Source organism: Myotis daubentonii, chromosome 13 (genome assembly GCF_963259705.1).
Source record: "Myotis daubentonii chromosome 13, mMyoDau2.1, whole genome shotgun sequence".
In the NCBI taxonomy this organism is placed as follows: Eukaryota; Metazoa; Chordata; class Mammalia; order Chiroptera; family Vespertilionidae; genus Myotis; species Myotis daubentonii.
Genome location: NC_081852.1, coordinates 23,908,118 through 24,188,804, shown reverse-complemented (window position 1 = coordinate 24,188,804; position 280,687 = coordinate 23,908,118). Strand labels below are relative to the sequence as shown.

The window sequence follows — 280,687 nt, the reverse complement described above, 5'->3', positions numbered from 1 at the left end:
TGGGGGTATATGAGAACTCTATGCCCAGTTTTGCTGTGAACCTAAAACTGCTCTGAAAAAGTAAGTTTAATAGCTTAAAAAACAATAGTTACAACAGGAAGTAGGATAACCACCATTATTGAGCCCCTACTAGGTGCCAGTGGTAAAGCTAGGATTTGAACTTTGGTGTATCTGCTTCCTAAGCCCATAGTGAAGAAAATGCATTAAAAAAAATGCATCAGATTATCTGGCCAGAAGTTCGGCATATTGGAAAATTCACTTGGCAGTGCCACTCGGAACCCCGATTTCTGTCTCAGCCCTTTACTGGTTCCTTGGTGAAAAACAACACATGTCATCTGTCTTGTTTACAATTCCTTGATTTGTAAAGGAAGATACCAGACCAGAGTAATGAATCTCAAACTTAAAGGTGCACACGAACCACCTGGTGATCTGGTTCAGATGCAGCTTCTGCTTCAGGATATCCGGGTGAGGTCTGAGATTCTGCATTTCTGACAAGTCCCCCCAGCCTAGCACCCCCCCCCACTCCCCCCGAAGGTGCAGTCCCTGTTGACCTAGGGACCACACTTGGGGTAGCAAAGTCCTGGATCGCCTGTGAGATCTTTACAAACTCTGATATTCTTACCCTGGATTATGCTTCAGAGTTCCATTAAATAACAGTTACCTTTAAGTCACTATGGGAAGCTTGTGCTTGGACACAGTCTCCAGCACTACCTCATGATGGCCACTAGAGGGACTAGAACCAAAGGAATCATCGAGCTCCTAGGTTCAGTATTTACTTTCCTAGATTACTGCTCAGTACTCCTATTTAAAAAACGAAAAACACCCTGCCCAAACTCAGTGCCAAAGGAACTATCAATAACAATGGTAATAAGAAAAATAATTTGAAACTTCACATTCTTTCCCCATGATGGAAGTCCTGAGAGGGAGTGAACATAAGTCAGGCAAGGATCTGGGACACCAGCCACTGCTTATGTTGGCAGGAGAATGAGATCTTTCGGTTTTATGAAGCCTGGTGCTATGATGTGTGGTCTGTAGTAAAAATAATTATAGGCATGAAGAAGTGAAGGTTTCCAGAGACCTCCCCTCACCCGCACCATCAGTTGCGCTCATATTTCAGCACTGCTGCACTGGGGACTTGCTCCTGAAAACATGTTTCAATGTAGCTTCTTATAAGAGTTTACCATGGCGATTACAAAAACATAAGAAATATTGGATTTGAATATCAATCTAACTACTAAATACAGTGACAAACGAAAAAATGAAAAACAGCCCTAACCGGTTTGGCTCAGTGGATAGAGCCTGTGTACTCAAGGGTCCCAGGTTCGATTCCGGTCAGGGGCATGTATCTTGGTTGCAACCACATCCCCAGTGGGGAGAGTGCAGGAGGCAGCTGACGGATGTTTCTCTCTCATCGATGTTTCAAACTCTCTATCTCTCTTCCTTCCTCTCTGTAAAAAATCAATAAAATATATTTTTTAAAAAAATTTTTAAAAATGAAAAACAAAAAACTTATTTTAACACATATTTCTTATTTTATGCATTTTAAATACTTCTAAAAATCTAAATCTTGACCCGGACAGTGTGGTTCAGTGGTTGAGCATCAACTTATGAACCAGGAGGTCAGGGTTTGATTCCTGGTCAAGGCACATGCTGGGTTTGTGGGCTCAATCCCCAATAGGGGGTGTGCAAGAGGCAGCCAATCAGTGATTCTCTCTCATCATTGATGTATCTCTCTGTCCCTCTCTGAAATCAATACAAATATATATTTTTAAAAATCGAAATCCTCTTAGAAGATAGGAAATTAAAGAGTCCTTCTGACCTAATTCCTACTCACAAAATAGCCACTTACTAACATTACTAAGATTATGTGTCCTTCCAGATATTTTCAATCCTATATAATAAAAGGCTGATATGCAAATTGACCAAATGGCAGAACAACTGGTCACTATGATGCACACTGACCACCAGGGGCAGACGCTCAATGCAGGAACTGCCCCCTGGTGATCAGTGCACTCCCAAGGCTCCTGGACTGTGAGAGGGCGCAGGCTGGGCAGAGGGACTCACCCACCCCCCACCCCCCTACCCCCGCTGCAGTGCACGAATTTTGTGCACCAGGCCTCTAATTTATATATAAACGTGTATTGTTCTGCTGGTGGGAATGCAGACTGGTGCAGCCACTGTGGAGAACAGTACGGAGTTTCCTCAAAAAGTTAAAAATCGAACTCCCGTTTGACCCAGTAATCCCACATCTAAGAATATATCCCGCCCTAGCCGGTTTGGCTCAGTGGATAGAGCATCGGCCTGCGGACTCAAGGGTCCCAGGTTCGATTCCGGTCAAGGGCATGTACCTTGGTTGCGGGCACATCCCCAGTAGGGGGTGTGCAAGAGGCAGCTGATCGATGTTTCTCTCTCATCGATGTTTCTGACTCTCTATCCCTCTCCCTTCCTCTCTGTAAAGAATCAATAAAATATATTTTAAAAAAAAAAGAAAAAAAAAAAAAAAAAAAGAAAAAAAAGAATATATCCCAAGAAATCAGAAACACCAGTCAGAAAGGACATATGCACCCCTATGTTCACAGCAGCACAATTTATAATAGCTAAGATTTGGAAACAGCCTAAGTGCCCATCAGCAGATGAGTGGATTAAAAAACTGTGGTATACCTACACAACAGGATACTACGCTACTATAAAAAAAAGAAGGAACTTTTACCATTTGCAACAGCATGGATGGACCTGGAGAACATTATACTAAGTGAAATAAGCCAGTTGGAGAGATAAATATCACATGATCTCACTCATTTGTGGAATATAATGAACAACATAAACTGATGAACAAAAGTAGATCCAGAGACAAAGAAACACCAAACAGACTGTCAAACCTCAGAGAGAAGGGGGGTGGGGGGGCTGGCGGATAAGAGATCAACCAAATGCTTGTATGCATGCATATTAGCATAACCAATGGGCACAGACGCTGGGGCAGTGGGGGCTTGTCCTGGGGGGTGGGAGTGGCCAGGGAGGAGTCAATGGAGGGGGGGGGGAGACATATGTAATACTTTAAACAATAAAATAAAATAAAAATAAACATTTGCATTGTTCTTTTATGTAAACCCTGATTTGTCTCCTGACCACGACTCTGACTTCCTCTCCTACCACTTTCTGTCTTCTGTGCAGACTGTATTCCCGATTCTCAAACTTGACAACTTGTTCCAGCCTCAGGACTGCCTGCCTTACTTTCTGGACCTCTCTCCTCTCCCAGGTCCTCCTCATTCCTGTGTCACCTTATGTTACTTCCTCTGAGAGGCCTTTTGGGACACCCTTCACGTAATGTTATTCCCCAGCCCAAATCACTCCCCATCGCCATGGTTTATTTTCTTCTTTCTTCTGTCACTGAAATTACCTTGATCATTTAGGTACTTGACTACCTACTTACTACTAAAATGTAATCTCCGTAACAGGATCCTTGACTGCCTCGTTTACCTCATATTCTCAATATCTAGAACATAAATTAGGAACTCACAAGTATTTGTTCATTGAATACATACATTAAATATACTATTCTGCAACTTATTTTTTCACTCACTGTACCTTCTACAGGTTGTATTTTACTTTGTGTAGATATTTTTATTTCAGTTATGTTCTTAATTTTTTTAATTTAACTTTTTTAGGTTAAATATTCACATGGCTCAAAAATGAAACAATATAATGTAATACTTTAAACAAAAAATAAAAATAAAACAAAATAAAGAGGTATTCAGCGAAATGTCTTATATCCACTTCTGTCTACCATCTGCCTAGTTTCCACTCAACCAGGTAGCCATTTTTACTGTATTAGCCTACTGTGTATCTTTCCTTATGCAAATATATATATCCCTATATATTCCTATTCTTTCTTTCCTCCCTTTTTGCACAAACAGTAGCTGTGCAATATACTTTTAACAGCTGCATGATATTTATAATTTATATACATTTATAACTTATTTTACTTCATTCTCTATTGATGAACTTTTGGTTGTTTTAGTTTGGGTTATCACAATCAATGTTGTAAAAATTATTTTTATGCTCGATAAATGTCTGCTAGAATAAATTCCTAGAAGTGGAATGACTAAATCAAAGGTGTGTGTATACTGAATCAGGAAAGATCTTTTCAAACTTCCCTCCAAGTAAGTTACCTCAATTTATACCAACAGTGTACAAGAGTACCAACTTCCCCTGTACCCTTGTCCATGATAAATATTATAGACTTGAATTTGTTCACTAGTCTGATGGCTGAAAAGTAGTTGCTCACTGTTGCTTTTATTTTAATTTCTCTAATTATGAAGTGTAATACCTTTCAAATTTTAAAAATAGCTCTGTTGACACAGAATTCACATACATGTATCCATTTACAGTGTACAACTGCTTGGTTTTAATATGTTCACAAACATCACCACTATTGCCCAGATGTGCAACCATCACCACAGTCAATTTTTGAACATTTGCATCACCTCAAAAATAAACTGACATCCTTTAGCTATCCATCTCCTGTTGTAATGTACCCCGTGAATCACAGAAGGACACCTCAAGAAGTCGAATTAAAGAGTCACATTTACTGCAATCCGGGACTATGAGGGGTCATTCCCAAATCTCATAGCCATAAGATGGTGGCAAAACCAGACTTATATAGGCAAAGATCACAAAGGTATTGATTACATCCCAGGGTTTGGAATGAGGCACCTGGCTCGCAAAAAAGCAGATTACAAAAGCAGAATTAAGCATGTTAATTACAGTTTCGGGTCTCGGGGGTCACTGAATTGACAGAAATACATTATCTAGAGCCCTTGGGTAACCTCGGTTAAACTTAGGGATGTTATCTAAATTACGGTTTTGGGTCTCCGGATCACTGAGTTGATAGAAACACATTATCTAGAGCCCTCGGGTCTCCCGACCACTGAGTTGTCAGGACAATTTAGAGTAATTGTGCTGTCCTGGTCTCGGGACCACTGAGGCAGCTGGAACGCACCACCTGTGGCCACTAAAACAATTTAGGGTAATTGTGCTGTCCTGTTTCCCAGGTACAGTAGAATGTGCTAAGACCAGTATGATAACAATCAATGGGACAGTCATTCAATCGATAAGGCATTCAATCGAATGGGATGACTTATACAATTTAGAAAATCCAAGTAACTGTCCACTGTTAAACAAAGCAAATAGGTACATAGCCAAACAGCAGGTTAAAGTTAAACTATAGACGGTAGCTCCCATACTTCATCCTATCCCCCCATGACCCCCAACCCTAAGAAACCACTACTCTGCTTTCTCCGTCTATAGATTTTCTGGACGTCACATATAAATAAAATCATATAATATGTGCGTGTGTTTTGAGTGGCTTCTTTCACTTAGCATGTTTTTAAGATTCATCCATGTTGTAGCATGTATTGGTACTTCATTCCTTTTTATGACCAAATAATATTTAATTGTATGAATATACATTTTTAATCCATTTGTCAGTTGATGGACATTTGTGTTGTTTCCACGCTATTTTTTAAAATATGTTTTTATTGCCTGGCCGGTGTTGCTCAGTGGTTGAGCGCTGACCTATGAATCAGGAGGTCTTGGTTCCATTCCTGGTCAGGGCACATGCCCAGGTTGTGGGCTCCATCTCCAGTATGGGGTGTGCAGGAGGCAGCCAAACAGTGATTCTCTCTCATCACTGATATTTCTGTCTCTCTTCCCCTGTCACTTCCTCTCTGAAATCAGTAAAAATGTATTTTTTTTATTAAAAATATATTTTATTGATTTTTCACAGAGAGGAAGGGAGAGAGATAGAGAGTTAGAAACATCGATGATAGAAAAACATCGATCAGCTGCCTCCTGCACATCCCCCACCGGGGATGTGCCCGCAACCCAGGTACATGCCCTTGACCGGAATCGAACCCGAGACCTCTCAGTCCGCAGGCTGACGCTCTATCCACTGAGCCAAACCGGTTTCGGCAAAAATGTATTTTTTAAATAAATAAATAAAATGTTTTTATTGTTGGTTTTAGAGAGAGAGGGAGGGAGAGAGAGAAACATCAATGTGAGAAGGTAACATGACCTGCTGCCCCCTGCATGCCCCCCACTGGGGACCGAGCCCATAACCTGGGCTATACCCTGATCAGGAATCGAACCAGGGACTTCTTGGTTCTTGGGTTAATGCTCAACCTATCCACTGAGCCAAACCGGGTACAGCCAGCATGCAGATTTTTAAGAGATCCTCTGGGAGAAGCCAAGGTTGGAATCCCAAGCCTGCCCAGTTCCACCTGATTCCATTCTTCTATCTTTAAAATGACTTCCTTCAAAACGTCACTGAGACTTTTGCATAATAAGGGCCCTAGAAACTGCTATGGCCTTCTACAAGAGCGTTGAAGTAAACTTTTAAGATCCTACTGAGATTTAAATTTCAGTACCTTCCCAATCTCCAGGTGCTGACCTGGAATCAACCCGCCCTCCAGCTCCCCACCCCGGCGTTTGGCGCTCTGAGGCCCAGAGGACCTCTGCCCTTCTGGATATAATCCTCGTGTGGTTGGGCACCCACTCCTCTTGGCAATGCCCTGGATTTGCTTTTGAGTGTGTTTTCTGATTGACCCTCTTCCTGTTCGCTTGATTAAAGTTTTGTGTCTTGCTATCCAGCTCCCTTTGGTCTGAAAGGGAAGGAAAGACTGAAGGAAGAACCAACCCTCCCCCAGCCCCACCCCCTTCTTTGTCCTGAACACTTGACAGGAGAGTGAGGAAAGTGAAAATTCCAACTTGATGGGGGCAGTACTGAGCAATTACTGCCTAGCCACAGGCAAAGCCAAGCTGCCTCCTTCCATCCTGTTGGGCTCTATTTATTAATGTTACCGGCAAGGGGACCTGAACGGGTCTCCTAGGACCAGCCGGTAGTGTGTAGGTTCTTGACTTTGTGCAGGAAAACTTTCACAACATGAGTCCAGGTGATGGGGACAGAGAAGCCAGAAAGGGCTGGGGAGATGGGCCCAGGCTGGGCTGCTTGGCTCACTAAGAAGTCAGAGAAGAGGGGCCCTGGGGGCAGGTTCAGGGGGTTTGTCTGGGGTGAACTGCCGCTGCCCATTGCTGCCCTGGTTGCAAGCCTCATGGGGTCCCTTAGAGTTTGGGAGATGCATGCCTGTGGGGGGAGGGGTGAAGCAGGGAGGCCCCAGTGTGCTCCTGGGAAGGCTAGACCTTTTTTTGGGTTTTTTAAAAATATTTTTTTATTTCAGAGAGGAATGGAGAGGGAGAGAGAGCTAGAAACATCGATGAGAGAGAATCATTGATTGGCTGCCTCCTGCACACCCCACCCACACTGGGAATCAAAGCCGCAACCCAGGCATATGCCCTGACCAGGAATTGAACCATGACCTCCAGGTTCATAGGTCAATGCTCGACCACTAAGCTACACCAGCTGGGCGAACCTTCATTTTGAGGGGTTCTAAAGGCTGGGTGTTTAGGGGAGGTCTTACAGTAGGACCCCAATATTCATCAGCTTTATGCTGCTGTACCAAAATGAGGTTGATTCTTTTAACTTCATCTGTCCTTGAGTGTGGTTGGCAAATGGCACTATTTGGATTTCTGTTATCTGTCTCTCTGAATGTGTTTTCTGATTGACCCTCTTCCTGGTCAATCAGAAAACACCCTTGGTTAGGGAAAAGTGAAATGATTTACTCTCACGTGTCCTTGGTTTAAGATAGATAGGATTTACTAGAAGTCTGCAAACTGCTGTTAAACTGTCTCAGTTCCCCACTCTGCTTGTCCTGACTTACTAGCCTATACCTCATTAACGTCTGCTCCCAACCCCCAAAAACTCTCCCTTGACTTGTTCAGAATTTTTTGAAATTGCCTCATTTGCACCACATGTGCAGTGTGCCCTGAGAATCACCTCAATACTCATTTGTGCCCACCTACCAAGTACCAGGTGACACGTCTCAATGTTTAATTCACAGAATAAAGTGCTCTCCTCAAAACATTCGCTTCTGCCTCCAGTACTTCTATGCCTAGGACAGTGCAGAAGCACTGTTTGAGAATTTGCGTAATAAAATAGTGAGATCCTGTGATAAAAGAATATTAATAAATGTTCCTTTTTTTATTTTATTTTATTTTTTTTAAATATATTTTAGCCAGAACCGGTTTGGCTCAGTGGATGGAGCGTCAGCCTGCGGACTCAAGGGTCCCGTGTTCGATTCCAGTCAAGGGCATGTACCTTGGTTGCGGGCACATCCCCAGTGGGGGGCATGCAGGAGGCAGCTGATCAATGTTTCTCTCTCATCGATGTTTCTGGCTCTCTATCCCTCTCCCTTCCTCTCTGTAAAAAAAGATCAATAAAATATATTAAAAAAAGAAAAAGACCCAATCTCCTACATGTGGTCTTATTTAAAAAAACATATATACATATATATGTATATGTATATATACATATATGTATATATATTTTGTTGATTTTTTACAGAGAGGAAGGGAGAGGGACAGAGAGACAGAAACATCGATGAGAGAGAAACATCGATGAGAGAGAAACATTGATTAGCTGCCTCTTGTACACCCTCTACTGGGGATGTGCCCGCAACCAAGGTATATGCCCTTGACCGGAATCGAACCCAGGACCCTTCAGTCCCCAGGCCGACGCTCTATCCACTGAGCCAAACTGATCAGGGCTCCTTTTATTATTAACTATGGCTGTCTCAGAAAGATGGTTACATTATTTTTTTTAAAATATATTTTATTGAGTTTTTACAGAGAGGAAAGGAGAGAGATAGAGAGTTAGAAACATCGATGAGAGAGAAACATCGACCAGCTGCCTCCTGCACACCCCCCACTGGGGATGTGCCTGCAACCAAGGTACATGCCCTTGACCGGAATCAAACCTGGGACCTTTCAGTCCACAGGCCGACGCTCTATCCACTGAGCCAAACCGGTTTCGGCGGTTACATTATTTTTTAAAATATATTTTTATTGATTTCAGAGAGGGAGAAATAGAAACATCAGTGGTGAGAGAGAATCATTGATTGGCTGCTTCCTGCACGTTCCCTATTGGGGATTGAGCCCACAACCCAGACGTGTACCCTGACAGGGAATGGAACCGTGGCCGATGCTCAACCACTGAGCAACACCTACCGGGCAAGAAAAGAGTTTTCAAAACTTCTGGTACTAACCAAGAAAGAGTTAGCGTCTACTATAGCCTGCCATTCCCAATGATACAACTAAAAACTCTGGACAGAATACGGAAAGCAATAGTAGCAGGAAGATTGGGAGGGGAACCAGTGCTAAAGAAGGCACCTACCGGGGTGTTTTCCAAAGTTTTCCTCTTTTATCGCTTGGCTTTGACCCAAAGGCAGCCACAATGCCTGACTGCAAAGTTGGCACAGGCAGCAAAAACTCCTAGGGAAATTCTAAAATTTCTGGTCGGAAGACCTGGGAAGGCAGCCCCCGCAAGCAGAAGAGTGTGGGAAGTCCTCCTTGTTTTTTTCCTGTCTTTCCCTTTCTCTTTAGCCCTACCCATAGGGGCAGCCCTACTCACAGAACTGCATGGTGGTGGCAGTGGCACCGGCATCTAAAATCCCAACAGGAAACTTATCTTTCAAGCCAGAGGGACTGGCGTAAAGGGAGCTGTTAGGTCGATGCTGAGAGGAACCAGGCCAAACGAAATGAAAAAGCAAAATGTGTAAATGTGTTGTTACATCTGCAAACAGAAGGGCTGAGACGAAAGTGGTGTCAGCCAGCAAGAGTAGGGAGGGAGGGGTATTTATGTTGTTACGTGGGCCAAAGCTAGCAGCTGGGTCTAGAACTGCTGTTCTTGGCCCTTAGCTGTCACTTGTGACACCTGAAACAGGAAAACCACAGAGAGGGCAGGAGCCCCCAGCGGGGCTCGGGGGAAAAGTACTGAGCGCAGGGGAGACACTGAGAGCAGGGGAAGGCGCGGCCTGTGCTTTTTCTTTTTCCTTCTGTGAGCTGGGGTGGAGGAGGGAGGCCGGCCTCGGACTTCTGTAACTTCTTCATGCTCAGGTGGGCTGTGGAGATGTCCCACATTAGTCGGTGACTGAGGGAGGGGGTGCGATCTAGTGAAGGTCTGGAAAGCATCGTTTCCCCGATGGAACTGTTGGTGATTGCCTGAAGGCGGTTTGGAAGGCAGGAGGAAAGGGCTCTTGGGATGCACGGGCCAAAGATGAGTGCCAAGAAGAGCATTCAGAGGGGCCCGACTAGAGGCGGAAGCCAGGAGGTCCAGTGAGGATTCTGCAGTCAGGTGCCCCAGGATTCTGAAAGCTGTTGTCGGACTTTTGAGGCCCCGTCGACTAGTTTCCTGGCCCCGTCCCTAACGATGCCAGACTGGTTGGCACAGAGACAGCATTCTTCCTCGAGGAAGAGGCATAGCCACCTTCTCAGCTGTGAGGAGGACAAGTCCACTCCGATTTTGGAGGGTAACCGCTGCCAATGACTCTATCCGGGCCTGGACTGCAACAATACTTCGGGCAATTTCCTCTAAGCTGTCTGCAAGGTCTCTGGATAGGCTCTGATGGTAGGAAAGGGAGGTTGCTAGCCCCCTAACCCGGTGCCTCGGCCTGTAGCTATTCCTAGGCAGGCAAGGAGGGGAAGGAGGGCAGTGTCCCTCCTGGTCTGTGCATAAGTGGTGAGAGGAACCTTGAAGGGCTCATTGTTAGGGGCAATGTCTATTTCGGGGGTGAGATAGATCAGGGTCCAGGTCCCAGTCCAGCAGGCTGGGAGGCAGGGATAGGCATTGGTGCCGAGCAGAAAGAAGACTCCCGGATTTTCTAAGCAGAAGGTGTTTTTGATGGTGAAGAGGTGAGTGAGCTTGTTGTTTTCATTTTTCCAAACAGCCAAGGCTGCCCCGGTAAGGGGCTGAAAATGGCCTTTGGGATTGACCTGTGTTGCCCCAGTGGTGATGTTTTAAATATATATGTATATTTCCTCTCAGTTTCCACCCAAAATTCAGAATGTGTGAGACCACGGGAGGGGAGTAGGCTGCAGTTAGATTGTAATTGAGAGTTACGACTCTGCCATGGGAAATAGCTAACGCAGGAAAGGGGCTGACCTAAACAGAACTGGGGGGTATGAGTGGTCATGATTGTTGGGAAGGTGGCTGAGATGGTGGGCCAGGCTGAGAACCCAATGGGTTTTAGAAAAAGGCTGTTTGGGTGATGGAATTGCTAGCCAGCAGGAGGAAGGCTGAAGGTTGAGGAGTAAAGTTGCATCGGCGTCGATCGAGATGCCCTAAGACCTTCCCTGCAGCGAGTGTTCTGTTGATGCAAAGAGGTGCTGATATGCTAGGTCAGTGTTGGTTGTTACTGGTCCTAAGATGGGGACTTTGTTGGATGAATGTTCAGTTATGTGGTTTAGGTATGACTGGAGTAACTGAACAGCTCTACCTGTGAGTGTTCCCCTTTCATCAGTGATGTTTCTCTCTCTCGCCCTCTCCCTTCTCTGAAATTAATAAAAAATATATTATTTAAAGAAAAAAAAAAGAGCCTGGCCGGCATGGCCCCTTAAGCATCAACCTATGAACCAGAAGGTCACAGTTTAATTCCCAGTCAGGGCACATGCCCGAGTTGTGGGCTCGATCCCCAGTGTGGGGCATGCAGGAGCCAGCTGATCAATGATTCTCTCTCATCATTGATGTTTCTCTCTCTCTCTCCCTCTGAAATCAATAAAAATATATATTATTTTTAAAAAGTTCCCTGGGGCGGGGGGGGGGGGGGGTCCTAAGGTGCTAAATTCCTGTAAGGCCTCCGTGAGGCGGAAGAGAGCCTGAGTGATTTCACTGTTTGTCACAGTTGACTGCCTTATGGGCAGCCTTTTGGAGTCCGGCAATGAGACAGGTGGTCATATGGCTACAGAGCCAGCGCCCTGGAGAATTAACCAGGTCATCCCGTCTCAGGTCAGTTCGGGGGAGCATGTCTGCGCCAAATGGATTGGCTGCCATGTCCTGCCTATGGAGGGCATGGGCATGGTCCGGAGTTGCTAGCCAGATGTGCTCCTTTTCCTCTGGGGTGAGAGAGGAGGACAGGAGCACATATATGTCGTGCCAGGCCAGGCTATAGGACTGGGTCAGGTACTCAAATTCCTTGGTAAAAGTGGTCAGGTGGGTGGAAGAAGACCCAAGACACCTCTCAATGTATGCGAGGTCGGGCATGGAAAACGGGATGTGTACCTGGACAATACCCTGGGCCCCAGCCGCCTCTCAGAACTGAAGGCTGGGTTGCCTGGGAATGAGTGAGAGGCGGGGCTCGGTAGGGAGGCTGAGGGGTGGGCATGAAGAGGTGGTGTCTGGGAACATAGGGGCATAAGGAGGTGGGTTTGGGGGACCCAGAGGGGAACAGAGGATTGAATGACCGGGGAAGGATCGAAGGGAGGGGCTGAGGGATCCAACTGGTCGGGGACAGATGGATCAGGAGCCTCAGGTGGAAAGGTCCGGGGTTGCGGAAGGGGCTTTGAGTGGAGAAGTAGGATTTGATGAGTAGAGCAAGTTTGACAGAGAGAAGGACGATTACGGAGTGTAAAGAAGGCCTGGACACAGGGGATCTCTGACCTTTACCACTGCGGTGACAGACACTGTCTCAGTCCCGGGGAACGTTAAACCGAAAGTACCATTCTTGGGCCAACGTGAATCACTGTCTGATTTACATTGTGGCCAGGCAGTACTGCAAGGGAAAATAAGGCATTTGGGCCAGACCTCTGTGGAAAGGCCGAGGGTGTTTGGATTACGGAGGAGACATGCAGAGGAGTGTTTCTGGGAGGACAGACAGAGAAATCCTCATGGTGTAAAGTAGGAAGGGGGGGTAAGTAACAAAGTTCCTACCTTCTGTCTAGTCAGGCTTCTGAGGGAAGAAAGTCTGATCCCTGTGGGGGGCGTCCCTTCAATGAGGAAGACGGTGGGACCTGGTCCCGGGCCGAGGCCGGGCTGGAGAGGACTTGTGGCCTAGCGCTAGGACTTTGTCTGAGACGGAAGATGGCAAATCTGAAATCCGGAAGGGTGACCAAATTGCCACTTACCAGAGAGGAAATGAGCCGGGGTGTAGTGCGGGGTCAGCACTGGGAGGGAGAGGTCCCCTTCGGGTTCCCCTCAGCGTTCCAGGGTTTCGGCACCAAAATGTTAGGTGGATGCCAAGAGGAACCAGGCCGACTGAAAATTAAAAAGCAAAATGTATAAATTTATTGTTACATCTGCAAACAGAAGGGCTGAGACCAAAGTGGTGTAGGGAGGGCCTGGTATTTCTATGTTTTTTATGTGGGTCAAGGCTAGCAGTTAAGCCAGATGCAGGTGCAGGCGTTTGCAGGGAGTTGGGTCTATTCTAGACTCTAGAGCTCTTCTTGGCTGCTTAGCTGTCTCTTGTGACACCTGAAACAGGAAAACCACAGAGAGGGCGGGAGCCCCAAGCGGGGCTCGGGGGAGAGACTGGACGCAGGGGAAGATAAAGAATGTGCCTAAAAGAGCCCTGTGGTCTGAAGCATATGGGGGAGGGGGTCCCCATTCATTTTTTTTCACTTTTCTTTCACTGTTTGCTCCAAAGTTGGTCCAATTATGCACAACCGTGGCAGCTAAAACTGCCAGGAGACAGTTCATCTTTCTGGTCAGAGAACTGAGAAAAGGTAACCCTGGTAGCTGGACAGTATGGGGGAATCTGGAGAGAAGAGGGCTGGAAAAGGGACTCCCCTAATTCTAAACAATACAAGTAGTAAACCTCTGGCCAGACTGACCAGAAAAGGGGAGAAGACACACGTTACTATTATTGAGGTAGGATAGTAAGAAGCTAGAAAAATTCCTGAGAGAGTGGAATGGGGGAAACTGAGACAAGATAATTAAACAAGGCCAAACCATTTGAACAACTTACAGCCAGCTAGTGAATTACAAGACCTAATCTTCCCTAACCAAGGACACTTGAGAGCAAATGGTTTCTACCTCTCCTCCCTGACCACAAAACGCATAGCTTCAATCATCCTGGCTGGGAAAATAGAGAACGGAGACCCAATTAATGCCATGTGTGCCAGCTAAACTCAAGGACAGATGAAGTCAGGGGAACAAATAACAAAAAACCAATAAAAACCAGACAGAACCAAGATAAAAGAAAGACAATAAAACAGATGAAAGAATAATTCCAAATCCCTCCATGCGCTCATGTTGAGGCATCAGCCACATTAAAAACGCACCCGGTAAGCTGGTGAATATTCTGCTGAAACCCTCCCCTAAGATTCTCGCCAGAAGAGAGATAAAACCCTCAAGACAAAGACTCAGTTTGGGCTCCCTGTTTAGAACCCCCCTGTCCCTTCTCAGGCATGAACTGTCTCCTTCCCCCTAAACTCTAAGGGACCCCATGAGACTTGCCACTCGGGGAACAGTGGGAAGCAGCGGCTCGTCCGGGGCTTACCCCTGGCCCTGCCTGACTTCCCAGGGAGCTAAAAGCAGCCCCTCCTTGGCTCACTTTTTTCCTTTAACGTTTCTAGGGAGCCAAGCCTAGGCTCTCCCGCCTGTTTCAACTTCTATCCTAAGTCCTTCCCTTGTTTCACTCTCCTCAGCGTTAACAACATGCTCTCAAAATCACCTGGACTTGTTTTGGGACATCTTTCCTGCATGAAGTCAAGCATCCACGTATTTCAGGCCGGCCTGAGGCAGACTTGGTCTGGGCCTGGGCTCCATCCTGTAGCATTATCAGGAATAAAAGAGGAGACATTGGGGCAGACACTACTGACATCAAAAAGAATAACAAGCCCTGGCCGGCTTGGCTCAGTGGATAGAGCGTAGGCCTGCGGACCAAAGGGTCATGGGTTTGATTCCGGTCAAGGGCATATGCCTGGGTTGCGGGCTCAATCCCCAGTAGGGGGCGTGCAGGAGGCAGCCAATCAATGATTTTCTCTCATCATTGATGTTTCTATCTCTCTCTTCCTTCCTCTCTAAAATCAATAAAAAATATTTTTAAAAAAACAACGAATACTGCAAACAAGTCTATTCCCATAAATTAAATTACTTAAATAAAATGGACCAATTATTTGAAGTACCAAAACTCATATAAGGAGAAACAGATAATCTTCACTGTCCCATATCTATTAAAGAAACTGAATTTGGCCGAAACCGGTTTGGCTCAGTGGATGGAGCATCGGTCTGCGGACTGAAGGGTCCCGGGTTCGATTCCGGTCAAGGGCATGTACCTGGGTTGCAGGCACATCCTCAGTAGGAGATGTGCGGGAGGCAACTTATCGATGTTTCTCTCTCATCGATGTTTCTAACTCTCTATCTCTCTCCCTTCCTCTGTAAGAAATTAATAAAATATATTAAAAAAAACAAAAAACTGAATTTGTAGTTTAAAATCCTTCAACAAAGAAACCCCAGTCTACCAAACATTTAAGTTATAAATAATACCATAAAATAGAAAAGAACACTTTCCAACTCATTTTAGGAAACCTGAATTTAGCCATTGATATTTTTGGATTATTTATTATAGTAGTCAATCTATCCTAGACAGCTATGACAGTGGCTTTTGCTATGCTCTCTTGGGACCCTAAATCTCCTCAGTGATATCTTGAGGAATGCGATGGTAGAAACTCAGGGAGTCTACTTCAACCAGAACAGCCCTGCTTTTATATATTTAATAGTCAGCTCTCCATATCCATAGGTCTCAAATCCACAGCAGGGGGCAGCTATACGCATTGTTCTACGCCATTTTATGCAAGGGACCTGAGTCTCCGAGGATGTTGGTGTCCATCCTCGGAGTCCTGGAGGCAATACCCCAAGAATACCGAGGGAGGACTGTATATATAATGTACGACATACAGATGGCGAAGTACGAACGCATGCACGTATGACATGTAATGATACACATGGTGAGGACTTCAAAAGGCACAGACGGCTTTGTAGTAAAAATGAATCTTCTTTATACCTCTGCTGTTCAGTCTCCCATTTGCCCTTTCTAGAAGCGACTTGTCACCCACTCCCTGAGTTTTAGTGATAATTTATGTGCATATAAACATATGTACCGGTGATATATTTAACCAGTTCCTCGTTAATGGATATTTAGTGTATTTCTCATCTTTTGCTAGCATAAACCATGGCACAGTGATTATCCTTACATATACATGGCATTTTATACATATGGCGTGTGCATTTCACATTTTGATAGATAATGCCAAATTGCATTCCATAGGGTACCAATTTACACTTCTATCACTTGCCCTTCACATCCTTGCCAATGCAAGGTATGACCAAATGTATTAGTTTGATATGTGAAAAATGATATCTCATTGTAGTTTAATGAGTATTTTCTCTCATTATGAGTGAAGTTTTACATTTTCACATGTTTAGAAGCCACTTACATTCCCCTTGCTGTGAACTGAACACTTAATTTTCAACTGGGCTATCAGTCTTTTTCTTATTGATTGGTGAGAGTTCTTTAACTATCAAAGGAAATGTATTTACATTTTATAATAGAGTTAAGGTCATTCAACAGATGGATTCTGCTGCTTAAGACCAAAATTTGAAAATCACTGCCTATGCTCCTTTGTAACCTGGCCTTGCTAATTAAATCCTGTCTCCTATACCCTAGGAAATCATTGTCAGTTAGAGCCCCAGTCAGTACCACTTGCCCTGTGTGGCTGAAACTCTAAGCCAGAGTTCTGCAACCCTGACACTGTTGACATTTTGGCTGGATAATTCTTTCTTGTGTAGGGGGCTGTCGTCTGCATTGTGGAACATTTAGCAGTATCCCTGGTCTCTCTCTCTCTGCTGAATGTTGGTAGTACAGTCTCCCCTGAGTTGTGACAACAAAAAATATCTCCACATTGTCCAGTATACCCCAGAGAAGGGGGGTGGTTGCAAAATCGCTGTGATTTGAGAACCACTGGTCTAGGTTTTAATCTGTCTGGTGGAAGGCAGGTTGCATTACCAAATCAAGTTTAGTTTACAAGTCCCAGAGAGCTCACATGGTGCTTGGTAGGATGCCAAATACTAAGATCTGTAGGGAAGTACAACACTGTATCTAATAAAAAAGACAACATACATGAAGCCATGAAAGAATAACACCTCCTACATTTGTGTTTACACCCAGGGTATTTAAAAAGAAGCGGTGTAAGTCAGGGAAGTCAGTCAACTGCTCCCACCTCTCAGGGTGGGGGAGGCTTGATGAGGCTATGGGAATGCAGAGTCTAGCCCTCAGGTGGCAGTTTCAAAAAATGGTTACTCTTTTTCTTATTAAACTAAAAATAATGTACTCATTTCAATACATGAAATTTTAGCAAGAAATATTTATTGATGTGTCCTCAACCTTTCCATTTCTGTCCAGCCTCTCCGTCAAGAATGCTTAAAATAGTAAAGTTTTTTCAGTCATCATCAGAAAATATATTATCGATAGTGAGTAAAGTAAAGAAGTCCGTATTTATGATAGAGAAGCGGTTGTATAAGCCGAGGTTGTCTTTATGTTGATTAAAAAATGCCTTATTTCATAAACATCATTCCAGTAAAAGAGGTATATTTTCTCTCTTTTTTTGTCTTCTTACTTTTATGATCACGTAGTGAATTAAAATGAAATAGCTCTTATGTAGTCAAGGGAGAAAAGAAAACAAGAGAAACCCAACATGTCACAGTCTAGATAATTCCGCCCGGCCCTGCTGGCCTGAGATGGAAGTATTTTGCCCTCTGCCCTCCCCACTCCAATTCCCTTATCTCCAATCCCAACTCCAAGCTGTGCTGGAGTGTAGGGACACCAAGTGATGAAGTTTAGTTAGAAAGAGAAAGTTGAGAGGAGGCGCAGTGCTGAAGTCAAATTCTGAGGTGCGGAGTGCGCGGAGCGGGCTGGCGGCGGAGGGCGCGGTTGTTGTTTTCAATCCGGAGGGAGTCGCAGACTCTGAGCACCAGATCCGGGCGAGTCTTTAGGGACCCAGACTCAAACGGGAGAAGCGGGACTGTCTGGCTTCGGTCAGAGCGAGTGCAGCTTTCTCTCCCAGCTTTGCAGCGGGTGCTGGGACTCAGAGAGGCAGAGCCCCTGGGGACAGGACTGAGAGCAGCCATAACTGCTCTCTCCGGCCCACCCTGTTGATCCTGTGCGACCCGCCCCGCCCAAGCCCTGCACAGATGCATTTGCCGGATAGCCTCAGGCAAAGGCTAGATTAGCACCTCCCTAGAGGACAGAAGTTCTCTCACTGCTGACACAGCTGATTCTCATAGCCACTTGGCCTGGAGGTCAAACCCTCCCTGGAATTAGCTACAACAATCAAGATTTATCTATAAGACTGCGAACAAAGACCACTAGGGGGTGCACCAAGGAAGCATAACAAAATGCGGAGACAAAGAAACAGGACAAAATTGTCAAAGGAAGAAATAGAGTTCAGAACCACACTTTTAAGGTCTCTCAAGAACTGTTTAGAAGCTGCCGATAAACTTAATGAGATCTACACGAAAACTAATAAGACCCTCGATCTTATATTGGGGAACCAACTAGAAATTAAGCACACACAGACTGAAATAACGAATATTATACAGACGCCTGACAGCAGACCAGAGGAGCGCAAGAATCAAGTCAATGATTTGAAATGCGAGGAAGCAAAAAACATCCAACCGGAAAAGCAAAATGAAAAAAGAATCCAAAAATGCGAGGATAGTGTAAGGAGCCTCTGGGACAGCTTCAAGCGTACCAACATCAGAATTATAGGGGTGCCAGAAGATGAGAGAGAGCAAGATATTGAAAACCTATTTGAAGAAATAATGACAGAAAACTTCCCCCACCTGGTGAAAGAAATGGACTTACAGGTCCAAGAAGCGCGGAGAACCCCAAACAAAAGGAATCCAAAGAGGACCACACCAAGACACATCATAATTAAAATGCCAAGAGCAAAAGATAAAGAGAGAATCTTAAAAACAGCAAGAGAAAGAAACTCAGTTACCTACAAGGGAATACCCATACGACTGTCAGCTGATTTCTCAACAGAAACTTTGCAGGCCAGAAGGGAGTGGCAAGAAATATTCAAAGTGATGAATACCAAGAACCTACAACCAAGATTACTTTATCCAGCAAAGCTATCATTCAGAATTGAAGGCCAGATAAAGAGCTTCACAGATAAGGAAAAGCTAAAGGAGTTCATCACCACCAAACCAGGATTATATGAAATGCTGAAAGGTATCCTTTAAGAAGAGGAAGAGGAAGAAAAAGGTAAAGATACAAATTATGAACAACAAATATGCATCTATCAACAAGTGAATCTAAGAATCAAGTGAATAAATAATCTGATGAACAGAATGAACTGTTGATTATAATAGAATCAGGGACATAGAAAGGGAATGGACTGACTATTCTTGGGGGGGAAAGGGGTGTGGGAGATGTGGGAAGAGACTGGACAAAAATTGTGCACCTATGGATGAGGACAGTGGGTGGGGAGTGAGGGCGGAGGGTGGGGCGGGAACTGGGAGGAGGGGAGTTATGGGGGGGAAAAAAAAGGAACAAATGTAATAATCTGAACAATAAAGATTTAATTAAAAAAAAAAAAAAAAGAGAAAGTTGAATAGGAAGTACATACCTGGTAAGTGATAGATGGTAACAATAAAAATTGTTTAGTTAGGCATCAAAATATCAGACATATGTCCTAGCAATATCTTTTTTTTAAAATATATTTTATTGATTTTTTACAGAGAGGAAGGGAGAGAGATAGAGAGTTAGAAACATCGACCAGCTGCCTCCTGCACACCCCCTACTGGGGATGTGCCCGCAACCAAGTACATGCCCTTGACCAGAATCGAACCTGGGACCCTTCAGTCCACAGGCCGACGCTCTATCCACTGAGCCAAACCAGTTAGGGCTCCTAGCAATATCTTTACCGATACAGCTCCTAGGGTAATGGAAACTAAGGAGAAAATAAACAAATGAGACTACATCAAAATAAAAACTTCTGCATAGCAAAAGAAACCATCAACAAAACAAGGAAGCCCATTGCATGGGAGAACATACTTGCCAATGTTATCTCCAACAAGGGCCTAATCTCCAAAATTTATAGGGAACTCATACATTTTAACAAAAGAAAGATAAACAATCCTATCAAAAAATGGGCAAAAGACTTAATAAACTTTTTAAAAAATATATTTTATTGATTTTTTACAGAGAGGAAGGGAGAGGGATAGAGAGTTAGAAACATCGATGAGAGAGAAACATCAATCAGCTGCCTCCTGCACACCTCCCACTGGGGATGTGCCCGCAACCAAGGTACATGCCCTTGACCGGAATCAAACCCGGGACCCTTCAGTCCGCAGGCTGATGCTCTATCCACTGAGCCAAACCGGCTAGGGCTTAATAGACTTTTTTGAAAGTGGACATACAGAAGGCCAAGAGACATATGAAAACATGCTCAAAGTCACTAATCATCTCAGAGACAGGAATCCAAACTGACAATGAGATACCATCTCACACCTGTCAGAATGGCTATCATCAACAAAGGACAAACACAAGTGCTGGCAAGGATGCAGAGAAAAAGGAAAACTCCTGCATTGCTGGTGGGAATGCAGACTGGTGCAGCCACTGTGGAGAACAGTATGGAGTTTCCTCAAAAAATTAAAACTGGAACTCCCATTTGACCCAGTGATCCCACTCCTAGGAATATATCCCAGGAAACCAGAAACACCAATCAGAAAGGATATATGCACCCCTATGTTCATAGCAGCACAATTCACCATAGCTAAGATCTGGAAACAGCCTAAGTGTCCATCAGTAGATGAATGGATTAGAAAACTGTGGTACATCTACACGATGGAATACTATGCTGCTCTAAAAAGGAAGGAACTCTTACCATTTGCAACAGCATGGATGTACCTGGAGAGCGTTATGCTAACCGAAATAAGCCAGTTGGAGAAAGATAAATATCACATGCTCTCACTCATTTGTGGAGTATAATAAACAACATAAACTGATAAAAATAGACCCGGAGACAGAGAAGCATCTAGCAGACCGTCAAACCTCAGAGGGAAAGCAGGGGAGGGGGGCAGGTAAGAGATCAACGGAAGGACTTGTATGCAGGCATACGAGCATAACCCACGGACACAGACACTAGGCGGGTGAGGGCATGTGCTGGGGGTTGGGGGTGGCCGGGAGAGGTCGATGGGGGAAAAAGGAGATACATGTAATACTTCAAGCAATAAAGAATTTAAAAAAAAAGATGACTCCTAAGTGGAGTAATGATTACTATTAAAAATTGTTTTGTTTTTGCTAATAGAACATTTAATGCAGTTATATAATGTAATAAAATGCCTTATTTTTACTGTATTTCTTCATTGAGATCTTCCACCCACCTGGGGTTTACTTTCAGTGTGCGGCAAGACTCTCTACCTGTATGTTCCCATATTAATAACCGGTTTGGCCAATACCATTTTGCTAGTACGCGAAGGACGGACACAGGTCCCTCATCTTTTCACACCCCCGAAACGGTAGCTACACCGTCATCAAATCCTGCCTCCTTCGCCCCAGGTGGGGTTGGGGGGCCGGGGTACCCTGGTGACCGGACCATCTGCGGGACCGAGGCCGCGCCGAGCAGCTCTGCGTGTTTACAAATCCCGGCCCCGCACGGGGAGCTCTCGGCGCTGGGGGCGGGGCGGCTCCGGCAGCGGCGGGGAGAGGGGCCCGAGGGGCCGGCAGCGGCGGGAGGACGGCCCGGGTCCCTAGGCCTCCCCCGCCCCTCCCCCCCGCAACCGTCAGCGAGACCGGGCGGCCGGCGCCGACCTCGCCCGCCTCCCCCACCGCCCCTCGGGGCCTCCGCGCCGACCTTCCGCTTCCATCTGGAGCCGGCGCGGCGCCGGGGGCACAGCGGACACTCGCGCGGAGAAGCACAACGCGCCTCCCGAGCCGCAGTGATTTCGGGGTTCGGGGCGGAGAGAAGTTGGGAAAGGGCGGGGTGGCCGCGCCGCCACGTGACCCGGCGTCCTGTGGTCCCGCGCGCGGGGGCGGAGGGGGCGGGGCGGCGCGGGTCACGTGACGGGGTTTAAATCTCCCGCAGCCGGAGCCGCGGGGGCGCCAGAGCCTCGAGTGCGAGCGGGAGCGGAGCAGGCGAGGCGGCGGCCAGAGAGGCAGTTTGAAGATGGCGGACGAGGCGGCGCTCGTCCTTCAGCCCGGCGGCTCCCCTTCCGCAGCGGCGGCCGAGAGGGAGGCCTCGCCGCCGCCCCCCGGGGAGCCGCTCCGCAAGCGGCCGCGGAGGGACGGCTCGGGCCTCGGGCGGAGCCCCGGCGAGCCCGATGGGGCGGCCCCGGAGCGAGAGGCGCTGGCGGCGGCCGGGGGCGGCCCGGAGGCGGCGGCGGCGGCCGGCGGGGCGTGGGAGGCCCAGGCGGCGGCGGGCGGAGGAGACAATGGGCCCGGCCTCCAGGGCCCCTCCTGGGACCCGCCGCCGGACGAAGACTTGGACGACGACGACGACGAAGAGGACGAGGAGGAGGAAGAGGCAGCGGCGGCGGGGATCGGGTACCGAGGTGCGCGGGGCGCGGGCGGCCGGCACTGCGCAGCCCTCCTCCCTCTTGGGGCCCCTCCAGGCCGGGGCGGGGGTCCGGGCCGGGTGGGGGCTCGGGGCCGGCTCGGCGGCGCCCCCCACCTCCCGCCGCCCTCGGGGCGCCTCCGGGGCGGCCGCCGGCTGCGGCCCGCGCTCGCCGCCTCCCGCTCGGGGCCCCCGGCTTCCCCTCCCGCCGCCCGCCGGGGCCCGGGCGCGGTGCGCAGCCGCCGGGCGGACAGCTCGCAGTCGGTTTTGAAATAAGTTTCTCTCGCCTCCGACCCGTTCAGGATGCGGCGCTGTCGTTACACGGTGCAGCTCCCCCTCCTCCCCCCGCCCCCAGCACACTCAAACCTGCAACTTTTGCCCATCTTTTTGCAGTTGTCTTTGCAAACGCATACCGGTACAATTCGTGGCTTTTTTTGGGGGGGGGGGGCGGATCTTAGTTTTTACATTTGTCTTACATTTTAAAGAGCAAAGCTGCATTCTAAAAACCCAAACCCTGCACATTGCCGAGAGCGCAGCTGTTCCAAGCCCGTCCCGTGGCGCAGCTGGCGGCGGGCAGCGGGGAGCAGCGGCGCTTGCAGAGCCCTGGCCGCCACCAGTGTTTCTCCTCCGATGTTCGAGTAGTTTTCAGTTTAGTTCTCACCCTTGCCTGTGTGTAAATACAACCCCGAAACGCGAATTGGCATTTTTTTCTGGCATGCTAAATAAGTCTGCTGTGTTGGTTGTGTGTGTCCCGTCTCCCTCGAAGTTGCGTGTTTGCGATCCGAGGAGTTTTCTGTCCCGGGTGGAGGTTCGTCTCCATCAGTATCGGCGTCAGTGAATGGGGTCGGCGGGCTCGCCGGGCTGTCTGTCTGTGAAGGTGGCCTGTGCGTTAGGGACTGGATTGGGCTCATTTCAGGCCACAGTGTAATAGGGGAAACGACTAAGGCAGAGCCGTCTGTGCATGTTTAGAGAAGTTGCAAGTTGCCGTATAGTTTCATTGGCACTTTTGTCGGTGAATTTGTAGTGGACAGATTTCACGAGCTCCATTGTTTGTAGTTGGTAAATTCAGTCTAACTAGATGACTCCTTTCTGTGTTTGGATTTAGTAGACTTGACATATCTAGATTTTCGATGAACTGAGACTTTTAGATTGAGGTTAGAATCCCCTAAGGAGAAAACACTGTTCCTATGAACCAACCAGGCAAGATGACCCAGTAGGCATTCTTTTAAATACGTTTTTATTGACTTTGTTGAGAGAGAGAGAGAAAGGGAGGGAGGGAGAAAGGGAGAGAAACATTGATGGGTTGCCAAACCCGAAACCTGGGTATATGCCCTGACTGGGAATTGAATGTGTTTTATTCAGTGAAAATCATTACATCATAACCATTACAGATCTTCATGCTATTTTATTTTATTTTTGTTAATCCTCACCCTAGGATATTTTTCCCATCGATTTTTTTCCCCCCTAGAGAAAGAAGGAAGGGGGGGGGGGGGAAGATACCTACATGAGAGAGACTCATCACAAAGCCTGAGGAGCTGAACCTGCAACACAGGCTCGTGCCCTTGACCGGGAATTGAACCCACCACCTTGGTTATGTGGGCTGAAGTTCTAAGCACTGAGACACTGGCCAGGGCCAGTTTTTAAAAAATTGTTTGAGAGAGAGGAAGGGTGGGGTGAGAGAAACATGGATTTGTTGCTCCACTTAGTTATGCATTCATTGGTTGATTCTTGTATGCTCCCTGACCCGGGATTGAACCCACAACCTTGGCATATCTAACCAACTGGGCTACCCGGCCAGGGCCCGGATCTCCATACATTTTAGATGCAGATTGTTCAGCAGACTTGAGTTGCTTTTGGTTTCTTTTGCAGATAACCTTCTGTTTGGTGATGAAATAATTACCAATGGTTTTCATTCCTGTGAAAGTGATGAGGATGATAGAGCCTCACATGCAAGCTCTAGTGACTGGACTCCAAGGCCACGGATAGGTATGGTTTCACAGCTTAAGAGAGTAAATGTTGTCTTTTTCTTTGTATTTTTGTTTTATGCTAACTAAAAATATAATTATCTGCCTCCTTATAACCTGGTTATGAGGTTCCTTAGGTGCTTGCTAAGATTTATGTTTCTAGGGAAAGTCTAGTGCTTCTGTTTTTGTTTTTAAACAGCTCACGCCCATGGAAGTTGGCCTCTAGTATTTATCAAACAACTAGGTCCTTCTCACACCTCAGGTCCTTAGGTCCTTTTCACATTTTCTGTGTGTAATGCTCTTCCTTCCTATTTGTTCTTCCTTTTAACATACCGCTTTTAAAAGAAAGAAGTTTTATTGCTTTTAGAAAGAGAAATATCGATCTGCTTTCTCCTGCACGTCCCCCACTGGGGATTGAGCCTGCAGCTGGGGCATGTGCCCTGACTGGGAATCGAACTGTGACCTCCTGGTTTATAGGTTGACGCTCAACAACTGAGCCACACAGGCCGGGCTGAATCTTAACTTTTTTATTGTGTTTCTTATACTAGAATATAAGCTCTATTGGGGACAGGGATTTTTTTTTTTAACTGATTTGTATGCTATTTTGTCAGTTCCTAGAAAAGTGTCTGGCACATAATTTGTGCTCAGTAAATCTTTAACTATGTTGATGAAATGGGAAAGTACAGGGGTGGGCAAAAGTAGCTTTATAGTTGTGATACAAGTAAATAATACAATAATTAATAAGAAGAATAAACTGTTTCGAGTACTCACAACTGGAAACCTACGTTAGCAGTAGAGAACACTATTAGGTATTTATACTAAAGTTATAACATGACCATCTCGAACATATTTTTCTTTTTAAAAAAATATATTTTATTGATTTTTTTTTACAGAGAGGAAGGGAGAGGAAGAGGGATACAGAGTTAGAAACATCGATGAGAGAGAAACATCGATTCAGCTGCCTCTTGCATACCCCCTACTGGGGATGTGCCCGCAACCCAGGTACATGCCCTTGGCCGGAGTCGAACCTGGGACCCTTCAGTCCACAGGCCAATGCTCTATCTGCTAAGCCAAACCGGTTAGGGCAGAAATGATATTTTCCTTAATGTGCCTTCATTCTTGACTATTTAAATTCAGTGATGATTAGTTCCTTAGTGTCCATAGTATTACTGTCTTTTTGGTTTTCTCAAGCTAGAAAACTGACTTAAGAAATGTCAGAGTAAAAAAAAATCAGTGCTTAAAACGTATCAGCATTATATGTATCATTTTCGGAGATTGGTTAAGATCAAATTGAATATTATTACTGAAAAAAATTGAAAAGGTAGTAGTTATGTATAGATTTCCTTAGAGAGGTATATAAATTTCCTTTTCATTTATATCTTTTTTTAACATTATTAATTTTAGGGAGAGAACGGAAGGTGGGGGGGGAGAGAGAGAGAGGGGGGAGGAGAGAAAGAGAGAGAGAGAGAGAGAGAGAGAGAGAGAGAGAGAAAGAGAGAAACATCAGCTTGTTGTTCCACTTATTTATGCATTCATTGGTTAATTCTTGTATATATCCTCACCGGGGATCGAATCTACCACCTTAGTGTGTTGGGGTGATGCTCTAACTAAACTGAGTTACCTTGCCAAGGCTTTGCCTTATGTCTTTAATGATAAATAGTATGGGCTTTTGGATTGATAGGATCTTTCCTATATTGATTTGTAGAACCCTTTTGTATATACATGCTCCTGTTACTAATTATGGAGTATATTTTTGAATTTTAACCATCAAAATTTAACTCTGGTAATTAATTTGACTCTTAAAATATTTTATATTTCATAATTCAAGGGGCAGACCCAACTCTTGATTTGATCTCCCTAATTTCATTGGGATATAATAGCATTCGTTCCGAGGATGCTGTGAAAATGATATATTTTTATATTGCATTTTATTACTTTATTAAAAAAAACCTTAAAGATTGTTAGTTCATTACTTCAGAAAATAAATGAGATTTTAAATTAATTGGATGTGAATTTGATGTAATTCTTTGTCCTCTTAATATAGGTCCATATGCTTTTGTTCAGCAACATCTCATGATTGGCACAGATCCTCGAACAATTCTTAAAGATTTACTACCAGAAACAATTCCTCCGCCTGAATGGGATGATATGACACTGTGGCAGATTGTTATTAATATCCTTTCAGAACCACCAAAAAGGAAAAAAAGAAAAGATATTAATACAATAGAAGATGCTGTGAAATTACTGCAGGAATGCAAAAAAATAATAGTTCTAACTGGAGCTGGGGTATGTAACATGTTTAAAACATGAGTAAAAAAGGAGGAGGTGGTAAATGTTTTATGCCTTTCCAATTAAACGTTTTTCTGGTGTAGAAGAATTTATCCTTCCATGATAATGGGCAATTTTTTGTGTTTGGAAACTGCTAAAAATTGAGCATAGCAGCAGTTGCTAAATTGGTTGTTTTTAAAAGCCTCTCCAACAACCATAAAAAAGATTTGTTTCTGTTTATTAGTACAGTAGTAAGTGGAATTAAGGCAAGATTTTTACCTACATTATACCACAACTCCTAAAGGAGATTAAGAGAATTCTGCTTACATTGAAGTGTGTCAGGGTGTGATGGAGAAACTGGGTTTTTGTTCCATCTTCATGGGGAAACCAGGAACCTAATTAATATTCACAAGTAAAGAACTTAGTGTTAGGAAGGTAACAGATTCCTACCTCCCATCCATTTAAATTAAGGTGATGTGATTGAGGTGGCTTGACAGTTTTCGATTGCCTCCCCTATAGGGTCACAGATAACTAGCTACATAAGGGTATTGTGTTTTCTGTGTTGAATACAGAATATGTTGGTTAGTGACCAGAGCAATGCTGGAGTAAAATTCAGTTCTGCTTTCTGCCATTTTGAGTTAACGGAGGGTGTCACGTAGTCCTTTTTTTTTTTTTCTAAATACATTTTTATTGATTTCAGAGAGGAAGGGAAAGGGAGAGATAGAAACATCAATGATGAGAGAGAATCATTGATTGGCTGCCTCCTGCACACCCCCCACTGGGGATCAAGCCCACAACCCAGGCATGTGCCCTGACCTGGAATCAAACCATGACCTGGTTCATAGGTTGATGCTCAACAACTAAGCGAAGCGGTTGGGCCGCTTAATCTTAAATGATCAAGAATAGTAATGATTTGCTCCCTATATGATTTAGATAAGTTTGACTTAACTCTGAGGTCAAAGTGGAATCGACATTGGTAAAATTGTAAAACAAAAAGGTAACACTCAGATCTCTATTTGAAAGCATAGTGTCTAAATCTATTCTTAAGAATTGAAACATTGTAGCCCAGCCAGCCTGGTTCAGTGGTTGAACTTTGGACAGATGAACCAGGAGATCATGGTTGATTCCAGGTCAGGGCACTTGCCCAGGTTGCGGACTGGATCCCCAGGAGAGGGCATGCAGGATCAATGATTCTCTCTCATCATTAAAGTTTCTATTTCTCTCTCCCTCTCCCTTCCTCTCTGAAATCAATAAAAATAATTGAAACATTGTACAACATAGCATTTTAAAGAAAATACAGAAATTCAGTTTTTTTGTTGGACATTTTTTAATTGATTTTTTAGAGAGGGTGGATGGGAGGGAGGGAGGCAGAGAAACACTGATTGGTTGCCTCCCGGATGGAGCCTGCAACTGAGGTACTTGCTCTTGACTGGAATTGAACTGGGGACCGCAGGTTGATGTTCTATCCACTGAGCCAAACCAGCTAGGGCTAGAAATTCAGCATTCTTAAAGTAGTTGGTCCCTGACCAGATGAGAGATTTCTCTGGAAACACTTGACTGTAATAGAAGTTGTTACCTGCTTTCTGGTTAGAATAATTTGAAATGATTTACTTCTCAAATTTCTATTGCTTTAATTTGTTGATTAAATGCTTTAAGATTCAAAATTTGCCTGACTTAAAAATTCCTTACCCCATTATGAATGGAATGTGATGAATTTAGTAATACTTGTTTGGGGGGTGTTTTATTTCTATTTTAAATTGGAATAGGATGGTATTTCTGTCCTCCAAAAGAAGTTTAAAACTAAAATATTTTTCAACTTCCTAATTGTATAAGAGCAATTATAAACATAGAGGTAGAAGATTTGATTGTACAAATTATGCCATGTATTTTGCAGGTTTCTGTTTCTTGTGGAATACCTGACTTCAGGTCAAGAGATGGTATTTATGCTCGTCTTGCAGTAGACTTCCCAGACCTTCCAGATCCTCAAGCAATGTTTGATATTGAATATTTCAGAAAAGATCCAAGACCATTCTTCAAGTTTGCAAAGGTACTATGGACGCTTCTAGTTGTTTCATTGACCACCTCTCATCACAAAGTATTTGTTCACATTAAGGCTTCTTAAGCTTAACATTCATTGTCTAGTAAATTGGGTACTAGTACTGCAGTGTGGAATAACATCATTGAAATAGTCAATTTAGTAAGAATTCCTTTCCAGAAGGGATTGTTACTTATTTTTCTTCATTTTTGGATTGAGTTTCTTTTCAAAGAAGAGGCTATTTTCTATTTTCAAAATAGAGAGAGGCTATTTTCAAATTTCACTGCAATAATGGCCTTTACATTGTCCATGCTTATTTTTAACATGCTGTTTTTTTAAAAAATATATTTTTGATTTCAGACAGGAAGGAAGAGGGAGAGAGAGAGAGAAATATCAATGATGAGAGAGAAGTATTGATCGGCTGCCTCCTGCATGCCCCCACCTGGGGTTCGAGCCTGCAACCCAAGAATGTGCCCTTGACTGGGAATCGATCCCAGGACCCTTCAGTCTGCAGGCTGACGCTGTATCCACTGAGCCAAACCAGCTTAATATGTTTTTATTGATTTCAGAGAATAAAGGAGAAGGAGATAGAAATATCAATGATGAGAGATAATCATTGATCACTGCCTCCTTCCTACATGCCCATTATTAGGGATTGAGCCCACAACCGGGCATGTGCCCTGACTGGAATTGAACCATGACCTTCTGGTTCCTAGGTTGATGCTCAACCACTGAGCCCCACACAACCAGGCAGATTTTTAATCTTTTTTTTATGGATTATAAAGGTTTTAATATCGACTTTGGTATGCTTTGTATTAGCCAGGTCTTAACACATGTAATGTGCATGAAAATTTGTGATTAAGGGTGGAGAAGATTCTAAGATTGCATTTTAATCTATAGTGCTCTATTCTGCTCTAGTCTCTAGAGTTGCACAGTCCAGTTCAGAAGCCACTAGCCACATGAGGCTTTTGAGCACTTTAGTATATTGAAATGTGATTAAGTGTGAAAGTCGACCAGATTTTAGAAACCTAGTATGGGGGGGAAATTACATAAATAAATATTGATTACATGTGGAAATAATACTTTTGATACTGGGTTGTAAATTATGAAAATTCCATGATCTTACTGTAATTACTAGAAAATTTAAAATTACATGCATGGCTCACATATTTCTATTGGGCAGCTCTACTCTAGAGTACAAAGCTTGATAATATATTATGCCAGCAATTTTCAACTGGTGTGGTTCAGTAGTTAGAGAGTAAGCTTTATCCCTGCCTTCACCCCCCATCCCCTCCCAAGTTTGGGTCCCAAGTTTGATTCCCTGTCAAGGGCACATACCTGGGTGCAGATTCAATCCTGACCCATTCTGGCCATGCGGAAGGCAAACAAATCAATGTGTCTTTCAAATCTCTTCCCCCCTCTGCCTACCTCCCTACACACACACACACACACACACACACACACTCTCTCTCTCTCTCTCTCTCTCTCTCTCTCTCTCTCTCTCTCTCTCTCTCTCTGGAAAAATATCGTCAGGTGAGGAGTAATAACAAAAACACAACACAAAGAGTACCTGACTATTTAGTCAGGAGCACTGACTCACTCTTTTCCCTTAGACTGTCAAATAAAAAAATGACAGTAGCCAACACAACAGTAGCCATCCAGTGTGAATGAATCACACTGATAACTATTTTATTTTGTCAGATTGGCAAAAATATATATTTGATGTGCCACAGAATTTTATTAATGAGTTTTATGTGTGCCATGAAATGAAAAAGATTGCTAATTGCCACATTATACCAAGCTCAAGATAATTTAATCAGAAAACTTATTTTCTTTTCCTCCACAGTTTAGTTTTATAGGAAGAAATTGTAAAATTGCTATTGCTAAGCTTCAGTATTTTGAAAGGGTCTTTTGTGTTAGTGACAGTTTTTAGTGAATCTAGAAGTTAAAGGAACCTACATTTTTTTTTATTAGTTAAGGTATTACAAATGTGTCCTCATCCCCCCCATTAACCCTCAACCTCCCCTCCCACCCCCACCCCGCCCGGAACCTACATTTTAATTAAAGGGGTAATCTCAGTACTTTCAAACCATATTGTCTATTTACATAACTATAGGAAAAGCTTTGCTAATTTAAAATAAATGGAGTTTAAATTGGTTGACTTGTTTTTAAAGAAATAGTCTTTTGTTTCATTCAAGTGTGGTTATAAATAAGAATTAGAGTAAAATGTGGAAGTTATATTTAAGTTTTTTGAATATGACTTAATTGCTAAAACTGAAAACTGAATTTGAGAAATTTTCAGGCTAAGAGAATTTTTAATTTAAGAACTGACACCTGGTTTACATTGAATTACTTAAATAAAGTTAGTTTCTTTACATTATTCTGTTTTCTTAATTACAAGATTATGAATTAGTGAAGACTTACTGTTTCGCTGGTGCTAGTAGTACTAATGCATGATTTTGCAGACCAATGAAATGTCACTTAGTTACAGGTTTCTTGAATTGAACCTAAGATACTAGCATTATATAACAGTTGTAGTTAGCAGAAATGAACACTTATAGAAGGCCAGCAGGTAACTAGAAATTACTTTGATCTTATTTCTCATTATTAAAGCTTGATTCACGAATCCATTTATGTAATGCTTGTAAGACTTGCTGTAATTCTGTGTTCTGGAAGGAAAGAAAACATATTGCCCAAACTAACTTGTCAGTTCCCACCCCCCCCTCCCCCATCACTTCAGTATGTGCTAAATTGCTTAGTAAAGTAGTAACCTGACACTTGGAAAAATGTGATAACTGAGAATAGAAATAGCAAGGTGAGAAAGCTTGTAACCCTAGTTGTCTAATATACAAACTGGGTATTCATTGGTAGCTTAACTAGCTTTGACATGTAAAAATTGATAGAAACAATTCAGAATTATAATGATAAGCACAAAGTATAAGAAATTAAAAAAGTGTGCTTAATAGAAATCTAGACAGTACATAAGAGAAAAGAACAACGTGTTACAGTGTTCTTAACCACTGTGTTTAGGTTATATACCATCTGGGAGAAGAAAGGGTTGGAGGGGTGGTATTTTTTCACTTTAATATAAAAGTTTTAAGATTTTATGCATTTTTTATTGTTAATAAAATGAAAAAAATTAAGTTCATTTATAAAGTATTGTTCATATAAACTTAATTTTGCTTGATTATTTTTTGTGAGCTTTCATTTAAGTTTTGTTAAAAGCTAAATAATTAACCTTTATAACTACTATTCATATAGAACTGTTGCACTTTAATTCTCCCATTATGAACTGCCTAAAAGAAAGCTTTTAGTTGCTGAAGCAGCACTTAAAATAGTAATAGGTAGAAGAGGCTGAGTTAACATTGGGTCTAAAAATAAATAATTGGGGAAAAGGTTAAGGAGAAATGTTAAGAACAAGGAACAAAGCATAGTATCCAAAAATGGAGGAAGGAGAGGGTATACAAATATTGTTTTATTTTACTAGGTTCATGAAATATGTGACTAAAACACTAATAACCTAAATTTTTCTACCAGTTGCTATAAGTAAGCAGAAAGTTTGTTAAATGGTTTATGGTTTTTGCTAGTTGTGAGAGAAAATGAATGTAATATGAAGTTATGTTATTATTGGTGAATTTTTGGAAGGAAAGAATTTCCTTAATGCATCAAGCCATTGATTGTATATAATTATTGAGAAGAAACTTAGATTTCATTTAGACTGGAAATTCCAAGTAATGGAGAGGTGTGTTTAAAGAAGTTACTGGCCCATTAAAGCAGATTTCAATCCATTGACATTTTGGAGTGGGTAATTCTTTGCTGTGAGGAGATGCCCTGTGAATTATAGGGTATTTAGCAGCATCCCTCTTCCCACTAAATACTGTTAACACTCCCCACTCCCAGTGTTGACATTCAGAAATGCCTCCATACATTGCCAAGTGTTCCCTGCAAAATCTTCCCCGTTTGAGCACCATTGTGTTACAGTGTGCCTAGCTGTGTTACCACTTTGAAATTCACACAAGAACAATTAAGGCCAACATAAAGCTACATAGCCATGTCCTGAACCATTATCGTCTTGTATCAGAGCTCTCAGGAGTCTAGAATAATTGACTGATGCTGATAAAATTGAGTAGGTTAGTCAGTAAAGGTGAAACTGAACATGGATAAAATAAGTTTTTTTTAAGACTGTCCAGAGTGTATTTGCTAACCTGTATAGAATTCAGTGAATGTTTTTTCCATTAAAGTGATTAAAACTCAAGAAGAAGTAGAGGATGGAAATGTGAAAATGTGAACTGAACTTGACTTAATTCCAAAAAAAAATGTATCTTTATATTTATTCAATAAATTCTCACTTAATTGATAATGTTCTAACATACCAGATTATGTAGTTATAAAAGTTAAAGACTCTTAAAACCAGTTCATTACCTAAAAATCAAAAAATGCATGCATGCATAAAAAAATAGCCTCAGTCCCATTTATCTGAAAACAATATATTAATACTTATGTGTATATGGATTACAGATGTATAAACATAGGCATAAAGTATTATAGCTAGGTATATATTACATTTTTATTATAAAAATGGGCTCTTTTTCCTACTGATTTGTATTTGTAGTATTTCCTACTTAATGAATTTTTTGTGTCCGACACTTGAATACTTTATAGTCGTCATAATGTTCATCAAGTAATGTAATGAACTAATCCTGCAAGTGTATGTTTGAATGTTCTCTACTTTCTGTTATCACAAGTAGGGTTGCTTTGATTATCCTTTTTGGTGTGTTTCCAGTGTTCTTAGGATAAACTCCTAAAAAGGAAATTGCCAAGGCTCCTGATACATTTTGCTGTATTGCTATCTGTGAAGGTTGAATAAAATACATTCCCGTCAGAAGAAGTGCATGAGAAGGCTGATTTAACATGCCCCTGCCCACTCCCTTAAATTCTCTGCAGTACATTATTGGCATTAAAATACTTTTTTAAATAAAGTGTGTGTGTGTGTGTGTGTGTGTGTGTGTGTTGAATATGATTTACAAAGAAATCCAAACAGTACAGTATGTAAACATTAGTTGGCCTCCCTTTAGTTTCCCTATCTTGAATGTCTTTCTTCAAAGGTTACTGTATTTTCTTGGGCCTTCCAGGAGAAAATGAGTAAGAGAGAGAGAGAGAGAGAGAGAGAGAGAGAGAGTGTGTGTGTGTGTGTGTGTGTGTGTGTGTGTGTGTATGGGAGGAGTATTATTTTAAGTTTCTAGTAATACTTTGAAAATGATTACTAACAATTATACACCCATTTCTCTAACCTTGCTTCCACCCCCCCCCCCATACACATAATACTCTTAGAAATAGTTTCATAATGGCACTTAACAGAAATAACTTATTTTTAAGAAAAGGCCTGTAGAGTATTTTATAGTTGTACCACAATATATTTAATCAATCTTTTATTAATGTACATCTCAAGTTTTTCAGGAAGTTAAAACTATTAGTTGAATAGAAAAAAATGGGCATTTTTTCTCATCAGTGTTCTGTTTTAGTTTATTAGTGTGAATGATTGCTTTCTACAACTGGCCATGTGTATATCCTTGAATCATTTGATTGTTCTTAGGCATTTTTTTTCCCAGTGGGATGTTTTTTCTTTTACTGATTTTTGGGAACATTATGTATTCTTGAAGAATGTTTTTATGTTATAAGGTGATTGGAATTCCAACCTTCAGTAATCCCATGAAGATGTGCAAAATGAAGTGTACTTACTAGACTGATCTTAGATTTAGACTAGTTAGCAGTACCTAACAGAAATGATGCTTAGCCTAAAAAAAGAGTATGAAACGAGGTACAGAGATCAAACATTGAAAAGGTATTATTAGACATGTAATACTTTCAACAACATAGAATTTAAATTAAAAAAAAAAAGAAAAGTTATTATTGCGTAGTGGTTAAGAGCCACACTTTGGTATCAGAACTGGGTTTGAATGATAGCTCTGCTACTTACTGGTTCTTGTGACTTTTGACAAGTGACTTCTGTGCTTTGGTTTTTTTCATCTGCAAAATGGGGATATATACCCTACAGTATGGTCAACAAATCTTTTCTTTATAGGGTCAGGTAGTAAATGTCTGCTTTGTGGACACCATAGGAGCTTTATTAAATGTTCTTTGTTTTTTTGTACAACCTTTTAAAATGTAAAAACTCAGTCCTCAGCCTAGTTTATAGCATTATAATAAATTGTTCGTTATGTCTAGTACATACTAAAACCTCATTAAATGGTAACTGATAGCTCGACTAACTGAAATTCTCTTGTGTTAGGTTAGTACAGGAATTGGCAAACTATAGCCTCAGTCCAAATGTAGCCCACTGCCTGTTTTTATGGAGCCCTTGAGCTAAGAGTTTTTAAATGGGAGGAGGAAAATGAAAAGAATAGTTTTTCATGGCATATGAACATGAAAATTCTAATGTTGGTGACTGTAAATAAAGTTTTATTGGAATACAGCTATGTTCATTCATTTGCATATTGTCTAAGGTGCTTTTCCACTATATTGGAAGATTGAGAGGTTGCAACAGAGACCATATGGAAATCTTAAATATTTACTAATTGTTGTCCTTGTTTGGAAAAAGTTTGCTGAACCTTGAGTTCCTCAGGGAACCAGATTTTTAGAAAAGGCAGTTGAATTTGTCAGATGACTAATAATTTGTAAGTGCTGATTAGGTAAGATATTGAGTAGTCTATCAAGTGTGGTTTTGTGGAATGAATGAAACAAGCAATTATGAAGATTTTTCTTACCAGGACCGATGTGTGTGTTTTGTTGTTTTTTGTGTGTGGTGTTTTTTTTTCAGCAAGAGATTTTAGGTTCTAGTTTATTACCAACTCTATTTAACTGTCTCCCTCTGCTCTGTAGGAGGAGATGGATATTAGCAAATAGTGCATCTCAAACTTTGATGAGTCCTTTTATTTTTGAGGGGTTGCTGTTAACATCCCTGCCTTTGACTGGGGTCTCACTCATATTGCTAGAAATTTTTAGATGAAATCAAGTAGAGATCATTTTTGGAGGAGAGCCATTATTTCTGCATGAAACCTCAATATGGCAGGTAGTTCTAAGCTTTAATTTGGACCCTATTGGTTGCCTTTGGACAATTACGGAAGTGTTTGCATATTTCTAAACACAGGTGTATGGAAGCAACAGGTCTTTTTAAAAAAGTGCTTTGAGCCTTTGGTCCCGGCTCTGCTTTCTCTCATTTGTGAGGATCCCTGTGGCACTAACAGATTGGCCCAGTCCACATGATCGGTTCCTTGATAGGACTTGAGGATGTTCAGACATGGTCCACTACATATTTGAAAGAAAATAGACAAAGTTAGTTTCAAATCATAGCACATAAAATTTAATATTATGAAAAAGAGCTTCATAAATGATTCCCAACTATAGAAATTGATTTTTAACTTTAAGGGCTAAACTACCTTGAACTGTTATGGTTTGAACATGAAGGGAAATTGAAGTGTAGAGCTGAAGCTAGTGTCTGCATATCTTTGTGCTTCTTACCCTCCCCTTTAAAAGAGGGGGTGGAAGATAAGGCACATAAAAGTTCATTTCAGGAGTCTTGGAGTCTTGGCACTCTTACTCCCTGACCCTGCTTTGGAGGTCATTTGTTCTTATTTTGTTTGGCATGCTGTTATCACTTTTCTTCCTACTTTAGATGTTATTTTATTTGTTGCCTAGCATATTCCAATATTTATTAAAACACTCTAACAGCTATTTACAGAGGGAGCTTTAATAAAATACAATTATGTTTAAGCCTCTACATGTAAATATGAATGTACTAGAACAAAGCATCTCGTAGCTAAAACAGTGGTTAGTATAGCACAACCCACTGATCTAGAACACAATGTTGCTTTAAATTTTTTATAAACATTAGCTTTATTAAGCTCTTCACTTGTTACTTCTTTCTATATGTGCATTGTCTATTTTGTAAATTGCAAAGTTGTCCATGAAATTCATGACAAAAATTTGAATGTGAGGAAAATTTTTGGATTTTTGTATACCATTTTCAGCAGCATATGGACCTGTATGTGACAGTTATAAGATTTTACTTATTAATTTTACCCGAAAGATATACCTGTAGATAGTTTTTTTTTTAAATTGAAATATTAAATAGGTTAAAAGTAGTCATCTATAATCTTATTCAACATTTTTGTATAATATCAGAAGTGAAAGTTCCCCATCTGTTTATAGCTTGTTTGAATCCTTCCTGACTTGATGTTTTTATGAACATATCTATATGCATGTGCATATTATTTCCATTTTTGCTTAATAACAAAACAATAAAAACAAAACACACCAGTGACTAACTTGCTTTTTTCATGTATGTCATGAACCATCTTCCAGGTCAGTGCATCTAAACCTCCTATTAATTTTAATGGCTGCATATTCCACTATTATGGATGGTACCACATATCTACAACCGGTCCCCTATTGATGGACATATGGTTGTGTCTAGTTTTTTGCTACCATTGTAATAGGTTAGAGGCTGTAATGAATGGTAAGGAAGTAGAAGGTAGCACTACTATAATGAAGAAACTTCCTTTGCCATAGTCACTTACTAAATGAAATATAAACACTGTCAAAAGTTGAGAGGACCAAAATTGATAATTTTTCTCTGATCTTTTTGCCATGTGTATATCTGAATTCTTTGTTTTTAAAGAAGAAACAGCATTGAAGCATTATTTGGGGGGAAAAACACACACACAAAATCCAGCAACTCAGCATTCATGAGCAACTCTATACTATACCAGTATGTGCCTGTGCAGTGGAAGGAAAACAATTTTGGTAAGGAATTAAAACTTTAGCTTTAAACTTCCAACAGGTTTATATTTATAATGAATGATGAATAAGAAAATTTTAATATTCTTATGTTTTTAAAAAAGAAGTCACCATACCTTTGATATCTTTAATTTCAATTTAAACTATTCCCCCTTTTGCTTTAAAACAACAACTGAATTTGCAGCCAACAAAAGTTAGTTATGTTCTAAGGTGTGTATTTCTTCTGATTTTTATTAAAATATCTGTTAACATTTATTAGAGATGTTTATGGGTCATCTTTATCCTTTTCAAGGGGCCAAGTTCACTAATTGCTGAGTTTTATACATATAACAGCAACAATCCTTTTGTAGGTGTGTGTTGTACCCATCTAGATGCTTTGAGATGCTCATGTAGTTTTTAAATTACTTATACATGGGGCATTAACATTGGTAGTTTTTTTGTTATTAAACCTAAATATGTGATATCTGTTATACTTATTTCTTAAATGTAATGTTTTTTTTGCCTTTTGCCTTATATAGGAAATATATCCTGGACAATTCCAGCCATCTCTCTGTCACAAATTCATAGCATTGTCGGATAAGGAAGGAAAACTACTTCGCAACTATACTCAGAACATAGATACACTGGAACAGGTTGCAGGAATCCAAAGGATAATTCAGTGTCATGGTTAGTAAACTTCAGAATTGCTTTCTGTTATTTAGTTTTGTTAATCCTAGGAAAAATTAGGATTAGAAAGTAGGCTGCCATCCAGGAATGGAGATAGAGCTTTATTATTTACTCATGCTCTCTGACCAGTTGTAGATAAAATAAGAAAAGTGGAATGCAAAAAACCCATGAAACTGGAAGGATTGGCTTTGACACACAAAACATGAGAAATCAATGTGCTTTTGGGTTTCAGAATATGTAGCAGTTGCATTCCATTACATTCTTTTAAGTAACCTTTTTAAAATTACAAACGTAATATAGCTAAGTATGAAGAGACATCTTTAGATTATGAAACCAAAGGAACTGGGTAGTTCTGATGAACAGTATTTAGAAATTTCCATCTAGTATAACAAGTATGAACAGAACATTATGTATCTGAATTGTTTTTAAAACAACTATTAGGCTAAAGTAATACTGTACAGTTGTAATCTTCCAACTCTGTAGCGTTTTAGCCCTGGAAGAGTTGGTTTATTGTATTGAAAAGAGTAGCTTTAGGGGAGTCATCATTGTATCAACATCTCAGCAATGAGGATTGGATTCTCTCCTTACTTTCTACACTAATAAAAGAGAAAAATGGTAATTGGCATACGAGCTACCCTTTTCATTGGCTAATCAGGGCTATATGCAAATTAACTACCAACTAAGATTGGCAGTTAACTGCCAACTAAGATTGGCAGTTAACTGCCAACAAGATGGCGGTTAATTTGCATATGTAGGCACAATGCAGGGAGGCGAAAGGGAAAGCAGGAAGAAGCCCCCTGCCACTGACAGTGATCGGAAACCCAGCGGGGAGCTAAGAGCTGGGGGGCAGGGCAAAGGCGGCCCTGGGGCCGCCTTTGCCCTGCCCCCCAGCCATGATCGGAGAATCAGGTGCCTTTTCCGCCCTGGCCAGTGATAGCAGGAAGGTAGGGGTGGAGCCAGCGATGGGAGCTGGGCACGGTCGAAGCTGGCAGTCCCAGGAGCTAGGGGTCCCTTGCCTGGGCCTAAAGCAAAGCCCACCATCACGGGGCTGCTGTAGCTGCGGGTCCTCGCTGCCCGGGCCGGACGCCTAGGCCAGAGGCGTCAGGCCTGGGCAAGGGGCCGATCCTGCGATTGGAGGGTGATGGGGGTCAACGCCTGAGGGCTCCCAGTATGTGAGAGGGGGCAGGCTGGGCTGAGGGACACTCTTCCCCCCACACACACACACACCCAGTGCACGAATTTCGTGCACCGGGCCCCTAGTACTATATAAGTATTTTAATTACTCATACCCTAGATTTTCCCATGGAATCTTTTAAAATTTTAACATATTAACCTTTGTAGTATGCTTAATAAATGGAAACATTTCATTAATAAAACATGCATGTTGTATTTTTTAGGTTCATTTGCAACAGCATCTTGCCTGATTTGTAAATACAAAGTTGACTGTGAAGCTGTACGAGGAGATATTTTTAATCAGGTAATTTATCACCCGTATTTTAGGAATTGTGCATGTTTCTGATCTTTTTTTTTTTTTTTTTTTAATTTTATTGATTTCATAGAGAAATGGAGAGAGAGAAACATCAATGATGAAAATATCATTGATAGGCTGCCTCCTGCACGTCCCCTACCAGGGTTGGAGCCCACAACCCGGGCATATGTCCTGACACTCAACCATTGAGACACACTGGCCTAATCTGTTTCTTCTTTTGCCTCCCAAACCGTTTTTGTCTTTCCCCCCTGAAATATTTGTGTGGTACAAAAAGATCTAGGAAGAGAGTATTACCATTGGGAATTCTGGTGAAATACACAAGAACCATTCAGTACCTTAAGTTGAAAACATTGGTCCATGATGTCTAAAGTGATGAAATTGGCTCCTTGATATCAAAGACTAAAATAAAAACCCAGATCATAAGTGAGGTGTTGCTATATTAGTTTTTCTTCTTACTCTTCCTTTGTAGTGCCTATCAGACTCAGAATTTTAAATTAAGGTGGTAATTCTTTAAACATTAAAAAATTTATTGTAAAAGGTATTTCATATATGCTCACTGCCAAAATACTACAAGAAAATATGGCAAAGAATAAAAACCATCCAGAAATAAAAATTCTATTCATTTACCTGCATATATAAGCATATATACTTAGGAGGATAGTATATTAAAATGGAATCATTGTATCTTTTTTGTTTTTATTTTTTAAATGATATTCAAATATATTTTTATTGATTCTAGAGAGGAAGGGAGAGGGAGAGACAGAAACATCAACGATGAGAGAGCATCATTGATTGGCTGCCTCCTGCACGCCCCCCACTGGGGATCGAGCCCACAACCCAAGCACGTGCCCTTGATAGGACTCGAACTCGGGATCCTTCATTCACAAGCCAACGCTCTATCCACTGAGCTAAACCAGCTATGGCTGTATCTTTTTTACTTACTGATTTTGAGAGAGAGAGAAAAATCGATTTGTGTTCCACTTATTTATGCATTCATTGGTTCATTCTTGTATGTGCCCTAACTGGGGATTGAACTTGTAACTGAGGCTTATGAGGGCGACTCTTTAACCAACTCAGCTACATGGCCAGGGCAGAATCATTGTATCCTACAAACTTACTCTTGTTTATTTTATTTTGTTTTTATTGATTTCAGAGAAGGGAGAGGAAGAGAGAGATAGAAACATTAATGATGAGAGAGCATCATTGATTGGCGGCCTTCTGCACGCCCCACACTGGGGATTGAGCCCGCAACCCAGGCATGTGCCCTGACCAGGAATCAAACTGTGACCTTCTGATTCATAGGTCGACGCTCAGTCACCTATGAAATACGCTGGTCGGACAAAACTTATTCTTTTTAAAAGGATTAAATCTGTGTGTGTGGGTTGTGTATATGTGTGTGTACATACATATATACACATGCTGGTTTTTTCTTTTACTGTACAATAAACCCTTGAATATCAAATGTAGGTTTGTACAGATGTATAATAGTATACACAGATAATAGCAACATTGTATTTCAGTTTATGTTAAATTGTGACAATTGAGATTGATGTTTAGGTTGTACCCAATTTCCCTATTAATCCACAACTTTTCTGTTTTCTTTGTTGATTCTGAAATGAATTCTTGGCAACTGTGGAAATATTGACTGTTTCTAAGTTGGCCTTTCCCTTCTCTTCCCCACCTCAACCAAAAATCTGAAACATGCAGGTGGTTCCTCGATGTCCTAGGTGCCCAGCTGATGAACCACTTGCTATTATGAAACCAGAGATTGTCTTTTTTGGTGAAAATTTACCAGAACAATTTCATAGAGCCATGAAGTATGACAAAGATGAAGTTGATCTCCTCATTGTTATTGGGTCTTCCCTGAAAGTAAGACCAGTAGCACTAATTCCAAGTAAGTTGGTGATGATTTTTAGAGAATATTTCCTTATATATTGCCATGGGTTATGAGTCTGTACAGTACAATCTACTCTAGTGATCTTATTCTGTTTCTGGTTAAAGAGTGATGAAGAACCAAACTTTATTTTTTAGGTGACATTCTGTTCATGTTAATCTGACTTGTGAGCAGGGGAGATGAGATGGATGTAAAAACAGAAATAATGTCAGGTTCTAATGTACATAAACAATTTAGACAAAGGGAAACAGTTCAAATTAAATTAAAATTTTTAGCTTGATAAAAGTATAACATTATGTAAGATAGAATTTGGGAAGTCAAAAGAATTGGCTTGTTTTTGTATGAATAATAATCATGCCTTGTCATAATCATGTGGATTTACTTTATCCATAAGGGTGTTTTGTGTATATAAAAATGCTCAAATACAATTAAAGTCCCTATTACTGTCAGGGACACATGCTCTCATACTACCTTTTCCTCCCTCTAGTGAAGAAGCAAGGGAGAGGGGGAAGATAAAGGGATACTAACTCAGTAGCATCAGGTATGCCCTAAAAAATGAAGGAGAAGGAGAGAGAATATCAAACCCTTAATCAGAGAATTAAATTAGATCCCTATAACCAGCAATCAAATAGGCAGCCAGAGTAAATAGTTGGAAGAAACAAGGATTTAAACTCTAATTCTATATCTTTTCTTACCCTATATGTAGTTGCTTTTAGCAGTATGATTGTCTTCCCTACATAACTGAGAAATCCTATTGTTAGAATATAGGACAATTTGTAATTAAATAAAACACAAAAATTTAATGTATAAATAAGCGCCTTTATTTTTGAGTTTTTTTTCTCAAAGGCAAGGCAGAGACTTTCTTTTAAAAAATTGACTTGAGAGAAACACTGGTTGGTTGTTCCACTTATTTATGCATTCATTGGTTGATTTTTTAAAAAAAATGTTTTCATTGATTTCAGATAGGAAGGGAGAGGGGGAGAGAGAGAGAGAGAGAAACATCAATGTTGAGAATCATTAATTGACTGCCCTCTCATGCCCCACACCGGGGATCCAGCCCACAACCTGGGCATGTGCTCTGACCAGGAATCAAACTGTGACCTCCTAGTTCATAAGTCGAGATCAACCACTGAGCCACACCAACTGGACCACTGGTTAATTCTTGTATGTGCCCTGATCCGGGAATCAGGCCCGCAGTCTTGGCATATTGGGATGATGCTCTAACCAACTGAGCTACCTGGCCCGTGCTAGGCAGAAACATTCTTAAAAGCCTGCTGGGGGGGCAGTATAATAGTGCATTGGTAGATAGGCAGTAAAGGTGCATTTAAAAAATGTAAGACACAGGTATATAATAGTGGAGGATTGTATGAATTTTCACACTTTTTAAAATTTAATTTCAATTATATTTGAAATACAATAATATGAGTTGCTTTAGCATGGTTCTGGTGCCAGTGGGTGTATCAGTTGTGGAGCTGAATGGGATGGGGCTCTGGTCTGAAGCTGTCCACCAGGTGTGTTGGGTCTGGAGCTTCGTGGAAGGGACTCCTGTGCAGGTCAAGGTTAGCTGGGGCTTGTGCTGGTCTTGAGGCAGCTTGGTAGATCTACAGAGTGATCATGGTTGGTTGCTACTTGTGCTGGGCGTGGAGGTGCTTGGGAGAGGCACTGCTGTGAACCGAGGCTGGCTGCCAGTTGTGCCAGACTTGGGACCCTTTGGTGGCACTATGATGAGACGAGTGCACCTGCCATTTGTCAGGCTTGTGGTAGCTTAGTTAGAGCTGTGTTACAAACACTGGCCGCCACCACTTAGCCAGATGTGCAGCCGCTGAATGGGAGTTAGAATGCACGCTGAGCCTGGGCACACTTGTGCTGGGCTTGGGGCTGCTTGGCAGGAGCGTCAGTGCATGCCAAGGCCAGCTGCTGCACTGTGTGAGGTTTGTGGACCTTTGAGAGTTTGTAGCACCAGCAGAGGCCAGCCAACACTGTGTGAGATTTCTGAGTTTTGGGGAAAGTCTGAAGTGCCAGCGAAGGCAGGCTGTTTGTGTGGAGAAGCAAGTAGGAGAGGCTCTGGCCAGGCAAGGGAGCTGGGTGGGGCTGCGTCTCAGGGAATCACCCGGGCCAGGTGAACAGTGTTAAGTTCAAGGAAAGCACAGATTTGGCACCTGCCTGCACTGGGCTGGTGGTAGGTGAGTTCAGTGGAACAATGGTGTCTAGGAGTATTTCCATCCCCAGAGAAAGTTGACCCCATCCCTCTCTCTCTCTCTTGCCGTCCCTGGCATTTTTAATTAATTTTATTTTTTGATTTCAGAATGGAAGTGAGTAGGGGAGAGAGAAACATCAGTGATGAGAGAGAATCATTGATCGGCTGCCTTGTGCACGCCCCCCACACTGGGGATCGAGCCTGCAACCTGGGCATGTGCCCTTGACTGCAATCGAACCAGGGACTTTTCAGTCCACAGGCCTATGCTCTATCCACTGAGCCAAACCGGCTAGGACTGTCCCTGGCATTTTTCAAGCTGGTGCCTGTGCTGGAGCTTAGAGCACGAGTCCTTACAGCCTTCGCCAACTGGTGGTCCACGGACTGATGGTCCGTGAGGTCCGAAAGGTTGGTGGAGACCACTGCTTAAAGGGCAGTACCTTTGTCTCAAAGCTTTTGTGATTCTCAGATCCCTGCTGATTTTCACAGCCAGGTATTAGCATTGCTGCCATGGGCTGTGGAGCCTGATCTGGGGCTGGGATCCCTGGCTTCTCAAAGGCAGCTCAGCAGCCAAGATATCCCTCCTGGGCTTAGGATCTTCCTGTTCTGTCTGCCCCTCCTGTCAGTCTGTGTTGCTTCTTTATATCCTTAGCTATAGGAATTCTGTTAAGCTAGTCTTAACAGGTGATTCTCAGTAATTTAGTTGTAATTTTGATGTGATTATGGGAAGAGGCAAGCTCATCTTGACCAGAAGTCCTCACACTTTTTATATTAGGAGCTATTTCAATAAAAAGAATGATCACTTGCTATGTGCCAAGAACTTTTCTATGCACTTGAAATATATTAACTCATTTAATCCTCACTGCAACTTTGTAGAAAAGTACTGTTATTTCCATTATATAGATAAGGAAATTGAGGTACAGAATAAAAAAAATCCAAAAAGATTGCTAAGAGGTAACCAGGTGACAGAAGCAGAACCTGAAATTTTATGAAAGATGTTTAATTACTCATTGGTTTCCTTGATAGCTTGATGAAATGACAATGGCTTGGTTAAGTGGCCAGTTATTTTTTGGTATTGGGAGAATGTTATATTTTTGCAATAGTGCATTTGTTATGGCTTTATTGGCTTATCTCTCTTTTTCTAAATTGTATTTTTCGCCCTATTTTAGGTTCCATACCCCATGAAGTGCCTCAGATATTAATTAATAGGGAACCTTTGCCTCATCTGCATTTTGACGTGGAGCTTCTTGGAGACTGTGATGTCATAATTAATGAATTGTGTCATAGGTTAGGTGGTGAATATGCCAAACTTTGCTGCAACCCTATAAAGCTTTCAGAAATTACTGAAAAACCTCCACGAACACAAAAAGAGCTGGCTCATTTGTCAGAGTTGCCACCCACACCTCTTAATATTTCAGAAGGCTCCAGTTCACCAGAAAGAACTTCACCACCAGATTCTTCGGTGATTGTCACACTTTTAGACCATGCAACGAAGAGTAATATTGATGACCCAGATGTGTCTGAATCAAAAGATTGTATGGAAGAAAAATCACAGGCAGTCCAGACTTCTACTAGGAGCGTTGAAAGTGTTACTGAACAGTTGGAGAGTCCCGATTTGAAGAACATTAGCTCTAATACTGGGGAGAAAAATGAAAGAACTTCAGTAGCTGAAACAGTGAGGAAGTACTGGCCAGCCAAGATTGCAAAGGAGCAGATTAGTAAACGGCTTGATGGTAAGAAACTATTTTTGGAAAATATAATTAAACAAGTATTTGCAAGAAATGAGCAACTTTAGCAGGTTTGTTGATAGGGTAGCTAAATGTAACATTGCAAAGTTGAGTAGTCAAGCTAGAGAAAGATAAACATTGGTATTTTACATAATACGGGGAAGAAAGTGTTTGAAGTATGCTTAGTACCTTGTGTTACTCTAGGGAATAAGAAGCAATAACTTGAGAAGAAAATTGGGAAATATTGAGTGCTCTGCCATGTCAGGTGAGAGATTTCGTTGGTAGAAATGACTGAGATTCAGTGCTTACTGTGGGTTAGCTGCTTTACACACAATATCTGACTTCAATCTAATGACGTAGGAACTATTATTACATCTCTGTTACAGGTGGGAAATCTTGAGAACTATAGAGGTTAAATACCCCATGCAAGGTAACAACTAGGATTTGGAAGAACCAAGATTGTATTCCAGGCATATCCCCAGAGCTTGCCCTTTAATCACTATGCTGTGTTGTGTTAGATCTAGAAAGCATCTGATTCTTCCCCACTAATTACTAGGGGCACAGTGCACGAATTTGTGCATCTTCAAAGGAACTGGGGGCCTTGAGGCTGTGGTGGGCACAGGGGTGGGTCTCGGCCCATCCTCTGCATCCTGCTCGGTTCCTCCCGCCGCGACCCCTGGTCCCATCGGCCAGCCCCACTCCCACACTCGGACAGCGCTGGCAGCAGGGTATGAGCGGGGCCAGTGCCAGCAGTGGCTCTGGCACTGGCAGTAGGCATGAGCACTGGGCGGGACCGCGGCGTGCAGGAGCAAAGAATTTTCAGTAACCACCAGAGGCTCGCCCCGATGACAGCGACCAGCACCCCGTCTTGGTCTGGTGCCCCCACTTACCTGCTCCACCATCCCGCTGCGGCCAACACCCGCCATGTTCTGCACTCCTGCTGCCAAAGCCTGCCATGTTCTGCGTGGGCTCTCTGGTGGTCAGCACATGTCATGGCAACCAGTTCGGTTCTGCCATTCGGTCTATTTGCATATTAGGGTTTTATATAGATAGAAGATAAGGAATAGCATCTCCCCTTTTGCCACATAGAAAATCAAGGTAAAGTCACTTTCTAATTTTTGGAAATCAATGTTTAAATCCAAGTAAATCTGGTGAAAAATGCTAATTTAAGAAGCTAAACCTAAACTAAATCTGACCAAGTTGGGACATTTAACTTTATTAGTATTCATAGATGCAAATTAATGCTCTTAAGAGTAGAACATCTTAGAGGAGGTGCTTTTGACCTGGGGTCCATGACTTAGGGGGGAGAGGGAACTCTTCTTACCATAGGTCAAATCTCATACTGTCAGTACAAATTTGGGAGGGAGTTGAGGTAGAAAGGTTAAAATCTATTGCTAGATCAGTTCTCTCTCACACTTCAATGTGTGTGAGGACTTATATATACTGATTCTGATTCAGTAGGTGGGAAGTATTGGGCCTGAAAATTTGTAACAAACTCAGGTGATGCCAGTGTCTACAGACTACTTTGAGTAGGTAGTGAAGCCGTATTAAACTATTTTTAGGTTTATAATAGGCAAAGGTACATGAAAATGTTTAATAAAGATACTTTGAAAGCACATGTGCTTTAGAGAAGTTATATTCAATTAGGCTGGGTACTTCATTTCATCTCATCAAATCTATTCAAAGGAGTTAAGTAGTTAAGGATTTGGGTCTTTATTGAACACAGTTCACTACATCCTATATAATAAGACCCTAATATTCAAATCAACCAAATGGTGGAACGACCAGTTGCTATGATGTGCATTGACCACCAAGGGGGCTGACGCTCAACGCAGGAGCTGCCTCCTGGTGGTCAATGCACTCCCACAGGGAGAGTGCTGCTCAGCTTACGGCTGGCGAATGTAAATGTAGTGGCCGTGGCAGGAACCTCTCCTGCCTCCGCTGCAGGTGGGTGGCAAGGAACTATGGGTCCCAGACTGAGAGCCCCAGACTGTGAGAGGGATGTCTGACTGCTGGCTTAGGCCCGATCCCCGAGGATGGTGCAGGCTGGGTTGAGGGACCATCCATCCCCTCCCCACAAGTGAACAAATCTGTGCACCAGGCCTCTAGTTTTTTCATAATTTACTTCATAGCGTTATTAAAATTATTTTTTTCCCAGATGAGGAAATTGAGGCAGAGAGATAACTGCCCAAATTTACAAAGCTCTGGTGAGTAGCAGAACTAAGTTTTATACCCAGTACTAGCTTGTTTTTGAAAATCAGAGTAATAATAGTTTCTATTATTGATACTCAGGTAAAAGGCAGAGCTGGAACCTACACTTATTCCAGACAGCCCAATCAGACTTAAGTAACTTATTTCTCTTTTATTTCTCTATTTCAGGTAATCAATACCTGTTTTTACCACCAAGTCGTTACATTTTCCATGGTGCTGAAGTATATTCAGACTCTGAAGATGATGTCTTACCCTCTAGTTCTTGTGGCAGTAATAGTGATAGTGGAACCTGCCAGAGTCCAAGTTTAGAAGAACCCCTGGAGGATGAAAGTGAGATTGAAGAGTTTTACAATGGTTTAGAAGATGATCCTGATGTTAATGAGAGAGCTGGAGGAACTGAATTTGGAGCTGATGAAGGTGATCAAGAGGCAGTCAATGAAGCTATATCTATGAAACAGGAAGCAACAGACATTAATTATCCATCAGACAAATCATAATGTAGTAGTTTTTCCAGGTACAGGAATTGTTCCACCAGCATTAGGAACCTTTAGCATGTCAAAATGAATGTTTACTTGTGAACATGATAGAACAAAGGAAACCAGAAAGATCTAATATTTATAGACTGGTAAAATAGATTTTTTTTTTCATAGATTTTTAACTTCCTTATTTCTGTACTTGTACACTTAACACTAATTTTTTTTTTTTAAAGAAAGGTACTAAGTATCTTTAACCTGCTCTTGGTCGACTTTTAAAGGTTCATTTGTATGATACATCCATATGTATATATAATTTTTGTTTATACATTTTTGCCTAGTGAGTTTCAGCATTTTAAAGTTTTCAAAAAGCCATTGGAATGTTAAGTTAATGTAAAGGGAACAGCTTACCTAGACCAAAGAATGGTATTTTCATTTTTATTTACTATTTCTTTATAACATTGAATAGTTTGAAATCCTCAAATCTCTGTTCTGCGAAACTTTTCTTTATTAAACAATTACCTATTTTTAAACACTGGCATTTTCCAAAACTTGTGGCAGCTAACTTTTTAAAAATCTCATAACATGCAATGTGAGTAGAAGGAAGTCAACAATATATGGGAGAGCACTCAGTTTTCTTTGCTTTTTAAAGTAAGACTTGGTGCTAAAAGTTTCAGGAATGTTGTATTGTTCAAATGAAGATGGCTTTTGTACTTCTGTGGACATGTAGAAATGTCTATATTGACTTATAAAACTAATCTGTAAAACAAATAAATGCTTTGGAAATGTTTCAATTGCTGTAGAAACAATAGTGCCTGCCTGGGCCCCCTTAGTGTTGAGAGTATTTCCCATTGTTGTTTCAATACCTATCACTGTGGTAGAGCTTACATTGATTCTTTTCCACAAGTATTAAACTGCCAAGATGTGAATATGCAAGTCTTTATGATCTGTAGTAATGGTAACTTTGGGGAGAGTGTAATATTATGAACTGCTGCTTTTCCACACATGAGGAGAGTGACAGGTTCCCTGATTATGGTTCCAAAGTAATAAGATATTAATTATATATAACTCGGCCAGTAAATACATGTCTCCTGTTGGGAGTATTTGGTGTAATAAACACCAAACTGCTAGCCTAGTACTATGGAGGTGAACATGATGTAACTTGTAATAGCAGAAGAGTTAGTGAATGAAATTAATTCCTATTGTGTCTTTGTTTAAAAGCTTAGCCTGCCTTAAAACTAGAGATCAACTTTCTCAGCTGCAGAAGCTTCTAGCCTTTCAAAAAGTTCATACTTTATAAAGTTGCACACTAAACAATTTTCCAGACTTTTCCCAACATTACTCCCAAATTACAAAGTATTCCTATGTTGCTTTGGTATTTATTACAATTTTTAAAAAGGGTTTGAAATATAGCTGTTCTTTAAGCATAAAATACCCAGCTAGGACCATTACTGCTAGAGAAAAAATTTTATTGAATGGCCACTTCCCTACCTAAAAGGTGTCTCAATCTATTTTATTTGGCTACACTAAAGAATGCAGTATATTTAGTTTTTCATTTGCATGATGTATCTGTGCTATAGATGATATTTTAAATTGAAAATTTTGTTTTAAATTATTTTTACAGTGAAGACTGTTTTCAGCTCTTTTTATATTGTACATAGTCTTTTATGTAATCTACTGGCATATGTTTTGTAGACTGTTTAATGACTGGATATCTTCCAACTTTTGAAATACAAAACCAGTGTTTTATACTTGTACACTGTTTTAAAGTCTATTAAAATTGTCATTTGACCTTTTCCCCCGTTAACTTACATTGTTTAAGTTATAAAACTTTAAAATCTTGCAGTTTCAACAGCTTTCAGGCCTATGTTAGATGCTTTCTTTTCATAGTAAATATCTTCATTCAATTTATAGCTACCTAACCAGAATAATATTTAAGCAAACACTGATAGTACTGACTGTAGCAATTAGTGCATCACCAAAAGTTTCAAAACCAATTATTTCAGCTATTATAGGATAGGGGCCTTAGTAGGTAAGATGTAGGGGAAAGAAAGGCAGGGCCTAAGAAAACTGGACATACAAAGACTTGGGGGGTGGGAGGTGCAATAGGGAATGGTGCAATTGTAGTGAATTCCAGAGCCCGTTAGAAAAGCTAGGTTTTCTGTGTAAGTTAGTTTCTTGGTGCTAGATCAAACCACACTGGGTATGAATTTTTTAAGGCTGGCCTGAAAACCTACTTAGTCCATTAAAGTCCTTGAGGGACAAAGTATTACTATTTAGGAGGCCAGGAATACACACACCCCTTAAAAATATATAAAACCTTGACTGCCGTTTCTTGCTCTCAGGTCTGCTTTTCTCCCCAGCAAACTTTTGAAGTGAATTTTTAAAAAAATACCAAATACTCTGCCCTGATACATCCTACTTGTACGAGAAAAATTACCCGCTAAATCCCATCCTTAGATGTTATAAAATCAGGCTGAAACTGGCTCTGTGCATGTCATAGTGAGTGGTTGAGTGGCCTTAGCATATTATTAGCATATTACACTTTGGTTATTGAATGGACTGGACACTTAGCATATTAGGCTTTTATTATATAGGACTAAAAGCCTGATGCATGAAATTAGTGCAAGGGGCTCAGCTCTTACAGCCCCGGCTGCCCCTCGCAGCCTTGGCCAGCCCTCACAGCCCCAGCTTCATCAGGAAGGTCATCCTGTCTGCTTGGTCTAATTAGCATATTAGCTCTTCATGATATAGGATGGTGTATGTGCCTTCAATCAATGGTGCTTTACATCATCTACTTAAGTATATGGTTATTTGAAACCTCAGCTCCTACACCTGTAATCTAAAAGGTGGGTGTGGTAAGCACACTAGGACCTCTCCCTTCAGATATGATGAACAAAGTCTGAGTGTTAAACTCAAGCTAGATGTTAGCAGAAATATGGAGAAAGGGTCTATTTCCCCTATTTTGAGTGGCTCTCACCTGGAAATTACTCGGCGTCATCTCTTAGAGGTAAGATTTAATTGGCATAGGTGGGGCTTGTGCACAGTATGAAAAAGTACCCCCAAGTGATTGAAAAGTATAGCAAGAGTTGAGAAAGGGAAGGAATACTCCCCAGGGGATGGTCTAATAGGGAAAGCCAGCTTACACAAAACAGGCAGACTCTTCCCAATTTATCGCTAGAAATAGTTCAGTTGGCAATAACAAAGGTGGGGAGCCAAGGAAATAAGAGTGACTTCTTTAGCCAAAGGAGAAAACTAGCATGAGTATGGATGGCCAAAGTATGAAAGAGGTTGCCGAATGGGAAGAGGCTGAGAACAAGAATGTGTCCCCCTTGCCTCTTCAGGGGAAGACTGCCCTGCACATATACTTTGATTTAGGATCTTTTGTTAAACTAAATGCAGGGAAATTATTCAGAAAGGTGAAAAAAATCTATTAGTAGAAACGAACCCCAATGAATGGTCTTTATGAGGAAACCTTTGAGAAGGCTGGGATTTTTGATTTAGGTCTCAGTTTAACAATCTCCATTCTGGTTTTATTTCATGCCAATTTAAAGGTGTATCTTGGTTCTACTGCCAATCAGTCTGAACAATGGGTATTGGTTAAAATTACTAAAGTTAGGAGCTACAAAAATTTTAAAGTTTAGTCACCTCTATAATCATGGTCCTTAAAATTTAGTGAACTCGGTCTCTGCCATTTTCCTACTGGTCTATGAAGCTCACAGTATTTTTTGTTTTAGTTTTAAAACGGAAATTTGAAAAACTGTCAGTGGTATTTTAATTTTCTACCATGAATATCCATGTTAATGTTACTGTATGTCTGCAGAAACAGGAAAAGAATATCAGACTTACCCAAATTAAGCTTGTAGAGTTGTGTTCCCAGATAAGATGTCAGGTGTCCTTGTTAAAATATTTGTTCAAGCCCTAGCTGGTTTGGCTCAATGAAGAGCGCGCCAGCTAGTGGACTGAAGGATCTCGGGTTTGATTCCAGTCAAGGGCACATGCCCAGGTTGCAGGCTCGATCCCCAGTGTGGGGCATGCAGGAGGCGGCTGGCCAGTGATTCTCATCACTGATGTTTCCATCTCTCTTCCTCCCTCTCTGAGATCAATAAAAATATATTTTAAAATCCTATATAATAAAACCCTAATATGGAAATCGACTGAACGGCAGAACAATCTGTCAGTATGACATGCACTGACTACCAGGGGGCAGACGCCAGGCTCACAGCTGGTGAGTGCAGAGGTGGTGGTGGAGCCTCTCCCGCCTCCACTATGGGCAGTAAGGAGGGGTCCTGGACTGAGAGAGGGCGCAAGCTGGGCTGAGGGACACCTTCGAATGCACGAATTTCGTTCACTGGGCCTCTAGTCTATATAAAAGCCTAAGCAACTGTTACAGTGGAACGACCAGAATGACTGGTTGCAATGATGTGCACTGACCACCCGGGGGCAGGAGCTGCCCCTGGTGGTCAATGCGCTCCCACAGGAAGAGTGCCACCAAGCCAGAAGCCGGACTCACGGCTGGCGAGCGTAATGGTGGTGGTGGGAGCCTCTCCTGCCTCCACGGCAGCACTAAGGAGCAAGGGGTCCTGGACTCTGAGAGGGTGCAGGCCAGGCTGAGGGACCCTCCCTCCCCCAGTGCAAGTGTGTGTGTGTGTGTGTGTGTATTTGTTCAATGAATTCTATCTATTGCTCCTAAGTGGCTATTTCACAGATCAGCTTCACAGCATATATGTTTTTGATATGAATAATCACTACCCTCAAGTAATAGATGCACAGGGAAACTGTATGATATCAGGTACATGGAATGATTTTCAGAGGGAAGAATGCAATTTTGAGGAACATTATCTTAGGTGAAAATATTGTTTTTAAGGCTTCTATCTTCATAAAAAGACACCTATAACCACGAGAAGTTTTTATATTAAACTACTGAAAAGTACAAGTCCACAATCTCTTCTCCAAAAATCCTGGGCTCATTTGCATTTTGGAATTATGGGTTGGAGGCAGCATGTAAATAAAACAATAAACACATTAATATTGCCACAATAAAATGTACAAAAAGTCCCATTTGATACCTGCCATAAATAGCCTCAACAATTCAGATCGGGTTTTGCTGCAAAATGAGATAAGCAAGTTTTTTCAGAGTTGTTTTAGATTTTTGAGTTACAGCTATAAGACTTGGGGCCTCTGTAAGATAAGACAAATTTGATGGAAATGGAAACAATCCAAAATTTAAGAGACCTTCCCTGAGACATTACTTTTCTTGAATAATTTTGAATCTTATGAGAACCACTGAAAATTTAAATATTAAACCAATAAATCTTTATTATTTGAACAGTTTTCATGGCATATTTTTATAAATTTAAAAAATAAATATTTGCATTATAGCAGAAAGTCACAAGTGTTGCATCAACTGTTACAATTTAATGACAGGAGATAACTAAGCAACAGCACCATAAAACTAAGATTTGTTTCTTAAAAATTCAAGGAAATAGTTCTAAAGCACTGAAAAATCCAGCCTGCAGCATCAATAGTTTTGGAAACTATAACTCAGTGATTGGTTCTCATAGTAGCCAATGTTTCTATTTCTGGCACCTGTAGTACAAAGTTCTTCCATTACTAAACATTAAGCTTTCTGATAATCCCATTTATCAGTGGCATCTCAAGATTCACAAAAGGAAAGAACTATAAGTTATTTAGATAATTCCTACCCATAATTTAAGTTTGCACAAGGACGTATTCTAGCAAAAAAAACAAAAACAGAAACAAAAACCACAAAAAAACGTGTTTTCACCATGCTAATTTTTGCTTTTTAAGTTCTCAGAATAAGATTTAAATTTTAATTTTTAATCTTTAAAAGTCATCTCAGTTCAATTATAACCATAGAAACTGTACTGGTATCAGAACATAACTATTTTATTACAAAACTTAACATTATTTACAAAATGAAAAAATAATCAAATGACTATTGCAGGCCAAAGTTAAAGGTTTTTTACCCAGTGATTCAAGAAAATTCAAGCAACATTTCCATGCACTCACACATCAGATCATTTGTGAAATATGCAAACAAACTCTTAAAATTCATGTTAGTAAAACTACAATGTATTCACAATACTTGTATGTTTATTGGAAGATGGCCAAAAAAATCCATAGTTCTGTACATTAAGTTCAGTATTAACAGTTTGTACTTTTCCTTTAATATTTTTTGGCTTTCATAAATAATAGCATTGAACATTTTGCAAGATTATAGTAACTCCCTCTGTCACCTTGCTGAATTCATCATAAGAAAAACACAATTAGTTTAATGCTTTTGCAGTAAACAGAATAGTTATAATGACAAGTTATATTAAACTGAAACCTTCATTGTGATCAATAGCTTGGATCAGTTTAGAGCGTAGAGTTTCTTTTTCTGTATATTTTGGAAGATCTAGAAGATTAAAGCAGGTATGGGAAACTGGGAGATACTCCTCACCACCTCCTGTTGACTGGATGACTAGTTTTAGACTCTTCATACCAAGAATAGGAATCCGATCACTACCTGTCAAAAATACTGCCAAGAAAAAAAAATCATTCAGCCAACCACTTTTATCAAAACCAATATAGGTTACCAAGTTATTTTCTATAGGCACTATAGCAAACCTTTATATTAACATTTGCTCAAATATGGAAGTCCATCGCCAGAATATGTGTGAGCATGATATTTCAGACATAAGATAATTACACATCAATATAATTATAATATATTTTCTTTGAAAGTATAATCTTAATTATTAGCACACAGGAGAAGCTTAATAAATGTTTGATGAACAAATGACTATTGTCCCTGACAAAAACATTAGGGAGCTCTTCTTTTGGTAATAGCCATTTAAGACTAGTTTCTACAGAAATTCCCAACGTTTTGGGGCAGAAGCAAAAAGAAAATTCAGACTCAACAAAGAAGAGACCTTTTTCTAAAATAAATTACAACCCTAGTTTACTATAATCAGTATTATAGTTGTTTTCATTTGAAAGAACCAATTCCATTTTGGAGACAAATTGAATTTAACTTTCAAATAAGAAAACATATGTAATAAATAGGACCTTGGAACAATACTATAAAAAAAATAATAAAAGTGAAGCAATCTCCTATTAAATAAGTTTAATAATTAGATTACATTCTCATAAAAATATAGAACAAGTTAGAAATACTTACACAGAAATAGTTTTTTCTTTTCCAATGGCAATTCATGAAATACTTCCCAAAATATTTTTATTGTAGGATGTTCTGCCCAATACTCCCCTTTGTATTCTGTATTCTAGAAAACAAACAAAAAACCCCCTATTAATATGGAGGGATATTGGTTTTTTCTTGAATCTGAAAAATTGGCTTCACTTCCTTAGCACAGAAAGGTTGTTCAGGAGTTTGAAACTCATGTGTTTCAGCTGATTACCTTTATTTCCTGGGCACTTTTGTAATTTGGAACTATTAATTCCAGGGGAAAGAAAAGAAAACGTGTATGAATCGACAGAAATGTTGATTCTACCACTTCAGAGAGCATGATAGGATTGTAATACCTCCAAAAGTAAGTATCTAAAGGATAAACTAGAATTGCTAAAATGTTAACGGATTATTAAAGTTCAACATGGAATTAATTACCTGCGATAAATATAAAATTTCTGTATTAATGAACAGAAGTTAATTTTCTATCTTTCCTGAAAAAAAAAAAAAAGGCACTAAAAACAAAACACTAATAACTTTCTGTGTAGTCAGTTTCCAAGATGACCTCTCCCTGATCTCTGCCAATAGGCTTGACCCCTGTAATCATTAGGATATTGCAGATATGAGGCTGGATTATGAAAAATTCTGACTCCAGCCTTGCCTTTTTGATCACCCACCAACTGGGAGAGCCAGTTGCCATTTCATAAGGACAATCAAATAGCCCTATGGAGAGGTTCCTGGTAAGACACTGGGCTTTTGGCCAACAGCCACATCAGTGAGCTATCTTGAAAGGGAAACTCTATCCAGCGGTTCTCAACCTGTGGGTCGCGAACAATGAAAATACATCCTGCATATCAGATATTTACATTACGATTCATAACAGTAGCAAAAATTACAGTTATGAAGTAGCAACAAAAAGAATTTTATGGTTGGGGGTCACCACAACATAAAGAACTGTATTAAAGGGTCGCAGCATTAGGAAGGTTGAGAACCACTCCTTAAGCCTTCAGATGGCTAAAGCACCAGTCAATTCAGATGGCTAAAGCAGTTACTATATTAACCTATTTGAATACAACTCCCGAGAGACCTCTGAGCTAAAACCATCCAAGTAAGCTATCCCTAAACTCCTGAACCACAGAAACTGTATGAGACAATAAATATTCATTCTGATTTTTAAGCCACTAAGTTTTGGGGAAATTTGCAGTAATTCCACCTTAAAAAATGTTAGCACTAAGAAAAAAAAGAGTGATAAGAGAGAATTAAATCTTCACTGTGAAGTGTGTTTTTTTAAATCCAGCCATAGCTGCTTTAACTTTTAGTTCTTAGCAAGAACCTTTCAGCATCAGGGCCTTTGGACACACTGTTCCCTCAGCCTAGACCACTTATATACACCCTTCTTTTTTCTTTAATTCATCAAGGCTAATTTCTATTTATCCTTTGGGACTCATATTAAATGTCACCCAATTCATTCAATATTTAATGAGTTTTAGTCAAAGTTTGGGGCACTGAGGAAAGTGCAGTGAACCAAGTCCTTACCTTTTGAAAATTACTACTATTAAGAGGCTTTTCCAGATTTGTGTAGCCTCAGTTAGGCTCCTTATATACCACCCCACTAAATTCTCTTCCTTTGCATCCATCACAGTTCAATTAATGTCTAGGGCCCTTATTAGAAGGCAAAGACCATAAAATACTGCTGTCTCCTTAATCTCTTGTGAAGTATGAGGCATCCAGCAATGGCCCAATAAATATTTACTAATAGACTTCTTGAATTTTGGTCTCTTTTTGTAGCCAATCATAGTTCAATGACTGTATTCTTAAAATCTACAAAATATTTGCTAGTAATTTGCAGAAATTTAATTTGGAGAAAATAGCTTGAATTCCAGCAGTTACTATAGTAATCCATTTGATTTAAATTCTGTGAGCTTGTTAGTGGGGAATAAAAGGAAGATGGCTCAAGTTATTCCTTTTTTCTGAAACCTCTAGGTGGTTCTGGGGAAATGCGTAGAGCCCTGATGAAGAAAGAGCATTTAAAGTCACAAATCATGCCGAAACCGGTTTGGCTCAGTGGATAGAGCGTCGGCCTGCGGACTGAAAGGTCCCAGGTTCGATTCCGGTCAAGGGCATGTTACCTGGGTTGTGGGCACATCCCCAGTAGGAGATGTGCAGGAGGCAGCTGATCCGATGTTTCTCTCTCATCGATGTTTCTAACGCTCTATCTCTCTCCCTTCCTCTCTGTAAAAAATCAATAAAATATATTAAAAAAAATAAAGTCACAAATCATAATCACTAAAATTATAATAAGTCAGATACACAATGGAAAAAACCAAAGTATATACTAAGTATAAGCACACTAAAATATACTAAAAAATTACTGTCTTAATGAATGCTCTGTCAATTATATCTTCAGGCAAGGTTTTAAGTAGTTACCGAGTGCTAGGCTTTGGAAATACACAGGGAACAAAGACAAAAACCCTGCCTTTATGCTGTTTACATTGTAGTGAGGGAAAAGAGAGACAGTAAAGACAATTAAGTAAAATTTGAAAATTAAAAATAAAGTAGAGAGGGGGTTGGAGGATTAGTGAAAAAGGTGAAGGGATTGAGAAGTACAAATTAATGGTCACAAAATGTTCATGGGAAGGGGGAAGCACAGCATGGGAAAATAGCCAATAACATTGCAATAATGTACGGTGCAGGTGGATACTGCAAATATTGAAAGGGACCATTTTGTTTAACCACTATGCTGTACCCGAAACTAATACAAAATAATACTGACTGTCAATTGTAATTGGGGGGGGGGGGGGGAGAGCAGGAGGCCAAGCCGAAATAGCTCAGTTGGGAGAGCGTTAGACTGAAAAAAAGCAGGGAGACAGAATGTATGTGTGCATGCCCTATTTTAGGTTGTTATCCAGTGAAGGTCTCTAAGGTATAAAGACATAAAGTGAGAGCCAGACCATTTGGACTTAACACGATGAAGAGAGTCCCAGGCACATAGAATATCAAATAGAAAGGCTCCAAGACTGGTGTGTTCCTGAGGGCTCTAAGTTCAGCAGAGGCCAATAAGGGTAAAGCAAGGTAAATGAAAGGAAGAATGAGGGGAGATGAGGCAAGAACAAACTGTATGATCTAAAGCAGGGGTGGGTAAACTTTTTGACTCGAGGGCCACAATGGGTTCTTAAACTGGACCCAAGGGCGGGAACAAAAGCATGGATGGAGTGTTTGTGTGAACTAATATAAATTCAAAGTAAACATCATTACATAAAAGGGTACGGTCTTTTTTTTTTTTTTTTTTAATTTTATTCATTTCAAACGGGCCAAATTCGGCCTGCGGGCCATAGTTTGCCCACGGCTGATCTAAAGTGTGGTGAGAAGCTATTATATTGTTTTCATTTTAGAGTGATTGCAGGTGGGGTCCATGTTCACTGGGGTCTCCTTACAGTATATGTTTCTTCTTTTCAGCAGATCAATTACCCTCCAAAAGAAACCTTCAATCTCCTTTCTGGGGGATTTAGGCCTGGGTACCACCTGCTGAATGCCATCCTTAGTTCTATCTAATCCCTCAGATTCTCAAGCTTCTCTTAGGAGCTGTATTTTGTTGGGTAGAAGAGGGGACGTGAAAGGTCTAATAATTCCTTAAATTAGCTTAAAGTAATTCTATTGCTTTTAGCCCAACCCCACATCCCTGCCATTAGAATAACACGAGATAACAATTCCTGAGCCTTTCAGAGATTCTAGGCCCACTTTATGTCTTTATACCTTCTTAGAGACCTTCACTGGATAACAACCTAAAATAGGGTATGCACACGTACATTCTGTCTCCCTAGAATCTAGGGTGTGAAATGAGTTGCCTCTTGATAAACCCTGTTCCTCCAGAGCAGCGATTCTCAACCTGTGGGTCGTGACCCCTTTGGGGGAGAGGGGGGCGGAGGTCGAACGACCCTTTCACAGGGGTCGCCTAAATACATCCTGCATATCAGATATTTACATTATGATTCATAACAGTAGCAAATTACAGTTATGAAGTAGCAACGAAAATAATTTTATGGTTGGGGGTCACCACAACATGAGGAACTATATTAAAGGGTCGTGGCATTAGGAAGGTTGAGAACCACTGCTCCCGAGGCTTAAAATTCAATTTTCTTTGCTTTGAGTCACTCATAAATGCAACTACCTATTTTCCATCTTCTAAAACTTTTTCTCTTGTTCACCGTTTTGTTGTTTTGTTTTTGGTCTGTGTATTTCTATTTCTCTTCCTTTATTGTCATTCTAGTGAGATTTTGGGAGAGGGCAAAGACAGACATGTTTATACCATTATGTTTAACCAGAAGTCCTAAATTATGTTTTTAATGAAAAAATTTTATTTTCTAAATTATTACCCCGTAAGATTTGATTTTTTCTGGTGCATACATAGTTTTATGACTTTTAAACACATATATACATTATTCATGTAACCATTAGGATTTTGAAGAGTTCCATCATCCCAAAGAACTCTTTTGTGCTACCTCTCAGCAGTTACACACTCCTTCCACCCCTAGCCTCTGTTCACCATAGCTTTGAATTTTCAAGTGTCATATAAATGGAATCAAATGGCATGTAATCCTTTGAGACTGGCTGCTTTCACTCAATGTAAGGATCTGAGAGTCATCCCAGGTGTTGCATGCATCAATAGATCATTCTTTTTTATTTCTGAAGAGTATTCTACTGTATTGATGTACCAGTTGGTTTATCCATTCAGCCACTGAAGAACATCTGGGTTGTTTCCCGTTTTTGTTTGAAGATTTTTAAAAACATGTTAAAAATATTGTGGTAAAATACACAAAACATAAAGCTTATTATCTTCACCCTTTACAGTTCAGTGGTATTAAGTACATTCATACCCTTGCACAACCACCAACACCATCCATCTCCAAACCTCTTTTCATCTTGCAAAACTGAAACCGTGTATCCATTAATCAATAACGCCAGCCTTATTCCCCCCATTGTTTATAAATTATTGTGTAAACATAACATAACCCTAGGAATGGAACTGCTTGGTCATGTAGCTAGTGTATATTTTAACTTTATAAGGAAATGCCAAACTTTTTCCAAAGTGGCTATTTCATTTGCACTCCCACCAGCAATGTATTTGAGTTTCCAATGCTCTGTATCCTTGTTGTCTTAGTATTGTATTTTTTTAATGTTAGCTATCTAAATGGTTTTAGCTCTATCCAGTCTATCAAATGACATTTTTCTATATGAACACTACCAATACCACAAACATAAAAATGCTATCTAATTCATACACAATTAAAACATATTCATTGTACAGTAAGTGTTTTCCTATAAAAGTGACAGTAACAGTGCAAAACGAAAAGCAAAGAGAGGACAAGATTTCCATCAATAAAGCCATGTTCCTTTTGTCTTTCCATTCAACAATATCATAGATGTGTTTTCCCCTACCTTTTCTAGTTCCTTCCAATCATAATTTGTATTTCCAATAACCATTGCTTGTAGTTCATTAGGCTGGAAGAGTTGAAGGACTTTTCCTCCACACACTTTATGAAAGCCCGCATGAAAAGCATCAAATAAGGAAGCCACCGATTTATTGAATATGTAATCCACATAAGCATCAACAAACTCCTGCCTAGAAAAAAAATCACACATGCAAATATAAAAATCTTTTTTAAATGGAGTATATTGTAGGCTTATTAAAACTTTGAGTGCCTCCTATACTTTTGCTATTTATCTGTAACTAGAGGCCCGATGCACAAAGATTCGTGCAAGAATGGGACTTCCTTCCCCTGGCTGCTGGCACCGCCTTTGCTCTGGCCCAGAGCCGCCTTTCCACACCGTCTAGAGGCCTGGAGTGGCTGGAGAGGTGTCCTGCCCCGCCCCCAGCTGCTCTGTGCCTATGTATGCAAATTAACCCCTTTGTTGAGTTAATTTGCATACTCACTCCCGATTGGCTGCTGGGCATCATGAAGGTATGGTCAATTTGCATCTTTCTCTTTTATTAGTGTAGATACTGAGTAGGGTTCAAAGGGAATAAAGTCTTTATGTAGAAGTTTATAATTCTTTCGATACAAACATACGGTATATCTAGGAGTCATGTAGACTTATCTATCATTCACAGCCATTCTTGGGCTATTTCTATATGAAACCTGTCATTTCCTAGTAGGAAGAATGATGATGCAAATGGCTATCAAAATACATTTTAAAATGGTAATGAATTATTTATAATATACATGCATCATTCCACAGGTATTCCTAAAAGGAGTGATTTGTTAAATATATTAGGTGATTTAAAAAAGCAAGCTTTAGGATTCAGGTTATTTGATAAGATTGTTGTTTTTCCTTGGATTACAAAAAATCTGAAACAAAACTTATTTTAAAAGCTAAATTCCAAGAGGGGTAATTAAGCAATCTTTTAGGATAATCATTTAAGAAATGCCAAGTGTAGTTTCTTTTCAAAGGTACATATGTGTATACATACACACATACACACACACAACCCTGATGCTTTTTTGGCTGTTATGATACAAAAGTAAACTGTAAAGAAAAAAGGAAGCCTCTTTACCCAGTAATTATAATTACAATTTTATTTTATTTGTTCTGTAAGCCACAAACACTTTATGCAGCTACTATCTGGTCAAATAAATAACAAGAATGGGTACTAAAGGATTTCAATATTTTATACTCTTTTCTTCCAAATTAGAAAGGATGATTCTACAAATGGAAATACTGGTAAATTCAGTCATCTACAGATAATTTTCTTAGAAAATTATAATTCCAAACCGAATTTACAAAGAGAAAAAAAGGTTAAATGAGACTATTGTAAAGTATAACATATAACATAGGTTCTAATAAGAAGAAACATAATTTTGTAATGCATAATTTTATCATTTACCTAATTAGAAAGCAAATTTATCTATACTAGTTAAGTCTCTTAAAAGTCCCTTAAGCAAAAAAGGCTAGATTGCTTTATGCACTAACAACATTTTTGTCTCTAACAGTTTCATTATGTAAGTAGGGCTGGTAGTACAAGGGTCAACATTTTTTAAATTATTTCTAAAGTCAATAATCTATGTGAAATAATATTTTTTAGAAACTTAAAGAATTAGTTCAACAATAGAAACTTTAAAAGCATTAAAAAATCTAAGTTTTTCAAAAGCAAGATTTAAAAAAAAAAAAGAATAGCATAGAAAGACCTGTTTTTTCACAATATATTAGAAACAGCTTCATTGTTATCAAAGACATACACAAAGTTAAAAAGTGTCAAACACTAATAATTCTAACAGCCAACATTTACTGAGCACATACATGTGCTAGGTACCATTTTAATAAGCCTGTTGAAATTATTGCCTCATTTAATCCTCAAAATAACTCCATGCAGTAGATACAATTTACCATCCCATTTTACAGAAAAGGAGACTGAGGCACAGAGACATCAAGTAGTTTACTTAAATTTACACAGCTTTAAGGAGCAGAATCAGTATTATAATCATTGGAATGAAGTCCCTGGCAACAGCCATTAAGCTAGTTTATCTAAAGAATTGGAATAAGAGAATAAGGCAGTTCTCTGTCTTACACCTTTCCACCAGAAATTCCTGCCATTCAAAGGCAACTATTCGTTATTGCCTTGCTATTCCTCCTGGTATTTATCTTCATCCTTCAACAACATAGTTCTATTGTTATTTCTTGACTTTTAATTTTAAATATTATCTAAAGAACTGAATATCTATTGTGAAAGGTAAAGACTCACCTTTTATATAATTGTCCTACTCTCACTTTGCCTCCCAGGATATTCCCATTATAACAATTTTGGGTTTAATTTTCAGTGTTAACATTTTTATGATTTAAATATTATTCATAATTAAGCTACAGAATATCTATGGTTACTTTTCTTTTCTTAAAAAGAACTTTTGTTTCGCTTAGTTTGCTACTTCATCCCCAACTTCAACAGAATTGTCAACCTCCTTTTTATTTCATTCAAATATATTAGGTAGCATCAGTTGCACTTTTCTCCTGAAGCCCTCCATCCTCTTGATCTAACCCAGATCGGGTACTCCTTCTGCACAAGGAATCCTCTTTGCCTCTCTCCTATATTGGATTCTATTTTGGGGGATCCTATGTCTTCCTCTTTCTTGGTTTAACGCTTGTTTTGGTAGAACACATCCTTCAGTAACTTCCTGAGAAAAAGGCAGTGGAAGGAAATGCTCTGAGACTCTGCATGTATGAAAATGTTTTTATACACCCACACATGCTTGATAGTTTCAATATAGAATTCTAAGTTAAAAATAATTTTCTTCCACAATTTTGATCTTCTAGCTTCAGTATCATTCATTAGAAGTAGATTATTCTGACCCTAATAAGTTTGGCTCAGGGGATACAGCTTTGGCCTGTGGACAGAAGGGTCCCCGGTTAAAGGCATGTACCTCTCAACTGCAAGCTTGATCCCTGGCCCTGGTTGGGGGGCCTGCGGGAGGCAACAAATCAATGTGTCTCTTTCACATGAATGTTTCTCTCTCTGTCTCTCTCTCTCCCTTCTACTCTAAAAATCAATGGAAAAATATCCTAGGGTGAGAATTAACAAAAAAACAACAAAAAAAGTAGTAGATTCTTCTGACTCTTTAATTCTTTGTATATGGTCTGCTTCCCCCCCGCCCCCCCCCCGAAGGGTTTTAGGGCCCCTTTTATTCCAGAATTTTGAAATTTCTTGTATTTTGTCCTGGTATGTGTCTTTTTTTTCATTTCCACGCTTTCAATCTTACTAGGCACTACAGTTCTGGGAAGTTTTTTAGTACCATTTCTTTGACAAATTTCATTCTTTCTATTTCTTTTAATTTTTAATAGTATCCTTATGGATGCTACCCTTATAATTTTGAGGATCCTGACTTCACTTTCTTCATCCGACACTGTTTCTGTTTCCTTAGAATTACTTTCGATCTTTCCTTAAATGTCTACTGACTTTTGGCTATCCATTCATGCTTAAAAGCTAGGAAGTTTTACCGGAGAAGAATCCTCCAATATAGTGTCAAATAGGAAGGAGCTGTAAACTTCCAAACTCCCTGTTTTCAGTTTAGCCACTTGTCCCTGGCTGTATCTAACAGTTCTCAAACCCATAGTACCTTTATTTTAATCTCTCCAGAAGGTAAACTTCCAATCTTCTGCTAAGTCTGGAGAGGGGAAGTTTCCAGGCTACTGGTGTGATAAGGGAAATGGGTTTCTAACTGCTGCTTTAACAGCCAATCTATCTGTTTCCAGCATTCCCCTAAACCTCATGCACTTTCTAACATTTTTTATTCTCAATTCCAGAGCCTTTATTCTACAATATGAACTGGCTACCTTCTTGGCTCCACCCAGTCTATCTTATGTTATAGCTTTCTCTAGTTGGCTAGTTATCACTGTTTTCTAGCTTCAAAAAATGTGTGCTGTTTTCTGTTATTTCTTCTCTTTGTTGTTGTTTATGATCTTTTTAACCCTTTATTAATATCATGAAGGGATTTCAGGAGCAAAAGGGAAGTTACTTACTGACCATTAAAAAAGTTAAGTTTTATCTGGGTAAAAACTTAAGGTTGCGTGACATGTTTCTAAATACAGAAAAAAAAAAGTCTACTAAATCTTATTTCTACCACTGATGCTGCTATAATTCACTTACCGATTTTGTTTGTTAACAGCTGTGTCTGCACCATTTAGAACCAGCTCTTTCACTTCTGTTGCACCAAAGTTTTCAACTGTGATCTATTTAAATTTTTAAAAAAAGTCAATGTCAGACCCAAAATTTATTAAATTATTTTAATAACCTATTATTATATTCTACCTTTCTCTCATTAAAAATAAGAATTAATAAATTTGAGGTAAAATTCTGCTACCATAAGCTTATTTGAATTCTGCATAAAGCCACAACTATAAATTTTCATCTTGTCTAGTAGTCTGAAATCCTACCTTGACTAATTATAAATTACCAAGTGTTTGGTTAGTTAATAAGAAACTAAGTATTTATAGTGCATAAAATTTTAGAATGGTCATTACAAGTTACAGTAAAATATTAGAAAGGATGTTTTCCTTGGACAGGAAATAGAATTCAAGTGTCAAAATGCATTCAGTGTAGACCAGCTATGCATTCTTTCCACCTCACATCTGCCTCATTGCTTTCCTGATCATAGGTGGGTCTTCCAGTTATGTCATTAGCTTGAAACTTTTTATTTCTCTTACTAGTCTGCTAACTTTCCTAGAAATGTTACCATTCCCACCATTGCATCTTTTCTCTTTGATATTCCCTCTTTTTGGAATATTATCCTCTTCTATTAAAACATTTTTTTTCTTTTAGTAACTGCTATCTATAAACACTATAGTGGGAGTGACATGATCAGATAAAAGATAAATAAATTCCTGCTCTGGAGTTTACTACCTAGTAAAGGAGGAGAAATATGACATGTAAACAACGCATTATAATAAAATAAATGCTATAACAGAGACATGAACAAAATGCTATCAGTTGACAGAGGAAAGAACTTACTTCTATTTGGAGAAGTATGAAAGACCTTGAGGAAGAAATGTCATTTAAAAGCACTTAGAAGAATGAGTAGGGCTCTGAAAAACTGGGAGGGGGTTCGATATCTGACTGAGCACACAGATTGAATAAAAGGACAGAAATGAAAGTAGATATCAAGTTCTGAAAAATGTATGGCACTTAAAAAACAAGATGGAAGGGTGTGTGAAAGAAAACTGCAGCATGACAGACCCTGGGTGGAAGAATACAATGAGAGTTAGAAATCCAGATCACAAATGTCTTTGAAGCCCGCTCTAAAGCTCTTAGTCTGTAAGCAACTAAGAGCCATTAAAAATCTCTAGGAAAGAAATGGTAGAGGGAATGTTTGAATTACCATAGTTCTTGAATATACTAAGCATTCATAAACTTAGTGACTAATAAATTAGAAATCAAATTACGTGGAAGCCAATGTTTAAGTCAATTGAGATGACCAATAAAGACTCGAAGACAACTGATAGAGGGCACAATTTTTAGGGCAAATTTTGTGAGCAGAATATATTTTACCAGCTTTGACCATAAGATCACAATGAGGACTGTTTGGAAGGAAAACAAATATACAAATAAGGTTTTTAAAAAGAAAGAAAACTAAAGGTTTTACCCTTTTCCAAAAGTCTAATTTATAATATTCAAATCATTCCCTTCTGAAGTGTCTCATCATCTTTAGTGATTTTCTCTTCCTTAATTATCAACTAGTCTACTTTTGCCAGATCCTCATTTGTCAATGGTTCTGCACGTTACTGGATGTTACTCAACATCTCTTTCTCTAAATTAACACAATTATGCCTCTTTCACATGATTTGCAGTTTCATTTTCCAAATAACATTCCAATGTATTTGTATTTCTATTATGTATGTCAACCAACAGTAAGACAAAATGCGCAAGGATGAATGCTAGTGTGAAGGAATGTCTTGGGTGGAAATTAACCTTTTAAGTGGTAAGTTCAATGATGAATATCTCATGTTACAATAATTTTTGCTTCTCTAAACACTTGTAATTGCAGACTCAAAAATGAGCATTTGAATAAAGAGGACCCCTTGTATTTGTAAAGATCTTCAGCATAATGATAAAGCATGTAGCCTTTGAAATCATAGAGCTGGATATAAATACTATCTCTAACATGTAATGAGACTATTTTTCAGTTTTCTTCATCTGTAAAATAAGGATAATACCACCAATCTAATAGGATTGTTACAAGGATTAAATGAAATAATGCATGTTCTAGGACTAGCATATAGTTAATGCTCAATAAATGTTAGCTAAAGGGTTCTTTAAGAATTTCATCAATCAAAATAAAGAAACACCATAAGGCACAGCTGTCAAATAAAAGGGATGATGAATAATCAGCCTACCCTGTATTTTTCCATCTTACCGTAAAATTAAGACAAAATGTTTCCTCGACATCATCTTCTGGATAATCCAGTAATTGTTGCATGCTTCTGCAAAACAAAAAATGTTCCTTTTAGGTAAAACATTACTACATATTTTGACAATTTTGCTTATGAGTAAATATATAATTCTCATTCATTTTTGATAAAATCTTTTTAGTAATTTGTACTTTTATATTGGCGTCAGAATGGTGGATGTACAATAGCAAAAATAAACATTGTTGAAGAAAAAATAATTACTTTTTAATTTTTATCTCTTCCTTGGAATACAAAGGTACTCACCTATTTTCAATACGTGTCCTTATTTATATACAATTTTCATTCCATTTTATGTAATAAATAAAAAGAAACTTTATAAATTCTAGCTAGGCATGAAGGTGATCAGATGTAAAAGCCCAAGTAAATCATTTAACTATTCTAATGTAACACCTTCCTAAATTTATTATTTGATATTCACAAAGTATTGTTAAGCCAGTAAAAATTTAGCAAATGGCTTTATACATGTTAAGTCTTTCAGGAGAAAATTTTGGATCAAAGTAACAGCTTTTATTAAAGCAGCTTTTGTTTATTTTGAAAATTTAACAAGAATAACAAAACACAATCATTCCTAAAAGGAAAGTTTTTTATACATTCCCTATTTCCTAAGCCCCACCCCTGCCACTTTTTACAACTAACCTCCCAACATCAGGCATTAGTTCTTTCAAATCATCCAGGGATGGCTTCTTTTTCAGCAATTTCTTATATAAAGCCAAAGGAAAATGTAGGTCCACAATAGTAAAATTATAAATAGCTAATCCACAGATAACACCAATCAAATGGAACAAATCACTGTCTTCAAATGTCTAAAAATAAGGAAAAAAGTAAAGACTTGTTCTCTAAGTTAAAAGAGTAATAAATATATTCTGATTACAAAAACAAATACTTAATAGAAAATTTGAAAGCTATAGAAAAAAGTAATGAGTAACAATAAAAAAGTTCATTCTCATTCCTATCTCCCTGGGATAAATAAATGACTGTTTGCATTCTTTTGCACATTTCCATTCAATATATTCTCTAAGACAAAATTAAAATCTAGCTGCAATCAGATTACACATATAACCTCTCAACTGGTATTTCCCACCAGAAATATAAACATTTTCATATTAAATTTTAAATTAATGAAGACGAACATTTTTTGAATTTAAAAAATTATACACATTCACAATATGGAAAATAAAAAATACATAAAAACTACTCAGAAGCTATTTAAAAATACTTATGTATTTTCATCTACTGTAAGTTCAGAAAAATATTCAGAAAAACATTTAAGTTTTGCTCATTTTCTAATTGCAACACAAGTATTTAATTATGTCATCAAATATTCTTCAGAACACGATTTTTAATGGCAGCACAGTACATGATATAAAAGTACCATGCTTTGCTAAATTAGCTATTTTACTGTAATTGGACATTTATATTATTAAAGCACTGAAAACAATGCTTATTCTACCTCTCTCCCAATCTTTAGAGAAGTAATATATGGTCACAGAAACGTCTGTGAGCATGAGAGTTAAGAGAAGAGAGTTTTAAAAGGTAGATCTGGGGCTCCAGATATGGTTCATTCGCCATCTAGCTTCAGGAGTTTCAAAGACAAAAATAGTATTTATCTCACATGGTGGTTGTGAGGGTTAAGTGGGCTATGTATATAAAATACTTTTAGCGCAGTTCCTGAAGCACACAGTAAAGGCTCAGTAAATGTTAGTTATTCTAACTAGCTAGTAATATTAAAAATATGACAGGCATCTTTTTTGCATATATTTTGGTCCATAGTTTGGAATATTTCTTTAGGAGGAATTCTGCTTTGTAAGAAAAAATTACAAAGTGATAGGTAGTTAAGCTTACTGCCAAAATGTTTGTCTCCACATCTGTTCCAGTTTGTACTGCCATTTATAGTCCAGGAAACTGCCTATCTTCCTACATTTTCATCTATATACACACAAACACACATTTCTGTCTGAGTTAAAAATGACTTGTTTTAGTATATATTTTTTAATATTAATGATACTGAAAATTAGGGACCTTGCTAGAAAGCAGCCATGATAATAGATAAATGAATGAGCATGACTTTATTTACAAAAACATGTGCTGGGAGGAACTTAGCTCAGAGACTATAGTTTGCTGAGTAGTTTACCTCTCCCTAAATGATAAAGGTAGAGAAATCAATGATTCCTAATGATAAATTAATTTTTTCCAGATGAAAAGTTAATCTGGTAATAATTATTAAATCCTCAAATATAAATCAGAAGAAAGAATAGTCAATTATCATTTTCAGACTGACTATTAATTTATTTTGCTAATTTAAAATGTGTGGTAAGCGTTAATGTGTGTTGACTTTTCAAATGGCAATAAAGTCGATTTCTGGGTCCAATGTTAAGAATCCAGTAATAACTCTTATTACTACTAAGTTAATTTGATACATATAGGTATATATACATAAGTATAAACACAGAAGTAACTTAGATGGGTGAGCCTTTTACCTTATCAGAAAACCAAATGAGTCTGGAATCTTCATAATACCTAAACATGCCATATTTAGGATCCAATAATTCCCTCATGATGAGCAAGAAAAATTCTTTGCGTACCCCTCCTGCATCAACAGCATCTTCTCCAACAAATATAACCTAAGATAACATAATGCAAATAACTGAATGTAAAGAAATGAAAGTATATTCTGGAGACCTTATAACATGTTATTGATTACAAAAAAACGCTCAGCAATTAATAGTTGAAAAATTTTTTAAGTATGTAATTTTATTGTTTCAAAGACATACTAAAAACAAATAGGAAAACGTTAAACACATTTTTTTAATATAAGTCCCAGTTATTACAATGAAAAAAGTCAAATTACCTTGAGCGGCTTTTTGTAGTCTATATTTTTTGTTTTCCTAAGGACTTCCATTGCATCTCCTACGATATTTTCTCTACGTACTACTAAAATTAAGCAGGGATTCACAGACTCAATCACTGGGAGAAAAAGAGAGGAGACATTCTGTCTGTGGGCCTGGTCAATAGCCATCTAGAAAACAAAAGATGAAAAGTTTAATAGCAATGCTACAAAGAAGCTACTGTGACTAAATAAAGCAACCTCTACCTATTAATTAGATATCCTATAATCCCTATAACACTTCCTATACTACTGAATTCATATAGCACCCAACACACTATCTAGTATAGTATGAGCTTATTAAAATGTGATTTGAGCATAAAGAGTATCCTTTTTAAATTTTTATATTAACTAATGATACTATTAAGTAAGCATAGAACTGTAATATGATAAATCTGAACACTATTATTTCTCAAAAGAGAACTGGAATGTAGAGTGAGGTAAAAAACAATAACAAACCTCTAAAGAGAGTAAGAAACAGCCTGGCTAAGGAAGTATTATAGAAATTCATCTAGCAGAGTGATCACCCTATGAGCTCACAAAACAAGCATTTGGCTTTATCATTTAAACACTTTGTTCTTTTCTTATGGTTTTCCAGGTTCTTGGCCTGAGGGCAGGATGGAGGGGCATCAATGTGGGGTTGGGGCATGATATCTATGATACTTTCAATAAAGATAAATTTTTTAAAATGGAATATCCTATACTAAATGCACCATGTGACTTATTGACTTAACAGCTGCCAAACAAACAAAAAACTGGTTTATGAGCTGTTAGTATAGAATCCTACAAAATACTTCTTTTTTTCTATTGATGAAAAAGGAAATAAGCACATCTCTAAAATTCCCCCTAGTATCTATTATTTAAATATCCAGAGGGATTTAGAACATTAAATGCATTAATTTTAAAGGAATGAAAATAGCAATCAACATTGGGATAAGGGGTTAATTTTTTAAAACATTTTTAGAATATTAAATGCCCAAGGTTTCTTCTCATTCTTTTCTTAGTCCTCAGTCTCTACAGTTAACTATTCTATACCAGAGAGAAAACTCAAAACCTTTATTAACAGGTTCAAATGATAAAGCAAACCTACCGTAGCCCTTCAAAGTCATATGTAAGCTAGTTTTAAAAAATCCTCATTATAAATAAAAGAATGCTTAACATAAAACACAGGGAGTTGGGGGAGAAAGGAGAGGGAGGAGACAACCAAATTTAGAAAAGAATTTTTTAAAATAAAACTTTCTTCAAGGAGATTTCTCCTCCTCCTAACAAGTGATCAAATGCATCCTACTTTAACATCATTTCACCTTTACTCACCTCTATCTTTTACCAAGTATGTAAATAGGATACACATAATGAAGCAAGACTTGAAGCAAATTAGTTTATTAAGTAAACTAGTAAAATTATTTATAAAGATTGCATATTTCTGTAATGAAAGAGGATTATACCATTTTTTAGATATATAATGATAAAGACTAAATTATTCTATTTTCATTTAAATACATATAAGTAGCCCTCATAAGAACATACATGTCACATGCAACAGTGCTCTTTATCGGTACAAAAGGCACTCTGCAAAAGACGGAACACACAAGCACAAAATATCCACAAAGATGATTATAAGCAAGTTTCAAATATTTACTTTTTTAAAACTTCATAAAAATCCAAAAACCACTCTGAAATCAGATTAGTACATATTATAAAATATTTTACCTGCATCTGTAAAACTGCATCTGTTTGTAGCAGAGTAGTTTTTGCTTGGGCATCAAATACAAATGGATATGTGCAGATTGTAACAGGGATATCTGCCAACTGGAAAAAAAATTAACTTATTAGGACAAATTAGTTTGTGATTATATTTCTTGTAGGTACCGTCACTTCTAATAAAATTGATCACATTCTTTGTTTATTCATTGTGTGTTGTTTAGGAATCATAAATAAAACATGTTGCTTATTTCCCAATACAGACATAATACCTCGGAAATACTGCAGGTTCAGTTCCAGACCACTGAAATAAAGTGAGTATCATGAAAAGGCAAGTCAATCTTTTTGCTGGTGTTGCTTTCAATTTGTAAAAAAAACCCCACAACATCTGTGAAGCACAATAAAGTGCAATAAAACGAGGTATGCCTGTATAGAATTTTTACTGATAAACCCAATTCCCAATGTTAGGAGAGATTATTTTTGAGAGTCCACAAAACCATAAATTGCAAGTACCTTTTGCTTAACATATTAACTCCAAGTTTCAGTGAAATAGATTGCAAATTTATTCTAAATTAGAAACCCGTAAGTTAAATACAGCACTTAGTTCACAAAAGCTAGGGCTACTCTAGCAACTGAGGCCAACCATAAAACAATCTTCTTGTTTACTCATTGAAAAGATTATTTCCTGCACGCCATTAGGGTGCCACCATTAATGAGCCTAACAATCTGTTCTTTCGTTTAACATACAAAATAAACGCTGGTATTATTATGCTCTGCCAATCTTTAAAATTGGGAGGACTGATCTAGTCACAGATTATTGAAGTTGGAGGAGGATGTATTCCTGCTATCTACCGGACAAAGCAATGTTTTTGTGCCAGCCCTCACACAGAGCCCCTGCTATAAGGCTTCTAATGAAAACTTAATACACCATGAAACGGCCCAATTCTTTTTAAGTGCTTAGAAAGTTCTTTATGTTAGTCTGAATCTGCACTTCTACATATCACTGTGCATCACTTTATTTTGTATTTCAGTCTTCATTTTGACTCTGCAGGGAAGTACATGTGGTTTAAATATTTCAAATCCTCATCCTCTCCTCCATGTCTTTTTCCCCCCCACACTAAATACTCCCAGATTTTTCAGCCATTTTGAAAGTCTTCTCCATAACTGCCTTCTTTTAAATTTAAATTTGTCTAATGCTCTCTTAACTACGGCCTCGAAAACCAAAATAATCCAGTAGTACCCAATCAGTATAGAATATCAACCCTTTGTACTCAACATGTAAGACAAAACCTGAATTATATTAACTTTACAGTAAATTACTCTTCACTATTTTTGTTGTTGTTAATGCTCACATGAGGCTATTTTTCCCATTGATTTTTAAGAGTAGGAAGGAGGTAGGGAGAGAGAGAAACATTGTGAGAGAGAGACACTGATCAGTTGCCTCCGACACAAGGATTGAACTTGCAACCCAGGTAAGTGCCCTTGACCAAGAATCAAACACAAGACCCTTCCAGTGCATTGGCCAACGCTCTACCACTGAGCCACGCTGGTCAGGGCTTCACTGTTTTTCATATGACAATTTTCACCTCTTTCCTGTATTTGTGTCACTATTACTGGTGGAAAGTAATTTTACTACTTTGAAACTCCAGAGGACTGAGATGATTTCTAAAGTCTTCTCCCTTTGGTTCCACAACTTTAATTTGATAATTTTATGTGCTACTTCTATTTAAGAATGAGGAAGGAAACGATGTTAGGCATAACTTAAAACTAACTCTAAATGCTTCATTGGTTCAAGTGGAAAAAACACAAAGCAAAGCAAAACAAAACAAAACCTAGCCTATAACAGAAGTATAAAGGAAGTTCTGTAACATTTCCAAGTGTTAAAAAGGTAGGTCTAGAATTGCTGATTATGTAAAAAAAGGTGAGGAAGATGATCATGCTGAAAGATTATTTAATTTTATGACCATTTCTAGCATCAATTATTAGTTTAAAAATTGAAGATCACTTTACATCTCTAATATAAAATATTTTCTACTTATTGTGTAGGCATATGTCAAATTTCAGGTTTGTTTTTTACATTCTGAGGACATATTAAATTTTATGCTAGAAGGCAACAAAAATAGGAACTAATCTTAAGCAAATATTGTTTAAAGGAATCATACAGGTGTAAGGTTAAATTGAAAATAGGGTTTAATTTTCTTCATAAAATTCCTCTGAAATTCTATACAGGATAATTTCTAAATTCATTTTTATAAGTATGCATATATATTTTAAAGTCACACACACGAGAAACTTTTGGCTCTCCTACCACTTAAGACAAAGCAGAGTCTATTTTACTCTGGACATGAGACTATTACACCAAACTTACCTCAGTTAATCCATGGTTGACATCCTAAGACAGCCATGCAGAATGTAACAATGAGGAAAGAGCAATGTTAGTGTCCAAATTTAACTATTTCTATTCAAAGTAGCATTTCATATATTTTGCTACAGAAGAATATTGAATTAATGTAGACCAAAATACATCTACAACAAAACTTACCCTTTCCACATGTACCTTATATATTATAAATGTAACACTTGTTTCAGGTACCTTGTGATCATATTATTATTGAGGCTTGAATATAATAAAATTTGGTTTCAGCAACTAAGCACTCTACTTGCAGAATTTAGGTAGAGCGGGGAAACTAATCCTAGCCTAACTTGGTCTTAAAGAAATAATTTTAGGGCTCAGTTTCTCTACCTGGCAAAATTTAAGTTTGATCGTGAAGAGAGATGTGAATTGGAAAGAATATGAAAAATAATGAGACAAGTGGAAAATTTGAGAAAAGAAGAATATTAGATACCAAGCAAAATGGTTTACCTGATAAGCTTTCAAGGGACAACCAGATTAAAATCATTATTAGAAATTTCAATTACAGGTATAGTATCTTAGACAAAAACTCAAACATTAAAAAAATTTAATGCTTAAAACGTAAGGATGGCCCTGGTCAGTGTTGTCAATGGTTAGAGCACTGGCCCTCGCACTGAAGGGTCACAGGTTCCATTCACATAGCTGGGTTGCAGGTTCAATCACAGGCTCTGGTGGGGGCTCGTGCAAGAGACAACCAGTTGATGTCTCTCTCACATTATGTTTCTCTCTCCCTTCCTCTCTCTCTCTAAAAACATCAATAAAAAACCATATCCTCGGGTGAGGATAAAAAAAACAAAAAAACTTCATGAAACATGTAAAGAGAAAAAGGATGGGAAGATGGAAGGAGATGAGGTGTAGTTAGGGGTCTCACCAGTACAAAAGCATATTAAAAGGAAAGCAAAGAATTTCACAGAATTAGGTTTTAATGGTTAAGAATTAGGGATGTGTATACCTGATAGATTATGGCATAAAGACAAATATAACAAAGGTAAATAATTAACCAGCAGTGTTTAGAACAAGGTAAAGTAATGTGTATAAATAAAATTTATACACATATCCTATATAATAAAAGGGTAATATGCAAATTGACCCTAACAGCAGAACCACTGGGAATGACTGGTCACTATGACACACTGACCACCAGGGGGCAGATGATCAATGCAGGAGCTGCCCCCTGGTGGTCAGTGCGCTCCCACAGGGGGAGCTCTGCTCAGCCACAAGCCAGGCTGACGGCTGCCAGCACAGTGGTGGTGGCGGGAGCCTCTCCCACCTCCTCAGCAGCGCTAAGAATGTCTGACTGCCGCTTAAGGCCTGCTCCCCACTGGCAAGTGGACATCCCCCGAGGGCTCCTGGGCTGCCAGAGGGATGTCTGACTGCCAGCTTAGGCCCGGTCCCCGCCCCGGTCCTGAGGAGTCCCAGACTGCGAGAGGGAACAGGCCGGGCTGAGGGACCCCCCAAGTGCACAATTTTTTGTGCACCAGGGCCTCTAGTATTTCTTATAATTCACTAAAGGCCCAATGCACGAAAAGTCTTGCACGAGTAGGCCTTCCTTCCCCTGGCTGCGGCACTGGCTTCCCTCCAGCCCTGGCTTCATCAGGAAGGACGTCTGGTTTAATTAGCATATTTCCCTTTTATTATTATATATAGTAATTATGTTCTATCAAAGAATATTTTAAACTTTCACATTGAAGCAATGGAATTATTTTAAGATCATTCATGTGCAATAATGGTGTACACACACACACAGTATATGTATATCTGAACACATATGAAAACAACTGTATCATCACAAAATAGCATGTATGTACCCTTAGGATAGATTCTTTAAAACTTTACTTATAGGGTCATATAATGCTCGACTCGGTATTAAGACTTGTGATGCAAAAGTATGAATTTTATTAAAAAGCTCCAAGAAAAAAATCTTTAGATTATGTGTAAATGTGAAAGTGTTTTGAACTCTAAAAGAAAAATGCTCTGTGAGGTTAAATGTCATAATATATAACTTAATGAACTATTTAAGAGTTGCATAGTCAAAGACCTTAAATGTAAACTGTCAGCCTTCTATTCCCAGAGATAGATTAGAAGAACTCAAACCAGGATTTGGGTTCTGGGTTCTGATTTGTAATGATATTAAACTCACTAAGCAAATTAAATAAGGAACAAGTGGAAAATGCCACAACCACCTATTCAATATCACTGTTATAAATAAAGGAAAAGCATGTGGTTGAAAGAACAGAGTAATAGAGGGCAAGTCTGAAGTATAGCAACCATCTTAACAGATCTGAAGAGAATGAGAAGCAAAGAGAAAAAGTCAAGAAATAAGGTGGTCCTCTAACTGCCTTCCTTTACCAGAAAATAGTTGCACTGAAATAGCTCCTAAGAAATTAAATTTGGTATCACCTCAGCTATAGACTAAGAGGAATTTAGATACAGGCCTGCCAACTTAAAAGCAAACAATCAAACCACAGCTGTTCCATTTAACACAAAATTATTGCTAACTAAACAAAAACAAAAACCAAACCTATTAGATTGGCATTTCTCTTAACTTGTTAAGAACACAAGTAGTTTATGACCTATATATACTAGATATAAGTTCAGATGTCAGCCTGACCTGCACCCTCTCCAATCCGGGACCCCTCAGGGGATGTCCGACTGTCGGGATCAGGCCTAAACCAGCAGTCGGACATCCCTCTCACAATTGAAACTGCTGGCTACTAACTGCTCACATGCCTACCTGCCTGATGCCCCTAACTGCCTCTGCCTGCCTGCCTGGTCACCCCTAACTGCCCTCCCCCACCGGCCTGGTCGCCCCTAAATGCCTGTCTTGGCCCCCGCCACCTGGCTTTGTCTGGAAGGACGTCTGGTCTAATTAGCATATTACTCTTTTAATAGTGTAGATAGATTCTTTTAGATATTTTTCCACATGAACAACTGTAACATATATTTGCCCACTCCTGTATTATGTCCAAACTGTGTGTTCATTCAAAGATAATATGAGACTTCTAAACAAGTCTCACAGGGGAGAAGTTAACCTCAAGAAATAGTTTTTTCCCCTCTATCTCAGGAATGCTATGGAGAAAGAGTTTGAAGAGCTTTGCCTAGGTTAGAGATTTAATTTAAATAGGGAAGGAAAAAAGGAAATATTTATTCAGAATTTCTTGAAAGTATGGCCTACGGTTGTTGTTCCCTATTCCTCACCTCCAAATTTCCCTTAACCATGCAGCACCCTAGGTTAGCATTAGCCAGATTACCAATAACCTTCAAATAACCAAATTCACTGCTCAATTTGATGATTTTATCCTATTTCTCAGCATTCAACACAGCCTCTCCTTCACTTAATTTTGGTTTCCACAACTCTCTTCCAGTTTTCCTCCTGCCTTACCCCTCTCCTTAATCTTTGTTGATTTCTCTCCTTCCCTCATTTCACCTCTAATCCATCAGCAATTCTTGTCCCTTTTACCTCTGAGAGGTATTTCAAGTCCACTTCCTTCTTCCATCTAAACAACCAACAACCTAATCAAACCAATCATTTTATCTCCCCTAATCTACTAAAACAGTCTTCTAATTAGTCTTCCCCTCTTCATTTTTGCTTTATTCTCCTCACTCCGTTCTCCATAGAGCCAACAAAACAATGATTTAAAAATATAAATCATACTGTAATTCCCCTCTGCTTACCACCCTCCAATGGCTTACCATAACACTTCATATAAAATCCAAGTTTCTGATCTTAATTTATAAAATCTCCATGATCTGGCCACTGTCCATTTCTCTGACCCTTTCCCAGAACCCTTCCAACTCCCATATTTTAGCCATACTAGCCTCTTTTTATCCTTCAAACATGTCAAACTTGTTCTCACCCACGGTCTTTACTGATGTTCATTTTCCCCGAAATTCTCTCTACTCTGATCTTACACATCTGTTTCTTAACATTTAGATTACAGCTCAGATTTCATTAGACAAGACTTTTCTGATTATCCAATTGTACGAAACCATACAGTCTTTATTACATTCTCTTATTTTCATTCTCTATATAAGTGCATATTAACCTTTTTTTTCCTTTTTTATTTTACAGTTCATCTTGTCCACTAGATTATAATTTCCATGAGGATAAGGCCCTTAACTATCTAGTTTGTCACTGTATTTTCTGTTACCTAGGGTATTCCCAATAAATATTTGTTGAATGAGCAAATGAGTAGACCTAAATCTATAGAATAACTAACTGTAAATTTAACCTAGACTCCTAGTGATTTTGAGGAGTGGGCTGGGATGGGGGAGAAGAGATTAACAAATCTCTTCCAATCCAGACCCAAGTACCTAGAAGTAACCTGATACCTATAGATGAGTATACTAAAAATAGCATGCACTGACTGACCACACTGCCATTCAAAAACTACAATACTTTTTTAGTGCCTACTAGACACATATTCCAGACACTATTAGAGATGCTGGTGAATAAACTGACAAGAGCACCTATCCACAAGGAATTTATATATGATGCCTAGCAAGCAACGAAAGGCTACTCACCCTTCTACATACATAATGCTTAATCTGCTTCGGGTGGAAAAGGGGGCTTCAAGTACACTATCAAGATTAGCAAATAAGAGTATTAATCTGACTTTTACATCTAGCTGCTGACCCATTTCCATATTAAAATTTCACATGCCAAATTCAAGTTTTATAAGACTATGCTATTATTTTAATGGGGACATTAAGTTGAAGTTATTAGAGACTTAGCAACATAGAAAGAAGTATATACACATGTGGATGTACATGAAGAAATCTGAAATAAAATTGAACACATAAAAGGGGAAATAATAAAAAATAGAATCAATAGTCCTAGGGCTCTCCCCTGGTAGTTCTGAGGCTCTAATCTCACAACAGTAATACTATCCTATATAATAATGAGCTAATATGCTAATTAGACTGAACAGCCAAACGACCTTCCGGATGAAGCCGGGGCTGCGAGGGCCAAGCACCTTGCACGAATTTTGTGCAACGGTCCTCTAGTATTCTTAGAATTCCAGTCTCAGGAACTCTAATATTCTCAACATTAGAAAATTAAGAGGCAATCACATGGAAAATAAACGAGAGTTATAAATCCATGTCAAATTTGCATTGTTCTTTAGAAAAGTATGATCTATCTCTTTGATTTGGTTTTGGTGTAAGACTGGAATGTTTATTTATAAATAAATATGCGTAATATGTAGCTGTTCCTTTGCAATGTGTTTTTATTTCAACCATAAGCTCTGCAAAAAAGCTCTGAAAAAAACTTTGGTGTTTCTAAAACAAGCAATTGCTTTCATATTAGGACAAATGATACACAAAAATGAAATCATAAAATAGGAAACATACCATTCCATAGGCCTGCTGTTGAACCCAGTTGATATAATCATTCCTTATGTCTATCAATTCTTGTACTTCATGTATATAAAATTTATCATACTGTATAATCTGCCCCGCTTTCTCATTTACCTACAAAAAAAAAGTATAATTAACATTAAACTTAACTACTACCTGGGATTGAAAAATGTTTTAATAGAAAAAGGCGTGAGATTTCTTAGCTAATTTTCTCTTCCTATAAAAAATACTTTATAGAGTGCCTACTATATGCACATAGTATGTGTATGGGAAACAGATTTATAAGATCTAATATATGCATTCAGTACCTGAAAATCTAGTAAAAATGAAAAATATTTATATAACCACCACCCAGTATGAGAAATATACCATTAAAATACATATAGTGTATATAAACTAGAAACTATAAGGACTTCTGGTTGGGGATGGGACTTATACCTAATGTTTTTAAGAGGTGTCAGTGGGCAGGATGTGAAAAATAAAGAGAATGTAAATTACCATCTTAGAAATTACAAAGGGAAAAACAAATCTTTACAGTGGAGAGAACCACCTTAACTGAGTGATCAAACTAATCATCACCAATACTGGAATAATCAAACACTATTATCCAGCTGATATAATGCAACAGGAAATACAGACATTATCTCTGAAGCAAAAAGAGGTTTACCCAGAATCTAATCAAGTCTCTTGATCTAAATTCCAGTTTATAGGAAACACAAAGGACAGAGGAACAAGTCAAACATCACCCTAAGGAAACAATCAGACAAACGTCCTGACTGTAGGAATTCTATAAGAAGACTGGCCAGGACTCTCCAAAAAGTCAAAGTAATGGGATTTAAAAAAAATGGGGGTTCCAAATTTTTCCTGTGGGAGTGCCTTCAAATCAACATGAGAGTCAGGAGATAGAGTTCAAGTAGAAAGCAGCAGTTTTACCAGAGAGAGGAGTCACAGATCAGAGACTGAGAGTGCCCACTTGGCAGACAGCAAGGAGAAAAAAAAAAGAAGGAAAAAAAAAAAAAAAAAGCTCAGAAAGGATCCCAGGGGGTGAAGCCGCAAAATCTGTATGCAAATTCTCTCTACATCTTTCAATAACTCTTAAACTGAAAGTGTTCAAGGTGAGACTTTGGGGGCAGGGGAACACCCCAACAAAAGAAGGCAACTGGGAGGCTACTCTTAAAATAGACTTCAAGATAAGCATTTTCAGAGTAAACATGGCACATTTCGTATGTACAAGAGAATTAATTTATCAAGAAGTCACAACAATCCCCAAATAACAGTGCTTCAAAATACATGAAGGGGAAAATCAACAGACCCACTTATCATAGTTGAAAATTTTAACACCTTTCTCTCAGTAACTGATAGAAAAAAACACACACACACCTAAGTATAGAAGATTTAAACATTTCCAACCAACTCACTATTATAGAATATTCCACCCAGTAATTATACATGGAACGGACACTAAATGTAACAAAAAGGTATCTGGAAAGCCTATAACATTGGCAATTAAATAAAACACTTCTAAATTATCCAATGTTTTCCTTGAATCCACCACAGAGCTAAAGTCTTAAGATAACCAAGTAACCTGAATTCCAAGGACGGACAAAAGTTTCCGAAGAGAAACAGGATGCCAGAAAGGGGTCACCTGTGGCAGAGAGGAGGAAGATACTGCTGTCATATACGTAGGAAAGAAATCATCTAAAATGATAATTGCTTATATCTGACTACTGGAGCTTCAGACAGTTTGCACTCATTTATACATCCTCAATGACTGGAAATAGTAGATTAAGAGCCTTTCTCAGTGGTGCAAGGAATTGGCTTCTACTGTGAGAAAGGAACAAGGCCTGACACCATGTCCAGATACTTCTCTCATGCAGAAAGAGCAAAAGCTTTCAGCCACTGAGAAAAGGGAAGCGATTCCATGCCTTATTGCTGGAGGAGAGAAAAACCCTCAATCCCTGGTAGGAAGGGGGGCAGCAACAGTCTTGAGCTCAGAATCTTGTATCAGTAGGACCAGAGGACCTCTGCTATGGGGTCAGGGGTGGGCAGAAACTTTGAGGACTTCCCTCCTCAAGATCCAGGTACACATAATCTATCTACGATGGAGGCTATAGCACAACAAAGAACCTTTCTTTTCTCTCTCCTCTACCAATGTTGAAAGCATTAACAAGCAACATCAGTTTACCACCGAGAAGGTCCAAGAGTGAGGAGAGAAACTCCTCTAAGGAGCAGGCATGCAGACTGAAGCACAAATACTGAGAAAAACACTTTGACATTTCATCTCCGCCTTACAAATCAGGCAACATTAGAAGAATTTGAGGCTTACTAGAGAAAACTCAATCCCAGTTTAACTCTTGAAGAGTTTGTTTAAATCTCCACAATAACAGGCAAAGAAGAGATGCACACATTTACAGGTTTTTAATCTATTTACTTCAATCTCTACTATTTTATAGGTAACAAAAAACAAACAAACAAACAAAATAAAAACCACACAAAAATGGTCTTGAGGAAAGCAACCAATCATGAGTCAAGACTCAAAAAAGATGATCAGATGTTGAAGCATGAAGATAGGGACTTTAGAAAAATATTTTGAACTTAATAAAAATAAAAAGACAACAAATCAAAATTTGTGGGATGTTGGTAAAGAAGAACAAGCATTAAATTATCTTGTTAAAAAAAGTCAATGACCTAAGCCTCTGCTTTAAGAACCATCTTTTTAGATAATCAAATGAAGGCAAAATCAAGTAGAGGAAGGGAAATAAAGAGCAGAAATTGATGAAAGAAAACAGAAAAACACTAGAGAAAAATCAGTGAAGGAAATGTGTTTTATAAAGAGACCAATAAAATTGAGATCAGGTGCGTTCAGGGTGGTATGGCTGTAGACAGAAACCAATAAAATTGAGAAGCCTCTAGCCAAACTATATAAGAGGGAAGCCACAAATTATCACTACCAAGAATGAAAGAAGGAACATCACCGCATAGATATCTTACTGAAATTGACTCAAGAAACAGAGAACATAAATTACACTTTATTTTTAAAATTTAATGTTAAAAATTTGAAATTTCCATATAGAAAACTCCAGACCAAGATGGTTTCACTGGTAAGTTTATCTAACATTTCCCCCCCTCACCCGAGAATATACTTTATAAAACAGATTTTACAAAGAGGAAAGGGGTGTGTGTGTGTCAATCTGAGAGAGAAATATTGTTCAGTTGTTGCCTCCCATACTGGGAGGCAAACCTACAACCTGGGCATGTGCTCTGACCCAGAATCAAACCTGCCACCCTATGGTGTATGGAATGACATGCCATCCAACTGAGCCACAGGGGCCAAGGCTCTATCTATTAGGATAGAAAAAAAGGCCTCTTTTTCCCTTATTGTAGCCTTCCACAATTTATGAGAAGCAGTTAGTAAATAAACCCCAAGACTGTTAGCTCCTCTGATTCAAACAACCCCTCTGTTCAAACTGCATTATTGCATACACCTCCTCCCTGCTGTTTTTACAACTCAGGAATAATAGAAAGTTCCAATCCCTCCTTCCCTTCAAACAGGCCTCTTTTGAACTCTTGCTCTAAGCATGTTCTACAGGCTTGAGAAAAATGCTGATAAGATACCTCCCTAGGATATCTGCTCAAACTGTCTCCTGAAGAACAAACAAATTACAACCCACCTTGAAGTCTGCTCAACTTCAGCCCAAGGTTCTCCTCCCTTCCTTGCTGCTTAGCAATAGTGAAGACTTAAGGGGGGCCACCATCTGTTTTTTGCTCTTGTATTGTTTAGCAATGCATTGGCCCTTTCCTTTTGGGAAAGTGAAATAAACTTCCTTTCTGCATCTATCTCTTCGCTCAGTTGTGAATTCTTTCACAGCCTGCGTCAAAAGCCAAACACCCTAACACTATCTAACATTTAAGAAAGAAATACCAATCTTAAACTAACTCAGAAAATATAAACAGGGATCATTCCTTAATTCATTTTATGAAGCCAGAATAACCTTGATACTAAAAGCTGATGGCAATATGAGAAACAAAAATTATCAGATCAACATCCTTTATGAACATAGACATAAAATCTTCAACAAATATTAGCAAATTAAATCTAACAGTATATATAAAATATAACATATTATGCCCAAGTGGAGTTTATCCCAGGAATGTAAGGTTGGTATAATATTAAAATATCAATGCATTTTATTACATTACTAGAGGCCCGGTGCATAAAATTCGTGTGGGGGGCGGGCGGGGGGGTGGTGGTGTGTGTGTCCCTCGCTCAGCCTACACCCTCTCCAATCTGGGACCCCTTGGGGGATGTCTGACTGCTGGTTTATGCCTGACCCCACAGAGATCGGGCCTAAACCAGCAGTCGGACATCCCTCTCACAATCCGAGACTGCTGGCTCCTAACCGCTCACTTGCCTCCCTGCCTGATTGCCCCTAACCACTTCTGCCTGCCAGCGTGATCAGCCCCCAACTGCTCTCTCCTGCCGGCCTGGCCACCCCCAACTGCCCTCCCTTGCCAGCCTGATCTTGCCCCCACCTGCCGGCCTGATCTTGCCCCCAACTGCGCTCCCCTGCTGGCCTGATGGCCCCCAAATGCCCCCTTCTGCTGGCCAATTTGGTTCTGATTGCTCAGTTTCTATGCCAGTCAGTGTCAAAAGCTCTGCCTCTTAGGCAGCTATTGGCTCCTCACAGTTCACCTGGATTTGGTTGTGACTGGTCAGTTTCTATGCCAGTCAGCATCCCTGGGCCTATCAACAGGGCCTGATCAGAAAGGCAGGGCTGATCAGCAGCCCCGGTGGAGGCCTGGAGAGAAATGGAGGCATGGTTGCTGGAGAGAGAGGCAAGTGCTGATCAAAAGCTGCCACAAAGGCTATGGATCAGACTCTGCTTCTCTCTTCAGGCCTCTCTCCGGGCCTGATTCGCAGCCCCCTCAGCAGTCAGTGCTGGGTCACCATGGCAATCCATCACTGACTGCAGGACTGACTTCCGGTTGGTTGAGCCTCCGGTTGTGACAGACCCAGGGTTTTTAAATATTAGGAAAGGGGGGGAAAAGGCAAAAAAAATTTGTTCATCTCAATCAACAGTTGCAGAGAATGACAACTAACAAAATTGTACACCTATTATAAACACTTTCAGCAAACCAGGAATAGATGGAAACTTCTTCATATAGATAAAGCCTACCTTAAAAATAAAAACTCCACAGACCAGCTGGTATAAGTCAGTGGTTGAGCACCAACCCATGAACAGGAGATCAGTTCAATTCCCAGTCAGACCAGGGTTGCAGGCTAAAACTGTTTGTTCTTCAGATCCCCAGTGGGGGGCCTGCAGGAAGCTGCCTATCAATGATTCTCTCTCATTACCAATGTTTCTATCTTTCTCTCCCTCTCCCTTTCTCTCTATGAAATCAATAAAAACATTACACACACACAAACACACACTCCACAGCTTGATCATACTTTTTAAAAATAATATATTTTATTGATTTTAGAGAGGAAGGGAGAGGAAGATAGAAACATCAATGATGAGAATCATTGATTGGCTGCGTCCTGCACACCCCCTACTGGGGATTGAGCCCACAACCTAGGCATGTGCCCTTGGCAGGAATCGAACCTGGGACCCTTCAGTCTGCAGGCCGGCACTCTATCCCAGTGGTTGTCAACCTTCCTAATGCCACGACCCTTTAATACAGTTCCTCATGTTGTGGTGATCCCCAACCACAAAATTATTTTTGTTGCTACTTCATAACTGTCATTTTGCTACTGTTATGAATCGTAATGTAAATATCTGATATGCAGGATGTATTTTCATTGTTACAAATTGAACATAATTAAAGCATAGTGATTAATCACAAAAACAATATGTAATTATATATGTGTTTTCCGATGGTCTTAGGCGAACCCTGTGAAAGGGTCATTTGACCCCCAAAGGGGTCGCGACCCACAGGTTGAGAACTGCTGCTCTATCCACTGAGCAAAACCAGCTAGGGCTTGAACATCATACTTACTGGTAAATTATCAAATACTTTCTTTCTAAGATTAGGAACTAAGCAAGGATACCCACTGAAACCATTATACTCAACATTGTACTCAATGTCTTAGTTAATAAAATAAGGCAATAAAATAACAGAATTTTGTACACAAGAAATCTCAATGAATCTATGAGAATTATTGAAACTTATAAATTAGTTTATCAAGGTCACACAGTATAGAGTCAATACATAAAGCTGAACTTAATTTCTTCGTACTAGCAGCAAATACTTGGGGGGGGGGGGAATCAAATTATAATACAAAAGCATCGAAGACAAAATATTAAAGAATTTAATATGGAAGTCCTCTGAAAACTACAAATTATTGCTGGGAGAAAATAAACTTAAATGAGATATATTACATTCATAAATTGGAAAAAGACTAACAAGACAAAAAACAAGTGTAACTGAACTCTAGTTTTATAAAAAGTAGTGATATAAAAACATTTTTGGTACAACAGAGGAAAATTGCGTATGTCACTCTAGATAGATAGATATTCTAGAATCATAGATAATTTAAGAAAAATAATAGTATTACTCTTTTGTAGGAAAATGACCAAGAAAATTAATGCTGAGATATTAAAGGGCAATATCAGGATTTAATTTTAAATGATTTAAGAAAGTATACAGTACACACACATTTGTAAAGCAAATGTGACAACATGTTAACAATGGCTGAATCTAGAATGGAGGACATACTGGTATAGGTATCTATTTTGGTTGTATTTCTATGTGTCTGTACACAGGACAATATTGAAAATAAAAATTAGAGAGTGGGATGAGAAGAGATAAACAAAAGTACTTACATATTTATATGCATAGCCCATGGACATAGGCAATACAGGGGGAAAAAACCTGGGGGTGTGGGTAGTGGCTGAGAGGAGGAAGGTAAAGTGGGAGACATCTGTAATACTATCAACAATAAAAAATGTATTTCTTGCCGAAACCGGTTTGGCTCAGTGGATAGAGCGTCGGCCTGCGGACTGAAAGGTCCCAGGTTCGATTCCGGTCAAGGACATGTACCTGGGTTGCGGGCACATCCCCAATAGGAGATATGCAGGAGGCAGCTGATCGATGTTTCTCTCTCATCGATGTTTCTAACTCTCTCTATCTCTCTCCCTTCCTCTCTGTAAAAAATCAATAAAATAAAAAAAAATATATATGTATATTTCTTAAAAAAGAGAAAAAAATTCGAGTGAAGTGAATGGAAAGGATTTCAAAAATGTTAAAAGAGGTTCTTGGCAGAGAGAATAGCATGAACTAAAGGAGACAAAAATTTGTATACACCTGCTCCAGCTAAACTGCTGGTTCAAGAATGAGAGGCACATGAAGCAGAGCTGGACCCAATATGCAGCTTGGAACTAAGTTAGGCTATAGCCTAGGTCAGCCAACCACTACCAACTTTCAGGATGAAGCAGGGCCCATAGTAGTAGTAATGAGAGTAAATGCTTATTACTGTACTAGAGGCCCTATGCATGAATTCATGCAAGGGGCTCAGCCCTCACAGCCCCGGCTTCCTCGTGGCCCCGAGGCCCCACCCCCACCCGCTGGTCATTCTGGAAGGTCGTTCCACTGTCCCACCTAATTAGCATATTAGTTCTTTATTATATAGGATACCAATGACTTTCAGTGTTTTGTTGCAGAGCATTATTGTGGTGAGAGCTGATAGTTAGGGATATAAGGTTTTAGAGTCAATAAGTGATAGAATCAGTGATATTTTATGCAAATTATTCTGTTGGCAGAGTGAGGTATATAGTCAAGAATGAGTACAGAGGCTAGTGGTAGGAAACTGAATTAGGATATTAAAGATTCAAGGTTTCTAGATAATAAGAAAGAATGCAGAGGTCATGGTAACTAACTGGTTATAGAAAATAGGAGAGGAGTCAAAGACAACTCCAAAACAAATGCTGGCAACATAACATACAAGTCAGGAAAAGACAACCATCTTGATGAGGCAGGAATGAGAGCTGGGAAGGATGAGAAATTTGGTAATAAACCTATTTTTAGTTTAAAACAATGGCAAAACTGCCAAGTAGCTCAAGAGAAAGGTTTGCTCCAAACACGTAATTTAGAACTATTTTCCTTAAAGGGGACAACTAAAGCTGTGGGTGGCAGAAGGTGAGGGAGAGGTAAAGAGTGAAGGGCCAAATGCAAACACTTAGATGCCACATTTAGGGAGGGAAAATAGACCACTGAAAAAAACAAAGAAAGCTGATGTAACTTATAAATTAAACTAGCTAAATTTCCTAGGGAGAATAACAAAAATAATTGTTTGTAATATTTTTTTAAAATCACACACACACACACACACACACACACACACACACACAACCAACCAAGCAGTGTTTGAAAGGAGTCATCTAGTCGAGGTATAAATCTATCAGATAGTGCTTGTGTCCAATCAGGTGCTCAATAAACAGGAGATGAATGGAAGAACAAGTAAAATGAGTAAGAGATACATATATAGTTCCTGCTTCTAATGGCAGTTTAAATTTTCACTGAATTGCAGATTTTTACCTTAAAATCCACTCAGATTTTATGTTCCAATAACAAAATAATAGCTATCATTACGGATCACTTACTAAGTAGATGTCACATGCATTGTCTCGTTGAATCTTTAAACCCCTATGAATTAGATACTATTATCATCATCATCACATAGATGAATATACTAAGGCTTAGAGTTCAAGAAACTTAACCAAGGTCATACAGCTAACAGAGCAAGCAATTAACTCAGGTCTCTTTAATACACATGCATTCTTCTTCTTTAAAAAAAAAAAAAAATCTTACTGGAGGACATGCTTAGAGAGAGGAAGGGAGTGAGGGGGAAAGAGGAAGAGAGACAGACAGAGAGATATTGATCATTTGCCTTCTGCATGAACCCAGACCAAGAATTGAACCTGCAACCTTTTGGTGCACGGGATGACGCTCCAACCAACTGAGCCATTCCAGCCAGACTACATATGCACTCTTAACTCATTATATGACTATCTCACCTTTTTTTTTTTTAAATATATTTTATTGTTTTTTTACAGAGAGAAAGGGAGAGAGATAGAGAGTTAGAAACATCGATGAGAGAGAAACATCGATCAGCTGCCTCCTGCACATCTCCTACTGGGGATATGCCCGCAACCCAGGTACATGCCCTTGACCGGAATCGAACCTGGGACCTTTCAGTCCGCAGGCCGACGCTCTATCCACTGAGCCAAACCGGTTTCGGCTCACCTTATTTTTTAATATATATATGTGCATACACACATGAGAATATGTGAATATTTGCACATATAAATGTGTGCAACGTATTTAGACTACTTTGTATTAGAATATATATATATAAAACACATATACATGTTTCTTTTTAACTTTTATGAATAAGTTTATAAAATTATGTTATCAAGTACCACCAATGCTTGATCCTGTGGCCCACTCTTGAGGATACAAATAACAGTTTAAGAAGCACATATTAATAATACTGCTTTTATTTTCAAAGTTTCTGTTCATTGACAAAAAGCCCTTTGAGCTCATTCTTTCACAGTTTGATTAATTTATATCAGTGGTCAAGGTACCCATTTGTAAGCAATTGAGTGAAACTGCTATTCCTGGCTTTCAAACAAAACAAAGATATTTAGTTTATATCTAGAGATCAAAGTCTTAATCTTAAAGCAGGGATCAACATACTACAGCCTGTGGGCCAAATCCTGACTAGACTGTTTTTGTAAATAAAGTTTTATTGGAAAGCAGCTATGCCCATCCATTTATTCATACTGTCTGCAGCAAAGCTGGGAGTTGAGTAGTTGTAACAGAAATCACATGGCTCACAAACTGTAAAGTATTACTAGCTGATCCTTAACAGGAAAAGTTTGCAGCCCCTTGCCCTACAGTTGATAGTCAAACTCATTCTACTAAAAATGACAAGATATACAGTAACTACACAAAAAAATACCTTGGCTTTTCTCTCTCCAATATTTATGTTTATAAATACAGTCATGTGCTGCATAAGGATGTTTCGGTCGGTGACAGATTGTGTATACAACAGTGGTCCCATAAGACTATAGTAGAGTTGAAAAAACACCTATTGCCCAGTGACATGGCGGCCTTCATAGGCGACTAAATGCATTTGTGATGATGCAGGTGGTGTAAACAAACCTACTGTGTTACCAGTTACATACACAATCACATATAGTACGAAATACTTGGTGATAATAATAGTAAATGACTGTATCACTGACTTATGTATTTACTATACTACACTTGTCATTAGTTTACAGTGTAGTCTTCCTACTAAAATAAAAAATTAAAAAAAAGTTGGCTGTAAAACAGCCAGCTGTGTCATACCAGCAGCAGCCTTATACATCTCAAGCTTACCACATCTCTTGATTGCATCATTGCCCCTCATGCTTGATTTAATCTCATGTTGTTTTGTACAGTAACATGCTGTACATACAGGCTTGCAGCCTAGGCGTAATAGGCTACATACCATCTAGCCTAGGTATGTAGTAGGCTATTCCATCTCTGTTAAGTGCACTCTATGATATCCACACAGTATCAAAATCATCCATGATTCATTTAGCAGTGCATGACTATACACACACTAACTTTTTATCACATTGGACTCTAAAATGTAGTGATTCTTGTCCTAGCTGGTTTGGCTCACTGAATAGAGTGTCGGCCTGGGGACTGAAGGGTCCCAGGTTCAATTCCGGTTAAGGGCATGCACCTCGGTTGCAGGCACATCCCCAGTAGGGGGTGTGCAGGAGGCAGCTGATCGATGCTTCTCTCTCATCTCATCAATGTTTCTAATTCCCTCTCCCTTCCTCTCTGTAAAAAAATCAATAAAATATATATTTTTTTAAAAAGTAGTGATTCTTGTAGAAAATGATTCACATTCCACTGCTGATATATATTTGTTCTTATCTGAAATATCTTAAGATTTTAAAATGTAAATTGCAGTTTCCTTCACCAATAGCAACCAGTGTTTGTAATCTGTATTTCCTGAAAATGTTTTTTGAAAAGAAATACTATGTTAGAATAAAAATGAGTAATTCAGAAGCCAAGTTTGGTTCAGGAACACACAAATTACAGTCAAACTTAGACTTGGGAGGAAATTATGGTTGCTAATCCAGTGGCAGTGATTTAATAACTGAAGAGAAAAATCAGTTAACAATGCTGTAAAAATAGGGAAATTAGACACCAAATAGGAAACTGATCCAAAAGACCTGTATACAGATTTACATATAAAAATCAACAGTTTAAGCAATCTATAAAAATACTTTTATATAGTAGATATATTATTTTACCCAGAAAGCTCTCCTTAATTCTGAGTTATGTGCCTTCCTTTGTGTTCTGATAGCACCATTCATTTTCCCTAGTTTAGCACTTATCGTGCTAGGTCATAAATGCTTATTTGCTTGTATGTATAAAAGTGCTCTAAGTTGATAATCTTAAAAAGGGCAGAAATCACATCTTTTCCTTATCATCTCATCCTTAACGTCTATGAAAAGCACATAGTAGGCACTCAATAAATATTTGTAAAAAATCAACCTATACATTCAGTATACTGCCTGAAATGGACAAAATAAAATTATGTTTGATCATAACACTTTTATTTCACATTTTAATTAGAGTTTATAGCATTCTGACTTATAAACCTCTGTTCAAAAGTGGTATATAGTAAATAGAGATGTGTGTCTTATCTGTTTCATTTATCTTAGGGTTTATTGCAAAAAAATTTTTTTTTAAATCATTGATTTTAGATTAGCAAGATATGTAGCAATTAGACTAGACAGGCCAAGTTAAGTCTTTTCGTTAAGCATATCAGTATCTCTTTAATGTACTGTGTGAAAACTCAGAAACTACTAACTAACCCAATTACTTGCCAGTAAGTCATTTATCTGGTCATGCATCCATTCCTGACAGCAAGTAATAAAACTATCTTTCTTATGCCATTTGGAGCATTAGATATGATTTTTGATTCAAAAGCATTCCAAAGGACATGACATAAGGGAGGAACAAAATGATTAGGAAACACACAGTCCAGTTCTTTAGCTCCTAATCTTGATCTAGGATTAGGTAAAGAAGGAAATCATTTGAGCAAACTTCTAATTATTCACCATGGAGCAAAAAGAATGAATATATACAGTTGTCAGCCTTAAGGTGTTTTTGAAAAAATAAGTTTCTGATAAGCAACTGGGTTTCACTAAAGATGAAAACGAAACATCCCCAATAGTTAATTTCCATGAGTATCCACTTATGGGAGATCAGGACCAAGGAAAGTTTTCTCCAAAGTAGGGGGTAAAAGAAAGACAAGTGACTAAGAATTCCCACTAAGAGATGCTTAGGAAATTGATAACATTATCATTCTGCTTTTGAGTATGTAATAATTTCGAACAAGGACTTAGCTTCCGTATAACCCAATGAATCAAGTCAAATGGTGGTACTAGTGATAACAAAATCACTGCCATAGGAAGGTATAATAATTCCATATGTTTTATGAATTAAATAATACACCAATCCTGGGAAACTATTAAGCCAATATTTTAATCCTTATTTGATAAGAAAATTGTCCATTTGCATGTGATAAAGAAAAAGACGTGTTCAAAATTATAGAGGATAGGAAGCAGCACAAATAGAGTTAGAAACATGGTCTTTTAACAAAATAATACTATCAGCTATCATGGAAAGATGAACCACTATATCTAGGGGCTTAAAATAAAAACAAACTCCTTACCCTGGGCGCATGGCTCAGTCATTTAGAGCATTGTCCAGTATACCAAAAGGTCACTAGTTCAATTCCCAGTTGGGGCACATTCCCAGGTTCTGGTCAGGTTGTGGGTTAGATCCCCAGGTGTGTATAGCAGGCAACCAATCAATGTTTTTCTCTCTCTCAAATCAATAAAAACATACCTCAGGTGAGGATATAAAGAATAAATAAAAGCAACCCACCTGTTAAACATATTATATTACCATACCTGTCAATACAGAAGTACATTAGAAGAAGCAAAAGCTTGGATTTGTATTTCAACTCTGCTACTGACTGGTTTATGACCTTTGACATTCAGAATTAAGGGGCAAAATATCAACCATACAGAATTTAAAAAGTTAAATAAGGAATATATATAAGTGCTCACATGGATTAATATACAAATGATATTCTGCCTGGCTGACGTGGCTCAGTGGTTGAGCATAGACCTCAGAAGGTCACGGTTCGATTCCAGGTCAGGGCACATGCCCAGGTTGCATGCTCTGATCCCTAATCGGGGGCGTGTAGAAGGCAGCCAATCAGTGATTCTCTCTCATCATTGATGTTTCCCTCTCTCTCCTTCTCTATCAAATCAATTATATATATCTATATATATAAAAGTGTAATATGCAAATTGACTGGATGGTGGAACAAACGGTCGCTATGATGTGCACTGACAACCAGGGGGCAGGAGCTCAATGCAGGAGCTGCCCCCAGCCCATAGGCCCCAATCACCCAATTGAGGCCTGCTGGCCAACCTCTTGGCCTCTCCCCCCGGCCGGCAGATTACAATTGCCCAATGGAGAACGGGGAGCCAAGGGTGGGTGGCAGTGGACGCGGGTGGTGCCAGGCCAAGGCAGGTGCGAGCGGGGCTCCGATCGCCTGGCCAGTCGCTCACACACAGAGGGCAACCGGTGGCGGCAGTGGGGGGAGGGAGGGCGGGGCCAGCTGGGGAAGGTCAGCCCAGGTTGCAGGTCAGGCCTAGGAACCCTACCTGTGCACAAATTTCGGTCGCCAGGCCTCTAGTATTATATACAAAGCATAGTTTAATTCTGGCCACTGTTAGATGGGTTTCTCTTCCCTTTCAGCTAGCAAAAAATTAGGATTCTAGTCTCTAGCATGGCTCTAATAAAAGGTATCTGGAGATGGATTCCTGTAAGATTCTTCTTTAGTAGAGACTGAGGCTTCTGAGCTAAGCAAATAAAGTTACTTGCTCAAATTCTGTCTGTAATTATCAAAGATAAAAGAGTCAATTCCTTCCTATTCTCCTACCCTTCCTTTTACTTGTGGTAAAAGATACAGGTAAAGCAACCATATCTATATCTATATATCTATATAAAGGGGTAAATAAAGATAAGTACATAAGAAGGAAGGGAAAAAGGATAAATATTTGGAAATCAGGTCTGGCTAATAAAAATGGTTCACTGGAGTAGGAAAAGAGAGTCCAGAGGAAAGAAAAAAATCTAATTAATGTCTTGAATCCTAAACACAAATCATATAGAAAGTAGAGGCTCATCCCATGAAGTTAGGGGGTCTGCTTAATAGATTAATGCAGAATCCAGTTAACCCTAAAGTGCTATAAGGAAGGCTTGTTCTGGGAAGGGCAAATATAAAAATGACTATTTCCTAGGAAAGAAATGGCCATCATTTTTTTGATTATAAAGTGAAGAGAAATGACTTTTTCCCCCTAGGAGTCTTGGACATTCTAAATATAATAGAAAAGAGTAATTTAAAAAGTGAAGTCATTTAGAAAATACACAGGAACTTCACTAACAGAATAAAAAGAAAAAAAGAAATGCTCCATAAGGGTTCTTTCTTACAGAGAACAGAAGGACTATTGTCTTTATTCTCTCATTATTTACCTCGGTACTAGGTAAGAAGGGTCTGAAAACATTGAAGTTGTTAAGGGGAGGAAACTAAAGAGTAAAGGTTTATACGAGATTTTTAGTCACTTGTGAGTCTACAGACATAAGCTTCGTCCCTTAGGTCATGTCTCCCGAAAAGAAAATAGCATCTCAAGAATACCAAATGGCATAACATAGATATACCTACCAGCTATCAAGGATGTCTCAAATCCATCTTTAATGAAACAGCTGAGACTACTTCTTCATATAACTTTGAACTGCTACAAGTATAAAGAGTACTATTTCTCATACTGAGAGGAAGGGCAGGAAAGAATAATAGGTAAATTAATGAATTATATATGGTTCCAATTTCAAGTTAGTAATTTGTTTCTAATGAAATGTTTTACTTTAACGGAAGCCAATAGTACCCAATAGTAAAAGAATATGAGTTTTGATCTCATAATCACAACTAGGATTCAGTCTCTTTTATATGACAATCACGTATAAATAATAAAAAACATATTATTTAAACTAACAAATTATGTTCTTCACAAGAAAATATAAAGAGAATCCAATTCACTAACATGCTATTGGTCAGCCCAACTACAGACAAGTTAGGTAACTTTTTCAAATTCTATTATGTATCTTTTATGCTAATCTAAATCTGTAATATATTAATGTTAAATTAAACATCATCAATCTGTTAGTAGCAATGAGGAAAGAGAAAAATAAATAATTGGACATACCCTATGTAATATTTCTAAAACCTTTAATGCAGTGTGAAGAAAACTGTTGAAAATTCTTCTTTCAGAAGGGGGAATGCCAATCTTGTAGAGTTTCAAAAGATGTACCACAACTTCCTTAAAAAGTTCTACAATCTTGAGGAATAGTGGAGGTTCAAGCACTGACCACCAGTTTTCTGTTATTGAAAGGTGAACACAGAAATAAAATAATCATGATTTTCAAAATAATACCAACTTTTCTTCTAAAGCAGTGGCTCTTAACCCTTTGAAAACTATAGGAAGATACACATGACACAGTATTTTATGTAACATTTCGAGGGTTTACTCACCTCATCTTCAAGTTAAAAATATTGTTCTAAAAGCTATCAAAAGCAAAAATATATGATATATATATACACACACACACACACATATACATGTATATATATATAGCGTTGAATCATGCACATGAAGCCTGTATAATTTTGTTAACCAGTGTCACCCAATAAATAAAAAGAAAAGTAAAAATAGTTACATTTATGGTTTCCTTAATTACATTAAAAACTCACCATTATACCTAATATTAAAACCAGTTATTATTAAAAAATGCTTTGGAAATTAGAATTTTAATTTATAAATAAAACACTTTACAACTGTCTTGCTCCAATATTTAGGGATCTTTCTAAGCTTTACCTCTCAACACAAAGTTGAAATATTGTGAAACACCACCTTTAAAAGGCAAGGTGCTCCAGAAAATCAAATACAGAAGTTGAACAATAAAAAATATAATGTCTGTCTTTTCCCACATTCACTATTTGTTGTTATTAATTACATATACCACAATCCTAAGAGGCAGACAGAAAGAATACAAAACTTCTGACAAAACAGAATAATACTCTTTTAAGTCCTTGCTTCACTCTTCTATTACTAGCTAATTCCTTAGGATTCCAAAATTCTATCCCTTACTTGTTGCTTCCTCTGCTCTTCAGCAGAAATTCTATAAATTCTTGTACTGATTTTATTACTTCCATATATCTCAGCTTCACATACCTAACAAATACTATTAGAAAGGAAAGCACTGGGTTAACTGTAGCAAGAAAACTATAACAGCCTGGAGATATAGATGAAATCTTTACAATTAGAAAAATTAAGATAAGAAAAATTGGCTGGCTGGTGTTGCTCAGTGGTTGAGCATCGACCCATGAACCAAGAGGTCACAGTTCGATTCCCAGTCAAGGCACTCGCCCAGGTTGCAGGATGGATCCCCAGTAGGGGGTATGCAGGAGGCAGCAGATCAATGATTTTTCTCTAATCAATGATGTTCCCATCTCTCTGAAATCAATAAAAACACATTTTTTAAAAAATTTTTAAAAATTTAGGCCAAAAAATATGAACAAAGAGAGAACTGTAAGATCAGATAAGCAGAATAATCTCATTTACATGCAGAGAAATAAGTCAAACATCAAGAAACTAGCAAGTGAGGAAAAGAATGCAAAGGGTTAACAGTTCAAGGAGGATTTAATATCATGTTTATTCAGTTTTAATTGTTCCTTCTCCTTTACTTTTTTAATAGTAAGATCACTCTTGAGGAGATGGGGGAGAGGAATATGAAAAACAACTTTTATCTTTCCTGATACTGTCTCTGCTACTGTGTTTGATCAAAATTTTAATATTTCCAACAACTTCAACAACTAGCATCAAATGACTAGAAAAAAAGGTTTATTTTTCCCTAAGACAATGTCAAATAAGCAGGGTAGAAATTTTCAAAGAGCAATGCAGTAAATAAGAAGTTCAGAGCATTTTCATTTAAAGAGAAGAGGTTATAAAAGAAAAAAAAATTAAATTCTTACCAAGTACTTTCAGTGGTGCCTTTTCTAAGTTCACAAGAGCTGTACCAAAGGGAATTGCTATTGTTGTAAAATTGTTGGAATCACTCATCAGGGGACATTCCGGTAGAGTAAGATAAAACCTCAATGCTTCAACATCAGGTAAGGAGCTAGTCAGTTTAGGAATCAGATTCTTTTCCAAACTAGCTGCCACCTATATTTTGACAAAAAGTAAAACCTACTTCATTTAAAATAAATGTATTTTCCAAACACATGAAAACAAAAAGATAATCTTATACTACAGCAAACATGAAATGGTGAAAGAAAAAAGTCTTGCAATGACTGAGTAAATGTACTTTGTAGCACAATAAAAATTAATGCCTAAGCATTGCTAAAAGAATTCTTGTATGAGTTTCATTAAATTCTCTTTCTACAGTTATATAAAGACTTAAACAACATGATAATGTTGAGCAATTAAGGGTCTGTGCCAGATGTCTGAAAAGATTTACAGATATTTGCCAGCTAAATTACAAATATCTTAATTTGTAATGAATTTATTGTATTTATATACAGTGGAACCTCGGTTCTGGAAGGCTGTCCAAAACACGATCTATTTGAAAACCGCATCATTTCCCCCCCCATTAGAAATAATGTAAAATGAATTCATTCCAGATACCCTGTTTTAACCTTTCTTCCATACAGTGTATGTCTAAAGCCCTGGTCAATCTATAAACTAACACTCTTTTCTTAAATTTACCGAACCAACCTCTACTATCCTTAAAGGAATCACTTTCAGAACTTGTTCCAGAGGTGTCTTCTGGGAAGTCAGCCTGCGGCATCTTTACTTTTTCATGTATCATTGCCTCTGAAATGCTGTCACTGGCTAATTGCTTTCCCTTTATCTAAATCAGCAACAGTTTTGTGTGTTTTTTTAACCTATTCAATTGCCTGTGATCACTGTTTCTTTAACACCCTTAGCAACACTAGCATTCATGATGTCCTCTTTATGTTTTAAAATTGTACTAATTGTCCATTTCACCAGTGACAAAAGCAAAAAGAAACAAACAAACACAAAAATATTCACAGAACAATTTCCTAAAATGTTAACAACGAGATGGTTAGCTGGTAAACTGACTTGCATGCTCTCCTTTGTAGACTGTGAGAAGTTTTGTTTAACAACTGCAACATTTTTTTCCGTGAACAACTTGAACAACTTGGAGAACTGAATTGTTCGAGATAAGAGACATTGGAGAACCGAGGTTTGACTGAATTTAATAAAACCATACAAAGGGCATCATAATGAAGAGTATGAAACTGTAAAGTTAATTAGGCTATAAACATAAAGTAACATGGAATAAAAAACTCAACAGGCTACATAATACAAATATGAGGCAATTAAAAAAAAACAAACCTGCTGAGCTATCTGAGGATAATCAGGTTGTATTAGTTTGTGGTATAAAAGCCTAGCAGCATTCATATCAACCCCTGAGAATCTGGTGCCTGTTCTATAGTGATCATCATTGCTATTAAAAAAAAAGAGAGAGAGAAAAATAATAAAATAAAACTTTAAAATTATTTCACTTATTTAATATAATAAACTTAAAAAATTCAGTATATCAAAGAATTGCCACTTACCTAACAGCTAAAAAACTTCCATTTAGACAACCAGAAGAAGAAAACGTTCTATCTATTTCACTAAAAAGGAATTTAAAAATAACAAAAATCACAAAATAAGAAATGTTTGCCTTTCTTTTTTAATAAAAATTAAAATAAATGTTTAATCTATTATTTAATTCTACATTCCTCTCATCAATACTTAATTAGAATAATCTGGACTTTATAAATTATTCAAGATTGATTAAAAAATACTTGATAAAGATATTACTACATATCCTTAAGTTTCTCAAACATTACTTTCATCTGATTCATTGAACAAATCTGATGTTCTTTTAAAAAAATTGTAGATGAAAACATGCACATTTAATTTTCTTAATTTCACACTCTGGTAAATCTAATCTGGGATGTTATTATTTGGGAAGCTTACACCAACACAACCTACAATTTGAAAAACTTTAAGTACTAAATAAGTTCATCTATAAGCAAAATATTCAAGAAAGTAATACTCAAATCTTCCTGGGAGTATAAAAGTTAAGACAGTTACCACTAGGAAGCTACAAGAAACACTTCAATCCTAATCCAAAAGTGGCTACATTTAATATTTAAGGTCATTTCATATATCATTATGTATATGAAAGAATTCTAACAAGTCTAAATGAAAGATCTCTTAAAATATCCGTTATTATAGAAATTCTAGACATTTTAACTTTTTTTTTTTTAATATATTTTATTGATTTTTTACAGAGAGGAAGGGAGAGAGATAGAGAGTTAGAAACATCGATCAGCTGCCTCCTGCACACCTCCTACTGGGGATGTGCCCGCAACCCAGGTACATGCCCTTGACCGGAATCGAACCTGGGACCTTTCAGTCCGCAAGCCGACGCTCTTTCCACTGAGCCAAACCGGTTTCGGCGACATTTTAACTTTTTTAAAAAAATATATATTTTATTGATTTTTTACAGAGAGGAAGGGAGAAGAAGAGGGATAGAGAGTTAGAAACATTGATGTGCTTCCTGCACACTCCCTACTGGGGATGTGCCCGGAACCAAGGTACATGCCCTTGACCGGAATCGAACCTGGGACCCTTCAGTCCGCAGGCCGATGCTCTATCCACTGAGCAAAACTGGTGAGGGCAACATTTTAACTTTTGTACACAAACAATTCAGTAAGTGATATTTAACAAAATATTAACTTAAATAAAAACTCCTAAGTACAGGTTTGCTCTACCACAAAGTTGGGAGCTTGTGCTGTGTAGGTAAAATGTCTTTCTTACTTGGCTATCTCCACAGGAAATCTTCCAGAGGGGTAGCTCAGCCATTTTTGAATCAGAGCTTCACTCACAGTCCAGATCTGCTTTGAAGGATCAGGACATCTGAAGTCATCTGGTGGCCCACCATTCTAAATTTTAAAACAAGCAGATTAGTCAGAGGGAGGAGATATTACATATAATTTAAACCTAGATATATAATCAAATATAGTATGTATAGTATTTGACTTTTTTAAAAACAGAAATATCTACTAAACACCTGAAACCAAAACTTCTTATATGAATCAGCAAAATTTTGTAAACTTGAGGAAAAAAATGTAAGGCAATTACTTTATAAAATATAAAGAACATTTATTGGTTGAAAAATTTCTTTAATTTCTTTGAGTTTAGTAATTATTTATGACTACTATTACCTGGGGATTAGAGTAATGTGAAAAGCTTTGATCTCCACCTGAGAAAATTCTTTTTACACAGAAATATTCTTCAGAGTCTGTGATAAAAATAAAATGTAAAAAAAGAAAAAAAAATCAGATTTATATCACATTTTTCAAAGCATCAAATATGCTACTGGATTTTCTCTTAATCATCTAACTTAATTAGACCTCCCATTCATGGACTCAATGATATAAAATATACTGGAATATTCTAATTGCTATGGAAATGAGGCTGACCAAGTACAAACATTAAATGATCCACAAGCATGAACAGCATTTGGTAAGTTTAGAAGTCTTTCTTTTGGCCTGCACACAAAAATGGTGTTTTCTAGTCTGTATCTTTTTTTTTTTTTTTTTAAGATAGTGGGGTAAGGGGAGGGGGGGGGTGAGAGAGAAAAAACACTGATGTCATATGTAATTAGTTGAGATCATAGACTAGGGTAGGCCCCTAATACAAGATGACCGGTGTCCTTATAAAGGAGGAAAACTGGGACATAGATATCCACACAGAAAAAATGCCATGTGAAGATGAAGGCAGAAATCTACTAGGCAAGGAATGCCAAAGACTGCCAGCAAACCACTAGAAGCCCGAAGAGACACATGGAACAGATTTTCCATTATAGCCCTCTGAAGGAAGCAATCCTGCCAATACCTTGATCTTGGATTTCTAGCCTCCAGAACTGTGAGTCAATACATTTTGTGTTGTTCAAGCCATTCAGTTTATATTTTGTTATAGCAGCCCTAACAAACTAATACAGGTGTCCAAAGTTTATACCTTTGCCCAGCTTTAAGGAAACACCTGGAAGTCCTTTGAATATGCTATCAAAAAGTGTTGTTTACCTATGTCCTTACAGCCACAACAGATTAAGTTTATGTTAACAATGTTAATACTGGGGGCTACAGACTTCACCTCTGGAGGGGTGGAGTAAATTAAATTCACATTTAACTAGTGTGTGTATGCTTCACACCTTTAGTATAGTGCAAAATAATTATCAACCTTTATACAGTGTGGGGCAAAAGTACGTTTACAGTTGTTAGTATGAAAAATAATACAATAATCTATACTAATAAAAGGGTAATATGCTAATTAGGCTGGACTTCCTTCCAGACAAAGCCATAGCAGCTGCAAGGGCTAAGGGCCAGCAGCTGCAGTGGCTGTGAGGGCAGGTCCAGCACCACGGTCCCTTTTGCAAAGGCCGCAGGAGAAAGTACTGCAGGAGAAGGTAGAAGGGAGAAGGCGGCACCAGGGGATAAGGGAGAAGGTGAGGAGGCCAGTGCCGTGGGAGAAGGGAGAAGGGAGAAGGGAGAAGGGAGAAGGGAGAAGGGAGAAGGTGGCAGTTAGGGGAATCAGGCAAGGAGGGAAGAGCAGTTATGGGAATCAGGTTGGCAGGGGAGAGCAGTTAGAGGGATCAGGTCAACAGGGGAGAGCAGTTAGGGGGATCAGGCCAACAGGGGAGAGCAGTTAGGCAGTTAGGGGGATCAGGTGGGCAGGGGAGAGCAGTTAGGCAGTTAGGGGGATCAGGCCAGTAGGGGAGAGCAGTTAGGGGGATCAGGCCGGCAGTTAGGGGGATCAGGCGATCAGGGGAAAGCAGTTAGGGAGATAAGGCCAATAGGAGAGAGCAGTTAGGGGTATCAGGCTGGCAGGAAAGAGCAGTTAGGGGAATCAGGCTGGCGGAGGAGAGCAGTTAGAGATGATCAGGCTGGCAGGGGAGCAGTTAGGGGCATCAGGCAGGCAGGAAGAGGCGGTTAGGAGCCAGTGGTTCCGGATTGCAAGAGGGATCCCAGATTGGAGAAGGTGCAGGCTGGGCTTAGGGCCCCCCCCCCACCCCCGTGCACAAATTTTGTGCACTGGGCCTCTAGTAATAAATAATAATACAAGAAAAAACTGTTTTGTGTACTCACAATTATAAACCTATTTTTGCCCCACCCTGTAGATATGCAATATATATAAATATATAGTGTTGTAAAAGATACATAACAAAATTTAGCATTTTAACTATTTTATGTATTTACTAGAGGCCCGGTGCACGAAATTCAGGCACTCAGGGGGTCTCTCAGCCCAGCCTGCGCCCTCTTGCAGTCTGGGAGACCTCGGGGGTTGTCTGACGGCTTAGGTCCACTCCCCTAAGCCATCAATCGGACATCCTTAGCACTGCTGTGGAGGTGGGAGAGGCTCCTGCCACCACTACTGCACTCGCCAGCTATGAGCCTGGCTTCTGGCTGAACGGCGCTCCCCCTGTGGGTACATGCTGACCACCAGGGGGCAGCTCCTGCATTGAGTGTCTGCCCCCTGGTGGTCAGTGCGCGTCATAGCAACCGTTCATTCCGCCGTTTGGTTGATTTGCGTATTAGCCTTTTATTATATAGGACTAGAGGCCCGGTGCACAAAAATTTATGCACTCGGGGGGGGGGGGGTGTCCTTCAGCCCAGCCCGTGCCCCTTGGGGGATGTCCACCTGTCGACTTAGGCCCACTCCCCGGGGATCATGCCTAAGCTTGCAGTCAGACACCTTCTGGCAGCCTAGGAACCCTCGGGGGATGTCCAACTAAAGGCTTAGGCCCCTAAGGCATCGGGTCTAAACTGTTAGTTGGACATTCTTAGTGCTGCCACAGAGGTGGGAGAGGCTCCTGCCACGGAGGTGGGAGAGGCTCCTGCCACCACCACTGTGCTGGCCAGCCATGAGCCAGCTTCTGGCTGAGTGGCACTCCATATATAGAAGTGCACTGACCATCAGGGGGCAGCTCCTGCATTGAGCATCTGCCCCCTGGTGGCCAGTGTGCATCATAGCAACTGGTCATTCTGCCGTTCAGTCAATGTGCACATTAGCCTTTTATTATTATTATATAAGATGTCCCTATTTCCCCCCTTCTGCCTCCTCTACCCAGTTCTTGCTCCCCACTTCTCTCTGGCCATAACCATACTGTTGGCTGTGTCCATGGGTTATGCATATATTTTCTTTGGCTAATCCCTTCTTTAAATTCACTCCTTTAAATTTTTATTTTCAGATAAGTGCTTATAATTGCACTATCATGTATTTTCTATTATATCATTTAGAATTAAGATATTTTTTAATTGAACCCTTGTAAATTTTAGCACAATTTAATAAAGTATGCTAGAAGCAATTAGGAGATTTTTCATGTAATGCATACACATTTCAATTAATGTTTTATTAATTTTTAATTTTTTAATATTTGAATTTGAAATAATCTCATACATATGAAAAAAACACTATAAAATACGACAGCATATTATATGTACCCTTCACCCAATTTCTTAGGTGTCAATAATCTAAACATAACCATTATACAGCTAACAAAATTTGGAATATATTTTTCTTATAATCTCTTTGATGTTACTTAATCCATTTACTTTGTTTTTGTTAATCTTCACCCAAGAATATTTTCCCATTGAATTTTAGAGAGAGTGAAGGGAAAGGGAAAGACACATTGACTGGTTGCCTCCTGCACATGCTTTGATAGGGACTGGGGATCAAGCCAGCAACTGAGGTACATGCCCTTGACTGGAATCGAACCTGGGACCCTTCAGTCCACGGGCTAATGCTCTATCCACTGAGCAAAACAGGCTGCAACTTAATTCATTTACTTTTAATCTATGTGTCTTTATATTTAAAGTGGGTTTTGTTTTAGATTCACCCTCATAACCTGTCTTTTAATTGGTGCATTTATGCCACTGACTTTCAGAGTGCTACTGACAGAGTTACTACCATATGAGGCGGCTTCTGGGGCAGGCGTGCCTTGTCGCACCAGGACCTGCCAATCGGGTCCCGGGGTAGCAAGGCACGGCTGGCTGCTGGAGTTTCAGGGGCAGGCCTGCCTTGCCACCGGAGACCTGCTGATGGGGTCCCGGGCGGCTGGCCTGCCCTGGATGGTGGTGCGCTGGCAGTTCGTGCTGTCCCGCCCTGCCTGCAGTATCCAAATTAGCCGCCATCTTTGTTGGCGGTTAATTTACATATAACGCTGATTAGCCAATGAGAGGCATAGCAAAGGTATCGTCAATTACCATGTTTGTCTATTATTAGATAGGATCTTTAAAATTTTTATTTTTTGTTAATCCTAACCCAAGGATATTCCTACCATTAATTTTTAGAGAGAGAGGAAGGGAGGGGGAGAGACAGAGAGAGAGAAACATTCAAGTGGAAACATCTATTGGTTACCTCCTGCATGTGCCTGCAACCAAGGCATGTGCCCTTGAAGGGAATCGAATCTGTGATCCTTCAGTCCAAGGTCCCATTTTAACTATTTTAAAGTGTACAATTAAGTAGCCTTAAGCACACTTAAAATCTTGCGCAGCTATCACCATGGTTCATCTCCCAAATGTTCTTATCATCCTAGACATTTTGTACCCTTTTAAACAATAACTCTTCATTCTCCTCCTCCCCTGGTAACCTCTATACTATTTCCTGTTTCTATAAATTTCACTGTTCTAGATACCTCATATAAAAGAAATCATGATATTTGTCCATTTGTATCTTAACATGTTTTCAAGGTTCATTCATGTTGTTGCATAGACCAAAATTCCATTCCTTTTCATGACTGACTACTATTTGATTACATGTACATATCACATTTTTCATTCATTCATCTGTAGATGGACATTTGAATTGTTTGCACCTTTTGGCTACTGTGAACCAACTATATTTTTGATGAAACAAAATTGTAGCAAAATAACTAATTTTAAAACTCCATCTCCTTTCTCATTTTAATGCAAATAATTTCAAGGTATACATTTTCAATGGTGATAATATGCATTACTAACTAAGTTATATAAACGAAATACATGATTCTTTAAAATAGCCCTTCTGCTTGAAAATACAAAATCCTTATTTGTTTATTAGTGCCTTTTATGGAAGAAACTGATATGATAAAACACCAATATGCTGCTGAGGACACAAGAAAAAAAACACTACAACTGAAATAAATGTGTATTCCAAACCTAAGTAACCGGAAGAAAATGAAGCCACATTCTATATATAAAAATCAAACAGAAAACAAGAAAAGAGTATCACACCCTGATCTTTGCAAAATAGAAGCATAACTGAGATAGCCTTTTAGTTACCAAAAACAAACAAATAAATAAATAAGAATCTTCAAGGCTATTCATAATAAAAAGTTATAGACCTTTTCAAATTATACACATAACTGAATAAAGTCTCAACAAATTCAAGTCCCACAACTCTGAGAACAAGCCCAAAGAAAATCAGACATAGCTAAAATAAGAAAACAATTCTGAAGAATAGTTTATCATGGTAAGGGATATATATTATTTATAAACTAGAGGCCAGGTGCATGACATTTGTGCACTCAGTGGGGGTGTGGAGGGGTGCCCCTCAGCCTGGCCTGTGCCCTCTCCAATCTGCGACCCCTTGGGAAACAGGGCCTAAACTGGCAGTGAGACATCCCTCTCGAAATCCAAGACTGCTGGCTCCTAACTGCTCACCTGCCTGCCTGCCTGATTGCTCCTAACCACTCTGCCTGCCGGTCCACTCGCCTCCAACTGCCCCACCCTGCTGGGCTGCTCGTCCACAACTACCCACCCCAGTCAACCTGATCACCCCCAAATGCCCTCCCCTCATGGCCTGATGCCCCCAATCACCTCTGCCTCAGCACTGCTATATGGCTTTGTCCGGAGGTTTCCTGGAAAGTCTTCCAGTCTAATTGGCATATTACCCTTTTATTAATATACTAGAGGCCCGGTGCACAAAAATTTGTGCACTCGGGGGGAAGGGGGGTCCCTCAGCCCGGCCTGTGCCCTCTAGCAGTCTGGGACCCCTCGGGAGATAACCACCTGCTGGCTTAGGCCTGCTCCCAGGTGGCAGAGGGCAGGCCCAATCCCTAGGTGCAGCCCCTGGTCGGGCTCAGAGCAGGGCCGATTAGGGAGTTGGGGCGCCGCCCCCTGTCATGCACAGAGCAGGGTGGATTGGGAGGTTGCGATGCCACCCTCAGTCACGCTCAGGGTAGGGCCGATTGGGGGATTGGGGCGCCGCCTGGTCACACTCAAGGCAGGGTCGATGGGGAGGTTGGGGTGCCGCCCCGTGTCACCCACAGAGCAGGGCCGATGGGCCCATGGGGGGGGGTTGGGGCGCCACACCCTGTCTCACACAGAGCAGGGCCGATCAGGGGGTTGGGGCGCTTTCCCCTGTCCCGAACAGAGCAGGGCGGATAGGGAGGTTGTGGCCCCACCCCGTCACACACAGAGCCGCAGGGCGATGAGAGGGTTTGGGCGCTGCCCCCTGTCACGCTGCTCCAGGGGCCAGGAGGCCTCGTGGCTCCGCTGATCCCGGTGCTGGGAGGCCTCACTGCTCCTCTAATCCCAGTGCTGGGAGGCCTCGCGGATCCGCTTGACACAGGGGCAGTGAGGTCTCAATGCTCAGCTGATCCCGGTGCTAAGAGGCCTCGCTGCTCCACTGATCCCGGTGCTGGGAGGCCTCGCGGCTCCGCTTGACACAGGGGCAGTGAGGCCTTGCTGCTCTGCTGATCCCGGTGCTGGGAGGCATATTACCCTTTTACTATATAGGATAGAGGCCTGGTGTACGGGTGGGGGCCGGCTGGTTTGCCCTGAAGGGTGTCCTGGATCATGGTGGGGGTCCCGCTTGGGTGCCTGGCCAGCCTGGGTGAGGGGATGATGGCTGTTTGCAGCTGGTCACACCCCCTTCAGGGTGGGGGTCCCCACTGGGGTGCCTAGCCAGCATGGATGAAGGGATGATGGCTGTTTGCAGCTGTTCACACCCTCTTCAGGGTGGGGGTCCCCCCTGGGGTGTCTGGCCAGTGTGGGTGAGGGGCTGAGGGCCATTTTCATGCTGGCGGGTGACTGAAGCTCCCAGCCTCTCTTTTTTTCCTTTTTTTTTTAATTCTGGGATTTATTTACCTTCTATGCCTGTCACTGGAGCTGAGAGCCGGCTTTAGCTGTGAGACCTCGGCTGCTGAAAGCAGGTTTCTGGGCTTTGTTTACCTTCTGTATTTGAAACTTTGTTGAGACTCCAGCTCTGAGATCCCGGCTGACTGAAAGCATGTTTCTGGGGTTTTGTTTAGGTTCTATATTTGCAACAATGTTTCTTAGAGTTGCAGCTCAGAACCCAGCTGCGGCAGGCAGGGAACCTTGGACACCTCCGTCACTGGAGCAAGCAAGCCTCCTGTTTGCGTCAATTGCCTGGCTGCCGGCCGCCATCTTGGTTGGCAGTTAATTTGCATATCGCCCTGATTAGCCGATGGGAAGGGTAGCGAAGTTATGGCTAATTACCATGTTTCTCTTTTATTAGATAGGATTATGCAACTTCAAAAAGGAAGAATATTCTGACATGTGCTGCAACATGGACAAACCTTAAGGAGATTATACTAAATTTATTTTTATTTTATTATTATTATTTTTAATATATTCTATTGATTTTTCACAGAAAAGAAGGGAGAGGGACAGAGAGTTAGAAACATCGATGAGAGAGATGGATCAGCTGCCTCCTGCACACCCCCCCACTGGAGATATGCCCACAACCAGGGCACACGCCCTTGACCGGAATCGAACCCAGGACCTTTGAGTCCGCAGGCCGACGCTCTATCCACTGAGCCAAACCGGTTCGGCTATGCTGAATTTATTAAATAAGCCAGGCACAAAAAGACAAATACTACATGGTTAGACTCATCCAAGGTACCAAGATCAAGTCAAATTCTTATAGACAGAATGCTGAATATAGGGGATGCCAAGCTGGTGGGAGGAGTAAATGGGGAGAGTGTTTAATGAATGAGTTTTAATTTTCAAAGATGAAAAGAGTTCGAGAACGGCTGCGTAACCATGTGAATATACTTAAAAATACACTAAAAAATCGTTATGTTATACAAATTTTGTTATGTGTATTTTAAAACTAAAAATAAAAAACAAAAGTATTCCTTTCCACTTTTATCTAGCCACCAGCTAGTTCCCATATGTCCAAGTCTCTGAAACGACTTTTTATCACTTTATTTATCCCAAGTTCCCTTATGCATATACGCAAATATAAACAAACTAAGCAACCATACAGATTGTTTAGTGTCTGATTTTCACTAAACAATGTATCTTGAATTCTTTCATTTAAAACAGAAAACTTTATGATTTAAGAGCAACATTTTAACAATTACTCTAATGTGTGTGTAACAGAACTTACCAACATCTGGTAGACACTGTCCATTATAAGGGCACCAATTTCCTTTCACAGTAAAAGGACTTTTCCTGTTGCTTGTTGAACCGGTTCCTAGCTGGCCGTTCCCACCAAGTCCAAAGGAATAAATTCGTCCTGATGAAGGAACAAAAGCAGAAGTGTGCTGCCTAGAGTAAAAGATAGAAAACCTCAGACTTAATGTTACCTTCTAAACAATTTACATTTAGAAAAGCACAGCAAAGATTAAGGATATTTTTCTTCAACAATAAATTAATAAAGCCATTACAGTTCTAACATATTCTGTAAGGTATTTATTAATAGCCTCTTCTACACTAATTAATTTTGTACCACACAGGTAGGTTGCATAACCATATAACAGATCCTCAAAAGAGAAAGCAAAAATTGACATACTAAAAGCAGAAATTCAAACTAGTCAAATAGTGTAGGGCACCGTACCATTCCCGTTTCAGGAACTAATTTTAAAAGTGAGAAGATAAAAACAAACACATGGAAGATCTGAACAATGTTAACAAACAAACACTTCACATAATGGGCATACAGGGTAGGGCAAAAGTAGGTTTACAGTTGTGAGTATACAAAAGAGTTTTCTTGTTTTATTTATTAACTAGAGGCCCAGTGCACAAAATTCATGCATGGGGGGGGGGGGTTCCCCTCAGCCTGGCCTGCACCCTCTCCAATCCGGGACCCCTCAGCTGATGTCCGACTGCCGGGATTGAGTCTAAACTGGCAGTAGGACATCCCTTTCCTAATCTGGGACTGCTGGCTCCTATGTGCTCACCTGCCTGCCTTTCTGATCACCCCTAAGCACTCTGTCTGCTCCCCTGCTTGCCCTTAACTGCCCTTTCCTGATGGCCTGGTCGCCCCTAACTGCCTCTGCCTCGGCCCCTGCCACTGTGGCTTTGTCTGGAAGGACATCTGGTCTAATTAGTATATTACCCCTTTATTAGTATATACTATGGGTCCGGTGCACAAAGATTTGTGCGGGGGGGTGGGGGGGAGGGGAGGGTGCTCAGCTCGACCTGCACCCTCTCCAATCTGGGAGCCCTCAGGGGAGCCCTCTCCAATCCGGGAGATTCTGTCTGTCTTTGCAATCATATGAGGGAATTGTCTGAGGACCCCCCCCCCACCCCCAACCCAGTTTGGTTTGTTGCTCACAGAATAGAGGCATTTTTTTTCTTTGTTTCATTGGTGGAGATTTCCTGGAAATTTTGGGATAACTTCCCTTTAACTTTTCTTAAGACACTCTGATTTTACTTATGTCTCTCATCTTTGCTTTCCCTCCATCCCCCACTGCAACAGTAACCTGCTCCAGGCTCACTTTGCTCTAGTATCTAGGAAATCTGCCACCAGAACTATGATTCCCAGCATTCCTGGTGCTCCCCACACTGGGAGCGACTGAGGGAGCCATGGCCCCCCACACCTCTGGCTCTCCTGCTCTGCTCTCCACCAGGCAACTGAGGGAGCCACGTCCCCCCAAGGGAGCAACTGAAGGAGTCACATCCCCACAAGCTGACAGCTCTCCCTCAGTGCCTGTGTATGCAAATTAACCTACCATTTTGTTGGGTTAATTTGCATATTCACCCAGACTGGCTGGTGAGTGTAGTGAAGGGACAGTCAATTTACATGTCTCTCTTTTATTATATAGTATTAGTAGCCCGGTGCACGAAATTTGTGCACTGGGATGGGGGGGGGGTGTCCCTCAGTCTGGCCTTCACCCTCTCTAATCTGAGACCCCTCAGGGAATGTCCAACTACCTGTTTGTGCTCACACTTTTAACAGATAACAGCTCTATTGTTGTTTCTTTCTTATGCTTAAAACCATTGGAACTAGTAGGTATTCAAAGTGTGTATACATTTTGGGGGACACCCTGTATATCTCTAGTCAGCAGTGAAAGAAACCAACGGCAGATTTGGAACCCCCAGACAGGAAACCTCGCTCACTCCCCACGTCTCCCCACTTCACTTTCCACCTTTGTGGGCAGCAGGAGAATCAACGTTTTCTCTCATTAATTCGGAAAAGCATGTCCTGTCACCCACTGCCCGGCAGGAGTGCGCTAGGCCCCAAGCAAGCGAGGCTCAGTCAGGGCAGCCTTCGCTCATGGATGCTGGCACCCAAAGTACACATTCCTCCTCTACAGTCACCCCGACTATCCCACTGTTTCACTGAGAGGACGGAATTCCTCTCCGCCTCTGGGTTCTTGATCTTGAATGCTGACCGAAGGCACCTCAGCGAGGGCTGCCCGTGCCCGCCTGGTGTGTCTGTCTGCATCTGCTCCCGCCACAGCACCTGCATTAACCCCCTAGAGGCGATCTCGTAGCTGCACTGGCCTCCGTGGGAACAGGGCATCACCACTCCGCCCTCTCACTGTCATCTCACAGGTGCCCACTCTCAGCACCCAGAACACCCAGGCACTCTCCAAAGGACATGAGCACATCAGAGGGGATGTGTGCACATCCTGTGGGGGTGTTAGGCATGCCGGGTTGATGGAAGTGCGGTGGAGAGGCGGGTGCATGCCTTGGTTTGCAACTGTTGCAGGCGCAGGAGGGTGACAGTGTGCTGGGGGATGTTCGCACGACGGGGGGATGTGCACACCGGAGGCCTCTGGCTTTGCAGATCCGCAAACCCCCGTGGTGCGGCCAGGAGGACGTCAGTCTGGCCCGCCACAGTGGCTGTCCCTGCAACCCTGCACCTTCTGGGATAGGAGGTGGATCTTGTGCAGCCACTCCTGGGCGCTGATGCCCTGTAGGCGCTACTTCAGCTCAGCTTGCAGGCTCTGCTTGGCGCGCTCACAGCTGTCACCACTGCCAGGTGGGGAGTACAGGCCGCCCTCCGCCAGCCTGTCTCCCCTGTCCAGAGGCTCTCTGCGCTGCTCACCTGCCCAGTGTGACTGGGGCTGGGTGGAAGCCAGGCGTCCTGCCCAACCCCAGCTGATCCGCCCCTGTGCGAGCTGCCGCCCCGCCAGGAAGGGTCACGGATCCGGGTCCCGGGACCGCGGACAGCCTCAAGCACTGCCTCCCGCCCACCAGGGTCATAGATCCATGTCTTGGTCCCGTGGATAGCCTCAAGTGCTGCCCCCCGCCCGCCACGTCATGGATCCAGGTCCCAGACCGTGGACAGCATCAAGCGCTGCCCCCGTCCGCCAGGTCATGGATCCGGGTCCCGAACCGCGGACAGCCTTGCCCGCTGCCGCCTGCCTTCAGTATGCAAATTAGCCGCCATCTTGTTGCTTCAGGGTGGGGGTCCCCACTGGGGTGCCGGGCCATTCTGGGTGAGGGGCTGAGGGCTGTTTTTAGGCTGCCCACACCCCATTCAGGGTGGGGGTCCCCGTCCAGCCTGGATGAGGGGATGATGGCTGTTTGCAGCTGGTCACACCCCCTTCAGGGTGGGGGTCCCCACTGGGGTGCCTGGCAAGTCTGGGTGAGGACCGTTTTCAGGCTGGCGGGCAACTGAAGCTCCCAACTCTTTTTTTTTTCTTTTTTCTTTTTTTTTAATTCTGGGATTCATTTACCTTCTCTGGCTGTCACTGGAGCTGAGAGCCGGCTTTAGCTCTGAGGCCCGGCTGCAGCTCTGACACCTCAGCTGCTGAAAGCAGGGATCTGGGTTTGTTCTATAATTGAAACACTGTTGTGATCCTGCTGGCTGAAGCCCGGCTGGCCGAAAGCAGGTTTCTGGGTTTTGTTTAACTTCTATAATTGCAACATTGTTTCTTAGAGTGCAAGCTCAGAGGCTGGCAGCGGCAGGCAGGGAACCTTGGCTTCCTCCATCACTGGAGCAAGCAAGCCTCTTGTTCGCTTCAGCTGCCTGGCTGCCGGCCGCCATCTTGGTTGGCAGTTAATTTGCATATCGCCCTGATTAGCCAATGGGACGCGTTTCGGAGCTATGGTTAATTATCATGTTTGTCTATTATTATATAGGATTGCATTATTTCCCATACAAACAACTGTAAACCTATTTTTGCCCCACCCTGTATATAGAATACTGCATGCCACAATGAATGTACCAAAGACTGAAATGTATGCAAAATGAAAAACACAAAACATGGATCATGAAGTCCAAAAGAGGATACTTTGAAAAAAATTAATAAATTGGCAACACTTGGGAAATTAAAAAGAACATGAGGTTAAAAAGAACAAGAACAGATAATTTAAATAAAGGATATCACTATAGATCCCACAAACATTAAAAAAAAATTCTATGACAATAGTGCTAGGTAGATTAAAACAATAATCCCACTTCTTTATTACCCTGTAGTGTTGAACATGCACATTCTTGTCATGGTGGATGAGCACCATGTTTCTCCCCTACCTTAACTTTACGTTTGGCTATGTAATTTCTTTCTGGTCAATAAAATTTATTAAACGTGATGTAAGCAGATGCTTGAGATGTACATGTACAAGTGCCACCACCAAGATAATAAAATACAAGTAATATTGTTTAATAAGAGTAACATTAATAACTTAATATTGCCCTGGCTGGGTGGCTCAGTTGGTTGGAGCATTGTCCCATACACCAAAAGGCTGAGGGTTTAATTCCCAGTCAGGTTACATACCTAGGTTGTGGGTTTGATCCCTAGTTGGGGCTCATATAGGAAGCAACCAATTGATGTTTCTCTCTCTCTGACTCTCTAAATCAGAAAGGAATAAGTAAAATTATCTCTGTATAGTAGTGACTCAGTTGGCTGGGCATCATGTCATGCACCAAAAGGTTGCCAGTTTGATCCCCAGTGGAGGGCATGCAGGAAGTAGCCGATGGATATTTCGTTCTCACACTGATTATTTCTCTAGAACTCTCTCTGGCCCTTCCTCTCTCTTGAAAAAAAAAAAGTCAAAAATTTTTTAAAAAAGAATTAACTTAAGCAAAAAGGTAAAAGAATGAAAAACCACAAAATATTAGTAAAAAAATTATATAAATAAATGAAAAAACATCCCATATTCATGCATTAGAAAACTTAATATTGTTAAGATTTCAGTATTTCCCAAAGTGGTCTACAGATTCAATTCAATCCCTATAAATCATGAAAAGGCAAATTAAAATCATGATTAATACAACATATCCAAGAATTTAAAATTTTAAAAAGTCTGACAATACCAAATGGTGACAAAGATACTGTCAGGAATTCTCATGCAATACTAATGGGAATGTAAAATGGTATAACCACTTTGGTAAATAGAATGACATTAACTCGCAAAATTCAAGTTAAGTATCCTCTACAACCGAACAATTCTATTCTAGGTATTTACTATAGAAATACAAAGGTTTATGTATATCATATAATAAATGTTCAAAGCAACATTATTTGTAATTACCAATAACTGGAAACACCCAAATGCCCATTAATAATAGAATAAGTACATAATTATGTATGTTTATAATTAAATGAAACACAGCAATGAGACCTAATGATGAGGAGCCACAGCTACACACATATGGATAATCACGTAAGTACGATGTTAAAAAAAAAGTTCACCGAAGGTTACCTACAATGTGATTCCATGTATCTGAGGCTAACAGTTGGCAAAATTAAGCTATATTGCATAAGGATACACACACAGTGGAAAAAATTTAAGCTAAATGGTCAAATTGAGTTAACTCATCAAAGTACATTTACCCTCTTAGGAGATCTATCTACTATAAACCACCAAAGGTAAATATCAATTTTGAAGCTCTTTCATATATTCACTCCCAACAACTGGGAATCAGGAGATCTGTATTCTAATTCAATTTTCACCACTAACTAATCTTATGCATTAAATAATTAATTGGTCAATTCCCTCATTCTTTAAAAAACAAAAAAGGTGAAAACAAACAAAAAAAGATGGAACTACAGTTTCCCTTCAAAATTAGTGTTCTAGACAATAAATACAGTATCAACACGAATAAAAGAGGAAGATGCAAATTGACTGTACCTTCATGATACCCACCAGCCAATCAGGAGTATGCAAATCAATCCAACAAAGATGGCGGGTTAATTTGCATGCACAGGCATGGCTGGGGGTGGGGCGGGATGATGCAGGCCTTCTGCATCGCCCCAGCCGTTCCAGGCCTTTGGGCAGCATGGGAAGACAGAAAGGCGGCTACAGCCGGAGCGAAGGCAGTGCCAGATGCCAGGGGAAGGAAGGCCCATTCTTGCACGAATCTTCGTGCATCGGGCCTCTAGTTACATATATATTAATATCTTGCCTCAGATAAAGAAAGGTGAAATAATCAGTATAAAAGATGTTTTTCCTGTTACTATGACTCAACAGCAAATTAGGCATTTAGGGGAGAATATTTTTTAACCATAGCCTACTAGATTCCTGAACAACTCATTTTAAAAAATCCTACTTTCAGCTGGAAACTGCCACCTTCCATTAATTTGCAAAAATGATCAACATTAAGGGAAAGAAGAGAGGCATCCCAATATGTTCTCTAGGCCTTTTAGAAAATATGAAGTTGTTCCTTGTACACCCAAATTTATCAAAAAAAAAAAGAGGTGATATTGTAGACATCTAGGGAAGGGCATTGCTCTAATAAGTACTCTAAGAACTGAGACAGCTTCCTAAAACATGTGAAGGAAAACCATCCAAAATAAAAGTATGCCACAGGAAAAGGTTTTGGGGGGTTCAACTGAAACGCCAGCCTGCTCACCCATAAAGATTCACACTTAGTAAGAACCAATGGAAAGAAATGTGACCAGCTGGAACCTATTCCCTATGAATTTCATGGCATGAGAGGTGTCAAAAAAATAAAAGACTTCTTAACTGTTAAAAAACTTGCTAAATAATTGTATAATGTTAGAGAGACCAAAATACTCTTATATATTAGCTTACCTTCCACAAGCAATCTGAGTGACAATACTTCCCATAAGTTCAAAAACTTTCCTTGGGTTTATTTCATGACTAGTAGAATTATGACCCAACTGACCATACCCTCCAGCTCCAAAAGTAAACACTCCACCTTCCTAAAAAAGACAAAACCCATTATCATTAGAAGGTCTGATAAAAGTAAATCATCTTCAGGAAAATAAACTAATCTTAACTATGGAGTCAAATTTTTACTTTTATTATCTTCACAATTTAACAGATGATACCTGACTTTTTAAGGTAAAATATCCTAAAACGAACAGAGTTCCAGGTTCATGGCTATATATTTTCACATATTTTTAAAGTATTTAATTGTGTTCTTGCTATTATATTTAATTGAAGTCATCTCTGAAGAGATACTAATAGCTACTTTAGCAATGCCTTTCACTGTCATTATATTCTTGTTGAATTCCAAGTACACACCTATAAAATTTCACAAAACCATTAAAATGGTATCATCCTGTTTTCAAACAAGTTATACTTTTAACACAGAGTATATATAACCAGAGTGCACAAATACTGCTATTTCTAGCAGACAATATAAATGATCCTTAAAAATTTTAATAAAAAGGGGTGGGTGGAGGTGAAAGAGGATATAGGAGGGATAAATGATGATGAAAAAAATTATTATAAAATTTACAGCTGGATTAGAGGTTACTTACATAAAGTGATCTGTGATGGTAGCTTAACAAGCAAGCACAATTAATATTTTTCAATTGTTTTTCTTCATATTGTTGCCATATATATATATATATAAAATAATAATTTATCCTTTTTAACATTTAATAACCTAAGTATTGCCCTGACTAGTTGCTCAATGGTTAGAGCGTAGCCCACAGACTGAAGGGTCCATGGTTCAATTCCTGGTCAAGGACATGTACCTCACAGTTTCGGGTTTAATCCCCAGCCCCAAATGTGTGGAGGCAACCAAATGATGTGTCTCTTGCCTGTGGATGTTTCTCTTTCTCTCCCCACCCTCCTCCCTCCTTCCCACTCTGTCTGAAAAATCAATGGAAAAAATGTCCTTGGGTGAAGATAAAAATAAATAAATAGATAAATAAATAAAAACAATCTAAGTATTTATACATGTTGTTACATAAGAAAATTGATTTTTCTTTTTAAAACTTTTTGTCATGGAAAAATCTCAAATACACAAAATTAAAGACAAAAATAAACATGAAATGATATATAACCATCACTGCTTCAACAACTGGCAAAAGTTAGATACTTCTTTTTCTCAGATGCCCATTCCACAGTACTTTCGTAGTGCGCTTTAAAGCAAATTATGGGCCCTAGCCAGTTTGGCTCAATGGATAGAGTGCTGGCCTTTGGACCAAAGGGTCCTGGGTTCAATTCCAGTCAAGGGCACGTACCTTGGCTGCAGGCTTCTCCTCGGCCTGGGCCCTCCCTGGTCAGGGCTCGTGCAGGAGGTAACCAATCGATGTGTTTCTCTCACATCGATGTTTCTCTCTCTTTCCCTCTCTCTGAAAATCAATGGAAAAATATATCCTCAGGTGAGGATTAACAATAAAATAAAATAAAGCAAATTATGGGCCCAACCAGTGGTTCAGCATCAACCTAAGAATCAGGAGGTCACGGTTCGATTCCCAGTCAGGGTACATGTCTAGGTTGTGGGTTCAATCCCCAGTGTGAGGTGTGCAGAAGGTAGCTAATCAATAATTCTCTGTCATTATTGATGTTTCTATCTCTTTCTCCCTCTCCCTCCCTCTCTGAAATCAATAGAAATATATTTAAAGCAAAGTATGGTCACCAAACATTTCACATATAAATGTTTATGTATCTTCACTGGCTTAAACCTCTAACTGGTAAAAATATATATTACAATATTATTATCACATAAAGTTAATATTAATTTACTTTTCTGGATAGAAATAGTGTTAATTTTTATTAATGATTTTTATAACTGGTATTTTCCCAGTTTTATTCAGATATGATTTAATGTCCAAAAAAGTATGAAGTATATAATGGGGTTTGACATCTACAAACATTGTGAAATTACTACTAAGTTAATTAACAAATACATCACCTCACATACTTCTTTCTGTGTGTATGAATGCTTCAAATCTATTCTTAGCAAATTTCAATTATATAACATAGTATTATTAACTAGAGTCACCATGTTGTACACTGGATCCTCAGAACTTATTCATCTTGTAACTGAAAGTTTGTATCCTTTGTTCAACATCTTCCCATTTCCCCCAATCTCCTGACAAACACCATTCTACTGTTTCTCTTAATATAATTATTTTAAGATTCCACTTATAAATACATTGATGTAATGAACATGGGAGTGCAGTTATCTCTTTGAGATCCTGTTTTCATTTTCTTCAGATATAATTCCAGAAGTGGAATTGCTTGTTCTTCCAGTTCTATTTGTAATTTTTTGAGGAACCTCCATACTGTTTTCCATAATGGCTATGCAATTCACCTTCCAACCAACAACGTACAAGGGTTCTCCTTTCTTTACATCCTCCCCAATCTTTGCCCTTTGTGGGGATTTTTGATTATAGCCATCCTAAAAAATGTGAGGTGATAACTCATTGTGATTTTAATTTACATCCCCGATGACTGTGATGTTAACATTGATCACCTTTGCCTGTACCTATTGGCCAATTGTGTTCTTCTTTGGGAATATGTCTATTCAGGTCGTTCTCCATTTTTAAATTAGATTATTTTAAGCTATTGAGTTTTATGTGTTCCTTATATACTAGTATATTTAATATTAATCCTTATCAGATTTACAAATATTTTCCCCCATTTCATAGGTTGCCTTTTCATTTTGTTGACTGTTTCCTTTGCAGCGAAGGTTTTCTTTGGTTGATGTAGTCCCATTTGTTTTTATTTTTGCTTTTGATGCCTGCACTTTCGGTGTCGTACCAAGACTAATGTGTGAGAGATTCTCCCCATGTTTTCTTCCAGGAGTTTTTCAGTTTTAGGCCTCACATTTAAGTCCTTCTATTTTGAAATTCTATGAGTGGCATAAGACAGGGATCCAATTTTGTCTCTTACATGTAGATATCGTTTTGCAAACACCATTTATTAAAGACTATCTTTTGCCACTGTGTTCTTGGTGCCTTGTCAATGATTAGTTGACCATATATGTGTGGGTTTATTGCTGGGCTATCCTTTTTGATTGGTCTATGTGTCTGTTTTTATGTCAGTACAGTTGTTTTAATTACTACTTTTATATAATTTGAAACTAGGAAGTGTGATATCTCTAGCCTTTTCTTCATCAAGATTGTTTTGATTATTCTGGGACATTAGTGATTCCATACAAAGTCTTAAATTATCTGTTCTGTTTCCGCAAAAAAATGCTATAGGGATTGCACTGAATCTGTAGATCACTTTGAGTAGGGTAGATATTAAGAATATTATTTCTTCCAATCCAAGAATATGGGATATCTTTCCATTTATTCGTATCTTCTTCAATTTCTTTCATTGATGTCTTATGTAGTTTTCAGTGTACAAGTCTTTCACCTCGGTTAAATTTGTTCCCAAGTATTTTAATGTTTTTTCATGCTATTTTGAGTGATATTGCTTTCTTACTTGTTATATTTATAAGCCAAATGGGAGCTAAATTAAAGTTAGGCAGAACTATGCATGAGTGGGATAGATATACACAGCATGGTAAGCCTGACAAACTTAAAAGGAATTCTTTTATTCAAAATATTATTTAAGCAGTATTTCACACAAAGCTGAATAACTGAACAATATATATTATCATCATTTAACAGATAATAATTCACATTTCATAACATAGGACAAGTTTGGAAATTAAGGTAAACTGTTTTTGAGAATAATAATCTAGGTCCTTTTCCAAGATAAATTTTTTTTAGATATTGATAACACTCATTTTAATGTACATATTAGGAAAACATTTACTAATTATGAAATAACTTTTATGAGTAATAATAAAGAAGTTTTATAGGAGTACAATACCTTGGTTAGTGCAGCAGTATGATCTTCTCCACAACAAATATAAACTATTTTCTGAGTTCTTAGTGACTTTAGTAAATTAGGAACATACCTATCTGAAAATTCCAACAAGAGACATTAACAATATTTAATTAAAACTCTTCTACAGTGTTGCCTCTATAGCTTCCCATGCTCAGTGGACAGTGATGACTAAATAATTTCAACCACGATTCAATGATTTTTGCAATACAAGCCTACCAAGTTGGGTCCCTAGACCTATCTATTCTACTGTGATGAAGCAGGGATTTAAAAAGAGTAATTTAAGTGAACTGCTTAAACGCAAATCAGCAACCAAGGAATCAGAAAGCTATCTGACTGCTTCTAATACATACACATACTTTATATTCACCTACTGGTAATTAAACTCATAGGATATTTGAAAATTATACTTTCTGCAATTTTCAAGAAGAGATATAATGCCCTACCCTATTTTTCTTATGCAGAAAAAAAATTTTTTTTAATTATTTTTGAGAGTATTATTTGGTTATCATTACCAGTTGCTACTAGACCAACAACTCACTTTTGTTATTACAATTATGTTGAACTTTATGAACTCAGTTTCTGTATTTCAAGTATTAGCATTTGACCTAATGTAGTTAAGAAAAATCAATTCCAAGATACCAATTTGTTTCAAGTAGTTATAATTTTTTTAATTCAAAATGTTTATTTTCAAGACTCTAGCATTAATGTTAAAAGTGAAGCTCAAACTAAAGATTATTCCAGATTATTTTACTAATTCCTTGAAAATTTCAAAGATTAATGCTTTGTTACTTTTCAAAATAATTGTATTGCTTCTTTTCACCAATGTTGGCCTATAATGTGGCTACCAATTTGAAGTAATGTTTTTCAATCCTCTTTTAATGAACATCCAAAAGCAAATAATTTTTGTGCAGTTATAATTTCTATAGTTTATGATAAAATGTTATTTTTTTGGCCTCCCACCATCCCCTAAATTATCATCAAATGAAATTTTAAAATTTCAGTACATTTCTCTTTGACACTAAGAATCATTGATCCATTTCAAAAGATCATCTCTTCTTAAAAGCAAATTTATAGGAATGAGAACCTACCATTTTCATCATTAAGACCTAATTGACCAAATTTGTTGCGTCCCCATCCAAAGATAGCTCCAGAAAGGGTGAGTACAAAACTATGGGCTCCTCCTGCTGCAACTTGCATGAAAGGGATTCCAATCAAAGACTTAATCAGTTGTGGTGAAGCTTGCTTTTTACAGTCAGTGCCTAAACCCAATTGGCCATATTTATTCTGTCCCCAAGAGAAAACTTCACTTGCTGTAAAACAAAAATCACAAAATTAACGATTTGTCTCACACAAACTTTCATTTGAAGATCATAAGTTATTTTGAGATATTCTTCCCCTTATTAGATGGAAACACATATTCCTCTTAAGTTTATTTCTTATATGAACACATAATATTACTTAGAAGAACATTCTATATTTAGTATACTTTAAGTTGACTTACTTTAGTGATGAATGGTAAGTCAAGTAACTTTATTCTCCTCAGGAAAGGACCATCTCTTTTTAATATTCCTCAGGTTTTACGTTTATTCTATGATTTCTCCCAAGAGGCACTCATCCAAGCTCAAGGTTTCAGCTATCAATAATATGCTAGTAGCATTTGTCAAATAGATCCACTCCCCACCATCTCAACTGGTTCCTATAATAGTTCGGTCTGCTTGTCACTTTTGTTCCCACACTGCCACCCTCTTTTGCAACTTTAAACATATTTTTTATTTATTTTTATTAAATAAATGAAACTAATACATTAAACTAATAACTAATTCACTAACAACTGATTTTTAAAAATTCATACTATAAAATAGTACGCGCTTAAAGTAAGTCTTTCTCTAAAATTAGACCTTTGGTTACTCTCCCAAGAAATAACTACTCTTTACCAATTACTGATAAGTACTTCCAGAAATAATCTATGCATATACTAGCAGGCATTTGTACATATACATAGAAATATAAAAATGCAGATTTGATATTGTTGCTCACCTGAAAAATGCCGATTTTTTGCACTTACTGTTCCTTTCGCCTAAATTTCCCCTTCATCTTTGTCTAATTCATTTCCACTCTCCCCCAGCAGGAAGCTCTCTCTGATTTCAGATTAAGTTCAGTCCCTCACAGTGGTTCTCAACCTTCTGGCCCTTTAAATACAGTCCCTCATGTTGTGACCCAACCATAACATTATTTTCGTTGCTACTTCATAATCGTAATGTTGCTACTGTTATGAGTCGTAATGTAAATATCTGATATGCAGGATGGTCTTAGGTGACCCCTGTGAAAGGGTCGTTCGACCACCCAAGGGGTCGCAACCCACAGGTTGAGAACCACTGCTCTATTACATGTTCTAAATATCCTAAAGATTTTTTCTTTACAGTCTTTTTTCATAGTATGTAATCACAGTGTTATTTGTGCGACTGTATCCTAAGGGCTAGAAGTGTACTGCTTATCACTGAATGTTGCACACTCTAGCAGCAGCTCTCAACCTGTGGGTCGCGAACAATGAAAATACATCCTGCACATCAGATATTTACATTACGATTCATAACAGTAGCAAAATTACAGTTATGAAGTAGCAATGAAAATAATTTTATGGTTGGGGGTCACCACAACATGAGAAACTGTATTAAAGGGTCGCGGCATTAGGAAGGTTGAGAACCAATGCTAGAGTGTCTAGTTCATACTAAGTGGTCAAAAGGAAAGACAGAAAGAAAATGAGAGAGAGAAAGATTCACTCAGTAAATAAGACACTGTACTAAGATTAAACCTGAACAAGGCAAAAGATTACCTACCTATGAGTCAAAATAGAAAAATGCCCTCAACAGTAAAACCTCTGGTTTTAAATTTATTATGGATCTACCTACCAAAATATTAAGAGAGAAGTTGACAAAGTAACAATAAAGAATATAGGGATGCCAGTTTCCCAACTACTTATAAAAGTCTAAATTCCTTACTCTGGGATTTAAGGCCCTTTGTAACAGATTTGTTTTTACTTCAGTTTCAACTAAAGTATGAGCATGTCTCCCATGCTCTCACAATACCCACATAAAACTACATGTCGCCAAAACCGGTTTGGCTCAGTGGATAGAGCGTCGGCCTGCGGACTGAGAGGTCCCAGGTTCGATTCTGGTCAAGGGCATGTACCTGGGTTGCGGGCACATCCCCAGTAGGGGGTGTGCAGGAGGCGGCTGATCGATGTTTCTCTCCCATCGATGTTTCTAACTCTCTATCTCTCTCCCTTCCTCTCTGTAAAAAATCAATAAAATATATTTTTAAAAAAAACAACTACGTCAATACTCAAATAAACAAAATAGTTCCCTGATTTTATGCCTTTACTAATACTATCATCTTAGCCAATCCTCAACATTTCCCCTAGCTGTTTCTAACCATTTCTCCAATTCTGAATAAATTCTTCTCATCTTTCAAGACTTGCATCAAATACATATCCCCTCATTATTGCTACTAATTCTACTGACTGGAACTAACTACACTTTTTCTTCATTCCTCTTGCATTTTACTTTTACCTTGTTCAAAGTAGCATCTATATATATAAAAGCCTAAGTGACCATCCGACCAGTAGCTATGATGTGCACTGACCACCAGGGAGCAGATGCTCAATGCAGGAGCTACCGAGCTGCGGTGACTTGGCAGCTGTGGTTCTCGGGTGATGCATTAGGAACCAGAGAGGAGGGAGCCTGATTTTGGGGTGCATCACCGGAGAACCACCCTCCTGCAATCCAGGACCCCTCAGGGGATGTTGGAGAGCTGGTTTTGGCCCGATCCCCGCAGGCCAGGCCGAGGGACCCCACCGGTGCACAAATCCATTCACCGGACCTCTAGAGTGAGTGTGTGTGTGTGTGTGTGTGTGTGTGCGCGCATGTGCGCGCACGCACACACACACATATTTTCCCTTAATTTATAGCTATTTATTTGTATATCTATCTCTTCCACTAGATGGTATGTTCCTTAAAACTTATCTTAAGATATGTCTCTTAACATACTGCAGACCAGTAGTTTTATTGCTAGCTTTATCCACTGGCCAGATAAGTTTCTACTGAACGAGTACAAAAAACGTTTTACATAAATGTTAAAGGCATGCTTTAAAATTAAATACCCATTGCATTTTGAAGTTATTTATTACATGTTCTTACAAGTTAATATCTTTTTAAAGTATGATACTTTGTAAAACATTGTGTAATATGAAGCGAGAATTCTTGTGATCCGTCTGCAATGTGTTAACTTATCTATATTTTCCTACAGCTCTAACGTCGTGCTTCGTTCATAGTAGGCCTCACCAGACATTTAATAAATTAAAATAATAATATGAAAAAATTAAACTAATAAGAAAGGAAATCAAACAAAGCTAATAGGAATCTTGGCCTCTGTTTTTATTTATAAAAAGTTTATGTGTGAAATCAAATGAGATTAGGCAAGTTATAACTTTCCCCAGCTATGAAGGAATAGCATTTAACAAGCTAAAGAAACAATTAGACACAAAAATAAATGTCATTCATGGCTATACACTAGCAATATATAATCTAACAGTGACACCATACAACAACAAAAAATATCAAATACCTATGGAAAAGTCTAATAAAACGAGCCCTAAGTCTTCTCCATAGAAAACAAAAAAATACTACTGAGAAAAATTAAAAGATTAAAGTAATGGAGTGATACAGCATGTTCAGGAACTAAAAGACATTGTGTAAAGACGTTCCTCAAATTGATTTATAGAGACAATGCAATCCCAATCAAAATCCCAATAGTTTGTGCGTCTGTGAAAACTGTCAAGCTAATTCTAAAATGTTTATGGAAAAGAATCAAGAATCAGGGCAATTTTAAGAAAGAACAAAGTTGGAGGACTTTCTGCTCAATTAAAGTATCAAGTAATAAAACTGAAAAAGGAAAATAAAATAAAAACAATGCTTACCTTTAGAAAGTGCAAGTGAATGATAATAACCACAAGCAACTTGTACTATCTGGATATCTGATAAACATTTAATATTTCTAGAAAAGAAGAAGAGAGATCAGGATCAGTTAATTCCATTTATTAAATTGATCCTAAATACTATTCATATATGCTATTTCTTGACCACCTACTATGCACAAGCTGTTTCCTACCAACCTAGCAGTTCATGTTATTTTTTATACATGCCCAATTTACCAAAAATTTATGCTAAAGTCAGTACACAAAATATAGACATAAAGGAAATTAAAAGTGTGATGAGAAAATACTTCGAAAGGACATTTAGCAAACTATGTGCATACCTCAAATATCCCTCAGAGTGCTTTTATAATTTCTTATATCATCAAAATTTAAAAAAAATTTTAAAAAACTTATCACATAAAACTTGTAATATATTTGTAAAACAAATGTACATGATCTAATTTGTCTAAAATAGATGTCTGGCCTAGTTTAATATATGTTCTCTTCTATCAGGTTAAGAACAAATAACATTCCTATTATGTGAATTACTACCAATTCACAAATTATGAAATCAATTCCTTTTGGCCCCTTTGCTTTGCATCTAAATCAGTGACATTCAACTTAATTCCTTACCAGGAAAATTTAATCAATACACACTTATTATCACTGACATGTTCAGTCATATTTCTGCTGTCCTGCGTTTTTTCCTTATATTTTTATAGTTTCTTTTTTTCTCCCATTTCTGATTTTTCCTTAACTGCAATTTGATTTCTCAAACAATACAAAAATCAAGTAACTGCATCAAACATCCCAGGTTTTTCTTAAGCAGTTCCCTTTACCTGATCATTCTATTATTTTTACTGAATGAATGTTTTAAAGAAAAAAAGTGGGAAGGAAACATATGTTCTTATTTCCCTTTACCTGATACTGCCACCTGACCTGATTCGACCAAATGAAAGTCCGGAGCAAGCTCTGACCAGAGAGTCGATACACATGATTTTCGGGAGGCAGCTTCAGCAAATCAAATTTTGAGCAGGAGAAAGATGAGTTACTCTAATCCCATATTATTATATTAAGAATATTTGTATTTAGTGGATTTATGTCTTAAATATAAAGCCTGAAAGTTACGTTGTTATAATTTAGCAGAATCCAACAAGTTAGAAGGATCTAATGTACCCTCAGATTTTAAAAAGGTAGCAAAATGCTCATTTTTCTTCAATTACCAAAATCAAACATTGGCAATGCAAAAACAGAAATTAATCAAGTCCAATTTGCAAACCAAGTAAAACACATCAAAACTACATTCTTATAGTACCCTGTGTCTTTTCCTTTGCAGCATTTATCACTATTAATTACTGACATACTTATTCATTTATTACCAGTGTACTGTTAAACAATAAACTCTCTGAAGGCAGATTATGTGTCTTATACCCACACAATCCCTGGCATCTACCCCAGTGCCTTACAAAAAGTATGTAATGAATACACTGTTAAAGAGTAAGTTTATAAAGTCTTCGAGACTTTAGTATTAAAACTATTTTAACATATATTTAAACCTGAGTGGAATTAAGAAAATGAATTCTGACCAAGCTGTTGGATTTGTACAGTCCAAAAACAGCTGTTCTCACAAGGATCATATCACACCTATGTCTGATAAATAGAACTTTAAAAAATAAGCTACAAATTTACTACAATTATTTTTCTAAAGTTTGCATGGCAAAGTATGTATTTCAAGTTACATTAAACTAAAAATAGTAAAATCAGGCTTAACTTTTTAAAAATAAAAGTATAACTTATATTCTACATAAAAAGAAATAACTAGCCAAAAATTCAGGTCTACAGAGACCACTGATATCGATAATTTCAGTCTTTTTCAAGAATGGATTATTTCAAAACATAACAAAATTAGAAGTAGAAAAAGATTATCAAAGTAGTAAGAATTTCCAATTTCCAATTATTAGTTTTACATTCTTTAATTTTAAAGTATCATTTAATTTACGTACTCATCTTTTAGCATAAACATGGATTTTGTTCTCAAGAAAGTACAGTCTAATGTGAATCCTCACATTTCTGATCACTGTTATGAAAATCATAAACAGTAATTTTAAAAAATCTATTAGTATATGCGTTTCCTCCTGTCTTCGATACATTTTATTCAAAATGTATGTGAAATTTACAAAGCTGGCTGATGTCTCTAAGAATCTAGAAAAAGCCTTGCATCTAAAAAGTGATATGGTACTGAAACTTAAAGAGAAAAATTATTGGCAGTCTTTCATAAAAGTATATTTTTACTGAAATATTAAATTGACCTTTAAAACTTGGAAATATCAGTAAAAACAATGTTTATGTCACAATAAACCAGACAGACCAGTCTACAAAAAAACGGATGAGCTTGAACAGGAAAAATGACAACACAGCTTAATGTTAATATAGCTATTTAACAAATATAAAAACCAGTTATCTTTCTTTCCCATTTACTAATCATCTACAGCAGTGGTTCTCAACCTTCCTAATGCCGCAACCCTTTAATACAGTTCCTCATGCTATGGTGACCCCCAACCATAAAATTATTTTTGTTGCTACTTCATAACTATAATTTTGCTACTGTTATGAATCATAATGTAAATATCTGATATGCAGGATGTATTTTCATTGTTACAAATTGAACATAATTAAAGCATAGTGATTAATCACAAAAACAATATGTAATTATATATGTGTTTTCCGATGGTCTTAGGCGAACCCTGTGAAAGAGTCATTCGACCCCCAAAGGGGTCGCGACCCACAGGTTGAGAACCGCTATTCTACAGATTACTGACTGAAATCTCATATACCAGGAGTGAATTGAAACAAAAATGTAAGTAGTGAGAATTAAGACACCAGTGGAGTAAAAATGAGGGAAAACTAGAAAGCTCTGCCATGAATCATGGTTGAGAATATTAACCTAGAAAATCTAACATGTACATCTCTTTTCAATCCTAAAACCACAAAATTTTTTAAATCTTAAATTAAAAACCCCATTCTACAACAATTACTTTTGGGAGAAAATAAAAACAGAGAATATGACAAACATGAGGTCACTATGTTTCTATGAATGCTTTGTATTACCTAGTCAAAGACCACTGGTTGCAAAATACCATTTTCTGAAAGAAATCAAATTTGAAATGACTAAAAGAATTTAATTTACTTAGTTTAAAAAAAAAAAAAGGTTTTTTTCCCCAACAGAACCATCATTAAGAGACATTAAAAGCATAATGGGAATACTTATTTGTTTCAACGCCCCAAGTATTTAATTAATTGTTATCGCAAAAGAAACAAGGGGGAAGAAATTTGTTGAGGTCTGTGAAATTTAATTACAGGTTCAATAAAAAAAAAATAGGTGATTGTGATGTATCTCAACAGTTTATTACTACAACAAATATAAAATGTCAGAACAAAGATAAAAAAACTTTTAATATGTTACAACACAGGGAAGGTTACAGGCTTATTAAAGGAGCTACCTTTCCCTAATTTAAAAAGATCAACAACAAAAAACTCATTTCTAACAATGATGAGAGTTCCTGTTCTGATATATATTAGTAGTTCTTGTGCTCCATTTTCTTATCCAAGTATTACTTCATATCTCTTAAACCAAAATCAACATCAATTTTAAATTAAATACAAAATATCTAAATGTGTGCTTAAAAAGTGCTACCTAAAATTAGCTTAATTCCTTGGTTCCCTGGAGATTTCTCTTTTGTCCCTATAACTATTAGGAAGAAAGAGCAAGAATTTAAGGAGGCAAAAAAACTGTATAATTTTAAAAACTAAGCATGACTTCATGTATTATTTATTTATCTAAAATAAATTAGATGTTTTTATTTAAATCTTTATATTTTTACCTAGATATGTTCTTACAATTTTTAACATTAAAACAATGATTATGCCTTATGTAAATCTTTAAGGCTACAACATTGATGAAGCATTATTTATTTTTCATTTTAAAATAATTCTATGATGACTTTAATGGTTAACATAAATTAAATTATGGTCACTGCTATATAAAAAAGTGGAAAGTAGCTGAATTATTTTTACACTAAGCATGTGGAACTTTTTTGTATGTGGAACTTTTGTACTGAATGGAAACAATAAACACTAAAAAAACAAGATAGAGAAACATGCAACCAATCAATATCTACTATGTCAATAGCTGAGCTAGTCAAGATATGTGGGGGAAAACAAAAGTATATAAAAAACGGGGCACTCCACCCAAATTAAAGGTAAGAACCTAACTAGTAAACTTCAGAATACAAAGGGGAGATATAATAGGTGTCAACTTTTACATGCCCAAAGTATACAGGAAAATTTAATAATAAATTTATGATAAAAGATTATTAAAGACCTCTTTTTGGTCACCTTTGTTACCTGGGTACTCTGATACATTCCTCTGATCCTAGCAGGCCAAGTTGTCCATCAGAATCGAGACCCCAAGCATACACCTGGCCCTTGTCATTTAGTGCTAATGTATGAGCTTCTCCACATGAAACAGCTATAATATTTTGGGCATCCAGGGCAACAACCTGCTCTACAGAAATCAAGGAGAAAAACATATTCTAGTTTAGAACTACCAATGGAAATAAAACACAATCTTCATCTTGCATAAAAAACCTAAGGAAATGCTGAAATACAGACTAAGTATAACTTTAGTTATTCTGAAAAATCTAGCAAATATGTTCCATACAAAGTTTTCATTGTGGAATATACATATATATATATATATATCATAGTGCATGATTGACTCAGAATATAGGGTGTTGCAAAAAAATGTATACACACATTTTGAATAACTATATAGGCAGTGTTTATTAAAATACATTTCATTTTCAAAATTGAGCTACCAGCTGCTAAAGTGTGTACATATTTTGGGGGGACACCCTGTATTAAGTGACTTGAACATTTGGGGAAATGTTAAGGGTTTATAAAGATTCTCTCAGAAAGTGATCTTCATTCAAAGCCATTACCAATATAAGAGAGTCCAGCTGAAAAGGGAATCACTTAAATAACCTGGGCTGTTGTTTTTTTTTTTTAGTAATAAAATAATTGACACATACATTACCATATAGATACCACTATGGTGTGATTCTGAATTTAATGAAATAATCTGAATTGGCAATTTCTGATAGGAAACAAATTTTTTACAGAACTCATAAATGAAGCATCTACTGGTTATGCTGAGGAGACAATTGAAAGGCAATGTGACCACAACAAACGGGTTTCAGTTTATCGACTGCCATTTTAACATCAAAGACATAAAAACTCCATATGTGGTTAAAATGTGCTCAAGTTTTAAACTAAGAATTAATTCTAAATACTGGCCCTTCATAAGACTATCAGTAACCACTGACAAATCAGTCAAGAAAGTGAAATTGTTCCCTTAGTCCTAAAATGTGCAATGTCTTATCAGTTTACTAGTACCACAAGTTTTTGTTTTGTTAATCCTCAATCGAGGATATTTTTTCCATTTATTTTTAGAGACTGGAAGAGAGGGAAAGGAGAAAAAGAAACACATAGATTGGTTGCACCCCCCTCCACTACCCCTGCTCCCCCGCCTGCCCACAACCAGGGCCTGGGAAGAACCTGCAACCCAGTTATGTGCCCTTGACTGGGAATCGAACCCTCTACCCTTAGACGCGAAGGGCGATGCTCTATCCATTGACACACAGGCCAGGGTCCACCACGAATTATTTTATGATGCCACTTAAAATTAATTCTTTTAGCTTAATAAGAAAGCTATAAATTTGTCTTTAATAAACTGGAAGCCTCGCGTTGAAGTAGTTAAAATGAATCAAACAGGGTTTCTTCAGAAGCATATTTTAGCTCTTTATACAAATACAACTGTTCAATAATGAAACAGATCACATCAAGGAGGTTTAAATCCCTATGTATAGGGAAATTAAATTTGTATCTGAATTACTATCCTGTATTTTGGGGTGGGAGGTTAGCCCTAAATAGTCTCTAGGAATCTGTACACCTCTAACAGTATTTTAAGTACTTACCTTAAAGTACTATGAGTTACTAACAAGAAGCTGTGAACAGTATGTGGCAGTTCATTATACTAATCTCTCACTCTTTGTATGCACGTTTTCATAAAATTATATTGCAGAAACATACAAAAAAGGAAAACAAGATATAACATATTGTCCCCCCCAAAAATTAAGAAAACAAACTTAGAAGTATGGCATTAGTTGTTTACATCAAAACATTCCCATAAGTTTTAATTATGATGAAAGAAAGAAAACACACAAGAGATCTCTACTCTCTCACAGAGGCCCCAGAAATAAGTCAATGTTTCTCCAAAACAATCTTCAAGGGTAACTAGTGAAAAGCAGAAAATGTTAGGATGACAAGAGGAATGAATGACTGGTTGGTTAAACAATAATAAACAAAGAATACCTAAATTAGAGAGCAATGGCTATAAAATCAAAGGCACTTAAAATCCAAGAAACAATCATTCATACTAAACAGTAATAGCATATAATACTTCTTTTGCTCCAAACTCTAGACACACAAAGACAAATAAAACAAGAATTCTAGCTCTAAAAGAGTTTACAATGTATAGAATAACAAGTGGGATAAGGGATTGTGATTAAGTGCTAAGATAAAAGATATACAAAAGGGACATGGGAATTATTAAAGTCTTGAAAGATACCAGGAAGAATTTTGGAAGACACTTAAAGTCCTGAGTTAAGGAAAGAGGAAGAGATTCCATGTACCCATTTGAGAAAACTCAATTTATTATATAGCAAAACAAACTAAAAGCAGTAAAAAGACTGATAACATAAACGGGGAAATAATATGTTCACTTAGAATTCATAGAGCCAGACAATTTTTAAAAATGTATTCTTACTGAGTTCAGAGAGGAAGGAAGAGGGAAAGAGAGAAACATCAACGATGAGAGAGAATCATCCATCTGCCTCCTGCACACCCTCTACTAGGGATTGGCAGCCCAGGCATATGCCCCAACCGTACCTTCCTGGTTTATAAGTTGACGCTCAAACACTGAGCCACACCAGCAAGGCAAGACACACACTTTTAATTTATGTACTTTTCTATGTGGTTTTTAACCTTTTATTATAAACGTTTACATTTATCAAGAGAATGAGAAAACAAGCACAGACTGAAAAAAATTTTGCAAAAGACATCTAATAAAGGACTATTATCCAAAATACAAGAAAAAACTCTAAAACTCAATAAGAAAATGAACCCAATTAAAAAACAGTCCAAAATCTGACCAGACACCCCACCAAAAAAGAAGTAGATGGCAAGTTAAACATATGAAAGGATGGTCTAGATCATAAGTCATCAGGGAATTTGTAAATTAAAATGAGATACCACTAAACACCTATAAAAATGGCCAAAATTCAAAATGCTGACACCACCAAATGCTAGCAAGGATATAGAGCTATAGATCTCTCATTGCTGGTGGGCATGCAAATGGTACTGCCACTTTGGAAGAACAGTTTGGCAGTTTCTTACAAAACTAAACACATACTTATCATAATGATCCAGCAACTGTGCTCCTTGGTATTTACCCAAAGGAGTTGAAAACTTATGTCCACACAAAAACCTTCCCATGGGTATTTATAGCATCTTTATTCATAATTGTCAAAACTTGGAAGCAACCAAAACGTCCTTCAGTACATGAATGGATAAACTGGTACATCGAGATGATAGGATATTATTCAGCACTAAAAAGAAATGAGTTGTTATCAAGCCATGAAAAGACATGGAGTAAACTTAAATGTGTATTTTCTAAGTGAAAGAAACTAATCTGAAAAGGCTACATACTGTATTACTCCAACTATATGACATTCTGGAAAAGGCAAAATTTTGGAGACAGTAAAAAGACCTAATCTGTTGGGGAAAAGGGCACTCATACACTGATAGTGGGAGTTTGATAGTGGGAGTAAAAGATAGAACAACCTTGATGGGAGAGGAAGGTGGCAATAACTAACAAAATATTTTTATTTTCTTTTTGAACCTAGCAATTCCATCTCCAGGAAATTATCCTACAGATACACCTAAGTGCTGAAGGGTAGCAGTGTATGCCACCCCAAAATATGCCACTTTGGCATAAGGATTATTTTCAGCTGAAGGCCACTAAGAATACAATAAAAGCTCTCTGTTCTGGTATTTGCCTAAAAGCAGGAACATAGACTTGTAAATGTGTCCCCTTTCCCTCTCTACCAGGAAGGGCAGAAGTTAATCACCAGAGACAACTCTGGACCCTTAGAGATGGCACCAGCAAAAGCTACATAAATTTTACTAACTAGCCGGTATTAGTTACCTTCCCACAATTTGCCACCCCAGAAATTCAAAGTTCTTTCTATTTTGTTACTTATCTAAACATTTATTGTTCTCTTTTTAAGATGCTATATACGCCCACCTTCTAACACCCCTACTCACTCATTACTGAGTGCTCCCCTGTGTAAGTGCAAAGCATGTGTTAATAAACTTGTTTTTTTTCTCTTGTTTCTCTTGTTAATCTTTTGTCTAGATAGGCCCAGCTGGAGAACCTAAAAGGACAGGTTATAAATATGTGTGTGAGAGAATGTGTGTATTTATGTGTATTTGCAGCACTGTGTATAATAACAAAAGACTAGAAATATTCTAAATATCCACTAAAAAACGATTTAATGTACACACTGGAATACTATGCTCTACGAAAAAATAGTGAATTTTTACATGGTGATATGGAAAGATCTCAAGGGCATTATTAGTGAAGCAGAAAAAAATCAAGATGTGGGATAGTGTACATGATTTGCTATTTTTTTTCTTAAGGAAGAATAACAATATATACTCATATTTGCCTACATCTACATAAAGAAACTTTAGATATACTAAAACTAATAAACATAGTTACCCGTAGGAGGTGTGAGTAGAGGGGGAAACAGGGTAGTTAAATAATAAGAGCAAACTTCATAATGTGTACTTATATTACACTTTGATTTGTGAACCATGTGAATATATTGTCTATTCAAAATAAAAATTAAATAGATTGTTACAAAATAGTTAAAGAAATATATAAAACAGATGTTTTCCCTTTTTAAAACTAACCTAAGCTCTTTTTTTCTACATAGTAATAACTCAAGATAAATAATTTTGGTACTTTTAGTCCCATCAAAGTATTGAGATACCTATTTTGAGACAGTATAACTATTTCAGAAATATATTATTTAAAAAATATTACTCCCTATGACTTCCCATGAGATTGTAGGAGTCAGATTAAGAGCAACAGGATGTGTGACAAATCTGACTCCATTTTACAAGCCAATCCTCCCTCTTAATTGAACCTGGACTCAGGTGCCCTATTTCCCTCAAAATTAAAGGATGAACAAAAAAGGGGGAATTACAAGAGTGAAATGCTTGCTGTCTCCAATGACCTTCAGGCTAAATCTCCTGCTATAGATACGCGAATTACTAAAGAAATTCTGCTTGAGGCTTGAGCAACCCCTTCCTCAGGGAAGAGGTGGGGAAATATGCACAAAATAAGGACTCTAGAACCAGACTAAGAGGGTAGGCCAAGAACAAAGGGATTTTTAAATTTCGAGCTGTTCCTTGGATCTGCTTGTTGCCTACCTGTCTAAGCACACACCCTTTGCCTCACCCCTCCTTGACAATAAAGTATGCCTAAACTCCAGATTCTCTTAAGGTGGATTTGAGAATTAGTTCTCCCATCCTCTCTACCTAGGCCTTCTAGATCAATAAGCCTTTCCTTACTCAAAAAAAGGAAAGGAAAGAAACACTAACAAGTTATATGCCATGGGGATAATATTTAACAGAGGCTTTTCTACCACCAAATACATAAAACTGGTAACTTCTTTGTACAATTATTAAACATTACTATTTTTTCCAAATGTCTCATCAAAATGAATAGCTTTAATAATTTCCTCCTAGTATGCTAGAAAGTCAAATCAATGGTACATTGAGACATTTCACATCCAGGTCAAATTCTGGTTAAATGCTTGAAAACAATATGGCTTGAAAACAAAGTCAATGATAAGCAAGAAGGAAAAGGGAATTAATGAACCCAGAAAAAAAATCACTAGAAAGATTGCCTCAATGATGTCCTGTGTGAGAAAAAGAAAACAGAGTTCATATTAAACCCAACAGCTAATATTGTTTACTATTACCAGATAGTATGCTAACTCTATTAAGTTTTAATCACTGATCTACATTTGCCATTCAAAGTCAAGTAACACAGTTAAAAAAGGGAGGGATAAGTGAATATTAAATTCAATTTAGGATTGAGTATGGATATATAAGGAAGAGGACAGAAAAACTTGCCAAGCATGCCCATTAAAAAACAACTGAATCCTTAGATAAATAAGTGCTACAAGATGGAATTATGAGGATATGATGCTAAGATTGTTGGAAAAGTTTATTAATAGCACATAATTACAGCTGAGTGTAATTCAGAAATAAGGAATCTGTTTTTTAAAAAATATAGCCCTATCCGGTTTGGCTCAGTGGATAGAACGTCTGCCTGCAGACTGAAGTATCCCAGGTTTGATTCCAGCCAAGGGCACATGCTTGCAGACTCGATCCCCTGCAGGAGGCAGCCGATCAATGATTCTCTCTCATCACTGATGTTTCTCTCTCTCTCCCTCTCCCTTCCTCTGTGAAATCAATTTAAAAAAATATTTTAAAAATACAAATACTACAGATAAAAATATGTGGCAAAATTTTAACTGTTGGTCATTGTGCTACTCTTTCAACTTTATGCTTCAAAATGTTCATATAAAAATTTTGAGCCCTAACCGTTTTGGCTCAGTGGATAGAGTGTTGGCCTGTGGACTCAAGGGTCCCAGGTTCGATTCCAGTCAAAGGCATGTACCTTGGTTGGGGGCACATCCCCAATGGGGAGTGTGCAGGAGGCAGCTGATCAATGTTTCTAACTCTCTATCCCTCTCCCTTCCTCTCTGTAAAAAATCAATAAAATATATTCTTTTAAAAAAAGATTCTTTGTAAAAAAAAAAAAAAATTCTTTTTTTGAGAAAAATAACACTGCCAATATCAGTTCACAATATTCCTCTTCAAGGAAAAAAAAAAAAAAAAGGAAACATTTAGTTCTGGGAGGCACAAAAAGGCAAAGAAAACATTAAGTAAAGGACATTGCCTTGGGAAAGAAAAAATACATTATTCAGAGACAGGACCAGTAACAGAGAAGGAAAAAAAACTAGAGAAATGTAATACATACATATTCAAGTTGTAAATACTGATAGCAGATCAGTATTACCTCATCATTACTTCTGGTTCTTTTTACACTTTTACTGTTAAAATGCAGTATTTTTGAAAACTAATGGCACATCATTTTATTAAGGAGATAATACTCTTCTTTACTCCATAATGCAAATATTATTGTCTTTAGATTTATAAAAACCAATTAAAATGTTCAACCTAATGATGATTTTCATTTCTACTTCATCTATTTCCTCCGAATTACCTTTGTATGCACATCTGATTTCAGCATTTGTTCACTTACATGCTACATCAAATAAATTTTGCTGCACCAACATAAGAAAAAATACTGTTATACATCACTTTAGCCAATACAGGATAGGTCTAGCTCAGGGGTGGGCAAACTTTTTGACTCGAGGGCCACAATGGGTTCTTAAACTGGACCGGAGGGCCGGAACAAAAGCATGGATGGAGTGTTTGTGTGAACTAATATAAATTCAAAGTAAACATCCTATCTAATAAAAGAGAAAAATGGTAATTGGCGTACGACGATACCCATTTCATTGGCTAATCAGGGCTATATGCAAATTAACTGCGAACCAAGATTGGCAGTTAACTGCCAACAAGATGGCGGTTAATTTGCATATGTAGGCACAATGCAGGGAGGCGAAAGGGAAAGCAGGAAGAAGCCCCCTGCCACTGACAGTGATCGGAAAACCAGGGGGGAGCTAAGAGCTGGGGGGCAGGGCAAAGGCTGCCCTGGGGCTGCCTTTGCCCTGCCCCCCAGCCATGATCGGAGAATCAGGTGCCTTTTCTGCCCTGGCCAGTGATAGCAGGAAGTAGGGTTGGAGCCAGCGATGGGAGCTGGACACGGTCGAAGCTGGCAGTCCCGGGAGCTAGGGGTCACTGCCTGGGCCTAAAGCGGAGCCCACGATCGCGGGGCCGCTGCAGCTGCGGGTCCCCGCTGCCCGAGCCGGACGCCTCAGCCAGAGGCATTAGGCCTGGGCAGTGGCGGAGCCTGCAACGCGGGGAGCTGGGGGTCCCCTGCCCAGGCTTGACACCTCTGCCAGAGGCCTCAGGCCTGGTCAAGGGGCCGATCCGGTGATTGGTGATCGGAGGGTGATGAGGGTCAACTCCTCTGGCCGAGGCATCAGGCCTGGGTTTGGGGCGGAGCCGGGGATTGGGGGGATATGATGGTCCCCTTGCCCAGGCCTGAAGCCTGGGTCAGAGGCATCAGGCTTGGGCGGGGGGGTGGAGCCAGCGATCAGAGGGAGATGGGGGTCCCCTGCCCAGGCATGATTCCTGGGCCAGAGGCCTCAGGCCTGGGCGGGGGCCAGAGCCAATGATCAGGGGGGAGATGGGGGTCCCCTGTCCAAGCCTGACACCTCTGGCGGAGGCGTCAGGCCTGGACAAGGGGCTGATCAGGCGATCGGAGGGTGATGGGGGTCTACGCCTCTGGCCGAGGCATCAGGCCTGGGCTGGGGGCAGAACCAGTGATGGGGGGAAATGAGGGTCCCCTGCCCAGGCCTGACGCCGATCCTGCGATTGGAGGGTGATGGGGGTCAACGCCTGAGGGCTCCCAGTATGTGAGAGGGGGCAGGCTGGGCTGAGGGACACTCCCCTCACACACACACACACACACACACACACACACACACACACACAGTGCACGAATTTCGTGCACCGGGCCCCTAGTCATTACATAAAAGGGTACGGTCTTTTTTTTCAATAGTTTTATTCATTTCAAACTGGCAGGATCGGGCCGTAGTTTGCCCACGGCTGGTCTAGCTTCATGCAAAATGCTAAAAGATACAATCCTTCTTGTTAAATAACTAACTGGATAAGAACATCCTATTTCCTTTAGAACCTAAGAAATATATTCCTCAATTCTTGAGTTTGTGAAAATTCATGTGGAATTATCTCCAAACTCAATGATCAATTTCACCATCATCCATCAGTGGTACTATCCACATTCACTTTCTGACTTATCTAGTAATTGTGAAATAGCTTTCTTACGCCGAAACCGGTTTGGCTCAGTGGATAGAGCGTCGGCCTGCGGACTGAGGGGTCCCAGGTTCGATTCCAGTCCAGGGCATGTACCTGGGTTGCGGGCACGTCCCCAGTGGGAGATGTGCAGGAGGCAGCTGATCGATGTTTCTCTCTCATCGATGTTTCTGGCTCTCTATCTCTCTTCCTTCCTCTCTGTAAAGAATCAATAAAAAATATATTTTAAAAAAATAGCTTTCTTTCTCGGTCAATTTTCTTCTCTTTGCCATTAAAGACAGAAAATGAAAATTTCTGCATTCTCAACTGTGGTCAATGAAAGCTACAAAAAAGAAAAAGAAAAGCTACAAAGATGGTGACTACTGGGTTCTTTTATACCTTCTTAAAAGATGATGCAAAACTCTACAAAACATGAAGAAAACTGAGGGATGCTAAAGATTGATTTCACTACTGCACCACCTTCTAGGCAACTCCATCATTATTCTAGTTATAACTATAGTCATTTTATTTTAGTCTACTTGGGAATACAATCAATTGTGGTTGTTTGCAGTAATTTATGTTCTATGAAGTCACCATGAATACTTCATTAGCAAATAAATCACTGCCCCTACGGAATATTCAGGGTTAGGTTCCTATAAGCTCTGATCACATTTTTGGCAACTGACCAATAGTAATCTTTTATGTGTGTTTCTGTTTGAAGGCATCTTGATATATATTGTTGATTCATTAACATTGAATTCACAGCCAACAGCACTGTAATTCATGCCTCAGTGTATTTCCTTGTAAGGCGTATCACAGACTTCTTGGGCTTAGGAACCCTACATAGCACTTCAGCACTATGCACTATGCTTAGGGATCATTTTAAACTGTAAAATCACCACAACAAAAAGTATAAAAATGCACCCTAGCTGGTTTGGCTCAGTGGATAGAGCATTGGTAGGCCTGTGGACTGAAGGGTCCCGGGTTCAAGTCCAGTAAAGGGCACATGCCTGGATTCCGGGCTCGATCCCCAATAGGGGGCATACAGGAGTCAGCCTATCAATGATTCTCCCTCATCACTGATGTTTCAATCTGTTTCTTCCCCTCTGAAATCAATAAAACTATATTTTTTAAAAAGTACAAAAATGTGAAAAATGAGGCACTAAATATACTGCGAAAAGGACAGTTGTTTACAGTATTGATAAGGGAAAAGGGTAGAATAAAAAAAAAATTTATTTCTCTTTCCTTTCCTTTCCCATACTTTTACTAACAGATGTGTAATTGATTAATCAACTGTATATATTTAACCTTATGTTCTGGCTAAGGTTTTGTTACAGTTCTCAGTTGACCAGGCAAGAACAAAAAGATTTTTAACCCAACCATTTGAGAAAAAATATAAACATTATCATGTCATTCTATATCCTGTCATCCACAGATGTTAAATTCTTATGTGGTGTTATTGTGTTCCCAAAGGGTTAAGAAATGGCAAAAAATATTTACACTAAATTGGCAAAAAAACAAACACACTTCTCTAAAAAAATCTTTAAAATATAAGCCAAAAAAAGCTTTTTAAAGAGCAAGCTGCAATAGGCTTTACAATTCTAAACATGCATGCCCTTTGACCCAGAATCTTTCCTTTTAAGAACTCATTATACATTGTAAAATAATGTTTATTGAATCTATTTGTAATTGGGAAAAAACAACAGGAAATAACCCGATTTCCAGTAATAAGTAGGTAAGTTATGGAATATCCATGTAATAAAAATTGATGTTTCTATTAAAAAGAATGTCTATATATTAAGACAAATGTCCTATCCTATCTAATAAAAGAGAAACATGGTAATTGGCGTACGACCGCTACCCTTCCCATTGGCTAATCAGGGCGATATGCAAATTAACTGTCAGCCAAGATGGCGGCCGGCAGCCAGGCAGCTTGAAACTAACATGAGGCTTGCTTGCTTCAGTGACGGAGGAAACCAACGTTCCCCGCCTGCCTTGCAGGCCTCTGTGCCTGCAGTTTGAAACATTTTAACAAATATAGAAGCTAAAAAAAAAACCCAGAAACCAGCTTTCACCGAGCTGGGATCTCAGAGCTGGAGTTATACATTGTTTTGAACCAAAACAAACCAGATACCTGCTTTCAGCAGCCGAGGCCTAAGAGCTGGAGCCTCAGAGCTAAAGCTGGCCCAGAATTTTAAAAAAAGAAAGAAAAAAAGGAGCGGTTGGGAGCTTCCGTCACCCACCAGCCTAAAAACAGCCCTCAGCCCCTCACCCAGACTGGCCAGGCACCACAGTGGGGACCCTCACCCTAAGGGTGTGTGACCAGCTGCAAACAGCCCTCAGCCCCTCACCCAGACTGGCCAGGCACCCCAGTGGGGACCCCCACCTTGAAGGGGGTGTGACCAGCTGCCAACAGCCATCATCCCCTCACCCAGGCTGGCCAGGCACCCCAGTGGGGACCCCACCCTGATCCAGGACACCCTTCAGGGCAAACCAGCCAGCCCCACCCATGCACCAGGCCTCTACCCTATATAGTAAAAGGGTAATATGCCTCCCAGCACCAGGATCAGCGGAGCCGAGAGGCCTCCCAGCACTGGGATCAGCGTAACAGGGGGCAGCGCCCAAACTCCCTGATCGCCCTGCAGCTGTGACAGGGGGCGGGGCCACAACCTCCCTATCCGCCCTGCTCTGTTTGTGACAGGGGAAGGCGCCCCAACCTCCTGATCAGCCCTGCTCTGTGCCTGATACGGGGGAGCTCCCCAACCTCTGATCGCCCTGCGGCTCTGTGTGTGACAGGGTGCGGCGCCCCAACCCGCCCCCACCCCCCACGGGCCGTGCTGTGTGTGTGACAGGGTAGAGCCATAACCTTCCCATCGGCCCTGCCCTGAGTGTGAGAGTGGCGGCGCCCTAACCCCCCAATTGGCCCTGCTCTGTGGGTGATAGAGGGCAGCGCCACAACTCCCCCCCCCACGGGCCCTGCTCTGTGTGTGATGGGGTAGAGCAATAACCTCCCCATCGGCCCTGCCCTGAGTGTGACAGTGGCGGCGTCCCAACCCCCTGATCTGCCCTGCCCTGAGTGTGAGAGGGGGCGGTGCCCCAACTCCCCTATTGGCCCTACTCTGTGAGTGACAGGAGGGAGCTCCTCAACCCCCTGATGGGCCCTGCTCTGTGTGTGACAGGGGGGAGCTCCCCAACCCCCTTATCGACCCTGCTCTGTGTGTGACAGGGGCAGCGCCCCAACCCCTGGATTGGCCCTGCTCTGTGCGTGACAGGGTGGCGCCGCAACCTCGCCATCGACCCGGACTTGAGTGTGACAGGGGGCGGTGCCCCAACCCCCCAATCGGCCCTACCCTGAGCGTGACTGGGGGTGGCATCGCAACCTCCCGATCCGCCCTGCTCTGTGCATGACAGGGGGCGGCGTCCCAATACCCCAATCGACCCTGCTCTGAGCCCGACCAGGGGCTGCACCTAGGGATTGGGCCTGCCCTCTGCCACCCGGGAGCAGGCCTAAGCCAGCAGGGCGTTATCTCCCGAGGGTTCCCAGACTGCGAGAGGGCACAGGCCAGGCTGAGGGACCCCCCTTCCCCCCGAGTGCACAAATTTTTGTGCACTGGGCCTCTAGTCCTATATAATAAAAGCCAAGTGACTGAACAGCAGGACGATTGGTCGACCAGTCACTATGATGCGCACTGACCACCAGGGGGCAGACGCTCAACACAGGAGCTGCTGCTGACCAGGATGAGCAGCTGCTACCGCTGTGGGCATTGGGAACAGCTGGGATGAGTGTGCTGGGGGGGGGGGGGGGGGGCGCTTGATACCTGCAGGCCACGGTCCCCCTACCAGTGCATGAATCCTGTGCACCGGGCCTCTAGTCAACACTAATAAAAGAGAAAAATGGTAATTGGCGTACGAGCTACCCTTTTCATTGGCTAATCAGGGCTATATGCAAATTAACTGCCAACTAAGATTGGCAGTTAACTGCCAACAAGATGGCGGTTAATTTGCATATGTAGGCACAATGCAGGGAGGCGAAAGGGAAAGCAGGAAGAAGCCCCCTGCCACTGACAGTGATCAGAAACCCAGGGGGGAGCTAAGAGCTGGGGGGCAGGGCAAAGGCGGCCCTGGGGCCGCCTTTGCCCTGCCCCCCAGCCATGACCAGAGAATCAGGCGCCTTTTCCGCCCTGGCCAGTGATAGCAGGAAGTAGGGGTGGAGCCAGCGATGGGAGCTGGGCACGGTTGAAGCTGGCAGTCCCAGGAGCTAGGGGTCCCTTGCCTGGGCCAAAAGCGGAGCCCACGATCGTGGGGCCGCTGCCGCTGCGGGTCCCCGCTGCCCGGGCCGGACGCCTCAGCCAGAGGCATCAGGCCTGAGCAAGGGGCCGATCCTGCGATTGGAGGGTGATGGGGGTCAACGCCTGAGGGCTCCCAGTATGTGAGAGGGGGCAGGCTGGGCTGAGGGACACTCCCCCCCCCCCCACACACACACCCAGTGCACGAATTTCGTGCACCGGGCCCCTAGTATCAAATAAAAAGCAAATCACAGACCTTTATATAAATGTGAATAAAATTATGTCTTTTAACACAAGTGTAAAAGACATGAAAATATAAATAGTAGTAGCCATCTTTAGAATGTAGGGGGGAAAGTGACTTCCATTTTTTAGATTATACATTTCTATAAGTTTAAAAAAGACTACAGTACATGTATTATTTTGGTAGTCAGAAAAAAAATAAAAGAATTGTTTTAAGGCATAGAAAGCCCCCAACTTCTAAAATGACCCCACAGGAACAAATGCCCTATTTCCCAAAATCAAAACATTAGGGAAATAATTAACTTGGAGTGATAAGAGGTTCTTACCTAGGAAGCAGAGGCTATGATCAGATTATTGTTTATCTTTAGTTAAGTTAAATGCTGCCAACAAATATCTATCCTGAACTTTCTGGAACTGATAAACCAACAGAACTAAACAAGTCAGGATAGCTGAAGGGTGCAGGTATTTTTCTGACATCCAAATTTAAAACTCAAATGAATTTTTCTATAGAAAATGTTACACAGTTAGTTCACTTAAATATAATTATTAAAATATTATACTTAGGTGCAATATGTTTTAAGGAAGATTTGCTTGAAAACTTCTTTATCTAGCAAAATTCCCATACGCAAAGAACATTTTAAAGATTTTAATAACACAATTCATTCATAAATCAAGGACTATCTGGTTATTTCCAGGTGTGATGCAAGTCCACAATCAATTTTAACTTTTAATATGGTCTATGAGTTTAATAAAGTCCTACATGTATTACAAATTTTAAAACAATGAATTCTAACAAAGTTTAAATGATTTTAAATGTTTTATTTGGAGAACAAAAACCTCTGTTAATGTTTTATGTTTAACTTATGGGGCCTGAAAAACAGTATTGTTAATGAACACCAAGCAGAGCCATGTTGATAACAATTCTAAAACTGAGAAATACACTTTGTTAAATAACTAATTTAAAGAGGCATCATTTCAATTCCTTAGTAATTTTGCCAGATGTCTATGTGCCAATGTTTAATTCTTCAAATTTTACTTACTTCAAAGTTTAAGTTTCAAAATCCTCTGAACTACCATGCCTTCCTAGTTGCTATAAGTGTTTCTTCTTTCCTTCTCTCTGAATAACTCCAAACTCTAAAAAGAACAATCCATCTCTAAAAATTTAATGTTCAGCCGAAACTGGTTTGGCTCAGTGGATAGAGCCTCGGCCTGCGGACTGAAAGGTCCCGGGTTTGATTCCGGTCAAGGGTATGTACCTGGGTTGCGGGCACATCCCCAGTAGGAGATGTGCAGGAGGCAGCTGATCGATGTTTCTCTCTCATCGATGTTTCTAATTCTCTATCTCTCTCCCTTCCTCTCTGTAAAAAATCAATAAGATATATTAAAAAAAAAAAAAACAATGTTCACAAGAGAGTATTTTATTAAAGAGGCACTATGTAACTCCATTCTTGTTTAAAAATATCACACACAGCCTTGGCCAATGTGGTTCAGTTGGTTGAGCATCATCCCAGGCACTGAAAGGTCAAGGGTTTGATGCCCGGTTAGGAAGCAACTGATTGATGTTCATATCCATGTTTCTCTTTCTCCCTCTCTCTTCCGCAATAAAACATTTTTTTAAAAGTCACTCAGCCCCAATATATATGCAGAAAAAAAGACTGAGAAAATAAATACTAAATTGTCAACTCTGGTTACCTACAAGGGTATTTTTTCTTATGGTTCTTTTAATTATTTAATTAAACAACTGAATGTGCAGTTAATGCATTTATGATTCTGACTTTTGAAAGATGACATTAACCACTCAAGGTTAGTGAATAACAACAATAAATAATTCAGAATGCTTTTTTTTAACTTTAAATAATCATAATTATTTTTGTTACAGAGATAACAACGGAGCAAAAGGCTACTTCACTCAAGGCATGTACTTCCCTATTCCTAACGTGAAGTTATTGTTTACTGACACTTTGTAAAGAATCTCTAAAATAATCCATATACGTAATGATCATGAAGTGTATTATAAAACAAATTGAGACTGAAGGAAATAAGACTAAAACATCAAAAAAAATTAGTGTCTATTCTCTAAATTATTACCAATAGAAATTTGAAACGGTACAACCCATAGTCATTACAGCATTTTGAGTTCCCTGATAAAATATAAAATTAATGTAAAATGACTTGTCTTAGCTGACAGCCCACAAAATAATATTCATATGGAGCTATTTCTAATTTGATTTTAAAAATTGTTTACAAATGAGTATGTTTACAAGTTCATACCCCTCTTATGCATTCTATCTACATAGAGGTATACAGTTAACATACATCAAGAGCTTATTATGTGCCTGGCACTGCGCTAAATGACATAGTAATCTCATTTAATCCTCATAACACCATGAGTAGGGTATACCATCATCCCTATTTACAGATCAAGGCACTAACATATAAACATTCCCCTATTTATTGTCCTTCTGTTAACAATATTTAAAGAACATGATTATGTTTTAATAAAGGATTTTCCAAATATACTTAACATTTTATAAAAATTTAGGGCTTTACCGTATTTTTTTTTTAAAGCCCTTCTGGCCCTAACCAGTTTGGCTCAGTGAATAGAGCATCGGCCTGCAGACTGAAAGGTCCCAGGTTCGATTCCGGTCAAGTGCATGTATCTTGGTTGCGGGCACATCCCCAGTAGGAGGTGTGCAGGAGGCAGCTGATTGATGTTTCTCTCTCATCGATGTTTCTAACTCTATCCCTCTCCCTTCCTCTCTGTAAAAAAATCAAGTAAAAAATATATTTAAAAAGAAAGAAAGAAAAGCCCTTTCTGGATGTTTAGGAACTGCTGAAATTACTTGCTCTGAAGAGAAAAGGAGGTCTTGAAATACAAAGACTCCAACATAAATATGTCATATAGTTGCTTTACTTCAATTTCTTTTTAAGCAAGAACCATCAAAATATACTAGCAGAGGTTTTGTTCTGGTGTGTGTGTGTGTGTGTGTGTGTGTGTGTGTGTGTGTGTGTGTGTAGATTATTTATTATTTATTCATATATTTCGTATCCATTCATCACAGGGTCAATTATATGAACATATGTTCTTTTTTTTAATATATATTTTATTGCTTTTTTACAGAGAAGAAGGGAGAGGGATAGAGAGTCAGAAACATCGATGAGAGAGATCAATCAGCTGCTTCCTGCACGCCCCCCACTGGGGATGTGCTCCAACCAAGGTACATGCCCTTGACCGGAATCGAACCTGGGACCCCTCAGTTCGCAGGCCGACGCTCTATCCACTGAGCCAAACCGGTTAGGGCGAACATATGTTCTTATTTTCTGTATTCTTGATGCTCTGACATGGGAGGTGAGGGGGCTTACAGCGCAAGCGACAGTCCCTTCAGGACAAATTCCTAAAGAGAACTACTTGTCTACTAGCATGCTTTTCATATGCAAACCAGCTAATCCAGAGTTTATAACACCAACTAAATCCTTATCTAACTCTCACACACCAAGCTAGTATTTCCCATACCATAAATCAACCCAGGCCAGGTAGTAGGAAACTAGAAACCAACCTTATAGCCCAAAGCCTGGAGGAATTAAATTAGCCAATCCTAAACTGTTATTGTGCCCAGTCTTGCCTTTCCCTGAGAAACCCCAATAAATGTCATAACCTGTGCTCTTGTTCTCTGCCTCCTGACTACCCTGATGTCTTCTCCTATATCTGTGTGTGGCATACAGTGACTCCTCTCTCTGAGATCTGAGTCTAATAAATTTCTTCCAAGGCTCATTCTTGTTTCCTCTTATGCTCACACCAACTTTGATATATCATATCCAACATGTACATTTTTAGAACAGTTTCAAATTTTAAATTTTCTGTTATAATGTAGCTTATGGCCACCAAGTTCATTGAAACAAGAGTCTATGTATAATTTTCTTCCTTTCCTATAGCATATCCAATAAAATACATTGACCATGTGTGCATTCAATAAACTCATATTCCTTCTGTGTGTACCATAGTGTAGTCACCACAGTGACAAAGATCTATACTAAAGTAAGGCCTCTACTCTCTAGGAGTTGGCATGGTAAAGAAGATTTTTATCTAAACAATCATATAAAATAGACAGCCAAGCAACTTATTTACTGAATGCCAGGTAACTGTCCTTCGTTACACAAAAATATGCAATTTGAGTTCTTAAAACGGTGACCAGGGAGATGTAGGAGATAGTACTTCAGCTGGGCAAATTCAACAGAAATGGAAATATGCCTTAGAAAGATTAATCCTAAATTAATAGGAAGGCTGAATTGGAACAAAAACATCAGTTAAAAACTTTTTGCCAGTTTTTACATAAACCAGTAATGATCTAATTAGGATAAAAATAAATGTTAGATTGAGATAGCAAAAAACTATTGGCCCTAATAATTTAAAGCAACTAGCTGAAGGTCACGCATTTAGCCATCTGCAAAGGAAAGGAAATGTGAGAGTTACTAAGGAAAGAACCAGTAAGGTTTGGCAACTGAATCAATGTTGGTGCTATGGGTTAGAAAGCAGATCCTAAGGTGAATCTGAGGGAATTCAAGAAGCATTAAAAAACAAGGATGAGGAGTTGTTTCCGCAGTTTATTTTAGAGATGGAGATAGCTAACTTACAATACAATGGTTTCCATTTAAAATGTTCTTTTGTTCTCTACATTTTATCAGTTCATGTATATAAATTTCTCCCATAGTTAAGTACCTTGTAAACAGGTGCCCCGTTTACTAACATACTTATATACTAAGCAAAAAAATTTGGCATTGCTGTTAAAATAGCTACAACTATAAAAAAAAGAGAGATGCAATCAAATGCATTTATTTTTAATTTAAAGGTCTGCTTACTTTTTGGGCGGGGCAGAATTTTAAACTGTGAATAACTACAATTTATTTAAGTGCCTATGTTCCTCCACATACAGTACACAAAATATACCTTCTGATATGAACTGAATGTCTGTGCCCTCTCCAAATTCAAAATTCATAACCCTACAAAGTGATAGTATGTCGTAAGCCTTTGGGGTGATTAGGTCATGATAGAGCTCTCATGAATGAGATTGGTGCCCTTTCCCTCAGCTCTTCTGCTAAGTGAAGGCACAATGAGAAGATGGCTTTCTATGAACAGGAAGTGAAGTGCTACCCAGACACCAAATCTGCTAGTACCTTGATCTTGGACTCCCCAGTCTCAAGAATTGTGAGAAATATATACTGAGTGGCCAGATTATTATGACCACCCCATCAGTACTTTGTTGGGCCACCTTTTGCCTTCAATACTGCAGCGATTCTTCTTGGCATTGACTCCAGAAGATGTGGAAAGGTGATGCAAGGAATCTGACACCATGCCTGATGAATAGCACTGTCCAGTTCTGTGAGATTTGATGGTTGTGGAACCAGCTGCCTGATGGCTCTTGTAACTTTGTCCCACAAACGCTAAATCGGATTGAGATCTGGTGATTGTGGGGGCCACCTAAGCAAGGTAAAGTCTCCCTCATGTTCTTGAAACCACTCCTGCACAATACGAGCACCGTGGCATGGCGCATTGTCTTGCTGGAAGAAGCCATCTCCATTGGGATATGCCATCAACATGATAGGATGAACTTGATCAGCAACGATACGTAGGTATGTTGTGCTATGTAGACATTTATAATGGTCTGGCCCTCTAGCAACTTCCGTGGGAAATTATAGCTAATTTGCCTACAAACGTCGGGTGGTCATAATAATCTGGCCACTGTGTGTGTGTGTGTGTGTGTGTGTGTGTGTGTGTGTGTGTCTACACTAATAAAAGAGAAACATGCAAATTGGTGTCACTCTGTTACACCCACCAGCCAGTAAGAGCGACTATGCAAATTAACCCAACAAAGATGGCGGTTAATTTGCAGGTGCAGAGCGAAGACTGAAGAGGCTTGGCTTCTCCCCTGCGGCCAGACCAAAGGCCTGGGTCCCGGGTGCCAGAGGAAAACCGGTGCCGGCAGCCAGGGGAAGAAAGGCCTATTGTGCAAATCTTCGTGCAAAGGGATACACACACACACACACACACACACACACACACACACACACACCATGTTCAAAGGCTGTTAAATTGCATTGTTCACCCATATCTTCAGAAAAAAATCATTTCTACTGTCGTGATAAACAACCTGCTTCCCTATTTATAATGGTCTGGCCCTCTAGCAACTTCAGCACGAAATTATAGCTAATTTGCCTACAAATGTCAGGTGGTCATAATAATCTGGCCACTCAGTGTATGTTGGTTAGTCAAGCCACCAAAACTATAGTAATTTTGTTATAGCAACCTGAGTAGACTAAAACATCTTCCAATTATTCATCATTAAATAAACTTTTGAAAATAAATGATGTCTAACTTCCATTATTTATGTGCTTCTCCAAGGAACAAAAATGGGGACTTTATTTCCTTTATTTTTCTGTATCTTTAAAGAAATCCAATTCATTTTATATCTTGCTCAAATATAGCATTACCTCTAAGCATCACAAACATAATTTTTTTTGGTATTTTGGCACATTTTTTAATATGAGCTCCAACAATTTTAACATAATTGAATACTGAAGTTAAAGAAGTACTTTCAAGCTTAGCATAATGTATGGGACAGAGTAGGAAGACACTCATTTTTTTGGAATTAATACTTGAATTTCAGTTCTAAATGAAAAGATATGTATTACCGTATTTTTCCGTGTATAAGATGCTATTTTTTCCTAAAATCCTTAGACTGAAAATCAAGGGGCATCTTATACATGGAAGCCAGCCAAGGAGGGAGCCATGCAGGTGCGTAGCTGCCCATACCTTGTTAAAGAGGCTTCCTCAAATCACGAGCCTTATGCCGTAATTGGAAGTGGAGGTGGAGAGTGCACAGATCCAACAGGGAACAGAGCTTTCTGAGCCCATAAAGATGTCAAAAAATAAAAAGACAAATACCAGTAAGCAATTGTCTTACTCTGCAAAATTCAAACTGAATGTAATCAGCTATGCAAAAAAGCATGGAAACAGAGCTGCAGAGAGACAATTTGGACCTCCTCCCACTGAGCGTCTGATCAAACAGTGGAGAAAACAGGAAGAACAACTCATTAAGATGCCAAAAAAGAAGGGCTTAAGAGGAAAACCAGCAAAATGGGCGAACTTGGAGCAAAGGCTTAAGATTTAGATTATGGAGCAGCGCCAGGGTGGCTTATGTGTGTCGACCAAGCTTATTCAATGTCAGGCAAGAATGTTTGCAAGCGAAATGAACATTGTTGATTTTGCAGGAAAGGCAAAATAGTGCTTCAAGTTCATGAAAAGAGAAGGGCTGGCCATGAGAACACAAACAATGTTAGCTCAGAAAATGACACTGGTTTATGAGGATGATCTCACATATATAGACAGTGACTCAGAAGACAGCAGTGATACAATAGAAGTTGAAGAAATTGATATGTCTGGAACTAATAGTGATGAAGGAGAGCACAGTGATGCACCAGAAGCTGAATAAAGTGATCTGCTGCATAATATCATAGTACTGGTATGTAAACATTACCTGTGGTAATTACTAAATAAAAATGTGTTTTGTTCTATGTTTAAAATATTGATTTCTTAATTTGGGGTTGGAAAAGTGGGGGCGTCTTATACATGGAAAAATATGGTATCTATCTGAAGGCAAATATGCAAACAGCCTATCACCCATTTCAGTGTAAGTCACATCTAAAATTAAATTCCCATTGTAATATTAACAGCTTTCTTCTCTTAAGCAAACATTTATTGAGCACTCATCACGTGCCAGGCATTGTTCTTTGCACTTCAAGTGTTATCTCATTTCATCCTTACAACCACCCTAGGAGTTTGGCAAGATTAATTTTATAGAAGAAAACACGGGCACAGAGTGACTAAGCAATGTGCTCAAGATAACACAGCTAAAAAGTAACAGAGCCAGGATATGCATAAAAGCATTCTATTTCCAGAGCCTACCCTTTAAATATGCTGAGAGACAATCTGTGTCTACCATCCACTTCCTCACCAACAGAGTTCTCATCCATAGTCCTACCTCTGCACCAAGAGTAACTACTGTTATTAGATGTATATACCTTTCCAGGTATTTTTACATATTAATAAGGAAAGAAAAATATAATACATATGTATATATAAATATATATGGTAATCCAAAATACATCTTTCTATACAATGTTCTAAACCTTGCCTTTTACTTAATGTATCTTGGACATCTTCCCATTTTGGTACAAAAAGAACACCTTCATTCTTTTCACAATTACATAGCATTACTTTACATTGACTGAATAGACCATAATTTATTTTACCAGTTCTCAATAGTCATCTGATCACTTCTAATGTTTTGCTATTATAAACAATGCTGCAGTTAATGTCGTTTTTGTACATATACAAATGTAGCTATCAGAGCAAGAGTTATATTCTTGGACTTTTGGGGAGAAAGGGTATGTGCATTTGTAATTCTGACATATGCTGGCAAAATACCCTCATACAAATTTATCAATTTATACTAACAACCTATGAAAACTTGTTTACTGACAGCCTCACCATACAGAGTATATTATCAAACTTAAAATTTTTTGTTAACCTGATATGTGAAAAAAAAATGGTACCTCATTGCAGTTTCCTGCATTTCTCTTAGTATGCATGAAGTTGAAGAGAATGCATTTGTTTCAGAGCCATTTGTATTTATTCCCTTTTCTGTTAATGCCTGTCCATATCTTTTGCCCATTTTGCTGCTGAATTGTTGTCTCTTTATCTTGTCAATTTCTAGTAGTGCTTTATTTATTTATGTTTGCTTATTTTCCCCAGGTACAACTGAGAGTACATTTATTTTATTAATTTAGACTTTGGGCAATTCATTTAACCTCATGAAATTGTATTTCCTTCACCTATAAATCTAAGCTAATCTGTACTTTTCAGGGTGGTTTTAAGACTTATGGATAAGGCATAAATGATTCTCTCCCCTCCTTTATAAAACCTGATGATTCCTATTACAAACTATCACTGGATATCCATCAAATTAAATCCAAGCTCCCCAATTTGATTAATTCTATAATCTGACCTCAATTTTACCTTTCTAACCTTCCTGTTCACTATTTTCAGATATTTCAGGTAATTCAAATTTGGCCATTTGAGCTGCTTTACCTATAGAACACTCTTCTTCAATCTTTCCTCATTGAAATACTATATCCTTCCAGTTCATATGCTATCTTTCCTATAGAAACTCACCTAGATCCACTCCATCCCAAATGGTTACAATATCCATCTCTTTACATAGCATTATTTATGCATCTTGCAAGAGTTAGTACACTTTATATTTGTATGTATTTCTATTTATTTGTGCACTTGTTTTATCTTCCCTTCTAAATCTTTAAATTATATTTATCACGTTATACTAAAAAAATTGTCAAATGAATACATTTTTAAAACATCTGTTTGAAAATAAATATCTTCTGGGCTTATCAACTTTGTAAAGCAAGGCACAAGGGTGCTTAAAATTTTTAAATAAATTTAGTCATTGCTTCTACTACATTTGCTAAAATTAAAAATGTTCTTTTTCCTAAAGAAATAGACAGAGATGAAAATAAAACTAAATTTATGTATATGTTCATGGTAGCATTCCTTATAACAAAAGTCTGGAAATTAAAAAAAATACAACAAATAAATTTTGGTACATTTAAATGATGAAATGTTGAATTATCATTAGCAATATTTCTAAACATTTAAAAACATGGGAGAAATTCTAATTATTAGTAAATTATTACTGGGGGAAAATTTTTGAGATACTAGAACATATTCCTACTTTAATCAGAAACATTTATGAGTATAGAAAAAATGTCAAATGGACAACAGTATTTATCTATGCATGATGGCATGATGATTGAATTTTACTTCCCTTACTTCCCAAATTTTCTACTAAGAATATGTAATCCTATATAATAAAAACCTAATATGCTAAGTGTCCAGTCAGCCATTCAACCAATCAAAGCATAGTATGCTAATGATATGCTAAGGCCACTCAACTGTTCGCTATGACGTGCACCGACTACCAAGGGGCAGACAGTCGACCAGTCCACCAGTCACTATGACGTGCACTAACCACCAGGGGGCAGATGCTCCGACTGGTAGGTTAGCATGCTGCTGGGGTCTGGCCGATTGGGAATGAGCGAGATGGGCCAGACACGCCCTGGAGCCCTCCCACAGTCCCTCTCCAGCTGGCTAACCTCCTGTGTCCCTCCCCAGCCCCGATCATGCACTGGTGGGGTCCCTCAGCCTGGCCTGCAGCCTCTCGAAGTCAAAGACCACTCGGGGGATACTAGAGAACCGGTTTCGGCATGATCCCGCAGGCCAGGCCGAGGGACCCCACTGGTGCACAAAATTGTGTGCTGGGCCTCTAGTACTTTTATAATTAAGACACTAAAACTGTGTTATTTAAGAATACTATTGACACTTTCAAAAGAATAAAATGAGGTAACTGATATTAAAAAAGAAATTAGAATATCTATAGATCCTATCTAATAAAAGACAAAAGCATAATTAACCGTACCTCCACTACGCTTCCCAATGGCTAATCAGGGCATTATGCAAATTAACTGCCAACAAAGATGGCGGCCGGCAGCCACGCAGCTGAAGCGAGCAGGAGGCTTGCTTGCTCTAGTGATGGAGGAAGCCAAGATTCCCCACCTGCCGCAGCCCCGGCTCTGAGCTCCGGAAGCAACAATGTTTCAATTATAGAAGCTAAACAAACCCCAGATACCTGCTTTCAACCAGCCGCGGCCTCAGAGCTGGGAGCGCCATGATGGCAACAATGTTTCAATTATAGAAGGTAAATAAATCCCAGAATAAAAAAAAAAGAAAAGAAAAAAGGAGAGGCTGGGAGCTTCAGTCGTCCGCCAGCCTGAAAACGGCCCTCAGCCCCTCACCCAGACTGGCAGGCACCCCAATGGGGACCCCCACCCTAAAGGGGGGTGTGGCCAGCCTGAAAACAGCCATCATCCCCTCACCCAGGCTGGCCAGGCACCCCAGTGGGGACCCCCACCCTGATCCAGGACACCCTTCAGGGCAAACCAGCCAGCCCCACCCGTGCACCAGGCCTCTATCCTATATAGTAAAAGGGTAATATGCAAACTGACCCTAACAGCAGAAGGACTGGGAATGACTGGTCACCATGACACACACTGACCACCAGGGGGCAGACGCTCAATGCAGGAGCTGCCCTCTGGTGGTCAGTGCGCTCTCAGAGTGGGGAGCACTGCTCAGCCACAAGCCAGGCTGATGGCTGCCAGTACAGCAGTGGTGGTGGGAGCCTCTCCTGCCTCCTCAGCAGCACTAAGGATGTCTGACTGCAGCTTAGGTCTGCTCCCCGCTGGTAAGTGGACATCCCCTGAGGGCTGCTGGGCTGCCAGAGGGATGTCTGATTGCCAGCTTAGGCCCAATCCCCACAGGGAGCAGGCCTAAGCCAGCAGGTGGTCATCCCCCGAGGGGTCCCAGACTGCGAGAGGGCACAGGCTGGGCTGAGGAACCCCCCCAAGTGCATAAATTTTTGTGCACTGGACCTCTAATATATATATATATTAGAGGCCCAGTGACCAAATGGCAAAACGACCAGAACGACAAGTCACTGTGACGCACACTGACCACCAGGGGGCAGACGCTCAATGCAGGAGCTGCCCCCTGGTGGTCTGTGCGCTCTCATAATGGTAGCGCCACTCGGCTGACCAGGATGAGCAGTGCTCCCATGTGGAAGGCCCCCTGCCAGGGAAGGCACTGGCTTTCTTTTAAATTCATGTCGACTGAACCCATGATGAAGGCAGAGCCTATCTTGGGGGTATATCCAGCTAAGAGGTGGGAATGCCTCAGTTGACCTTCAAAGTCAGGTACCGGGAAATGGATTCTTATCTAAATCCAGTCAAGCACCAGGAATGAATGTGATTCGGACCCACCCGGAGGTGACTATTTGAATGCACGCATTCCCCCTTTTACTTAACCTTAGTAAAACTTCCTGGTATTTGGCTATAAATAAAGGTTGCTGTGCTGGCTCTGGGCCCTGTTCATCTATCAGAGAGCAGACGCCACACCTGGTCCCAGCTTTCCTCTATTTCTGTCTCAGTCTTGTTTTATTCAATTTTCCTTAACCTTGTCTCATTCTATTCAAGATTTCATCAACCCCCGAGTTCTCTCTCTATGCGCTGGTTGCAAGAAGAGAGAACGCCATCCTCCCCTTATCCCCACAGTGGGCCGATCCCTGCAGGCCATGCCCCCCCCCCACCAGTGTATGAATTTGTGCACTGGGCCTCTAGTCCTATATAATAAAAGGCTAATATGCAAATCAACCGAACCGCAGAACAATTGATTGCTATGATGCGCACTGACCACCAGAGGTCAGAAGCTCAATGCAGAAGCTGCCCCCTGGTTGTCAGTGCACCCCTACATGGGAAGCGCCACTCACTCAGAAGCCAGGCTAATGGCTGGCAACGGCAGCGGTGGGAGCCTCTCCCGCCTCCACGGCAGCACTAAGGACCCCTCAGGGGATGTCCGACTACTGGCTTAGGGTGCAGGCTGGGCTGAGGGGACCAACCCCCCCATGAACAACTGTCATGCACTGGGCCTCTAGTTTAAAAATAATATGAAAAAATAAAAATAATGTGAAAAACACATTACTAAAGAATTCTAAAATGTTTTCCTATGGCCAAAAAAAGCTAAAGTAATTTCAGGTAAATAAAATATGGTTTTAAGACTGAGCCACCAAAAGTTAAGAAATTCTTCTTTTAAAAAAATAATTCCAACAATACAATTGTACATAGCACAGATTTTTCTTGCATATAATTGCCACAATTCATTAAGATATAAAAATAATTACTGCCTTGTAAACTACATCAGCCTGGGAAAAATATTTATAGAAGCTGAAAGGAATCAAACCATGGGCTCTCTGATTCAGTCTCTTCACTAATGCTCCCCACTTTTCTACTTATCCCCCCAAATCCTTATAACAATGTTTGAATACATTTCTTCTATTAGGTTTTAATAGGTATCTCAAAGTACCTGATATGCTTTATAGCCTAGGGAAAATAAATATCTATGAAAACTTGATTTATTCAAAGCAATTTTAAAAATACAAGGAGTTTGTAAAAAATTACCTTCAATAGTGCTACCTTTGTTATGTCATATTAGGGACATGGAGCCCTAAGAATATTTACTAAAGAGATGACAGAAACCAGACCACCAATGTTGTCATCTACAACAAGAATCTTTAATAAATGCCTAAACTGTATAACTGAAATCAACCATAATCCTGGTTCTTTCAAGGAAAGTATATGGCTCACTTCCAATCAGATAAAAACACTAATATACCAAATGCAGAGAAAAATCATCACTTCCAAGTCCTTTTAAAAAGTCTGTATTTCTTAAATTGCTCAGATTAGACAACTATTGCTATTATTGTCTTCTCTGTGGGTTAAAGATTCTATAAAGCATTTACCAAACCAATGCATCCTACAAAGAGATACATGGCAGACTTGATACAACATAACTAATCCAAGCTCCAATAGTCGCCACCAAATCAATCGACTGGGTCTTGGATAGTAGCACAGCATAGCATTAGACAACAAAGGGATATAGAATATGATATATAACAGAGGAGAGAAAAGACTGGGGAGTACAATGATAGGTTTTTGTTCATTTGTTTAAATATTCTTCATACCACGCAGGGTATAATGAAATACCAAAGTGATATCACATTGGTAAAATAATGATTTCAAAAAGCCATCAAGTAGAATGGCAAGGAAACAATCTGTGCATTAGTATTTCATCTGCCTCAAATAAAAGATACAACTATAAATAATTCTAAACATAAGCACAATTTAGTGAATAAGGTAGGAGACTGGTAGACTTAAATTTTTAGATTCAATTTATAGTTGTTCACCAGTCACCTGCTGTTTTGACAAGTTACTTACCAACTTGTGCTGCCATTTCTCCGTAAATTTATCCCCTAAGATGAGGATAATTCTTGCAAATTGTGTCACAAGCATTTTGAAAGGAACCATGAGTTATTGTGTAATGCTCTTGAAATTCCTCAGATGTAGGGTCCTACACAAAGTAAAGTATTATTATACATCTCTCTAACAGTAGTCATCTGTTTGCATTATGATTTTTTTGTTCCTATTCTTGAACACTGCGATTCTTGGGCACTAACCTTTCTCAAAGTGTCCAAAGCAAGCCTCCATATATCATCCATTATCTTTCACTTCCTCAGAAGGTACAGTTAAAATTAGGAGTTATAAAACAATGAGCTGCTCTGGTATTACATGCTTTGGTTCAATAAGAAATATGTGGGATAATTTGGTACTTTTAATCCACTCTTAAGTGAATAATTTTATTTTCCACATTTATACATTTATTTTCTTATATTACCTTTTAAATTACAATGATATTTTAAGCAGTTCATTAATAGATGTATGTTTTATGAACAAGGAGAGCAGGTCAGAAAATGAAGCAAGAAAGGCAAGCCAAGTAATTACTGCCACGTAAACAAAATACTTTATTAGAATGACCGAACAGTAGAAATGAGCCCAGCCAGCTCACTGCCTGAGCATCAACCCATGAACCAAGAAGTCAGGATTCGATTCCCAGTCAGGGTACGCACCTGGGTTGCCGGCTCAATCCCCAGTAGGGGGCGTGCAGGAGGCAGCTGATCAATGATTCTCTCTCATCATTGATGTTTCTCTCTCCTGCTCCCTTTCTCTCTGAAATCATTAAAAATATTAATTTTTTTTAAAAGAAAGAAATTACCATTTTGGGCTACAGGAAACAATCAATGCTTATAATTTTTACATCTTCTGTAGAGAGTTGAGCACAAGCTACAGTAAGTTTTATTATACTATTCCAAACTTTGCTAGCTTTGCTAATCAAGTCAGCCTTTATTTCAAGAATAAAACATATACATTTAAAATTTTAGTTGATGTTGGTGCAATATTATATCTTTAAAATAGAACTCTCAACCTTCTTTATTGTTCCTGAAATCGCTTCTCTTTGAATTTGGAATGTTCTCTTATTTGCTAGCCTAGTGATGGTTAGTTAGTCTTTTAATCTTTTAACTTCAGTTTCCTCATGTAAAATGGGGACCATAAAACCTGCCCCAGCTACCATACAAGACTGTTGTAAGGATTAAATGAGATAATCTACTTGAATGAATTTTACAAACCATAAAAAGCTATCAAAATGTCACCTTTTAACAGAACTGTATCACACTATTTACAAATTATGGTCATAAAATAGTTTAGTATTGTTTCTTACATGAAATAGAAATACATGTGCAAAACATATTACAAGAAACAAATGGAAATACATGTGTAAAACATATTACATGAAACAAATGAAAACACATGTGCAAAACAGCCACCAAATTTTACCTATGATTTGATATATAGTGAGTTAATAATCTTGTTAGGAAAAGTACACATCCTATGTTATTTTTAAATCTTTAGACGTGAATTTGGAAACATAAAAATAAAACAATTAATTTAGCTGCACTGGTCTACAGTGGTCGGCAAACTCATTAGTCAACAGAGCCAAATATCAACAGTACAACAACTGAAATTTCTTTTGAGAGCCAAATTTTTTAAACTTAAACTATATAGGTAGGTACATTGTTTGTTATTAACTTAATTAGGGTACTCCTAAGGCTTAGGAAGAGCCACACTCAAAGGGCCAAAGAGCTGCATGTGACTCGCGAGCCGCAGTTTGCCCACCACGGGTCTAGCATTTTCAAGTGTAACATATTTACTTGTTAGCTATGAATTAAGAAACTGAGAGCCATTAGCTAAAAAAATTAAAAAGTTAAAAATAATTCTTATGAAAGAAAAATGCATACAGTGGGACCTTGATTCTCGAACTTAATTCATTCCAGAAGGGTGTTCAAGAAGCGATCTGTTTGAAAACTGAATCATTTTTTTCCCATTAAAAATAATGTAAATTGAATTAATTCATTCCAGACCTCCAAATGATTCCGTTTTAACTTTTCTTACAAACAGTGCATGTCTAATGTACTGTTTAATGTATAAACAAACACTTCTTTTTTATCAAACCACCCGTAGTAGCCTTAAACAAATCACTTTCAGCACTTCTTCCAGGGGTATCTTTCAGGAAGTCGGCATGCAGCATCTTTACATATCACTGCCTCCAAAATGCTGTCACTGGCTTAACTGTCTTTTGTTTATCCAAATCAACAACTGTTTTTCAATTGCCTGTAATCATTGTATCTTTCACATCCTTAACAACATTAGCACCCTTGATGGCTCCTTTATATTTTAAAATTGTGCTAATCTGTGCATTTCCCCAGCAACCAGAGCAAAAAACAGTAACAAAAAGCAAACAAGGACACACACACACACACACACACACACACACACACACACACACACCCCAAAATAATATTCCAGCACAATTTCCTGAGACGTTAACAAGGTAAGGTTTAGCTGTAACTGACTGGTACTGGTGCATTCTCTCCTTTGTGGCCTGAGATGCTTTTTGTCATGCTGACTTATCAGCATGAAAGAGTTGTCAGGTTGAGAATCAAAATTTTGTTCGATAACTGAGACATTTCTTTCCGTGAATAACTTGGTAGAGAACTGAACTGTTCAAGATGGGAAATTTCAAGAACCAAGGCTTGACTCTACTTGAAAGTGAAATAGATGTTCACTTCTAAGGAATAAATGAGAAAGAGCTAGTAGCGATAGCAAGGGGTATACATAAAAAAGAGAAAGTTGTTGAACCATGGGCATAATCTGCACTCTTGGTATACAAGGAAAATCAGTGAAAACTTCCTCTGTGGTTTCTAAAAAGTATGAATGGAAACCTCTCCCGATAGGCTATAGATCAATTCCATTTAGCTACACTGTAAGGCTGAGTCCTCCAGTTGGTTATCAGATTCTCAACAATAGCTTATCCTTAATGAATGAGGCCACTTTATTCGTTATTATAGAATACTTAGTATGGTTACAAAGCCAGCCTCTGTAGAAAAACAACACACAATTCTTAGCTCCCTTCACAGATGTTTAAAGCTCTGATGAAGAGAATTACTATGTTTATAATTTATAACATGATCCTAGAAATTCAACCAGACTCACTCTATTACCAGAAGACTTTAAAACCAATTAAATAAGAACTTATGTTCTAATTCAGTCCTCAAACTCAGAAATTTTAAAAAGGGTTGGAGAAGGCACACATTTAAATCTTTAAGAAATTATTCCAAAGGGAAATAATTTTGGTTAAATACATTCAAATTTTCCTCTCAAGCACCTTAAATCAAAACTGAGGTTAAAAGTCCCTATCAGCCCATCCCATGCGGCTCAGTGGTTGAGCATCGACCCATGAACCAATACGTACGTCCTGGGTTCGATTCTGGTCAGGGCACAAGCCCGGGTTTTGGGCTCAATCCCCAGTGGGGGTGTACAGGAGGCAGCCAATTGATATTTCTCTCTCTATGCCTTCCTCTATCTCTAAAATCAATAAAAACAATAAAAATTTAAAAAGTCCCTACCAGAGTCCCTACCACCTTTCTTTGACTTTTACTTACTCTTACCTCTGTAACCTAGGTACACTTCAATATATCACTGAAACTGGACTTCTGGTAATAAAAAGCTTTTCTCAGAATTAGGATCCCGCCCTTAAAAAACTGTTATTTTAAGCCCCAGATTTCTTTTCTGGCTATTTATGTGATCAATGATTGAATTGAACTTAAGACTTCATTGTCTTCCAGAAATCTTTAATTCTATCCCACAATGACATTTCCCATCATTTAAATTTCCTAGACTCAAAGTAGGTATCACATCATGTCAAATTTCAATTCTCTCCAGTTATTTCATTTATACGTGCCTTAACTCCCAACCCAGGCTCTAAATTTTTCAAGACAAAGTTTATGCCTTTTATTTCTCTATAGCATATGATGTACCCTGGACAATGAGGCAATCCTAAAGAGATATCATATATTAGGTAAACCCACCCTCCCAAACTCTTATTACCAAATAATGCTTCCAGGATGAATCAATAGGGTGATATAAATGTCACAATGCAATCATCACAATGTCAGCATGACCACAAAGAAGCTTCTAGCTAGTTAAGTTTCTCAGAATCTTACCTATAGAGTTAAAAGCTGTTCCAGGCAATATAATCATTATATTATTTGTGCAGTGTCTACCCCTGTCCTAGACATAGAACAGGTGTCTGTTCAATTAACATTTAAAAATTTTAAAGCATAGTAAATTTCAGCAACTATACTGGCGATTTCTATGTGCTGGCTTTGTACTTTCTACTTGCCTTTGTAGCCTCTCAGAAATTACTAAAGCAATACAGAGATATGTTTAGTTATTTCTGTGGGGCATGTTAAATATAAGAATAGCAGCCGAAACCGGTTTGGCTCAGTGGATAGAGCGTCGGCCTGCAGACTGAAAGGTCCCAGGTTTGATTCCGGTCAAGGGCATGTACCTGGGTTGCGGGCACATCCCCAGTAGGAGATGTGCAGGAGGCAGCTGATGGATGTTTCTCTCTCATCGATGCTTCTAACTCTCTATCTCTCTCCCTTCTTCTCTGTAAAAAATCAATAAAATGTATTTAAAAAAAAAAAAAAAGAATAGCAATAGCCCCATACTATGAAAAATCTCAACCTGAGGAAGCATTCCAAGCTAGGCAAAATGTAAAGGATTTACCTGCCGCTAGCAGTGATAAATACTTATCAGTAAATTACCATTCACATCTATCAACATAACTTCCATGCCCAATATTATGAAAATCTGATGATTCCATAAAATATTCTTAATGAGATAAAATACATACAAGAAAGCTGCCATTTACCTTGAGTTCTGCAATAATTAAACCTACTGTATTAAGCATCACTACCATTCATCCAAAATAATTATATTACAAATTAAGGCAGAAGAAAAGAGATTAAGACTCTAACAAGGAAGGATGAAAACCATACAGCATTTACAAGTAGAAGAGCGAAGTTTGGCATGATGGTAAGGTATAAAAGAGGAAATAATATGCCTTAATTTAATGCTTTAATATACCTACATTAACCTCTCCAAAGTAAACTAACACTAGAAACCTCTTAAATAAAGAAGTTGTAAAGAAAAAAACTGCCACAGAAAATATACTTAAGTGCCATATTGCTGAAGTTAAAAGAAACTAAATACAGCTGCAGTTTTATCTGAATTTACCACCTTAAGAGTTAATTTTTAGTTATTATAATTAAAGCAAAAAACATAACAATGATATTTCTAAGTGTGGTAATACTTGATTTTAAAATATCTATAGCCAGGAAAACAGAGTAAAATATGACCTCAAAATTCTCATTACCCTGCAATTATTTTAAAACTTGCTTGTATAGCTACTACAAAATCAGGACATCTCAGAATCACAAAACCTTTAATAGCTAGTGGTGCTAGAGAAGGAGAATAAAAGATGTTATTTAAAATGCTACAACAGGGAGAAAAATAGAAGCATTATATATATTAGGAAAGTAAAATGTTTTCATATTAATATTTTTCTTTCTAATATATGAAAAACAACACAAAGTTATGCATTTAAAATCTGCCCAAGGTCGCTGAACAGTACTTGTTAAAAAAGACCTGCATACTATATACTCTAGATCAAATATACCTAAACAATGTAGGCAATGTAAACAATGATTTTTCTCTATTTGTTTACATCACCATAATTATTTTCTGAAACAAGGCTTCATACAGTAAGGTTTTATAACAGTAGGAGTTAAAAAAGGAAACCACAATATAAAGTACTTAGGAGTATGTAAATATAAAGGATATATTTAAATCCTGGTTTGCTTTTAAAGTTTGACAAAAAATATGGGTCTAGGACTAGAGAAACTATTTGACATGTCAAACTTAAATGATATAATTATCAGAAATAACAAACGAATTTTCAACTTACCTGGTTTCTTTCTGGATTTTTCATGACCTAGCTGTCCCAGATCATTGCATCCACATGTGTACACGGTTCCATCATCCAGAACAAATACAGTATGCCTGAGTCCACATCCTACATCTCGGACTTTTTTGTTTATAAAAAAGTCACTTTTTCTGGGCTCTAGTACAATTTCTTCATCAATTCCACCCAAACCTAGCTGTCCAAAAGATGCATTTCCCCAGCATAACATGTTTGTAATTCTTTAGGTCTTCCAGTTTCAACAAAAAACTCCCTTCTGAAACACTGGAAAGTTGGAGGTATCCCTATGGCTGAGGAGATAGAAAAAAAGTTAAGATGACTTCAAAGGAAATATGATGTATTGCTGCTCTTTCAATTGCAAGGCTACAATAACCATTACATAGTAAACATTAAATCTATCTCACAATATGCTACATATAAGCATCATTCAGTTTCAAAAACCAATCAGTTGTATTTTTTAAAATATTTGCTATAGAAACATGTAGCTCTCTCCATGAGCTCTGTAAAAGTTTAAATATTTCGTTTTTACTCTACTACAAATACTTTAAGTATCTTGATGAAATTAATCCTTTTCTCCTTTTTGCTTTAAATAATTTCAATGGAAGAAATAAGACATCTACTGTCTCAACAATCAAGGAAATTACACAGTGAAAAACTTAGCCAACTTCAGAAACATAAAACCCTGAAATCTCCCTGAAGCCACAGCATAATTAAACCTTCTAATACCTACCTCCACATCAACAGAAAACTGAAGTTCTGATCTGTAATAGAAAACCAATAATGGAAACTTTAAATTTCCCACCATTTACACGACTTCCAATTATTCATGCCAATGTCGAGGCCCTAGAGAAAATTATTCTCTTGCCAGGCCGCGATCTTAACGACAATCGCCTCCAAAGATCATACTTACAAAAATAAAAAATAAAAATCGTAACACTCCGACCTCACTACAACTTTAATTTTAAAACTAAATCAATGGACATAATTGTAATACTCACAAAAGAAAACACGCAGTTTAATATCGAGATTCTCCCCCAAATTCAACATTTGTCTATTAATGAGTGGTAACCGCGAATGGAAAACATTCCCCCTGGGCCATTAATATCTATCTATACTACTCCGAGACCATTATATGAGGATGGAAAAAAAACAACCCGCAAGCAACTCCAGCACGGCCGACCTTTCAAAAAACAGGGATGGGGGCTGGGCCATCGATAGCTGGGTGGCGAAATCGGTCGAACTTTCCAGCACATGGAGTATTTCTGCGTTTGTGAAGACACAGATAACAGAGTCCAGTTCGCCTACAGCCACCCGGGCCTTAAAGGACATCGCATCACTGAGTAACACAATGACAGGAAGTCCGCCTGGTGCTCGCGGCAGTCACCCACATTCATTATTACACAGAACCTGCGAAGTTTCAAAACCCAACTTTCCGACGTTCGGGCGAGCCGGTGCCCACGCCGTCCCATTCCACGACCCCATCCATTCACACAAGTTGGACCTCATTCTTTTGGAACATCAGAACTCGATCGTTCCCGAGAGCTCTGCATTGTTTCCCCCGGGGGGGGGGGAAATAAAAAAAATTTTTTTAAATGTTAAGAAGAGAGGACAGGGAAAAATACCCCTTGATTTCAGCGCACGAGGTTTAACCATCCTTTTCTTTTCCAAGTCTGAAGGGGTCTAAGAAAGGCGTCCTCCCGCCAGCAACAGGTAGGGGGCTGAGCAGCAGTTTTCATTCCCATCGTATTCCCTGAACGTCCGTCCACTCAGACCACTTCGGGGGGACCAGGGGGGAGGACCCGTCTGCGCACCCCCAGCCTCGCCGGCCGACCAGTTCAGTTCACTACGGCAGCCGCCCGCCCGCACAAGTCGCAGGGACCGGCGGTCGCGGCTCGGCACCTCGGCGGCCTTCGGTCCGAGGGGGCCCTTCCCCCGCGAGGTGCCACATTCCGGGCCCCATGCCGGGGAGCCGCGACCCTGCCCTCGTTCCCCGCCCCCCACCACGAGGAAGCGCTGAGAAAGCACCCGGCGCCCGGCCGGCCTGTATCCGCCCGGCCCCGCCGGCCCCGTTCCTAACGCCGTCACACACCCCCGAACCCCCCCGCCCCGGGCAACGACTCACCCGACCGCTCAAGGCAGGGGGAAGCTCCGGCCAGCGGAGGGCGGCGCCTCCCCAGACAGTGAGGCGGCGCGGCCGCTGAGGCAGGTCTCCAGCGCCTGGACCCTCCTCCTTTAACCCGTGGCGGCGAACACCATGCAGGGCTCCTCCGGTGTCGGTGCCGCTGCTCGCGGCTCCCCTCCCGGCTCCTGGGAAAGTTTCTCGGGTTCCTCTTAGAACAGCCGCCGCCGCCGATGTCCAGTCCAGAAACAGCCGTCAGCGCCCCGGATGGAGCGGGAGGGGAAGGGCTGGAGCCGAGCGGGGCGGAGAGCGCGAAGGGTGGGGAGAGTTCGGGGAGAGGATGGGAGAAGGGAGAGGGGGAAGTGAAGAGGCGTGGGAGGGAAGGGGGAGGGACCGCCGGAAGTGAGCCACGGAGCACGCGTGCGGGCCCGCCCACTTCCCGCCCCGCGCGCCTGCGCCGGAATCCTCCCCGGACTCGGCGCCCCGAGCGCCTGCGCAGTGAGCTGTTTTTGTGCCTTGGACGCCAAGGGCCAGATACCGAAGTTGACCGTCGGAAGTGTGCTTCTGCGTGTACGAGGGCCTTTTAGTGAAGAAACCCTCTTTTTCTGCTCATAGGTTCCAGGCTATACTTTTATTCTGTCGTTTCCCAAGGAGAATTTTAAGTAGCAGATGAAAGACAACAGAGTTATGAAGGCGCGTGAAGCCTTTTCTTGTCTCTCAGCTTCAGCCGGAGCTAATCTGAGGATGACAGGTATATTCATAGCCGTGGCGGAGGCCATGGCATTAAATGTCAGCACCACCACTTAGGCTTCTGGTAATAGTGATGGCTGCCATCACTTGCTGCACTCTCCCTGGAAGGTAAATTTACATTGCGGCATCTCCTTCACTCGGGGAAAATGCAGTAATGCGTATGGCTGGAGTCCCTGCTTTATAAAATCGAAGTTTTAACCTCTTAAAAGGAGGAAACTTGAAACAAGGAAGGCACTTCAGTAATTTATGTTGGACTTTGCTAGAAGCTGTGACTTAGGGGTGAATGTTGAGGCCTTGGAAAGAATTCCACAATAGGTCATGTGTCTTTATCTCCTTGAAAAGCACATTTCAGGTTAGTATTGTAGGGCTGCCATAACAAAATACCACAAAGCGGGTGGCTTAAAACAGCGGAAAGTTAGTGTCTCCGTTAAGGGAGCCAGGAGTCTGCAATCCAGGTGGCAGCAGGATGGGTTCCCACTTGGACTCTCAGAGAACTTCGCCCCCATTCTCCTGTCCTAGCTCCTGGTGGTTGCTACAGTCCTTGGCATTCACTGTAATCTCTGCCTCCATCTCCACATGGTGTTCTTCCCTATGTATCTCAACAGTCTGAGCATTACTTAGTGTCCAAATTTTCCTCTTAAAAGGATGTGTCATTGGATTAAGGCCCACCCCAATCCATTATGACCTCTTTTTAACTGGGTTCTATCTACAAAGACCCTCTTTCCAAATAAGATCACATTCTCAGGTAGCAGAAATTAGGACTTCAACAAATCTCTTTGGGGGACCCAATTCAACCAAGGACAGTATGTTACAGAAATAAGTGTAAAAATGACAAGATGCTTTAAGCAAAGAAAGCATCCATCTCTCTATATAAAAGCCTAATGTGCAAATTGTCCCCTCGGGAGTTCGACCAGGAGCGGCGTGGAACAAAGGAAGGCCCTGCTGGCAGCCTAGGGACCCTATCCGTGCATGAATTTCATGCACCAAGCTTCTAGTAATTTCAATATTAGGAATAGTGAGAATGCCCACAAAAAATGCTTCATTCTTATTTTGGTAGCTTCATTGCCCTTACAGGATTTTTATTCTCTCTGAATGTTAAGGACTTGATCCCTCAATATATCAGTAAAGGGGAAGTTATGGACTTTGGGATTTTTGAGATATATACTTGAGCTGCAACAAATCAATACTAAAATTTGAGTGGCTTAACATAATAAAGGTGTATTTGTTATCTTCTTAACAGTCCAAGTGGATATTCCTACTGAATGAAATCTGATTTCCAGGAACCTGAGGAGATAGGAGTATGGGGAGTTTCTTAAAATTCTTATCTGAGACGTGCCACATATTACTTCTGCCACATACAGCATTAGCAAGAACTACATACCTAGATGCAAGGGAACAGGGAAACAATCCCTATCTGAGTTCCAGGTACTACTTTATACTGTAGAAGAGAAACCTGAATTAGTGGACAGCTATCTCTGCCACATGGATACATCTCTCTAGAATTTTTTTTTTTTTTGGTAGATAATTTTTATGAGTTTATTTGAGCCAAACTGGCAACATATGCCAAGAGCAAGATCTCAACTGCTCTTCTCTCTGGAATATTTTTAATGATAGGTCTTGCTTATAGAAAGTAGAATGGACATCTGTAGATGTTCCTTTTAACCTTATAAATCTATGAAACTGTAGTGTAAGATTTTAGAAAATAGCCTGTGATTATCTTTAAGATGAGACAACTATAGGATCAGAGGGGCATTAGGATAATGTAAATTTACTGCATAAAAGCAGCATGAGATATTGATGAGAAATATGGCCTCTGATGTTGATTTGTCTGGATTCAGAGCTTGAGCCTACAGGCCACCTCAAATCTCTCTCCTATCCTCTCAGACATTTATTAATGATCTGTTTTACAGAAAATTATGCCTCAGTCACAATTTCTATAAGTGGGGGATGTTAATTCCTGTCTCACTAGGTTGTTGTGGGATTCAATAAGGTAACATGTACAGTGTCTTGCTCCTTTGGCAAGTGGTTTTTATAAATGATTGCTATTATTACTAATATTATCTCTTTTGAACTACAAGTAGTCAAGATTTGGGAAAGTATTCCATATCACCAATAATTAAATAATTTTAATTTAGAACAAATGAAATTTTTTTTAACCTACTGTATTATTTTCATTTTAAAAGGTAATGTTCAGGCTGTTGAGACACCACTAAAATAGGCATTCATTTTGTCCCACTCTTAGCTTTGCTCCCTTCCATCCAGCCATATTGTTTGTGCTGGACCTCGCCTCACTTTCTTCATTCAGTTCTCTACTCATGTATCTCTCCAGTCTTCCCTGACTGTTCTATCCAAAAAACCACCCCCTCACTCTCTGTAATCTTATATTACTTTATTGCCTTTCACATCCATTATCATTACCTGATATTTTATTGTACGATTCATAAATGTATATTATATATGTAATATGTAGATAATCAATTATAATATATTACAGTTTATGGCCTACAGCATGTGCTCAAAAATTATTTATTGAATTATTAAGGGTGCTGGCAGCATTGTAAATGATCACAAATAAATATATTTAGCCATATGTTTCAAGAGGCAGTAAATTTCACTTAACAGTTCATAATAATGGCAATATTTATTGTGAGATAGTGTACTAAACTATATAAATATCACTTCTTAAACTCTGTCCTAAAGAAATACAAGATGCATTTAAGAAATATTTATTGAGCACCTACTATGTGCTACTCTCCCAATTCTAGTAAGAGGAAAATAAAAGTCTGAACAAAGATTTTTGTTATAATGTTATTTCTTTTCTTTTTTTTTTTTTTATTAAGCCAACAGCACCCAATGTTATTTCTAATAACAAATATTTAAAACAACCTAAGTTCCAACAGTGGGAAAATGGGATGAGTGGCAAGGTTAATCCTCTTATTAGTTAACTTTGAAAGGATAAAATGGTATTGTCCAAAATAATTTATTACCAATTGTCACCAAATCATAATTTCACCTTGTCTAGACAACTGGAAAGGCCTCCTCTAGTCATTTTACCCCCTCCTGCTCTCTGAGGTTAGAGCCTCCACTAACAGCCACACTTTTTTAGGTCCCTCCCTAACAACTGGAGAGTTCTGCTCTTCTCATCCTCTGTCTTATGGGCCCCATAGTCATTTCTCCTTGGCCTTTGAGCGAGCATTAATGGCTTCAGCCTAATGTGTAAACAAGGCAGATCTTTTACCAGGTTCTTGAATAAGTCTTTACTGAGCACCTACTCTGTGCTGCCTTCCCAATTCTAGTGGTGGAGATAGAAGGGGGAAAAACGACTAGCCAGACAAAAGAATTTCAAATTTTAATAAATACTAAGGGTACAAACGGGGTAGAGATAGAGAATAATAGAGAAAGTCCTTGAAATAGAATGGAAAGTGAAGGCCTCAAAGAGGAGTCACTATTAAAACTTAGAGCACCGCTGTGCTGGTGTGGCTCAGTGGTTGAGCATTGACCCAGGAACCAAGAGATCACCAGTTCCATTCCCGGTCAGGGCACATGCCTGGGTTGTAGGCTCCATCCCTATTATGGGGTGTGTGCAGGAGGTAGCCCATTGATGATGTTTCTCGCTCATTGATGTTTCTATATCCCTCTCCCTCTCTCTCAAAAAAGCAACAACAACAACAAAAACTGAGAAGAGTAGGAGAGACCTGAGTTTGTGGCCTACCCCATCTCAGATCAGGTCTAAGCCCTCTCCCTGGGAATATGGTAACTATACCCTATTTCATAATCCTCATGTGAATCTGCTTCCAACTGGCTATGAAGATGAATAAAGAGAACCTGGACCACTACCTAGTGGGGACCACAGCGCTGATTTGGACCATTACTCTGCACATGGACCAGAAAAGTGTATGGAGCCTTAAGATGACTTTCTTTCCTAAGTATCAAAGGATGACTAGAGCATACTAATCTCCCTTCTCTGGGTTTATGGCAGGAGACAGTTTAATAAATAACTTAGATTCATCATGGAAAAGACACACACAACTTAGAACAAAGAGAAGGATCAAGCCATGTGAAGAGAGGGGTGAAAAGCAATTCTAGGCGGAGGGAGCAATGCAGAACCCTTGAAGGAGGAAAGAATGTGCTATTTTCCAGGAACTGAAAGAAAATTAATATAGTTGAGCACAGGGACACTTGATATGCTTGGTGATAGGTGGTCAAGAGTCCAGATCCAGTAGGGCACATTAAGGAGTTTTATTCTGTGTACTATTCAAGGGTTTTATTCCAGCAGAAGGGGCAATGATTATGTGTGTTAAGAAAAAGATTCCAGCCGAATCTGATTTGGTTCAGTGGATGGAGCGTCGGCCTGCGGACTGAAGGGTCCCAGGTTCGATTCCAGTCAAGGGCATGTACCTGGGTTGCGGGCACATCTCCGGTAGGAGATGTGCAGGAGGCAGCTGATCGATGTTTCTCTCTCATCGATGTTTCTAACTCTCTATCTCTCTCCCTTCCTCTCTGTAAAAAATCAATAAAATATATTATAAAAAAAAAAAAAAGATTCCAGCCCTAGCCGACTTGGCTCAGTGGATAGAGCGTCAGCCTGCGGACTGAGAGGTCCCAGGTTCAATTCTGGCCAACGGCACATGCCTGGGTTTCGGGCTCAATCCCCAGTGGGGGGCCTGCAGGAGGCAGCTGATCAATGACTCTCTCTCATCATTGATGTTTCCATCTCCCTCTTCTTCTCCCTTCCTCTCTGAAATCAATAAAGAAATATATTTTTAAAAGAAAAAAAAAAGGTTTCATTTGATGCTAAACTGGATAGGACTGCTGAATTAGAGGAGGGTCAAAATGGAGGATATACATTATTGCGCAGGCTTTTGCAATAATACAAATGAGAGAGAATAGTGGTGGAACTAAGGAGGTTGTGATGGAGATTAAAAAATGAAAGTAGATAAAAAACATACTGTGGGATAGGATTAACAGGGTTGTGATGGAAGGTTTGTAGGAAAGAATGCTGGGCTACTGGTAATTTTCTGCTTTGATATTATCTGTTATAATCTATGCAGTTTAATCTATAATGTAAAATTATTCTGGATATTTATTATAGAATTTTTCTCAACTTTCACTCTCACAGTTATACTAACTTCATATCCTGTTCCAAATTTATATTCTAGCTGCAATTTCCTTCTCAGTATCCTAGTGTGAAACAGTAGAAATGTTTATATTATGAATATCTGAAACATTTTTAAAATGCTCTCTTTCTATAACTCACTATAATTGCGTTGTGTTTGCTTTTCGTCCCCTAATTATTAGGCATTCAACTAGCACTGAAATAGGCATAAGCCTGCAAAATCACATGTAATGTGGCCCTTGACCAGTATGTGGGGATGTGTTCAAGCCTTTGAAATTACCGTGCTAGTACTCCAGTTACTATACTTTCTGAGCAGAGAAAGTGCTCAAAATGCCCTGGGTCTTTTTTGTGTGTCAGTAAAGAATAAAAATTGTTTTTAAAAACAAAGAATTATATCATAAATTACGTTTTAAGGTTAATTTTATCCCAGCAATCATAAGATGAGGATTCTGCAAGTTCTAATTGATAATGAGCTCCACCAAAGCAATACAGTATGAAGTGTGGGATCTATAGTTACATGAATCTTTTTTCTTTTAAAAGAAACAAAATAGCAATAAAGTGGAGAAATCTCAACTATAGGGCTTAACAGTCAAACTTTGGGTAGCAAATTGAACTATTTTGTTGCTACAGATTTTGAAGGGTCCTATGAAGATATCTGAGGTTGGAAAGTTCTAATATAGCTGTCAGAAATATGAAATCTGGAAAGTTCACTTCATTTTGTTCCTTGTGCCCGGTCCCCTACCAACTTAAATCAGTAATATAACCTTCATCAAGTCAAAAGACAAGAAAAAAAAAAAATATATATATATATATATATATCAACACTAATAAAAGAGAAAAATGGTAATTGGCGTATGAGCTACCCTTTTCATTGGCTAATCAGGGCTATATGCAAATTAACTGCCAACTAAGATTGGCAGTTAACTGCCAACAAAATGGCGGTTAATTTGCATATGTAGGCACAATGCAGGGAGGCGAAAGGGAAAGCAGGAAGAAGCCCCCTGCCACTGACAGTGATCGGAAACCCAGGGGGGAGCTAAGAGCTGGGGGGCAGGGCAAAGGCGGCCCCAGGGCCGCCTTTGCCCTGCCCCCCAGCCATGATCGGAGAATCAGGTGCCTTTTCCGCCCTGGCCAGTGAGAGCAGGAAGTAGGGGTGGAGCCAGCGATGGGAGCTGGGCACGGTCGAAGCTGGCAGTCCCGGGAGCTAGGGGTCCCTTGCCTGGGCCTAAAGCGAAGCCCACGATCGCGGGGCCGCTGCAGCTGCCGGGTCCCCACTGCCCGGGCCGGACGCCTCAGCCAGAGGCGTCAGGCCTGGGCAAGGGGCCGATCCTGCGATTGGAGGGTGATGGGGGTCAACGCCTGAGGGCTCCCAGTATGTGAGAGGGGGCAGGCTGGGCTGAGGGATACTCCCCCACACACACACCCAGTGCACAAATTTCGCGCACCGGGCCCCTAGTATATATATATATGTGTGTGTGTGTGTGTGTGTATATGTATATATATACATATACACACACACACATATATACATATATGTATATACTAGAGGCCCGGTGCACAAAAATTTGTGCACTCGGGGGGAGGGGGGTCCCTCAGCCCGGCCTGTGCCCTCTAGCAGTCTGGGACCCCTCGGGAGATAACGACCTGCCTGCTTAGGCCTGCTCCCGGGTGGCAGAGGGCAGGCCCAATCCCTAGGTGCAGCCCCTGGTCAGGCTCAGAGCAGGGCTGATTGGGGAGTTGGGGCACCGCCCCCTGTCATGCACAGAGCAGGGCGGATTGGGAGGTTGCGATGCCACCCTCAGTCATGCTCAGGGTAGCGCCGATTGGGGGGTTGGGGCACCGCCCCCTGTCACACTCAAGGCAGGGTCGATGGGGAGGTTGCGGCGCCACCCCCTGTCACGCACAGAGCAGGGCCCATCAGGCGGTTGGGGCTCCGTACCCTGTCATGCACAGAGCAGGGCCCATCAGGCGGTTGGGGAGCTCCCCGCTGTCACACACAGAGTAGGGCCCATCAGGGGGTTGAGGAGCTCCTCCCTGTCACGCACAGAGCAGGGCCCATCAGGGGGTTGAGGAGCTCCCCCCTGTCACTCACAGAGTAGGGCTGATAGGGGAGTTGGGGCACCGTCCCCTGTCACACACACAGCAGGGCGGATCAGTGGGTTGGGGCGCCACCCTCTATCACCCACAGAGCAGGGCCAATCGGGGTTGGGGCGCCGCCACTGTCACACTCAGGGCAGGGCTAATGGGGAGGTTATGGCTCTACCCCGTCACACACAGAACAGGGCCCGTGGGGGCGAGGGGGTTGGAGTGCCGCACACTGTCACACACAGAGCCGCAGGGCGATCAGGGGGTTTGGGCGCTGCCCCCTGTCACGCTGATCCCGGTGCCGGGAGGCATATTACCCTTTTACTATATAGGGTAGAGGCCTGGTGCACGGGTGGGGGCCGGCTGGTTTGCCCTGAAAGGTGTCCTGGATCAGGGTGGGGGTCCCCACTGGGGTGCCTGGCCAGCCTGGGTGAGGGGATGATGGCTGTTTGCAGCTGGTCACACACCCTTCAGGGTGGGGGTCCCCACTGGGGTGTCTGGCCAGTCTGGGTGAGGGGCTGAGGGCTGTTTTCAGGCTGGGGGTGACTGAAGCTCCAAACCGCTCCTTTTTTCCTTTTTTTTTTTTTATTCTGGGCCAGCTTTAGCTTGAGGCTTGGCTCCAGCAATTAGGCCTCCGTAGGTTTTTGGCCTTTGCATACAATGTTGTGATCCTCCTGGCTGAAGTCCGGAGGTATTTGTTACAATGTTTGAAACTGCAGGCTCAGAGGCCTGCAGCCGCAGGCGGGGAACATTGGTTTCCTCCATCACTGAGGCAAGCAAGCCTCATGTTAGTTTCAAGCTGCCAGGCTGCTGGTCGCCATCTTGGCTGACAGTTAATTTGCATATCTCACTGATTAGCCAATGAAAAGGGTAGCGGTCGTATGCCAATTACCATGTTTCTCTTTTATTAGTGTAGATATGTATGTATATATTTAAGTGGCATGTCTCACTGCTTTCAAATAGGATCAGGACTAAAACTAAATTTGACAAGACTTTGTCAAATTAACAGTACTACTTCTTTGAATAGAAACTAAGCACAGAATGATTATGTTCATCTATTGAATCTTTTATTAGCAACTTTCAAAGTACACAACTGTATAAAAGAAACAGTCTTGCTTGCACCTTATTCATTTCTAAAGGGAATTTGCAACACATTTCAGGTTCTTAATTAAGCATTAAAAATCTTAAAGAAGCAGCACAGGATCACAAAATAGCTATCATCCAAAAATAAATAAAACACAAGCATTTTATGAATAGATTTTCATTTGAGTTTGAAAATGGATTCTTATAGTCTCAATGTAAGATGTGATAGCCAGTAGGAACAGTTGAGAAGTAGTGACTAGGAAGGGCAGTGCTCCTAAAAGACATAGTTGCCGTCTCCATATTATCTAAATGCAGTTTAGCTATATTAAAATGACAGCAATGTTTGCCCAAGAAAAATCCGTACAATTCAAGCTGCTGTTTTACTTTTTTATAACTTTTTATTTTTTATTGTTGACATTATTACACAGATGTCCCCTATTTTCCCCCATCCCCCCCACCTCCACCCCAGGCCTTCACCACACTATTGTCTGTGTCCATGGGCCATGCATAAATGCATATAAGTTCTTTAGTTTAATTTCTTCCCATCCTTCCTCCTCCTCTCCCCTCTGAGATCTGTCTGTTCCATGCAACAAAAAAATGGAACTGCCATTTGACCCAGGGGTCACACTTCTGAGAATTTATCCTAAGAATGCTGTTTTATTTTTTTTTAATTATGTTTCTTATTGATTTTTTGAGAAGAGAGGGAGGGAGAGAGAGAGAAACATAGATCGGCTGCCTCCCGCATGCTTCCTGCATGCCTCCTACTGATCATTGAGCCTGAAACCTGGGCAGGTGCCCTGACAGGCAATCAAACCGGTAATCTCTTGGTTCATGGGTTGATGCTCAATCATTGAGTACATCAGCTGGGCTGTTTTACTTTAAAAAAAAAAAAGCAGAAAAATTACTCTGTAAACTTAAGTATATTAAGAGGTGAATTTCAGTGTTTTGGGCTATTCACTTTAAACAAACAAAAACTTCATCTGTTCAATCTTTAAGAGAAAGCTAACGTCCCAAAAGCAACTTCCAAACTGCTCTTATTCACAAGCTCTGATAGTGTTGACAATAGAATAGAAATCCTGGGGAGTAGTGAATGTTAGAATTGTTCTTGGTGTGGAAAACATTTCTTTTTTTCAGTAGTACACCATCAGAGAATATCATTGCAGGCATACCTTGTTTTCTGTGCTTGTTTTGTTCCACTCCACAGGTGTTGCATTTCTTTTTAAAAATTTTTTTAAGAATTTTTTTTTTTTTTGGTACCAATGAAGAGTCACATTCTACTTAAAAATCCACAAGACATTTTTTAAAAAGATACAACCAAGAAAAAGAAAGGAGACACAGATGAAGGAGAACTACTAAGAGGCTCTGAGGTAAGTTATGCTTTCTTCTTAAAACACTATTAAAAATCATGGGCAGATATCCATTTACATACAATCAAAAATGTTAGAATAATGGAAAGAGTGAGATTCATGCAATTGCCTGAGTGAGGGTTAGAGTTTAACCCCTTATAAGTTTACCTGCCATGTTCTTTTTTGTTTTTAATTTTTTATTGTTGACTAGGGGCCCGGTGCACGAAATTCGTGCACTGGGTGTGTGTGGGGGTGGGGAGTCTCCCTCAGCCCAGCCTGCCCCCTCTCACATACTGGGAGCCCTCAGGCATAGACCCCCATCACCCTCCGATCGCCTGATCGGCCCCTTGCCCAGGCCTGACGCCTCCACCAGAGGTGTCAGGCTTGGACAGGGGACCCCCATCTCCCCCTGATCACTGGCTCTGGCCCCCGCCCAGGCCTGAGGCCTCTGGACCAGGAATCATGCCTGGGCAGGGGACCCCCATCTCCCTCTGATCGCTTGCTCCACCCCCCGCCCAAGCCTGACGCCTCTGACCCAGGCTTCAGGCCTGGGCAAGGGGACCATCATATCCCCCCAATCCCCGGCTCTGCCCCCCACCCAGGCCTGATGCCTCGGCCAGAGGAGTTGACCCTCATCACCCTCCGATCACCAATCACCGGATCGGCCCCTTGACCAGGCCTGAGGCCTCTGGCCTAGGCGTCCGGCCGGGGCAGCGGGGACCCGCAGCTACAGCGGCCCCGCGATCACGGGCTCCGCTTTAGGCCCAGGCAAGGGACCCCTAGCTCCTGGGACTGCCAGCTTCGACCGTGCCCAGCTCCCATTGCTGGCTCCACCCCTACTTCCTGCTATCACTGGCCAGGGCGGCAAAGGCGCCTGATTCTCCGATCATGGCTGGGGGGCAGGGCAAAGGCGGCCCCGGGGCCGCCTTTGCCCTGCCCCCCAGCTCTTAGCTCCCCCCTGGGTTTCCAGTCACTGTCAGTGGCAGGGGGCTTCTTCCTGCTTTCCCTTTCGCCTCCCTGCATTGTGCCTACATATGCAAATTAACCGCCATCTTGTTGGCGGTTAATTTGCATATAGCCCTGATTAGCCAATGAAAAGGGTATCGTCGTATGCCAATTACCATTTTTCTCTTTTATTAGATAGGATAGTATTACATATATCTCCCATTCCCCCCTCTCTCCTTTACCCTCTTCCTCCCAGCCCCTACCCGCCCTCCCAGGTCTTCACTACCCTATTGCCCATGTCCATGGACTTTGCATATGAGTATATACATTTTTTGGTTTATCTCTTCTCGTCCCCCCAACCACACATTGAGGTATGTCAGTCTGTTCCATGCCTCCATGCTTCGGGTCTTTTTTTGGTCAATTCATTTTTTTTTTTCATTAGATTCCACAAATAAGTGAGATCCTGTGATGTTTGCTTTCTCAGATTGGCTTATTTCACTTAGCATAATATTTTCCAGGTCCATCCATGCTGTCCCAAAGGGTAAGAGATCCCTTTTTTATAGCTGCATAGTATTTCATTGTGTAAATGTCCCACAGCTTTTTTTTTTTTTTTTTCTTTAACAAACTGCAGGCAAAACCCTCAACCAGCAAAAAGATTACAACTCACTTTATTGTGATACTTGTTTGATTACAGTGATCTGGAACCAAACCTGCAATATATCAAGGTATGTCTGTACTTGCTTTATTTTGTGATGGTCTTCCCTCCCCTGCCCCCCTGCCAGCATTATCCTATCTAATAATAGACAAACATGGTAATTGACCATACCTTCGCTACACCTCCCATTGGCTAATCAGCATGATATGCAAATTAGCCGCCAACAAAGATGGCGGCTAATCTGCATACCGCAGACAGGGCCGGCCAGCACGAGCCGCCATCCGAGCCCCCGTGTGCCGCCTAAGTACCCCCAGCCAGTACCCCTGTGTGTGGCCCTGGGTGGTGGCGCAAATGGGCCGCCTAAGCCCTGCCCCCAGCCAGGACTTGCAGGAATCCTCCTGCAATGGGCTTCCAGTCTATATATATAAAAAGCTAATATGCTAAGTGTCCAACCGTTTGACCAGTAGCTATGATGCACACTGACCACCAGGGGGCAGACACTCAATGCACAGGCATAGAAACATGCCTGAATTCATGCACCGGGCCAGTTTCAGCCCAATCCCCATAGGCCAGGCCAAGGGACCATCCACCTGGCCTGCAAGGATTAGGCCGAAACCAGCTCTCCAACATCCCCGAGGAGTCCCAGATTGTGAGAGGGTGCAGGCTAGGCTGAGGGACCCCACTGGTGCACGAATCCCTGCAATGGGCTTCTAGTTGAGATATAATTGATATGTAACATTGTGTAAGTTTAATGTGTACAATGTGATGATTTGATACATTGTGAAATGATTATCACAGTAAGGTTAATTAATTCCTCCACCACTTTAAAAATCTTGAGCTGAATATATTCAGACATGCCTTGTTTATATTTGGATAATCATCTGTGCTTTGACTGCCTAGAATAGCTTCGCCAGGTTCTCCAACCCCTCAGGCTCCACAGACTAGCAAAATGCTCAAGATGATATAAAGGAGACCCTTGAGATGCTGTTTAGCATGTGTATTTTGTCTATTGCATTTGCTTATTTTTATTTTTTAAGTTAATAAGCAATTTGTTTGATTTGCCAATAACATATGCAGACATAATTTCTTGGCTTTTTGGCCATAAATTTTTAAATCTTCATTGTTCCTACACTACCTTATTTACAACTATCAGCAGTTCCAGCCTGGACTTCTGCCACAACTGTGGACTACCAATAGTCTTGGCTCTTTGGTCCATCCACACAGCCATGATGGACTGAGGTGATCTTTCTAAAATGCAAATTTGATCACAAATCCTTAAAATCTTTATCACTAGGCGTTAAAAAATCCTACATAATTAAGTCTTTATCATCATCTGCAACCTCATTCTTGCCACATCCTCCAAATCATACCTTATCTTCAGTATATAAGCTATGAAATATGCTCTCTCACACTTTTCTTCATTTTCACATTGTTTCTTCAACCTAATGAGATCATCATTTTTCAAGACTCAACTCAAACAGTTCTTTCTTAGTGAAGACTTGCCCTGTCTATAACAGTTAGGAAACCCCCCTCATCCCCAAATTTGGTTTCATCTTTTGTTGTAGAACTTGCCACATTACAATATAATCACTTGTCTGTCTTCCTCCCTAGACTGCTAGCTCAAGGTCAGGAACTCGGGTCTTTTCAACCTTGTATCCCTAAGAATGAACAAATACAAATTGTTTCATATGAGTCAGAAGCTCTAGTTGCCAATTTTTTATCTTTGAGCAAGAAAATATGAAAAATTAATTGTTAGAAAAAAAATTTATACAAAATCTCTCAAAACAATGTCTCTAGGGAAGAAGATAATTAAGAAGCCCTAAGTGAAGACAATGAACATGTGTATAATAAAGATCCATTAAATAGTTGTCAATTGCATATTTGTTCCTTGTTTCAATTACAATCTTTCTAAGGGAGGGACCTATATTATACTTTTTTAAAAATTTCCTCCAAAGCCTAGAAGAGTAAGTACTATGTTATTAGAATCATCTCAGGTCCCTTTTCACTGATGAATGAGTGAATCCATTATATCTAAATCTCAATAGGAATTTATAAGCCCTGCTTCTTTGAATCTTTATGTATATGGAAATATCTTTGATGACAGGGGATCTACCTTGTTGATTTTTACATTCCCAGGTGTTAACATAGAGCACAAAACACAGTGGAAGTTTGATAAATGTCTGTTATCAAGATTACCTCATTGAAATATACATTTGCTTTGCTCATCATTGTATCCCTGTGACTTAAGGCGACATCTTAGCCACAGTAAAAACCTAGTCAATATTTGTTAGATACACATGATTTGAAAATATGGCCCCTGGAAGGTACAACTAAAATCTAATATAAAAGGTTTTCCTTGGTCCCTTGGATTCAGGAGTAAATTCAGATTAGAATTAGCATAATTCTGAAAGAGATTTTATTGATTTCTTTGAAATAGTTCAACCCCACAGAGTGAAGAGGGGTGGGCAAAGAAGGGAGAGAAATTGGAAACAAGTGAGGCTCACAGGAGAAAATAGCTCCTCGGAGGGAGCCACATGCTCTGATACCCATGGCAGCCGCATGAGGAAGCAGCCTAAAATTAGCAGGATGGGCAAGCCCGGGAAGGGAGAGCCAGGCAGCTTTCCCTGCCCTCAACAAGTGAGGTGAGGGGCTGGGAGCCCCGGTGGCAACCTCCTTAGCGGGTGGAGCCCCACTGCAGTTTGTGCCAGGTAAGGCCTTCCCTGGGAAATCACCTTGGGAAGCAAAGCAAGAGGAAACTGACGGGGATGACCGGACAATTGAAAGATTTAACACTGCCTAGTAAATGTTACTAGGAAATTTCCTGGCGCCCCCAGGAATCTACTGTTTCAGAGAGCAATAAGAGTATTTTCATATCTATCCTCACCCAAGGTTTTCAACTAAACCACCCCTTTTCTCCTTGCGGAATTGGGCTCTCTGGGGTGTGTAGGTGCTATTTTTTCCAAGTGTTGAAGTACAGGGAGGAGGCTGTCCTAGAAAATTGTAAAACCAGGTGGAAGAGGAATGAAGAAAGGGTACCTCCAAGTAATATTTAAAAATGGGCAAGATACTGCAGAGCCAAAAAGGAAAGGTTAGAAATTACACAAATAGGCCTGGATGGGCAACAGTGTGCTTTTTTCATGGATGAAGTACAGGGTGGTTGAGCTGGTCAAAGACAGACAACAGAATCCTGGAGGGGGTCAGGATTTTCTCAGTTATTATTTCATGAAGAATTAGGTCAGTGATTTGCTTTATGATGCATATAAGTTATTCCCAGAGTATTTATCACTCTCCATAGTTTCTATAAGTTCCTGTCTTCTGTTCTGGAATTCACTTTTTTGGTTGCCTATTGCTTTTTGAAATTACAATTGATCAATGATAAAAACCCTCCAATGCTATTACTAGTAAGAGGGTGTCTCACAGGGCCAGTCCGAGGGATTGTGTTTATTGGACAGCAAAAATTCAGAACTTTTAAAAAATGGCAGCTTTATTGAGATATAGTCACATACCACACAATAATTCAACTAACCGTGTACAATTCTGTGGTTTTTTAGTATATTTATAGTTTTCTAACCATTGTCACAATTAAATTTAAAATGTTCATTACCGTTCTCCCCAAAAACCCATAATCATTTAGCAGTCATTCCTATTTGATATTTCCTGTAAATGAAATCATACAATATGTGGTCTTTCCTGAGCTTTTCTTCTCTTTTTCTTTTTTAAGGGAACGCCCAAGTACTTAATGGGAGAAGAAAAAATTCTTCTTTTGGTAATATTCATTGTTGATTCATCACAAAGGGGATCTGTCATTGCCTCTAGTCTCCATTCTGAATGACCACTTATAACCCATTACTCTAAAATTATTCAGTTATGGTGGCACTTCAGTTCTATATAAAATTATATGATTAATAAATGCTTTTCAATATTGATGGTTTTTGTTTAATGATAAAATAAGTAGCTTGATGGAATGACCTGATGAAATGAAGTGCATCCAATTATGATCTCATTAGAGAACTTATATGGTACATATCCTAAGGTTTTAGTAAATAATATATGAATTAAGTTGTAGTACATCTAGAACAGTGCCTGGCAAGTAGTAGATTCTTAGTAAATGGTCACATTTTCCTCCACCCTACTTTGGATGTTAAACATTTACTCATAAGAAATACAGAACAGATTTGAAGAAAATCTTAACCTAGCAGAGTGCTTTGAACATACTAGTTACTCAGTAAGTGCTTATTAAAGCAGGGAAGGGAGAGTCAGACATGAATATGTGCATTATATACCTGTGACACTCTTTCATAAAGGCTCTATAAAACAGTTTCATATGCTGGACTAGGAGGCACCAATTATAATTTCATGTTCAAGCTGATATCAACTGCAGTTTTGGATAATTGACTGACCTTTTCTGGTTCACAATTCATCTACAACTCCAGATCCAGGTATACTGGATCATAGCTAAAAGCCATCCCCATTGTTCATACTGTGGAAATGTTTTATGGCAAAGTCTCCAAGACACACCTGCCTTGTATTTATTTCATGCTAAAGGTCAGACTTTGAATTATAAGACTGCTTCTTAGGGAAGTCCAGTGGTTGACTGTCACAAGACCTTGCAGCTTGTAATTACCTTGATGAACTCATCAGGTTCCATCATCTGGTCCTCAGCTGTCCAAGCTCAGAAACCTAATTTGTTTATCAAAAATTCTTATAGCGATCCAGTCCTTTAGCAAAGTACTTACAAACCAAACTCCGAAGAGAGTAATATAGCAGCCAGAATTTCAATTTGTTAATTTATAATGAGATATAAATGGCTTTAGAACAAACAAATATGTTCTTCTATTGACATAATTTTTTTATCTATAAGGCAATGTATTTTTTAAACTAAAAAATCAATAAGAAGAAAAAAATTTAAATAAATAAAAACTAAACAACTAAATTGAGATGAGAATGTTGCTGCAAGGATTGCAGCAAGGCAGGTAATTGGTCGTGGCATTTGGCCGTGTTGGACCGGGGCCCCCAGCTCTATCATCTAGAGCAGATAAGACTTTCTTAAATGAACAGTGCTGATTCTTTCTTTTCATTTCCCTTTCCTACCGGTCATTCGGATTACCTCCTCGAGTGCAGATATAGATGTAGATGTAGAAATAGATATAGACACACAAAGTTAATTTATATACACACATATATTAGATAGATACCATCAATCCATCAATTATACAACAGCTAAATTTTGTTTCTTCCCCCCTCTCCCCCCACTTCCCGTGTACTTGAGGCTTTGGGTTTTTTTGTTTGTTTGTTTGTTTGTTTGTTTGGGGGGATTGGCTTGAGGGGAAACTTTCACTATTTTTTTTCTATATGTAAACAAAATACACCCTTATTAGGAGTTTTTTTTAAAGTACAACTAAGAAAAAATATGAGAGAAAAACCTCTAATAATTCTACTTCCTAGACATAACCATTTAAATTTTTGGAATATTGTACTCCAGAATTTTAAAAAATAAAATAGGGTCTATGTCAATTATAATTAAGAAATAAATTAAAAATAAATAAATAAAATAAGGTCATATTATACTGTTTTAAAGACTTTTTAAAATTTTTATATATATTGCCGAAACCGGTTTGGCTCAGTGGATAGAGCGTCGGCCTGCGGACTGAAGGGTTCCAGGTTCGATTCCGGTCAAGGGCATGTACCTGGGTTGCGGGCACATCCCCAGTGGGGGATGTGCAGGAGGCAGCTGATCGATGTTTCTCTCTCATAGATGTTTCTAACTCTCTATCTCTCTCCCTTCTCTCTGTAAAAAATCAATAAAATATATTTTAAAAAAATTTTATATATCATAATTATTGTTCCACGTTAAAAAAAAATGTTTCCAATTTTATTCTAGTACAGTTCTTTATAAACATCCTCATAATTACATTGGAATGTTCTTTTCTTAAGGTGTCTAAATTTACACCTTAAAATTAGTCATTTTCTATTTTCTATTTTAATCTTTAGTGTCCAAGGTTCTCTGCTAATGTCTCCATGTTTTTCCTATAATATGAAATTTTTCATATTTATATATCGCTTTTAAAAGTTTTTATATATATATATCACATTTCAATTTTTAAATACTTTATTTTATACTAATTGTAATCTGAAGTAAGTCAAAAAAATTTTCCTCATTTTTCAGTAACTGAAAAGATGAGTTAACTGAAGTATATGGAGTGATTTTCTCAAGATCATAGAGCCAGTGAGTGAGAGAGTTGGGTGGGGCTAGAAGGTTCTTTTTTCCTTAGATCAGTAATTTCTCTTTTGTGAGCAAGACCCCTGTAGGGCCATGAAGCAATTGTAAAAGGTCCACAAATCCATGTCTGGAAACAGAATAAGCATATTATTTATTAGAAAGTGTTACAAATAGTAAAACATAAATTTGTTGGAAATAAGTATTAAATCAATGGTTGTTTTTTATGTATTTTCTAAATCAATAGATTAAAAATTATATTTATCATCACTTAGGAGACCCACAACATTTTTTAATGTTGGAAAGGCATCCTTGTACTTGAAAAAATTAGGAACCAGTGCTTTCAGCCTTTCGAGTTCACTGTATTTGCTCTCAAGTATTATAAAATGGCTTAGAACCCTTGAAAAAACCATGCTTTAAAAATATAGCCAGCAGTATTTTATCACAAATAAAATTTTCCCCATGATAGAAATTAGGCTGCCCAGAAATATTCTTACTAGGTCTTGTTCTTTAGAGCTTTCAAAGAAAAAAAGTAGGTGATTGGAACTATAAAGATGTAAGACGTGAAGATGTGAGACATGAAAGCCAATACATGTGAACAACTCTTCATTGCCATAGTTTGCAGAAGTACCCTTGGCATTGTCAGGGTAGGAGAGCCAATCATAAATCACATTGCAGACTGGAGGCTCTTGCCTCCCACCTGAAATCCTAATTGTTTCACAACTCTGCTAAATCGGAGTCCTAAAACCAGCCTAGTGTGGATCCTCAAGGCAGAACCCTTACAAATTCTTACTTCAGAGACTAATCAGAAATGAACACTTTAAGGAATTTTCTCCTTAAGCTTTCTTTAAAACACAAAACAGTTCTGACTGTTCATAAATAGGTTACCTGGAACTATACATAGTCACATTCAAAGAGACAGAAAGTAGAATCGTGGTTGCCAGGATTTAGGGATAGAAGGGAATGGAAAGTTATTGTTTAGTAGGTAAAAAGTTTCAGTTTTACAAAATTAAAAAGATCTGGAGATAGAAGGTGGTGATCGTTGTACAACATGAATGTACTTAAATGCCACAGAGTTGTACATTTAAAAATGGTTAGCGCCGAAACCGGTTTGGCTCAGTGGATAGAGCGTCGACCTGCAGACTGAAGGGTCCCAGGTTCGATTCCGGTCAAGGGCATGTGCCTGGGTTGCGGGCACATCCCCAGTGGGAGATGTGCAGGGGGCAGCTGGTCGATGTTTCTCTCTCATCGATGTTTCTGACTCTCTGTCTCTCTCCCTTCCTCTCTGTAAAAAATCAATAAAATATATATTAAAAAAAATGGTTAGCATAGTAAATTTCATTTTATGAATATTACTAGAGGCCCAGTGCACGACATTCATGCACTGGAACGGGGGGGTCCCTCAGCCCAGCCTGTGCCCTCTTGCTGTCCGGGACCCCTTGAAGGACATCCCCCGAGGGGTCCTTAGCACTGCGGTGGAGGTGAAAGAGGCTCCCACCACCGCTGCTGCACTCGCCAGCCGTGAGCCCAGCTTCTGGTTGAGCAGTGCTTCCCCTGTGGGAGCGCACTGACCACCAGGGGCAACTCTTGCATTGAGTGGCTGCCCCCTGGTGGTCAGTGTGCGTTATAGTGACCGGTCATTCTGCCATTCAGTTGATTTGCACATTAGCCTTTTATTATATAGAATATCACAATTAAAAATAACTGATTTTTTAGAGAAAAGAGTAGGTTACCTGGAGACTAGATTTTCAAAAAGGTTTTTCATTAGGACTTTTACTCACAAAATCAACGTAGAACAGAATTATATTAAGACATTTCATTTTTTTGGTATGAATTTGATTCAGAGATAGGTAAAAGATAATGTATACAAATTAACAAATACTTCTAAAAATTCCTGAATCATATCATCTTATGTATGGGGACACAATTCACAAAAACTTGAAGATAAAGAAAATATGCCAATAATAACTCAATACTCCAATTTTTTTTTCTAGTACAGTAAGTCCTCAGTTAACATTGTCGATAGGCTCTTGGAAACTGCAACTTTAAGCAAAATGACTTATAACAAAACCAATTTTACCAATAGGCTAATTAATATAAATAACAGTTAAGTTCTTATGGCATATTTCTGTTCACCCAAACATCACCAAGCTTCTAAATAAAGAACCAAAACACCAAAATAAATGCAGGCTATACATACATTTAAGAAAGATTAATAAAAACAAGTAAGAATAATTATTTTCCAACCCTTTTATTCCAGTTCAGGGTCACAGGTGGTCAGAGCCTCTCTCAGCAGCTCAGGGCACTGCAAGGATGCCTTTCCATCAAAGAGTGCATCACACCCACACCCAAACTCACCCATATAACTTAGACATACCAGTTGACCTCTCGTGGACATCTTTGGGATGTGGGAGGAAACTTAAGAGTCCTGAGTGAAAACCCACACGGATATGGGGAGAACAGTGCCAACTCCACACAGATAGTGGCCCCCACTCTGGGAATTTTTCTCATTAACATTATAAGGAAACGAGGAAATGACCTTGGAGGAAATGACATTTGAGCGAAACAACGTTATTCAAGGACCTGCTGTATTGAGTTGTGTAACTCTAGCTAATTATTCTTTTTGTATGTCAGTTTCCTCATATGTAAAACATGAGTATTAAAGCAGATCTGCCGATAGGACTCATGAGAAATAGCTAATAAAAACAATAAAACTCTTTAATTACAGTGCTAATATGTAACCGCATTTAAATAGTAGTATTTAAAACATCACTGTTCTTTGTTTTTCATGCCTGCCCCAGTTCATCATCATTAGCAGCATTTATTTAGCACATCTAAATCTGCTTCATTTTATTCCATATGGTGTTTATATGTATTGAACATTTATTTATTAGACAATTTAGAATCACAGAAAGACTACAATATTCTTCACTTCCCTGGATACCTCCTCTCCAGATCGCTTAACCTTAGCAATAGTTCTGTTTACCTGAGTTTTATACCAATCTTATGCTGACATCTTTTCTCAGATGAGATGAGAATTAAGATACTTACCAATACCCTCAGTTGCCATTTTCTTGTCATAAAGCACATACCATTAGGGTGGATATACTGCGGTGATATTTGTCACCACTCTACTTATTTGGCTAAAGAAGGCTTGTTTGATACGTGGTTGTCAGATCAAATTATAATTTAAATCCTTTAGCTATGTTTAGCCCCTTGGCAGTGGATGAGTTGAGAATTTAGAATTCAGAAGCAGATGGTTCGGGAGCAGGGTAACAGATAGGAAACATGTTACCTCTATGTCATGGGTTTGAATGTGAACTTGGTTGATCACTATTAATGTTCTATACAAGATGTAAAAGATCTCATTTCAATCTCTAATGAGCAGCACCCCATGTTACAAAAACTAGTTACTCTTGGCACTAATTAGCATTCTTGTTGTCAGCGTCAGGCTGGAAGCCAAGGACTGGCTGAATCAGCCTGGAAACCTGAACTGCTGCTGTGTCTGAGTCATCAGTCTAGATGGCCCATTCAGCTTGTGGCCTTTGCTTAGAGCTTACAGCTCAGCGCAACTGTATGCACCTCACTCTGTGTGACCTCACTAAGCCAGATTTAAAGACGTTCACTTAAAATATATCTTTTTACAATAATAATGGTAATAATGATGGCTAACATTTATTGGCCATTTGCTAGGAGCCAAGTTTTGTTCTAAGAATATTGACTTAATTATCTCAATAATCCTATGATGTAGGTACTATTACTTTCCCCATTTTTAAACAAAACATGTTTTTGTTGATTTTTGGAGAGAGAGGAAGGGAGGAGAAGGGAGAAAGAGATAGACATATCGATTGGCTGCCTCCTATATGCCCGCTACTGGGGATCAAACCTACAACCCGGGCATGTTCCCTGCCCAGAAATGAAATCAGTGTCCTCTTGGTGTATAGGTCGATGCTCATCAACCGAGCCACACCCACACCAGCTGGGCTTCCCCATTTTTTAGAGATGAGAAAACTGAGGCACAGAGATTAAATAACTTGCCTGGGGCCTCTCAGCTAGTAAGTGGTGACTCTGGAATCAACCCTGAATATACTTACTCTCTGCCTAATTATAACATCTGTTTTTCTTTTTTCTTTATCATCTTACTATACCACTAATTATATATATTCTGTGTTTAAACCGAACAGGGCACACATCAATGTCTCAACTTTAAAATTGTTCATCTTCCTGTACCTAGTTTATTTTTTTCTGAAATAGGCCATGTATCTCTCTTAAATTTGATTTAGGAACATCATTATTTTTAACTTAAGGTACTTGAATAGCTTAATATTACAATGGCTTTTATGGCATCTATTTTTTGTTGTTTGAGATAAACATTACTTGAACTTAGAAACATTCTCTTACTTTATCTTTCTACATTAATAAAGAAGGGAGAATCAAATGAAATCCTGCCAACCACTCTATCCCAACACAGTGAATGATCACCAAATAGTCCAGCTGCCTCTTTTTGTTAACATAGTAATTGAATTATTTTCCACCTACTATTCATGCAAAATTAGAAAACAGATAAGTATATTTTTGAAAATCTGGGTCTCTTTTATGAGATTCTCCATGGTAGATAGGGAGGAAGTTAAATAACCTTTAAAATAAAGTTAATAAGCAATGCAATCATTTTAATGGAGAAAATCAATTAACCTGCTTCTCACAATAATTTTCTTACAATTTAGTAAAATATTATTTGCTATAATTACCAGCTAGAAATAGAAAACAATTTGTAATCATTTTTTGTGTTTCTTTTAGTTGCCTTCTATACTCAGTTACTCAAGGCATGTTGTAAGTCTCATATGGCACATATTTATTGCCCCAGTTTTGCAAATAGATAAATTTTAGGGTGTTCCCCAAAATAGCTGTCTTCAAAGTTGATATGTAAACTTAATGTAATTCTATCTAATAAAAGCCTAATATGCAAATTGTCCCCCTGGGTGGTCGTTCAACCTGGAGTTTGACTGCTCACTATGACGTGCACTGACCACAAGGGGGCGGCACAGAAAATGGTGGGCATCGGCAACGTGGTGCTGGCAACGGGCGGCAGTGGAGGCGCTGCTGGCCCTGATGGGCCATGATGAGAGCAGGACTGTAGCAGGATGGTGGAGCAGGTGAGCGGGTGGTACCAGGTCAAGGCGGGTGTGAGCGGGGGCCCGATCACCCTGCAGACTGTGACCAGTGGCGGCAGCGAAGAGCAGGGCCACCACCCAGCTCCCAGGCGCTGAGGGAGCCAGGCAGGGGTTCCAGCCCTGATTGATTGCCCCGCAGGTGGGATGGTGGAGTAGGTGAGGGGGCGGCGCCAGGCCAAGGTGGGGTGCCAGGTAGGGCTGTGAGGCTGGGGGCATGAGCTGGGGCTGTGAGGCTGGCGGTACAAATGGGCCTGATCTCTGCAGGCCACCTGAGGGACCCCATCCATGCACAATTTTGTGCACCAGGCCTCCAGTAGTAACATAAATGCAATCTGGGTTTTACAGCTGATTTACATTTCCATGTAGCAAGGCCATTCTAGTACTTAATTTTCCTATGTATAAAGCAATCATAATAAAGACCAACTTAAAGGGCAAAAACAGTTCTGTTGGGATTTTTTTTTTTAATCCTCACCCAAGGATATGTTTTTATTGATTTGAGAGAGAGAGAGAAACCTTGATCAGTTGCCTCCCATAAGCACCCTGCCTGGCCTGGGATGGAACCCAAAACCTTTGATTATACAGAATGATGCTCCAACCAACTGAGCCACCCAGCCAGGGCAGTTGTTCTGTTTTTGTTTTTTAATTAGAGCATAATAGCCAATATATGATATAAATAACCTTGAAAAGATAAAATGCTAAGTAAACATCTACCTAAAACATAATGACTATATGGCCTCTTATGCTTAATTTCACTGTGTCTAGTAATTTTCAGACAGACATGCATAGAGAGAATTGTTTATTATTTATTGTTGCTTCAGTTCCTTTACGTTGTTTCTTTGACCAGCCAGAGAGAGGAAATCATCCAGATTTCCAAGGACTTAGAAGGACTTGGGAGAGAGTCACTAAATCAACATAATCTCAGTATCACTGGCGCTCTCCTTCTTGTCACTCTACATCTTCTGAGTTTTCTTTTCTTCAAATTAATCCCTAAATACATTACTAACAAGCATGGATGCCTCTGAAAGGTGGTATGGTGTAGTAGAAAAGAGCAAGGGCTTGGAAGCATCATATAAACCTGGATATGAATCATACTCTGAGTGGCCTTATACAAATTGTTTCTCTGATCTTCAGTTTATTCCTCTATAAAAAAAAAAAAAAAAAAGAGGATAGCCCTGGCCAGGTAGCTCAGGCTAGAGCATCATATGCCAAGGTGGTGGATTCTATCTCCATATAGGAATCAGCCAGTGAATGCATACATGAGTGAAACAACAAATCAATTTCTCTCTCTCTCCTCTCTCTCCTCTCTCTCCTCTCTCTCCTCTCTCTCCTCAAAAGAAATTTTTTAAACATAAAACAGTATAATGATATAGTCTATTTTGGACAATCTCAAGGTATACTTCTTGAGACTTTTTCAGATCCCCAAATTTGCAAAAACCACAGTAGCATATAATTTTTTCAGTTTCATCCTCCATAAACTGGGATAATGACCCATACTTCCTGGGTTGTTGTATTAAACTAAATTATATATATTACATATGAACAACAAAGCTTGGTTGGTGTGGACGCTGGGCTGGGTCATTTAGGGTCTCTCGGGTAGCTAAGTAATTCATTTTGGCTTATCTACCTTTCAAGAAGTCCAATTTGGAGTCAGTCACAAATAGTTGAAATCTTGATCTAAATAAGAGAAAATTTATATATGTCTTAAGTATACTCTTTATTTCTAGAAAAACAGGGAGCTTAGTCTGTGACTTGAGCTTGTATCCCCAAAACCGGGCCATGTGAGAGGACAGAACTGCCCCTCAGCTAGCTATGGGCGGTAGAATCTTGAAGCCAAAACTCAAGAGAAGTAGTGTTTGGAGGAAAAAAAAAAGAAAGAAAAGTATGATTTCATGGGACAGACAGAAAGCAAGGACCTGATATAAAATAAAGGTTGTACAAAGGTGATTATAAAAAATAGTAGTAAGCTAGTTCAGGAGGATACCTCTTACAGAGCATCTATGGAAGAACTTTTGGGTAAGGTGGGTGCTGTAAATGGCCCCAAGCCTATTACCAAAGCAAGGGGCCCCCATACCAATTGTCCCAGGAATTGTGGGCATCCACTGAGCCAAAGCACGTATAGTTCCTTAGTCAGTGACTGGTGCACAGTGAACATCCCAATCATTTTTAACACCTTTTCTTATTTGAATTGATTCTTACTAGTATTTCTGTGTTAAACTAATATCAAACCCATTAATTACAATTAAATCAGTTAATGTTGTTGAGAGCTTAGGTCATTTGCTCTTTCCTGGCACACAATAAGTATTCAGTAAATATTTGTTGAATTGAGTAAATAACTTAGAACAACTCAACAATATATTATTTTTTTTATGGCACACCATGGACAAATAATTATTAAGTGCCTATCTTGTGCCATGCCTTGAGTTTCGAACTGTATAGCCTATAGAGAAGTTTTTTAATAACTCTGATTCTCAAGGAGTTGATCTAGTTAAATAGATGAAATATAAAATATATAAATGAAAAATTAGTTTAATTCAGCAATATAAGAAATATTGCAAAAACTAGATCACTAATTACTAATTGCATAGTTATTGGAAGAAACTGAACAAAGGCAAGGAAGAAAAAGAAGGCATGGAAATATTGGTAGAACTTTTTGATTGGAGACAAGAATTTCTGTAGAAAAACAGATTGTTTATATTTTATAGGTTCAGGAAGATCACATTTGTGATTATACCAAGGCTTTTCTTATTCTTGGTTGAAATTTGCACAATATTTCAGGCCAGTGGACTGTATAAATAGGCTTAGCTCCAGCTCAGTTTACACTGTAGTAAATGTTTGTGTTAAGCTTATCTGTGACATTATCTGTTTATTTATTCCTTTTATTGACACTGTCACCTACATTTTCAGTTAAAGCTTATTGTCAAGGTTGGCAGATGAAAGGAGAGGATATCTGAAATATTAACAGGAGACTGGTTAGACTAGGTTTTAACTAATCCATTCTCAGTTTGAAATAGAGAACAATTGCATGATAAGCAAAATGAATAAAAAGGCAAAACAAAAATGGGTTTAAAAAAAAAATTAGGAAGAAACAATAAAAAAAAAGAGGGGGATAAAAGGGGTTTCCAGGTCTTCCTACATTAAGGTATGCTGCCTTTCTTTGGTAGGAAGTTTGCTAAAGCTAGAAAACACCAAGTGAATAAATTCATAGGCAAATAAAAATGTGAACTTGGTTAAGGATATGAAATACAAATTCATTTGAAATTTCCATGGCTTATATTCTCCAACATGTTCCACTTATACTCTTCTCTCCTTGACAAGTTGCTTTCATTCAACATTTACTAATTTCATGAGAGGTTTCATGTAATAAGATGATAACTTCTCAGAAATGTATATCAGCACTTACTATTTCAATTTTTATTCATCTTCATGGTGAAAATAGCCCTACACTTAGTCATATGCTATTTTTCTGTTCTCTTGCTGGTTTCTGTTAAATAAACGCCAAGTCCCTAAAATCAAATTAATAGCTTTAATAACCCTTTGCTCATCAATACATATGAAAACAATGGCAAGTTTCCTCCTTTGGATAATTTTTTAGTTTTTGAACTAACCTGCATCTTTATTCTTTACGAGAAGGCAGTAGGGGACAATGAAAAGAGAATCTGTTTTAAACTAAAAGGCCTAGGTTTGAATTCACCAGCCCACTGTGCAGCTCACTGGTTGAGTAACTTTGAGAAAGCTAAACTTCTTTAAGCCTCAGTGTCCTCCTTGTCATATGCCGCTAACAATACCTTGCAGAGTTGCTATGAATAGTAAATAAGAGATCACTGAGGAGGCTGCTCTGAGCTTAGAGTATACTCGGAGGAAATGTTAATTCCCATTTCCCTTCCTTCACTTTATTCATGTTAGTGTGGTTATTTGGGTCATGCTTAAGAACAGTGAACTTTGTTTTCAGCTTTCTGAAATGTCGGTGCTGCCCAAAAATAGAATCTGAGTGGAATCACCCAGAGGCTGGCATACTGGTATTTAAGATATTTAGTGCTAAGGTTATGAAGAGAGAGTATGCCAACTGTTACTTTTCTACCCCTAACTTGCAAAAATTGTACTGACCCGTGTTGACGTGCTGAGTAATAACACCAAAGCATTTACGTTTACTTTCGAAACAACACAGCTCCTAAACTGTCTCTGCATAATGACTATCATAGAAAGAGACAAAAACTAGGCCTGTCAAAGCATTCCGACTGCCCTCCAATGCCCTACCCTTCAGCATTCATGCCTAATGCATATCAATTCTGGTCCTCAGCTAAAATATTGCAGCTAGAGTGTATCGGAAAGCATTGGTGTTTTCCCTCTCTATTTGCTCTTCTATTTGTTTGTTTAGTCATACAAAAGAATTTCAAGGTTGGTTTTCAGTCAGAAAAATTATAAACTTGTAATTCTCCATAGCATTCCTTTAAAATACTTACTAAAAGAGAGAGTATGTTTACGTTCATTTTTGCCCTTCCTTTTCCCCCCCACAAAAACCTTAAAAATGTGAACATTTAAATATTTGTAGTGGTTTAAGAGCATAGGTTTAGAGTTAGCCTTGGACTTAATCCTGGCTCAGTCGCTTGGTTGTTGTGTGACCTTGGGCAAATTTTTAACTTCTTTCTAAGCCCCAGATTCTCATTTGTAAAATTAGAATTATAACATTACCTACTTCATAGATTGTGGAAGGAATGCATAAAATAAAGCACAATGTCTCTAAAGAGCTTAATATAGTGCCTGGTACATAGCTAAGGAACGTTACCTCAATTCTACCTACATGATATATTCATGTGTGTTAATAAAATCATTTATTAATGTGGTAAAAAGTGTGAATCAATTGTACACCTTCAGGACTACACACTTAATACTAATTGTTCTGGATTTCTTCAGTGACATAATCGTAATCACAGGGTGCTCTTTTAAAAAAATTCTGGGAACAAATTTTCTTTTTGAAAATAATACTTTCTACAAATTGTAAACTTTGATATGTGCTACATATCAAAACCACAAGTAACAGAAACCTTATTGGGTTTTCATAGAAACCACATAGTAAAGTTTTTATCTCATTAATATTATAATAATTGGTTGTTTTCCATAGGTAATTTGATAAATATATTTACCGTATTCTAAGTTTTGTATAAAAAAAAAGGTGTATACACATTTGCAACCTATATGTGGATATTTTGTGCACTCTTTATGCTTTTTTAAAAAAATGTTATTCTTATTACCATTCTCATCTAGTCTAAAGAGAGATCCAGAAAGTCTGTTTCCTTAGTCATTATCCACCCCCACCATCCCTTCAGGCTAAGAACATCGTGCAGACTCGAGTTATTAAAGTTGATCTGAAAGAGCAATCTGTTCTAAATGACTGTCCCTGGATCTGCCGCGGAACCCTGTAAATACCCTTCATTACTCTGTAGGGGCAGTATCACATTTCTCCATGCTACTTTTGTGGCTGACACCAGTTAGGCAGTGAGAGTTAGACTTTGGATGATCCTCGTTGAGTGATGTAGGAATGGTGCTTCTTCTGAGACAGGTAACCCAACATTTATTTTCCAGTATAATGTTTGAAAATAGGTATTCTGTTTATAGTTGTTGTTTTTTTAATCCTCACCCAAGGATATGTTTATGGATCTTTTGGCGGGGGGTGGAGGGCATTGAGAGAGAGAGAGAGAGAGAAGAAGAGAGAGAAACATCAATGTGAGAGGGAAACATCGATTGATTGCCTCTGGTACGCACTCCAGCTGGGACTGAAACCACAGCCTAGGTATGTGCCCTGACTGGGAATCAAACCTGAGATCTTTCGGTGTATGGGACAATACTCCCACAAACTGAGCCACACTGTTTATAGTTTTTAAAAATGTTTTTATTTTTTAAAAGTAAATAGGTTTTGAACTCATGTTTTAAAAATGTTTTTAGTTTTAGTTTTAGACAAGCATTTTCAATACCATTTAGATAAAAAATAATATTTTTAAGGATTTAATTGTATTTTTCAATTACATTGTACCATGGAGTTTGCATAAGACCCTTTATAACCTACCATACATACATCTTTTCGGATAGTAAAAAACTAGTCTCTGGTATGACTGTTTTTATCATTAACAAAAGTTAAAAATATATATATATACATGCTTCTGTTCTTTGAAATAAGACATAGAGGTTTTGTTTTTTATTTATCTGATATTGGAGAGGGGTACCTCAATATAAATCTACAAAGTTTTTTTAATCCTCACCTGAGGATATGTTTTTTATTGATTTTTAACATTTTTAAAAATTGATTTTAGAGGAGAGGAAGGGGAGAGAGAGAAAGAGCAATATTAATGTGAGAAAGAAACATCCATTGGCTGGCTGCCTCCCAATCGAGCTCCAAATAGGATTGAACACAAAACCTAGGTATGTGCCCTGACCTGGAATCAAACCTGCAATCTTTTGGTGTACTGGACGATGCTCCAATCAACTGAGCTATCGGCCAGCTTGTAAACCTACAAACTTTAAACAAAACATATTGAAACTTTGGTGTATGTGAGCAATTTCTTTTAAAGAATTATAACCCATTGCAATATGGAAAGAGAGCAAATACAATTTTTTTTAATGAATCCACTAGCACAGAAATTCTCGCATGCTTTATCCTCTAGGTAGACTTCCTCTGTCAGAGGTCTTCCAGATTCCTTGACATTCTGTGGATCATCCCAATGTGAATGAATGGTTTCTGTAGCTGAGTGACTGTATTAAGAAAACAGCTGAAGGCAAGCACAGGATCATGTTCAAACCATAATAAACGCATGTGTTGGATGGGCTACTTAACTTTATGGGGAAGGCTTAAGACATGTAACCTTTTGCTTGTTTGTCACTTATAAAATTTGTTTTTATCTATGTTAGATTGTTCTTAAGTTTAAAAATTATTCTTTGTGCTAATGAGCTCTGGTAAAACCTGAACTAGTAGTGTCTGGTATAATGTTTATACGGTTAGTACTGAGGATACACAGGATAGTGACTGCATTATCTGGGAGCAGAAACTAATTTTTAAAATATAGAATCTACAGTATGAGTTTGATGTAAGCAAGGTATCCACAGTTTCTGAGTATTATTTGTTAAAAATATTTATATCCATCTTTTTTTCAAAGAGCTCAAAAACTTTGTACACTATCTACATCTGAAATGTTATAACTATGAGAAGAGAAATATTATTCCTATTCAGAAATTCTTTGGCTCTTTCTTCTGTAACTTTTATGCATTTTAAGTCTTTTTAAGTTGTTCCTATTGATTCCTAATCCCACTGCCCAACCAACTCTATTGTATATTTCAGTATGGGTCTCCTCAAAATTCTGTATCTGGGTGAAAGGTAGAGTACCAGGCTTATCATGGCAGAGTTTGCAGGGAAGTAGAAATGTGCCTACGTACGGTTTTTGTAAGCATTTTCCTTTGGAAAATCAACTTGTAGCATATTTATTTGCTACCTGAAATAGAGGTTCCAGGCCAGCCAGCGTGGCTTAGTGATTGAGCATTGACCTATGAACCAGGAGGTCATGGTTCGATTCCGGTCAGAGCACATGCCTGGGTTTCGGGCTCGATCCCCAATAGGGGGCATGCAGGAGGTAGCCAATCAATGATTATCTCTCATCATTGATGTTTCTCTCTCTCCCTCTCCCTTCCTCTCTGAAATCTATAAAAATATATTTTAAAAAGGAAGGGAGGGAGGGAGGGAGGGAGGGAGGGAGGGAGGGAGGGAGGGAGGAAGGAAGGAAGGAAGGAAGGAAGGAAGGAAGGAAGGAAGGAAGGAAGGAAGGATCCACTTTCCAATGTTCCTACCCAAGACCTGGTAGCGTTTATCTTGATTATGCCTTAAGTTCTGAGTGGGATAGTGGGAGAAGATCCTCTCTTTAAATAAAAAAAGAAATTTGGAACATCTACATAAATTGAAAATGCAGAAACACAATTAAGTAGTCTTGAGGTTAGGATTAGCACAGGATTAGTTAAGAGAGCATATGAACATGTACAGTGAAGATCTGGATTACTGTGATAATGAAAATGCCTATCCATATAATTCAGCTCTTCTTGTTTTGTTTTTAACCCAGATTACTTAAGTTTTCCTGAATTTTTTTCATTTTGCTTGTATAAATAAAAAGCTCCATAACAAAAGGTGTAGTGAAAACTCTGATGTGATCACAATAAACAAATAAATTTTATAGCTATTCAATATCCTATAGAGAGTTTCAGGATGACTGAAAAGAATAAAAATTCTCTTAGTAATTTCTATGAGGTCAGGAATTTTGATATATTTTTTGCACTGCTTTATATCTACTACCTGGTACATGGTAGACATTAGGTAAATATTTGTTGAATGAATTAATGAAAAGCATGCTACAAGCAGTTGTGTGATTTAAGAAAGCTAGATTTAAACCAATTATTTCATGCTATCCAAATCTAAGAGTGATCCTTTAAAAAAAAACAAAACAAAAAAACCAATGGCATTTTTCTGAATTTTCAAAACCCAGGCTTCTACCAAGATTGATGATGATGTTATTACACTCTTAATCTGTACTAATCCATAGGATTAACTTTTTCTTTCCAAATTCATATTTTGAAAATGTACTAAATTAATATCAAAGAACCTGTACTTTGACAAAGTAGGTTTTTGAGCAAATGTTGGTTTGATTAAGGATTCTTTTTTAAGGATTGGGAATGCTTATGAAAGAAGACGTCTGGCATAGAATAATATATGAAAAAGTTATTCCAGATACTACACATGAATAGGAGTTGTAAAATATTATATTAAATAGTAATTTTGACTTTTAAATAGTACATGATTATTTTCTTTCTGAAAAGTAAGTTCAAACTGATTTGTTACGGGGTTTATTCTAAGCCTGTTGTTTTTTTCTTCTCCATCTTTTCTGTGATCTCTACTTAACAATTGTTAATGTTAGTTAAAACTTGTTAAGGTGAGCTTTTGGACAAACCACTCAAAAACTCGGCAGCTTCATATTGTTTCATTCATTTTCATAGCCCAATTTCCTAAAATGTATCAGTGATTAAATGAGAGTCAATTTCCCATTAATTAAAAAAATAAAAATATCGATATATTTAAAAATAATGCCATTTTCTTTGACAGATGGAATGTGGTATGATAAACTTAGTATTAATTTCAAACAAAAATCAATGAACATTGGGCCTCTAGCTATAAGAGAAATTCTATAGGTAGAAAAATTGATTGACCCCCACCACCACCCATAGGTGCTGTCCCACTGTGGAATCCCTTTGCTCAGTTTTCTCCTATCCAATCAGGTGGAATGTTTGACAGGCACATGGTTTATACAGCTCAAAATAACTTGGGACCTGTGAGCTGACAAATGCTCTGGCTCCGGTGGTGACAGGTTGTCCAGCTTCTTACAGCCATCTTCACTGAAACTAAGGTTAACTCCTCACTCTCTATGGACGGCTACTTTCTATTTCCAAGAGCGTGAAGAATTTTCTTTTTCTCCTGTGCATTCATCTAAACGTTCTCCTTGGATAACAGTCATCACAGTGGAGTGCCTGGGTTGGACATCCTCATCTGGGTCAACTAAAAAAAGAAAGGTAATATTCAGATTTAAGTTCTCAAGTGTGTTTTGATAACAGGGCACTGATAATGGGAAAGGGGATATTTCCGAGGCCTAAATACTGTTATTCAGTTTAAAACCTAGGATAGCTTTATAATTATGTATGATGGGACACAGTATCACGTGCAAAATAAAGTTCTCTACATGTAAAGATTTTGGAGGGGATTGATGAAATTCCCAGGGATCAGAGCCTACGTGGGTACTAAGGAAAAAAATCTCAACAGAGGAAGTCACGACATGCTGCATATATCATTGGAATTTTCCACACATTTACTTATTACAGTAATGGTGTTTGTATAGAGAATATACATGCAATGCCTATTTCCTTTTTTTTTGGAAATAAAATATAAAATAATATTATCCATAGTGAAAGACTTTTATTTTATATTTTTTTTATCATGTAAGAGGATATGCTTGCTATATTTAGAGTCGGGAGATCTGCTCCCTGGATTAATGTACACAACAGCTGCAGAAAGTTTTGCTCAAAGGACATTGCTCTTTCTTTCTCCTTCTCTCTCTCTCTCTCTCTCTCTCTCTCTCTCTCTCTCTCTCTCTCTCTCTCTCTCTTCAGCTGCATCAGAAAGACACTTGACAGTTAGTGGCAAATGTTTGGCCCGGTACATTGCACTATTAGCAGTAATTAAATGCACATCTTGCATTATATTTTAAAAACTGTATAAGCAAAGAAAAGGAGAACATGGGTTAATCTGAATTCGTATTCCCCCAAAGTGAACTTTATAGTAACAATGCTAAGAAATTTTGTTACTGTATCAACGTATTTTTACTCATACTTATTAAAAATGCTAGCATTAGTTTGAAAGAATAAAACAGCTATTCTGTTTTCTTTCTCTAAAAATTACTATGATTCAATTATTTTCACAGTGGTAATGATTAAATGAATTCTGCAGGCTCTAACATAAAAAGTTGTCATACCTTTTTAGTCTCTCCTTAATAATAACTCTTAGGTTCACAGAAAAGCCATAATCCTTTTCTAGGAAATTGAGAATGTATTTACTTATAACTATAAAAAATTTTAGAACAAAAATTAAAATATACTGTCTGACACATGATTTAACAACAAGCAAAATATTTAAAATCAAGGGCATCCCAGGAAATCTGAAATATATGGGTACTCTACTTACTTTGTCAAGAGACAAAATTATAATCATTACAGAATCTTATAATAATGGACTATGAAACAAACAGCTGGACACTATCCAAATTCTGGAAGTTTGTCCTAATTCCCACTTATAGAATATGGCTAATGCTATTGAAACTCATAACAATGTGTTAAAACCCCAGTGTTCCACTTATCAATTTTGAATATAGACTCTGTTACATATTTCTATTACAATGTGTTTCCTGGAATAGCCTCAGAACTGCAATTCATAAACAAAAGAAACTGAATGAGTTTTTATGCAAGACAGGGTTTTGGAATTCATAGAGTTCTTTCAGATCTATGTTTGAAGGTATCGGACAGCAGGTAAATTAGGTTTAATTGTGAAAGGTCTTTAATGAACTAAGGTTAATATATGAAAGGTGACAAATTTTTAAACTTAAAAATTTCAACAGTTAATTCCTATATGTAATAGGAGTAATAAACTCAGCTCACTAACCTGAAAGTATAAGACAAATAATACTGCTAATCCCAGAATAATTAGTTTCCTTCATTGACATTGAGATGTGACAAAGGCATTGCTTGTTTCATGGTGTTATTGTCAAGACAAAAAAGTGAAAAGGTTTTAACGAATTCTCTCTCTTAAGAGATAAAGAAGAATCAAGCACCAAGGAGGTACTTTCTTAAATTTTTATGGTGCTTCATAGTTGACAAGGAGCTTTAACAACTACTAGAACATTGCATTTTTGCCCAAGAAAACAATCCAAGTAAAGAGGGAATGGTCTGTTTAGAAATTTGAGAGCATATTTTCAACAGATACATTTTTGATGGGCACAAAAGTTGGCATGACTATACCTGCAGTCACTAAAGAGTCCTTAGAGCTCATGTATATCAGAGTCACCTTGACAAGCTACACATTCCTCTGCTTGGAATCACAATACACTCCACACTGTGGGAGGAGCCCACAGAGCCTTCCCACCAAGTTCTTGAACTAGAACTAGATCCTGAGATCTGGAGCCTATTTGGGACACTTGCTCCTCTCCCAATCTAGCACATGTATTATGTCAAGGGGGCTGGGGGGGGGGGGAGGGGGCATTTCTTTTTTTCAAACCCTTCATCACACACACACACACACACACACACACACAAAATGACAAAAATATTAAGAGACTGAGTGGACAAAAATGTTAATTTTTTTCTTATTTAAAATGAATCTTTGTGTTCATGGGGTTTGAATAGTTTCCTCATTTGGGATTTCCTGTATATTAACTTAAGTCCATCATGAATAGTGAGATCCTGAGAGCGGTGTAAAACCTCCCATGCCTATCATTTTTGTGACTACCACCAAACCCTTTTTGGGTCCTAGATTCCTGAAGTCTTCTTGCTTGCCTTCCATTAGCCTTTCTATGGGTCGTAGAATTTACTTTTACTGATTTCTTTGCTATATTTCAGATTAAATACTAACTTTGGGCTCTAGGCTTCAGTATCCTTTACACTAGTGGTTCTCTATGTGATTATCTTCTTCTGTATATGAAAACATACTGGTATGTTTAATAGTAACCCACCTTCCCTCCTCTCATTCAAACGAAATCTTTACTTTCTTGCCAACTTCCTATACTTACCAATTTGATTAAAACAGTATAAGAGAGTGGCCTGCACACCTTTGGCCTATTATCTAAAAACCTTTTCACATTTAAAATGCCTGCCCTTGAGGTATTCCCTTAATTAAACAGATTCCTACTAATTCTATGTGTCACCTCTGCTGTCTCTTTATTTCAGCATTCTCTCCTAAAGGACACATTTCATTTGTCTGTATTTGTTTTATCTGCTGTTTTTCCTCTTTCAAACTGAAAGAGGAATTAAAAGAATGGGTCTTACTTCCATATTGTTACTTGACGTATTTCCATATATCCCAAGTTCTTACTCTGGTAATGTAATATATACTAACTTACTAATGCCACTCACACCAAAATTAGACTAGAAATAAAACTAAGATGGGGATGTTCACTGTCAGAGTGAGGGGATGACTTTGTAACGATGAAGAAGGATTTACCTCCAAGTGCATTCCATCTGCAGCCAAATTTTAAAAAGATGATCTGTACCCAACTCTGCAGGACTCGTCTATATGTAATGGGATTTGGTTATTGGCCCAGCAGGAGTTTCTCCAGAACTCATTTAAATACTTCTCTTGTCTGACATATTGGGGTATAGAAGGCAAGACAAACTGGTCAATACCAGCATTAAAGAGAGGGAGCAAAGTCTAATTTTGTCAATCATTCTTCCTGTAAAGAACATTCTGGCAGTTGCCTGGCCAGCGTAGCTCAGTGGTTGAGTGTCAACCTCATGGTTCGATTCCCAGTCAGGACACAAGCCCAGGTTACGGGCTCGATCCCCAGTGTGCGCAGGAGGCAGCCAATCAATGATTCTCTCTCATCATTGATGTTTCCATCTCTCTCTCTCCCTTCCTCTCTGAAATCAGTAAATTATATATATATATTTTAAAAGGAACATCCTGGGCAAAATAATTACACATCAACAGAAAAGAGTTACCTTAAATTTGTATAGTGTTCTACATTTCTAAAGTGCTTTCCCAAAGAAAACTATGAAGAGTAGTGCTGAGTTAACATGTATTAAGAAATACAGCCCTAACTGGTTTGGCTCAGTGAATAGAGCATTGGCCTGTGGACTGAAAGGTCCCAGGTTCGATTCCGGTCAAGGCATGTACCTTGGTTGCAGGCACATCCCCAGTAGGAGGTGTGCAGGAGGCGCCTGATCAATGTTTCTCTCTCATCGATGTTTCTAACTCTCTATCCCTCTCCCTTCCTCTCTGTAAAAAAATCAATAAAATATATTAAAAAGAAAAAAAAAGAAATACAGTCATTTGCTGCTTAACGAGCATATGCTCTGAGAAAGGTATCATTAGGTGATTTCATCAGGCGACCATCACAAACCTGGATGTTCTAGCCTTTTAATTAATTGTATGTGCTATACTTTTATAAGACTGGCAGCATGGTAGGTTTATTTACACAAGCATCACCACAAACATGAGTAATGTAGTCTGAGCCCTGACAGTTGACTTGTTATGTGTGTGTAATGCAAATGCCTGATTACCCAGGCATCTACTTAAACTAAGGCTATCTAGAATAAATGCATTGTCAGTCTCAAGATTAAATAAACAACCAAGCTGCCTTGCCCCAGTGAGGTGCCTTTGTTTTAGAAATCTTGGTTGATTTTGATAACTGACCATTTGGGCTACTTGTTTTTTTCCTTTTCCTATGCCTTAAGTTCTGGCTCTTATGTATGTTTCCTTAAATTAAATGTTTTAAATTGATTTTTAGAGAGAGAGGAAGAAAGAGAGAGTGTGTGAGAAACATTGATGTGAGAGCAAAACATCAATTGGCTGCCTCTTGCATGTCCCATATGGGGGATGGAGGATGCAGCCCGGGGCCCTGACCAGGAATGGAACTGGCAACCTTTTGGTGCATGAGACGACGCCCAGCCAACTAAGTCACACCAGCCAGGGCATGATTCTTTCCTTCTTTCTTTCTTTCTTTCTTTCTTTCTTTCTTTCTTTCTTTCTTTCTTTCTTTCTTTCTTTCTTTCTTTCTTTCTTTCTTTCTCTCTCTCTCTCTCTCTCTCTCTCTCTCTCTCTCTCTCTCTCTCTCTCTTTCTTTCTTTCTTTCTTTCTCTGTTTCTTTCTCTGTTTCTTTCAATATTTTTCAATTCTCATCCAAGGATATTTTTCCATTGATTTCCAGAGAGAGTGGAAGAGGGGGAGACACACAGAGAGAGAAACATTGATGTGAGAGAGACACATCGACTGGTTGTCTCCCATATTTGCCCCAACAGGGCCAGACATTGAGACTGCAACTGAGGTATGTTCCCTTGGCCAGAATAGAACCTGAGACCTTTCACTCCTTGGATCAGCGCTCTATCCACTAAGCCAAACCAGCCAGGGCTGGTTTTTATGTTTTAAATTCACCAATAAATAGTGAGCCCATGAAAACCTAGGCTACCACCCTCGACTCCAGTAAAAGGAGAACGCCAGACTCCTGCTCCCTCTCTTTCTCTACCTGCAACCTCGCTGTTGCCCCAGGCATATTGTGCATGCTCCAGGGCCTGTAAGTAATAAACTCTTTTTTGTTGTTGTTGTTCAGAGTTTCCTAATGGTTATTGCTGAAGGGTATCTTGTATTATACTAAGAACTATAAGGGTCAGTTCAGTTGGCACATTGGTTTAGAAAGGGAAGGTGTGTATGGGAAAGTTTAGTGGCTCAGCTGAGTCCCCAAGCATTTCTAGCCCTTCTGGATAGCCTGAGACAGCACAAACGGTAATGCTTTGCATTAGTACTTTACGACATTTCCACAGCAACACCAGCAGGAGGTAATAAGAATGTTTTAGCTCTACTATTCAGTAATCATATGGAACCACCATTGAATATATGTTCCATCATTGACCAAAACATTGTTATGTGGCACATGACTCTATACCCAAGGGTATCAGCATCAAGTTTTGTTTATATGAACCGGACTCTTACATTTTTAGCAAGTTTTTTAGAGATCTTCTTTTCAGGAAAAATCCTAGGAAAAAAGAACAGAGATATTTAGCAAAGTAAAGAACATTCAATAAGCATTCTATGTGGCCGAGTTAGTTTACATGATTTACTAGTCTGTCATGATTATTTATGCCATATTGTTTCATTTTTAACCTAGGACCATTTCACTACAACCATGATCTGTTTTCAAGGGCAGTTGCTCCTTCTTATTTTGAAAATGGCATAAAATCTAAGTTTCAATTTTGTCAGAAGCAGAAAGAATACCCTAGGTGAAATGTCTAAGAGAACTTTTAATTTCCTGAAATCTGCTCTTGGCTCGTTCGAGTAAATCATTCCACCACTCACCTATTTGCTCAAGCCATAATTATTGTGGTCACCTTTTACTCTGCTCTTTCTCTCACATCCCACACTCAATCCATCAGCAAATCACACTGGCTCTACTTTCAAAAGATTGCTCAAATCTGACCACTTCTCACCCTTTCCCACCGATAACCACTCACTGATCCAAGACACCACCATCTTTTGCATAGCATATTGCAATAGTCTCCTAATTGATCTGCTTATTTCCACATTTGCCAAATCCCTTTAACTTGATTCTTTGCATAGTAGCCATGATTGAACTTTTCAAAACCATTTCATCTGCTTCTCAAAACTTTAAAATGGTGTCCCATTCACACATTTAATAAAACTTAAAGTCCTTCCTTGGTCTGCAATTCCTTACATGATCTAGCCTTGTAACTCTGTGACTTCACTCACCTGGGCTTGACTCAGACACAGCAAACATTTACCTGTCTTGGCTTTGACACTGTCTTCTTCCTCAGCCAGGACCATTCTTCCCCCAGGTGGTCACATGGAGAACTTCTCCGCTGCGTCAGAAGTTTTGCCTGACTTTCCCGCTAAAAGAGCACACCACCTTTCCTTCCCCATCATTCTTGATTCCCTTGCCCGACTTCATTTTTCTTCTTAATATTTATATCTTTCCCACTAGATTGTCAACTCCACAAAGGTAGGGGCTTTGTCTTTTGTTCACTGTTGAATCCACAGTGCCCAGAATATCACATAGTAGATGCTCAATAAATATTTATCAGACAAATAAGAAAGCTAGAGTATACATGACAGCACTTGGGCTTGTTAAAAGTACAAATTTAATAACAGATTTTAAATTAATGCTTGAAAGAGAAAGTGATACATTTTCCTATTTCCTATTTTAGGTAATATTTATCAGTTTAGCCATTTATGTATGCATTTACATCTGAAAACCCTCTGAGATGGAATTGTTATTATCCTATTTTATAGATGAGAATAACTGAGATTCAGATGCATTAAATGACTTGCTCAAGAATACAAAGTTACTCAGTGTTGGAGCCGAGATACAAACCCAGGTTTCTGATTATAAGCAGATGTTCTTTGATACTTCTGGGATGAAAACAAAGCTTAATTGCACTACTTATTTTATCCACTATGAATAAATTTACGTTTGAAAGTCACCTAGAAGTTATGTACATATTTATATTTTATATTTATATGTAAAACATACTTATATTTTTTCTGTACCTGTAAGTTTTCTTTGAAAACATGATTTCTGTTTATATTATTTTCTCCTGAAATTAAGAAAAAAGAAAAACAGCAATTGATTTAGAAGGATATTCTAATTAACAAAATAACTCAATAGATATCTATTGATAACCTTCTATGTGCTGTGTGTGTACAGAGATGGTGGTGTACAAAACTAAGTGAGGTAGGCAGAAAAGTAAACAGCCAAATTTAATATATTGTTATAAGTGCTGTTGGGGGTAAGAAGTGTGAGCTTTATGAGCATATTGGTACCCAATCCAGAGAAAAGAAGAAATCCCCAAGGGATGTCTCAGCTAAGAACTGAAGGCCATGTAGGACTTGGCCCAGTAAAGTAGTAAAGGGAGGTGGGGACAGGGAGCAGCTCAAACAAAGACAATATGTACAGAGTTCTGAAAGCAGCTCAGTTTGTTAATGAAACTACATGTATTTCAATGGAATATAGACAATGCTCAATTAACTACAAATCAAAAGTTAAATTTCTCTTTAAAGTTTGTCCTTAGATCAAGTCACTTCACTAGTTCTACTTCCATTTTTTTTTTCTTTCTTAAAATATTTTTATTGCTTTCAGAGAGGAAGGGAGAGGGAGATAGATAGATAGAAGCATCAATGGTGAGAGAGAATCATTGATCGGCTGCCTCTTGCATGCCCCCTATTAAGGATTAAGCCCACAATCCAAGCATGTGCCCTTGACCAAATTCCAATCCTGAGACCCTTCAGTCCTCAGGCGGATGCTCTATCCACTGAGCAAAACTGGCTAGGGCCTACTTCCATTTCTTATCATGGTATGTGGCTAAAGCTGTTAAATGATAATAATAACAATAATTATAATAGTAACTACCATTTATTGAACATTTACAAAATGCCAAACACATTTAATCATTACTTCAACCTATGAGATGGCTACTGTTATTATACCTGTTTAATAAATGAGTAAACTGAAGCTTACCGAAGTTAACTTTTCTTCTTGAATTTATACAACTAAGAAGTGTCAGAACTTGGATTTGAACCAGATCTATCTAACTCCAGGTGTTAGGTAATAAATACTACATTAAAATATTAAAGAAATTCTTTATTTTGAATACCTGAAGTTTTATTATCATAATAATTTCTCATGACAATAAGCATCAGAACAGACACACAGTTACACATTAATTAGCTTCTTTAAAAACAAAAAAATAGTTGCAGAGAGTAGTGATTCTTATATGAGTATTTTCTTTTCAATTTCTACCCTAAAATAAGCTTTTTATTTTTTAAACTATATTTTTATTGATTTCAGAGAGGGAGAGAGATAGAAACATCAATGATGAGAGAGAATCCTTGATTGGCTGTCTCCTGCACGCCCTACACTGAGGATTGATCCCACAACCTGGGCAGGGAATCGAACTATGACCTCCTGGTTCACAGGCCAACCACTGAGCCACACTGGCTGAGTCAATATAAGCTTTTTAAAAGTTCTTCAACATTAACATCTCCTTTACCTAACTATTAATTTTTACTAATATTGTTTGAGTGCCCATTATAATGGGTCCTGTTTTAAGGGCTTTGCATTCATTATGTTATTAATCCTTACTTCCCTGGGAAATAGATATTATCCATGTTTTACAGATGAGAATTCCAGTTTAGAGAAGTTAAGTAAATTTCTCAAAGTTATATAACTGCTGAGAAATGAAGCCATAATTTGAAAACAGATCTGATTCTAAGGCCAATGCTCATTCCATATTGCTCAAGATAAAAGCCATATTAAATAGTTAGAGACAAAGGCACATTAAAACACAGTATGAGTAATGTCAAACAAATAGGGAGATGGCCATCCTGATTCACAAAGCACTCAGTTTTCTTCCTCACATCTAAATATATACAGAAACTCAAACTAGGCTAAGGAATTGGTTGATTAACAAATGAGAAGGGTTTTCAATTAGTACATTAATTGCATTTTCAAATAGCATTTCGTACCTGATTTCATATATCTTTAACTGTTCTTCTGCATAGTTAATGCACAAATGAGACAAATTTTCTTTTTTAAAAAATATATATATATTATTGATTTTTTACAGAGAGGAAAGGAGAGAGATAGAGAGTTAGAAACATCAATGAGAGAGAAACATCGATCAGCTGCCTCCTGCACACCCCCTACTGGGGATGTGCCCACAACCAAGGTACATGCCCTTGACCGGAATCGAACCTGGGACCCTTTAGACAGCAGGCCAACGCTTTATCCACTGACCTAAACTGGTTAGGACAAATGAGACAAATTTTCAATTGGGACGTCAATTATACTTTCATGTACTATTTTGTATGTCATTCACAATTGTACAAACTTTAACATAGCCATATAGTTCTATCTGATATCATAATTTAATTAACTAATTTGTTATTGGACATGATCCCAATTTTTTAATACCATCTATACTATGATGAACATCTTTGTAGATAAATCTTTGTACCCATCCAATATCTTTGCATTGTCAATTAATCTTCTATTAAGACACAGTAGACTTCTCACCCAAATAAATGGATCCAGTAGTAGAAATCTCAGGCTGCAGCAAGCATGTGGAAAAATATTTGCTGTAGGTAATCCTTTTAGCCATCTCTAATTGCCCTCTCAAGGTCATTGCCCACTTTGCCAATTTAGAGGTTAGTTTTGAATAACATTCTAAAAGTTTGAGAACTTTAGGACGTTTTATTTGTGATTCAAGTGAGACTATCATATAAGGAGTGAACTGAAATAAGTTTTTTCATAAAAACCAGAAAAGATTTAGGAGATTAGTTTCCTCTCCATTTTCCCAGCACAAGGCCCAGCAGTTAGTAGCCACGGATGGTAAATAGCTTTTAAAAAAAAATTTTTTTTTATTAATTTCAGAGAGGAAGGGAGAGGGAGAGAGAGAGAAAAACATCAATGATCAGAATCATTGATTGGCTGCCTCCTACACTCCCCCTATTGGGGATCGAGCCTGCAATCTGGGTATGTGCCCTTGACTGAAATAGAACCCGGGACCCTTCAGTCCGCAGGCCAATACTCTCTATACACTGAGCCAAACCGGGCGAGGGCAGAATGGTAAATAGTTTTCATCTCCATTACCATCTCTGATTGATTGGTGGTAGCAGATGGAGTGGAGTGTTAAGAAAGTCAAGGTCAATGGAAAAAGTACTGTAATCAGTTAGCTACATCTTTTATAAGGAGGGGAGAGAGGAGTAACAGCCTGTGGGTCATAAGTTTGCCATCCCTCTAGTAAGTGTGTGAATGAATAAATAGATATAATATTAATAATATAACATTGGTTTGCATTACCAAACCCGCTAGTCCAGGGGACTTAGAACTTAGGTTACTGTACTATTTTCTTTTTTCTTTTTCTTTTTTAAATATATTTATTGACTTTTTACAGAGAGGAAGAAGGGAGAGAGATAGAGAGTTAGAAACATCGATGAGAGAGAAACATCGATCAGCTGCCTCCTGCACATCTCCTACTGGGGATGTGCCCGCAACCCAGGTACATGCCCTTGACCGGAATCGAACCCGGGACCTTTCAGTCCACAGGCCGACGCTCTATCCACTGAGCCAAACCGGTTTTGGCTGTACTATTTTCTTAAGCTTTAAGATATTTATTTTTTGAATCGGTAATGTGTCCATATAATTAAAATTGAAAAGTCAGGAAAGGGTATAAAGTGAAGAGTGTCCTATCTTGCCCCCCACTTTCCTGTCTCCCATTTTCCTTCTTCACCAATGTTAATTTAAGAGATATTTGAAAACATAGGGTTTAACTCATATCTTTATAGAAATTAAATTAGTTATACCTTATTTGAAAAGGCTAAATCATTATAGTTTTCAAGAGCAGATTAAACCTATAAACAACAGCAAATTTAAACAACTGTTTCTAGTTTTCTTAAAACAAAAGCATTATTTATTTTCATTAACTAGGTCAAGTTTATAATTTCACTAACCAATTGAGATTATGTTGTCAATAACTTTTAATTTTTATTATTTTATTACATTCAAGGTAAAAGGAGAGGATGGAGAGCAAATCTCTGTGTACGAAAGTGCTTTATAAGTAAAAGCCCTTAACAGATATTATCAAAATCATATTTAGAAATTTTATTTACTGTTACTATAGCTATATCATAGCTTTCACAGTTGAACTTACATTTAAAGAATTTAATAAAGTGGTAATGCCTATGTTTTTATTTTCAATTTCAGTAAAATCTCATTCAGTTTCTCTTCATTTTACAATTTGAGAATAATCTTTAAGTCTTCATAGTAAATTTTGTAAAAGTATCAAAATTAGGCAATTGTTTATTTCAAGCTTTAAGTTCTTAGGAATCCATCATGCTTCAGTAAACATAGACTTATTGTTCTCTGGAAATGATCCAAACTTACTATTTTCTCACAGCATGCAAGACGACAGCATAGAAGCTTCTACTTCCATTTCTCAGCTCCTCAGAGAGAGCTATTTGGCAGAAACCAGACATCGGGGAAACAATGAGAGGAGCCGAGCAGAGCCTTCTTCCACCCCTTTCCATTTTGGCAGTCCTCCTGGAGCTGCAGAAGGGGGAGGCGGCCAAGATGACCTTCCAGACCTTTCAGCTTTTCTGAGCCAAGAAGAATTAGATGAAAGTGTCAATCTGGCAAGACTGGCGATCAATCATGACCCTTTGGAGAAAGCAGATGAAGCTCAAGCTAGAAAACGTCTTTCTTCTGATCAGATGAAACACCCATCGAAATCAAGTTTTGACCCTAACTTCCGCCAGGATAACTCCCCAAGTCCTACCAGCTCTACCGAGAGCCCTCAGGAGGCAACGAGGCCACAGTATAGTTCTGAGGCTCAGTCCAAAAAACTATTCTTAAATAAGGCTGCTGATTTTATTGAAGAGCTGTCCTCCCTTTTCAAAGCCCACAGCTCCAAAAGGATTAGACCCCGGGCCTGCAAAAACCACAAGAGCAAATTGGAATCTCAAAACAAAGTTATGCAGGAAAATAGCTCCAGTTTCTCAGCTCTATCAGAAAAACGAGAAAGATCATCTGTTCCCATTCCCATCCCTACAGATACTAGAGATAACGAAGTGAATCATGCCCTTGAACAGCAGGAAGCCAAGCGGCGTGAGGCTGAGCAGGTTGCCAGTGAGGCAGCTGGTGGAGACACCACCCCAGGGTCTTCACCGTCATCCTTGTACTATGAAGAACCTCTGGGGCAACCTCCCCGATTCACTCAAAAGTTATGGAGCAGAGAAGTCCCAGAAGGAACCAGAGTGCAGTTGGATTGCATAGTGGTAGGAATTCCACCACCTCAAGTAAGGTAAAATGCCCCATGAGTAATGCTTAGTAATTGCTTTCCATCTACCATGATTCTCCTAAGTTTATCTTTTAAGTAAGTGGTTTCAAAAATTATATACTGCCTTTAAGAAAAACAGTCAGAGTTTAAAGCAGCACTGTCCAATAGGAGTATAATGTTAGCCATATATGTAATTAAAATTTTTCTAGTAGCCACATTTTTAAAAAGTAAAGACTGAGAAAAATTAACTTTTTAAATGTACATTATTTAACCAATAAATGAAAACATCATCATTTCCACATGTTATCAATATAAACATTATTTATATGATTTTTTACATTCTTTTTGTCATACTAGGCCTTGAAAATCCAGTGTGAATTCGACAATTATAGCACATCTCAATTTGGCTACTACATTTTCCTAGGAAATAATTAATTTACATTTAGATTTTATAAAACCTATAGTTTAAAAAGTAGATTGACATGCACAAGTGATTCTAAACCTACTTAAATTTTTTGTAATATTCAATTTTGTAAAATTGAGTTGATATCAGTTTTTTTAAAAAAATATATTTTATTGATTTTTTACAGAGAGGAAAGGAGAGAGATAGAGTTAGAAACATCGATGAGAGAGAAACATCAATCAGCTGCCTCCTGCACATCTCCTACTGGGGATGTGCCCGCAACCCAGGTACATGCCCTTGACCGGAATCGAACCTGGAACCTTTCAGTCCGCAGGCTGATGCTCTATCCACTGATCCAAACCAGTTTCGGCGATATCAGTTTTTTTTAATTAAAATTAAATATAATTTAAAGTTCAGTCCCTCAGTTGTACTGGTGACATTTCAAGTGCTCAGTATCACATGTGGCTAATGACTATGGTATCGGACAGCACAGGTCTACAGGCTAAAGCTTTAAAAATAAAGTATTTATGATCTATACTCAATGAATACCTGTGATTTTTTTTTTCAATTTTAAAGATAGCCAAATAATCGAATAAAAGCTGATAGAATAAAGATAAAATAAGGATGTTGCTAAGGTCAATTTACAGATTCATTTTACAGGTAATGTATTTATTATAAACTTTTTGATATCAGCTTAATGAATACTATTCTTCCGAATGTCCAAGTCTTTCCCTAGTATGACAGATGAGTCCATTGTTATGTGCCTCCCGCTCAGCTTTTCTGTGAAGCAGATGAAGCCTAAGCCTCAAGGCTCCTCATCTGCATAAACTATCCCTAACTTTGGGGTCTAATTTTATTTTATTTTTTTATGCAGACCTTCCACATTTATGAGCTTCAGGCCCCACAAAATGTGGATACAGCTGTAGCCCCAGGGCGACATTTGCTAGCTGTAACCCTATAATACTATGTGAATAATGTGTTTGAAGTGTATTACTTTTTAGAGAATTACCGGTATTTAGTGTCCTGTAAGAGTTACTTTGCTTCCCTAATACCTAATTACTACTAGAACATGACCTCATTACTATTTAACACTTATTCTAGGTATGTAAGCAGTTCCTCCTCTTTTTCTTAGAGAATATCCATATGATAGGACAGAAATAGTATTAATATTAATAATGATTTTTATTTATACGTGTCTATTGATCCAAAGAATCCTAGTCCAAAGACAAGACATATTCATATATAGAATTTTGCTTTTCAAAGGCAATGTAAGGTAATATTTGAATATTACTCCTACAATGGAATATAATTTCTATACAATTATCTAAATGACCTCCTTGAGGGCAGGGATTTAGTTGTTTTACCTATGTATCTGAGCACCAAGCACAACTTCTGGCCTATAGTATTTACTAAGAAATGTTGAGGAAACTAATGCATAAAGAAAGAGGAAGACAAGAAACTCAACTTAGGTTTGAATCAGGAGTGAGACAGTTGGCTTAAGATGTGGCAAATGGTTGAAACTGAACCACCCAGGACAGTGTCTACCCTTCTACCCTGAGTGTGCCTGCTGATACTCCTGGGACTCTGGTGAGGTGTCATCACAGACTCTTGGTGGATACCAATCAGTGACATCTGGTGAATCTAAGTAAGCTAGTGAGCACTCAAGTTTTGGTACACACACAATTTACTTAGATTATCCAACCCAGTAATTTCTGGACATAGAATGGACAAAAAAAAAAATTAGACCAGATCATTCCAAATTCATTCTCCCCATTTCTTGACTATGACAATCTCAAACAAACAGCAACAAAAAAGAATTCATGCTCCTATGAGAACAATCAGCCAGGAAGAGCTATAAGATCCTATCCCCCCCCCCGCCAAAAAAAAAATATAATCTGGTGTTCACTAAAAAACTACTTAGCCTAGGCCAGGTGGCTCAGTTGGTTGGAGCATCATCCCATTCACCAAAAAGGTTGTGGATTCCATTCCTGGTCAGGGCATATACCCAGGTCATGGGTTTGAAACCTGGTTGGGGCGCATATGGGAGGCAACCAATCAATGTGATATTTCTCTCTCACATCAGTGTCTCTCTCTCTCTCTCTCTCTCTCTCTCTCTCTCTCTCTCTCTCTCACACACACACACATTCTGCTTCCCCCCTACATACACTTTTCTCTCTCTCTCTAAAAATCATTAAAAAAAATATCCTAGGGAGAGAAAAAAAAACAATTATAAATTTACAAATTTAAAAGTGGAAAAAATGTACACAGCTTCAGTGAAGCAATACTAACTTTACCTGGGAAGAATTTATTTACTGTTAGAATTCATACCTAAATCTCAACCACTGGTTTGGTGCCAGGAAGTTAGTTGCTATTCACTAAATATTTTCTAAATGAATTAGTATCTAATTTAATGACTGCAATTATATTTAGAAAAAATTTAGAGTTTTCCAAATAGACTATTAGCTGTCATTATTTTCCTGAGAATAGAATTTACATAACTCTAAGTAAATGTTTATTTAGATTTTACTCTGCGCTCAGCACTGTGATCCAGTGCAATGACAGAGACAGTATAGATATATGTCCCTTGCCCTCAAGGAACTTGCTATCCAAGTAAAGAAATCATCCTAATTTTTATAGTCTCAACCATAAGAACTATCAGAGAGGGGTGGAGGACTAAAGAAGTCAAAGAAGGCTTCAGAGACGTATTTGGGTTTTAGTTAAGTCTTGAAGAGTGAGGAAGATTTAGGTAGAAATTTACTCATTCATTTATCCAGCAAATACGTATAGTCTTACCAAAGTGACTCACCAGGAGTACAAAACAACTGTGTGTTATTGGAGGTCAGGGACCTCGTTTTGAAACCAAGCCTAAAACTATTCTGAGAGGGTGGCTCAAATTTAAAAGAGCAATCAGACAAATGTAATCAAAACATTACCATATTGTACAATAAAGGCTATAATAGAAGTAAGTATAGGATGCAATGGCAACTCAAAGTAAGATGTGATTACTTTGCCCGGAGTGCAGGATAAAGAAGAGTTAACACAGGAGGTGCAACTTCAGTTTGAAGAGACCAAAGGTGGAAGAGGAAAGCAAGTGCAAAGGCCCAGAGACAAGTGTTTTCAGGGAATTACAAGTACTTGGCTATGTGGGGAACTTGGGGTAGCAGGTGAGAAAAGATGAGGGGAAAGACTGAAGAAGTAGACAGAGAGATAGTTTGTTTTAGGCCAGTCCACTCGACATGTTCATATGAAGATACAGACACTGGAATTGCACTATTGTTATGTGACAGAAAATGGACTGGTCTAACTAGAAAGAAGAGTGGAATCAGATGATTTTGAAGAGCCTTGAAAGCAAAGCAGAATAGTTTAGACTTGGTTGCAAAACCAAGTGGAAACCATATAGAGTTGTGTATAGGAAAGTAACAATATGAAAGGGAGCATTTCGGTAGAATTAATCTGGAATAATGAATAAGAACAGAAATGAATGGAGCCATGAGGCTACTAAGGAAGCTATCCTAGGCATCGAATGCTCTGATAGGACTGGCATGGGGGCACTAGGAAAACAGAAAAAAGATGTGAGTGAGCAATATATACGTATAGGAGTAAAGAAATCAAGCTGAACTGGTGGTGATTGATTAGCTAGGAAGGAAAAGTAAAAAAAATTTACTCCACAAGTTTGAAGCTGTGCACCTGAGAGAATGATGGGGTCACTGGCAAGGACTGAGAAAATGCAAGAGGTGGATGATTTATGGATGAGTTTGATGACTTGAATGTGAGCAGATGAAGGGACCATATCCAATAGGCTGTCGGAAATGCAGGACTGAAGGTCAAGTGAGAAGGCAGTGGAACTGGGAACAGTCCAAGATGACCTGGACACTAGGAAAAACCTGACACAATATCTTTATAATTACAAAAGGGACTAAAAATACAGGTAATACTTGGAACTAACTTCTAATAGTGCTAGACTGGAATGGTTTTTTCCAACCTTCTTCTGGCAGTAACTCCTCCCACTTTTCTTCTCACAGTAAGTCTGTTTACATGTTACCCAGTACATATTTCACACACACACACACACACACACACACACACACACACACACACACTCTCTCTCTCTCTTTTTTAAAAGATAAAATTAGTGCTTTGGGAATTGAAGGGGGTTGGGTGGGGAGACCCTCCAGCCCCTACCTGCTTGCTTACCACGGAAATGAAGACATCTCCATAGAACCCAGGAGTGTAGATTTTGATCCACAGGATTCATTTTAAAATAATAATGAGACATTTGGGGTTGCCATATAGGAACACCACAGGGAAAAAGAAAATCACCCTTTTGCTATTTTTTTCAAGGAAATGTAATGTCTTTCTGGAAACTGGGGTCTAATCTTGTATCTATGTGCTCCTGTGTATAATCAGTATTTTACTTATGTTCTTGTAACCCTAGTTTAGCACATTCAAAAATCATTTTTTGCATATCTTTGTTGATTTCCAAGTGAATTGGGTAGAAAATGCTTGTTTTATAGGGATGGTATTCTATATCACTCGTGTTTTTGAAAGCTTGTTAATCTTAGACATAGGTTCATTGGAGGATTTGTCTTAGAAAATGAAATACATTCATGCGTTACCCACAGATGAAAGAGTCGACAGGAATTCACAGCAAATGGCCATGATCCTTTTATATATCATGACTCCAAATTCTTTCCCCAGGAATGTACAGCTGGGTCACACTAAGTATATTTGCTTGTACACAACCTTCTGAAGCAGCACAAATTTACCTTTTATAAATGTTGATGTCTGCTTTGGCTGTTAAATTTTGCTATTGGCACTTCTGGACCTATGCTTTCTAGTAGTGTGCTGAGGAAATAAATTAGTTATAAAGAAAAATATCTTCATCTTAAATAGTTTAGGAGAATTCTTTAAAATGTTATAAGAAATTATACAGGTGGGCAAAAGTAGGTTTACAGTTGTTCACATGGAAAATAATACAATAATTAATAAATAATAATACAAGAATAAACTGTGTTTCTCGTACTGACAACTGTAAACCTACTTTTGCCCCACCCCAAATATGTAATTATCATGTGAAATATTATGTAAATATTTTTAAATATTACATTATTTAGGGGCTTTTTTCTTCTTCTTTTTGGGAAAATCTAAATACCTTCCTTTATTCATTAATCCAACAAATATTAAGTGCCAATAATGGGACATGTACTGTTATAGGCACTAAAATTAAAGCAGCAAACAAGAAATCTTCCTGCTCTCATGGAGCTTAGACTCTAGGAAGGAACACAGACAATAAACAAAAAATTCACAAATGATTGTATAATTACAATTGTGATAAATATTATAAAGGAGAGGCATATAGCAAATGGACCAAACCTTGAGAGTATATTAGGGAAGATTTTTCTGAAAAGTGGTACTTAAGCTGAGACATAAAAGAGGACTAGGAGTTAGCCCAGCAAAGTGGGGTATGATGAAAAGTGTTGCAGGGTGAGGGAACAGCAAATTTGAGCTCTTGAGGCAGCAAGACAATTGTTCACTTAAAGGAATTGAAGAAAATGGCACCAGAAGATAAAGAGGAAATGATTTGAGATAAGTTTAGAGAGGGAACAGAGGCTAGAATTTGAGAGGTTCCTAGAACACGCTACTAAAGTAGGTCCCTGGATCAGCAGTGTCCGCGTCACCTGGGACCTTGGTGGATATGCAAATTCACAGGTTCCACCTTGGACCTACTGACTCAAGCCCTGGAGGAGTGAGGCCCATACATCTGTATTTTAACAAATTGCTGTTTGTTTTTGTGCTGAGCATTTTTGCAATTTCTTCAAAGATCTCCTGACCTGGAGGGACCTCCTCCCAACCCCCAGAGACCTCCCGCTGCTCAGTTCCTTGACCCAGATGTTGCAATCTCCAGTTAACATTCTAGCACCTGCTCCTTAGTCTTTACTCCAACAGAACACCCCTCACAGACTGTGTTGCAGTCACCTCACCGTTGTACATGGTCCTTTGAGGCAGGATCTATTTTGAGATTAAAAACCAGACTAATTTATAATCCTAAACAATATTGGTACAGAAATATTTACAGGTGAAATGACAAAAATCCTAGATTTACATTAAAATAATCCAAGGTAGGGAGAAGTGGAGAATATAAAAGAAACACATTTGCCATTTGTTGATAATTTGTTGAAGCTAAGTGTGCGTGGGGGGGTTCATTAAACCAGTGTCTCTACTTTGTATATGTTTGGAAGTTTCCATAATAAGTTTTAAAAAATGATATTAGTATTTCATGTTTTAAAAATGTTATATAAGTGGGATCAATGTATATATTCTTCTCTACTTGAATTTTTCCCTAACTCTAATCCACTCGTTTTCATTGCTATTTAACTGCAGGGGTAGAGGACATTGATGTACATTTGCATTGCCTCCAGTTTCTTTTTCCTAATATGAACAATGTTATTATAAACATTCTAATATATTCTCCTGTGTCTTATATTTCAGTTGAGCTAGCTAAGCCCTCCTGTACAACATTGACTAGAAGTGGTGATACTAGGTACTAAAGTCTTATTTGTGATCTAAAAGGAATAACTTCCATTTTTCACCATTACGTAGGATTTTGTTACAGTTTCCTTTTGATTAGATATTTTATGATTTTTAAAAAATCGTGAATGATGTTGAATTTTTTTCTGCTTTTATTGAGATTATTTTATGATTTTTTTCCCTTTTATTCTGTTACTTTGGTTAAGAACATTGATTTTATTATGATAAACAAAACTTGGAATTCTTGAGACAAAGGCAACACTATAAAAGAGGCTCCAAATTGAACAAATAGAATTTATTCTGAAAGAAAGATTAACATAGCAAATAGATGAAAAGAAGAAACTTACTTTAAGCATATAACATTGGAAAAAGTCAAGTATATTGTATTAATAACAAAACTAGAAAATGTAATATATTCGTTTACTTATTTATTCAATAATAATTTATTCAGTACTCACTATGCATCAGGAACTATTCCAAGCACTTAGGATTCATCAGTAAATAAAGCAAAATTTCCTGACAAATTTTATTCTAGATGAAGTGAAAGAAATAGACAATAAAAAGTATATTTAATAAAGAAGTGAATTATACAGTAGTAAGTGCTATGAGAGAAAGAAAAGAGGAATTCTAGAGGGAGAAAATAAAAGTTTCTAGTCATCTCTGCTCAAAATAATTAGTCCTTTAAAAATTATTTTAGGAATTATTCTCAACTTCACACTTATTCATCCTCCCTCTTGTCTAAAGTTGGCTATGTGGTAAGGGGTAGTCTTGATGAGTTTATATTAGGCAACTATTTTATTTATGCTTTTCTTAATTTACCAAAAAGGTACCTCTCAGAAAAATTCAGATTTTAATAAAAGTGAAAGCATAGACAAATCCTCCTCACTGGTACCTCCATACTCCTATCAGTGGGAAATAGCCATTGGATATGACAACTTGTTAACTCAGTTAAACAAGACATTCAGAACACCAAGTTCCGTCATGAAATCCAGCATAACTTTGGGTCCTGTTAGAAAACATTTAATATCATCATACTGTCCAATATACTCCCATTGCACTCGGTATATGAAGAGTTGCTCTGATCAAGGAGAGAGCTGAACATGTCAGTAAGTAAATACACTATCTTTTAGCTGTTTCAGGCATTGTTAGATAAAGATGGTTATAGACAATCAAGGAAAGAACTTTTCCAGACCCCAAGCCTTCTTAAAAAATGAAACAGACTTTAGGCTATAATAATCCTAATTTAAATTCATTCATTTAACATGTATACAACAAGCACTTTTTGGAGCATCTGAATGTGCCCTCTGGCCAAGAGCCGGATAAACAAGTGGTAAATGGACGTGATCATCTCTGTCCTGTAGTATTTATTGTCCAGTAATGTGTGTGTGTGTGTGCGTGTGTGTGTGTGTGTATAAATGTATAATTATAAGTGATATACAGGTTCTGTGATGGAAATGAGCATGGCATTAGGAGAGGGAACAATAAGAGGTGGAACAGGGACACTGGAAGGGCAAGAGCTGGACTAAAGAAAGGCTCTGAGTAATCATTCTTTTAATGAGCATTACTGGTGAGTCAGAATAACACATTCAAATTACATTTAGAAGTTTTTAATGTGCTAAAGCAATGAGTCATAATATTTATTCAAGCCATAGTTTAGATAAAAGAGTAACCTAACAGCAGAATGGTGGTATGCTACCCAAAAGTCCAGTTACATCTGAAAAATGTGTCTCCTCCATGTCTTCATTCTTAGGCTTGTAGCTAGCCATGTTAGCAGATCTGGTGAGCTATCCTTAGTGCATTAAAAGTGGGCTTTTCTTTATAATCTGGACCTGCCCTATTTCCCCAGATCAATGACTCATTTCTTCTGAGCCATGAATCACTGCTATTCTGTAACTATCATGAGGATTTGGCATTCTAAAACACATAGCTGGGCCAGGGCATTTCTATGAAAGCATTCCCTAACATGGATAGACGTTTCTTTTCGTCCTTACCCTCAAAAGTCTTAGGATAGCTGGGTCAATTTTAATACCTTTTCAAAAGGCAGCCTGACTGGTGCATTATTTTTGAGTGGGTCATGGTGTTAAAGTCAGAGTGATGTTACTGACTGTTCTTTGGGGTTGGCTGAATTCATTCTGGCTGTCTGAGTAAGGACAAAAGTGCTTCTGACAGAGAGTTTGGGCATTTGAATCATTCCTCTTATCGCTTCCTGGCTGTCCAATTGCTCATGGATGTTTTCACTCTCATTTTCGTAAGGAAGAGAAATGTTATCTAAAGAAAAGAGATAACCTTATAATATTTATGTAAGGGAAGGTATTTATTTATTGGTTTTGAAATATTTAAATTTGCTTTTCCAAATTAATACAGGTAGATTTCATAAAAAGTTGAATATTAAAGAACAGACCACTATCAACTCTTTTTGGAATTTCCTATTTATTTACCTCTAGATTTCTAAGTGATATGCCACTGGTTCTTAACCTTTTTGTTCTCAGGGCTCCTTTGTAGTCTTAAAAGTTATTGAGACCTAAAAGAGAGAGATTTTATCTATGTGGTTTATATCTGTAATTATCATATTAGAAATTAAAACTGAGAAACATCACCCATTAGTCATTTGGAAAATGAGTAATGCAGACCTTCCAAATGTTGGCACATTTTTTATATGATAGTTTTTAAAAATTACATTTGTTAATATGGTAATTGATTTCATCAAAAAGTCTAAGTATTGGGAAGCCCTAAACTTACTGTGGAGGATCCAAGTTGTCCAAATCTCTTATTTTTCCTTGAAAGCTCAATATTTTTTTATTGGTGACAATTATTACAGTTTTTTGTACTTAAAATGTTATCAGTTATTTGTACTGGAAATGACATTTTGAGAAAATGACTGCTGAATACCCAAGTCTGAGAAGCCATAATTTGTCAGTCACTCTTCAGTACCTAGTTCAACTAAAAAAAAAAAAATCACACAAGTGCTCATATCCAATAGAAATGCTTTATGCTACTTCCCATTTCACCATCCAGAATGTTAAAAAGACATGGACTTACCCTGACCCATGTAGCTTAATTGTTGGGTGTAGTCCCATACACCAAAAGGTGGCAGGTTCTATTCCTGGTCAGGGCACATGCCCAGGTTGTGGACTCGATCCCCAGTAGATGGCCTGTAGGAGGAAGCCGGTCAATGATTGGCTGTCATCATTGATGTTTCTATCTCTCTCTCCCTCTCCCTTCTTCATTGAAATAAATAAAAATTAAAAAACAAAACAAAACATGGACTCAAGGTTGAGATTTAATAAAAGTAATGATTTTTATTGCTTCATCAAGGATATTTTTAAGTAAAACCGGATTTTCTTTTTTAAAATTGCGAGTGTGATGGTAAAGAACATAATGACCATTAGTCAATGTTGACAGCACCTTAATTTGTGCTGCTAAAGCACCAGCAATTTTACCCATTGTGACTTTTGCACCATCAGTGTAAATGTCAACATGTGAAAAAGAAAATAATATCTTAGTATTACATGAAATAGTTTTGTCTTTACAGAAAGTGAAATACACTTTGAGAACCACTGTAATACTTAATCTACTGTTGCTTGCTCTGCTGATATTAGCTATTTTCTATTGACTTCCTGTTCCAAAAGATGGTGGTTTAGCGCCCCTTCACTAAACCTGCACCTCTCTTGTTCCTTCCTGCATTGCCGCAATATAATCATAGCATACCGTTGCTTAAAAAAAATAATGTTTACCTTTCCGTTACTATGTGAGTATTATTCACTGCTAATCCAAGTAGGGAAAAATGAATGTTTTGTTCTGTTTTTCTTTTGTTCTAATATGTTTTTATTGATTTCAGAAAGGAAGGGAGAGGGAAAGAGAGATAGAAACATCAATGATGAAGAGAATCATTGATCAGCTGCTTCCTGCATGTCCCCAGTAGAGACTGAGCCTGCAACCCAGGCATGTGCTCCGATCGACTGGGAATCAAACTGACCTCCTGGTTCATAGGTCAATGCTCAACTACTGAGCCACGCCAACTGGTCTGGTTTTTCTTTTTTTAATTATTGATTTTTAGAGAGAGAGGAAAGGAGAGGGATGAAGAGATAGAAACATCTATGAGAGAGAAACTACATCAATCAGCTTTCAACCTTCTGTATACCCCCTGGGGATCAAGCCCCCGATTGGGAATTGAACCAATGACCTCTTGGTTCATGGGTTGACGTTCAGCCATTGAGCCACATTGGCCAGGCTGCTGGTACAACTTTTTATTTTGACCTGGAGTTGATTACTATCTTGCTTTTTTATGTACTTAGTTCTGTGGTCCCATCACAGATTTGTCTCAATTCTCCAATACATTTGTAAAACATTTCCTAAATATTCTGTTCCACGCAGTTAAGTCATCAGGCCCATTTGTTTTTCCCTAGAGAAATCCCTCCCACAGCCTTTCTTCCTCTTGCTCCAATATGGAGCAGCTGCTCACGCAGCCAGCTACTCAGCCTTTATTCTGGAGCAACCCCTAACTGAAGGGAGAATGTGATGAGCTGTGGGAGTCTAAATGCTCATTTCCCAAACTTGAAATGAATTACTCTCTTTTGAGCCCCATGCCTCCTCCCTCGCTGTCAGTGTCCCCACATCCCCAAACGTGGATCTCCAGAGGCTGAAACGTGCTGGGGTTCTGATGCACAAATTGGCTTCTTTCATTGACATCCCCAAGGCACTTGGTTTCCTAATTTTCAACTCTCCCACATTGCGTACACAATGCTAACACTCTAGACCAGCGGTTCTCAACCTGTGGGTCGCGACCCCTTTTGGGGGTCGAATGACCCTTTCACAAGGGTCGCCTAAGACCACTGGAAAACACATATATAATTATGTATTGTTTTGTGATTAATCACTATGCTTTAATTATGTTCAATTTGTAACAATGAAATTGGGGGTCACCACAACGTGAGGAACTGTATTAAAGGGTCGCGGCATGAGGAAGGTTGAGAACCACTGCTCTGTACCCACTGTTTTAACCTTGCTGTTAAAATTTTAACTGTGTATCTTGGGGTTCTTCCCACCTCCGCACGTAGTGATCTTTATCGTTCGCTTTATAGAGCTGCATGGTGTTCAATTATGCGGCTGTGCCATCGTTTATGTACCAGTCCCCTAGGGATGGACGCTGGGTTATTTCCAATTGTTTGCGCCTTAAATGAGTAACCTGCCCATTTGTCGTTTTGTATGTATCCAAGTGTACCCGAATGATAGATTTCCACAAGTGAGATAAATGCATCTGTAATTTTGGCAGTTGTTGCCATAGTCCTTTCATAAGAGTCGTACCATTTTACATCCCTGCTAGCAGTGTGTGAGAGTGATCAAACTTTTACACTTTTGCCAATCTGTTACGTGAGAAATGGCATTTCCCTGTAGTTTTCCTGGCCTTTCCCCTTATTATGCACCTCCACATTTTAAGCATTTTTTTAATGTATTATTCTGTGTAAACTTCTGGCCAAAAATCTAAGTTATAATAAAAATTTCTAACTTTAAATATATAGAATTAAAATAAAATACCATAATTTATAGAAATATACTTAGGTTATTTGCCAGAGTTGGGCCACTCCTGAGTGACTATGACCCATCTTCCTTACTGTGATCATTCAAGGAACTAACAGAATAATTTTTATTTAGCTAGGTCAGATGAAATTTTGTAGAAAGGAATGAACACACTCAGCTCATCTTCAATTAAGCTAAACTAGCACTTAATGCATACTGTAGAAAGCTGTAAGTCTTTTAAGGGGAAGCCAGGTTCCACATCAAAGACCCTGCTCTTCATGGTTGACTGTATTTGTTTTCTCATCCATCTTCTCACAGTTGTATCATTCTTCATAGAAACCACTTTCTAATTTCCTGAGTAAAGGGGCAATGTGATTTGAATATTGCCAGGTCTTCTCATTGTTACAATTAAATTATACCATAATAGTGGATTGTTTAATGTTCTCACTCTAAGTTTGTCACACTTTTCTTCTTAAGGAACATGTGAAGCCATCTGTTATTAATTCTCACATTTCAGTCATGTCCCATATTCCCTTCCTTGCAGGTGGTATTGTGAAGGCAAGGAGCTTGAAAATTCCCCAGACATTCACATTGTCCAGGCGGGAAATCTGCACTCACTGACCATTGCTGAAGCCTTTGAAGAGGACACAGGACGCTATTCCTGCTTTGCTTCTAACATCTATGGAACAGATTCAACTTCTGCTGAGATTTATATAGAAGGTAAAGCAAAATACTCTTGGAGTATGGCATTTACTGGTAAGACATATAGTTATAATAAATAAATATTTATTGAGGGCCTATTCTACCACACACCCACCTAGGCAGTGGGGATAACAGCAGTGAACCAAATAGACAAAAATTCCTAGGTTCGTGGAAAGGTGGAATTTACATTGTAATGGAGAGACATAAAGTATATGAGATAAAAAAAACAACAACAAATAAAATATATGAGAGGTGTGTGTGTGTGTGTTGGGGGTAGGAAGCTTCCCACATCAACAAGCAATTCTCCATGACACCAGTTGAATATCCTACAATTCAACTCAACTCTTTTACCAACTACCTGGAGATAGTGTTAGATCCAATACGTTAAGGGCTCAGTTCTATAAGATTGCTCCCACTTCACTTCAAGTGCCAATCACAAGTAGTAGGTCCCCAGGTTACCCACCATTTCTGTCTGGCTTGGCTACAAATCAGAGGTTCCCATAACCCCCAACTCAGGTTCAATTAATTTGCTAGTGTGTCACAAAACTCAGGAAAACATTTATTTATTTATTTTTAAATATATTTTTATTGATTTTAGAGAGGATGGAAGAGGGAGAGAGATGGAAACATCAATGACGAGAGAGAATCATTGATTGGCTGCCTCCTGCATGCCCCCCACTGGGGATCAAGCCTACAACCCAGGCATGTGCCCTTGACTGGAATCGAACCTGAGACCCCTCAGTCCGCAGGCTGACGCTCTATCCATTGAGCCAAACCAGCCAGGGCAGGAAAACATTTATTTTTGATAAGCAGTTTATTAAACAATATGATAAAAAATACAGATGAACAACTAGACGGAAAGATAAAGAGAGTGAGGTCTGAGAGGGTCTTGAGCTGAGGAGCCCTGTCCCAGTGGAGTTGGGGTGTGCCACCCTCCTGATGTGAATATGTTCGCCAGCCTATGAGCGTTCCAAACCCCATCCACCTATACCTACAATGTCTAAGGAGGCTTCCTCGGGCAGGCATTTTTTGCCCCTCTTCACCTTCTGGGTTGTGGGGGGTGGGGCTGAAAATTCCAAACTTCTAATCAGGGCTTAGTCTTTCTGGTGACCGGCCCCCATCCAAGAACCAGAGAGGAGCCAACCCAGTTATCTCATTAGAACAAAAGACCCATTTAGTGCTCTTATCACTTAGGAATTTATAGGAGTTTTAGGAGCCCTGTGTCAGGAATGGAGTCAAAGGCAAAAAACAGAGATACTCCAAAGTGCTCATTACTTAGGAAATTATAAGAGTTTTAGGGGCTCTGTGCCAGGAACCAGGGGTAGTGACCTATATATATATATTTTCTGTTATCTCACAGTATATATAATTGGGGATAGGAAGTATGAGTGTGTGTGTGTGTGTGTGTGTGTGTGTGTGTGTGTGTTGTGTGTAAGCTGCAATTCTAGATAGGGTGATCAAGGAAGACCTCACTAACTAGGTGACATATAAGTGAAGACCTAGAGGAAGTGAAAGAGTGAGCCACAAGGATATTCAAGAGAAAAGAACTCTGGGCACAGTAATCCACAGTACACTGGCCCGGAAGTGGCAGTGTGCCTGTCTTACTACAAAGAGACGAGCAATGTGGCCAGGGTGAGGTAAACAAGAAAAAAAGGATCAGGTAGGTCAAAAGTTCAAGATGGGCTCAAGATGGGAGGAGGCAGGTGAACACATTATATAGGTCATTTGCAAGGACTTTGACTTTTACTCTGAGGGAGATGAGAAGCTATGGAGTACCCTTAGCAGAGATGTGACTTAATCTGACTTAGCTTTTAACAAGGTCACTCTGGTTCCTGGGTGAGAATATACTGCAGGGATTCAAGGGTAAATGATAGGAGACCATTTGGGAACCTTAGAAAGGCAATTACATCAGCACAAAATTTATATGACTAATTTTAGAGAATAAATCAATTTATGTTCCTTACATATCTATAACATTTTGTTCCCATTTATCTCATCCCCTGTTTTTTTCTGGGAACCGTTCTTTAACACTTTTATCAGCTATAATACCTTATGTAGGCCTTGGTTTCAGCACTTAAATAATGCATTATTATGATTTAAATGCCCATTTATGAACTAGATTGTAAGGTACTGCCTCATTCTTCTATATCTCCAATATAGTGCCAAGTTCATAGTGGGTATCTGATAAACATTTATTGAATAGATTGTGAAAAATGATGATAATAGTGAATAATGCATGAATAGAAGTGTGTTGTATGTTTTCAGTCTCAAAATTTTGGAGTACAATAAATGCCTCCAGATTTAGCTCTGATAAATCTTCCTGGAATTTACTGTATTGAGAATAAATCCAGGATCAAAGTTCTGGAAACAGTGCTGAGATTGGATCGCTGATCTTTTTTCATTTTTATGGCAACAGAACTTCAAGCACCCCCCCTCCTGAGATGAAATGTGACTTGTTAATATTAGGGCTAGACGGAAGAGCATCCACCTACATCTACAATGTTTGGAATCCATTGTAATCCCTTCTTTTATTTAGTGTGGGTAGGTCAGTAAGAGGATTTATGGACACCACATTAATGTTTGCAAAGACTTTTTTTAGTCCAAAGACATCAGCAGGTGTTTTATATAAAGAACACTTGGAATTTGGACCAGTTAATTTGAACACTATCACTAATTAGCCATGTGGCTTTGAGCAAGCCTTTCAACTACTTAGAATCTATTTCCTCACCTGTAAAAGTGGGTGTTAGTGCCGTGGTCGGCAAACTGCGGCTCGCGAGCCACATGCGGCTCTTTGGCCCCTTGAGTGTGGCTCTTCCTAAGCCTTAGGAGTACCCTAATTAAGTTAATAACAGTGTACCGACCTATATAGTTTAAGTTTAAAAAATTTGGCTCTCAAAAGAAATTTCAATCGTTGTACTGTTGATATTTGGCTCTGTTGACTAATGAGTTTGCCGACCACTGGTGTAGGGGATCACTGAGTTCATTTCTATGTCTGAAATTCTATAGGTCTTCAAATGCCTAGAAACCAGTTTAAGAAATTATCATCTTAAAAGTTTCATGTGTTGATTTTATTTTTTCAGGGGCTTCTTCTTCTGACTCAGAAGGGGACCCTAACAAGGAAGAGATGAATCGGTAATTCTAATTTTGCTTAAGTCTTGCCCAGATTAATTTTAATATTCCCAGTATTTTACTGTTATTTAATTATTGCTTTTAATTAAGTTATTTAAATATAGGCTTTCTTGTTTAAAGCAGTTAAAAGAGGGAAATATACAGGAGGAATAAACATACTCTTTCCACATAGGAGGTTTTCCAATAACCATGCAACCCATCTGCATCAGTAACTTTGCTAGTGGGTTTTTTAAAAGTTCCCTTTAGAGTTAAAAATGGGCTCTCCTAAATTTTCTCAGTAAATGTGCAATTATTTGTGCAAAATAAAAAGGCCATTTCCAGCACATTAGTGAAAAGTAATTGTGAATTCAAGCTTCCCAATCTTTTTTAAAATATATTTTTATTGATTTCAGAGAGAAAGGGAGAGGGAGAGATAGAAATATCAACGATGAGAATCACTGATTGGCTGCCTCTTGCACACCCCCTACTGGGGATGGAGCCCACAACCTGGGCATATGCCCTGACCAGAAATTGAACTGTGACCTTCTGGTTCATAGGTCAGTACTCAACCACTGACCCACACTGGCCAGGCAAGCTTCCCACTATTTTAAAAATGAGATATCACCAATGAAGTATCATCATACCTATATATAAAGAGTGAAAAACACATCCAGTTATTCAAAAAACTTTATGTTTTCTGACTAAATAACAATACTTACAAGAACACAAAACCTGGTGATCCTAAATTATTTATGCAAATGATCTGGGCAAGTGACTTTTTTGCTGAACAATTGTTATGAGTACTGAACAAAGTTACATCTATCTATTCATTACTTTCCACAACCATTGACTAAGCACCTACTCTACACCAGCCCCTTCATTAGATGCAATGGGTACTAAGAAAAATCAGATACTTCCTGCTTATAGTCTAGTAGGAATGTAATATATAGCAATAAAATATATAGCATATAGAGCAAAAGGTATAATAGCAAGCATATAGACAGTAAGAGTAATAAAGTGTAATAAACGGTGACATAATTATGTACAAGGTGTAAAAGACTTGGCACAAAGGGCTCTATTGGTTGTGGAGGGAAAGAGAGATCAGGAAGCGAGACACAAAATTGGTGACCTTCAGCTCAGGCCTAAAAGAACAGTAGGTAGACACCCCCAAATAAGAAAGGAAAGGGCGTTTCAGGCGGAGGAGGCTGTGGAGAGAAGCCCTAGGAACTGGCAACAGACAGAGAGCCATTCCTTGAGACTATCTGAAACAAGTGGCAGTATTTGGAAGACTGCTTAAAGAGCTGTTAACTGTGTTTACACATTCTGTCCCCGCCCCTCCCTTCCTTACAGGCGGTAATTTTTCCTTAAGGGCAGAGATCATGTCTTATTCTTCAAAATCCTTTGTGTGCCTACCTTGAAATGATAACTTGCCTTTGGCTTTTGTGCAGATATGAAAATTCATAGCCAGAGTAAATGATTTCTCCCTTTAACTCTCTTCCTTATTCTCATGGCTTCAGTTCAATGCCTCTTTATGCCAGTCACTGCCTTATAGATGTTTCAACCTTTTTCTCTTTTATAGTTTCCAAATACCACCAGTTACTCTCTAAAAGATCATTCTGATCCTGTTACTTTTCTGACTTAAAAAATTATCTATGGGAAAATAAAACACAAAACAAACAATAACATTTTTTAAAAATCTTAGCATGGCATACAAAGCCTTATTCAGTAGAGTATCAACCAGCCTTTCCTACCCGCTCCTCCTCCACTCCCCCACCTCAAGCTCTCTAGACTGTTGCCATCTCACTCAAACAATGTATGTTTCATTTCACCTCTTTCTTCAAGCTGTTCACTTTGTTAGGAATGCCCTATCTCCTCTGCCTGGCCTTCAAAACCTCGTCAAGTTCTATAATAAACTTCTCCTCTATCGCACATTTATCACTCCCTCCTCAGGGCTTTCATGACGCGGTTACAAGCCTAATGAGTGTGAATTTTGATATACATACTTAATAAGTAAGAAATAACTCATTTGTTTATTCTTTCCATCTACTTGTAATAGTTAGGGTTTGGCTTCAGTTATGTGTAATAAAGACTCAAAATAATAACTGAAATAAGACGTTTATTTCTCATTTATATAAAAATATGGATTTAGCTAGTAAAACAGCTCCACCTTCCCCTGCGTTCCAATCTCCTTCCAGCTTTCTGCTTCATCTCATTCCATGGTGTAGCCTCAACTTCTTAGTCTAAAATTGGAAGAAATAAGGGCATGTTCTGTCCCCTTTTTAAGGTCATTTCTCTTAAATCACAGACATCACTGTCCCTCCTATCCCATGACCAGAAAGTAGTCATGTGGCCATGCCTACCTTCAATGAAGTTTGGGAAATACAGTGTTTATCTGGAGTAGCCATCTAAAGAAATCAGGGGTTCTATTACTATAGAAGAAAAAGATGGATGCTTCAGGGACACTGATAGCCTCTGTATGACCACATAATTCTGCTTCTGAGACCCCAACTTGCCTGGTTAGGAAAATATTTAATCACCTATTATTGGATGTCCCCCTCCTCCTCCATGACCGTGGAAAGCTCCTTGGGATATATATGTATTTAATATTTGATGTTAAACACTGCTCTATACATCTTACATGAATTATCTTATTGATAACCCTCACAAAAACTCTATGAGGTAAAAATCATTATTTCCCCATTTTAGAGATGAGCAAGCAGAGGCAGACAGAGGTAACATCTAAACAAAAGGGAAGCCCATTCTGTCATCGGTCATCTCCCCCCTCCCCCGCCCCCAGGTTATTAGGGAGAGGTCCATGTCCCAGACCCCAAAGCCCCTTCAAGTCCAGTCCTTTGTTGCTTTCTGATAGGCTTGGGTGCTGATATCTTTAGCAAGAGTGGGACTCTTTAATCATAAGGGTTACATCCCCTCTGGACTCTGGTTCTCCCTCTTATCAGGTTCTCTGGCAAGGCCCACAAAACTAAAATAATCTCCCCTCTGTAGCCTCTTCGGGAATATTTCTTGGCTCTGTTGCCCTTCAAATAATCCCTTTAATTTGTATAACTTGAAGAGCTCATTGACTCCAGTTGTTTCTGCTTTCTGCCATGCCCAAATCCCAGAAGCAAAGATTTACAAAGCCTGGCCTTTTACTTGAAATGGATGGGGGAGGGAAAATACAGAGGGCAAAACAAATCTCAAAAAATTATCTTCTGCACATGCTCCATCATAGCACTCGTCTGGATCCTCAGTTGTGAATATGTACAAGTCCCCAGCTTGACTGGGAGCAGCTAACACAAGGACAGGAATGATATCTTGTCATCTTCCTGTTTACATGTAATAAAGTGTGTAGCAAAGAAGCCCTCAGTCATGGCTTGTGGAATATTGTTGACCAAAGACTTGTATTATGTCTAACTATAAGCAGGGATAAGTTACTAACTTTGCTGAAATAATTTTCACAAGCAATGATAAGTCTGTTTTTATAAAAGTTTTAATCATTTCTCAGAATCCAGAAGCCAAAAGAGGTGTCACCCCCTCCCACTACTTCTGCAGCCATTCCTTCAGCAGTACCCCAAGCCCAGCATGTGGTGGCCCGGCCGAGTGTATCAACCATCCAACAGGTACAAAAGTCTAAGGGAAACACAAGTGCCATAGTCTGTGACAGGCAGGCACTGTGACCATGACCATCTTGTATGGCATGATCATGTTCTCTGTTGCACCTTCATAATGACCTTGGGCAATTCATTTCCATGATCATGATAATCTGTACTTTTAATGTAGGATATCAGTGGTTCCTATTGCTTTGGAAACATACTCTCTAGCTCATGGGCAATTTCATAGAAACCCTTTATAAATTAGTCCCTAATATTCCAGCTTTATTGGCATTAGAGTATTGATTACACACAATGACCCAGGACATTCAGAATTCTACTTTCTATGGGAGTAACCATGAAATGTATTTTTTTAATACATTAAAGACTCTCATCCTTCAAGATGATGGTGATGATGATGATAATGATGATACTTATACATGCTTAGTGTGAAAACATTGGAAAAATAGAGAAGTATACTAAGTAAAAGCTTTAGTTAAGGTTCTACTCCCCTGCCCCCACTCCTCAGAGGTACCTTCCTTTAATAGTTTCTAGCAGATAGTTTCATACATTTTCTAAGCATATATATGAAAATATATGTATGCATATACTTCTAAAATATAAAATCATACTATTCTAAATAGTATGATTTGTATCATATTATTGATATATTTATTGACTTAAAACCATTTAAAAATTTAAACAGTTGCTTATCTAAGCCAGTGAGTAATGCACAGGGGTCACATTTTAGTTCTAATCCAGTAGTTTTTCAAATTATGATCTGTGAAGGCTCAGAAATTCTATGGAAGCTCTTTAGGGACTCAGGGTTAATTACACATGGGAGGCAGTCACCATGATCTAGAAAGAAAAACAATCAGTTCAGTATAAAATTTGAAGTCTGTAATTCATAGATTTAGAAAATGTCAGTCTTTTGGTTTTAGATGAATTTCACACACTAAATTCTGTAAATGTGTTATATCTATCTGTCTATCTATCTATCTATCTATCATCGATCTATCTATCTGATAATGCTAGTGACAATAAATCTATTGTTCATTCCCTTCTAACAGTGTCAGAGCCCTACTAACTATTTGCAAGGATTGGATGGAAAACCTATCATTGCAGCTCCGGTGTTTACAAAGGTAATCAAAATATTATTTCTTTCTGTCATGACTTTAAATATACTATAATACCCAAACAAAGTTGTAGAATCCAATATTTACTGATTTTATCTCAGGACTTTGGTCTGTTATAAGTAGAGTATAGGATTTGGGATTTTTAGTATTTGTTACCATGGCATTCAAGTCTCAGATTTCTAAGAACAGTTTGTGTAATGAAATATATGTCTTCTCCACTCACCACATTGATCTCTGTGGCATCCTATTGCTGTTAAACACAATAGCCACACCTAGGGGTCAGGGGATAAGTTTCTAGCCACTTATATGCCAAAGGTTTCCTTGGAAGGGCTTTCAAAAGAATTGAATTGCACCAAAAGAGTGTCGTTGGCACTCAAGAGATGGAGTAGATGTTCTTAGGAGATTCAATATAAAACCTCACTCTAAGATAAAGAGTCCTATTTTTCTATTGCCTGGTATCAACTATTGTGGTGGCATTAATTCTGAGTCTCATAGTCTTGTATTAGAACTGGAAATTTTACTTAAGCACTTTCATTTACAAATGAAAAAAAAAATAAGGGAGGGCCAGAGAGATTAAGCAATTTAGCCAAAGTCACAGAATTAGTTAGTGTCAGATTTAGGACTAGAAACATGTTCTTCCAATTCTCACTCAATTGTTTTTTCCCTTAGATAGCATTGACTTTGTTTATATGTTTTATAAGGCAATAAGTTCAAAGGTAAAAAATTGAGTGACATAGGATTTTTATTTGGTATTATGAAGACTACATGGATGGAATCTATGCCTGGATTTATAATTTATTGTTTTTACCAATGCTAACTTAGGCCCAAAGAGATTTTGTCCTCTCAGAAGTATGCTTTAGTTTGGAGAAATGGTTCTCAGTCAGGGTTAATTTCACGCCCCCCGCCCCCCCCCCCCCGCCCCCGCCCCAGTGGACATTTGGCAATGTCTGGAGACATTTTTAGTTGTTGCATCTGGGACATTGTGTTGCTGGCATCCAGAGATGCTGCTGAGCATCCTGCAGTGGATAGAAAGACAGCCTCCCACAACAAAGACTTACCCAGACCAAACTGCCAGTAGTCCTGGGACTGAGACATCATGATTTAGAGCAAAATGGCAAAAACTGTGTCTTTTCCAATGAGTACTGACCTTAAAGAAAGAGCTAAAGCCACAACTTCCACAGACATCACTTTTAGGGAGATGCCACCATATCAGCTCATCCAAGGTGGCTTTCCAAAATCAACCGAAGTCTAGACTGAGACATGCTTATCCACATCCATATCAGTTGAGTCAACATTCATATGGGAAACAAGATGCCTCTTGATTTTTCAGATTCACTTCTTGTAACCTGCTTTTGATGTTTCAGCATTGCTATTTTCAAAGACGTGACGTAGGAAAGCAACATGCTATGACTTGGCAAATACGAGACTTTGATGACGAGTTATAAATGGACCTGTGTGTGTGTGTGATATATAGCTAATAGAGCTATCTGTAATCGTCTCTTATTTCACGGCTAAGTCACTTAGCCTTAAAACCTAGCTTAAGTGCCCCAGAAATCAGGACACGTTGTTACACCCTAGAGACAGTGCTGACTCTTCAAAAGCAACTAAGTCACAGAATAATATGTACCTGGTCCCAACTGAAATCTCCTTCTCTTTTCCTTACTACCAAGTGCCCAGCCAGAGAACAGAGAGGTGTCCTTATCTCCTTTTAAATCTTCCTAGGTGCTCTGTCTTCCCTGCATCTGTCATCTGGTGCAGACCCCTGGTACAACATTCAGCACAATAAGAAAACTATTTACTTTTCTGTCCCTCCCAAGCACTTTGAAGCCTATCTCTAATACCTACATAGGAGTCCATAAAGGTAATAATAGGTCCAAAGTCATTTTTATTATTCCAAAAAGTACAGTAGGACTTCAACACTTATTCTTTACGTTTCATTTTCATGGACCGGTTAGAGTAACAGGTTTAGCTGCCTTTGTGTGGTGACTCTGACGAACTTCTAATTAGATGCTCTGTTTGGCTGATACATATATGCCTTTGATAAATTAAAATGGGAAAATGAGTAATCATTACTATATGTTGTTTGTTAGATAAATCTCCAAAAACATTAGATCCACAGTGGGAAAACAGCCCTTAATACAAAGACCCAAACTCTGATGAGGCTTTCTCAGCCCTCAGATGTATGCTTTTGCCTCCATAAATGGACCAGGATTGTTCAGACGTAGGGCACAGGGATAGGCTGTGACTCAGATTCCAGAGGGACTTATCAGCGGCAGCGTGCTTACGTTAGTTTCCATCAGTACAGGCAGGATTGAGGTCATAGTCACTGCCAGTGTCATTAGAAAATGTCTGAGTCAGAGCCACTGGCGATGGTAATCACGTGGCATGAGCCCTGATAACTGATCATTTTGCATGTGTTTATTTGGGTTATTCCTGCTCTATGCACTTCATTAGGAACTTCTGGCATTTCAACCCCCATGACTCACTTTCTATACTGCCCAACAAAGCATTTCCTTGCCAATACAGTAATGGCAAGAAGCCAACTTTTTAAAAAGCACCAGAGAGCAGAGTTTCATTTTACTCCTTGTGCCTTCTTTGGTGATAGGGAATTACTGGTTTTATCTTCTTTTTAAAGAAGGTTAAAATGAAAAGGAGGGTTGCCCAACAAAACAGTGGCAGAGTTTGAGAGAAGACAGGGGTTCTCTGTGTTAGTTCATTGCTCTGATGATAGGTGATACCTACCTATGTTTTGAAATATTTTATGGCGACAGACTATCCTTCATTCTCTCTGCAGTAACAAAAAACACGTCCACTCTATTTATGGGGAGAAACCATGCTCACACTTCTTGAGTGTGAAGGGAGGTAGACGATCAGATTAGAATCTTACTCCTGTCGCTGCTCCCTCTCCAACAGCAGCTGCTTGGCGGACTTTCAAGGCTGCAGCAGCCCTGGCTCCAGCTGCTTCAGCAGTCATTTGAAAAGTGAAGGGGGCAGGGGAAGTGGGAATTTGAAGAAGAGTGCTTCATTATATAATGTCAGAGGCAGGAAACCCTGAAATAACTGGACTGGTGACAGGATCCAGATTTCTGAAGATTACACGGGCCCCTCTCCACAACCTGACATTCCAGAGGCTTTTCTGACTCAGCTGTTACAAGGCACCTCTGACAAGCAAGAGGCAAAAGAGTCTTCAGTCAAACAGTTCTTTATCAGTCAAAACCGCTCCGATCCAATTCCAGCCTAAAGCAATGAAAACATTCATTTGCACCATCTTCCAAGGGGCAAAATACCAGCTGGATTAAAAAGGGAAGAAAGTGACAATGCGACCCTTGTAGCTGACATCGTGTAACCCATAAGGAAGACACCCTTTCTCACGATGTCCCTGCATTGTATTTATAGGACGGTGTCCCTTCAACTCACGTTTACAGCACATGGCACAGTGCTCGGCACAAAGCAGGCACATGGTAATGTTTCTTCTGTGGCGAATAACTTCCATTTCAGCTAAGAAGGAACCATTGCTTTCATCGCTTTGTGGCATCTGAGTGTCTTTAAGGGGAATAAAGAAAAAAAAATCCAATATCAAATGGCCATGGAAGACATGCTTCTCAAGTCTCCGGGTGTAGTCAAGTTACCCTGAAAAGAATGTCTTCCCGGATGATCAGTATGGTGATGACACACAAGACAGACTTGCACTTTGGATACCGTTCACCTCAAGAAGTTAAAGACATTGGTTATAGGGACTTTAGTCCAATCCATAATTCCTAGTTAAGACTAACTTAACCTTTGCTAGGTGGGGAGTGTTTCATTCGCCTTATTCGTCATCAGTGAAATCTAGATGATTATGGTCATGTCTGTACACAGTGAACACGCTGTGCCGTTAGTAACAGCCCAAGGCCTACTACTTACTGTGTTGAACGTGGCGCCATCTGCACTATGTTCAAATGGTGCAACTGTTCCGGACCCTGACGTGCAGTGATGTGTGCCAGTACCTTCCCATGAGGCTTTTGTAGAAAACCAGTTTTCAGCAGTAACAGCTATCATTGTCCTTCAGACTATGACTTCCAGTCATTTTTTCTAAGTGGTTTGTAAGATGACCCTTGGCACTTCCTTTACTGTGTATTGATGACATGCCACACTGGAATGAGCTTCCATCTTATATCACAGACATTTAGTGGGCATGTTCCGTACACTGTAGTATCTCAGGTATCTTGGCTGGACTCTGATATAGAACACAGGTCTTGGCTGTCAATGTCTAGTGAATAATAACAATAATGTTGGTCTCAGTTGTAAACAACATATTCTCTCAAGGAGGTCCTTTTGCAAACAGGGCTTTGGTGTAACCTCTGCAGATTGAGAAGTGGCTTATATATCTGAACTGAACTGCAAGCTCTGTCAAAACATGTAGATTGACCTCGTTCTGCTTATATCTATTTTTTAAATGTGCCATATTTTATTTATTCAATCTCTTCTGCCACCACCACCTTTTTTGTTGTTGTTTGTTTTTCTAATTTGTTTGCCTCAAGAAGGAATGAAACTCCATTATATATGAATCCCAGGGAGATGTCTGACTGCCATTAAAGTATTCAATAGGCCCCAAAGCTTCTGTTTAAATACAAAATTTGCTCAAATGTCAGGGTGGAGGGCACATTCACCAGCTTGCCAGGAGCACTCAAGAATCGTTGATGTTCCCTGCTTGCTTAGAGCATTCCATTCTTGTCACCAGAGGATGTTGTTTAGGGTAGACAAGGAATAACAAGATTTTTAATCAAATAGTTTTTTATTAATTCAGAAACCACTCTACGCAAATCCCATCCTGAATTATTTTAGCGAACAAATTTGGAAACGCAAAGAACAAAGCACTAACTTTGAACTACATCGCCCCCTGGCTGTCCCAATATTAACTTACACACCCCTATGAGAGAAAAGTTTCCTACTGCAGCTGAAGCCAGGTGGTTATTCTCACCCCTGTATTCCTTAAACAAATGCCATAAATATGATATGGCCATGCACAACATATCCTAAATTATTCAGACAAGAGCTGTAAACAATCACAAAATATTTATAAGAGTGAATGACAAAAGCAAAAAAGAAATAAACAAACAAAGACTAGCCATCCTGCTCTAGCTGGTTTGGCTCAGTGGATAGAATGTTGGCCGGCCTGACGACTGAAGGGTCCCGGGTTTGATTCGGGTCAAGGGCACATGCCCAGGTTGAGGGGTCAATCCCAGTAGGAGGCATGCAGGAGGCAGCCGATCAATGATTCTCTCTCATCATTGATATTTCTATCTCTCTCTTCCTCTCCCTTCCTCTCTGAAATCAATAAAAATATAGCTATCCCCTTCTCTGAAGCAAGAGCCAATATTTCCTAGTTGCAGATGCAAAAATTGTAATAATAGAAAGGCTTGCAGCATTTGTTACTAAAAAGAGCTTGTGGAGGAAGTTAATCATAACCTTTCTATGTTTATAATCCTCGGGCCAAAATTAAAAAGAAAAATATGCTCACACACATGCCAAAGAAACATTTCATAATTAAATGAAACACCTACTACACGAGTGAATGTGTGACTTTAAATTCACAAATCTTGATGAGTGGAAGACTAGATGTGAAAGGAAAATGTGAGTTCCATTCTCCCATAGAGTCTATTATGGAATATACTGATATTTTACAGTTCAAAGTGGTTTTTATAAACCTTTTTTATGGAAGAGTGGAAAAACATCTAATGACACCTTCACAAAATTACAAGATATTTACCATGACCTAAGACTACACATATGACTATTATTTCATAGAGATTGCCAGAGTTTATATCCCTGCATAGATACTGAAGCTAGACTGTAAAGAACACATAAAGAAAAGAAAATAGCAAAACAAAAGTCAATTTCCAGGACAACAGAATGTAAATAAAGCAAAGCCAGAAAAACAGTTAGTTAATTTGACTGGACCACAGCGATGTTACACCTTGTGGACAGTGATATTCTTCTGTGGAAAAAATACATTACTCTTATGCCGAGTACACCTAGTAAATACTCACTGCAGATTGTTTAAATTGTTATTATTTCTGAAAACTAAACTCCACTTGGGTATTTAAGAACAGAAGTACTTTACCAAAAAATTAGTATTTTTGGAACCCTTCAAAATGTTTTGTCTAATATTTAATAAACTTGTCTGGCCTTGCAACAGAGAGGAAAAGAAAGAAGAGAGTGCACCTTTATTCAAAAATAAACTAAACCTTTATTCAAAAATAAACTAAATTGGAGCTGCTGGAGATGTAGAAGATTTGGAGAAAAATCCAAATATAGCATCTTTTCTAAAAATTCAGCACTGGAACTAGATTTCAAAAAATGTACACTTTTTGGTTCTAATAATGTTCTTCTCATTATAGATGTTACAAAATTTATCAGCCTCAGAGGGTCAGCTGGTCGTCTTTGAATGCAGAGTGAAAGGAGCTCCATCTCCCAAAGTTGAGTGGTACAGAGAAGGGACCTTGATAGAAGATTCCCCAGATTTTAGAATCTTACAGAAAAGTAAGTTGTTGCTTCAAAATTATTTTTCTGATAATTAATTTTTGTAAATATATTGTAGGCATTTATTTTTATAATTTTTCACAACTAATTTAAATATAATAAAAATATTCTAAAAATCACTTGTAATCATAATCCCTCAATCTAAATCCAAGTATTAGTATTTTGGTGTATAGTCTCCAACATTTTTCCCACGAATATATTTTTTATAAATCTTCATGGTTGAAAGTATTACATATGTCCCTTCTCCCCGCCCCCCCCATTGCCCTCTCCAACCCCCCTCTGCCCCAAGCCTTCACCACCCTGTTGTCTGTGTCTACCCATGAATATTTTTTAATAAAACTAAATCATATTCTTTTTTTATGGTGTCAGACAGGTACTAGACTTATTGGGGTGAGTACTTCGTAGTTATATAAATGTCTAATCACTGGGTTGTTCTGAAGCTAATGTAAGCATACTCTTTTTTGTAAATTAATATTTTTCACTCAACATTTCAGGAACATCTTTCCATGTTAATAAATATAGGCCTTTCTTACTTTAAAAATATAGATCAATACCATCAATTTCATATTTATTTAATTTTCTATTGTTGAACATTTAGGTTCTTCACAAATTTTTACTATTATAAACTATGCTCCAATGCATGTTAACAGGAAAATCTTTGTGAATATAAAATAAATTAAAGTACTAGAATTACTACTGTAAATTCACATTTTCTTAGACTTTTAATATCTAGGGGTGGGCAAAGTAGCTTAACAGTTGTGAGTGCATGCAACACAGAGTTAATAAAGCTATTGTAATAATCATAACCTGCATGTCTTTTTCCATATGAACAACTGTAAACCTACTTTTGCCTACCCCTGTATATTGCCAAAATGTTATCCCCAAAGGTTGAAACTAAGGATGATCACATAATTTACCATTCAACCTGGGACACTTTGGGGTGTGAAAGAGAGTACTATTAATAATTACACAGAGATCCCAGGAATAAACCAGGTTTGTCCCAGCTAAATTGAGACACATGTGCTCCTATAGTTTACTACAACTTTCATGAACAATGAGGATTAAGTAATTTTTTATCTTCACTGATTTTATAGTGAAACACTTCTTTTGATCCTCACTTCACTAATTAGATGTGAGGTGGAACTATTTTTCATATTTATTTGGTCTTTGTATTTCATTGTTTTTAAATTACCTGTTCATGTCCTTTGCTCATTTTTTATATTAAGTTTTTAGTTTTTATTGTAAGAGTTATTTATATATTCAAGTGGTTAATTATTCTTTTCTTGTCACATAAGTGCTTTCACCTTGACCCATTTCAGCATTAAATATATTGAAATTTATTTGCTTTTTTGTTAATTTGCTTCTGTCGATCACAAAATAGTAGTACTTGGATCAGTATGATATATGAATAAAGTACTATCAAGTTTAACAGCAGTAGCAGCAACAGTAATATATGTGAAATACCATTGAAACCGAGAAAAATAGTTCAATATTCTATCAGTGTAGAAGATTGTAACTAAGGTCAACAGCTACTCACTGAGTGCCTGCAATTTGATAAACACTAATTGAACACCTGTATGCAGTACCCAGCAGGCACTTTCAAGAATGATAAAGAATTTTAAGGTTAAGGACCAGCTCTCAAGGAACCTGCCACCCATCCTGAGCTCTTAATATTTGAAACCTTAGAGGATTCCTGAATCCCAGCTAGCAACTTTTCCTCCTCACCTACGTAGAACCCAGACGTGTCTCAAGATACAGCAGCATCATTTAGGTAGCAGCTTTCTTGCTGCCCTCTGTGACAACCATCTTGTCCCTGTGGAGGTCATTGGTGCTTAGCTCCTTTTACTTAACATTATAGCTTAACCTTAAAAAAATCACTCATGAGTATGCAAGTGACTATGATATTCTATAGGAAGCTTCTGATGAAAATATAGCCTCTCAGTGATACAAATGCTAAGTGTCTTTTAATTTATTTTCTTCTAGAACCTCGATCCATGGCAGAGCCAGGTAAAGAACATTCTAACTTTAATTTATTAGTGTGTGATCAGTGGTTTGATATATATTACAATACATATTGAAATTACACTGGGGTCAAGAAAAAGTGAAAAATAAAGTTAGATCCAAACCAACTCTAGCTGTTATTGTAGAAGAATGAAAGAAGGGAGAGCATGTGCAAATTTGGAATATGTACTCAATCCCTAATAGGAATGCAGTTAGTTCGTGGTATTGAGGATTTTTTCTTAGGAAGATCTTCCCTCTTCCCTTGGCCCCTCCTCAGGACCTCTCAAAACTGGGCAGAGCAATTTCTATAATGCTAGACTAAGTCTAATTTCACAGCCTATATTTCTGAAAACTTATGCATCAAATGTTGAAATTTGAAGAATCAATAAAATGTCTGTGATGGTATTAGGTTTGATTGGAAGGATACTAAGATGATATGAAAGTGACAAGTAGGTGAAGCTCTTACCTCCAAAAAATACAAGTCACTCACAATCCAAGCATAAACATCTGGATGTCCTCCTTGTGATCACCCTGAAATATCCCATTGTCTTTTTACCCCCAGGTAAGAATGATGGCTTGGAATTTATAACTCTCTTCAGAAAACTGAATGGGAAGGCATTCCAGAAGTAGATGTTGAACATCCTTGTTGCATAGCTCTTCACTATGGGGATACATAATAAAGACCAGAGGGTCCTTATTCTTACATTCTTCTAGTCGAAGAATGTCTTTTTTTCCCCTTGAAAATATTTCAGGCTTTTAATACATTCATCCAAAGCAGGCGTTTTCACGAGGCAGTCTCATATACAAAACACTTTCAGAATCTCTCAAAAGGTGTCCCTGCCCAAAACAAATCCTGCCTTTCCCAGCTCCATGATCTAAAATCCCACAGCCAGAGGTATTCCTTCCACCTTGTATAATGTAAGTACCATTTGGAGACAGAATGCTTTATCTTATCAGGTAGGTATAGTGTAGTGTGAATGAATTTATCAGATCATTTTCTGAGAGCAGGTTGCTGAAAAAGGGAAGCACGAATGTTTGGAAAGAGGAGCATAAAGAAGGAAGCTTAGGCCAAGGGCTCAGAAAAAGGACAGAGAGGCACCAAAAGCAAACTTTGCCTCTCTATCATTTAGGATTCTTTGGGCAGCAAGTAAAGAAGACCTAACTAAAAGTGGCTTAAGCAATAAGAAAAAATGTATTTTCTCACATAGCAATATGCCCTAAGAAGTAGCAGTCTTGAGATTGGTTGATTTAGCATCTCAGAGATCATCAGGGGCCAACCTTTTTTTTTTTTTTTCCATTTTCCATTCTGCCATCTTCAGAGTATCTTCTTAGGCTGGTTCCACTCATATACCCAAGACCAGTGATGGCGAACCTTTTGAGCTCGGCGTGTCAGCATTTTGAAAAACCCTAACTTAACTCTGGTGCTGTGTCACATATAGAAATTTTTTGATATTTGCAACCATAGTAAAACAAAGACTTATATTTTTGATATTTATTTTATATATTTAAATGCCATTTAACAAAGAAAAATCAACCAAAAAAATGAGTTCGCATGTCACCTCTGACACGTGTGTCATAGGTTCGCCATCACTGCCCAAGACAGTTGCCATAGTTATGGATATTATATGCAGCTGACAATATTCATAGACAAAAATATGGAATAACACTTTCTTTTGTCCTGTGTAAAGAACAAGAAAATCTCTCCCAGAAATTCCCTAATATGTCATTGACCAGAATTGTGTGTCATATGGCATCACTTATCAAGAATAGAGTTAGCAGGATTGGCTTAGCACGACCAGTCTCCATTCACCAGCTGAGGCTGGGCAAGGCCAACTTGAAGCACATGAACACTCCAAGGAGGGCGAACAGTTAGGGTTCAGTTAATAAGGAGGGAAGAGAATGTAGTTACTGAGCAGGTGCTCAATACTGTCTGCCCTGGCTTCCTGTCCAGCCTTCCTAGCGGTCGTCTAGCTAATTGAATTCAGTTATCATGAAACACTGAGATGCCAAGTGTCTCCAAATGCAACTATGCTTTATTAATTTTGTTTTTAATGTCAGGTCTACTGGGTGATAACTGGAGGTTTAGGCTACTGTCTTAGTTATCTCTTCATTAGCTGTCAAGTAATATCTAACTACAATAATTTTAGGCTTTAAGCATATGGTTCTACCTGGGAATCACTTCTGTAGTTATTCAAAAGAGGGCTCATGCTGTGTGTTGGAGTAATCCAACAGATTACCACAGTATTACAAAGGAAAAAAATGTACTTATCTTGTTTTTCACCCAGAATTTCAAATATTTAGCTAAGCAAATTATTTATTATCCAGTTTTAAATTGTGGCCTTCCTTTAAAATTACCTAACTGCAAAAGTTCCCCACATAAATAGTGAGAAATCTGGGTTTAAAAAATGTTTTATTAATCCTTTTATTTCATACAAACCTCCTTTTGCCTTAACTCCTAAGTTGTTTTTGTGATGTTTTTAAAGTGTATTGTTTCTCAGTTCTATTTTTGTCATGTGAACTGGTGACATAAATATAGAAGACAATTTGAGAATCCATAATATATAATATATTATCATAATATTCTCTTGCCAATAATCTGTCTGCGTGGAGTTATTTGTTCTATGTGCTTCCATTTATTTAGCCTCCTAATCAGTCCATTCAATCCAATAATTGTTTGGACTAATTATTTTCATACAACTAATGCAATCAACTTCTTACATTGACTTTTATAGAAAAACCATCTGATAGTGAATTGCATAATTCCATTTTCATAATTACGTCAGTAACCGTTCTGTTTTGCTGGCATTTAGAGGAGATTTGTACTTTGGTCATTGCTGAAGTATTTGCAGAAGACTCTGGGTGCTTCACATGTACTGCAAGCAACAAATACGGCACAGTGTCAAGCATCGCACAGCTGGATGTAAGAGGTAAGGGCTCTTTACATGTCAGAACAATTTAGACCATGACTTGAAATATGAGTATGGAGAGTTTATATTATCCTTCTTACTGCTTTTCTTACAAAGCTAACTTGGCTCTCCTCTTAAAAATTGAATTATTGCCCTATCTGGTTTGGCTCAATGGATAGAGCATTGGCCTGCAGACTGAGGGGTCCCGGGTTCGATTCCGGCCAAGGGCACATGCCTGGGTTGCAGGCTCAATCCCCAGTGGGGGGCATGCAGGAGGCAGCCAATCAATGATTCTCTCTCATCATTGATGTTTCTCTCTCCCCCTCTCCTTCCCTCTCTAAAATCAATAAAGTATATATTTTTTAAAAAATTGAATTATTGAGGAAAGTGTTCTTGAACAATATCCAATTTTCAATTTCTTATTGCATTTTATAACCAGCACTACCACCCCCAGTTGTCCTACTGTTATGTATTACACTCCTAAGAAAACATCTCCTTGGTTTTATATAAACTACTAATATCCTTTCCAAAACTGTACTTAGATTTCTAGTTCAGCTTTTTTCCTGTATCCATGCCATTCTTTAATGCCCCAGATTATGTTCTCTGTTTTGACAACCTTTTCCCCATTCGCATAATCATCTGGTTTGGACACATGCCCCAACTCAGGGTTACAATCCCATCCCAGTCTCATTGAGTAAGATAACAGCTGAGGTCCTATTACTATTGTTTCAGGAAATGAAGACCTCAGAAATAATGGGTCTCTTCACTCAGCCAACTCCATCACCAACCTGGCTGTGATTGAGCAGCAGCCATCCCCACCCAACCCACAGCCTCCTTCTGTGGAACAACCCCCTAAACCCAAACTCGAAGGGGTTCTGGTGAACCACAACGAGCCCCGGTCCAGCTCAAGAATCGGGCTCCGCGTACACTTCAACCTTCCTGAAGATGACAAGGGAAGCGAAGCGTCTCCTGAGGGTGGCCCAGTGACTGCCAACCAGACCAGGCCTGATTCTTTCCTGGAGAGATTCAGTGTACAGCCAGCAAAACTCCCGGAACCTTCCTCACCTGTCAAAGAGCCCCCTCCAGTCCTGGCCAAACCCAAACTGTGAGTAAAAACCAGAATGGACAACCAAGTGCCTGAGAGCGTCTCTGAGTCTTCCCTTCTTCAGAATTATGGAGCTGAAAGGGGAATTACAAAATGAGAAGATATGCTTTATTTTATTTTTAATATATTTTTATTGATTTCAGAAGGGAAGGGAGGTGGTGGAGAGAAACATCAATGATGAGAGAGAATTGATTGGCTGCCTCCTGCACACCCCCTACTGGGGATGGAGCCCACAACCCGGTCATGTGCCCTTGACCAGACTCAAACCCGGGACCCTTCAGTCTGCAGGTCAACGCTCTATCCACTGAGCCAAACCAGCTAGGGCAGAAAATACGCTTTAAATGTTTTAAAAATAACACATCCTTACACCAATCTAAGTGTACTATCACTCTCATCCAGCTCTGTCAGAGACATGCTGCAATGTTTGATGTTCATCCATAGTAAAGCAAACACAGAACATGATACTACTGTTATGTTCTGTTTGACCCACACATCAAAATGATAAAAATTATGTTTGTAATTATATAAATCTTTAAGTATCAACGTTAAAATCTGCAGTGTCAGCACTCCCATCATGTGTTTCTCAGTGATGGCCACATGATGTTCATTGCAAGCGGTTCCTTTTGTTTCATTTTATATTCTTCTCACTACCACATAAGGCAGATTGCAGGGCAAAAAATGAAATGTTACGTAATATGCCTCTTAGCAAGTCCCATCCAGAACTGTCAAAGTTCTGCTGGTCCCAGGAAATCGGAATCCACTTAAAAGAGTAAGAGAGGAAGAGGATATTGTGGGGATCTATGCAGGAATAGCCAGGCCGGTACAGAGAAGGCGAACTGGGAGCTGGGATCACATGGTTAGTTCAGCCTCTGTCTGCTTCTCACCCTCTGACTTCTGGAGTGCCTCCTTGTTTCCTCCTTGGGTATCCACTCCACTATTATCTCTTGGAAGATTTATTGATTTATGGCTTGGCCCATCATGGTGTGTCCCATTCTCCATCACGATTTGTGTCAAGTTGCACTGCTAACTAAATCGTTCTCAACAGCTGGATTGCAAATACCAACTGGTCCAGCCTGGTCAAGTGCAGAGGACTTGTGTTTGGAGGGAGGAAGAGTCGAATGGATCACAGAACTGTGGGGCCTGGGTGGGAATTCTCAGGGAAGGGAGTTGTGGGAACAAGTAACCCATACAATCTCCTTGAAGACTGCCTCCTATTACCCCAGGACTGTTTGGGAGCTATTATGTATGTCAGATAGGATTAGATTTAGTTTCATGTTACAGAAAACCCAAACAGGGGGTTAAACACATGAGGGTTTATTGTTCTCTTAAATCAAGGAATCAGATAGGCTGTCTGTGGCTCTGGTAAGAACCCAGTCTCCTATCTTTCTGCTCTGCCATCTTTAGCACTGGCTACTTCTCTAGGTCCCCTCATGGTCCAGGTTGGTGGTGTAGTCATCATGTCTGCATTTCAAGCAGCAGGAAGAGCAAATGGGTGGGTCTTGATATCAAACACTTTTTAAAAAGTCTTCTTAGGGGAGCGGCCAGGGAGAGGTCAGTGGGATGAAAAGGAGACTTATGTAATACTTTAAACAATAAAGAATTTAAATTATATATATATATATATATATATATATATATATATATATATATATATATAGAGAGAGAGAGAGAGAGAGAGAGAGAGAGAGAGAGAGAGAGAGAGGCCTTCTTATGTCTTACTCCAATCTTTTGGCCAGAACTTAATCACATGTTATACTAGCCACAAAGGAGGCTGGGAAATGTAGTCTTTAGATGGCACATATTGCCTCCAGGAATAAAACCGAGTACTTTTACAAAGTAGTCAGCCAGCAATATCTGCCACATGAGACTTTCAATGAATATAAAAATTCTTTTTACTAAGTTATGTAGTGACACCCTATAAAAATCCAGTTCTCAGCACTATATAATTCTTTAGTATTTTTTGCCTTTTTAAATTTTTCTCTTATGTTTTTATTAGAATAGGTACATGTGCATGCTCACATACACACACACACATCCTTGAATCCACATGAAGCTGTCATTTTTTTTATTTTGTTTTATTGCTTAAAGTATTACAAAGAGTATTACATATGTCTCCTTCCCCCGCCCCCCCCCCTTGACATTCCCCTGGTCTGCCCTACCCCCCAGTGTCTTGTGTCCATTGGTTATGCTTATATGAATGCATACAAGTCCTTCAGTTGCATTTTTAAACACTATTATTATCAGAACCTAGATCATTCAGATTTTGAAATTTTCAACTTGAATACCATGCTGTCTAGATCAGTGATTCTTTATCCTGGCTACTCTCTAAAAAGAAATATGGAGCTTTTAAAAACTATCCATTCCTTCCCTCACAATTGAATCAGAATCTCCCTACAGGTTATTTTAATGTATAGCCAGGTTGCAAACTACTGGTCTGGAGTGGGACAACCTGAGTTGCAACCTTTTGTCAACCCACCCAACCCTATCACACACCCCTCCACATCCAGGAAAAAACAATAATTAACAGTTAAAGTGAGTCAAGTGTCAGACAAAAATGGAATGTACTGGGAAAGCCTATACTTTAGGATGAGTGTCTCTTTAGAGCAGAGGTTCTCAGTCTTGGATGCATGCAAGAATCACTTAGGCAAGCATCTCAAACTCGCAGCCGGCAGGTTGCATGCCTTGTTTATTTAAACAAGTTTGACATGCTTGACCTAGAGCAGCCGTGGGCAAACTACGGCCCGCGGGCCGGATCCGGCCTGTTTGAAATGAATAAAACTATTGAAAAAAAAGACCGTACCCTTTTATGGAATGATGTTTACTTTGAATTTATATTAGTTCACACAAACACTCCATCCATGCTTTTGTTCCGGCCCTCCGGTCCAGTTTAAGAACCCATTGTGGCCCTCGAGTCAAAAAGTTTGCCCACCCTTGACCTAGAGCCTTGCTACTTATATCATTGGCCTCACCTGGAGGCTTGATAAAATGCAGAGTCTGTGGCCCTGAATCAGTCTCAGAGCTACTGAGTCAGAACTCTGGGGGCAAGGCCCAGAAATCTGTGTTTTAACTAGAGCCCCCGGAGAATTCTAGGGCCCACTAAAGCTTAAGAACCACTGACCTGCATTTTAAAAGATAATGATAACTATGCCTGGATCCTTTCCCAGGCCAATTGACTCTCTGGGCCATGGTGCCTACATCAATGAGGTTTGTGTGTCTTTTGAGCTCTCCAGGTGATCCTAATGTGCAGCCAGCGATAGAACCATTGCTAAAACCACAGCTAAAAGCTGATTGCGGAGACGGATTTACTCAGAATCAGTTATCCTAATCAGTGATGTGCTGGCCAATGTTTTAGTAATGGGCAGAGGCAGGGAAGCCCTGAGGGCAGCATTTATAAATTTCCTCCCACCATGGCTGATTTCAAGCTACTAAAGAAAGGTCATTGAACTGGGATCGGGACTGAGTTGTGGACAGAGCCCTCCAGAGCTGGCTCCAGCACATGCTGCCCGAAGTTGTTGTTGCCAAAATTGCTTTCAAAAGTACTGGATACAGTATCCCAAGTTTGTCTTGTTGTTTGTCATTGGCATTGTATCTTGACAGTTCAAAATCCCTGAGAAAATCTTTTGTATTCCAGAAGCATCCTTATAATTCTGAACCTGATTTTCATTCTTTCAAATCTTTCCATTGTTATTTGTAGTTCAGAAACTAAAAAATATACCCACCATTTATTGACCACTTGTAAATTTGTATTTGGTCATTTATTTATCAATTCCTACAACAAAATCAATATCTATTACTTTTTCCTAATTAATTAGGGGGAAGTCAGGGTCAGCAAAGTCTAGAAACTTCCCAAAGCCACACAATAATGAGTGGCAGGGCCAGGACTAGGACCTACGTCTCTTTGTCCGCAGAGCCCATATTCTTGAGCATAATGCTTAAGTGGTGGCGAAAGAAGAGATATTTTCAAGTAACCCAAGAAAGTTGATAAATCCACAGGAAGAAAGCTGGGGTATAAACCTGATTTCAGAAATCCTTACAGCAACAATAAATGAGCAACTGAGCTTATAGCAATTTATGGCAGGCTGTTACTTTGAATTAGGTTACTCAGGATTTTAGAACTGGTTTGCTTTATAATTAATCTTCCCTTCCTTTATTTTTTCATTAGTGCTATACCTTAATTATTAAATGTAACTGAACTCCATGTATTATCTGCAAATAACCACTGATTATTTGTGTTACATGTACATATAGTAAGATTTTTGAACCCTGAATAGCTCATACTATCTGAGGCATATTTATATCTCCTACAGTACCTAGCAAATTAGACACATAGAAGATTCAATACAAGTCCATCGAATAATGGAATTGACACCTTTTCTTGATGCAATGAATGAGCAAATCCAAACAGCTCTTTTAAATCCTCTCTGGGCAAGATAGAGTTTAATAATATGGAAAAAATATACTGTTCAAACAAAAAGAGACATTATTCTCAAATGAATTTTTCTAGACTCTTAGATAATCAAAACAATTTGACACTATATCTCATATATCATTAAGGTTTAAACCCACCTCCATAATCTGATATACTGCATGATAAGCATTAACATGCCATTTGAATATTAAAGTAAAAACAACTGGTTCTTAGTTTTCATTTAGTGGGAACTAAGGAAAAAGAAGAATCAATAAATACCAAATAACTTCCTGGCCTCTTTTTATCACCCTTATCTTTTAAGATTACTTCCTTTTCATATACTATTTTTTCTCTTTCCATAACTATAATAAAATATGGTCCTCAGATTAAACTTTACTCAGACTGCAATACAAACATGTCCTGAAAACATTGTATTTATGCTATAGCAGCCACAGAATGTGACCTGCTGAATATGTGGTCCACTGAAAATGTAAAGATTCTGTATTTTTGTGCCATTGATAAAGTCAACACCCGCAGAATCAATGTTAATTGTACATATTTTTTCTAAGGATAACTTCACAAAGATATTTCTGCTTCTCTTAATTTCGGAATCTTTCATCTATTGTGAAATAAAAAGGGTTAATTAATATTTAATTGTATTAATTTATTCTCTAGTTTAAAAGCTCACTTCTAAAAAGGAAAAGAAAGTTACCATGGCAAGTGGCTAATACTCCTGAATTCTTAGTTTAACTCAAGACAAAGTTTTCATAGATGAACAAAGGATTGCACAGTATGTAGCATCTGACAGCAGTAATGAAAAGTGGAGATGGGTCTGCATTTGCACTTTTCCATATATTGTGTAACATAAATATTAATGAAGGAAAGGAAAAAGTTAAACTCCAAGAATTAAGGAAAATCAAGGTTTGCCCTGGCTGGTGTGGCTCAGTTGGTTAGGCATTGACCTGTGCACCGAAAGGCTGCAGGTTGGGTTCCCAGTTGGGGCACATGATCAAGTTGCAGGCTCAGTGCCTGTGGGGGAGAGAAGGGTGGGGAGACATGCAGGAGGCAGCCCATTGATGTTTGCTTTCACATCAATGTCTCTCTCTCTCCCTTTCCTTTCCACTCTCTCTAAAAATCAATTTTAAAATCCTTAAAAAATTAAAAAATAAAGAAAAATCAAGGTTTGGAGAACCTTCTGGTTCAACATAACTGCTGTGGGTGTTGACTTTCTTGATGGTAAGCAAATACAAAACCTTTCATTTTTAATAGGCCTCATATTTGACAGATCACCGTCTGTGTTTCAGAAGCAACTTATATGTCCAAAGAGCATAAAACCACATGGCCTTGGGACTCTGCACTCTCGTTTGTGGCTCTTCCTATGGTCGTGCATTTAGGAATAGAGTCTCTAAACAGCAAAGTTGGACAGCCCTGACAACGTTCTGCATGTATGACTTTTAGACATTTTTATTCTTTAAAAATAACTGGCTTACTCAGAGGAGTTAAATAGGCTGTGGGACTTAAGGCAAGTCATGTCATGCTTCTGTGACTCCAGCTCCTATAAATGAAGAAACTGCTCCCAGTCTGAGTTACTTTTGTTTAGGAGCAAAAATAATCTAAGTCAGTGTTTATAATTAGACTTTTATAAACCATAGACTTTTATAGGGGGATCATATAATTTATCACGTAAACCATGACATTTTTTAGACTGGAAGAAACGATTAATAATTAAGCTGGGAAAACAGGCATAAACCAGAACAGTCTAGGCCAGGGGTGGGCAAACTTTTTGACTCGAGGGCCACAATGGGTTCTTAAACTGGACCGGAGGGCCGGAACAAAAGCATGGATGGAGTGTTTGTGTGAACTAATATAAATTCAAAGTAAACATCATTCCATAAAAGGGTACGGTCTTTTTTTTTCAATAGTTTTATTCATTTCAAACAGGCCGGATAGGGCCCGCGGGCCGTAGTTTGCCCACGGCTGGTCTAGGCTGAATGGGGACACACGGTCACCTTCCCTGAACAGCACTGCTGTCAGGAGAGGGTGAGAAACATTGAGACACGTGCAGCTGCTTTGCTCAGGTTTGCTCTAAAACGAGGCAGAGTGAAGGACACAGCATGTTGGCTTGGAGAATGCAGCCCCTTCGGCGACTCACCTCAGCGTGTGGCCCAGTGCTTTCCGCCCCAAAGCTGAAATACTGTCTGTTCACCTCAGGGCCTTGAGCCCTCCCAACAAGGGGACCATTGCTTCTGTGTCTCTTTTCTAATTTATAAACATTACAATTGGGCTGCTCTGTTGCACCACCCCAGGGTCACCCCACAGAGAATGCAATGTGCACGGTGCCTCGGCGTTATGTATCCCACGGGCCTTTTTCCTGCTTAGGGACAATAAAACAGATTTAGAAAGAAGGAGGAACAACTCACAAGAAATTGGTTCGCTGATTTCTGGCGGCTCTGGTTGTGTGCTCTTCCTCAGCGTAAAGTTGTGAACAGCGCGTGCACATTTCCGCAGGGGATGCCCATGTGATGATCTCCCTTCTCTCCCCTCTCTGTGCAGCGACTCCAGCCAGCTCCAGCAGCTTCACAACCAGGTCCTGCTGGAACAGCAGCAGCTGCAAAACCCATCTCCTTCGTCGCCTAAGGAGTTTCCTTTCAACATGAGTGTATTGAACTCCGTTGCTTCCCCAGCAGGGACAATGCCCAGCAAGCCTGTGAAGACCCCCTCATCGCAGGCGTTCAGCCTGGCCCGGCCCAAGCTTTTCTTCCCCTCCACCAATTCCAACACCGCCATGGCAGCCGCGGCCCCTGCCAGCTCCCCAGTGTTCACCCTGAGCAGCACTCCTCAAACCATGCAGAGGACAGTGAGCAAAGAAAGCCTCTTACTTTCTCACCCCTTTGTGCAAACCAGATCTCTAGGAGGAGTTTCCGTCCAGAATGAGCCACCCCCTCCAGGTCCAACGGAGCCAGTACAACCGCCACTCTCATTTCCCATCGCCGGCGGACACCAGTTTCAGCCCCGCTGTGTGTCTCCAAGTCCTGTCTCTCCCACCAGCCGGATTCAGAACCCCGTGGCTTTCCTCAGCTCTGTCCTGCCTTCTCTCCCTGCCATCCCACCCACCAATGCCATGGGGCTGCCCAGAAGTGCACCATCCACGTAAGTGTCGTCAAGGTTTCTCCACAGAAAAGGTGTCAGTTAAGAAGGGACACATACAAAACAGCTTGGTCTGGGACAGGAGTCTCACTGAGTGGATTCCTGCATAATCCTGTTTATTACACACAACATGGATATTGAACACCTAAGGGCTTGATCAATTTAAATAATTTTTGTAATCAAAATGTTGAAAACACCTCTACTAACACAGATTCTCTGTGCAGTGCTCAGCCTTTGCACACAACATGCCCTCCATAAGTGCCGATGACTCCTCGTGCCTTGTTGCCATCTTAACCGCTCTGATTTCTGGGCCTTTCCACACTGACTAGTGCTTTTCACGGGTGTGTTGGGTGTGACTTTATTTTACAGGCCAACCCAGGGGCTAATGAAGAAAAATACAAAGTCTCCCCAGCCAGTGAATGATGATTACATTCGTGAAGCTAAGAATGCAGTGATTCTAGACTTGGGGAAAAAAATGAATTTCAGTGATGTCAGATCAAACCAGCAGGTAAGATTGTGGGTTCCGGTGGTTTATTTCAATGTGAGGAAAGTAATTTCGCCTCATTCAGTCCTCCTTCGGATGCTCAGGTCATCTTCATTTGCTTAGGAATCAAGCAGGGCAAGAGCCCAGCTTTCTGGATCTAAAAGTTTTCAAAGCAAAAAAAATCCCCAAACAAATGCATACTCTTCAAAAGAAATCACATGCTCAGTGAGGTTGTCACTGCAGTCTTGGAAGGTAGAGCACAGATTAACCAAAGGTCAGGTAGTAAACTCCATCCCCGTGGATCTCAAGTTCTTGATTACCATGTAGTTAACTCAGTTTACCTGTTTGCAAGTGTGTACCTAAAACAGAATATGTTAAAGCAGGAGAGAGACTAGATCAATGGGTCTCAACCTTGGCTGCACATTAGAATCACCTGGGAATCTTTTTAAAATCCTGATTTCTGGGCCTCATCCTCCGGAAATTCTTTCTTTGTTATGGGGTGGGGCCACAGCATTAGTAACAAAGAAACAGAATTTCCGGAGGATGAGGCCCAGAAATCAGGATTTTAAAAAGATTCCCAGGTGATTCTAATGTGCAGCCAAGGTTGAGGACCACTGGACTAGATAGTCTGTGGACCATTCAAGCAATCCTCAGCTCGGTTTTGGCAGACACCATCACACCTTTGAGATAGTTTGATATCTGAGTTGGAGATGATCTAGACCAGGGGTTCTCAACCGGTGGGTCGCGACCCCTTTGGTGGTCAAACAACCCTTTCACAGGGGTCGCCTAAGACCATCCTGCATATCAGATATTTACATTATGATTCATAACAGTAGCAACATTACAGTTATGAAGTAGCAACGAAAATAATTTTATGGTTGGGTCACAACATGAGGAACTGTATTTAAAGGGCCAGAAGATTGAGAACCACTGATCTAGACTTTAAGGAACTGGGTCCACGCTTCTTTTTTTCTGACTCCCTCAATCCAATGTGCCTGGAGGTCTGCTCACCATTTCCTCTCAATCTTTGCATTCGTTGAAACGTGTGAAGCAGCCATTAGGCAATGTCCTGCGGTTCAATCTGTACAGATCCTTGCTTACTAGTAAGTGTTTACACTAAAGGAGAAAGAGGAAAGCCATATGTGACCATCAAGTAAAAGAAAGAGAGACTGTTTTCTTATTTGAGTCATTTATTTTTGCATTTATAAGGCGATGTGTTCTTTTAAATGCAGGTTTACATTTGAATAACCTAACTCTTGACTTATTTGCCAAGGTGGGAACTGATAGAATCTACTTTGAAATATAACATACAATTTCCATCAAAACCATATGGCAAATATTGTGGAATTTGTGACGTAAGTGCTGGAAATAAGACTGCAAGTGAGACTCCAGTTCCCCCTGACCATATGCTGTTTTCCTTAGTGTTTCTGTCTCTTATTTCCAGTGGATCCATGGATGTACAATATTTTACAATTGTGTTATATGTTGGGCAATTTTTACTGAGTGGATGCTTTTGAAAATGTGCTGCTTAAAACCTTTATAAAATTGACTTTAAATTCCTGAATTGAAGCAGAATATTTAAGCTTCCCATGATTGAGTACACTTCCCATGTATTATTTAACCAAACTACATATATTTCTGGGAGGCAAATACCAAGGCAATTATTCTTCTCTCCTGTCTTCTAGATAGAGAAACTGAGGCACAGGTGTCAAACTGTCAGTGGTGGAACTACAGCTAGCGCCTGGTCTCCAGGACACATTTCCCCTGAAACTCTGCTGCCTTTTTCAGTTTTATGACAACAGTTACCTTCAAGCCCCATAAATGTGGCTCTGTCTAGTGCAGATTTGTTTTCCTATAATACCGGCATCTATCTATGGTTGTTAATCCTTCTAAGTGACATTGAAATCAGAGCTGTGTTCAGCCTGTGTCTTTTACAATTCACAAAGGAAGCAGCAATTAAAACCCATGTAAAAATGATACCAGGTCAGCACACGAGCTGTTTGGTTAGTCTATAGGTAGATCCATGCTAACCCATGGCCCAAATCAGGAGAAAGTAGGGTTTTTCTCTTAATTACCTGAAATGTGAGCCTATAGCAACATGAAGTTCCATAAAGTTGAGTGCCAAAAACCCAGTAGAACTCCTTATTAAATCTCCATTGTGAATTAACTTCAGGGCAAATAGCAGGGACTCAGAGCAGTCTCAAAAATACCTCAGTACTCTCTTCTTTAGGGAATTATTATTTAGATTAGTTTTAGTTTGCTTTCTATGTTTAGATAATGAAAGCCAAGCTGCGTAAATACAACTCAGGAAACTACGGAGCTGTCTGAGCTGGAACACTTGCATTAGGTTGATAGATGTTGATTCTGAGGGAGTTTTGAGGAATAAAATGATGACCATGTTATAATATTGTTTTATAGTGAAAATGTCATGAAGAACTGCCTAAAATGTGGCCCATTAGTAAACTTAAGAAGAAGAAAATGTGCTTAGAAAAGTGGAGAAGAATCATAAAGAAACACTTATGTATTGATAGCTATCTATACCTGCAGTCTTCTTTCAACAGGATACAATTATCTGTTTTCTCACTTCCATGTTGGCCTACACATATGAGGGGGAGCAAGTGATTTCTTTGAAGAGTACGTATTTGTTTGGGGGTTTTTTGCCTTGAAAAAGTTTAGCTCCAGAAAGCTGGACTCTTGCCCTACTTGATTCCTAAGCAAATGAAGAATAGTACCTGTTCTAGAACATGTGTGTGGTCTAGCATTACTACATGAAAATAAACCAGAAGTCCCTAAACAGTGAATATTATTGATTACAGATCATTTCCTCCTCAGAACTCAAGCTTCTAAATTATTTTTTTTAGAAAATGGGTTTTTTTGATATACCTATCACTTTTATTTCTCTGTTGTAATATTCCAGCGTTCAACTTGTTTTATATGACAATTCTATTTATCAGTTAACATTTGCTTGTTGGTTCTTGGAACTTTGTGCAATACAAAGGTGTCATCAGATGTTCATATTTACTCAGATGTTCATATTCATTAAAATGTTTAGCTTTCTAAACTGACAACAGAGTTCCTTTGGGTTGGGGATAAGCCAAGAGAAAAGTGCCCCATTTCAAGATTTTAGGCTGCATCACTTCTTATTTTGAAGGGTATCTTTTATTCAATAGCAGTGGATCCTCAGTGAACATCAATAAAACTTAAATGGTTTAGGTTAGCAAGGTGAATCTGGGAGTCAAAGGAACCTAGGAACACAAAATGTGACGGAGCCTTCATGACCAATGATTCTAATTCTCACATGACTTAGCATGATGTTCTGAGCCTAGTTACTAGTAATATTTATTGACTACTAATTTCTAAATCTACCTAAACATATGCATGAGCACACACACATTTAGTGCCTTATTTCAACTTTCCTCCTTGACCTCATTTCTCTCTAAACCTTCCTATCTCTTTATTCTGCTCCTCCATCCCTTTTTTAAAATGAATAAAAATGAATACTTCTCCAAAACTGTCTGCAGTTCCCAGATACTGCATTGTAGGGGGGAGGGGGGAAGGGGAAGGGGGGAGTGCCTAAATCTTGCTCTACCTTTTGTTCCTTTAATCTCCTTCTCTAAACTGCCTAGTCATTTCCTCTATTTTAATCTTACCTCTTTCCTCTCTTACTATGAATTCTTTATAAAAATCCTCTTTTATGAGCAGTGTTGCCATCCATCCCTTTTGTAAAAAAATATTCCACATAGTCATTGGCCTTGCATTGCCCAACAGGACACTCTAGTGAAGTGTCCTGATGTCCTCTGCCATGGGCCCACCCACAACACACCAATCACAAGCTTCCTGGGAGCTGAAATTGGGAGGTGTCTTGTTCATTGTAGTACCCCTGATATGTCCGGCACAGAGTAGGTGTTCAGTAAATATTTGCTGAATTAACACAAAACAATAGGATTTACATTAGTTTCAGGTAGGCTAGTGAAACTCTTGACCAAGTAGAACATTTTGGAGTTGTTGCATATCTATAGAAAATATCTCACTTAACTACCCAGACTCTGATTATATCTAATTGTGGATACTATTCGCTGTGATAGCAGTCTATTTTAATCAACTGATTAAAAAGAAGAAACCTTTAAAAACCACACTGAAATTACACACGGGGGGCGGAGGGGGGGGGGAGAATCTGAAATTAAGCAAAATTGTTGTTAAGTGAACATTTAAGTATAAAATAAATCTGTGTATCTTTTAGTAATTATTCTTACGGAAAAATTTTGGATTTAAAGTATTTTTACGAGACATCTTTGAATGTAGAGTCTATGTTTTATAGAATACTAGGGGCCCGGTGCACGAAATTCGTGCACTGGGTGTGTGTGGGGGGGAGTGTCCCTCAGCCCAGCCTGCCCCCTCTCATACTGGGAGCCCTCAGGCGTTGACCCCCATCACCTTCCAATCGCAGGATCAGCCCCTTGCCCAGCCTGACGCCTGGGCCAGAGGCGTCAGGCCTGGGCAGGGGACCCTCATTTCCCCCCATCACTGGTTCTGCCCCCAGCCCAGGCCTGATGCCTCTGGCCCAGGCGTCAGGCCTGGGCAGGAGACCCCCAGACCCCTCCAATTGCTGGCTCTGCCCCTTGCCCAGGCCTGACGCCTCCGCCAGAGGTGTCAGGCTTGGACAGGGGACCCCCATCTCCCCCCGATCACTGGCTCTGGCCCCTGCCCAGGCCTGATGCCTCAGCCAGAGGAGTTGACCCTCATCACCCTCCGATCACCAATCACCGGATCAGCCCCTTGACCAGGTCTGAGGCCTCCGGCAGAGGTGTCAGGCCTGGGCAGGGGACCCCCAGCTCCCCACAGTTGCAGGCTCCGCCCCTGCCCAGGCCTAATGCCTCTGGCCTGGGCGTCCGGCCCGGGCAGCGGGGACCCGCAGCTGCAGCGGCCCCGCTATCGTGGGCTTCGCTTTAGGCCCAGGCAAGGGACCCCTAGCTCCTGGGACTGCCAGCTTCGACCATGCCCAGCTCCCATCGCTGGCTCCACCCCTACTTCCTGCTATCACTGGCCAGGGCGGAAAAGGCACCTGATTCTCTGATCATGGCTGGGGGGCAGCTCTTAGCTCCCCCCTGGGTTTCCAATCACTGTCAGTGGCAGGGGGCTTCTTCCTGCTTTCCCTTTTGCCTCTCTGCATTGTGCCTACATATGCAAATTAACCGTCATCTTGTTGGCAGTTAACTGCCAATCTTAGTTGGCAGTTAATTTGCATATAGCCCTGATTAGCCAATGAAAAGGTTATCTCCGTACGCCAATTACCATTTTTCTCTTTTATTAGTGTAGATTGTATCTCCAGTGCCTATCATAGTATTTAGCACATAGTAGGTGCTTACCATGAACTTGGCAGCAGGGACAGGAAGTAGGCTATGAAGCCTGGTTGTCTCTATTGAAAGTAGCATGTAATTATTAGATAAATAGTAAAAGAAGGCATCCCCTATGTATGTTACTCTCCAAGTTTATATGGGAATCTTTTACCCTCTGTCCATACTGTGGATCTCCCTGGGACAAAAGAGAATACATTCTCTAACATATAAGACTTTCTTTAGTGAACATTATACCTCGAGTAGGTTGGGAACCCTTGAGCAAGGCTCCTCCAGCTGTTTTTATCCGATTTGATTATTTGCCCCTGAAGCCCAGAGCAGAGGAAGCCAGCGTGAGCTCAAGGCAGTGAGTTTCTGATGATGGCCCCCATTTTGGAAATCCAAGCCTGGGCAATGACATACGTGATTGGGATGTGTCATCACACTGTGGTTCTCCACAGAAGGAAGGCACTCCCCACCACTCTGCCAATTGGAAGGAAATTTCTGCAGATGTGTCCCCAAAATCACGTGTTTCAACTTGTCAAATTATCAGCCTTAAGAGGGTTATCTTTAAAGGGAAAAAAGGAATTATATTTTCAAATGGCATATTCTTCTGAGAATTTTTTTTAGCTTTTTGTTTTCTTTCATAGAGCAACTGAACTTCTGTGAAATTCATTTTCACTTAAGGTTATACATATCAGCTGGAAAGGATAGGTCATATATCACTGATTTGATTGCCATACAGGCCAGATTTACAGAAAGAAAAATTCCTTCCTTTGAGCATAGACATTACCTACGAGCAGGTGATACAGAAACTCCTGCCATTACTCACAAAGGGGACAAGGCAAGGGAAAATGAGAATGCAACGTAAATCCAGTCCTGGAAACTCAATGTGCTGTCCACCAACAGTGGATCAGTAGTGCAACCTTTGTGCAGAACAGTGCAAAAAGCACCTTTAAATTTAACTTGAACATATTGCTTGTGTTTGCAAATTTTCTTACAAAATCTGAGTCCCATCAGTCATAACTTGGAATGACAACCTTGATTTATGTGTAACATAAATCAGCTACCCTTGGGATAACCATCCCTTAGTTGCTAAGCACCACGGAAAATGTCACTTCCTGCTCTGGAGATAGTGTGCATCTCTGTTAACACCTCAGATATAAAGATTCAGTGCTTTAGTAACAAGCCACACCATTGCATGGCTTCCCTTATTCCTGAGAATCAACTTCCCAAATACTTTATGAAATCTTTCATGGAAACTCTTTGACCTACAATATTCTGATTTTGTTTGTTACTCCTCTGTAATTTATACATAGCGTATAAGTGGTACATTAAGCAGGTATGTCTAAAAAGAATTTTTTTCTCTCCATGTCCCTATAAATTCATCTAATGGGCTAATTCTTCTGCTCCTGGCAATCTCAAATGTGAAGCTATCTCAAAACCATTGTGACCACTTTTCATTCATATAAGGTTCTCTGGTTACTGTGTTGCAAAAATACAATCTTGATCCAGTCATACAAAATGTCCAGTCCTGGTAGTAACCAACACTCCAATCCTTAATGAAAACTAACACCCACACACAAACCCCCTCCTTCACCAGGGACTTCTGCAAGATACGGACCTAAATAGCCAGGAAGGGAACCATGGCCAGCTTCGCTCTTTTTTTGCCCCCTCTTGCCCCACTTCTCCAACTGCTATTTCTGACTCCTTCCTTTCCCAACCATGGAGTGACAAAAGCTGACCCCACACTGGCTTTGTGTCGCGTGTGACCCACGTGTGCATGACGAGAGCCATCACAGTCCTCTGCCCTGGAACAATGCAGGAGTGCAGGCCACTCAAAGCTGCCTGAGCTTGGCCACCAACAAAAGTCCACCTCACTCTTCACTCCAGATTTCTTAGGCAGGAGCGAGACCTGGCTAGACTTCAGGTGAAAGGGAGGTCCCCAGGGGCTGGAGGTAGAGGTAGGACACTCACAGACATTAATAACTCTCTCCAAAGTCCTCTCACTGGATCTTCTCCCTCCTGATTCTTGTATCTCTGATGGAAGTGAAGGCTTTAAATCATCCAACCTATCCTTAAACACCAGCTTTGAAATTTCTGGAAAATAGTTTGTCTCCGAACTCACTTGTTTTCTGATATGTAGCCCATCTTGGTGCCCCAGTAGAAACTTCCAGCTAAAATCTGCTTACAACTATATGCTCCATAGTTACAAATAGTATTTTAATTAAAGTTATTGGGGTGACATTGGTTAACAAAATTATATGGTTTCAAATGTGCAATTCTATAATACAACATGTGTATATTGTATTGTGTGTTCACCACCCAAAGTCAAGTCTTCTTCTGTCACCATATATTTGACCCCCTTTACCCTTTCCTACCTCACCCCCAACGGCCCTTCCCTCTGGTTACCACTGTTGTCTGCATCTAGGAGTTTTTGTTTGTTTGTTTACCTTTTGTTCATTTGTTGCTTTCAGTATTAATTCCCACATATAAGTAAAATCCTATGGTTATTGACTTTTTCCTTCTGACTTATTTCGCTTAACAAGATATTCTCAAGATCCACCCATGTTGTCACAAATGGCAGGGTCCCATCTTTTCTTATGGCTGAGTAGAATTCCATTGTATGTATGTATGTACCACATCTTTGTCCAATCCTCTATTGAAAGACACTTCAGTTGTTTCCAGGTCTTGGCCACTGTGAATAATGTTATAATGAACATGTGAACAAATGTTTTCAAATTTTTCAGATAGATACCCAGAAGAGGGATTGCTGGGTCATTTGATAACTCTATCCGTAATTTTTTGAGGAATGTCTATACTGTTTTCCATAGTGGCTGTACCAATTTACATTCCCACCAACAGTGAATGAGGGTTCCTTTTTCTCCATAACCTCTCAAACAGTTATTATTGCTTATCTTGTTGATAATAGCCATTCTAACAGGTATGGGATGGCATCTTATTGTGGTTGGATTTGCATTTCCCTAATAGCTAGTGAAGAGCATCTTCTCATATCTGTGGGCCATTTGTATGTCTTCTTGGGAGAAGTGTCCATGGAGGTCCTCTGCCCAATTTTTAATTGGATTGTTTGTTTTTTGTTATTGAGTTGTATGAGTTATTTATATATTTTGGATATTAACCCTTTATCAGAGGTGTTGTTTACAAATATCTTCTGCCATTTTGTTGGTTGCCTTTTTGTTTTATTGTTGGTTTCTTTTGCTGTGTGGAAGCTTTTTAGTCTAATATAGTCCCACTTACTTTATTATTGCTTTTACTTCCTTTGCCTTTGAGGTCAAATTAATAAGACACTCTCTAAAACCAAGGTCCATTAGTTTAGTACCTATGTTTTCTTCTATGTAATTTATTATTTCAGGTCTAATATTTAGGTTATTGATCCATTTTGAGTTAATTTTTATGTATGGTGACAAATAGCAGTCTAATGTTATTCTTTTGCATATGGCTTTCCAATTTTCCCAGCGTCATTTATTGAAGAGGCTTCTTTTCTCCATTGTATATTTTTGGCTCCTTTAGCACAAATTATTTGCCCATATACATGTGGGTTTATTTCTGGGCTCTCAATTCTTTTAATATTTTAAAAATAATTCACTGAGTGTTCTATTCTCATCATCCTCCCGATTTGTAGTATTGGTAAAACAATAAATATTTAACCAGTATGTATACATTTACAGTATAACAAAATATGCATATTTTCATCATATTGCTTCTGTAGTCCCTTGTGTTAAATCAATTCAAACATCTTAAATTCTGTAAAATCAGGCCCCATCTTGATAAAAATCATCAAAACAAATTCCGGATTCCTCAAAGATGTGGTAGAGTTGGAACATGTGCTTGTCCCCATGTCATTCATGTATTCACTCATTCTTCAGATACTCACTGAGTACTTGCCATGAGGCAGGCATTCACTATTTAGATGCTGTTGATCTAGTGGGAAGCAAGATAAACAAGATCTCTGCTCTTATGAAAGTAACATTCCAGTGCTTAGAGATATTTAATCTTTCAATCAAGAAACAAGCAAACAAGAAAAATACTAGATAGCAACTGGCATTAGACAGGAAATTAGAGTGCAGAGTTATTTTATTTTTTAAAATATGTTTTCACTGACTTTTAGATAGAGAGGAAGGGAGAGGAAGAAAGAGAGAGAAATATCCATCAGCTGTCTCCTGCACACCCGCACTGGGCATCACCCGGGAATTGAACTGGTGACCTCCTGGTTCATGGGTCAATGCTCAACCACTGAGCCACACTGGCCAGGCTGGCGAGTTACTATAGATCAGTGGTTCTCAACCTTCCTAATGCTGCGACCCTTTAATACAGTTCCTCATGTTGTGGTGACCCCCAACCATAAAATTATTTTCGTTGCTGCTACTTCATAACTGTACTTTTGCTACTGTTATGCATCGTAATGCAAATATCTGATATTCAGGATGTATTTTCATTGTTACAAATTGAACATAATTAAAGCATAGTGATTAATCACAAAAACAATATGTAATTATATATGCGTTTTCCGATGGTCTTAGGCGACCCCTGTGAAAGGGTCGTTCGACCCCCAAAGGGGCCGCGACCCACAGGTTGAGAACCGCTGCTTTAGATGAAGTGGCCTGGGAAGACTGCTTTAGGGAGTTGACCTTTAAGCTTGATAGGATATGACAGGGAGAGTGAGTGAAAGGAATTCAGGATAAGTACTAGATTTACGGTTTAAATGGGTACTCAAAGGGTGGTCTGAGAACCTGCGGCAATCTGCAAGCTGTCCCCTCTCCACCTTGGGATAAGTACAGAAATGGAGAGTAACCATTAAGAAATTTTGATAGTAACTTGACAGAGAAATTTTATGTCTACTAAACATAATAATTTTGAATGCTTTTAAATTTTCATTTTTCTAGTAATTCATTTTTACAAAAGTACAGGTTGGACATTTTTAGAAATGTGGGGAAAAGACAATGTGGGGAAACTCTGGCTTTTAACCACTTAACCAAGTGGATGAATCAAGATGATATTTCCTGAGATGAGAAAGAGCAGGGTAGGAGTGTCTCTTGGGGGATGGAAAGCAAGTGGGCCTATTTTGGACCATGGTCAGTTCGAGATGCCCATTGGGCACCCAAGCCATGATGCAGAGTAAATTGTTGGGTATAATACTCTCATGATACAGAGTAGATCATTAGGTATATGAGTTTTGGGGAAAGACCAGGCTTGGAGATAAGACTTGGAGCTATCAGCATACAGAAGGCATCTGAAGCTATGGGATTGGATGAGATCACCTATCTAGGATTAGGAGCTAGAAGAGAAGACAGATAAGGAGCAGCCAGAGAAAGAGAAGGAAAACCAGTATGGTGTCATTAAAACCAACAGAAGAAAATGTTTCAAAAAGGAGTAAGTAGCCATCTGTATCTAATGCTGCTAAGAGGTCTGGTAAGGTAAGAATAGATAAGTGACAACTGGATATGGCAGATTTGGAGACCCTAACAATAGTAATTTCAGTGGAACAGTGAGAACACAATCCTTACTGGAGTAGGTTAACAAGAGACTAAGTGGTATGGAAATTATCCTGTAACAATATAAAATTGTTTCAAGTAGTTTTGTTGTGAAGGGAGCAGAGAGATGCAATGAAGACCTATGTGAAGTCAAGGAAGATTTATTCGAGACAGATTTTCCTCAACTATGCAGATGGGAATGTCCAGTAGAATCAGGACATTGGTAATGCAGACATGCATCAGAATGCAATTCAGAAAAGCTTAGCCAAAATACCAGATAGGCAGTTCTACATATTGAAATGGATATTAATAGTAGTAGTGGAAATTACATTCCATCTTCATTCCATTCCCTACAGGATTCTACTGGGGCTCCATGCTCAAGGTGAGGAATCGGGATTCACTAAGGCAGTTTGGGATTATAGTAGAGATACTGAAATCTCCTTTAGTGCTCATGGTGAGGAACTGGGAATGGTACATGCCTGGATTATTGGGGTTCCATGATATAAATCTAACATCTGAACCTTAAAATGTTGCTCCTTCAAATTATAATGACACCTTCGACCTCACCCATAGAAATTGAAATTGAAGCATGTTTGCCATTTTGACAGGAGTACAAAATTTCAAGCTTTGAGCAGAGACTGATGAATGAAATAGAATTTCGCTTGGAACGTACCCCTGTGGATGAGTCCGATGATGAAATCCAACATGATGAGATCCCCACGGGCAAGTGTATTGCTCCCATCTTTGACAAAAGACTCAAGCACTTTCGAGTCACAGAAGGCTCTCCAGTCACATTCACCTGCAAAATTGTTGGAATACCTATCCCAAAGGTAAGGGAAGATGACCAGCCAGTTGGCAAAGCAACAACATAGAACTGCAGACATTACCTTAAGAAAGTCTTAGCAGACTCCAGTGAAATATCTACTAGGGGAATAAAAACCAATACCAGAGCCCTGACTACATAGCTCAGTTGGTTAACGTGTTGTCCCAATAGCCAAGGTTGCAGATTGATCCCTGGTCAGGGTGCATATAGGAAGCAACCAATGAATGCATAAATAAGTGGAACCATAAATTTGATGTTTCTCTCTCTCTCTCCTCTTTCTCCTCTTTCTCCTCCTCCTTTCCCCTTCCTCCCTCTCTTTAAAATCAATAAAAATAAAAATTGGGGGGGAAAAAAAGCCCAAGCCTGGCTAGCGTGGCTCAGTGGTTGAGCGTCGACCTATAAACCTAGGAGGTCAGGGTTTGATTCTCCATCAGGGCATATGTCTGGGTTGTGGGCTTGACCCCCAGTGTTGGGTGTGCAGAAGGCAGCCAATCAATGATTCTCTCTCATCATTGATGTTTCTATCTCTCTCTCTCCCTCTCCCTTCCTCTCTGAAATCAATAAAAAATATATATATTAAAAAAAACAATACCAGAAAGTTAACAAAATCCAGTAATTTGACTAAAAGAGACAGTCAGGAATAGGATTGTTAAGTAGGCCAAAAATAAATCAAACTTATGGGTAAATTAGAATTTTATTAAAATTTTAAAGTAATCTTCTTAGTCATGATCCTCTGTTTTGGGCTATTGAGTCTCTCAACCATCACTCTCGCCAAATTGATATATTTGTTTTCACACTTATTGAATATCCACAGTGTGCCTGTTGTTGTACAAAGTGAGCTATATTTGTATCATTACTGTTAGGTTGGTAAATGCTAAAAATGTCATATCATTATCACTGGCTGCTGAAAAATTTTATGAGTCATCAGATTTTTTGGCAGTCAGCTGAGAGAAGGATTTACACCCAGTATGGCTGCGGCAAGGAATCTCTCCACTCTTCTTTCACAAAGGTTAATTAGCATGGCATTGGCATGTATGGTTAGATAACCAGGAAATGTAGAGGAGGGCAGCTGCAACCTGTAATTAATCCCACCCCTTCCCCTCTTTGAGAGAGCTCCTTGATACATACAGAATTTAACCTGAGAAATATATATGTATATATTCAAATTTTAGCCAGATGAGAAATGTAGTGAGTGAATCCTGGCCTCATTCTATTTGGCATAAGAAACTGTAGCCGAGACCGGTTTGGCTCAGTGGATAGAGCGTTGGCCTGCGGACTGAAAGGTCCCAGGTTCGATTCTGGTCAAGGGCATGTACCTGGGTTGCGGGCACATCCCCAGTGGGAGATGTGCAGGAGGCAGCTGATTGATGTTTCTAACTCTCTAGCTCTCTCCCTTCCTCTCTGTAAAAAATCAATAAAATATATATTAAAAAGAAAAAAAAAAGAAACTGCACTATCCTTTCAAGCAAGGTGAGCTATTCCAGGCCCTGAGATCTAAAACTGCAGAAGACTTGAGCCTGTAATGGGATAGGATAATGGGAATAGGATAATGGGAAAAGATTCAGGCTCCTGGTTTTCTTTATTTTGCCTCTGAAAACACGTCTGGTTCTTAAGGTAACTTTTAAAAGTAATTACGAAGTAAAAAGTAATTACGAAGTACAATAAAAATAGTCAAAAGCTTTATCTCTATCCTAAATTATATAGAATTTTTAACTTAAGTATTGTATAAGTGCAGGAGCACATCACACTGTTTTTAATATGTTTTATAATTTTTCTCAGTGTTTTGTAAGAGATGTCACTTATAAAGATGGGAATCAGCCCTTGCCTCACCCTACTCCCTACTTCATTACTCCTTAAAGATGTACAGAACAATGTATTTCCTCCTTGATTATCTTTCATTTCAGGTCTATTGGTTCAAAGATGGGAAGCAGATTTCCAAGAGAAACGAGCACTGCAAAATGAAGCGAGAAGGAGACGGGACATGTTCTCTGCACATCGAGTCCACCACCAGTGATGACGATGGCAACTACACCATCATGGCTGCCAACCCCCAGGTGGAGATGCAGAGCTGTGCTGCAGGCCGAGGAAGGCGCAGTTGAAGTCATAAATGATAACTTGAGAAGTGCGAGTTACTAAGGATTGCTGAGGAAAATGAATGAGAAGCATTGTGATTGTGTGTAACTAGAGCACAGTATCACAACTTAGAAGACCAGTTAGCCACTGATGGGTCCCTCAACCCCTCAGCCTTTGTCAAAGGGCATTAGTGATATCTATTCACTACGAACACATCCCAGACCTATTGGGCTTACTCTTGTGTATATCAACTCATTGAATTTCTTGAAGAGCCAAATTAATCTATCAAAGAATTTGTTGTTTTTGTTATTTAGAGAAAAAGCAAATTACTTCACACAGTCTTGTGAATATCTCTCAAACTCATAATCTCCTTTTTTGGGGGGTAAAAGTTAGAAGGCCATAATATTTTGCTTTCCTTTTCTGAATAAGATTAACTTAAACTTTCCCTAAAAGATATGGCTGAATAAATATGTTCAATTACCATTAGGATAGTAATTTCTACTCTCACCCACTCTTTATATTAAAATATTAGTTTTGAAGGTAATCTTTAATGAGGGAAGTATAAGAACAGTTGGCCATGATCTCTGTGTGTGGCTGCAGATAATGTTACATGCACAAGAATTCATTTTTTTAATTTGTGCTCTGTTTATTTCTCAACTTAAAAATGGAAGTCATCAAAATGTTCTTAAAAATCCCTCCCCCTGGAATATGAACAATGATTTAAGGAGTCATATTATATTTTATCCCTCCCAAAGAAAACTTATAATAGTTAGGTTCATGTTCATGTCCAGAAAAGTTTATATAATTTGAAAAAAAAGTAGAATTCTTATTTTAATCTTATTCATTTTCTTAGGGGAGAATCAGCTGCTCTGGCCACTTAATGGTACAAAGTTTGCCTATTCGCAGTCGACTAACATCTACTGGTCAGTCTCACAGGTAAAGACAATATGAATCTTCCTTCTCTAGCCCCTCCCAAGCAGCCACCGGTACTTAATGTGTAATCCTCCACCTGTAGCATCAGTGTCACCTGGGAGCTTGTTGCAAATGCAGAATCCCACACCCCACTTCAGGATTACATTTTAATACTATCCCCAGGTGACTCATAAGCACACTAAATTTGAGAAGTACTGGTCTACAGCACACTTTTTAAAAAAAATATATTTTATTGATTTTTCACAGAGAAGAAGAGAGAGGGATAGAGAGTTAGAAACATTGATGAGAGAGAAACATCGATCAGCTGCCTCTTGCACACCTCCTACTGGGGATGTGCCCACAACCAAGGTACATGCCCTTGGCCGGAATCGAACCTGGGACCTTTCAGTCCGTAGGACGACGCTCCACTGAGCCAAACCGGTCAGGGCTACAGCACACTTTTCATGCTTTGAAATTTGTAACCATCAGTGGCACCTGTGTACATATAAATCAGACTCTTTAGATTAAATTACCATTTTTTCTTTAATAAAGTAAAAACTGTTAATGATTATATACATATAGATTGAATGTTGTTGATGTTGTCTCCAATATACCAATTTTCTCCAATAAACCACTTGGCTTTCTTCTTCTCTGATTTTACTAACCACTAAGAGGAAGAAGCATGGCTTTTCCTTGAGTCTTACAGAGACCATAAAATCTTAGCAAAGCATTCCATAGTTGCTGACATGGATGAATTAAATGTGACTTACCAAAGAACAAAAATAGTGACTCATGTTTCAAATGCAGTATTTCACCACCATTGCACTATACCTCCTCCTCCTCCTCCTTCTCCTTCTTCTTCTTTTTCAAGAACAGCTGTTACTGTTGGTCAGTCTGAACCAGTAAGTTCATGATAATCTTTAATGGTCTGCCATAATTTATAGGCAGGTCAAATTTTATTACTCAGAGACACAGGGATTGCAGCTGCCTTGTTCTGGGCAATAAACAGGACTTCTCTTTTGGATCTCATCTGAGGTTCGACTTGAATACTGATATATTTGTTTATTTTGAGACTTTTGAACAACTGGTCAAACCCAAGAAGAGCTGAGCGACTTAACCCAGAATGACTTCAGAGAGAAAGAAGCTAAAGCCTGTTTATTTGATTACAGATCTTACAAGATAATCCCACAGTGTATGAGATACTTACCACGTTGTTTTTTTACATGAGCGTCACACCACTATTTATATTTATTATTTGTTTATGGTCCAGCAACACCCTTTCCCTCCCTCACCGCCCTGCAAAAAAAAAAAAAAAAAAAAAAAAAAAGTGTTCTCCAGGTCCTATAGCCATGCCCGCATGCCTACTGTCATCAACTTGTAAACTGGTTTCTGTATTTAATGCCTGAATACCTTTGTTGTTACAGAGGAAGGTCCCGAGTGCAAGAAAGAGAGAAGGAGCCCCTACAGGAACGCTTTTTCCGACCACATTTCCTGCAGGCTCCTGGGGATATGGTAGCTCATGAGGGGCGCCTCTGTCGGCTCGACTGTAAGGTAGACCCTAGCACCCGTCCCTGGTTCCGGATCGGTTCACATTTTGCAATTGTTTGCTTGTTTGCACTTATTTTTGTTTGTGTTTATTTTGTGTGGTGTCTTTTGTTTGTTGGTTGGTTTTTTCCAAGGAAGAGGGGACTGGGGAAGGGAGAGAGATCACTTCCCCCCACCCACCCACAATGCTCAGTGTTTAATACCAGACAAAAGTATTTCATGAAATTTTTAAATTGTTATATCTTTTTTTTTTTAAGCTTCACTTGAGGAAATCAATTTTTCCATTGATTTTTAAAGAGAGTGGAAGAAAGAGGGAAAGACAGAGAGAAATATCAATGTGAAAGAAACACATCAGTTGGTTGCTTCCTACATGAGCCCCAAACAGGGTCTGGGCTGAGAAACCTGCAACCCAGGTAATGTCATTGACTGGAATCGAACCGGGACCCTTCAGTTCGCAGGCTGACACTCTATCCACTGAGCCAAACTGGCTAGGGCTTAAATTGTTATATCTTCATAATGGTATCATATTGAGTTAATGCTGTGTTTGTAAAAGACAACCAGAGAGGTGTTATAATTCCATTTTCCTTGTGGTGCCTGGAAAGTCTTTATTACTATGAAGCCAAAAGTGTGACTTTTCCATCCTTAGAGCAAATTGCTGTGAGATAGAGCCTTTTAAAAATTATAAGCATGGCCTGACCAGCATGGCTCAGTGGTTGAATGTCGACCTATAAACCAAGAGGTCACAGTTTGATTCTCGGTCAGGTCACATGCCCGGGTTGCAGGCTCGATCCCCAGTGTGGGGCATACAGGAGGCAGCCAATCAATGATTCTCTCTCCTCATTGATGTTTCTCTCTCCTCCTTCTCCTTCTCCTCCTCCTCCTCCTCCTCCTCCTCCTCTTCCCTTCCTCTCTGAAATCAATAAAAATATATTTAAAAAATAAAAACTATAATCATGAAAAGATGGCTCCAAGGCAATTATGAAAACAGACGCTAGTTTCTCTTGCTAGTCACTATTCATCACCTGTAGCTATTCCACATTCTAACTCTGTGATCAGAGACAAGGTTCACTTAGGCAGCCTGGATATCTCTCAGTATGAAGAGAAACTTAATCACCCCGTCTGCCTCTACAAAGATGCTGAGTACGATGGAAAATTAATATGCAAATTAGTAAAGGCTTGTGGGTAAGCATTCATAAAGTCCATTTCTCTTGGTGATTCTTGCTCTCCCAATGAAGGCCTAAAGAATATTTGGGATTGGCTATTACTTCTTTCACCCTAAACCTGAACAGATACCCATGCCTGGGTCCTATCCCCAGAGAGTCTGATTTAACATTACTGTGTTAAATAGTGGGCATCAGCATTTTCAAATGCTCCCCATGTGATTATAATACACAGTAAGGTTTGGGAACACTGGTTTAATGTCTGCCTTTCACTTGGCTCCTCTCACTTAGTAGGTATCTGAGCAAGGTGTCCTCTCTGAAACTGACACTGCAGGCCTGCTTTATCTATTTAGCTTCTTCTTTCTTATTTATGCTATAACTAGAGGCCCAGTGCACGGATTCATGCACTGGTGGGGTCCCTTGGCCTGGCCTGCAGGGATCAGGCTGAAACTGGCAGTCAGACATCCCCCAAGGGATCCTGGAATGCGAGAGGACACTCTGCAAAGTTGCTGTGAGAGGACACTCTGCAAAGTTGCTGTCATTTGGTAGCTCCTATGTTGAGCGTCTGCCCCCTGGTGGTCATTGCGCATCATAGCAATCAGTGGGTCTGCTGGTCGGCCAGTCACTTAGGCTTTTATATAGAGAGATAGAGATTATGACCTGAAATACTATACAATTTAAATTCACGTGGCCATCCATCCAGATCCCAATGTCTCTTCACTACTCCATGTTTTCTCTCACTATTTGATGCCAGATAAGGATGAAGAATTCAGCCAAATCAATCTGCCTGTCCCCAGTCTCTCATTTGCCTCAGCTGTCCTGTTTTTTTTTCAGGTGAGTGGCTTACCACCCCCAGAGCTGACATGGCTGCTCAATGGCCAACCTGTGCTACCAGACGCCTCCCACAAGATGCTGGTCAGGGAGACTGGAGTCCACTCTCTGCTCATTGACCCTCTCACTCAACGTGATGCGGGGACCTACACGTGTGTTGCTACCAACAAAACCGGACAGAATTCCTTCAGTCTGGAGCTCACTGTAGTAGGTGAGGTTTGCTGCTGGGACCCTTAAACGTGACTCCTTCCAACGTCACTGCCCAAATATACAGAGCCTCTGACAGTTCTTTAGTCCTTTTCCCCACCAAGTCCAATCTCAGTTTCTTCTTCACTGTAATAGGGGCCATATTTTGTACATTGCTTTCAAAGACATGTCGGTAAGCTGAAAATATAATAGGGTGCCGTGTGCCTATTATGCATGCAATCAACGAGAGTCATTTTAAGTTAATTAATCAATTAATTAATTATCCAATTAATTAACTGAGCATTACTAAATTCAAGTCACTTATCCTACAGTTCATCACTCCCGGAACACACAAGGCTCTTCCTCACCCCACTCTCTAAGCTTTCATACCTTTACCTGCCCTTCTCTGCCTAGCAACCTCTTACTCATTCCCTAAGGCAGCAGTTCCCTAAGGTCTCGACCCCTTAGGCGGTAGAACGACCCTTTCACAGGGGTCACCTAAGACCATCCTGCATATCAGATATTTACGTTATGATTCATAAAGTAGCAATATTACAGTTATGAAGTTGCAACGAAAATAATTTTATGGTTGAATCACAACATGAGGAATTGTATTTAAAGGGCCAGAAGGTTGAGAACCACTGCCCTCAGGCTTAATTAAAATGTCACTACCAAGGCACAGAGGACCCACTAGGCACATTCTCCTCCGTTTCCATAGTACTTAGGCAAGGAGACACTCTCAGAGCACTTACTCTGTAGCAGTTTACTCCTATGCCCCCGAAAGCGACTAGGAGCTCCTAAGGTCAGAGATTCTGATCTGTTCTCCTGTGGATCTCGGGTGTCTTACTCTGCCTGCAGCATGGACGGTGCCCAACAAATGTCGAGTCCATAACTAGGCAGTGAACTTCTGCCTTAGAAGATGATGTGAACAAAATTAATGCCTGCAAAAAAGGACAAGTCCTCGTCACCTGTGTGGTACCAGCCCTTCGGGGTAGTAGTCCAGCCAGAATTCAGTTTCAGAACGTACAAGTTTGCGTGCTGGGCTTTCTCCCAGGCGTGGCCCCTGTAGGAAATCGGGGTGTCTTCAGCTTGCTAACCCTCTCTCCAGGCCAGTGCCGGTTCCCCCACATTTCTTTTCCTTTTTCCCACTCGTGATTTCTTCTTACCTACAGAGTAGAACAAGTTTACTCTGCAATGATATATTGATTGCCAACTTTTACTTTTCCCCACTCTTTTGCTTAAATAGTGACTCTGGAACCCCAAGATCTGTGGTATATTTGTCTTAGTTGATTCTGCCCCCCCCCCCCACCGCAAAAAAAAACCTCCTTGGGAAGTATAATTTGTGTATTTTTTAAAAATAGTATATACTTCTTTCAACTTTTTTATAGCTGTAAACTTCTTCCAAATAAAAAGTTCAGGAAAATTAATATATCTTTTACAAAACAAACGCCTATAAATAAGAGAAAGGATAAAAAAAAATAATTAAAGAGCAATACAAAGCCTCAAAAAAAAAGAAATGTGCAGCACATAAAATATATTGTTTCTCAAATGTTACTGCTGAGCAAAAAAGGAAACTCCTTAAATTGCACACCTACCAGTTGCATCCTCTGTGTGCGATCCAGACCCTTGAGTGTTGCCTCTTATAGAATGTGCAGAGACAGTTTCCTCATTTCTTTTTTAATCCTTTCTGGAGCTTTTGTCAAGGCAGTGACTCCCACTTGGAGGAGTGAGAAGTGTTCTGAAGAGGAGCCAAGGGGGTGGGGGGACCCACTCTGCTAAATTCCAGAACTGTAATGAGTTTGAGAAATGAACCCCCAGGCACTTACTATTTAACCAAGAATGGTCCTTCTCTTGTTCAGCCAAAGAGGTGAAGAAAGCACCTGTGATCCTGGAGAAACTGCAGAACAGCGGAGTTCCCGAGGGCCACCTGGTGCGGCTGGAGTGCCGGGTGATAGGCATGCCGCCGCCCGTGTTCTACTGGAAGAAGGACAATGAGACCATTCCTTGCACCAGAGAGAGAATCAGGTAGGGACCCCACATGCAAAGGGACACCCAAATCCGTCTGTAGCCTTTTGAATCTGGCTTCTTTTGCTGAGATTAATGCATCTGAGTTTAGTCCATGTTATTGTGCATATCGAGAATTTATTCTGTGTTGTTGCTGGGAGGTAGTCTATTGTATGAACGTCCCACCATTTTAAACTGTGAAGACATGGGAGAGGGGAGGGAGTAGGAGGACGGTGTAAAAGGGGGTAAACAGGAGACATCTGCACTACTATCAACAATAAGATATATACAGAAAAAAATGTATAAGGAGGAGCACTTGAGATCTTGCTTCCCATATGTCATCAGTTTGGCTCAAATAAACTCCTATAAAAATTAAAAGCAGCCCTGGCAGGGTGGCTCAGTTGGTTAGAGTATCTTCCTGTGCACCGAAAGGTTGCAGGTTCAATTCCCAGGCATGGTACATACCTAGGTTGCAGGTTTGGTGCACACACGGGAGGAAACGAATTGATGTTTTTCTCTCACATCAATATTTCTCTCTCCCTCTCCCCTCCCTTCTTCTCTCTCTGAAATCAATAAAACATATTCTTAGGTGAAGATTTTAAAAATTACAAATGGCCCTAGCCAGTTTGACTCAGTGGATAGGGCATCGGCCAAGGGTCTTGGTTTGGTTCTGGTCAAGGGCAGGTACCTTGGTTGCAGGGTTGATCCCCAGCCCTCTTTGGGGTGCGTGTGGAAGGCAACCAGTTTATGTGTCTCTCTCACATCGATGTTTCTCTCTCTGTTTCTCCCTCTCCCTTCCACTCTCAATTAACAAAAAACACAAAAATTTTAAAAATTACAAATAAAAATGAACAAGGAATTTATGAAGACTAAGCATAGTTTCTGTCATGTGTCTTTAGTCATATTAGTACCCAGAAAACCTCTGTGATGATAATAAGCTAAAATAAAATAAAGCAAAACAAAACATTAAGGCAGTTAAACAACTTCTCTACCCATCACCACATGGTTGTTTTTAAAGTAACTTTAAGGATCAAGTTCCTTACAGTGGGTGCCTTGCTTGATTTCCCCTAACCAACTTTATTTCTTTGCCATTTTGGTTTTATGCCACAAGGGGGCAAGCAAACAAAGGCAGCTAGTGTACAGAAATTCCTACTGAGAATTATTTCTTCACAGTAAAGGGAATTTGTGCCAGAGACGGTTGTAGCTGTCAGGTTTTAAAGAATTTGGGCATCCGAGAAGTCTATGTATATATATAGGTCAGGATTTTTCTCTGGTAAAACTTAAGCAAGAACTGAGAATAATCTCAAGTTCACACTTCAGTCTAAATCAGTGGTTCCCAACCTTTTTTTGGCCATGCCCCACCTAAGCATCTCTAAAATCCTGATGTCCCCCTCCCCTGTGACATATAAATCTTTTTTTTAATATATTTTATTGATTTTTTACAGAGAGGAAGGGAGAGAGATAGAGAGTTAGAAACATCGATGAGAGAGAAACATCGATCAGCCGCCTCCTGCACATCTCCTACTGGAGATGTGCCCGCAACCCAGGTACATGCCCTTGACCGGAATTGAACCTGGGACCCCTCAGTCCGCAGGCCGACGCTCTATCCACTGAGCCAAACCGGTTTTGGCCATATAAATCTTATTATTCAAAAAGTGAACAGCCATTCACGCGGAGGAAGCCTAAAAGGCCATTACCTTGGTCTGACAAGCTTCCAAAGAACATGGCATCCGTGAAAGAGAAAAATAGAAGAACGAAAGAACAGTTGAAGTGCTGGAGAAGAAATCACTAAGAAATTGTTAAAAAAAAAAAAAAAGAAGAATATGAAGTGATATGAAAAATAGCAAATAAAGTTTCAAAACATAATAGAGAACTGAAATGCACAAATATGTCACAATATATATTTATATACTCTGTATGAGGCCCCTAGAACCATAAGAAATGCAAAAATTCACTGTTAATAACTCATTCTTGAATTGCCCGCCTTAGAAACCAAATTGCCTCCCTGTGGGGCGTGTGCCCCACGTTGGGAGCCACTGGTCTAAATGAAGGCAACAGGTTCAAGCCAGCCTGAAATCCTGGTGGAAGTATCCGGGATTGCAGTCTTCAGGCAAGGGGGAGAACTACGGATGTAGAAGAAACAGAAGGAAGAACATGCTGTTTGCTCCTGAACTGTATTGAGCTAAATGCTGCACATGCCCAGTTGGTTGCATTAAGAAATACTCCCTCCACGCTAACAATTCCTCTGGGCTCGGGACCAAGCTTTCCCATCACTTCCTAACAAAGTTAGTGTCAGAAATGTCCAACCTGGTTTGGAAAAGAGGTTTTTCTGGACTTTGGCTGTGACAAGTGGGGCTGCCCCGGTGGGGAGTCAGAGCAACGGGAGAGCAAGACCGGGTCTCAGCCTTCATCCCAGCCTCACTAGGTCAACTGTGGCTCTTTGACTTCTTTCTACCTCACGTTCGCCTTTGATGTTTGCTTGAAGCCGAGTTCCCCTTTCCTCCACCTAGGAACACCGCACCACTGCATTTGTCCCCAGAGTCTCCCTGAGCCCAAGCCTTGACAAGCCGTTTCTGCCCCCGATACAATATGGATATATTCTTTTTTTTCTCTAGTATGCACCAGGACGCGACGGGGTATGTCTGCCTCCTCATTCAGCCAGCCAAGAAATCAGACGCCGGATGGTACACACTATCAGCAAAGAACGAAGCCGGAATCGTGTCGTGCACTGCTAGGCTGGATATATATGGTAGGTGTACTGGCATCGGTGGAACATCTGTATGTAATAGGCAACTTTTAAAACCTCCCCCCCCCCACTCCCGGCCGGTGTAGCTCAGTAGTTAGAGTGTTGACCCATGCACTGAGGGTCAAGGCTTCGATTCCTGGTCAAGGGCATGTACCTGGGTTGCAGGTTCAACCCTGGCCTTGGTCAGGGTGTGTGTGGGAGGCAACCAATTGATGTGTCTCTCTCTCAATCTTTCTCTCTCTTTATTTCCTGCCCTTCCTTCCTTCCACTCTCTCTATATGTCAATGGAAAAAATATCCTTGGGTGAGGATTAACAACAACAACAAAAAGTAATTGTCTAGACCCTGAGGTCCCTGCTATTTATTCATAGGTGTACACCAGATACCCCCCCCCGCCCTTTTTTTTTTTTAGTGCCATACAGGAGGAGACTTGGACTGCCATTTCCCTAGGTCTAATATTTAGAGGAATATATAGCTTTCTGATTATTTTCCCTTATTCTTAGGCTCGAAAAGAAACTCAACTCTGAAAGAAGCTGACTCTACTGTACTTTCCCCAGGGAAAGTCAGTGGAGAGAGGACAGTGACATGTTTGTTTATCTAGGCTAAGTTCCTTAACCATTTCACAAGTTTCACCGGTCTGAAGGAACTAGGTCTCCAACTCAATACCAATAAACCCTGAAACTGATGACTCACCCCAACCCTGCCCTCAGTGGCGGAGTTCCCAGTTCAGTTTGTCCCGGCTCACCTCTTCCTTGTTCCTGTGCTGATTCTACAGCACCAATAGGAGGCGCTATGTCCTTAGTTGGGACTTGTGGGTGGAGGAGGGGATGACGGACTTGAGCTGAAATCAATCTCCTATGTCCCTCACCCCACTTCCTGCCTGTCTGAGGAATGGGGGAGGGGGGGGCGCGGGGTAGGCTCTTCTCTCTCTCTCTCTCTCTCTCTCTCTCTCTCTCTCTCTCTCTCTCTCTGGCTTCTAATAGCAATTATAGGAGTCCGGTAAGATGTCAGAGACAGCGGGGGGGGGGGGGGGGGGCGGCTAATGGCGAGCTGGGGGAGAGGCTTCACTAGCTCTTCACTATGGCCTCCCAAGCGCTGGCTCTTGAGTGGAATCGCTGTAAGTTTTGTCCTGGGTTTTGTAGCTTCCGAAGTTTGATCTTATTCATTCACTCAGAAGTATTTAAACTCTGAAAGACTGATTCAAAACAATGAAATGAACAAAGGACCAATTTATAAATGGGGATGCTGGGTACCTTCCTAGAACCCAGAGCCTCATGGTTCCTCACCTGATACTCCCCCTTCTCCGCATCAAAGCCTCTGGAAACCTAATCAGAAGATTGCGTGGCAGTTTCTGGATCAGAGATGATGGTAGAGACTGGGCAGTTTGGATGGATAGTTCGTTCAAGCCACGGGCCAGTCTTCCTGCTATAACTCATGGCCGATTAGGGTGATGAGAGCGTGGGGTGGGTCCTTCTCCGCGGCCAGGACCCATCTTTTGGCTTCCATTTCCACAGGTTTCTTGTCTGCACCTTCTGAGAGCCTACAGCCCTCTCTACACTGCCCCTCGCAGGCCCCACGCTTCGGTGAGAGGGGGTAATTTTGATAAATCACCTAGGCGCTCAGTCTTCCTTCTTATAGTCCTCGATCTTACTGGAGTAGAATCACAGGTTTTGCAATTAGGGGTTTAAGAGATCACTAGTCCAGTTTCCCTACTCCTGGCAGGGAAGGAGAGATTTCATTGTTTTCTTTTACAAACGAGTTATTGCAGACCCAGATATATGTTAAAGCTTTACCAAGACCCCACAGAAAGTGTTGGAGTGGCAACAGAACGCACACCTGCAGAGTACTCCTCTGATCGCAACATGCTATTCTGTTCATTTTCCAGCTCAGTGGCACCAGCAGATCCCACCGCCCATGTCCATCCGGCCCAGTGGCAGCCGCTATGGATCTCTCACCAGTAAAGGACTTGACATTTTCTCTGCCTTCTCCTCCATGGAAAGCACAATGGTGTATTCGTGCTCTTCTCGGAGTGTGGTGGAGAGTGATGAACTTTAAGGCGGTCTGGGTGCCTGCTGTGCACGGGGGCAGACTGTGGAGAGGGAAGGAGGGTAAGCCAGAACCAGTGTTTCCCAAGCAACTGGATCTGAGTGAGTTCCCACACTGCTGGGCCTGTGGCAAGGAGCGCTTTGTGTAAATCCACTGCGGACTCTTGCAGTCTCCGCTGGGGCTGTGCCTTTTAAAGATTCCAACAACAATGTGAGAAGACAAGAACAGATGAACCAAAGATGTCATGCCGCTGCCACCCACTGCTTTGGGGGAAAGCTAGCATGCTCCCCTGCCCCATGCTGGGTTAGGGATGTTTAGACCCTACTAGGAGCAATTAGGGGCCATATATGCTTGGGCTGAGAAGAGTTCAACAGTAGTGACCTTAGGTATCACTAACTCACCAAATAATAAAAAGGAAAAAGATGGGAGGCCTCCATCACCTTTCATTGATTACATCCATAGCTAGCTTTAGTCTCGGTGGCTTCATTAAGTCCGCTTCTACTTAGCATCAGGAGACCATGCCATGCGACTCACACATGTGGAGAAGCATTTTTGCTTATCCTGGGTGTACTGAGCCACAAAATAAGGTGCCAAAATGTGCTTGAGATACAAACTCACTGAGACACTCGATATTGCACAAGTGCACTTATTCTATAGCCAAAACAGGGCTCCACCCACCTGTCTGCACCATTTTCTTTTGGATACAATGGTGAGTGGAATTTATATATCCCTAGACTCTAGAACAGTGGTTCTCAACCTTCTGGCCCTTTAAATACAGTTCCTCATGTCGTGACCCAACCATAAAATTATTTTCGTTGCTACTTCATAACTGTAATGTTGCTACTGTTATGAATCATCGTGTAAATATCTGATATGCAGGATGGTCTTAGGTGACCCCTGTGAAAGGGTCGTTCAACCGCCAAAGGGGTTGCGACCCACAGGTTGAGAACCGCTGCTCTAGAACTATGGGGTTGCTAATAAACCAGCCAGTAAGAAATATTCTGTGGGGACACTTTTTAAACTACTAGCTTCCATGGCCACTTGCAAACTATGCAAGAGTCACCTTTGTCTGCCCATAAGTATACTGACACTCCCAACTCCTTCCCTCTCCCCAAAAGTCTGGAAGTGTATGAGGGAGTGAGGAAGAAAGATGCAAACAAGGGAAGGAAGTGATGGGAGAGTGTTCTTCACTTGCCCCTGCAGAGCAGTGGGTGTGAAAGGAGAGGTCTTTAATAGTTGTGAACTGCTAGGAGGTCATTAACCAAATTGCATTTTCTATATATAAAATAGTACGCTAACTGGGAAAGTAGAAGGGGAGGGGAATTTGCCTCTGTATTCTAACCCAATTCAAACCCCGCCTTTCAACTTAAGGGAGTTTTAGACAAGTTCACTGCAATATCCCCAGTGCCTAGATGAGTGCTTAGCACAAGTAGACAGTCAACAGATATTTTTTGGGTGAATGAATCTTACATTGATAGAGAAATCTACCATTCACACACCAGCCCAAAAATTGCCCTGGGACTGCTCGTCACAGCACAGTTTGCTCCCCAGCTATATGAACCGGAAGCATCTGTTACCAATCCCCTGTGCCCAAGTCTCTGGTGTTCCCTGAGCTGGGCACCCTCAGCAGGCAAATTACTCAGGTGAACAAATAGTAATTGCTTAGAAAGGCTTGACATTTTCTTCACTTCAAGGCAAGGATTTTCAGTATAAAAATAAATTCATTCACTCAAAAAGTCATTTATGTATTTTTAGATGCTATGCTGGAGACTGTGAGATACAGAGATATGAATAGGACACAGTTCCTGGCCTCAAGGAGCTTACAGTCTAGTAGAGTAGGTAAGATATAAGGCATGTAGAGTGCTGCTTCTTGGGACTATATATATATATATTCTTTATTGAATAGAAGTTTCTTGTTCTCTTCATCCTATATTTTTCATGACTCTAAAATCAAGGTTTTGGTCAATTATTTAGCAGAATTATTAGATTTTGTTTTCTTTTTCATGTATTCAGGAACCGTGCTAACAATGTGGGCAACTGTAATAAAATAGCATGTATTTCATGTAGAATGCATCCTGCAGGATGTTCTATTTCCCTACTGGCTTCTATTATGAAATCTCCTATAACCAAAGAGAACTTTCTAACTCCAGGATTGCTCCTTCACAGTTGTGCACCCAGCACCCCCCGACCATCACATTTCTGTAAACCCTAGACAATTCTCCCATGGGAGGAGATTTTCCATCTCTATTTGTCCTAGCTTTCTGAATACTTTTTTAAATCTGTTGCCTTTTGGTGTTTGAGAACTGGGACAAATATTATATTTGGCCATTAGATGGCACTGTCTAACCTAAAATATAAAAGCCCCCCCAAATTTGAAATTGAGCTATCGGATGATGGAAAAGCAGGGTTTCTCAAGGTCAGCATTATTGACATTTTGGACTGGATAATTCTTTGTTTGAGGGCATCAGTATTTTTAAAACATCCCAGGCGATTCCAATAAAAAGCAAAGGTTCAGAAAAGTCACTTCAGAACTTATCCAGAAAGGTCCAAAGGGATGCAGATGGTATAAAGCCGTCTGGTTGGCATCGGCGAAGAACGTACTCCCCCCTTGTTGCCCATGCAGTGCCTGCCTGGGAAGTAGAAATAAACATGCACTCTGGCCTCATTAGACCCTACTGTTCTGTCCAATGTTCACTAGACATGTGTCATTCATGAAACCCCAGAAGAACCTCAAAAACGTGCAAAAACGGACCAGCGAAAGTTGGTGCAGTTCAGCTAGCCCTTTGTTTCAGAAAGCTCTGCTGATCCCATAAGCACCTTTCTCTCCAAAGAACCAAAGGGCTTTTTATAACGCAGTCATAGGAATGGAGATTGGTGAGAAAGTGGAGAAAGAAAACGGGCCATTAAAACCACACCGTCTTTCTGAAACATAGTGCCCTTCACCAAAGCAAGGTTTTAATTAGAACTGCCAAACAGTGGAACTGGTTTCAGTGCATTCTTCTCTTTTTATTCCTCTCTTAACTTTTGTAGGCAGCCAGTGAGAAATTAAATGGTCGAGAGACTAGACGTGGTAGCGCTGTCGCTCTGAATCACACCTGCCATGGAGAGTAACTCCCAGAGGAATCAAAAGCCGACTTTTGTAAGGATGGGTTAACTTGGAAAATCCTCAAATGATACATGGGGTGCCTTCTAAGTGTTCACTTGTGAATTGGTTGTTTAAAACTCAGAACAAATTTTCTTACACACATATCACCCAATACTATATTCCCAAGTGAACCCAGTAACTCCCATTTAACTCAAGACGGAGTTACAAATTCTACTGCGCCTGATTGGGTGATGATCCAACAATAGGGATCCAGGTAACACAGCCAATGAGAGGAGAAGAAAGACGTCCTCCTCCCTTTTTTGTGTCTATGATGTGTCAAAGCTAAAGAATGTCTATGGTCCTTCTGTATTTATCCCCATCCTGTGTTTTTCTCCTCAGATGCCCCGTATCCCATGTTCTATAACCCCCTGCTCTAACCCTTCCCATCTCACCCCTTCCCTGTCAGCATGTCAGCGTGCTTCATGGTCCAAAATGACCTACTCCAGTTCCACACATCTTGGCTTGATGTTCAGAGAGAGCAGTCCAATTGAACAAATTCTGAATGCCTGAGAGTCCTTTAACTTCTCAAAGGTGCTGCATTTCTAAAAGCAGTTGCTTTCTTACTCCCATCAGCAACTAATTGATAGAATTGCTGACAAAGTACACACACACACACACACACACACACACACACACAAAAAAAAAAAACCACACACACACACAAAAAAAAACAGGCTGTGAGGGGAGGTTCTAGGAAACTGACTGGGTCAGGCACCCATATTGTCCTTGTTGATCACAGCCTCCTCCGGACCTCCTCCTACCCACACTCTCAAAGTACCTTCCAAGCTGAGATCCTGGCCTGAGTTGGTTTGTATGTGGACTATAAGTTGGTCGTTAACTTAAAGACAAAGTTACTTATAATGACTTTTATTCACAGTCCCTTACAGGGTCCTTGGTTAACCTGGCCTCAAAGTATTTCTGATGATGGTTGAGTTGAAAATCACTGTGCCTTACCAGTAAGATGTACAGTTACTTAGATCGCAGTTGAGTTTGTTGAAGTCCTTTACACCACTAATTGTTTTTTCTTCAGTGGATCAATATTTCAGAAAGTTAATTACTAAAGCTTTGCTTGAAGAATGCCAAGCGGCATCTAAACTTTGACAATGCAGTGGTCATCAACATGCTAAAAGAAAGTTGCTAATACGATGTTTTCAAAAATCTGTGCGGTGCAAAAATGTGCATATTTGTTTAAAAATATGTTTGCCTCTTATTCTGTCTAATTATATATTAGTTAGCATACTTGGTATAATAGAACCATCACCACACTGCCTTTTGTTAATATGCAAACAATGGCCACGTCAAACTCCAAAGAGCAATAATAGTCTTGAAATTGCAAGAAGTAGAGAAAGAATACACTTTTCAATCCTCTGAGAATTGTGCCATAAAGGTAAGCACAAAGGAAATGTCATCTGTACTATAGATGACATTAGTGCATAAACACTAATTTG

At 39.4% G+C, this 280,687-nt stretch overlaps 3 protein-coding genes and 1 long non-coding RNA gene across 16 annotated transcripts; 3 read left to right on the top strand and 1 right to left on the bottom strand.

The window, feature by feature from the left end:
- Positions 1–21,914: 21,914 nt before the first annotated feature.
- Positions 21,915–49,956, top strand: SIRT1 (sirtuin 1). 4 transcript variants are annotated; one of them, XM_059662571.1, is made up of 9 exons: positions 21,915–22,441; positions 24,313–24,429; positions 26,452–26,693; positions 28,570–28,722; positions 38,025–38,172; positions 39,570–39,649; positions 41,369–41,555; positions 44,919–45,482; positions 47,856–49,956. In XM_059662571.1, the coding sequence occupies exons 1-9, from the start codon at positions 22,057–22,059 to the stop codon at positions 48,182–48,184; spliced, it is 2,205 nt and encodes a 734-aa protein (XP_059518554.1). In that variant the 5' UTR covers positions 21,915–22,056; the 3' UTR covers positions 48,185–49,956. The 4 variants fall into 4 exon arrangements, with proteins under 4 accessions (XP_059518554.1, XP_059518555.1, XP_059518557.1 ...); XM_059662572.1 differs by lacking the exons at positions 21,915–22,441; positions 26,452–26,693 and having other exon boundaries at positions 24,322–24,429; XM_059662574.1 differs by lacking the exons at positions 21,915–22,441; positions 24,313–24,429; positions 26,452–26,693 and adding an exon at positions 37,388–37,512 and having other exon boundaries at positions 28,585–28,722.
- Positions 49,957–54,049: 4,093 nt separating this feature from the next.
- Positions 54,050–164,279, bottom strand: HERC4 (HECT and RLD domain containing E3 ubiquitin protein ligase 4). Of its 9 annotated transcripts, none has more exons than XM_059662561.1 (27): positions 163,898–164,276; positions 162,506–162,536; positions 161,761–162,065; positions 128,494–128,653; positions 125,011–125,100; positions 124,093–124,169; positions 120,206–120,427; positions 119,100–119,191; positions 115,107–115,237; positions 108,283–108,443; positions 100,110–100,186; positions 99,703–99,827; positions 98,448–98,507; positions 98,224–98,335; positions 96,837–97,026; positions 95,011–95,183; positions 79,655–79,774; positions 74,258–74,281; positions 71,899–71,997; positions 70,153–70,320; positions 69,782–69,925; positions 67,941–68,107; positions 67,250–67,316; positions 64,987–65,069; positions 60,789–60,972; positions 55,347–55,449; positions 54,050–54,704 (listed from the first exon to the last, which is right to left on the bottom strand). In XM_059662561.1, exons 3-27 carry the CDS (start codon positions 161,984–161,986, stop codon positions 54,496–54,498), a joined length of 3,264 nt encoding a protein of 1,087 aa, XP_059518544.1. In that variant the 5' UTR covers positions 161,987–162,065; positions 162,506–162,536; positions 163,898–164,276; the 3' UTR covers positions 54,050–54,495. The 9 variants fall into 9 exon arrangements, with proteins under 9 accessions (XP_059518544.1, XP_059518545.1, XP_059518547.1 ...); XM_059662562.1 differs by lacking the exon at positions 163,898–164,276 and adding an exon at positions 163,398–163,782; XM_059662564.1 differs by lacking the exon at positions 74,258–74,281.
- A 150-nt stretch (positions 164,280–164,429) lies between these two features.
- Positions 164,430–184,776, top strand: LOC132214913 (uncharacterized). The gene is made up of 5 exons (XR_009448371.1): positions 164,430–164,645; positions 168,302–168,538; positions 174,133–174,295; positions 175,851–175,944; positions 184,357–184,776. It is a non-coding gene; the product is annotated as an uncharacterized LOC132214913 (long non-coding RNA).
- Positions 184,777–192,752: 7,976 nt separating this feature from the next.
- MYPN (myopalladin) lies at positions 192,753–279,844 on the top strand. 2 transcript variants are annotated; one of them, XM_059662559.1, is made up of 20 exons: positions 192,753–192,819; positions 208,512–209,414; positions 222,383–222,558; positions 225,621–225,672; positions 229,151–229,265; positions 230,306–230,377; positions 236,752–236,893; positions 238,877–238,900; positions 241,705–241,821; positions 242,533–242,905; positions 249,867–250,463; positions 250,830–250,968; positions 262,378–262,599; positions 264,497–264,646; positions 265,519–265,601; positions 267,002–267,128; positions 269,117–269,324; positions 271,159–271,324; positions 273,919–274,052; positions 275,934–279,844. In XM_059662559.1, the coding sequence occupies exons 2-20, from the start codon at positions 208,513–208,515 to the stop codon at positions 276,101–276,103; spliced, it is 3,969 nt and encodes a 1,322-aa protein (XP_059518542.1). In that variant the 5' UTR covers positions 192,753–192,819; position 208,512; the 3' UTR covers positions 276,104–279,844. The 2 variants fall into 2 exon arrangements, with proteins under 2 accessions (XP_059518542.1, XP_059518541.1); XM_059662558.1 differs by lacking the exon at positions 192,753–192,819 and adding an exon at positions 196,542–196,856.
- The last annotated feature ends 843 nt before the right edge of the window (positions 279,845–280,687 follow it).

What these genes read in the sequence shown, in the direction of transcription:
- MYPN (XM_059662559.1), top strand. Translation starts at nt 208,513, where the DNA reads ATGCAAGACGACAGCATAGAAGCTTCTACTTCCATTTCTCAGCTCCTC. An exon ending in ATGTCAGATCAAACCAGCAG is followed by an intron (nt 250,969 to 262,377) that starts GTAAGATTGTGG and finishes CCATTTTGACAG; the next exon opens with GAGTACAAAATTTCAAGCTT. An exon ending in TCTACTGGTCAGTCTCACAG is followed by an intron (nt 265,602 to 267,001) that starts GTAAAGACAATA and finishes TTGTTGTTACAG; the next exon opens with AGGAAGGTCCCGAGTGCAAG.
- SIRT1 (XM_059662571.1), top strand. Translation starts at nt 22,057, where the DNA reads ATGGCGGACGAGGCGGCGCTCGTCCTTCAGCCCGGCGGCTCCCCTTCC. An exon ending in GAGGAGATATTTTTAATCAG is followed by an intron (nt 39,650 to 41,368) that starts GTAATTTATCAC and finishes TGAAACATGCAG; the next exon opens with GTGGTTCCTCGATGTCCTAG. An exon ending in ACCAGTAGCACTAATTCCAA is followed by an intron (nt 41,556 to 44,918) that starts GTAAGTTGGTGA and finishes GCCCTATTTTAG; the next exon opens with GTTCCATACCCCATGAAGTG.
- HERC4 (XM_059662561.1), bottom strand. Translation starts at nt 161,986, where the DNA reads ATGTTATGCTGGGGAAATGCATCTTTTGGACAGCTAGGTTTGGGTGGA. An exon ending in AGGTCAGGTGGCAGTATCAG is followed by an intron (nt 124,170 to 125,010) that starts GTAAAGGGAAAT and finishes CTTCTTTTCTAG; the next exon opens with AAATATTAAATGTTTATCAG. An exon ending in CATTTTGTCTTAATTTTACG is followed by an intron (nt 65,070 to 67,249) that starts GTAAGATGGAAA and finishes AAATTTAAATAG; the next exon opens with ATCACAGTTGAAAACTTTGG.